At 40.9% G+C, this 206,071-nt stretch overlaps 1 protein-coding gene across 10 annotated transcripts; it reads right to left on the reverse strand.

The window, feature by feature from the left end:
- Positions 1 to 1,126: 1,126 nt before the first annotated feature.
- Positions 1,127 to 183,418, reverse strand: OSBPL6 (oxysterol binding protein like 6). 10 transcript variants are annotated; one of them, XM_039495756.1, is made up of 25 exons: positions 183,193 to 183,418; positions 98,869 to 99,134; positions 77,548 to 77,643; positions 73,052 to 73,174; positions 68,650 to 68,703; positions 67,010 to 67,123; positions 66,709 to 66,879; positions 66,015 to 66,147; positions 64,442 to 64,545; positions 63,247 to 63,339; positions 57,872 to 57,946; positions 53,898 to 54,063; positions 42,981 to 43,111; positions 27,954 to 28,061; positions 23,744 to 23,881; positions 16,324 to 16,411; positions 15,852 to 16,105; positions 11,848 to 11,985; positions 11,417 to 11,480; positions 10,844 to 10,922; positions 8,178 to 8,322; positions 6,125 to 6,269; positions 3,645 to 3,771; positions 2,770 to 2,892; positions 1,127 to 1,815 (listed from the first exon to the last, which is right to left on the reverse strand). In XM_039495756.1, the coding sequence occupies exons 2-25, from the start codon at positions 98,968 to 98,970 to the stop codon at positions 1,707 to 1,709; spliced, it is 2,880 nt and encodes a 959-aa protein (XP_039351690.1). In that variant the 5' UTR covers positions 98,971 to 99,134; positions 183,193 to 183,418; the 3' UTR covers positions 1,127 to 1,706. The 10 variants fall into 10 exon arrangements, with proteins under 10 accessions (XP_039351690.1, XP_039351688.1, XP_039351692.1 ...); XM_039495754.1 differs by lacking the exon at positions 183,193 to 183,418 and adding an exon at positions 182,369 to 183,114; XM_039495758.1 differs by lacking the exon at positions 183,193 to 183,418 and adding an exon at positions 182,115 to 182,202.
- Between the last annotated feature and the right edge of the window lie 22,653 nt (positions 183,419 to 206,071).

Genomic DNA, 206,071 nt, shown 5'->3' on the forward strand with positions numbered 1-206,071 from the left:
ACTCAAATTGAAAGGTAAGGGCGAGAGCAAGAGAAACCAACACCATCTGCTGCCATGGAGGCAGAGAATCTGGCGGTAAGAAGGAGCAGAGGGATCCTGTCCAGAGCATGAGGCACCAAAACACTGATCTGATTCCACGGAGCTGCAAAGAGAGGAGAGAAGCCCAGATGTCCAGAATTGTGGGAAATGCTGAACTGCAGAAAAAGTAAATATACTGTGTATATGCAAAAAGATTTGAGATGTGTACAGATGTGAGATGTGTACACACAGAAGTGTCATCAGGACATTCAGAAGATGTATACAGGTAAATGTAATTTACTTAAACACCAGATGAATTAATAGAAGACTAGATCCTATAGTATGGAATACAATTTTTTATCTAATAAAACTTTCTTTAATAATATTTGCCCTCTGCAGTTATGCATTTCAGTCATTTTTTCAGATAGAAAGTGCCCAGCCTCCTTCCATGGACATTTAACTGTGGCATAAAAACATATAAGAGTCCTGTTTCTTAATCAAAAATACAAAATCACTTTATGAAAAACTAAAAATTAATTTTGCATAAAAGCTATTTTGACAATACAAAAAGCCATTAACGCAGCATACGTGAGTGCCTCTACTCCTCCCCCAAACAAATTCAGCTAAGAAATTCAAGTTGGGAGTGGGCACAGACAAACAGACCAGTAAAGTATATGGTGTGCATGACAGAAAGTGCCTGTTATGTTTATATTGCTATCCTACTTCTGGAGAGAAAACCTCCTGTGAAATCTTTCTGTGTTTCTAACACTGTTGCAAAGCTACGGGGAATTCTAATTGTATAAACAGTTATGGGGAAATGTGAGAAAGTGTGAGGCCATGTCAAATCAATGGCACATATGATAAATATATCACAGCATTAGGCATGTTGGATATGAATTTTCTGACTAGCAACCCAGATGCATTTACCAAAACTGTCACAAAGTTAGCTAGTTTTCCTGTTTGAGTCTGATTACACAACCAGCTTCGCAAAGCTAAAGCATGTACAGCAGGTCACTTTCCTTTCTCATCCATTTAGGTGGATTTTATTTTTAATAATACATGATCGCCAATATTCAGAATATGAATAAAATCTGCCGCTCACACAAGCCTAAGAATACATATTTTAAAATGACTTATTGGATATCTTCATGTTTTGCTTAAGGCATGAACAATGGCATATGAATGGGAACAGCTTCCAGAAAAGCATTATGTCTTTTTGACAAGGCCAGTCCAAGCACATCACACTAAAGGACTAGCCTCAAGCCGGAAATGATAGACTGTTGTAACACAAGAGTTTTTAACAAAATAAGTTAAAACAAAATGTTTTTTCTTTCATTTTGTTTGTTGTTACTCTCAATGTCTGTTTTAAGCACCAGTTGCAGTTTTGTGTATTACAACCTCTTCCGAGCAACTTTGGATAACGAATCTGCTTCCTTTGCTTTGCATTTTTAATACATGAAACTTTAAAGGTTATTTTTAAATGGCTGCTGCAAAATAAAAAGGATCCAAAAGTGGTCAAGGACCTGGTCTAATGCACTTTCGAAAGTCCATTATAAAGATGAATATAAAAGCGAATGGTAGGTTTTCTGTAGACCCACAAACCACACTTAGCTATAAGAAACATATTGTGCATAGTTATTAATTTTTTCTTCAGAGAGTGATATGTTTGCTAGATCTACATTCTCAGTTTACCAGAGTATGGGGGTTTCTACTTTACTAAAGCCAGGATCCTTTCGCAGCTCCCAATAGGTGTCATTAGAAACCCAGCTCTCTCTTTGATTGGCATCGATAACTTTTCTGCAAAAGCAAAAAATAAAAAAATTTAAAAAAAAGACAAAACAAACCCAGATGAAAATTGTCTTAATAAAGGTTTGATTTACTATTTTAAAAGGATACAGCATAAACATCAGCGATTTAAAAATAAAACAATTTCATAACCTGTGTTAAAAGTGAAGGCATTTTAGAACTTCTAAGGATCCAATTCTACCATCTGATTCATACAACCCTGCACCCATGTGAAGCCCTATTGACTTCAATGGACTCTGCGTGTGTGTGTATGGGTCCAACCATGTAGACCAGATTGCAAGATGGGAGCCTAATTTACTTCCACCATTTATGCTGTTCGTTTCCTTTCTCCATTTCACTCATTTCCTACAATAAAATTATGCCAATCAGTTTCACCAGTTAAGGGAATGTTTTAATTAAAACAAACAAACAAAAAAACCACACGACCTTTCCCCACAAAAACAAAACAAAAACCAGAGTAATTACAATTTGAAAAACTACCTTAAAAATTCTGTTCAAGTCATTTTAAACCTTCTTTCCACCACCACCACTTTTTTTTTTTTTTAAATACACAGCTAAATTTAGGACAAACATGAGTTGACACATTCCCTCTGGAACTTCCTTCTCCACTGTTAAGCTTGAGGCACATTGGCAGGGTGATATGAAGAAAATTTGTAAGGCTGTTGCCCATGTCTTACTTCTCTTGTGGACTAACAGGGACCGTCGGCTTCCTAGTTTGGTTAGTCAGTATTCAATTCATTTAAAAATATGTTACAATTGCCTCAGACAGGACTCAGCACTCTGAAAGTATTTCTTGAAATTGGATTGTTTCCATCTTTTCACTTCTTTATTATACTGCTCTGGGCCTGCCTATTTAAGAGGCAGAGGCCCTCTGCGTTGTCCTCTTATGTTGAAGGCGGCACAGAAAACAAATTATAGACTTATTACTGAAATTGCTTTACTCACTTAAAAAATTTTGGTTTGTATTCAATGTTGTTCTCCTCCATGTTTCGCCTTCGACTTCTCTGGAGTTCCTCTATTCTTTGCTTTTCTGTGGCTGCTGCTTCTACATTTCCTTCTTCCAAAAGTCTATACAGATAACAATGGATCTTTTAGTAAATATACAATCTCATCTTCTGTAAAAGCATATTCTGTAACAACGTTGCCAGAAAAACATTCGTCCCAGAAAACAAGGCCAGCAGCCTTGAAAAGCTCTTTGTTCTTGAAAAGAGCTACTGAGTTCTATGCACCTGCTTTAAGGCCAGAGCCCATTAAAAAAGAAATAGTAAAATTATTTAATTTATACTTTGGAGTCTGAAATATAATTTCTTAGTCTTGTTTACATTTTCAGCTCCTCAGAGCAAGCCCCCTACTCTCTGCACAAACAACAGGATAGGATCCTTCCCTAGCATGCAAGAGAATGCTAAGAAACAAGAATCGCTGATATGCTGGCTCACCAGCTACACATGCATGAGCTATAGTAAGGCATGTGCATCTCTCCAGCTGTCATATGATACTGCCAACAGCAAGTACCACCAATGGGCAAACGTTGCTTCTATTCATGGGAGTAGGAAAGGACATGCCAGAGCATGTATTTGCTGGTAATTTCTGGAATTCTGCCTCTTCCAGAAGAATTCTCATAATACCAGGATCTCTGTATGCTTCCCTTTCCTGAGCTGGATAAGCCAAGATTTTTACCGTAATATTTAATATTTTCTTTTCTAGCAGAATCTAAGGCATAGCACATATTATAGTGCAGATCTGGGCAAAATTCAATGCTGGGGTTCAAACTCTGCCATAAAACAATCATAAATATTAAACATATACATGAGATTTCTTGCCTCTGATCTGGCCTGAATCGTGCATCTGTTGTTGGAAGAATATCTTTCAATACAGGATCTAACTCATTGAGTTCAATAGCAAACCTTGTAAAGCCATAATAACGTTCAGAGTGGGTTGGCATGGAGCCTGTATAAACATATTTAAGAAAGAAAATGCTTATTTTACTATTTTTATAAACACATACATAGAGCCCAATGAATTTATAAAGCTATAACAGCCAATAAAATATTTATACATTCTAATTCCTTTATTTGATATAATTTTAAAATGTATCAAATATTATTTTCTTGGTAGAACATCTTTCATTTAATATTAATGGTAACTTATTACACAGTAGAGTTATGTATATAACAGATCAAGACTTTTAAAATCTTTCTTTGCTTTTGGGAAATATCTGAAATATTTCTTCTTTCAAGTTAAAAATAAAACATTCTCCACAAAAGCAAATGTATTGGGTCTCCCTCCAAATGTTGGTACCTAAACAGGTTCGTAGGGCGTGATTCACCATTTCCCTACATCTCCTCTCCACTCAGTGCAAAGTGGGTGTAAAATGCCATCAAATTAGAATAGGGACTGTTATATACTCTGTGATGTTATCTGATAAAAGATGACCATGTATATCATTGCTGCCATCACTCTTGTATAATTGCAACAAATCTTGTACAAAATGTTGCATTTAAGATGTCTATGGAAAGGTTATGATTCGCTGAATACGATTATGCTATCTTTATGCATGTATCATTTTTGTATTTCAAGTTATGCGTATTGGCTCTATACCTGGATTTCTCATATTTTTGGTCCTGGGGTAACACCCACAAGGTATTTAGCCTGCACATCTTGAAGGGACTATTCAAATTAAGTGGCTCAACAAGGAACACTTAACTCACAATGGACCATGGGCAATACCTATCTACACTTAATGGACTTTCCTGCTATGACTAAGCGAAATTATGCAGGCACATGTGACTTGCCCAGGTGACTCCAAACTCCATCTTTTACCCAATTTTCCACTAGCTGTGCTAAGGGCTTTGTTAAGAACATAAGAACGGCCGTATTGGGTCAGACCAAAGGTCCATCCAGCCCAGTATCCTGTCTACCAACAGTGGCCAATGCCAGGTGCCCCAGAGGGAGTGAACCTAACAGGTAATGTTCAAGTGATCTCTCTCCTGCTATCCATCTCCACCCTCTGACAAACAGAGGCTAGGGAACCATTCCTTTGTTTGAAACAATGGCTTTCCCTCCAGATGGCAGAAGCTATAAAAGGCCCTGGAAACATCTCCATTTTGCCTCTTTCCTGCTCAAACCTCTGAACTATGAACTTATACTAACGGGAGCACTCTAACCAAGGGACTGAGGTCCTTCCAATGATTTGGGAGCAACCAGAGACCTGACTTAAGCCAGCAGTTTATTCCATCACTGCTACAAGCCTGAACCAAGAACTTTGCAATTACTGTATGTATTTGATTCCTTTAACCAATTTTAACTCTCACCTGTCTTTCTTTCTTTCTTTAAATAAACCTTTAGATTTTAGATGCTAAAATAAGCATGTTTATTGGGTAAGATCTCAGTTATATATTGACCAGGGTGTGTGGCTGGTTCTTTGGGATTGGAAGAACCTTTCATTTGATGAAAGTGGTTGCAAGGAACCACTCATCATTAAGTCTAGTGTTTTTGGTGGTGATTCAAGGACTGGAATGCCTAAGGAAACTGCTGTTTTGACTTCTTGTTAGCCAGTGTGGTGAAACAGAAGTTTACTTTTATTGCTGGTTTGGTATATCTTAAGGGAAAATAACCAGCAGTTTTGGGGTGTATCTGCCCTGTTTCTCAGCAGTTTGTCCTGAATTTGGTATTCTCAGTTGTGACCCACAAAGACATGGCTACACACCCACTTTGCTCTAGAGTAAAGAGGTGCATGGTAATGGTGGTTTGAACCCACATTGTCTCTTTAAGTAAGTAATCAATTTTTAAGAAACTTAAGTCAATGGGAACTGCAAGTGCTCACTATCTTTGAAAAACAGACCATTAGGGCAATAAGGGATTGACACAACCAACCTGTTTCTCCTTTCACTTATACTGGTTTTACACCAATGTAATTCTGTTTAATCCAATGGAGATACCCTGATCTGCACAGGTGTGAGAGGAGGATAAGGCTAACATTAACATTTTTCTTACTCCAAAATCCAATTATTTCCTTTATTTCCTCAGATTATGTTCCCAACATGCTAAATACCTGTGACCAAATTTTAGCATCAGATTTGGAGCAAAATCTAAAAAATGACTCATGAGATGGAGCACACACACTTTTTAGATACTTTTACATTCAATAATAAAAGATACCGATAGCTGCTGTGCCAATATCTCGTTATTTATCTAGCTGTATATTTTGTTTCTCAATTTGTATTTAAAATGGGTGGCTAAATGCAGTGTTTAGTGAGACTAAAGCCACCTGAAGGATTTCAGTTGACCAGAATTTTCTTACCTGGCCTCCATATACATTTTGCTGAAGGTGCAACCCCACAGTATAGCCCTTCATGCCACTTTCCAAAGAGGCGATGGACCACCTTTCCTTCTTGGTCCATGACAACCCCTTGGACTTCATTTACATTTGAATTCCAATAATTCACCTGAAAATGTACCAAAGTGAGGAAAGTGAACAAAGTTGATTTCCTTGTCACACTGTATATCACAATATCTCACTACATCCTTCTAAATATTGCGACACATAAAAGTCAACTGCAGCCACATCCCCAACAAAGAAAAATTAGAGGCTATTAATTTCTTGAAATTGAAGACATGCATAAGGATGTGACATCTTTGCAGTTCTGCTACAAAAATTATCTCAGCAAATCTATACAGAATTAGCTTGCCAAACAGATGTCTACCCTGTTTAGATTATAAAGTCTTAATGGGCTGTGACTCCATCATTAGGTATCTTTTTACAGTACCAGGCACATTTTTGGCAATTCAGGAATTAGAATTTAGTCCAACTGAATATTACTTACATTAAAACACAAAACAGAAAATGGCAGCCTGGAACATTTTGGAACAACATAATATGATGAGCCATTGTGTCCATCTCTAAAACTAACTAAGGAAAAGTTTCCTTGTATACCTGAACATACTTTTAAACAAGTGGATTACAATGAAAAATATTTGGTTCACAATATTTTATAGATAGGAAAACAACAGAATCATAGAAGTGTAGGACTAGAAGGGACCTCAGTAGGTCATCTAGTCCAGTTCCCGGCACTCCAGGAAGGATTAAGTAATAACATAACAGAATGTTTCTGCATAAGAATCTATACATATTGCAAATGCTTCTTATCTGCCACTGATGGGTGGTTCCAGATTCTGCATCAAAGTTCTCTTTTGTCCCACCTCAATCTACTGCCAATCCCCATAATGGCTGCAATTTAAAACGAAGAAAATTGGAATACTGGGTGCGTCAACATGTATATGTTTACTGAACATAGCAGTATTTTCTGATGAAAATAGCAGTCTGGTTGTTTATAAAGGGGTTCGAGCTCATTTAATTATCTGTGCACACTGGTAATATATAGCCTCTTCACCAGTCAGATTCCTACACCATTCTGTAGTAGAAACAGACCCTCCTCCTTAAAGTTAAAAAATCAGATGTATATTTTTTTCTCTCCCCAGATGCCTAAGCTGCTGACACTGCCACTCTAAAGATTGGAGAATTCTTTGCCCAGATCCTGTTAACTAAATGTGTGTGAGGAGGGAGGGGGAGCTACTTTCATCCCACAGCACCCTGCATTTGCTTTCTCTCATTCTCTTCTATGTCTTCCTTTTCTCAGACATCACTATTCCCTTCCCTTTTACCTTTAAACAGTCCGGTTCCAAAGCACTGACTAAGTCCTCACCTGAGACAAACTATAATGCATCACTGCAGCAACTGAGGTGGGCCTTTTGACACTGAAGTGTATGTAGCAACACCAGTGATGATAAACTTGTTATTTTAATTATTTTTACAAAAAAATTCAGCTCTAGCACATCCATATTACTGTTTTTATACAGAACTATCACCAGGATATATAAATACAATGAAGCAGAACACCATTATTCTAAATAGATAAGAAACTTAGGACCAAATTCTGATCATGGTTAGAACAGTCTAAATCCAGAGTAACTGCTCTGAAGAACAGAGTTCCTCCTGGTTTTTACTGGCTTAATAGAACAGAATTTGGCCATCTGCATTTTAAAATTAAAAAACAGTAATTTATTGTCAGTGCTGCCGACATCAAATGGGCACAGAAACACACTGACATCAAATGGGCTGGTCCAGCAATAACAAAGACATGTTAATACTGGCAGACATCTCAGATCACAACTTAGGTGGCGTTTTGTTATTGGGCTTCTTACCTGATAAGATAGTGGTGATGATACAGAACAGGGAAGAAGGAATTTAGGGGAACAGCAGAAGACCAAGAAAACTGTAGCCAGGTCTAGGCTAAGAAAACAGTTCTGCTTACTTTTTGTCACATATTACCATTGCACGACAAATCATAAGTTACCTTGACAAATGTGAGCTTACAAATACAAACACTGCTTTTTGTGTTTCTGATCGTTATTTCTCCATAATGCTCTATCCATCTCCTTCCACTAAGGATGTTGTGTATGCAGGTGGTGACTTTGTTCCACACGTAGTAATCACCATACCTGGGAATAAAGTTAATATATAATTGGTAACGTAAATTAAATTTCAGTATTACTGACAAAAAGTGAAATCCAGTCAGATAATCACATATCCAAAATAATGAAATCCCTCAAAAACATTTGAATCAGTAGTCTGGCTCATTAAAAGTGTGGCTTCCACAGTAACTATTATTCCCCATCATTAATCCTAAATTATTCTACATGGGTGAAATTCACCCCATTATAGAGGGACCACGAGAGGCCCTAGAAACCACTAAAGTCCTGCATTAAAGGCTCAATCCTGGCAGTGCTGAACACTTCGGCCCTGATCAGCGACTTCAGTAGGATAAGTTCAGCATGATCTACAATGCTGTGGTGGACTAGAGTCCCGGTTACCATGTATTTCTCTCAGAAGCAATGAGAACTAATACAAGTAAAATAGGTCTGGAATAGAAAGAATAGAGAGGAAGTGGGGAGCAGTAACTCAGTGGCATATTGTCCCCTTTCCTGATAATTCCTCTGGCAACTCCATGCAGTCAGAGCTTCCCCAGTCCTGGGGAGTTGGGGTGGGGGGAATAGAGCCAGGGAGCCGATGCTATACATGGCATGCTCCCCTCTGAACCTGTCAGATAGCCAGGCCAATAGATATATGCAAAATGCAATGTTGTTCTTATAGTATTAGCTTCCACTTTGTGACAAGATGGAGGAAAATGTAAGAAAGATTCCCTACGGAAGCTGTACTGCCAAAGGGATCTAAGATCTGCACTCGAGATCTAAGTTGAGATCTCAGTGCCTGATGGGCAAAAAATCATGTCGCGGGTGGTTCTGGGAGATCCTGATGGTATGGGCAGATTCTATCCATTTGACGCCCGATTTTGGGCAATCAATTTGAGTTGGAAAATCTACTGTGGGGAGACCAAAAAATAAACAGTTGGGGATGTTGAATGCCTGTCGTTATCCTGGGGACCCAGCCTACCCTTGCCATGCATCTCATGAAGCCATACACAGGCAGCCTGGACAGTGGTCAGGATCTGTTCAATACAGGCTGAGCAAGTGCAGAATGGTGGTGGAATGTGCATTTGGCCGTGTTCATCAATGGCCAGGGTACAGTGTGACTGCTGTGTTTGTTGATGAAGCCAGCTTTTATTATGCAAATAAAGTCACTTATTTAAAAAGCATGAATTCTTTATTGATTCATTATAAAAGCCTCTCTCATTGTCTGTCCTCCTCCTCCGTTCACTGGCCTCTTCCTGTAATTTAAAAAAACGTCTCCTTCCACTCATCAGAGATGCTCTTTCATTGCGTGTAACTTCCATAATATCCAGAACTCCGCTTATCTGTGCCTGCTTTGATGGGGGGGGAGGAGGGGCAAAAAAAAATTGCTGCTGCATGAGATATATATATAGAAAGAGACATTTTTTACAGAACAATGGTTATATGTTTCACAGTGAACATCACTATTCACCTAGCACATGTGATTTCCATTTAATAGTGACCGCTTGCAGCTCTTACAGAGATCTCACAGACACATCAGGTCCAGGCATCAGAATTTTCAGCTTGCATGCCCATGGTAAGCCACTGTCTCAGTGATTTACCCCCCCCGCATGGCCTTAAATTCCTTTTTAACCAGGTTATCCTGATGAATATCACTTTGCTGAGGATAACAGAACAAGATAAAGAGCGGATGCTTCTTGAATGCCAGCAGTCCTGATACCTGATTACTGCTACATGGCATGGCATGTAAGTGTCCTACCCATGGGCGGAACAAGGATGCCTTGCCCAGAAACCTTCTGCAAAGGCTCATCGAGATGTCCCTGGAGGATTTCCTCTCAATCCCGGACATGTTAACAAACTTTAGGGCAAATCAATCATTTAAAAAAAAGGCTTTAAAAAACACTGTTTGCTATTTGCAAGCCTGTACCTGGCCAGTGCATCCGAGTTGAGAATGCTGTCCCAGAGCGGTCAGTGGTGCAAGATCTGCAGATTCCCAGGCTTTGAGAGGCCACACACCACTCTACCTCTGTGACCAAATCCTCTGTCCCCTCCCTGAGGGCTGCATTTGAAGGAAGCCATATGGCTCTGTCTACACAACAGAAGATTTTGAAACGTTTCCTCTTGTGTTAATCCTGGTTCAGATGAGCCCAGCATTAGCACCCTTGAGAGCCCTACGGCAGACAGAGCGCCAGCTGCCGACAGAGTATTGAACAGATTTGCTCTGGGCAGCCCAGCATTCCAATGACTGGGTATGGAGTTAGTGCCACCTCACATGCATCTATTCTCCTCTACCAGTGAGATGCTTTTAGAGAGTTCCCGGGTTTTCCCTCCAAGCGCCTGACTGAGCCTTAAGGCTCCAGCAATGCTTCAGTACCTCATCCTGTATGTAATCGGAGATCAGAGCAGGGAGCTCACATCCTGCCAGCTGCTAATCATGTGGGATCTCTACTCCCCCACCACAATCCATCCAGCCCTCAGAAGGAAAAGCATCTTCCTAGATTTAAAAAACAAACAAAAAAACATAGCCAAAGGAAACAAGACAGTAACTTACTTTGGAAAAGTCACATTCAGTGTTCCAATTGGCAGGATTTCCATTGATTTCCCCCAGAACTTATTTTTCCATCTGATATCTAAATGATAGAGTGAAATATTAGAAAATTACAAAAGATCAAAATATTATACCTTCAGAGATCTACGCCACTAAATGGCATACCAGATGATCTATGCCAGACTGCCGCTTTTGAACAGAACATTAACCTGTTTTGAAGACAGAAAAAAGGTTATTCCGGAGGGACAACCTTATATCAGAGAGATTAATCTATCCCTTGTCTCCTAACAGATAACAGTGTGTTCTGTATAAAGTTTTTAAATAAAGACACAGAACAAACATAATGCAAGTCACTCTGGCATGGATGATAAAATACTGCATCGCCTCATTCCTTACAGTTTGAAATTGAAACACTTTAAAGCAACAGCCAGCAATAACTTAATCTAATAACGATCCTCAACTAATCTATTAAATAAATTCCAGAGAACTACATCCCTAATTATAATAATTGTGAGATCATAAACTTTTTATTTTATTAAAAACTTGATCTTTAGGCTTTTGAATTAAAATATATACCTTGCCAAAACACAAAATTCTTTGATTCACAGTGACAGGCAGAAATGGGTGGATGGTGGCTAACCTGAAAAAAAAATTACAGTGGCGAGGAGTTGTTTAACACAAAAGAAGTCTTTCATTTTAAAAAAATCAGTGTAACTGACAGTTACCTCAAGCTAAAAACTATTCAGTTATGTATATTACAATAAAACAAACAAACAAAAAGCCTCAGCATGTTTAACATGAAGTAAACTTTATTTTACAGTCTCCTACATTAAAGGATATATTTTATATAAATCATTTTAGTTTATTGTACTTTTTTTTCTGGATTTAATAACTTTCACATCAAACTCTCTTTACTCTAGTGGGAATACAAGATCTTAACCATAAAGAAAAATTAAAGTCACTCCGCTGTCCAAAGAAATGAAGATTTACATAGAAACAGGTTTTACCTGCTCTGAGAAAAATCGGAACCCTTTGTCTTCCCTAATACATTCATAAGTCTCACCAAGCACTGGATTGAATGGCTTGCTTCCTGCTCTGTAGTAAGTGGAGGCATACCCTGAAGCTGCAAAGGCAGCTATGAGAACCTGTTAAAACACAGAAAAACAGCTAAAGATTCCTCGGTGTGCTCCCTCATCATTGTCAATTGTGTGGGCAGCAGTGTGAATAAATTTATCATTTAAAAACACTTAATTGCCCCTTTATTCATTCACTATTTGAAGGGCTACATAGTAATAGAAAACTATCAATGGCCTGCAGAGAAATTAATGGAAAGGAAAGCCTGCAGCATCTGGTTATATATGTATCTGAATAATACACAAACCTTTGAGCTGCATATCACCATAACCTCTGGGCACACAGAAAACAGAAAACAATACAATAGGATCTACACAGCCCATAATTTACAAACAAAAACTGATGATCTCTCACCATTCCTCAGCAGAGGTTTAATGGCAGAGTTTGTATTAGCTGAAGTCTCACAATATTAAGAATATTACGTTTACAAAATATACTACAGAACATTTACTATTTGCTTTGAAGTGCCATTATAGAGGTATTGGTAATGATGAATTCACAGTTGAAGTTGTACTGATCTCTTTGTTTCTTCCTTTCAATTCAGATTAAATTTTGTCTCCACATTTTTCATATTTTAGCCATAACTGACTAGAAGAGAATTCCTCTCACTCTCCTCTGGCACAAAACTGGCAGAGGTGGTGGAGCTGCCTCCTTCACCAGATGTCTCCCCCACCCCAGGGATGCAGCAAAGTATGCCTTGTTCTCTACTGGCGTGAGGTCTCTAAGGGTACGTCTACACTGAAATAAAACACCTGCCGCTGGGCTGTGTCGGCTGACTTAGGTTTGCAGGGCTCAGGCTGCAGGGCTATAAAACCACAGTGTAGATGTCAGGGCTCGGGTTGGAGCCTGGGCTCTGGGACTCCACAATGCAGGAGAGTCCCTGAGTCTGAACATGTACACCACAATTTTACAGCCCCGCAGCCCGAGCCCTGTGAGCCAGAGTCAGCTGACATGGGCCAGCTGTGAGTATTTTATTGCGAAGTACAGACATACCCTGAGGGACCTTATACCAGTGGCCTAAAATAGCGCTATTGCTCAGCAGCAGTAATTTAGGCTAGGGCCAGATGGTGCAGGATTGGGGAGCTGCAATTGGTCCAGGACTGCCCTTCCCGTTTGTGCCTGAGCTCTGCTCGGGGTCTGTGGACAATCTGGTCCATAAAAAGATATTCTCCTCATTCAGGATAAACTAACTGAGTTTGCCAAAATTAGCCCACAGAACTGTCAAATTCCATCAGCTACTTCTACTTCTATTGCTGCCAAGCTGCCTCACCAGCAGGAAATAAGCAGCTAAGTCATTCCACGCCCCATCTATAGTCGCCTTATCAGTTCTCATTCAACCTGTGCTACCTTCCCTCCACCAACCACTGCTCACATATCTCCACCCTCATGCTTTCTCGCTCACATTCCCTGGACCTAATGGAGCTCTAAATGAGCCCCCTCCATTATCTCCAGCTGGCATCTGAGCAAAGCATCACTTTGACTGGTTCACTAATGGGTGAATCCCTTCAAAATCTGATTCTCTGAACTCACTGAGGGAGCAAAGAATATACAGTGGGAATTTGATCTCTACCGAGGGGCAATGATGCAGAGGGGGTAACAGGTCTCATATGAACTCTGGATCATTGAAGTGTGCGTGTGTATAAGATCAGAATTCCCAACAGAGACCAATAAGAATTGGATTTTTGTTTCTGTGACACTATTTGTTTTCCTTTATGGCCATTATCATCTTCTGTTAACTTTCTTCTGAGATGACACCTTCTACCTGATGGTGTTCATTCTCAGACCAAGCCACTTCGTTTATCATGAACTGTGCAACTTTAATCTGGCTTTCTTGGATGCGTGTGTTATGATACAGTTTTTAATTATGTGATCACATACTATTTTTTTCCTCAGGATCCCTGCCTTATTCAGTGTACAGTGAACCGACAGTGCTCACTTAGGATATGTCTTCACTACACAGTTAATTTAGGCTTTGATCCTAATCCACCTCCTGTCCACACACAAAACCCTCTCACCCAAGTTTAATGGTGCTTTAAACCAAGGATTGGTGTCCCAACTGCGGCACAGCCTAGAACCTGGATGCTTCTTTCACTTGGGCTGATAACCCTCCCACTTTGTAATAATGTCTCAGGCTAAATCACCTGTGTGCTGAAAGGCCTCCAATGCCTTCCCACAATTCACCTCTTGTGTCCAACAGGACAGACAACCTTAATTTTGTTATTTCCTAACTTGGGCATGACTTTGCAATTTTAATGTTCTTTCATCACAGGTTTTTTGTGTGTAATTTCCTAGGTTTTTTAAAAAGCAAACTGCAAAAACAGAAATTCCATCATGTAGCATCATAGTGACACCCACATGATTCATCAGCAGGATTGGAACCTTTAGATCCATTGCAGAACACTCTGTCACTTGAGCTAATTGAGTAAATGATAGCAGCAGCTGGTTGTCATCCTCTGAATGGACCAGCACTAGAGGGCGATGAGACACTTTCCCAGTTGGTTTCACGGATATTTGCTGACAGCAGAGGACTCAGGAATCTTGGGTTCCATTCTCGACTCAGTAGGGGAATGTGCTCTAATCTGCCCATTTCCCCCAAGCATGACCCCTTCTGGCCCTATCCCTCCAGCTATCCTTGCCCTAGTCATATCTCTTCCCCCTGCCCGCTGGCTCACTGACCCAGTCCCATTCTCTTCTCCTAACCAATCCCACCCTCCATTCTTCAGGCTTCTCATTCCAGTCCCAGCCCTTTTACCCAGCCAGTCCCAGTCTCCCGCATCTGTACTCCCTATCCTAGCCTCTTCCAGTCTCATCCTGCCCCGCCAGGCTGCTAGCCCAGCCGATCCTACTCGACTCCTCATCCAATCACTCTCTCCCCTTCCCTGGCCTCCCATCACTCCCACACCTACGTTACCCCTGCCCACTGGCTCCCAGTCGCAGTCTCCTTTCCTCCAGTTCTGCCCTCAAGCCCCAAGCAGGATGCAGTACACACTGGCACAGATCCATCATCTTTAGCACCTTGAAGAAAGAGAGGTAGCTGAGGGCAAGAATGAGAACTGATGATGAAAGTGTGGCTGGGATGCTGATCCTTGCTTTTTATAGTTTGCCTTGGTGGCCTGTGCCGTCTAACAACCTTCACTCACATTTGACATTTGTGTGTGGGTATCCTTAATAAGAAACTACACCAACTAAATAAATGTACATATAATATCCCCAAGCTTTTTATTGTGTTTGGGTGTTTACTCACTAATTTGCAAAATTCACAATGCACTTCCTAGTCATTAGTGAGACTTTTAATGAGGTATAAACTTAGTAATACTTACAGACACTCTCTATAGACGATGAATGTAAGTGATATGCACAATGGGCAAGCAAACTACGACAAACCTATAATCACCATTGCCTATTGTACCAACAGCAAAGTACTTAGCTGTCACTCAAGCTCAGGAAAATATCTTACACAAATGATGTACACACTGAACACTGATAAACCAAGGAAGAAAACTGTACAGCCAAGGACTTTTAAATGAAATCCTATGGCCACCAATCCCCATTTATTCAATCCTAGGGGCTGAGACCAATCCCCATCTGAACTGTAATTATAGGAAATGGGGTCGGAGTAGAGAGAAATGCCTAATCCAGCCAGGTACTTGATCATTCAGGGTTATCATATCATAACTAATAGCTCTGATGAGATCAGCATCATCTGGATGCTGATGGAATTACGGTTCCAAAAGTCTCACCGTTTCTCTTGGCAATCTCACAACCAGGGGAATGACAAAATGGAGCACTGTGCAGGATTCACAAACGAGCCCCTGGGGAAGATGAGAAAAATCTAAGCTTTCACATATACAAAGTTGTGCTGTACCAAATTTATTACCATGCGTTCGTACGGATCATCAGTTTCAGCAGCTTTGTCCAGGAGTTCACTGTATTCCAGTTCTTCACAAAGGTGTTGTAAAGTATTAAGAGGTTCATTTAGCTCAACTGGCATGGAGACTTTGGAGAGATCTTTGCCAATATTATTTCTCAAAATATTCCACAGATTGATATTACTGGTATCAGGACAGGGAGCTGGGAGACAAGTCCGACGTCCATTCCGGAATGCACCTCCTGCTAGCTCACCATTAAGAACTGGGTGGGGGGGAAAGAAAATATTATTGTATTGAAATCCCCCCTTTAAAAACATAACAAAATTCATTCATGGGACCAAATTCACCAGTGGAATTGCATTGCAGGTACAATTTCATTGATTTCAGCTGAATTGTGCCTGATTATACCAGCAGTAAATTTGGCTCATGATCTGAAAACAAATGTAATTTTCTAAAGGTTTTTTAAAATATGGTGTATACTTTGTCGGAAAACGTTGTCTGCAACACTGGTGTTGTCCTCAGATATGTTATCACTCACATCACTGATATAGGATTCATCATCAGAAGCCTAAGGAAGAAAAATTTAAAAATTAGTCAATGAAGTCCAGGAAACCAATTATACAATAAAAACACAAATAAATTAAGCAAAACAAACATTCAAAGGAACCACATTTAGCCTGGCAGAGCTAAAATTAGATCTACCAGGTTTGATTCAGTTTGCATGTACAAAGAACCAATCACCTAATAGCACCAAGAGAAATTTTATGCTCCCTGAATTTTCCTTAATTAAGTGTTACGGAGCCAAACAAAGACCTTCAAAAACTTATTTCACTTATGACTCTTAGACTTTGTTCACCCTTAGTGTGTCCATGCCCACCCCTGTTGAAGTCTCCCCCTAGGGAGAGGATAAGAGAACAAACAACACGTAACAGAGGTTAGTCACCTTGCTTAATGCAGTAGTGGAAGGAGCTCAGATACTACAGTGATGAGTGTGGTATAAGCACCTACATAGAACAGGAGTCCTTAGCTTCACTGGGAGTTGGATCAGGCCATAAAAGAGCAAAAATGCTAATGCAGTCCATCTTCATCTACTGACGTGTCTTTCTCCCTATGTTCTACCTCAACACCTGAGGTCAGCTGGGACTCTTTTGCTAACAGGCCCTTATTTTTAAATACCAGGACTGGAGACATGGCTTTCCAGAGCTCTGGAATTTGCTGTCCCTGTTCATCCATCAGAGTCCAAATCTGTTGACTTTCAGGTTATGGAGCAACCTGTTCACTTAGGTTTTTGCACGCGCGTGTGTGTATGTATGTATGAATAAATGTAATACATTTGCTGAGTTTTTTTTCACAAGTAGGTATTGTACAATGAAAAATAAAAATGAACACAAGTATTACTTCTCTCATTTTAAACTGACCTATTGCTAACATCACTCCAACAGATGAAGGAATTTCAAATCAGGAGTTCAAGCCAGTTTTTACAATAATTTGACCTATTTTATTTACTTCCATTTTAAGTCACCAAAGTTGCTGCTGTGAGACTGTTGTATTTCCTGCTCACACTGAAATGTCATAGCACAACCCAAAACGACTGTTTTACTACCACTGTACTGAAGCAGGAAGTCTGCCTATGGTAGTGACAAAGGGATGCTGCCAGGTTAATATATTCTAAATGCTTTACTTCTGTTATAACTAGAGCTATGTGAATGACTGATTTTTCTGGTTTCCTAGTAGTTCCAAAAAAAACCAAACAAAAAACAAAAAACAAAAAAAACCCACACCAAACAAACAAACAAAAGTTACTTCTGGGCAGACTCAAAACAAAAAATTTTTTGAAGCTTTTGGTGAATTGAAAAGTCCAAAAAAATGTGTTTGGCTTGAAACACAACATTTCATTTAGATTTTGAGCATTTAAAAAAAATAAAATAGAAGCAAATTTTTTCTGCTGTGCAGTGCAGTACACAGTACAATACACAGCTGTACATGGCAACAGAGCACAGTATAGTTGTACACAGTACGATAATACTAGTATGACACATTCAAATGCATAGCTATTCAGTCATACAGGGCAAGACTGGGTGCACATGTGTGGTAACTGCATATGCAAATAGCTAGTTAGATCTCTATACATTCATACTACGCATATATATATATATATATATATATATATATATATATGCATGGTACACACATCTCACCTGGAGTTTGCAATCACAGTAATTGGGCATGCAAAAAAACCTGAAAATGTAATTTTATACATGCAATTCTAAAAAACGTGTCTCACAATCTCATTAGTTGATCATGCAGGCATCACAAAATGCTGTCTGGTCCTTAAAGATTAGAATCAATCTTCCTAACTTATATTGCAAGTAGGCATTTCAGAGCACTTCATAACAATAATCAAAGTATGGTTCAGGGTAGAAATATGTCTGTGCCCTGCATGCACTTGTAAATAAGAGGCTAGTAGCTCCTCCTAAACTTTCTTTTCCACTTGCTAAGTCATGAAATGCCTTGCTGGCTTGGCAGGAAAGTGTTTGTTATCTGCAGACAATGGAATTGCACTATGGATCATTTAGCAGTGATGCAGCACAGCTTTTCCCATACTGCTTCAGAATGGCTGAGTTTCCACCTTATACGTAACCAAGCCCCGGGGTTAATTTTCTGTTTTCAGTTTTCCTGTCTAGCACACTGTGCTGTAGAACCCAGTGCCATTGTAATCTGGGGACTGAAACATTTAGCTGAACAATGGGGAGCTCAGGACATGTGCTATTAGGGAGACATTAGAAAGCCAGACAGCTTTCAAAGGCGAAATGAAAAGGGAGCATCGAGGTTTGCTCTCTGGACCAGGCCACTTGAGATGTATCGTATTGTGTGCACCAGGCTGATCCAGTGTCACAGCAAGTAGAATTACCACATAGTGTATAGTTACACACACACACACACACACACACACACACACACACACACTTTGAAGAAGAGCTCCGTGTGGCTCAAAAGCTTCTCTCTCTCACAAACGGAAGTTGGTCCAATAAAAGATATCACCTCACCCACCTTGTCTCACACACACTCATTCTTTATTACTGATGTTAGGTTTTTAACAAACAGTTATTTATACTATATTTTAGGCTTAACCTGCCCGCTAAGCTCTCTTTAATTAGCATATTTCTATCCTGTAGAACATAAAATAAATCACAGCTCAAGGGACAGCAAAGTTATATAAACAGTAATTCCTGATTTTGAAGCTGCGTTTGCCATTCAGCTGGTATCAGTGTTAGGTTACTTTGCAAATTATTATTTTTAAAAAACTTCTGTGTTGGCCTTTTCTTTTTCTAAAAAGTTGAAAATTCCAAAATACTACACAATGCATGAAAACTGCAAATTAATGATTGTCAGACATATATTATTAGTGTGACTTAAGATAATCAAAGCTTAAATGTTATAAAATATGCTGAAATACGTTCAGGTCTATATAGTTGATCCAGAGGGAGATGGCAACAATACATTGTATATCTGGTAGATCTAGAAATTGAATTAAGGATTCTATTCTCCAGATGGAGAACCCTGGCCACATTGTTCTTGTAGCATCCTGTGCCGAATAATTGAGAGTTTTCCTGGTGAAAGGTACAGTACATTGGCACACTCTGCCATGAGTGAGCCAATAATGCCGCAAAGATGGAGGGAAAACATGGCAATTGTACAAGATCACTTCATTACTGTGTTCTAAATAGACTAAAAAATTTAAAGGATTAGTCAAGGTATTTTTAATATGGCCCCCATGGCCCTCCAAGGTAAGGGAGAAATGGTTAAAAAAATCCTACCAAACTGAACAAGCAATATTTTTAAAGCTTTAATACACACAGAGAAAATATAATTACATTATTCTGTGGCATACAGCAAGCTAACCAAAACAAAATTATGCTCTTGGATATGAAGCATTCTTTTTGGACCCATATTTATTAAGGGTCATTTAAGAAGACATTCATTTTTCATCCCCCAAAATACCTTATGATGCTTAACTTTTTAATATCTCCAAAAATCCTAACAGTAATTCAGATTTGTCAAGAATAAAACAGGAGAAGTAAATCAGCATCTGTTCTGTGTTCCTTTGTAATCCCCCACATTGCTAGCTCCACAGAGAAAGTGGGAAGGAAGGAAGGAATTAGCTTCTCAAATTTATCTGAGCACATATGGCACACTGTAACTTCCTCACCAACGTCCACATGAAGACTAACATTTTATCTCCTCTATTTTAAAAGACTGTTGTGCTAGAGAGAAACTGACACTAGATAATTATGAAATCCTGCCCTCATTGACTCATGGGCTGGGGGAATAGAAAGTGCCAGCATGTCGCTGATAAAAAGAGCCATCCTGCCAGTGCAAGGCACAGCATATGTGCTATTCAGCAGGGAGCCTAACCATGCTAGATATGCTAGATAGCAGCACATATTCCTTGGGAGCTAAACACGCTAGATAGCAGCACGTATCCCTGCCGGGACAGAGGCCAGGTCCTACCCCTGGTGTGCTCCTGAACAGCTGTAATAGAGATTCTGTCCACTTGCTTCCGGGGGAAATTGGAAGTAATAGGCTCCAAACTCCCTCTTCCCAATAAATACACATGGCTCAGCCCAGGGCAGAACTTGACTTTTTTAAGTAATAGCAGCATCACCCACTTGTCTTTTGGGCAGATAGCAGCACAGCAATGTAGTTGTGGCATCCGCAGAATGCCACAATACAAGAGAAGAGTTTAACCCTTAACATGAATGTAATGTTCTAAGACAAAAGATGGGAATGTACAAAACTCATCTTCCTTCTCTCTCCCACTCCCTGTCCCCAGTCACCTCCCTAAGTCCTCCCTGGTTACCTGCTAGTAAAGGCCAACCCCCTCTTAGCACAGGTGCTGAAAGTGCCCACTGCACAGGCAGAGACTCCATTCTACACAGAACTGACCTCTCCCACCAGCCTGATCACTGGGATGGAGCTGCTATGGGCTCTGTGCCAGGACCTCCCCCACTCTACAGTTGCTCACACTACTCAGAGCTATCCACTCGCTGCTTCTTATGTTCATGAGTTAGGGACAGGACTTGTCACCAGGAAATAGAGAGGTAGGGCAGAAGAACGGGGGGAGCAGTTCTTTGCAAGGGAGGTAGGGGGGAGGTTTGGGACTGGCTCTTCCCACCATTCCTGGGTAGGTCTCACTTCCAATTAGCCAATGATCCAACTTCTTCCCTGGCGTGACGCCCCTTATTGGGTACCGCCAAACCCAAATAAACTGGCCAGTCCTGAACTTGTAAAATACCTCACACTGCCCTATGACAAGAGCATATGCAGAATGGTATTTATTGTAGAACAGGAACAAAAACTTGTTAAGCATCCTCCCAGTCACTTTCTGTTCCTCAGAATTAATCATGGGGGCGTGTGTCTGCACACGCACACACACGAATGAGAGAAGGGGAAAAATTGGCTATTTTGTTATTTCATAAATATTTTCCCCTTGAATAAATGAATTGATTTTTGTCAGGCATTCCCTGGTTTCTCGCCTCTCTCTGTATAGATTGGTCAGCAGATATTAACTAAAAGAGCTCCTCACTGGGGTGAACGATGTAAGAATTGGTTTTCCTGCCTACCATCACAATGGATGCAGTACAACAACAAGGTGGTTTAGTATTAGGTGACAGCAGCACAGGGAAGGTGCTCAGTGAGGCAGGAAGCTCCCAAGCGTTGCACATTCATTTGTACTCCTTGGAGAGGTTTATTCTAATTATAAAATTAAAACACTTTCAGTTTAAAATAATAACAATAATAATAATAAAACCTAGCTCTTTATAGCGCTCTTCATCTGTAGATCTCAAAGTGCTGAAAACAATTACATTAGCTGGGGGGATGGTTTCTGGAGGAACCTCCTGTGAGCAGTTTAGGTTATAGATGCCAGTCCTTGGGGACCGAAAACACTTACTGCAATCCAGGGCCTTGAGATTAGGCAGAGTAAGGAAGAAAATTATGGTTTTTCCTGTCTCCAAAAGGGGCTAAAATAAACTATTTATTTTGATGGCAAGTCCAATAATACAGTTAAAGAAAAGAGTCTTTTTTTTTAAACTAAGGGCAGATTTTCCGAAGAGTTAAGCACCCAGCAGCTCGCTTGAGATAAATAACAAAAACACCAGAGGCCTTTGCATACTTACAATCTTTAGAGATTTGTTCCCTTTGCTAAATCTGACAGCAGCCTAGACTGTGTTTCACGTGGTGGAGCTGTGGGATCTCCACTGTGAAGCCTATGAAGTTCTTTCAGCTGGCACTCAAATTGCCTTCAATAGAGAAACTAGCTATTTTCTTCTTTTATTAAAAGATGCTTTTACTCTCAGCTACTTCCAGCCTTACATGTGGCAGTGGGTAGTAGAATACAAAAAAGAGTTTTAAGTGTCCTATGTCTCTCTTCAGGGGTGCTTTAGTCTGTGTCATGTTAACATTTAAGTCTCCTCACAGCAGATGCTCCGACTGAGATTGAAGTAGAACCTGCAGCTGCTGGTTTCAGAAAACAATTTGAAGGTCTTATTTGTCTATGCATCCTAAGGGGCAACAGTGTTCTTATATGTTTTAAATTGATTGAAATAATTGGTTTTTTATTTTAATTTCAAGGTACCAACTATAGAAACATCCAGTTGAGGAATTCACTCTCTGAGCTAGTTGGTAGTCTTGAGAAATCTGAGGAATCAGCACCCTGCAAAGATGCTCCTAGGGAGCTTGGGTGTTCAGGGCAAGAAATCTGCCACTTGTTCCCAATCCTTTCACATCAGGCAGTGGCTTTGTAACAACAGGATGTTGCTCCCTCCCCTGAAGTGTGATTTCACTTTTCCTTGTGTTGTGTAGTGTAGGGTTAGGAAAGTGAAGCCTGAAAAGGTGAACAAGTGCAATGCAACTTAACAGCAGGCAAGGTAACTGCAGGGGGCTGGAGAGAAGAGGATTGTTGTAGCTCTTAAAGAATGTGGATGCAAACTTTATCACCAAGGGCTCAGAATTCAACAGGGATGCTACACCTCTACCCCGATATAACACAAATTTGGATATAACGCGGTAAAGCAGCGCTCGGGGGGGGGGGGGCTGCGCGCTCCGGCGGATCAAAGCAAGTTCGATATAACGCGGCTTCACCTATAACGCAGTAAGATGTTTTGGCTCCCAAGGACAGCGTTATATCGGGGTAGAGGAGTATTTGGAAAGATGAAGTGATTCCATTTAGAAATTCTACAATAGCACTTTTAAAAAGCCATAGTTAAAAGCACATGATTATCCACAAAAACCACAGTAGGGGATTTAGAGACCCTGTATAGCACAAACAGAAGAAAAAATAAAGAGAAGTTCCACATGCCACTCATGCAAGCATGGGAGAATTCTGCAGTGCAAATCCTCAGCACACCATTCCAAACGCTATGTAAACATCTGGAACAACCCAGGAGAGTTAGAGATGGCAGCATTGTTCTGTGGCCTGAACTATTCCTGTCTGCTTTAGTTTGCAATTTGAACAACCCCCTTGCCCAGTTTTCCAGATACTACCAGTCACAGACAGTGACTTTGTGTAATTTTTTTTTTTAATTCAGATGGTTTCATCCAGATTAGTGGCCACCCACAGACACACATTATGGATCCCTTCCACCTTACCCTTATATGGAGATTTACATCGGCTAGCAAGGATATAATACCAAATACACTGCACTTCTACACAATAATTCTAATTGCTGTGGCTCTCCATGGAACACTTAAGAGTCTCAGGTTTACTTGTCAATGCTACCTACAGAACATTTCCTAATTAGGGTCAAAGTTTCATTCAGTAATTGTTGTCTTATACTATCTGATCCCATGGTTATTAAGATTATTGACAAACAGCACATGATACACTGCAGTGGCCTACCTCATTTTCTGATGAGCTTGCCGACAAAAGCACTTCCTGTGCATCAAAGAATTCAGAGACAGATTCGGACATAGAGAGCCTGCTCTCATTAGAAACTTGCTGAGACAATGGGAGATTGACATGGATTTGTTCACCAGTCTGTAAACAAAACAAACATAAGGATGTAAAATGCTATTTCTAATACAGCAAAACTGTGCATACAAGGTAAGAGATGCAGTGTAGGAAAAATTATCCATGTGAAACACTTATTTGAAGTACATATTTGGGCTAACATTTCCATAGAAACTTGTGTACAATTAATAAACGAGACTTGAAATATTACAAAAAATGTAGTCCTCTGAATAATTACACATCCATAAAAAATAAGATATAGTCCTTCATTGGATCCCTATTCAGAAGCAGAAGTAAATAAGCTTCAGTAGTGTTTATAATCATGGATCTGGATTCTGTACCTAGAGGAACAGCTTTGTGGACTTCTGTTGTATAGTGCTAAAGCATTTCAACCATGAGTCCAGAGATGTTTGGGGTGGAGACATCATTCATATTTTTCATTAAACAGCATGGGAACTAGCCTTGATACAATCAAAACAAAAAATGGCTTAAAAGGCTGGGGAATTATTTTTAATTATTATTTTCAAATTAATTCCCCTCTTAATTCCAGTAGTGACAAAATAACCTCTTGAAACATGGCTATGTTCAGAAAAGTGATTACTGCAACTTCTTACTCCATATAGCAGTTCCCTGTGTGTACTCTGAGTCATATTGGGATTACTTCTGATAACAATAAATGATTATTGATATTAGCACCAAAGAGCCAATACAGCTAAGGAGAATGAGCTGGTATGACTTGAATCAATATAATTGTACACTACGGGATAGACTACTCCTTCCATGGGACAACCTGGAGAGAGGGAGAAAAAAATTCAGAGAGGTTTTCCCTATATCATTCCATTGGGATGGAGAGAGGAGTGGGGATTGCTCCACTGTGGAATGAATAGAGGATTCTCTCCCACACTCCCCAGATACTTGCTAAGATACATAGTGGAGACTCTGCAGAAGACCAGAGCCAGCATACAGAGGCCCTGTGACTCCACGCAGCCCTTCCCGCTCCTCCTATCACTCTCCCAACTCTCTAGCATTGTGGCTCCATTGGTGCCATCTAGCCCAGGCTTCCTCCACAACCAGCTGCCCCCCAAAATACTCCCTTAAAGGAGGTTTCCACAGTGTGGCGAGACAGCACAAAAATTATCATCTCGTCCTCGTGTGATGGTTCTCAGACCTACAGAGCAGCCTCTATAACATCTGGGCAAAGGAGGTACATGAACACAAGTTATAATTAATGATGATGATACTTGAACAAGAAAAGGGCCAGCTTAACACTCAGCTCCCAGGCGGAGCTTACAGGGCTGGCAGTTAGAAAAATATATATTTACTTTTGAATTGTGCGCATTTGATGCAGTACAGAAGCTGCTGAGATACAATACATATGGGACCCAACGAAACAATTCCTGTTCAGAGTACAAGTGCACTCCTTACTAACCTCATCACAGAAACCCTGAAAAAAAATTTGTTGACATGTTAGTCTACACAAGCTACTAATACTGTAACACTATTTTACAAAGTTGTCTCAATTTGAACGATAGTTAATTATAAATATAAAAAGTATAGGTTAAACACCATTTTTTCACTGGTTATGTTTGGGGAAATAAGTGTTTAAGTGATGGGGCTTCTGTGAGCTTGTTGATGCTTTATGGTGTTTGATCATAATCATCAGAGGGGACTAGTTTATTGTTGTTATTTATATAAGAAGGTCATTAAAGTTTTAAAATTTTGTACAGACTGTACTTTTTTCCCCTAATTAGTGTAATGCACCAGAGCCAAGTATAAGTGCTGAAGAAATCAAATTAATCAAAATATTAAATGTTTGTAAATATGACAAAATGTGAATACTTCTTTCTAAACTTGATTTAAAAAAAATACCATGGAGTGCATTCTCAGAAGCATAGCCTGCCTTCACCAGGAACAAATGTCACCTGGGCAATGAACTGCGACAATAATATGAATAGCTGGAGGGGCAGCTGCTCAAATTTTTGCATATAATTCATTTTGGGGGTACAAAAATGCAGGTGCAAACAGGGAGGCCACATATTAGCCTGATTGAAAAATATACCCACATTGCACATACACTGCAGAGTGATAAAGAGGAGTCAAATTCAGACTTGGTGAAACAGGTCCAACTCTATGAGCTCCAAAAGTCAAGACACATTTATGCCAAAATAGATGTGTATATATTGAAAAGTAATAACTAAGTAACATTAATGTTAACCAACAAAAACAAAATAAAAAGATTTTTTTTTAAAAAGTCTGTGTTAGGGCTCTAACTCCAGACCATTGTGCCTTTCCATTGTTGGACACGTGATCCTCCATCGACAGATTCCACAACGCTGGATTCCAATCAAATTGTATTTTGGACTTTCCTAAATCAAATACACAAATAACTTAACATAGATTTACACTATTCTTTCTTGTTGGGAAAATAATTAGGAGACAAATGGTACCTTAATTGAAATGGCTTGACACCTCTAAAAAAAACAAGTTTCTGAATGGAAATGCTGGATGGAAAACATACTGGTGAAATACCAACACAGACAACAATATACACACAACATTAATTTGTAATTTCTGATCTATGCCCAAATTCAGATCTATCCTTCTTGTGAAGTAAACTGAACTGCCATTCACACAAATACTCAATAGAGGGTATTTTTTGTTGACTGATGATAGAGAGGCAGTAAGGACCAGATCTGGCAAACACTTACTGCCAGCATAGTGCTTACTTTGTTCTGTGATCCCCTTGCCTTGACTGTGATAAATGCAAAGTGATGCACATTGGAAAACATAATCCCAGCTATATGTACAAAATGATGGGGTCTAAATTAGCTGTTGCTACGCAAGAAAGAGATCTTGGAGTCATGGGATAGTTCTCTGCAAATATCCACTCAACATGCAGCAACAGTAAAAAAAAACCAACAATGTTAGGAACCACTAGAAAAGGAATGGATGATCAGCCTGAAAATATCATAATACCACCATATGAATCCGTAGTATACCCAACACTTTGAATAGTGTGTGCAGTTCTGGTCATCAACCTCAAAAAAGATATACTAGAATTGGAAAAGGTAAAAAGAAGGGCAACAAAAACGATTGAGGGTATGGAACAGCTTCTGTATGAGGAGAGATTAAAAAGAATGGAACTTTTCAGTTTGGAAAAAAGAGACGACTAAGAGGGAATATAATAGAGATCTATAAAATCATGAATGGTGTGGAGAAAGTAAATAAGGAAGTGTTGTTTACTCCTTCACGTAACACAAGAACTAGGGGTCACTCAATGAAATTAATAGGCAGCAGGTTTAACGCAAACAAAAGAAAGTACTACCTCACACAACGCAGTCAACCTGTGGAATTCAGTGCCTGAAGAGGTTGCGAAGGCCGAAATTATACAGGGGTTCAAAAAAGAACTATTACGTTCATGAAGGATAGGTCCACCAGCAGCTATTAGCCAAGATGGTCAGGGATGCAACCTCATGCTCGAGTATCACTAGCTTATGATTGCCAGAAGCTGGGAATGGATGACAGGGAGTGGATCCCCCAATGATTGCCCTGTTTTGTTCATTCCCTCTGAAGCACTTGACATTGGCCCCTGTTGGAAGACAGTATACTGGGCTAGATGGACCACTGGTCTGACCCAGTATGGCCGTTCTTATGACCATCTACAGTAATAAGCACCATGCCTCATAAGCATTTGCAGGACTGGGCCCTGATATACTGCAAGCAACCAAGATACAGTCATTCTCAGGTACTCATCTGGTTACATAAAAATACAATAGAATCTCACTAATTCCCACTTCACTAATCCATATGCAATAATTTATACTCAAAATCAGTGAGGTCTCTCCCTTTCTCAGCAGAGGTTTAATAGCAGAGTTCTCCAGTGAGATCTCACATTGCTGAAACTACACTGCTTTCATGAAAAATACTCCAGAATATATCCTCCTTGCTTTTTTTTTAGGAACCACTTATATAGAAATGTGCTTGTTCACTTGCATGCCAATTTGCAAAATTCAGTAAATTTGCACAAGGTCTCTCAGTTATTAGTGAGAATTAGCTAGGTTCAATTGTACACTAATTCCATTAAAGGCCAAAGTCTTACCTCATCGGGACTAGGGATAATATTTACACTGACAACCTGATCACAAATAACAGACTCAGAATGTATTCTGTTCAAGCGACTCCTTAGTTCAGCATTCTGGTTGAGAGCCTTAAAATAAAAATTGCACATTTAATTTCAAATTAAAAAGCAAGCATAAAACAGAGCAAAAAAACAGCAGCTGAACTACATACTTCCCAGAAGTATCCTAATAAATTACAGAATCTCCTTAACTGCATTTTTACACCCTTTCTGGCCATCATCAGGCATGTGATTCATATCATTATTTTTTTCCCTTTGATTTCAGCAATGTTCATGTTAAGGAGAGTGATGTTCTTCCATAACACAGCAACGGTATTCTGCCCATCTTCGTTCTTTGTGTAGCTCAAAGTGTTTGGGAGATAGACCAGTGGGTTATGCATATTCTGAAAATGGGGTGTGGAAAAAGCAAGGAAGCATGAAGCTGCATCAGGTTACTAACAGGATACACCTCCTCCCCACATGCCAAAAGAGGCTTCACTTGTGTTACAGCTGTGAGGCAGGTACTGAGCTTGGGCTGCCAGCATGAAGAGCAAATCAAAGGAAACAGCTAACCCTAATGCAAAAACAGAACAGTTGGCTCATGATGTGATTTTCAAAATACTCACATTAAGGGAAACATACAATGCATACCCAGAAACATTACTGTCAACTTATTCACAGCCCAGGGTGAACAAGGCCTTTACAGATAAATACACAGACAAGATTCTTGCTCCAAATGGTTCACACTCTATATAGACATAGGATGGGGAAATGGGATGCAACAGGAAGTAGCAATATAGTTCATATATTGTAATTCCACAATTTTTTATTTCAAGTTTTCTTTCTATTTTCATTTCCTATTGTCTATTTTGTTAACACATTCTGAAGAGAGGATTAGGTTGTACAGGTCTCTTGGTAGTTGTGTGCTTTAGGAGGGACTTGAGGGGATCAGGAAAATGTTCCAGGAGAAGACAATGACACAGAACAGGCATGGAGACAAGACTGAGAAGTCACAAAGGATACGTCTACACTGCAATTGTCTACACATGCCAGCTGACAGGACTCCAGCTAAGGGGCTATTTAAACAGCCCCGTAGGTATAAAGTGCAATTAGACACCCGCAGCTGGCCCATGCCAGCTGACTCAGGCTCAGGGGCTGTTTGATTTCAGTGTAGACATTTGGGCTCAGGGAACCTCCCACCTCACAAGGACCTAAAGTCCAGGCTTCAACCTGAGCCCAAGCCCAAATGTCTAGTGATTCTCAACATGTGGTCCGCGGACCCTCACTATGCCTAAGGGGTCCACAAAACTTAAGACTGAAAACTAATTCAACTATATATACACAGAGAATAGATTTCCAAAGGTGTCCAGCACCTCCATTCAAATTTTTTAGGGGTCTGCAAATGAAAAGTGGTTGAAAATCACTGCTATTAAACATCCCCTTCCTTAGCCTGAGTCAGCTGGCAAGGGCCAGCCACAGGTTTTTAATTGCCATGTAGATATACTCAAAGGGGGCGATAAGTTGTGAGACTTTAGTGGAGCAAAAGGGGCAATATTATTTTTGTTGTCTGATCTCAGCTCATCTGATGTAGGAATCTACACTGCTCTCTAGTGTCCAAGTCCTTCCCCTATAGAAGTCAACAGAGTTTTGCAATAATAAGCACAGTGACAGAAGGGTCAATAGAATTTCACTAGTGCAATAACAGAATTCTTTTATTCCTGATTTTTAAAGTAATTAGCTGAATCTGATGTGTGGCTGTTCTTGTTTTGTTTTCTGTTCGAGGCATTCTGTTAAGCTGCTACTAATCAAGACAAAGGAAAATATTACAAATAGGCAGAGGCGGATTAGGGGTTTGTGGGGCCCTGGGCCAGAGCAAGTGGGGCCCTTCCATCTGCAGTCTCCCCCGCCTGCCTGGTGCCCAGAGCAGTCTGGAGGAGCTCCAAACCACGGCCAGCCAGGGCAGAGTCCTGAGCCCAGGCTGCCCAGAGGAGCGCTGAGCCCTGACACGGAGTATTAGCAAAGGGGAGTATTAGCAAAGGTTTAGGGGAGTCTTACCTCTCCCAGCCTCCATTACCCACCACCCATGCACTGCATTAAACAACACTTTAGAAAAAACAGATCTCCATGTTCAAATCACAATGTTTTACAGTTAGAGCTGGGTGAAATTTTCAGGTAAATATTTAATTCACCAAAATATACAGTCTGGGGGCAACCAAAACTTTTAGTGTCAAACTCAGCAAACCGTTTCAGTCAAGAGAAAAAGTAAAAAAATCGCACAACACTTTGATTTGTTGTTTAAAAAAAATTTAGACACATTTTGAAATGATTTAAAAACCAAAAATGAAATTAAACATTTTGTGGTAAACTACACATTTCAGTTGACCCAAACTGATTTTTTTTTATCAGTTTTTCTTTTCACCAAGAAAATCAAAAAAATTGTTGTTTTGGGTCTACCTGAAACTAATCTGTTTTTTGAGTTTTTGGTTCGGCCACGAAACTGAAAAAAATCAATTATTTGTATAGTTCTATTTATAACATATGCTGGATGGCCAAAATACAATCCTTGCACTGAATAAAAAGTGTTCATATGCACTTCCCCCTTCATACAGTAGCAGTTGTTCCACAGTATCACAGTGACAGTAGATTCGTTTGCTCCTGGCTGTTCCCTCTGACTGCCTTTATCTCCTCTCACCTTTACTATAAACGCCCTTGTCCATGGCTTTCCCAACCCCCAGCTCTCTACACACCAGTATGTGCAGATTGCTGCCACCCATCTTCTGTCATACACCAAAAGTACAACCGCAGCCCTGAACATCTCCACTGGCTACTCATTTATTTCAGGATCCCGTTCAAAACTGCCTTCATTATTGTAAACAGACATTCCAAGCTTCCTCAAATTCCTTGACTCTCACTGTGCTTCTCCCACTTCCCTCCCTTCTCTAGTACTAACCTCATCATCTTTAACATATGTTAAACTCCATATGTTTAACTCCAGTGTTGCTGCACAAGCCTCATCTTCCTCAGCTCCTGCACCTCATGTCTAATCTCAGATGAAAAATCATGGTGTATCTTTTCTCCACTGCTTACTCTCTCTCTCCCTGAGACACAACATTTATTTAAAAGAAAACTCCAGTTCTCTCTCCTTCCCTCCCCTCTGCCCAAACTGAACACTACTCAGATCTGCAGCAAAGTCAAATAAAATTCATTATTTTGAACTAGCATTATCGTTAACAAAAGAAAGAACATTTTCAATCTCTGCTATGACTGTGGCTCTCGCTGATCTTGTTCCATGATGGCTGCAATTTTCTTACTGTCAGGGAGTAAGAGAAATTAGGACAGGATGGAACTCATTCTGTGTTGCAGTCAATGGGACAAGCTCAGGACTGAGCACCATTTTAAAGTAAATTTCACTTTATTAAAAAAAAAATGCCATGTATTTTTAACTTAACTTTTTTGTTTTTTTTCCAATGCTAGCTAGCTTTCAGGAATTTCCTGTGTAAGTCTATTCCATTGTCCCTGAGAAATGGTGCATCTCTCATCTCTGTCCCTTTTCCCTAATTCTTTTGGTTCATATGGTTCTCAAATCTTTTCCTGGGACCAGGGCCGACGCAACCAGGCGACCTAGGTGGTCGCCTAGGGTGCTGGCATTTGGGGGGCGCCATTTTCTTCGGCAGCGACCGCAGCGGCCGGATCTTCGGCCGCCCCAGTCGCCGCTGGCATTTAGGCAGAGGGAGCTGGGCAGGGGAGCGCGGGGAGGGCCGCCTGCAGCAAGTAAGGGGGGCGGGGAGGCACACAGGGGAACTCCCCGCCCCAGCTCACCCCTGGCCCGCCTCCTCCCCGAGCACGCCGTGGCCGCTTCACTTCTCCCGCCTCCCAGGCTTGCGGCGCCAATCAGCTTACGCGCTGCAAGCCTGGGAGGCGGGAGAAGTGAAGCAGCCACGGCATGCTCGGGGTGCTCGTGCTCATGCGCGGAGCAGGGGTGAGCTGGGGTGGAGGGGGTGCCTCAGGGTGGAGAGCTGCTGCAAGGGGGGTGCCTCAGGGCAGAAGGGGGGAGCTGCCGTGGGAGGGGGGGGGAGTGCCTCAGGGCGGGGGCACAGTGGCGGAGGGCGCAAGGTGGAAGTTTCACAGAGGGCGCGAAACATCCTTGCACCAGCCCTGCCTGGGACACCCCCTCACCCATAACCCTCTCTCATCTGGCAGGATCTAGCCAAGACCCCCATTCTTATTTAGCAATATGGGAAGAGTGGGGTAGACATGACCCCCATGTTGAGAACCCATGTTTACTCCACCACGCCATCAGACCTCATCTCTAGACCCTCTGAGAAGTCATCTGGTGAGTGTCCTGGCAAGGGAAACAGAGATCAGATGTGCACCAATTCTCAGGTGCTGGTTATTTGGAAAGTTGAAACTTCAATGTTTATTTCTTAAATATTTGTCATTTTTACTTTAACTACAGTACTTAAAACTGCCCACACAATTTCTTAAAAAGGAAAACCTTTGGCTTTATCTAACTCTCCAACTGTATTGTTTAATCTGTTTCAAACTATAATTTCTGCAGTTTTGGAAATGTGATCAATGGGCTGAGTGAAAATTTGAGTTAACAGTAGCTCGTAACACTGTTGTCAATGCTAGGGAGTATATGTGCATTGTTTGGAGCTTAGAGGACAATGCATACTGAAATTAACACTGAGGGGGATACTCTAAATTTTAACTGCTGATTTTGATTATTTCTAGTGACAATTTCGGATACAGTTATCTGGAATAATGACTCTTTTAGAAATCTATATAAATTTCCTCCATGTTGAAATATGGCATATAAAAATGCACTGAAGAAATGTGCATTATCCAAGCTCCACAGGAGTGAAGAACAGTTATCTAGCTTGGGCTGCTTCTGTCTCTCTTAGCTTTGTACAGCAGCTCATCACTGTAGTATTTGGGCACATTAAATAGATCCACAACAGTGAAGTCACTAGTGGACTTCACAGAGTCTGACTTCTTCTGTCTTTTCAGGTTATAGAACGCTCAGTTTGGGTTAGTGGATTTGTGTATGGGTTTTTTTGGAGCCATAAAAAGATGGGGCACAAAGGTAGTTGTTGTGAATGTAATTCTGGTTATGGTGGAGGAGCTTTCCTACGTAGGGAAGAAAGTGACTAAAGAGATAGCCCAGGAAAGAGGTTTAACTTGTTTAACTAATGTTTAACTTGTTCTTTCCCTATTTTAGCCTCTGATCCTACCTCATTTTCACTGGCATTTTAGTTAGATGTTCAATGGCTACTAAACTTTTTGGTGAAAACTGAAACAAAAAAGTCACTTAGCACTTCTCTCATTTCCACATTTTCTGTTATTGTTTTTCTCTCCTGATTAAGTAACAGGTCTACCCTGTCCTTGGTCTTCCTCTTGCTTCTAATGTATTTGTAGAATGTTTTCTTCTTACCCTTCATGTCTCTAGCTAGTTTACTCTCATTTTGTGCCTTGGCCTTTCTAATTTTGTCCCTACATACTTGTAGTATTTGTTTATATTCATCCTTTGTAATTTGAACAGGTTTCCACTTTTTGTAGGACTCTTTTTGAGTTTCGGATTATTGATGATCACCTAGTTAAGTCAGGATGGTTTCTTGCCATACTTCCTATCTTTCCTACACAGTGGGGTAGCCGTGTTAGTCTGGATCTGTAAAAGCAGCAAAGAATCCTGTGGCACCTTATAGACTAACAGACGTTTTGCAGCATGAGCTTTCGTGGGTGAATACCCACTTCGTCGGATGCAAGTGGGATAGTTTGCTCTTGTGCCCTTAATAATGCATCTTTGAAACACTGCGAACTCTCTTGACCCATAGACTGGGGAACACTGCTCTAGAGAATAGCAGTAATTTGTGTTAGCAGAAACTTTCCAATCTTAACTGTTTCCTGACAATAGGATACACATCGGTAGTTCTTCACCCCTTTTCCCTATAACTATGCCTCCTTTTTCTTTCTCACCCTGGTATCTGCACAGCACTTGCCCAAACTCCACCATACATTCTATACTCCCATCCTTTTCATCCTCTCATGCTGAAGGGAAAGATAGGAGAAACAAACAGTTGCAGGATGTGAGAGGGTATGCCTCCGGGTCGGCAGTACTGAAATGAATGTGTGCATGCAAACACATTTATTCAGATCCAACTGATATATTTGAATGCATGTGTTCATTTCAAGACACCGTGTGCATTCAAAGCCTCATGAATAAACTAATAACAAAGGAATTCAATTGACTCAAACCCATGGTATTTATTAACTTTTCTTTTTTTTGTTTGTTTGTAAGATTCAACCAGCTCTAGGTTAGCCAAAGTGCATACTGCATATAAGTATAGAAATATACATGCACAACAGCAGTGAACTCAAGAAGACTAAAGCACATTATGTACTGCTTCCTCTTATCTCTCTCCCCCACCCCACCCCCAACATGACTCACCAGTTGCCTCAGAGCTGATCTGTACATATCCAGGGACTCATTACTAAGACTAGAACTGGGCATGGAAAAAATCTGCTCTCTTGAGCTTTATTTATAAATATACATGGGATGTGGATAATAAAAAAGTGTAAGTGCAGGAGAGAAACTATGAATGTCAAATTCTTATTCTTCTGCTTCTTTTAAAATGTACCTGGATTTAGTGTTTGTGACAGCTGCTAGAGTGAGAGGTCTAACGACTGAAGTCCTTCATTTATCAGTAAAACAGGTATTACACAGTTTGAGTTTCCCCATCACATAAACCTGAACTGGAAGTATCACCACTAGGGAAGGGAAATTAGCTCAATTTCCATTTCCTCTTCACTGAGACCATCAACCAGGATTTCCCATTAATAAGAACATAAGAAAGGCCGTACCGGGTCAGACCAAAGGTCCATCTAGCCCAGTTTCTGTCTACCGACAGTGGCCAATGCCAGGTGCCCCTGAGGGAGTGAACCTAACAGGCAGTGATCAAGTGATCTCTCTCCTGCCATCCATTTCCATCCTCTGATGAACAGAGGCTAGGGACACCATTCTTACCCATCCTGGCTAATAGCCATTTATGGACTTAGCCACCATGAATTTATCCAGTCCTCTTTTAAACATTGTTATAGTCCTAGCCTTCACAACCTCCTCAGGTAAGGAGTTCCACAAGTTGACTGTGCGCTGCGTGAAGAAGAACTTCCTTTTATTTGTTTTAAACCTGCTGCCTATTAATTTCATTTGGTGACCCCTAGTTCTTGTATTATGGGAATAAATAAATAACTTTTCCTTATTCACTTTCTCAACATCACTCATGATTTTATATACCTCTATCATGTCCCCCCTTAGTCTCCTCTTTTCCAAACTGAAGAGTTCTAGCCTCTTTAATCTTTCCTCATGTGGGGCCCTCTCTAAACCCCTAATCATTTTAGTTGCTCTTTTCTGAACCTTTTCTAGTGCTAGAATATCTTTTTTGAGGTGAGGAGACCACATCTGTACACAGTATTCGAGATGTGGGCGTACCATGAATTTATATAAGGGCAATAATATATTCTCAGTCTTATTCTCTATCCCCTTTTTAATGATTCCTAACATCCTGTTTGCTTTTTTGACCGCCTCTGCACACTGCGTGGACATCTTCAGAGAACTATCCACGATAACTCCAAGATCTTTTTCTTGACTCGTTGTAGCTAAATTAGCCCCCATCATGTTGTATGTATAGTTGGGGTTATTTTTTCCAATGTGCATTACTTTACATTTATCCACATTAAATTTCATTTGCCATTTTGTTGCCCAATCACTTAGTTTTGTGAGATCTTTTTGAAGTTCTTCACAATCTGCTTTGGTCTTAACTATCTTGAGTAGTTTAGTATCATCTGCAAACTTTGCCACCTCACTGTTTACCCCTTTCTCCAGATCATTTATAAATAAATTGAATAGGATTGGTCCTAGGACTGACCCTTGGGGAACACCACTAGTTACCCCTCTCCATTCTGAGAATTTACCATTAATTCCTACCCTTTGTTCCCTGTCCTTTAACCAGTTCTCAATCCATGAAAGGACCTTTCCTTTTATCCCATGACAGCTTAATTTACGTAAGAGACTTTGGTGAGGGACCTTGTCAAAGCCTTTCTGGAAATCTAAGTACACTATGTCAACAGGATCACACTTGACCACATGTTTGTTGACCCCTTCAAAGAACTCTAATAGATTAGTAAGACACGATTTCCCTTTACAGAAACCATGTTGACTATTGCTCAAGAGTTTATGTTTTTCTATGTGTCTGACAATTTTATTCTTTACTATTGTTTCAACTAATTTGCCCGGTACCGACGTTAGACTTACCGGTCTGTAATTGCCAGGATCACCCCTAGAGCCCTTTTTAAATATTGGCATTACATTAGCTAACTTCCAGTCATTGGGTACCGAAGCCGATTTAAAGGACAGGTTACAAACCTTGGTTAATAGTTCCGCAACTTCACATTTGAGTTCTTTCAGAACTCTTGGGTGAATGCCATCTGGTCCTGGTGACTTGTTAATGTTGAGTTTATCAATTAATTCCAAAACCTCCTCTAGTGACACTTCAATCTGTGACAGTTCCTCAGATTTGTCACCTACAAAAGCCAGCTCAGGTTTGGGAATCTCCCTAACATCCTCAGCTGTGAAGACTGAAGCAAAGAATCCATTTAGTTTCTCTGCAATGACTTTATCATCTTTAAGCGCTCCTTTTGTATTTTCATCGTCAAGGGGCCCCAATGGTTGTTTAGCAGGCTTCCTGCTTCTGATGTACTTAAAAAACATTTTGTTATTACCTTTGGAGTTTTTGGCTAGCCGTTCTTCAAACTCCTCTTTGGCTTTTCTTATTACACTCTTGCACTTAAGTTGGAAGTATTTGTGCTCCTTTCTATTTGCCTCACTGGGATTTGACTTCCACTTTTTAAAGGAAGTCTTTTTATCTCTCACTGCTTCTTTTACATGGTTGTTAAGCCACAGTGGCTCTTTTTTAGTTCTTTTACTGTTTTTCTTAATTTGGGGTATACATTGAAGTTGGGCCTCTATTATGGTGTCTTTAAAAAGGGCCCACGCAACTTGCAGGGATTTCACTTTAGTCACTGTACCTTTTAACTTTTGTCTAACTAACCCCCTCATTTTTGTATAGTTCCCCCTTTTGAAACTAAAGGCCACAGTGTTGGGCAGTTGAGATGTTCTTCCTACCACAGGGATGTTGAATGCTATTGTATTATGTTCACTATTTCCAAGCGGTCCTGCTATAGTTACCTTTTGGACCAGCTCCTGCGCTCCACTCAGGATTAAATCTAGAGTCGCCTCTCCCCTTGTGGGTTCCCGTACCAGCTGCTCCATGAAGCAGTCATTTAAAGTATCGAGAAATTTTATCTCTGCATTTCGCCCTGAAGTGAAATGTTCCCAGTCAATATGGGGATAATTGAAATCCCCCACTATTATTGGGTTCTTAATTTTGATAGCCTCTCTAATTTCCCTTAGCATTTCATCATCACTATTACTGTCCTGGTCAGGTGGTCGATAATAGATCCCATTGTCACAATGACTTCTGTTAAGAGGACATCTGGATTCTAGGAACTGGAATGAGAGGCCATCAACCCATTTCACAGCAAACAGCTATAAATCACTATTGATCTGGGTTAGATTTGTATCAGTGACCCAGAAGAGAAACATTCCTTATTAGAGCTGAGCAAATAATTGATTTTTTTAGGTCAAGGGCCGAACCAAAAAAAAAAATCTGAAAAAAAAAAATGCGGTTCTCGTTTAGAACTGAAACTGAATTTTTTCCCCTTTCCCAGGAAAGAGTTTCTCTGAGTATTTTATTTGCATGTATTTGCAGTAATACATTACTATCTTAAACAAAAATGAATCAAAAAGCAAAAACAGTAGCAAAGTTTTCAAATATCTAGTCTCATGTAGGGTTTCATACAAAGCCCAGCTCTGCATTCAAAACCTCCTGCCACACTGCTTCTGAAACACTGCTCTCAAACAAAGAAACTGCCATGTCTGTCTCAGAGTTAATTCCATACTCACACACAATAAAGTCCTGTTTAAAAACTCGAGTGATGGGTCATTTAACGTCAGTCTTCTTGGCAAATTGTCTAAAGAGAACCAACCTCAGGTTGGAGTGAATTTATCATCTAAGATTCTTTGGATGAACAATATTCTAGGATCCTCCCAATATATATGAAAAGAATCTTTGCCCTCATGACAATAGTTTTGCCAATGTGTCAATGAATCTGTAAATCAGTATCACAATCAAGTACCTGTTAATGATATGAAAGAGTGTTCTGACAGTAGCTATTTGCATCTTCTGACCCAGTGTCAGAATTGATTTAAACAACAGTATTATTAGCTTCACATCTTTCACTATTTTTATCCCTAAACTACATGTATCCTTGTTGTTAAATTATGTAAACTAGGTATTTTGGCATTTTTCTGAAAAATTTTAATAGACAAAGAATTCATATCTGAAAATCAGACATTCTAGATTTACGGTGTCTACTTTTCAGACTGTCTCTTGTTTACACTGAGATAGCCCAAGCTAGAGTCTACATATGAGTATATGCTGAATGCAGACTGATAAAACTAATCCATTCGGAACAATTAATGTGTATCATAGAATCATAGGACTGGAAGGGACCTCGAGGGGTCTTCTAATCCAGTCCCCTGCACTCAAGGCAGGACGAAGTATTATCTAGACCAGTGGTTCTCAAAGCCAGTCTGCCGCTTGTTCAGGGAAAGCCCTCGCGGGCTGGGCCGATTTGTTTACCTGCCATGTCCACAGGTTCGGCCGATCGTGGCTCCCACTGGCCACAGTTCACCACTCCAGGCCAATGGGGGCTGTGGGAAGGACGGCCAGCACATCCCTCGGCCCACGCCGCTTTTTTTTAATTGAACAGAACTGGTCTCAGAACTGATCGCTGCGAGACCCTACTTTATATACCCTTCCTGTGTGAACCACCACTACTCTTTGGGAACGGTTTTCCAACAAGTTACTTGTAGTAACCTTATAGTAGTTCCATCTAGGTTGCATTTCCCTAGTTTATTTAAGAAAAGGGTCATGCAAGACAGTATCAAAAGCCTTATGCTTTGTCTACACCAGCACTTTCGTTGGCAAAACACACTCCTAACCAACAAAAGTTTCACCAACAAAAGTGCCGGTGTGGACAGTGGTATGTCAGCAGAAGATGCGCTCCTGCCAAAATAGCTACTGCCACTCATTGGGGGTGGTTTAATTATGCCAGTGGGAGAGCTCCCTCCTGCCGGCATAGAGCAGCTACACAGGAGACCTTACAGTGGCACAGCTGTGCTGCTGCAATGTCCGTAGTGTAGACATAGCTTTACTAAAGTCAAGATCTACTACATCTGCTGCTTCCCCGCTATCCACAAGGCTTGTTACTCTGTCAAAGAAAGTACTAGGTTGTTTTGACATGATCTGTTCTTGACAAATCCATGCCATTACTTATCACCTTATTATCTTCTAGGTGTTTGCAAATTGATTGCTTAATTATTTGTTCCCTTATCTTACCAGGTACTGAAGTTAAGCTGACCGGTCTGTAATTCCCTGGGTTGTCTTTTTCCCCCTTTTTATAGATTGGCACTATATTTGCCCTTTTCCAGTCCTCTGGACTCTCACCTGTCTTCCATGGTATCTCCTCAGTCAGCTCCTTGAGTATTCTAGGATGTATTTCATCAGGCCCTGGTGACTTTAAGACATCTAACTTGTCTAACTAATGTTTAACTTGTTCTTTCCCTATTTTAGCCTCTGATCCTACCTCATTTTCACTGGCATTTTAGTTAGATGTTCAATGGCTACTAAACTTTTTGGTGAAAACTGAAACAAAAAAGTCACTTAGCACTTCTCTCATTTCCACATTTTCTGTTATTGTTTTTCTCTCCTGATTAAGTAACAGGTCTACCCTGTCCTTGGTCTTCCTCTTGCTTCTAATGTATTTGTAGAATGTTTTCTTCTTACCCTTCATGTCTCTAGCTAGTTTACTCTCATTTTGTGCCTTGGCCTTTCTAATTTTGTCCCTACATACTTGTAGTATTTGTTTATATTCATCCTTTGTAATTTGAACAGGTTTCCACTTTTTGTAGGACTCTTTTTGAGTTTCGGATTATTGATGATCACCTAGTCAAGTCAGGATGGTTTCTTGCCATACTTCCTATCTTTCCTACACAGTGGGGTAGCCGTGTTAGTCTGGATCTGTAAAAGCAGCAAAGAATCCTGTGGCACCTTATAGACTAACAGACGTTTTGCAGCATGAGCTTTCGTGGGTGAATACCCACTTCGTCGGATGCAAGTGGGATAGTTTGCTCTTGTGCCCTTAATAATGCATCTTTGAAACACTGCGAACTCTCTTGACCCATAGACTGGGGAACACTGCTCTAGAGAATAGCAGTAATTTGTGTTAGCAGAAACTTTCCAATCTTAACTGTTTCCTGACAATAGGATACACATCGGTAGTTCTTCACCCCTTTTCCCTATAACTATGCCTCCTTTTTCTTTCTCACCCTGGTATCTGCACAGCACTTGCCCAAACTCCACCATACATTCTATACTCCCATCCTTTTCATCCTCTCATGCTGAAGGGAAAGATAGGAGAAACAAACAGTTGCAGGATGCGAGAGGGTATGCCTCTGGGTCGGCAGTACTGAAATGAATGTGTGCATGCAAACACATTTATTCAGATCCAACTGATATATTTGAATGCATGTGTTCATTTCAAGACACCGTGTGCATTCAAAGCCTCATGAATAAACTAATAACAAAGGAATTCAATTGACTCAAACCCATGGTATTTATTAACTTTTCTTTTTTTTGTTTGTTTGTAAGATTCAACCAGCTCTAGGTTAGCCAAAGTGCATACTGCATATAAGTATAGAAATATACATGCACAACAGCAGTGAACTCAAGAAGACTAAAGCACATTATGTACTGCTTCCTCTTATCTCTCTCCCCCACCCCCAACATGACTCACCAGTTGCCTCAGAGCTGATCTGTACATATCCAGGGACTCATTACTAAGACTAGAACTGGGCATGGAAAAAATCTGCTCTCTTGAGCTTTATTTATAAATATACATTGGATGTGGATAATAAAAAAGTGTAAGTGCAGGAGAGAAACTATGAATGTCAAATTCTTATTCTTCTGCTTCTTTTAAAATGTACCTGGATTTAGTGTTTGTGACAGCTGCTACAGTGAGAGGTCTAACGACTGAAGTCCTTCATTTATCAGTAAAACAGGTATTACACAGTTTGAGTTTCCCCATCACATAAACCTGAACTGGAAGTATCACCACTAGGGAAGGGAAATTAGCTCAATTTCCATTTCCTCTTCACTGAGACCATCAACCAGGATTTCCCATTGTCACAATGACTTCTGTTAAGAGGACATCTGGATTCTAGGAACTGGAATGAGAGGCCATCAACCCATTTCACAGCAAACAGCTATAAATCACTATTGATCTGGGTTAGATTTGTATCAGTGACCCAGAAGAGAAACATTCCTTATTAGAGCTGAGCAAATAATTGATTTTTTTAGGTCAAGGGCCGAACCAAAAAAAAATCTGAAAAAAAAAATGCGGTTCTCGTTTAGAACTGAAGCTGAATTTTTTCCCCTCACCAAAACAAAAATAGATACAATTTCAAATCAAAATGTTGAGTCAAAACAACATTTTGAAACAAAATGGTTCATTTAGAAAATGTCAGCATGAATCATTTTCACTTAAAAAAAAATTCCCCTCGTTTCTTTATTCGGCCAAAGCTGTTCACCAAATCCTACCTGAAATTACAAATAGTTGTGATAACCCTGAAATGGCATTTTTCAGCAAATTTACTATGTGGCCAAAAAATTGTACCCTTCTCCTGTCCCGTTATCTTTACATCTACTAACATAGCAAATCTTACAGTAGAAAGATAACAGTTTAGGAAAGTAATTTGGGTAAATTACAGTTTGCATTTAAACTTGCATGTTCTTTGCTATTTCTTACATGCTTAGTGTTCCCTGCTAGTCCATGTTTCTTCAGAGTGAAGGTAATAGAAGAATACCCTAGGCCCTGATTACCCTTGAAAAACTAGGCACCTCTTCTTGACCCATGAATTCTAGAAGTGCGATTATTTTGCAAGCTGAGTAAATCAGACTGAACTGATTTAACGTACACTTTCTCATTCCTGTATTACATAAACTGAACCTGGTTTTCAGATTACATTTTTAGAATTAAGATACTTATTAAAGAGCCTATTATCCTGACTGGCTTTCAGTGAAAGATTTTCAAAGCACTCAGCATTGGCCAAACTCTGCTCCCGCTGAAGTCAATGGTAAAACTCCCTTTGACATCAGTGGGAGCACTGATTGGCCAACACTAAGTGCTTTTGGAAATCCCACCTTAAAGTTACACATTCAATATACTGCAATTAAACTTCATTAACATTGGTTTGTGGGAGGCTAGGAATGGCAAGAAACCTAATCCCTGGATTACATGCTCATACATGTAAATTGCTCACTTTTTTTTGCCCATAATCATTTTTGCAATTGGAGTAATGGATTTATGGAATGTATCTGTGAATGATCATTCATCATTTTTAAATTAATGTAGGAAAACTGAATTAAAAAATAACCTTGAATGTGCTGTCAGTGGTTTTAAGAAATATATCTAAGATTTTCATATAAAATATTTCATACCTCAGATCTATCTCAGACACTAAACACAATGAACACACACAAGGAAATAAGAGACACTTAATCTTTCACATCTACATTTCTTAGTTTTCTTGGGACTCATTCAGATTGCTCCTGCTTTCTAACACATTTGCAACAAAAAGCCAAGGGTAGAGAAGCTGGTTTGAATTTACCACTATCACATTTTGTTATTTAAGTTTTAATGAGAAAATATCTGGCTGCAAGATTTGGCATTTTCCATGCCATCTCTGGAAATGGCAAATACAGTATAGACAACAGGCATTTGGCAAGTCATAGAATTCCACTTGTGCTTGAAATCAAAGCAAGGGCATACCTGAGAAAGTGATTGTCTGAGGCGTGTTATTTGTGAATTGTGGCCTGTAACGTCCTGTTCTGAAACCATCTGCTTAAGCTTCTCCTTCTCAATAGCTATGCTGTTAAAGGCAGACTTCAAAAGAGAATGAACTGGGGGAAAGAAAAAACAAATATTTCCTTAGACAAAGTACTACACTTTGCTTGTAATCAATAATGAAGGTTGTGACACCTCCCTTCCCCCGCTCCCCAAATTTACAGAAATAAGAAACTAAGGCCCAAATTTTCAAGAGTTGGTGCCCAAGTAGATTGCATACATGCATCAGTTGAGATTGGCACACACACACACACACACACACACACACAATGTGAGTGTGCACAAATACTTGTCTTACGTGCACATACTGGTGGCTGTGCATATGCAAGTTCGATAGGTGTAAAAGTGTGCATGTTCTTTTGAATATTTGGGTCTAAAGCTATTTTTTCCCCTTTTGTAAAGCAAATCACCCTGTTCCTTAATTTTACTCTTCAAATAGTGTAGCATGTATGTCACGTCTGCATTTATGTTCTGCAATGATTTAATGCTGCATTAATAAAGAGGATTACTTTGATCTTGAAACAGAACCTTTGATGATCTAACACTGTGGAGGGACGCAGTGGGTAGTATGTTTTTCCCATTTTATGTATTAGCCAACATTACAGTACACAGAGCCCATACAACGTAAGTTGTGTAAGACTGTTTGCAGCTCTTGTGTCACTGCTGCATAAACATCACTGCATGGTGTTACATTGTGATTATTTCAAATCCAATTATTTAAAGCCTTCCTTCAAAAACAAACAAACAAAAAGAAACCCATCACTAGGAAAAATAACACTTCTGATCATTGCTAAATGTGATTTAGCCATGCATTCCTTGTTATTAGAAACACCCCTGTGTTTTCCAAAAAACCCTTTAAAATAAAACAATTTCTTTTTCATTAAGTATATGCAATACTTGAAATAATCAGCCCATGTGCTCAGAAATGGAACATTAACATATGGGAAACTTTTCTGAATAACAGTTTGACAATTTCAACAAAGAAACGCACAGGATGAAGGAAAATAAACTTTGACCTTTCCCATACATAAAATGTATGCCGCTGTTTCTTTTTTAGAATTATGAAACATTAAGGAATAAAAACCTTATTTCAAGAAAATTCTGCCTCTCATCCCTTACCTCTCCCCAATTTTATAGGGTTTTTTAATTATTGCCCCCTAGATTCACAGTATAGAATCAAGAAATACAAAGTGACTACTGAAACCATACTAATTAGACATGAATCACTGAAATGATCACTGCTTCCTATTCAAATTCTTGAAGACAGAATAAAATGCAGTGCTAACTGCTCCTGTGTGAGCTTAAAAAGCTCCCTTTCCTTCTCTTTATGAAAGTGTTTTCCTTCATTAAACCTCTCCATATTTCTGTAAGTATAGACATTATTAGCTCTCTTTAAAATAAATTTTTTAGATTTCTAGATGTTTATTCCCATTCAGATAGAAAGCTCTTGATCTTAAATCTTAGCTTTGTTCATCCCAAATTTTTATGACAGGTCTGAAAAATGTGACCCAAAATGTGGATGTTACATATGGAAGGCCAAATTCTCTGCCTCATAAATAAGAGACAATTCCATTGAATTCAATATTCTCACTTATGTCAGCAATAAATTTAATCTGGTATTTATAAATACACTTATTTCATGATCAAATTAAACACAAGTAATTGCATATTAAAATAGAATTGCCTAAAAATGCATGTATTCTCGGTTCAAAATGTACATTTTATATCAGATGCATCAAGTTAATCAATTATGGTCCCTGGTCTGCAAGTACAAAGTTCAGTTGCTTGGGACATATTTTTTGTGTAAAATGAGTTCAACATATTTCAAGTCTCAAGTCTCTCTCCCTGCCCTCCCTCCCACACGTTTCAAACATACTCTTCTTTTAGGGGAATAATTCACACACCCCTTTGTCTATTGCTGGTCCCATGAGCTTGCCAACACGATAAACCAGCCATCCCCAGACTTACTGATTTATCTAGTAAAATGTTTTCAATTATGTTGGGGCCCAATCCAATTCCTATTGAAGTCAATGGGAGTCTCTGCATCCATCTCAATGGATGCTGGATCAGGCCTTTAATTTAATTGCTTGTGTGACCCTAAGAACTCCTCCAGTGCCAACTGGCAAGGGGGTTATAAGAATATCCTGATCCTGGTAAGTACATTCTGGTTCACCAAAGAATATCATAGACAGGTCATCTAGTCCAGTCCCTGGCACTGAGGCAGGATCAGGTATTATATAAATCATTCCTGACAGATATTCCGCATTGGAGATTTCTAAGAACAGGCTAGATGGAGATTCCACAGCCTCCCTATGTAATTTGTTCTAGTGCTTAGTAACCCTTACACTTAAGAAGTTTTTCCTAAGGTCTAACATAAATCTCCCTTGCTGCAGTTTAAGCCCATTACTTCTTTTCCTGCCCTCATTAGTTAAGGAGAACAATTTATTACTGTGGCAAGGTGGACTAGGTCTGGAGGCCCCCTGCTGGAGGCCTCGCTGCCATGCATCATCCTGTCCCAGAACAGAGCAATGAGAAGTCCTCCACGTATCCTAGAGTGGCTGCAGAAGAACAGCCAATCAGAGGGGCTGCTGGAGTGACCAATAAAGGTCCAGAAAAGCCAGATAAAAGGCAAGCAGCAGAGCAGCGCCTTCAGTTGCTGTGTAGAGCTTGAAGAGTGAAGACTGGGTGACTGACTAGCTGGCTGGAACAACAGCAGTACTGCAGACAGGACTGAAGCCCAGGGAAGGTTGCTGAAGACTGGGTGCCTGGCTGGTGGGAAGAGCAGCAGAACCAGCAGAAGATCAGTGCGGACAGGCTGAAGCCCGGTGGGACTGAGCACAGAACCTGTGCAGGCCAGCGAGGGAATCGAGATGGGTCCCGCTGGTCTGGTTGAAGACTGAGCCCAGGGAGGCCTGCTGAAACACCACCAGCTGCGGGTACTGAGATGGGCCCTGACTGGGTGGCTGAAGGAGGCAGTGCCTCTGGGAGAAGCCTTAGAGCAGAGGTTGGCAACCTTTCAGAAGTGGTGTGCCGAGTCTACATTTATTCACTCTAATTTAAGGTTTTGCGTGCCAGTAATACATTAACGGTTTTAGAAGGTCTCTTTCTATAAGTCTAATATATAATTAAACTATTGTTGTATGTAAAGTAAATAAGGTTTGTAAAATGTTTAAGGAGCTTCATTTAAAATTAAATTAAAATGCAGAGCCCCCTGGACTGGTGGCCAGGGCTCGGGCAGTGTGAGTGCTGCTGAAAATCAGCACAGGTGCCATAGGTTGCCTACCCCTGCCTTAGAGCTACGGCCTCACACCAGGGCCAAGATAAGAACTTGGACTGTATATCCCGGAATGCGGGACAGCGTATGCGGTTCAGCTGCAGGGCTGAGTCACTGAAGACTCTCCAAGAGAACCATCAGCTGGGGGAGGGGGGTACTCATGAGAGGCGGGTGCCACCTCGATGTAAGAACTAAAACGAAAAGCAGGCTCACACACAACCAATGGGGGGCTGCCTGTGAGAGGTGGGTGCCGCCCCATGAAAAAGACTGGAATTGCAGGCATATCGGCCAAAGAAAGGGGGTGCTCACAAGAGGCAGGTGCTGACCCGGTTACAATTACCCTCCTTTTTCTAACAACTTTTTACATACTTTATGACTGCTATCATGTCCCCCCCTCAGTCTTCTCTTCTCCACATGAAACAAACCCAATTTTTTTCAATTTTCCCTCATAGGTCTTGTTTTCTAAACCATTAATTTTTTTTGTTCTCCTCTGGACTTTTGCCAATTTGTCCACATCTTTCCCAAAGTGTCATGCACAGAACTGGCCACAGAACTCCAGCTGAGGCTGATCAGTGCTGAAGAATTACTTCTGATGTCTTGCTTACAACACTCCTGCTAATATATCCCAGAATATTTGCTTTGTTTGCAGCGGTATTACATTGTTGACTTATATTTAGTTTGTGATCCTCTACAACCCCACAGTACTCCTTTCTCAGCAGTCATTTCCCATTTTGTATTTGTGCAATTGTTTATTCCTTCTTAAGTGTAGTACTTTGCATTTGTCCTTATTGAATTTTATCTTCTTTATTTCAGACCATTTCTCCAGTTTGCCAAGATCATTTTGAAATCATGTGAGATCTCAAGTGAAAGCCAGGGTCACGCTGGTCATTAATATCATTGTGAAATGTATGTACACATACTATGTGCGGAGTTATGTACATTTACTGAAAACATGCTCCTAAAGTCTGTATCAAGGCAGAGTTGGCAAATGGGTTTTCTGTCAAACAAAAGATTGTTATTCACCTCTCTCTCTCTGGCATGTAAATTAAGCATTGTAAGTTAACACAATGGAGAGTCATTTACAAAGGAAATCAATGGGTCAGGAAAGGGTGTGTGTGAAATTAACAGGGAGGCAGCACACACAAGCATAAGCTACTGGGGTCATCCTGTCTCTGAGGTACAGACAATGAACTTCTGGAGATATAAGGAGAAGGTAAGGGTGACATCCCTTGAGCCTGCACCTAGGAAATAATTGGGCAATGCGATTACATTCATGAAAATGAGATCACAACATACCCTGGTTGGAAACACTGCAAAGGATATTTGGGTGAAATAAACTTCTATAGACAGGAGGTTAGCCTGTTAAGTTTAGTCTCTAGAAATTGTGTTATGATTTTGATTTATATGTAATCTTTGTTTCCATAATCCTTTCTCATTATCTCTTGAATCTCAAATCTTTGATAATAAATTTGTTATCTTCACTATAAATATATCTGAGTTCTTTGGCATTACACAAGGAGCTGATCCTGAGTTTAATCATACAAGCTGGTGTGTGCACTGTTCCTTTGTGGACAGCGGATCTGGTATTACTGAGAGTATACAGTAGATAAGGGGCTGGCCAGTACAGGGGAATGGTCCCAGGGGACTGAGGGACCAAGGTGTACCTATTATTAACCTGCAAATCAAACACAGGAGTGGCAGAGTGCAGAGGAGATTGATTGTTTGGGTGGCTAACAGGCTAGCGGTGTCAGTGACCTAACACCAAATTAAGCTCAAGCAAGTCTTCCTCTTGCTGGAGGCAGCGGGTAACAAAGTGACTCACAAACCACCACAGAAAGGAGTCCAGGAGAGCTGGCTGTATTTTAAAGAAGCCTTATTGAGGGCGCAGGAACAAGCCATCCCGATGTGCAGAAAGAACAGCAAATATGGCAGGCGACCCGCTTGGCTTAACAGATAAATCTTTGGTGAGCTTAAACACAAAAAGGAAGCTTACAAGAAGTGGAAACTTGGACAGATGACAAGGTAGGGGTATAAAAATATTGCTCAAGCGTGCCTGGGTGTAATCAGGAAGGCCAAAGCACAACTGGAGTTGCATCTAGCAAGGGATGTGAAGGGTAACAAGAAGGGTTTCTACAGGTATGTTAGCAACAAGAAGGTGGTCAGGGAAAGTGTGGGACCGTTACTGAATGGGGGAGGCAACCTAGTGACAGATGATGTGGAAAATGCTGAAGAACTCAATGCTTTTTTTGCCTCGGTCTTCATAGACAAGGTCAGCTCCCAGACTGCTGCACTGGGCAGCACAGTATGGGGAGGAGGTGAGCAGCCCTCAGTGGTGAAAGAACAGGTTAAGGACTATTTAGAAAAGCTGGACATGTACAAGTCCATGGGGCCAGATCTAATGCATCCAAGGGTGCTGATGGAGTTGGCTGATGAGATTGCAAAACCATTGGCCATTATCTTTGAAAAGTCAGGGTGATCAGGGGAGTCCTGGGCAACTGGAAAAAGGCAAATATAGTGCCCATCTTTTAAAAAGGGAAGGAGGAGAATCCGGGGAACTACAGACTGGTCAGCCTCACTTCAGTCCCTGGAAAAATCATGGAGCAGGTCCTCAACAAATCCATTTTGAAGCAATTGGAGGAGAGGAAGGTGGTCAGGACCAGTCAACATGGATTCACTAAGGGCAAGTCATGCCTGATCAACCTGACTGCCTTCTACAATGAGATAACTGGCTCTGTGGGCATGGCGAAAGTGGTGGACGTGATATACCTTGACTTCAGCAAAATTTTTGATACAGTCTCACACAGCAAGTATTCTTGCCAGCAAGTTAAAGAAGCATGGATCGGATGAATGGAATAGAATGTGAATAGAAAGCTGGCTAGCTAGTTGGGCTCAACGGGTAGTGATCGACGGCTCAATATCTAGTTGGCAGCCGTTATCAAGCGGCGTGCCCCAGGGGTCTGTCCTGGGGCCGGTTTTGGTCAACATCTTCATTAATGATTTGGATAATGGGATGGATAGCCCTCAACAATTTACAGATGACACTAAGGTTGGGGGAGAGGTAGATACGCTGGAAGGTAGGGATAGGGGCCAGCGTGACCTAGACAAATTGGAGGATTGGGCCAAAAGAACTCTGAGGTTCAACAAGGACAAGTGCAGAGTCCTGCACTTAGGACGGAAGAATCCCATGCACTGCTACAGGCTGGGGACTGACTGACTAAGCGGCTGTTCTTCAGAAGTGGACCTGAGGATTACAGTGGACGAGAAGCTGGATATGAATCAACAGTGTGCCCCTGTTGCCAAGAAGGCTAATGGCATATTGGGCTGCATTAGTAGGAGCATTGCCAGCAGATTGAGGGAAGCGATTATTCCCCTCTATTCGGCACTGGTGAGGCCACATCTGGAGAATTGCGTCCAGTTTGGGGACCCTCATTACAGAAAGCATGTGGATAAATTGGAAAGAGTCCAGAGCAGGGCAATGAAAATGATTACGGGGCTGGGGCACATAACTTACGAGAGGAGGCTAAGGGAACTGGGCTTATTTAGTCTGCAGAAGAGAAGAGTGAGGGATTTCATAGCAGCCTTCAACTAGCTGAAGAGGGGTTCCCAGGAGGATGGAGCTTGCCTGTTCTCAGTGGTGGCAGATGACAGAACAAGGAGCAATGGTCTCAAGTTGCACTGGGGGAGGTCTATTAGGAAAAACTATTTCATTAGGAGGGTGGTGAAACACTGGAATGGGTTACCTAGGGAGGTGGTGGAATCTCCATCCTTAGAGGTTTTTAAGGCCCGGCTTGACAAAGCCCTGGCTGGGATGATTTAGTTGGGTTTGGTCCTGCTTTGAGCAGGGGGTTGGACTAGATGACCTCCTGAGGTCTCTTACAACCCTAATCTTCTATGATTCCAGGAGTCTGTTTTTTCCTTTTTCCAAATCTCAGGTTTCTTCCAAGTAATACCTGTGCAGCTACTGTGATATATAGTGGCTTCCCTACATCAATACCATTGACTATCATGGTACTGCCAATCACAAGCAGTCAGAAATCACAAGTCAGCTCTTCAAAAACCATCAGGCCATCTTAAAAATCATGATTTTTAAAACAGGCCTTCTGCCGCTGAACATTTAGGGATCATGCTTTCAAGTTTTTCTCCAAATCATAAGGGCCTAGAAACTTACCCCCGTCTTCCTTTTTTAAATGAAAGCTGGGATTCGCATACAATCAGGTGACTTCAGGAACTGGGGCTTTAAGAAAACAACTAAATATTGTGAGACTTGTGATGAAATCATGAGAGTTGGCAACACTACTTCATATTTTTTTCAATTTGCCTCAATTCCCACCCTACAAACTCTGAATCATCTAGCTCTGCTGCATCAAATCCAGCAGCAACAGCACTCTAGACTCTGCATCACTTGTCAGCACTGTCAGAGCAACTATGGCAGCCTGGCTCTCAACTAATTTCATAGAGGTGTGGGCTGGATTTCAGCATCAACCAGACCACATCTGCTCTAGGCTCACACTTTTGACAGCTGTGGTTAAAATAAGTACAAGAAATGTAAAATGTGACTTTAATTGTTTAACAAGCCAACAAAGCCACAAAATGACTCCTGGACTGAGAGAGTTAATGCTCTCGGAGGGTTACTGTATAGCCACATGTTAAGTAACCATCCTTAAATGTTTAATGGTTAAGAATAAGAATCTTTCCCCAGAACTTGACCTGTAGTGATTCTTCCCTGTGAATCAGAGTTAAACCATTGTTTCAGCATGGTTTTAGGGTTACAGCTTTTATTTGAGACATGCAGCCAAGGTCCAGACCATTTGTGATTATGACACTTGTTGCCAAGAGTACAGCTGTTAACCCATGTATTCTGATCAAATTTCAAACTAGGTAATTACATTTTGTTTACCTAAATCCCTGCTTTAGTTTCAACTGGGCACAGTATTTTTCCATTTCGTGTCCTAACCTGTTGTTTAAGATAACTGTAGTCCATCTCAGAGATGAATACATTTCAAAAGGTACTATATTTTGTTTCCTACTTGTGTTCCTTTGTGTCACAGATCAGGAAAATCAATATAGAGGCTGTTGGTTTCATAATGTTGTGTGAGAAATCCTTTAAAGCATTAATATTTCAAGTTTGACATGCTTAAAATTATAAAGTAATCAGGAATATAAGAAGAATTTATACTTGAATATTAATATGCATTTATTTAAAGCCATACATTTAATATTATTTTGTATGTATTCATGTGAGCCCTTACTTTTAGGCGTATTTAAGGGGAACTGCTTGTTCAAAGACATTAAATTGTAAGCAATAGGACTGTTACATTTTATGCTTTACTCCTAGTTAATTCTAGAATAAATGAGACTTCTTATTTAACTATTACCTAAGAGGAAACTCGAGGAACCAAAGGCAGTAACCTCGCAATGAGCCCACTGAAGAAGCACTAGTTTGGACTATTTATGGAAGCTATTTTCACTCTTTCAGGCTAAAAAACTAATGAAAAATGATGATGCATGACTGTTTAAAGTTCATCTTAAAATACAATACATTAAATCTTGGAACCAGCAAGGAGGCTAGTCAAATGGAAATAACTTCCACTAATATTAGGAGAAAAAAAAGATTATTCAAACCTGCTTGTGTTCTTATATTATATACACACACACACACGTTATTATACATAAGTGTATACACACACACACACAACTATAGACATTTTTATGACCCCACTAAAGGAAAAAATATAAGTTCAGTAGATATGGAAAGTCAACCAAGACACAAGATGATTGAGATCTTTAGTCATGTTATAAATTACATGAAGCTTTTAAAGAAAGATTATTATTTAGCCAATTCCCCATTGAATCTATTGTTTATGGGACATCAGCAAAGTGATATGTCTAGAAGTTATACTATAGACTGTGTACCACTAGAGTGATGCAGCCCTGAGAGTACAGATGTCAATAAATACTTGCCACATCATGTGTAGACAATGGAAAAAACATTTCAAAACAAAAATATAGGAGTGTACTTATAATCAGAAAAGTGTGTGTAAAGCGGACATTAGCCAGTTCAGTATTTCTTCCTTCTCAATGGCCTCCAGTTCTTATTTTCTCAGTTTATAACTAAAGAAAGATTTTTTTTCCTAACTGCTGGCTCTGCAAATTATATGTGGGAAATTTTCAAACAAGCACCTTTGTGCTTTTCTCCCATACTGCCCCTCAGGCTTGGGAGAAGGCTCCTTGTTAACATCCACAAAACTAACTCTGCCAGGAAGCCTACAAAACTTGACAAATCAATAGGCTGCTAATGTGCTGAGACCACAGTCTATCATGGTAACTGACATTGTCTCATTGTTTCCTTGTACTCCCCCCGCACCTATCTGGTTGTAGACATCTCTTGTCTTTTGTCTAATACTTAGATTGTAAGATGTTTGGGGCAGGGACTTTTTTGTTCTATGTTGGTTCAGCTCGTAGTCCTGGTCTGTGACTGGGGCTCCTAAGTGCTACAATAATACAAATAATAAATAATAAAATCAGATTATTCTTTCTACCTTATCACCAGTAATAAAGATTGTACAATGAGAACTAAGTAGACACACTGGAAAAGGTGAGCAAGGCACAATGCAATCCAGTTCATTTTTCCATGGAGATAAATAGATCTGGCTTTCAAACAAGCTTAATTCATCCCATTCCTGATTTTCATTAAATGTCTCCAAAAGTGGAATGCCCCAAAACTGATATTTGTTGCTGTCTGAATCTCTAACAAACTGTTCTTTGATGCACTTTGACCATCATTCAATCTTAACCCATTCAGCATCATGTGTGAACTCTGTAGACAGAGGCAAAAAGCAAAAAAAAAAAACCAAACACTAAAAGACATTGTAAATTATATAGTATTACACAAAAGACAGAGAAATGGCCACAGTGCATGTATGATAATAGCCACAAAAGTATGTGCATTAGTAAGCTATCAGTAAATGGCTTAGGTATGAAATATGAAGCAAGATCTTTCAGCCACCTGAGAAGTGCATCAATTCCTGCACGTGCTGGTGTGACTTATGTATGACTCCTTCATTTTATATTACACTATTTTAAAACCCTTTTAAAAAACCTAAATTTTCAGCCTACAAGCCAGTCATTCATTGGTAATACAGTGTAAAGTTTCTGAAATCCATTCTTGTACGAGCAGGACATTTTATAACTTCCATTGGTGTGTCATGCATAAAGTTGTACAAGGTCATGAGAGACAGTGGAATTTCATTTATCCTAGGAGAAAAAACACAGGCTTCTATAAAAAGGAAAAAATGTGTGCAAATTCAGCCAAGTTTTGCAAGCCCCCGGTAATGGTTCAGGAGGTTCACAAAATCTCCAATGACATAGGATTCACCTATTCCTATATATGTACCTGATGTATAGAAAATATTTTAAAAAATAAACATATATGATCTTCATCTGAAACAGATATGAATAAAAGATTCTCATACACTTTGTATTTGATCCAGACAAAAGTTCCGACCATGAACCATGTAAATGTAAAAACAGCAGTTTTTGTAAGATGCAGATTGTACATTTTTAGTTACCTTTCTGTGCCATGAGGCAAAACTCTTCTTGAAGTTTGATGTACTCCATGGAGCATTCCAAGGGATCAGCTACCTGGCTTGGGGGAGTCTGAAATTCGATGTCTACACAAAGATTGGGGTTGGATGAGTGCAGGCGAACCGGTGACATTGTAGCACTGAAAGGGACCTACAGGGAGATTCAACAACGAAAATAGCTACTGTATAGGACTGTATCCACCTTCCACGGAATACACTGAATAAAAACATCACACACTTTATTCACAGAACAAAACACAATAGTTTCACCATGAGAGATTTAAAAAATTATGAGAATATATATCTTTTGGTGTCTCAAATTTCAGTAGTTGTACAAAATTTGCCAGGTCTCTTAAAATCCTTCAGTGAAACATAGACCAGTGATAGAGAGAGAGAAAGAGGTGCACTTTAGCTCTGACTATAGCATTTACACTAACATAGCATTTCATAAGATTTGGCAGAGCACTGGAAAATTAAACCATTAATGTTGCTTTACATTCTGACCTTTGGTACCCTATAAAGAATGATTTGGTGGTCACAATACCAACATTTTAAATGTATTAGTTTCTCCATCAACCTGGAAATATGGCTAAATATTCCCACAGAGAATATTATTTGCAGACTTTGAAGAGTGTTGGTAAACCCTGAGATTATTATTCAGCTAACTGAAATTCACTTTATAATTCATCTGCAGATCACACAATTCAGAAAATCACGTAGGCTCTTTTTGTATATGAAAGCTCTTTTTAATAAAAAACAAAACAAAAAATCATTTTCAGTTAAAGCACACCTACTATAAAATTCAGTAAAAGAGATATTTTACCAAGTAATGTTAAGTCTCTTGTATCAAACAGAACAAATAGGCTTCTTTTTCCACTTTTCTTTCTCCCTCTGTATTTTTGCACATATAGTAAATATGTATATATATACACATATATAATGTGTTTGTGTATTTTATCTACAATGTAAATATATGTAACATTTATGTATCATATAGTTGCATATGAAATTCTATATATACACATATATAAAGAATGCTTTATTTGCATTGTATTACATTATATACACACACACATTTTTATATATACCTATATATAAACACCTGACTCCTGGAGCCCAATTTTCAAACGTGAGTGTCAAAGTTAAGGCATTCAGAATCTTATTTTGGCACTCAGATAAGAGTTAAACACTTAAATATCTATTTTAGGCATTCAAGCACTGATTAGATTCCTCCAGTGCAGAAGCTGAAAACCCACATTCTAGAGTGTAATTTATGTAGCCAAATACGAAAAATGGGCCCAAAATATAGATTGTTTTCTGAAACTTCCTACAGAGCAGCAGGCAATATAAAAAGTCATATTACTATAGACTTTATCAACAGATTAGTTAAACTACCATGAACACTAGTGATGGATCATTAGTTTGTTAACTTGATTAGCTGACTGGGCTGAAGAATAGCTTTTTTGATCTTTTCAGGGAACTGTACCCAATCACTATATTATATGTTTCTGACTCCCTGGTGGAATCTTCCAACTCCTCTTAGATAACTTTATTATATTTCATTCCACCCCTTGGTACACTATATCAGCGTATCTTCCTTCATTCACCCTTCCCAGATATCTACTGTGTGCAAAATAATGGTTTTGTAACACCTGTCCACTGCAAATTTAATTTCTCCTCTAAGCTCCTTTCACATGTTCTTATTTTTAACTATGCAAACAAAGACAATTTTTCATCTGATTTTATTTTTAGGCTCACACCATGAACAATTTCTTTATTAACGGGGAACAGAGAACAATCCCCTTTCTCCAGCAAACTGCAGCACTATCACAATCCATTCAGCAACCTTCCTTTTTGTACTATGCTAACACCATTTCGCTCAACAGTCAACCAGAACTTCCCTATTTTACAAATAGATTCAGACAGTCGTGATTCTTTTACAAAGCCTTTCATTTCTTAGGTCAGAGAATAATATTTGCAGAATCTCCTTGCTAAGAATTCTGTCAACCTATAATCACTCAAGCCCACCAGATGCTAGTATCCTCACAACAGAGGAAAATAATGTAAATTAATCTCAAAGGCTTTGCCACCTAGAGGTTAGAAAAATGTACAAGACACACATTGGATAGTAGGTTCCAGCACAGACTGAGCAAATACAACCTAGAGCAGTGGTTCCCAACTTTTTCTATTCTGTGGCCTCCTGTTACAGGAGATAAAAGGTTCAGGGCACCCACCCCATCTACTAGAAAGAAAGGGAAAGTAGCTGCAATCACTGGATTTCTTCATGACCCCCAAGTTCAGAACCCCAACTCTAGAGCCTTGTACCTCGGCTGGCCAGGCTGAAAAACTAGATATAAAAACAGGACTCTGCTGAAAACCAGATAATGCATCTGAAATGAGGCTTCCTGGGAAAATAACATTTTAAAATGTCTCCTAGAATCAGTATTTGCATTTTTACAGGCATTTATAATCACACGCTTTGCAGGAAATACCCATTTACATGAGAAAAATAAGTAGACACTTTGCTGACTGCTTGAGAGAACACTACACAGCAGTCAGAAATAAGGAAATAGCTAATTGATATGAACTCTGTTTGTTTCTTCAGCAGAGTTTCCAAGTTACTCCCAACAACAGCTGAAAAAACTCCACGTTAAACCACATCTTTCATCCACCTGGGCTCCCAACAGACTGAAAAATACTGATTAAACTTTTCCTTATGTTTCTCATCACTAGCATGCTACACCTTCCTCTCCAATTCCCCTCATAACTGGGCACATATTTGTTCTTGGTCACTGCTGTTGTATTTTTCATGTATTCTACTTTTTCTCTTTGCCTTCTCCCACCAATCCCTCTATAGTTTTCCTCATCTCTGGTAAACATAACTTCAAATCTATCCACATTTTCTTTATTTACTTTAACCCTGAGCTTGAAATAACCACTCAGCCAGCATATACAGTCATCCTTCCTGGGCAAGTATTGTCAGCTTTCACAGAATCTAAGCTTTTATTATAAAAGGTAAGACGTTCCTAGCCCATAGGGTTGGGAAGAGAACCCTCCACATGTGACCTGAGGGTAACACATACAGTGCTGTATTCCTCAGTCTGCACAACCAGCGGCTTCCGTGTCACGACCACTGTTGGGGTGAGCAGCTGCCAAGCTTAAGGTATGTCTACTTGGCAATTAAAAACCAATGGCTGGCCCATGCCAGCTGACTTGAACTTGTGGCGCTTGGGTTGTTTAATTGCAGTGTAAATGTCTGGGCTCAGGCTGGAGCCCGGGTTCTAGGATCCTGCGAGGTGGGAGGGTCCCAGAGCTTTGTCCAGTTAGTACCTCTCATTTCCATTTCCCAGCCCCAGATTTTGTGTGTAGCAGTCATATGACTAACAAAATGAAACAGATACTAGTGGTAGTAATATGACTTTTTGGGATTATGGAATGTAAACAAAAAGTGTTTCAAATGAAAAAAGCTTGCCTTATATTATTAAAATATGCAACAGCATAACACAAGGAAATTTCATGCTGGGCTTAATAACAAGCCACCTCACTTCTGCTTTCTTGGTGTGTGCTGTTTTCAGAATCCTTTGATGGGATTACAGCCTTGAAATTTATGGTTGCTTTTTTATTATTTATATTGTATATGTATACAGAATATGCCATAAATACTGAGGGAACAGGGCCTGATTCTAATATCACTTACACTGGTATAAAGAAGTAGTAATTCATTTCAAGACAATGGAGTTACATTGATATACACATGGTGTAAGTGATACGAGACCCAAGCTCATGAAATTTATTTTCACCTGTCAGGGTTGACTTCACATTCACAAATGGCCTACCCAAAAGTGGGTAATGAGGACACCTGTAGGAAGTGCAGGTGATGTTCTCAGTATTGTTATTACATATTCAAGTTGTACAGCTTCCCATCTTTAAAACTATCCCTTGATTTTAAATCCACTCACTGTTGTAGCCACAGCTGCTGCTAGTCTCTGCCGGCGTCGTGTTGTGCTGAACTGGCCCTTCAGCGCTGGCCCTTCCTGACAGTGAAGGGGAGAAGAGAAGGGAATAGAAAAAGAGAGGGGCAGGGAAGATGGGACATAGAAAGATGAAAAATGATCAGAGAAGGGAGAGGGAAAGTCTTTAACTGGATTTTAATTTCACTAACTTCACATGTTCTCATGCATGTATGCCAGGGGCTTAAATAGCTAGTTATTTTGCTAAAATTATCTCCAGAGTAGTTAGACTAACATGAACTCACTAATGCTGAAAAATAAATTCCATTAACATTTTTTCATAGTCATAATGCAGTTACAGGATAGCAAAACAAAATGATGCTATGGAATGGCAGAAAACACAAAATAAGAACTTAATATTTTGGGTCATCTGACCATCTATTGTATGAATTTTATAGAAAGCATTTAATTCTGTTTGTGTACGTGCACTATGGTTTGTAAACTAGAAGCTTATGCAGCAGAATCATGGAATGTGCAAGTGTATACTTGAGAGGTTGTTTGCCAATCTAAACATTTCTCTATGGACAGTTCTAGCTCTCTTTGATTTCCTTTTCCACGTTCATTTGTCCAGTTTCCCTCTCTTCAGCACTAAGTTCCTCAATCTCTAATTCCTCTTTCATGTTCATGAATGACGCAGTACAAAACTTCAGTTCATTTCAGTTCTATTGTGGCTCTACAGAACAACTTAAGTTACCTCAGGTGAAGCAAGAGCAATGAAAATGATTTTTTTCTAACAAATACACTTTCACAGGTTCATTTGAGCCACTGGGGCATCTCACAAGGCAAGTTCCCTAAAGTCAACTGATGTCCAATTCAAAATGGCCATCTAGGCTTTAAATTCCACAAAAGTAAAACACCACAGTCTCCCGCTGAGTCAACCATTAAAAAAATCGGTCATAGGTAGGCCTCTGACTAGACTAGGCTTTTTTCGGTTAAGGGAGGGGAGATTATTTCTCCCCGTCCCAGCCTACCCAAACTGCCTCCCAGAGGAGGATGCAATCAGCCCTTTTTATCTTGCCTGCTGGGCCCTGATTGGCTTCCACCCAATTCCAGCCCTTTTAGCTGCTGGGGGACCAATTCTCATTGGTTCCACAAACAGCTGATCCTGGGTTGTGTCTCTAAACAGCCCCCGGAGGTCTAAACGTGCTTCTCTTTTTCCCCAAATGGACACCGGCTTTGGGTAGGATGCACCAAAGCAAGGGGCATCAAATGCCTTGTATACCCTGTCACATATTTTTTTTATTTGCACTACTGAATCCCTGATCCTGAAAAGATTTATACCCAGGTTCAACTTTTAAGTGACTCTGAATGACTTTTTAAAATTCATACCGTTGACATAGAGTCAAGGAAGTAATTTTTTCAATGCAGTATAGCTCCATGCCTGTCACAAAACATTCTCTTTTCACTTTTACCTTCAAGTAATGACATTTGGAGAAATCTCAGCATTTTATAGGACTAGAAAATCTGATTTCCTGCCTATAGGTGTATTTTCTCCTCACGCACAATTCCTATTGTCCATGTGAAAGAAAAGAATACATATACATACATTCCTCCATTCGTCTCCTCCCATTTCAGGCACTGGGATATTTTTAGAACTATACACTTCTATTTATATAAAATATAGCCTGGGCACCAAATAATTGTTTGAAATAATAAAACAAAAAGAACAACAGTGCAGATTGGTGGCCTGTGAACACTGCTATACATATGTACAAGACACCCTGGTTCAAGAATTAATTCAAATCCTTCACCCCTTGAGCCCAGTAAAGTTCAGCTGGTACGTTATAAAGTGATGTGCACGGGAAGACAGCTGCTTCTTATACAGTCTGGTTGATTCTAGTTGCAGCATTGACGACACTGGGAAGGGGAAAAACCCTATGAATCAAATTTATACTCCTGCAGAGTAGTAATTGGCTCAGCCACTATTTTATGTGACACCAGCACTAGAAAAAAAATCTCCTTCAGTGTAAGAAAGATTGTACTGGTTGTAACAGAGATTTAGTTCTATAGCAGAACCCCTTCCTGTAAAAGTCCTGCCAAAAATATCCTCTTATAATTTAGCTACGTGAGAATACACATACTGTGGTTCATAAAGAAAATGTGCTGGTTTTTGCATGCAGGCTAAAATGTAAATGGCAGACGTCATATGGCCTCAAGAATACATTACAAAGTGAGATAACACATGAAATCCCAGTAGTGAACAAGAACACGTAATGTTAATCAGAAGGGGAGTCAAAGTAGCCTTTGGGGATGGAAGGGTCGCTTCGCTTTGGTTCTACTATTATGCTAAGAACTTTATAACAACAAGCTAACTCTCCAAGATGGCCTAGCACAGAGAATGTAGATAAATATTTTTGTCTATCTTTAAAACAAGCCTGCAATTTTACTATTTTGAGCTAAAAAAAGTCAACTTAAGAGCACTAAAAATGGAACTCCAGTTAGTAAACACAATCTTTTTCTTCTGAAAACCCTTGGCGTATCATGAGAATTACAAATTGACATTTTACTCATAACACAGAAAAAAGAATACAAAAGCCAAGCGTCCCTGTACAAAAGTGTCATTAACAGAATGACAAAATGTAGATCAACCAGCTTTTTGTGTTAGATAATTTCATTTAGACAAATCTTGGAACATTTTGTATTTTACGGCCTGTTTCTGAAAATAATTTCTCAGGCGTGTAGCATACATTTCTATTTACATTATTAAAAGCAGACTACAAAATAATCAGTATGTGCAATAGAGACAAAGAAATATTGTTGTAATATTGGGAACCAAACCTCTTAAAATTACCTTTACAAATTTTAACTGGGCAACCTTAATGATGTTTTAAAACCAATTTTTGCAGAGTTTTTAGAATTTGAAAAGCATTACTGTTTCTTTAAAAAAAAAAGTTGTTAGATCTTTAAGAAAAATAAAAATTGCTTGTTCTTAATAATGTTAATGATTACAATGGAACAAGCTGACAAAGGAGACTGTGGAATTCCACTTAATGGAAATATTCAAGGCTAGATCAAACACCCATCTATTAGGGAAGGCTTATGAATAATAAAGTCCATCCTGTCTACGGCTGTGGGATAGACTCAATATCCCATTAGCAGATCCACACAAGTGTTCTATTCCCCTCCCTAAGGCAAAACCTAACAGGGACAAGCTATCCTAAAAACTCTGTGTTTTTGAGGCAATCACCTCTTAAGATGAAGAGCTTGTCAATACTCATAGTGTTGCATCGATATAGCAGCACCACTGTGGCGCTTAGTGAAGACGCTATCCATCTGACAGAAGAGCTTCTCCCATCGGCGCAGGTACTCTATCTCTCCGAGAGTCAGTAGCTATGTCAACAGGAGAAGCCCACCTGTCGACATAGTGCTGTCTACACTAGGGGGTTAGATTCGTAGAATTACGTCACTCAGCCCTGAGCCATGTAGTTATACTGACATAAGTTTGTAGCGTAGACCAGGGCTATGCTAAGAACAAAGAGTGTGGCCTTCAGGACAGGATGGGTCAGATTCTGAGCTGTGCCGCCAAGAGATGCACAGAAAGCACATTTCAGGGAGACAGAGGCAACAGCATTTTAAATCACTTGTGTGCCCTCTTGATTCTGGGACAGAAATAGCCCTCAGCATAACTAAAGCAGACTGGGAGGTGGCTGCAAGTTATGATAGCCTCTCTGATACTGTCTATGGCTTGCAACACAAGCCAGAATGACCACAACGTTGTGCTCTATGGACCCTTCCAACCATGGCTCTTCCCCCAGCATGCCCCTGTGCTTGTGAGGGGGCTAGCGCAGGGTTGACTGTGGTAGCCTGCATTGGGGGAATTCTCCTCCGCTCTTTTGTGGGCTTCTTTATACAGTGATGCCAGAGCGGGGAACAAAATCCCTCACAGCATCTTATATTTGAGCTGTTTTAAGTGTGGATCTATACCTGTAGGTCTCAGAGTTTCCATACAGAAGGGCATCCGTCTACACTGCTCCCTCATCTCCCACCCCCTGGAAGCATGGCCCACTGAAATGTCTTGCTGATGGCTATATGCCACCCCCTCAGTAGCTGCTTTATAGCTCCTCTACACGCTGCAGAACTCACAGGTCCCAAGTGATATTTGTGCACCGGGGCTTCTCCAAGAGTCAGGTGATGGATGAGAAGAGCATGCCACGTTGGCTCCACTTCCTCCTTTAGGGACCTTAAAGTCCTTTCTCCTGCACTTTTGCTGCCTCTGTGTTGTGCAGCAGCAGGGGAACAGATGGCCTGAAATGGCAATTATCCTCTGAGAGCGAGGCAGTTAGAAATGTCAATCAACCAGAATCCTACTTTCATGCAGACTTGTAATACTAATATATGCTCAGCTCTGTCACCCATTTTGAATATGTAGTATAGTGAAGACCTGGTGAACAGACATCACTAACGCCAGGAAACTGTAACCGTTTATACTTTATTATTTAACTTTATGTTTCAGGCTATCAATTTCAAATGAATCACAGTGAGCTCCTTAACTGACTCTAGGGGACACCACAAAGATTTGCAAAGCTCTTACTACTGTCAGTGTATTTAAATGGACCACAAGCTGTTATAAGGAATTAATATCTTACACAGTCATTTATGTAGCCATTCACAACAAGTACATTTGATTGATATCTAATGCTGAACACAGCTTTGTTACCTGTTGCTGGAGAATTACAACAAACAGACCCCAAAATTCATAGTTGTTTCACACAAAACATAGGAGGGCATTGTGGAGCTGACTAAAATACCAGTGTAAAGTGTTTATTTCAGTACACAATCTGTCTCTTATGATTTTCCTTGTAGTTGAAGCATAAGGCAGAGACATTGCTCTCCCCTCGTATAATGAATTATTTGTAAATTTGTGTCATGGAAACTAAGAATTCACAGAATGGTCTTTTCTACAACTAGGGAACTTTGAGGGGGAAAGTCCCACTGGTAAAGCTCCCTGCAGACTTGGCCTAAGAGGGCTGCATTTGTTGTGTATTCCATTCTTGTTTTCTGTTTTTATCTCAGTGTCTCCAGATCAATTGCCCTCCATAATAGCTACATACTTAATAAGCTGAGCATTATATACACATTGCCTTCTTTGTATCCTAACTGACACTGGCACTCAATTCCTCCACCTTTCTCTTCTTGGCAATGTCTTCATACCAATGAGAGTAAAATCAATATATTTCTCACTATCTTATCTAGGGTTTTAATAACCAACTCAGGCTTGAAACCAAACCATCAGGATTCAATGTACTGATTATTTTATACAATTGCTTTCATATACATGTTAATCTGAAAGTAAAATGGAAAGGCAAACAATACGAATTCAGTACCTGAAGTTGTATTTTTGCATCTTTGCTGACACTTTTTGTTCTCCATCGTCTTGTGACCCGCTTGTCTTTCTTTGAAATATCTACACAGTTAGCCTACATTACACAAATAGTTAAAAGCAACAAAGCACTATTAAGTTGACACAGACAGGGCAGCAGTTAGTAAAGAATCATAATGTTAGACATCAATATATAGGAGAGTAAAGACAGAATGGAAACTCTGGTGCTCACTCTGTTGATCTACCTACAAAGTTAGCCACAGGATAATTAAAACAAGACTACTAAGCACTAGAGACAAACATTATACCATAACTAACTGTATATTTAACAAAATTACTAAGTATATTTTATCTGTCAGCACAAAATATTTAGGGCAAAATCCTGCATTCTTATTCATTTTTACTGTCATTACTCAGAGAAAACTCCCAGAGTGAAATCCAGGCCCCAGAAAATTCAATGGCAAAACACCTTTAGAAAACACCTCCATTGAGTTCAGATGGGCCTGGGTTTCACCCCCACTGAAGTCAACAGGAGTTTTACATGAGCAAAGAGTGAGTAAAAAATTAATGAAGTCTTCACGATTTGGGGCCTGCTGTTGCCCCAACTGAAATCAATGGCAAACTCACTCTGATTGGTGGGAACAGAATCAGTCCTCTCAGCAATTTGTGACTGTCTACATTATTGAGTCAATCATGTAAGGTGCTGAGCACCCTGAACTCCCACTTGTCTGGAGTGCTCAGGCACTGACCGGCATTCAACACTACTCAGGAGGTGCTTGACACCTTCCAGGTTTCAGTCTCCTATCCCATTAAATTTCACCTCTACTTAAACATACCATATACAGCAGCGTAACAGCACTCAGCATACTTTTTTATTTAGTTATATTTTTCGTTCTATTTTTGGCAAAGGACATAGGAGTAAACCCATCTATCTCAAATTAGTAAAAGATCTTATATCAATAAGATGTTTTTCGTGGTGGGTTTTTTGGGAGGGGTGGGTGAGAGGGAGGAAGGGAGGTTGACAATGTGGTGCAATCATTATTAAATTATCCTGTTAATCACAGGAGTACTAAAATTCCAGAACATAAAGTAGTCTGATTTAAAATGCAACATCCTTTGCCATACGTAGGAAATGTTTCAAACCCAAAAGGTATTTAATGACTAGAGCATCTACGAACCAGGTTTTCAAATACATTTACCTGCATGTCTGTGAAGTTCGGTGCTGATTGAGTCCTCTGTAGAATTTCTAAATTTTGAAGAAGCTTACTAAGTTCCACAAGGTTTGATTGGCAGTGTGCAAGATCTAACGCATATAAAAAGGAAAATACATTAAGTACTTTGACGGGGAGACAGTTTTTACTCTGGTATCATAAACCAGCAGAAAGCACAATTGTCTATACTATAGTACTACAAAGAAATCAAGACTGGAATTTGCTCCGTCATGCAGTCCAGACTCTATAATAAGGATTATGTACCAATTGATAACCTCATCTTTCTGCAAAAGGGACAGAGACAGGCACCAGAGGAGGAGGCAATTAGCCCTCAGACCCACTTGTTGGATCTCTACCCTCTTCTTCTGCCACCAGCATAAAGCCACCATCTTCTCTGCCCTAGCAGTTAGTAGGATCACTAGGCACTTCTGCAACTATTACCCCAACCCTGCAAACACGACTGCATGTGCATAAAAGGAAGTATATGTGTAAGGGTTTGAGGCTTATGTTTTCTCACATCACTCCAAATTCTGCTTTCTTTCAGTATCTTCATTTGGTATCAGACATACATTACTCATAGTCTGAGAACCTGTTTCACCATTTGGAAAATGGTCCCTAGTGCCTATTATTTTGCCAATCAACTTTATTTGCCAATGATTTCACTCACTGCATACTTAATTCTGCCAGACATTAGATTCTCTGCTCAGCTAACTTTGCTAGCCATTTGATTCTGTTTAAATAAATAATTTTGGTGGCAAAAAAAAAAAAAGAGAACAAACCATAATAAAACAAGAGTGAATTCCCTGCCTTCTTACCAAATTTTATTATATTTCATATTTTTGGAGATGGAGTGAATGAAACAAGTAAAAAATGGAAGTATGCCATTTATATGTATTTAAAGATGAAGAATCTTAATAAATTTACTCCAGTAGTTTTGATCATTGTAATTTTCAGAAAAACGAGACCAAATTTCAAAGCCTGAGTACATATAAGTTAAGTACCTAAATTCCCATTTAGGCATGTAAGTGGGGGAGGGATAGCTCAGTGGTTTAAGCATTGGCCTGCTAAACCCAGAGTTGTGAGCTCAATCCTTGAGACGGTCATTTAGGGATCTGGGGCAAAAATCTGTCTGGGGATTGGTCCTGCTTTGAGCAGGGGGTTGAACTAGATGACCTCCTGAGGTCCCTTCCAACCCTGATATTCTATGATTCTAAGTAAGTGGCCCAATTTTCAGTAGTGCTGAGCACCTGCTGCTCCCACTGAGGACAATGGAAGCAGGACTGGGCCCTAAAAGGGGAATGGCATTATTTTACCGAAAATAGTTATTCAGATTTTTTTTTAACAATCAAAAATAAAATTTAAAATGTGACATCCAGAAATGTGAAGACAAAGAATATACTCCACCACAATGAACAGTTTTAAATGTTACCAGCTTATTATTTTAATTGCGCCATTTTATATTAACATAAAGAAGTATCTTAACCTTTTTTTTTTTTTACTATTTTTTATAATATATCAACAGTCTCTCTTATAAAGAAAGACATGAAAGAGAATCACTGACCTTCTGCACATCTGTCCATCTCCTCAGAATCCTGCAACCATGCTACTACTTTACTTTGGCCAGTAGTATATGTTGCAGGAAGGCTATTACTACATGGTATGGGGGGTTGCCATGGGAAGCTATTTTGTGGAACCTAAAACAAAACAAGAACATTTAAAATGTTGGTAAGATCCATGCTTTGCTGATCGATCTAATCTTCACACTAACTTTTAAATCAGAAATTAAATTCTATATCTGAATTTAAATGATATATTTGAAACAGACTTTAGAGTCCTTAATAAGTATCTTTTCAGAACAGCACACTGGAATACCAAACAGGTCCCCTTGAAAAAAACAGAACTTCCTGAGCATCAGCTTGAAAAATTGTTTGCTTAGAAGAACATTATGAAACAATAAAGAGCCAAATTAACCCCTGCTGGTTCAGGGTAGTGTAAATTGTTTTAGGGAAGCTTGGCGCTCTAATGGGGTCTCTATAGGAAACCCACTAATGAAGGTTGCAGTAGGGACGTGCTGAACCTTTCAGCTACATACCCACAGATGCTTGCTGGCCAGTGTTGCCTACTTTGGTGATTTTTCCATGGCTGATTACACCAGCTTTACAACCAGAATCCACCAGTGTCCACTAGGGAACCCAGCCCGCTGTAAGTATTACACTAACTTCAAGATGAGTTTCCATATAAGGGATGCTGTATACCTTTCCATCTAACACAGCAACATTAGCAGCTGGTGAAGACTCTGTAGTAGAGGCTGATGGGAATATGTGAAAGCTGGCATCCCTTGGTGATCTTACAATCTCATTCTGACGGTACAATCTGTGGTGGCGCAGTTTTGATACCCATGCATCAAATGAATCCTGGGACTTCACCTAAAAGAAGGGCCACTGTCAATTATCCGTTCATAAAGATATCCTGCTTCCTTCATCCTTTATAGCTATTATTTAAAGCATTTCCCTTGTGAATGAAAAGAGACGAAAATCTTGTTGCAACACTACTCACTTTCAGGTGGTAGATATGCTCTTCTGTATCAAGGTCTATTCTACGAGCTTTCTTTTTAATTGACATAACTGATAAGCCAACATCAATGCTTCCATGTACTTTGCCTTTCTGAATCTGAAATCAGAAGACATGTTAAGAGACTGGTAACATCAAATGCTTTATTGTCTCTCACTGAAATAATACTGATGTAGTTGTTTCCTGTTTAGAGAAGATTTTAATGTAAAACAAGAGAAAACAGTACTAACTCGGTGGCACAGTAGGTTTGTTTTGAGAAAAAGAGGGCCCCTCACTCCAGAGTCTGTTCCAATAAACAGCCTTGATGACTCACACCACAGTGTAACTAAGTTTAGAATGATTCATTTTGATTTTGTACAGAATAGACACCAAATTAAAGAGTTAAAATTATCTCCAGCTGATCAGTCAAGGCCCTTCATTAAATAAACAACTCTTTAATTAATCTATTCTGTACTTTCATAAAAGTCAGGACAGGCAGAGTTCTGCTCTGGGCTAGAGCTCGACTAACAACCTACTTTCTGCCCATGTGTGCATCTCCCAATGGGAAAACAGATGCTCAATCAAAATGTATAGTGAATCTAAGGGCAGAATTTTGTCTGAAAAATTTGGTTAAGTAACAAGAAATGGGGAATCCTCAGTGTATTATATTTGAAAATAGCTATAGAACACAGTCATGAGTAAATGCAGAAAGATTATCAATACAATACATTTGCAGAAGCTTAATAAAACATGGCTACAAGAGTAAGGGGATAATTTCATTATAATGGTCACAGATGTAACCCTAATTTTTTCACCCATCATACTCTAACTGTACATCAGCTACAACAGTAAACCCAAAAATATGGTAAACATATTAGATACCTCTGCTACGGCAAATAACTGATAGAGGGCCAAATCCTGATAGCCTTAATTACATATTTTTTTCATGCCCGTGACTGATTTAAATGGGGACACTTATATGAATTAGGTGAGCTGGATTTGATCATCAGTAGTTTAATAAATCCAGAGGTACCCTATAGCATAGATATAAATGAGCAATGCAGATAACTATGGGCCACATCTTCCTTTCCCATGTAGGGTACTAGGAACTTCTAGTTTGCACTTGCAGAGTTTCCCTGCCACTCTCCCTTTAGGAGAGCGGCTTTAGGCCTGGAAACTCATATATAGTGATGAATTCATTGGAGGTAAGGTTCATCCAAGCAAAAGCCTCTGCAGTGCCTCTTGCAACCACCACCCTGGCTTCTCCATGAGCCATTCTCCAAAGGTGTTCCTGGCCACCAGCTCAACCTGATCTTTTGAGGTAGGTCACTGAGCAAAGTGCGAAGCTATGCAAATTAATGCTGACCCAGTCAACATCAGTTCACCAGGATAGCCCCAGTGAGTCAGTGAAGAGACTATGTCATGAAGAGCAGTGGTCCCTAAGCCCTGCGTCTTCCCCATCCATCTTAAATCCATGCAGAGCACACACAGTGGTCTTCCATGGAAGCAGCACTACCCATTTGGAGCCCATCAGCCATGATCTGCTAGTTTGTGTTCCGTTAAGAATCCATAGTGTGACGAGGTTTAATCACATAGCAGGCCAAGCTTTCAATCAACATTTAAGAATGGCCTTGAGTTTTACTTACATCAATTGGTGACTTTGAATACTTCAACATTCCATTATCCAGGACAAAAAAGCGCTGCAGTAAAAAAATACAGTCCCTTCTTAGTGATCAAATACAATTTTAACTATGTAAAATCACATCTATGAAAGCAAGTTTGTTATCCCATTGCACCTTGCAGTTAGAATCTGGAGCCAGAAAGAAGCCTGTAAATGCAGTACTGAATTGACTGTTGGCTCTCATTTGTTCTGGCAGCAATTATCTTCTAGGCATAACAGACAGGTCTCTCAGGAATTGCCCTGGGAATGCTCGGTAGCCCAAGATAGCTTCCTGCTCTCTGACCAGTCCAGAGAGGTCTATAGGGCTGACACTCCAGCTTACCATTTTAAAAAAGGTGGTCACTGGCTTCTTCAAGCTCTGCATTGCTTTCTTCCCACTCACATTAGTCACATTCCACATTAATGGCTTTTCTAGCTTCCTCATCCAGGAAAAAGGAAACCCAAAGCTATTCCTAGACCAAAAGGTAGAACCACCTAACTCTTATGGTCCTTTGACCTCCACGCTGAGACTCACTACTCCACCACCGCACATCTCTCCCCCATGACGGAGGATGGCCAGAGAACAATATTCTCTACTCTGAGGGTTTGTCTTTACTAGAATAAAAGATGCGTTGTTAGAATGGATTAGCTAACACATTCTGAAACTGTAGCATAGACGAGGCAGTGGGTTTTATCTTAACCAGCTTAGTATGTGTTGAAGGCAGTGTGCTTTCTATTCACTAGACTTTCAAAAGATGTTAACTAATGTGTGCTAACATCACACCTTTGGATCCTAATCTAGTGAATCCCTAACATTTTTAAAAGGGCAAGTTGTATTTTTAACATGCACCTTTTAAAAATACACCTTTTATCTTAGTCTAGGCAAGCCCTCTGAGGAAACTGGAGTAGAGAGGAATGACAAACTTCTTGTGTTGTGATCCTGTTAAATGTAACAACCTGGGCAGGGCCAGTACTTGAATCAGAGACTGCTGTAAGTACCTCATGACAATGCTGCATGAAGTGATGCAAGTGACTCAGGAGGTGACACCAATGTCTCAGCCTGGTATGTGGGGGAACTGTGTTGCTGGAGACATTCATTGGAGGAGATGTACAGTCAAATTATGGCCATTAAAGACCCCTAGGAATTTTTTTGTAAGGGTAGAGATGTCAGTGGCAGGTAATTCTGCCTTTCTACATTTCTCCCACACTTTCCACTAGATAAAAGTATTTTCCTCCCATTTCCTATTCTAAACTGTAGTGCAGTTTTGAATATTGCAGAGGAAACAGCCATGATCATTTCACTCCAAACCATGCTGCATTTGGGTACTGGATAAACTAATATACAAATTATACAAAGGAATCTCTTATGTTACCAAAGCATTTTGAGACCCATCAGGATGAAATATGCTACATACAGCAAATGTAAACTGTTAGTGTATTATTGCTGATGTACCATGTGCTGCAATTACTGTCTTTAGAATTTTTCACTATCTCCCAGCACACTGTATTTTTTACAGAGATGACACATCATGTAGGCATTCTGAAAAACAGTTTAATGAATCCAGTCCTTGAATGCAAGTTGAGGATATCGTATTTGTATGTGATTTGTAAAAATGGGATAAAGACCCAGGGTCAGACTGTGATCCACTTATTCACATCCATAAACAGATATTCACATGAGTAGACCCACCTGAGTCAATGTAACTGATCACTAATACACGCAAGGAGCTGATAATTTGGCCCTTGGAAGGGATACAAGGTTAGACTCCCTTAGATTCGCTTTCTTAGAGCCCCACTGAGAACGCTGCCCCATCAGGGATGTCCTCCAGTGGCAGGCTGCATCACGACTGGTGTTTCTACCTTAGTTTCCCCTTTCTTCTGGAGTCCCCAGTAACTCTATGCAAGCTTTCCAAGTATAAATAGCCCTTTGTAAGGTTAATTGATTACAGAAGTACCACAGTCATAATCCAGAATTCCCCAGCATAGCACAAGCAGTACATTCAAGTTTGTAGGGCTCTCTCTCTCACACTCTCCCACACAAACACACACACCTGCTCCCCCACCCCCAGCTACCTTCCCACCTTCTGCTTTTACCAGCCTGATGTGGCTCCATATCTCAACTAGGAACTCTCACCTGTCTTCAGGGGCACCCACCCTGAAGCTCTCAACCCAGTTCTGCTCTTCATCTGAGCTCCCTCTCTGGGTTCCAAACTCCCAACTCTCCCTCTCTGAACTCTGGGATCTGGATTTTCTCATCTTTGTGCTATCTCCCATTTATAATACCAGGGGGCAGCCCGGCCTGCCTCATTACAGCAAACTAGGTCACAACTAGATTGGAACAGGAGAGCTGAGCCTGATTCCATTTAAGGAGCCAGTTATCCTGTTACAATCCCTTACTAATATACAACGTGGTGTGAAGAAGCCTAAGTTGGTGCATATTGAAGTAGGAGGTGCCTTGCTTTATGCTATACATTCTTACATGTCCCATTAGTTGTTTTTCTTGATAAACTCTTCTCTTCTGGTCCCTCAGTATGAGAGTTACACCAACATAAACGCCCTTACTTTCAGTAGGTCAAATTCAGGATAATGTGTCAGCACTTAAATACTATATTTATAGGAACTATTGGAGGGAAAAAAACCTAAGGTGAACAGGTGTTCAGAATTCAACGGGACAGATGTGTGGAAGCTACATTTTGGTAACCACAAATGAGACTAAGTCAGCGCAATATATAGTGGGTGGGGAGGAGGAGAAAAATATTACTTACACCCACCATTTTAGACTCACCTATGAATACAGTCCACACTGCTTAGCAAAAACATGGTTAATGCTCTTCCAGAAAAAGCTGTGAATAAAAGCAGGCCTTTCTGTTTCTTTCAGCAACATGTATTTTGTACTGGAAAATTACTCTGAGTCAAAGAGAGGCAGGTCAGTCCTTACAGCACACAGCTTGTTGCTCAAACAAAAAGATGGTAATTGTTTTGACATAAATATAGTGACCTAAATCCAGTAACAGCAATTTTTGCAGCTAATAAAATTAAATATGGGCAGCAATGTCTGCAAACTAATTAAAGAAAAGAATGGCTTTTGGGCGGGTGGCCTTGCTGTTGTGCATTCATAGTTCCATCTCACAGCTGAACCCAGTCACCAGCCCAGCAAGCAAAAACACCAGAGGGTGGAGTGGGCAGGCAATCAGTGCAACAAAGAGAAGGAACTAGCAGGAGATTTTTTTTATTATTTGTTTTTTACATCTCAGTAATAAGAGAACAGCCAAATGAAGCATAAGTTACAGTGCAAACAAACTACTCATGGTGAACTCAGAGTAAAAGTTCATTTTAAGTGAAGTAGGATGAAAAACCTGAATTGTTACAATGCACAGTAATGTGCCAACTGCAATGTTAGCAATAGTGAACCCTCTGCTCAAAGCCTATCCCCTCTGTTACAACTGAGTAATTAGACTGGCTCCTGTGGTGGGAGGCCATGGAGTGGAAGCAGCCATGCCTCAGAGCTGCTTACTCCAGCCTAAGGGCTTGTCTTCACTACGGGGGCAAGTCAACCTAAGTTACGCTACTCCAGCTACTTCACTGTGCTATGTCGACAGGATACGCTCTCCCGTCTACTTCCCTTATTCTTCTCGGATTGCTGGAGTACAGGGATCAACCGGAGATCGCTCTGCTGTCGATTTAGTGGGTTTTCACTAGACATGCTATATCGATCCCTGCTGCATCGATTGCAGCAGCGTCAGTCTCCCCGTAGTGAAGACCAGCCCTAAGAGACAGAGTCAACTCCCCAGTCCTAGCACTCCTATGCCCCTTTGGGTCTTGGTTCCTCCCTGCCCAGCATGTGCACACTCCTCATGTGGCCTCCCCAAACCATACCCCACCTGCACAGCAATTCTGTTTCATGTGGGGCCAAACCTGCAGAGGAGGGGGTAGGATTTGCCTCATAATCAAGTTCAATGAAAAGTGAGTTCACTACTATTAAAAGATTTCACTGCAATACAGAAATGCAAATGTCCTTACTCTTACTGTAAAGGTGAGACTAGCCATTCCAGGCAGACATCTATACCAAACTAGTGCCCAAATGCTGCACAGTGTGTGGAATAAGTTTGTCTCTCTTTCCCATGATTGTGCTGCAAATTCAGGGTTAACCTGTGTTAAGCCTTCTTTGGTGCAGGTCAGATGATCACATGATCCTTTCTCAGCCAAGAGGTAACCTTGCAAGAGTGATTTTTATCATCAAAGTCTCATGACCGGTAACTGAACAGTATAGTGTCACATGCCCATCTCAACCAATTTGGATTATTTAACAATGCATGGGCTTAACAAACCAAAGATTTAAACACACACAATTAATTGATATTAACTAGCTCCTCCCAAGAGACATTTACCTTGTGCCAGCCTTTTAAAGGCCATTTTCTTTTCTTCATTATGAAACCTTCATGTTTGTCTGGTTTCTGGACATTAGTCTGGCCTATTTTCAGCCCCTCTATGATTTCCCAGCTGTCAGGTTCCTGGTGGAAAAGTATAAAAATAATATTTTAAATGTATAATATATATATATGATGCAAAACTGTTCATATTACATGACCCACAGTTTCAAGTGCTCAGAACACAAAACTGCTCAGCACCCATTTAGACACCAAAATAAGCGGGCAGATTTTCAGAAGTAGGAACTACTGGGTTCTGAGCACTTTTGGAAATCTGGCCCTTATTTACCTAACTACACTGAAGCTATGCTCTTTTAAAAATCTGGCACTATAAGCAGCCAAAAACTTTGGGTTGCAGATTTATACGTGTGTATGGCAGGACTGTGTGTTAAGAGAAAAAATGGCATTTCATACTTATTAATTGTATATTAATCAGGTAAAGTCTGGCAGGGGTAAGCATACAGTGGGCACACACCAACTCATTTGTAAGCAGAAGGGGAAATACAAGATGACAGCTGGCTGTCCCAACTCTGACCATCTATTAAAACTGTAGACATTGTTCCACACACCCTCCCTAGCAGGAAATGTAGAAGGGCTTAGCAGATATGGTGAAGGAGTCAGGGGCACAGTCTTCATGTTAGAATATTTATACTTCCTGACTCACCAGTGGTCTCTACTAACAACCTGGTATTATTCCTTCTCTTAGAAACCATGGATTGTGTGAAGAGCTGTACAAGGCACTCTCATAGCCAAATTATGGGTACATATTAACACTATGCTTGCAGAGAATAGATCAAACCAGTGATCCATCCAGTCCACTATCCTCCCTCCGACAATGGCCAAGGCCAAAAGTCTCCAGAAGAAGGAACAAGAAACTCCAAAAGTGGGCAAATTATAAAATAACTTGACCATAGAGGACATTCTTCCTAACCCCTGTCAGTTAGTGGCCTGAAGCATGAGAATTTACATCCCTTCCAAATTTTATGATTTTTAAAAATCCTCTCTACTGTAACTGTGAATGGGCTCTGTTTTTTATAGAAACGTTTAATCATTTTTTGAATCGTACTAAGTGCTTGACCTCAGTGGTATCTTGTGGTACAGAGTTCCGCAGGCTAATTGTGCTTTAGGAAAATGTATTTCCTTTTACAGTTTCTGCTATTCGGCTTCATTGCATTATAAGAAATTTAAACAGTAGTGTCCAATTTACTTTCTCCATATGATTGGCTATTCTGTATAACTCCATTACATCCCCTATAATTCGTGTTCCTATGTGAGAGCTCTTTAGTCCACTTTCTCCACACTTAGCAGCCATCAGGAATTACAATTTATATGACTCAAGCCAAAATTATGGCTTAATATTTTGAAGGGGAAGACAGCAACGAAAGTATAAGGTGCCTATGCAAAACAGTTTTGCCCTTATTTATACCCCTTTGCTGCCTCTCTGGTCAACAAAAGTCTGCTGTAGTTTAAAAAGCTACTTGTGCCTGCATAATAATGTGCTCACCAATACTATTTCTCATAGCTCCACACCAGTGTTTCTCAACTGGTATGTCGTAACCTCTGTGGGGGACACAAAAGGCAATTGGGGGGGTTGTGAAACACTGAAAAATGTATTACAACTTAAAGCAAAGAAAACCCCACTCTCATCCTCCCCCTCCCATCCCACCCCTGCACACCCTCAACCTTCAAGGTTGAGTATTCAGTCTACCTCTTGAAACACACACAAAAAATTATATTAGATAAGCTGATTTTTACCACAGATGCTTACTTTCATAGTAACCATAAGGGGATCACAAATTTTTTTTATTTGAGAAAGGGGTCACTAGAAATATCTGTCTAAACAATAAAGTAATAACTACATCAAATGCCCATGCAAGTGCATAGACAATGTAGTGTTGTCTCCAGAAGCCATAACTCGCATTTTCCCAGTGTTCTCTTTTCTTGCCCGTAAGTATCATGATTTTGAAGAGCACCAGGTTTATTTTGACTTCACCTTATTTTAAGATGATTATACCTTTCTCCCTGGTGTAGAAGAGCTTATTACATGTGCAAAAGGTCTTCCCTAATAAGAAATACTAACACTTGAGGGGGGGAATTTAAACTAATTAGCCCCATGAGGTAAGTACAGAATCTCTCTATATATCTTTATGTCTACTGATCCCCACCTCATTGATTCTCCTTTACAAGCTTAGCTGCAGGGAAAAGTCTTTGATCTGCAAGGTGGCACTGGCATTAAATACTTTTCAGTAAGAACTCATACATATATTAATTTAAACAAATGGTCAGAGACTGGCAAATAAAAAGGGTCAGTGCAGTGCAGCTATCTGCTTTGTGCTTCACCAACATCATAATCTGATCCTAAAGCCATCTTGACTCAGTGAGAGTCACGCCAGTGTACGTGTGATTCTCCAATGATGTATAGTCAGCATAAGGATTCTTTCATCACTCCCCCTTTCTGCTGCCAGAAGAGCAAGACAAAGGGGCCTGGGCTGATCAAAAGGTGATATGGAGAAAATGGGAAATGACTGCCTAGGAAAGAGTACCGTGGAAAGGGATCTGAGGGTCATATTGGACCACATGCTAAATATGAGTCAACAGTGTAACACTGTTGCAAAAAAAAAAAAAAAAGCGACCACCATGGGATGTATTAGCAGGAGTGTTGTAAGCAAGACACGAGAAGTAATTCTTCCATTCTACTCTGCCCTGATTAGGCCTCAGCTGGAGCATTGTGTCCAGTTCTGGGCGCCACATTTCAGGAAAGATGTGGACAAATTGGAGAAAGTTCAGAGAAGAGCAACAAAAATGATTAAAGGTCCAGAAAACATAATCTATGAAGGAAGATTGAAAAAATTGGGTTTGTTTAGTCTGGAAAAGAGAAGACTGAGAGGAGATATGATAACAGTTTTCAAGTACATAAAAGGTTGTTACAAGGAGGAGGGAGAAAAATTGTCCTTGTTAACCTCTGAGGATAGGACAAGAAGCAGTGGTCTTAAATTGCAGCTAACTTCCTAACTGTCAGGATGGTTAAGCACTGGAATAAATTGCCTAGGGAGATTGTGGAATCTCCATCCTTGGAGATTTTTAAGAGCAGGTTAGACAAACACCTGTCAGGGATGGTCTAGATAATACTTAGTCCTGTCATGAGTGCAGGGGCCTGGACTAGATGACCTCTCAAGGTGCCTTCAAGTCCTATGATTCTATAATATGGCTGGGACACTTTATCTAACATTGATTCCCAGCTGCATTTTTGGTCCCCTGAGAGTGTCACCATAAGTTACATAATGGACCAGCCCGGCACAGAGCAGCAGCAGGATACAAGGAATGCACAGGTGAGCTTTATGCAAATAGCTGCATATGATAAAAAAAATATTTTTAAAAAACCTAGGAAATTCCATTTTAAAATTAAAAAAACATTAAGATTGGAAAGTGAAGCATTCCAAAGTCAGGAAATGGCAAAGATAATATTGCCTGGGCAACCTTAACTCTTGTCCTGTGTGCAGATGACCTTTAAGAACATTGTCACATCACTAGTCTCCACTACACCCCTGCCTTTTCAGTACAGTTTAAAAAAATAGCTGTTTTGTATGGAATTAATATGTATTGTTTGTTAAGAGGAGAATTTGTGCCAGGTACTTTACATAATAACATAACGGAAGATATGGTTCCAACCATAAGAATCTTAAAATCACTGAACTTTGTGCAGACAGATCTCTGCATCTGCATGGACCCTGTTGACTTCCAGGAAGCTCAAGATTCAGGCCTAAATGGATGAAACTCAAGATGCACTGGGAGACCCCACCTCTCAGTTTTTCCCTTTTACCCACATAAACATTCTCAGTACCCCTGTGCTTTGCCAACTACCCATCCAGATGAGAAGTTCTGGATACGGCTCTTTCCAGAATCCAACAACACTGCTCCAAAGTCAACCAGAGAGGTCTGTGGCAAATCAACCCAAATAAGGTTCCCTTCCCTGGGACTGAGTGTGCTGTCTCCACAGCTATCTTAGTCCCTGCTGCCCTGGAAAATGTGGATTCAGAATGAGTCTCTTAACCCCTGCATGTTATGGCATTAATCTACTGCCAGACTACAAGCTTCCTTATACTTAAAGCAACTCTTCCCCAAATTGCCTATGTATCTCTCTTTCACCCCATTGAAAGAGAGATCTAGGCATCCTGTATTTTCATTAATAACATGCTTCTTCTAGGTGCTTCAGGACATTATACTGATTCAAATCTTTCATTTTAATAGTGTGAACCCTATTAAAAACTTTCTTGCCTGGCATTTAAAAGTATGCTTTACTCTAGTCTCATTTGGGGAACCAGAAGCTGTAGGACTTGAACTGCATCATACTTGACAGCCCACCCACAAAAGCTGCCACAACAAAGTTACTAGTTAAAACATTTATTTAAAAAACATGCAAAGCAGGCACACAGAGATCATCCCATTCCCACACTGACCTTAGACAGAGAGACAGACTCAGTTTCGAGCAACTGCTTGCTTACAGATGGGTCTGCACTTCCAAAAGAAATATTTCGCTCTAATACATGAGCACTCTAAAATAAGAATAAAGAAAACATATTGCTCGGTCACAGAACATGTCTGTTGAAAAAACACATTACATTATGAACAATGGAGGATTACACAGTTTACAGTAAACATATGGCACAGTGCCCTGACTGGCTAAATAAGTACCAAATGCTTGCATGCATAACAGCAAAACATGATTTTTCTGTCTTTCTGAGTAATCCATTTCTGTATTTCTGTGCATGTTTTTTTTCTTTCAGTGTAACCATGCAGTTTTCTCTGAAATGCTCTCAAGAAGGAATTAAATATTACTGATTTCTAAACGAGATGCAGTTTTATCCAGCAATGACTAGAAAATGGTGAAGTGCCAGGGGAGGAAAGATGATGTCTCAGCTGGCTCTCATTTATAGAGACTTCAAAGTGGAATACATGTTCTTGACTACATATATTGCATTTTACAACCAATGGATGAGAAAATTAAGCTGGAAACTTTTACTAGTATGTTTAGCACTTCAGTAACACTCCACACCTCTAAGGCTCTGTATACATGTGAACTATCTGGTCCTCACAACAACCTTGTGGGTAAGTGTTATCACCCCTACAAAACAAAACAAATGTCACAAATATCACATTTTGCCCAAAGTTTTTGAAAAGCAAAACGTTTAGCAATTCTGTCAAACTTTTTTCTATTTTCCAGCAAAGATTAAAGCCTATATTTGCAGGTAAAAAGCACGTTTTTTCCCTCGCAGGCTAGGGGAGAAAAGCCAATTTTTGCCTGCAGCAAATGTGTTTAGACTTGTGATTTGTTCCAGGGTGGGATTTTACCATTTCTGGCAATATAAATTGGTAGGAGTAATACCAGAACATGACAGTACTGACTCTTTTGCATAAAATGTTCTATTCTTGTTTCTACCATGTATAAGTAGTCACCTCTCATTTACATGTGAAAAAACTACTACTACAAGGGAATGCTGCAAGAGGGGAAACCGTCTAGGAAAGATTGCTTCCAAACTAAAACAAGAGTTACATTTTGTTCTGTTAAATTTGTTTACACCCATTGAAGGTTCAGATTCCATGGACATAAATGAGGACAAAAGCTGTCAGGGAATAGAAAAATACATACAGCAAGATCAAACAAACATAATTAGAAGCTTTAGTATAATGCAATTTTTATTCACAAAACCTTGTGTTCACAATGATCACAACCAAAAAAAAAAGTACACACAGATGTTCATATAAACCCACACAAAACCCTTCCTCCAAAACATCTCTGAATATGTAATGTATTAAATAAATGACTTTTTAAAAAAGTAATATCCAAAAATAGGAGAAAGAGTATGTATTGGGGTAGGACCATCTTTGGTCATAAGAGTACAGAAAGGAGGTAGGAGTCTCTGTAGTTTCTTTGGAAACCTTAAAGAAAAGAGATCATATTTTCAGGTATATCCTGTTTATCTTAGTCTTCAGTCCTATTGTGAACACCATAAGAAAAGTCTCCTAGTTCCTCTTCCAGCTGAACAATACCAGTACCTTTAGCAACTCCATTTGCACTCACATTTATTGTCATATTTTTATTGACAGGCTGGCCTGACATCTTTTAGATCCCTGGCCCTCTTCCCTCACCAACAGATGTGGGAGCAGCCTTGCCTTTTATGGTAGGGTTGCAGACTATCTACAATTGCAACACAGCAGAAGAGAGAAGTATGTGGTGAAATCTTTGTATCTGCTTTCCCCCAACACATGTGAAACTAAGATTGGATTCACTGAAAAACTGGCATAACTTTGAACTGTGGAAACACCAGTGAAAACTAGTATAAGGAAAATTACATTGTAAATAGGGTAACCAGTTGTCCCAATTTTATAGGGACAGTCCTGATATTCAGGACTTTTTCTTATATATGCGCCTATTACCCTCCACCCCATGTCCCGATTTTTCACATTTGCTATCTGGTCACCCTAATTGTAAAGGTACCTTTTAATTAATTTAAAACTTCTCTGTCTCCAGCCCACTAATTTATTAATTTACTTTAAATAACAGATCATTAGAAACTTGGAAATTAAATCCAATCCGTCTCCATCATTTTTACATTTCTCTCACATGCACACAGCGACTTGTTATTGTACGAGAGCTGGGTCACAGCATGAATTTTTATTTATTTTGGGGGGCACTGAAGCCTTATGTACTAGAGAAATAAACAAAAGAATTATATGGTTTGTACAAACCATTACAAAAAAACCATTCTGCATCTTACTAAACTTGATAAAATCCACTTAAAAACTATTAAAAAAACAAGAAATTCACTTGAATTAAAGGATGGTCATTTGACTCTTTTCTGGTTTGTTCACATCCATTACACATGAGATGGGTGACTTGGCTCCTCTTGTTCTTCAGCAGTTGGTGTGGCAAAGGAGAATGTTTTCAGAACTCTAATGATTAAGTCACTTCTCCTTAAACAGAGACCACTTCGTTCTGGAGATGCCATACTTATCTATAGCACAATAGTCCCGTCCAACTCCCATTAAAGTAAAAGGAAGGACTCCTCACTTCTGTGGGAATTTGATCAGGCCCAAAGACAGTACATTATGTTCAAAAGAACACTGGTTTAGAACTGCCATTATACAGCATTGCTGTCTTATATAGCCTGGCATTCAGTTTATAGAGAAATAGATTCAGATTTGGTATATTTCTGATCAGTGGTTATGAAGTTTAGCTTAAACTACCCACTATGCTATACCAAATTCTTGCATACTGTGTTACTAGAAGCACAACACTGTTCTTTATATATAATTTAAGAAATGTTTCTTGTATGCCAAATTCCTATCTAGAAATTTATCCATCCCCCAGCATCACAGGATCCCTGCGCCTCACAAAAAAATACTGAATGTCTTCTTATAATACCCCTTTGACATTAATGACTACCCTTCCCAATTTCCAAATAGGAAACTGAGTCCCCAAAAGATGAAGTGACTTGCCCATGGTCACGCAGGGAGTCTGTGGCAATTAAACATAAGTCAGATTTCTTAAGTCCCAGTCTAAGTCTTAAGCACAAGATCACCTTTCCCCTTTTCACAGTGTCACCTTAAGTCCCAGTCTAAGTCTTAAGCACAAGATCACCTTTCCCCTTTTCACAGTGTGGGTCACATCTTGATAGAGAGATTGTCTCATGGACCTCCACTCTTGTCTTTTACGATTGTATAGACCATCCTTCCGTCCACTCAGAATAGCACAGACTACCTCCATTCCCACTTGCAATCACAAAACATCCCCGTGGCAATTAATCACATGAAAAAAATAATAGTTAATGTATTTTCATCTGCTCTTAATGTCATTTAGCAGCTAGAAATGAGGAAGAGATGCAGCATCATGTGACCAGCCACCTCTCTGGGGACCACCAGCAAGAACTCTGCAGATGGGAAACTTCTGCTTTACGACATATAGTCCAATCCCAGTGCTCCAACTGAGCTACCAATCTGGGACAAACATTTGTGCATTGTACTTGCAGTGCTGGTTCAATGAAAAATCCCACATCACGTGTTGAGTAACCTCGTGCTCACAGGTTAGCACTTTAGAGTTAAAACTCCAGTAAAGAACCCTGATGAAAAATCTGAAATTGTTGAGATTCTGTACACTTATAAATGACGTCAGATTTAAAACAATCAACCAAAAAACATGGGTCCAATCATTTAAGGAGGTAGCAACTGTCTTTCTTGACTATAATAATCAAGATGATTTTCCTACTTTCTTAACTGCCAGTTTTGTTTGGCAGGAAAGAATCCTTCCATTTTGAGATGGAACGTTGCCCACCACAGATGTTCAGAAGGGCTCATTTGGAACAGCAAATGTAGTAGGATGTTGCATAACTGTAATTTCATTTTTGTACAATATTTAGAATGGAGAAACCCAGCAGAACTCTGGCTGCCAGATTTCCAGCAACACTTTCCATGATGTGTTTTTCATTCAAATGATTCTTTTGCAGCCTTCATCTTTATAGATCCACTTGGGTTGAGTAGCATGTGTATTAGCCAGTAGCACTCTAATGAAGACTAATTTATTTGATTAATTTGTTTGGAAACAAGAAAATTGACAATTTTCAAACAAAATTACCTTCTTTAGATTATTTCAGAACCTGTCCTGTACATCTCTTCTTTATGGTTATTTTCTGTCATGACTATTATACCCTGACACAAAACAATTACCTCTACTTTCCAGTGTGTTGCTGGGATAAAGTCCGTGGGGCCATTATTTAGTATGGAATGCTTTTCATTAAGGGAAAACATGTTTGTGTGTTATGCTTCCTCAAAATTACAGCTAGAAATTATGTAGATTGTCTGACGTTCTGAAAGATAGATATATTTGACAAGAGTACTTTTTTTACTTTTATTTATTTGCTATCACTCTTGCCCTAAATGTTGTTGTTAAATTTTGGGTTTAAATATTAAAAAAAGACAGACAGAGGAATAGACAGCAACAATAAACTAAAAAGTAAGGTGAAGAATGAGGAAGGAAGGGGCCAAACAAGACAAGGGATCAACACAGTTATCGGAATTTGAACCAACAGCATTCATACAACCAAAAAAAAAAAAGTAATCTGTGTTTGTGGGAGCATCAGTTTGCTTGGGGCCCTCATCCCCACCTTATCCTGAGGCTGTGAGAAGAATTAATCTCTCCATCATTCAGTCTTGGACTTCCTCTCACACCACAGAACTTCTCTTAGTTAACTTGAAGTCCTAGGGTGAAATCCTGGCCCTGTAAAAGTCAGACGCAAGATGGGGGCCAAGATTTTACCCCTGGAGTTTAATTGAGCTCTTTCTGCAATGCCCATTCCAAACCCTTCACCCTAAATGCAATCCCTCCCTCCACTTTATCCTGGGAAGCTGGGAAAGAGTGAGACTATCACAATTTACCTCATCTGTGATCACAAAGGGGGCTCAAAATACTCTGTTCCATTGCACACACAACCTCCAGCTAAACGAGACCCAACCCACTCCTTCCCCATGACTGCACCTCCCCTCCCTCAAAATTCCCAAGTGCAGCAACGGGAAGGTGAGCCCATGACAAGCACAGTCCCTAAGGAGGATGAGGGCTAGTGAAGAGTCTATCCTTATATTTAGGGCCCTACCAAATGAAAAATGCATCAACCACCATGAAATCTGCTCTCCCACCCCCCATGAGATCTGGTCTTTTGTGTGCTTTTACCCTGTACTATACAGATCTCATGGGGAGAGCAGCGTTTCTCAAACTGTGGATCCTGACCCAAAAGGGAGTTGCGGGGGGGCACAAGATTGTTGTAGGTGGGGTCACAGTATTGCCACCCTTACTTCTGTGCTGACTTCAGAGCTGGGCAGCTGGAGAGTGGCAGCTGTTGGCCAGGCGCCCAGCTCTCAAGGCAGCGCCACCACCAGCAGCAGCGCAGCAGTAAGGGCGGCAATACCATACCCTGCCATCCTTACTTCTGCACTGCTGCTGGCGGCGGCTCTGCCTTCAGAGCTAGGCTCCTGGCCAGCAGCTGCTGCTGCTCTGCAGCTGCTCAGTGCCGCAACCCCCCCTACAATAACCTTGCAACCCCCCCACCAACTCCTTTTGGGGTCAGAACTCCTACAATTACACCACCATGACATTTCAGATTTAAAGAGCTGAAATCGTTAAATTTACTATTTTTAAAAATCCTATGACCATGAAATTGACCAAAATGGACCGTGCATTTGGTAGGGCCCTACTTATGTTGCTTCTTCACTACCTTTAGGCAGCGAAAAGCTGCTTATCTGCTCTGGAGAATACGGCTGGAAAAACGTATTTTACATGGTCCCTTTAATCTAGTAAAACTTTGTTTCTGTGTTGGTGTTCAATGCTCTGAGAATCTCCTCACCATCAAAGTGAATGCCCGCATGTTCTTATGCTGACCTGCTTCAAATCAGAGGGATGAGGGAAATCTCCAACACAATAAAAGTATCGTAACTGGAGATGGCTTAATTAATCTTATTCACGGAAGGCACAGATTTGATTTTCAAAGTGATGTTTCGTGGGCAGAGAGGCAGGAAATGCAGAGTAGAACAAGTCTGGCATTGTGTTTTCTTCCCAGTTTTGCTGCTTAATTATTTTACACAATTAATTCTTTTAATTAAATTTACTTAATTTGGGATGGGAGAGAAAGAGCTCTGCAAAGCAACTACCACTCACACTGCCCTACAGGCTCAGGGATTCTCCATTTAGTTCAGAAACATACACAAGATTCAGCTGCTGGATAATTAATGGAGCAGAGTCAGTAGCTGTCTCTTCATAGCACTGCTGTCTTCAGTGGCAATAGTTTGAATAAAATAGAACCTGTAATCCTTGGGAGCTGCACACAGGAAGTGGGGAAGATATTGTCTGAAATGAAAGATATGAAATGGGAAAGTATTTTCTCCCTTATCTCCAGAAGACTGATTGGTGCCTGTTTTACTAGCTTTGATGCATTGTCCAGCTATGCTGGAAGAAGGGCAGGAGACTCTGGATGTGGTTTAAATAGGCTGCAACTTTCTTCTTAAATGTCTGGGAGAACCCGGCCAATAAAGGTGTACAGTGCAGATAATTCCCATAATCATTTCAATAATAGCCATGCGGTTCTGTCAGCCCTCCCTCTTATCCATCCTGGTCCCCAGCCAACCCACTGCTGGGACCTCGCCATCCCCCCCTTTTAATGAGGATTGAGAGGAGGCTATAAGGGGGGGGAAGGGGCCTGTTTCCATTCCTTTAAAGAATCTCTCTTTTAAATCCTTTATCAATCCATTTTATCTGACCACTGTATCCCTTCCTTATGGAGTACCTGCACTGAGCATCCTCCCCACATTTACATTAATAAATTGTGACACCATTGCCTAACTCCTGTTTCATGTTTACCCCAACTAAGCCCCCACCCAAATCCATTGTGGGGAAGGTGGAAAAAAAACCACTTCACCTTGGGCCAATCTGGCGGCGAGGGGAAAATTCCTTCCCATGCCCCTCTGCCTCCATGCAACGCCCACAGCAGATCCTGACAAAACCCATATTTCACTGCTTCCATGGGTGGGAGGGTGGATGCTGCTCTGCCTGGTCCAGGTAAAAGAGTGCTTTTCCTGCATTGCCATGGACCTATATAGTCCCCCCTCTCTTCTGGTTACCTGGGAGGTATGGCTCAGCATCCCCACATTGACCTGGTCTGCAGCTGTAGCAGAAAATCACTCTGCAGCTCTCTGGCCCCTAAAGGGGCACACATCTTTTCCAACAAGCCAGACAACGGCTCACACGGCTTAATGTGTGGTCAGATCATTAGTACTGTTGGTGTAATCCAGTGATCCATGGATGTTATCCAGGGAGATTTTTCTTAGCACCAGGGGTTTCATCCTCTGAGAGAGTTTAAACAGTTTCAAGATATCTAAAAGACATGTATTATTCCAGTCATATGAGGGATAGCACTAAGAATACAGGAAGAAATAAATACAATTGCAGGTATAGTGGCTCTAACCTTCCTTTTAATTAGAGATATTATATAAACTGAGTTTATCTACATTGTTTCATCTGCAGTAATAATATCTGTAAATGGAACAACCTTGAGATATGCTTCTCAATTCTTATGCTGATTCCCATTTTCCTCTGCTTTCTTTTTGCTGATGTTGGAATAAAGAGAGAGAGAGAATCTTGAAAGTTATTGCAGGGGAAGGTTGAGTAGGAAGAAATGTAAGTGCATCTCCATCAATTTATTCCTCCTACTACTCCTTTCTGTTCTCTGGCAATCTCTCTTTTTTGCTATGATTAAACTATTGTCCCATTCATATCCTCATTCACTTCTATTGACCCTGTATTCTCTATCTCCATACCAATTGCGTACAATCTGGGTCGTCACCCACCACATAAAGGAATAACAATCCCAAATATCTTTATGGCTAACACATGCAAAGTTCTTTAAACCCTTTTTTCTTCTGTTAGCACATGCTGGTCTTGTATAGCAACGTGCTGACCAGCCACTGCCACCCCTAAACATTTTTTCCTTGTCACCCTTTTACTACAGAATAAATGTGTCTCCAGACACATTTCTGTAGTACAATAGTAGTATCCAGGTATGTGTTTCTCCATCTGTTCCTCAGGAGATGTTCTATAATACTTCTTGTATTATAGAAATGTCAAGTATGTGTTAGTTCAAGTATCAACTATCTGCCCTTTATGGAACTCTGGTTTTGTATTATATTTGCCACTTTACTAGTGATGTGACTGGGCTCAAGGGAGAAAGAGTACTTGGCTTTTAAAAGAACTTTTCTCAGATGGACTTTTAATAGGAGTAAGAGCTTGCACCTCTGGATAACGGTTTAGAGAGAAATATCAGCAGAACTAGATAAAGCAAAAGCTGTAGCGAAGAACTAGCCTCAGCAAAAGGAACATTCCCTTAGTGTTATAATAGTTTGTTTGGGATGATTTCCAGGTAAGAGAGAGTCTGATCCTCTGATGACAATTTTCTTTTTCTTTGGTCCAGATTTGACATGTTTAACTCAAAACAAAGCAAACAAATAAGCTGGCAAACACTGAATGAGAATTCAAATGATGGCATACGACGGAAGTTTTATGATGATTACAGGCTCATTACAATAAAAAGGATGGATGGTGCTTTTCTTAATAGTCTTGAGCTGGTAATTCACTCCATTAATGTTGATGAATCGAAGGGGAGAGGGGAAGGAAAAATAAAATCCCCTACATGAAAGAAAAACATTGCCTGATGTGCTAATTCAGTCATTAGTGAATGAATTTTAAAAAATGTGGGCGGGCCAAATTCAGATATTTTGTTTTGAGATTCAGTTTTGCTAGCAGTTCAGCCACTTCATTCTTTGGTTCCCTCAGAACCCCTGAATGAACACACTATTTTTTCAGTGACATATTGCTATTTAAGTTATTTGTTTTAACACCTGAGTCTCTGGCAGTGCCTCATCTTTATTATCAATATAGAGCAGACAAAATGGAAGATAACTGTATGTCACTGTAATAATAATACGTAGCACTTAGAAGCACCTTCCATCTGAGACTCTCAAAGCTATCAGCAATTAGTGAATGTGTTTGTTTCTGCTCATCTTTTTTAAAAAAAGGAAGGGATACATTTTTTTAAAGGATTTCTGTTAGTAATAACCTTAGACCTTCCCTTCACATAGAAAATATTACCTTGTACTGCTTTATAATCTCCTTTGATAAACACTGCTCTTAAGGCACACTTTATAAACAGGTAAATAGCATGTAGACCAAACAGTTTATATTGCCACTGCTTATGAGGCAGAAAACTATAATGAATTCAGACAAAAAATGTCCTCTGTACCTGCATCTCTTTTTATGACTGAATAGCAAGTTAAGAATTTTACAAAATATCACACTAGACATATACACAGTCTGGTACAAACTTTTATTCCAAAGTCTCCTGGAAGGGAAATAAAATGCAGTTCATTTTTAAAATAAAACAAGCAACATACTATTTCAAATTAGAAGCCAAAGACTCACTAAACAGGTAGCAGAAATCACAACAGAAACTCAACCATCAAATTAATGGGAAAGATGATGTGTGATAGTGTTCCCTAAGAAAATGTGGAAGGCAGAGAGAGTGAATCCAATAATCAGAGGGGTAGCCGTGTTAGTCTGGATCTGTATAAGCAGCAAAGAGTCTTGTGGCACCTTATAGACTAACAGACGTTTTGGAGCATGAGCTTTCGTGGGTGAATGCCCACTTTGTCGGATGCATGTAGTGGAAATTTCCAGGGGCAGGTATATATAAGCAAGCAAGAAGCAGGCTAGAGATAATGAGATTAGTTCAATCAGGGAGGATGAGGCCCTCTTCTAGCAGCTGAGGTGTGAAAACCAAGAGAGGAGAAACTGGTTTTGTAGTTGACAAGCCATTCACAGTCTTTGTTTAATCCTGAGGGATGGTGTCAAATTTGCAGATAAACTGAAGCTCAGCAGTTTCTCTCTGAAGGCTGGTCCTGAAGTTTTTTTTTGCTGCAGGATGGCCACCTTAAGATCTGCTATTGTGTGGCCAGGGAGGTTGAAGTGTTCTCCTACAGGTTTTTGTAAATTGCCATTCCTAATATCTGATTTGTGTCCATTTATCCTTTTCCGTAGAGACTGTCCAGTTTGGCCAATGTACATAGCAGAGGGGCATTGCTGGCATATATTACATTGGTGGATGTGCAAGTGAATGAACCGGTGACGGTGTGGCTGATCTGGTTAGGTCCTGTGATGGTGTCGCTGGTGTAGATATGTGGGCAGAGTTGGCATCGAGGTTTGTTGCATGGATTGGTTCCTGAGTTAGAGTTACTATGGTGCAGTGTGCAGTTACTGGTGAGAATATGCTTCAGGTTGGCAGGTTGTCTGTGGGCGAGGACTGATCTGCCACCCAAGGCCTGTGAAAGTATGGGATCATTGTCCAGGATGGGTTGTAGATCCCTGATGATGCATTGGAGGGGTTTTAGCTGGGGACTGTATGTGATGGCCAGTGGAGTCCTGTTGGTTTCTTTCTTGGGTTTGTCTTGCAGTAGAAGGCTTCTGGGTACACGTCTGGCTCTGTTGATCTGTTTTCTTATTTCCTTGTGCGGGTATTGTAGTTTTGAGAATGCTTGATGGAGATTTTGTAGGTGTTGGTCTCTGTCTGAGGGGTTAGAGCAGATACAATTGTACCTCAGTGCTTGGCTGTAGACAATGGATCGTGAGGTGTGCCCGGGATGGAAGCTGGAGGCATGAAGGTAGGCATAGCGGTCGGTAGATTTTTGGTATAGGGTGGTATTAATGTGACCATCACTTATTTGCACCGTGGTGTCTAGGAAGTGGACCTCCCGTGTAGATTGGTCCAGGCTGAGGTTGATGGTGGGGTGGAAGCTGTTGAAATCATGGTGGAATTTTTCCAGAGTCTCCTTCCCATGGGTCCAGATGATGAAGATGTCATCAATATAGCTTAGGTAGAGAAGGGGCGTGAGTGGACGAGAGCTGAGGAAGCGTTGTTCCAGGTCAGCCATAAAAATGTTGGCATATTGTGGGGCCATGCAGGTGCCCATATATATCTCCACTGATCTGGAGATATATATTGTCATCAAATTTGAAATAGTTGTGTGTGAGGATAAAGGCATAGAGCTCAGCAACCAGTTGTGCTGTGGCATCATCAGGGATACTGTTCCTGACAGCTTGTATTCCATCAGTGTGTGGGATGTTTGTGTAGAGAGCCTCTACATCCATGGTGGCCAGGATGGTGTTTTCTGGAAGGTCACCAATGCACTGTAGTTTCCTCAGGAAATCAGTGGTGTCACGGAGATAGCTGGGAGTGCTGGTGGCATAGGGTCTGAGTAGAGAGTCCACATATCCAGACAGTCCTTCAGTAAGAGTGCCAATGCCCGAGATGATGGGGCATCCAGGATTTCCGGGTCTGTGGATCTTGGCTAGCGGATAGAATAACCCTGGTCGGGGCTCTAAGGGTATGTTGATTTGTTCCGGTGTTAGTGTAGGGAGTGTCCTTAGTAGATGGTGCAGTTTCTTAGTGTATTCCTCAGTGGGATCTGAGGAAAGTGGCCTGTAGAATTTGGTATTGGAGAGTTGTCTGGCGGCCTCCAACAACATCTATCAACTCTCCTGCCCACTCCAACTGTCACAAACTCCAACTCCTCTTTCCGTCTTCCTCACTGCCAGCAGCAATCACTCTCTTAGCAGTTTTTACTTTTTCCTCTGCAAGCCAGCCCCCACTTGTTTCCCTGTTGTACTATCATTCCACAAAACATTTGGGCCACTCAGTTCTCTCTTACCTCATCACTTCCCTCTACCATTCATTTGTTGCCCTATGTCCCCAACCCATATGTCAATACCTACCACTTTTCTACCTAGCTCTATCAATTTGCTCCACTTCTAATCACATCTTGTTTCTCCTCCTGCACCTCCCATCACCCCAGTATGTGGATCAGCAATGTAAACTCATTTATACAGTACTTGGTGGCACCTCGCAAGACATTTGTGAAAAACTGGAGCTCATTATCCACTGGGACATATGGAAAGCACAGTTTACTACAAACCCTCTGGATGGCTTGTGAAAAAACACTGTCACATGTTGATCCACATGCAGGGCACTGATGACTCACAATGTCTATTTTGAATGTGTAATTTCTTACTCCAGCCCGAGCCCAAGTGCTATGGGGAGCGTGACAAATTAAAACAGGTGAATCCAGTCCTGCTTTCAGAACCAATACCTCATTCTCCACTAATCCTCCTATAATTGGGCACTGTCTCCTCTCTCGCTCATGCCTCTGTGAGCTCTCTCATCTTCACTACACAGAGATGTGTCACCCTGTTCTAATATCAATTGCAATCTGCTTTCCTATTCTTCCCCCATTTGAGCAAATCACTTAAGCATGTGCTTAAAGTAAAACATGTCAGTAGTCCTTTTGATGTTCAATGAGATTACTCACATGCTTAAGGTTAAGCGTATATTTAAGTCCTTTGCTGGATCCGGGACTAAATCATCACTCTCATCAGTCACTCCATCTGCAATACACCTCTCCCTATCTCACAAACTAGATATTATTCTCTTCTGGAAAAAAACAACTTCACTTGGTCCTTCCTCACTTGCTAAATGACCATCCTGTCTCCAACCTCTTTATTCAACAAGATTCCAGATAAATTTGTTTCCTCTCACTTCAAAACCAACTCTCCCAGTAAAATCTCCTTGAAAGTTTTCCATCTGCCTTTGCCTTTCTACGGGTAGTTAGTAACTAATTCCTTACCAACCACAGATCTTTTCTCATCTCAGTATGGCTTTCAATTACACCTCTACCTCGATATAACGCTGTCCTTGGGAGCCAAAAAAATCTTACCGCGTTATAGGTGAAACCATGTTATATTGCACTTGCTTTGATCCACCGGAGTGCGCAGCCCCGCCCTTCCCCCCCCCCCCCCGGGAGCACTACTTTACCACGTTATATCCAAATTCGTGTTATATCGGGTGGCATATATTGAGGTAGCGGTGTATATCAGTCATTATATCATTCTCCACCAAGAAGCCACTGTCCTTATGACTCTCTTTTATTGGTCTGAATACTCTAATCATCACTTTCATTTCTGGTGAAGACTTGTATACTTCCCCCCTCATCTTTTCCACTATGACGTGTCTTCTCTTTCCATGTTCTCGCTCCATGACATTTGATTGCTAACTTCAAACCTGAACAACACTTCTGCTTGGACAATATCCAGTTTATCTTCCTCATCTCACTTGCTGACCCACTATTGCTCATCTCTCAACTTTAGTCTACACTGTAATTCCCTACTATAGAATACTTCAGGGAGTTATAGACCAGTCAACTTAACTTCAGTACCCAGAAAGATAATGGAGCAAACACTTAAGCAATCAATTTGCAAACACCTAGAAGATAATAAGGTGATAAGTAGCAGTCAGCATGGTTTTGTCAAGAACAAATCATGTCAAACCAACCTAATAGCTTTCTTTGACAGGGTAACAAGCCTTATGAGTGGGGGGAAGCGGTAGATGTGGTATATTTTGATTTTAGTAAGACTTTTGATATTGTCTCGCATGACCATCTCATAAACAAACTAGGGAAATACAACCTAGATGGAGCTACTATAAGGTGCATAACTGGTTGGAAATCCAGTGGTTCACAGTCAAGCTGAGCCTGCCTCTCCCATTCTGAGGCATGATGGCTGCGGGCGAGCGAATGCTGGCACGACGTCCCTCTCGATGGGGAACAGTACTGCTGAGGCGGGGAAACACACATGGGTCACAACGCGGGTTTTCACCGAGACCAGGGTACCACAGGAGTCAGTGAGGGCGGCACCAGAAGTTTCAGGATCTCCTGAGCTGCTTGAAGAGCTTCAGGTGTCAATGGCACCTGAAGCTAGCCAGGGTCTGCACCGCTATCTGGAGTTGCAGGTGAAGTACAGAATGGGCTGCACCACTCGACTTGAGCTGGGGCCCAACTTTCCGAGGAGAATGTTGAGCTGCCCAGCACAGATCTTGGCTTGCCCCCGCCCTCTCCTTTTCCTTGTGGGAGGTAGGAGATCTTCCCCTCAAAGTCTTTTTCGGCTTCTTGACCAGAACCGGGGAGGGAGACCAATGCTGACTCGTGGACAGCACCGAGGGAGCACTGCATATGGAGGCCATGGTGCTCGGTGCAGATTCAGACCACTGCTCCGGTGCCAGAGTGAGTGCCGAGTCCATTAGAGGTGCTCTTAGACGGATATCATGCTCCTCCTTCATCCTAGGTTTGAAGGATTTGCAGATATGGCACTTGTCACTTATGTGCCCCTCGCCTAAGCACGTTAGTCAGCTGGTATGGGGATCGCTGATGGGCATAGGCTGTTTTCAGTGATCACAGGGCTTAAAGCCTGGGGACCAGGGCACGCCCCAACCCCCGGCTGGGTCCTATTCGGGACTAATGGAGAGTTTGAGAACTACTACTAAGGGTAAGTAAAAAAACTACTAACTACTTATAACTATTTTACCGGATTTCAAAGTTCGCAAGAACAGAGAAGGAATCAATGCTAGCCGAAGCAGCAGACGTTCCAACACCGTTACTGGTGGCAAAAAGGAACTGAGGGTGGGGGGAGCTGGCAGCGCCCCTTATACCGTGCCATACGGGCGTCACTCCAGAGTGAGACAGAGCCAGTCCCTTATGGATACTGCTGAGGGAAAATCTTCTGGCACCGGTGCATGTGGCGAGCACACACACCTAATATGGACTGGACATGAGCAGGCACTCGAAGAACAACACTAAGAGCTGACAATCACTAAGAGACTGACGTGCAGTGGTCACAGCAGAGAGGCAGGTAGCAGCAGAAGGTAACTGACAGTCGGCCGGCAGGTGCAGTCAACCAGCGGGAGCGGCCAGTGGGGCGGCCGGCAGGAGTGGAACAAGTGGCCGGCAGGGCGGCCAGCCAGAGCAAGTGCTCAGATGATGGAGCAAGCAAGGTGCCTTCTTCCCCAGGTGGGAGGTGAACTCACACAGATGCACCTCTGAACCCTGGGTCCTCAATGACCAAGGACAACCACTGTGAGTGGGGTATGGTAAGGGAGCAGAGAAGGGCACAGAAAAGGAACTTTTGGTTGCAGAATCAGGGATTTGGAGCAATCAAATTTTTGAATTGCTCCGCTCCAGCTCCAGGCAAAAACCTACTGGTCCACACTCCAGCTCTGGGCTCCGCTCCAAAGCCCTGTGCAGAACTCAAGAACATGAGGCAGAAGACACTGCCCCACAAACTCTGGGGTGGGTGTCCTGTTCACAGTTTTACGATTATGAATCCTGCTTGTAGCATTTTCCCTAATTAGTGTTGGATGACTTCCCTCTTTTCATTAAAAGTTTCTTTTCTACACTCAGACTCTGTGCTTGTGAGTGGGGAAGTATTGCCTTTCAGAGGCACCCAGGAGTGGTATGTAATTTTCCCAGGTTACTGGGTGGGGGCTCAAGCCAGTTCTGTGTTGGATGAATGGAAAGGAACCCCTAGATATTGAACCCAGCCCTGGTTGCTGACAGCTCCACCTGGCAGAAGGGTTACATAAGCAAAACACAAGAAGTAATTCTGCTCTACTCCTTTATCCTTCTTCTCAGTGCCACGTAGTCTGCAGTGATCCGCTCAAGGTCATTCTTGGCAGTATCATTGGTGCCTACGTGGAGAAGCAGGAAGGGGTAAGCGATCCGAGGGCTTGATGAGTCTCAGCAGTCTCTCCATCACATCGTGAATCCTAGCTCCTGGTAAGCAGCACACTTCTCGGTTTTCCTGTTCAGGACATCAGACAGATGACTCAGTAGCCCTTCTCTGTAACTGTTCCAGTTTGAATTCATCCTTCTTAAACATGGGAGACCAGAACTGCACACAGTATTCCAGATGAGGTCTCACAAGTGCCTTGTATAACAGTACTAATACTTCCTTATCTCTACGGGAAATACATCGCCTAATGCATCCCAAGACCGCATTAGCTTTTTTCATGCCTATATCACATTGGTGGCTCATAGTCATCCTGTGATCAACCAATACTCCAAGGTCCTTCTCCTCCTCTGTTACTTCTAACTGATGAGACCCCAGTTTATAACAAAAATTCTTGTTATTAATCCCTAAATGCATGACCTTGCACTTTTCATCCTATTACTATTACTCCGGTTTACAAGGTCATCCAGATCTTCCTGTATGATATCCCCGTCCTTCTCTGCATTGGCAATACCTCCCAGCTTTGTGTCATACGCAATCTTTATTAGCACACTCCCACTTTTTGTGCTAAGGTCAGTAATAAAAAGATTTTAAAAGATTGGTCCCAAAACCTATCCCTGAGGAACTCCACTAGTAACCTCCCTCCAGCCTGACAGTTCATTTGTCAGATATACCTGTCCTCCCTCCAGGTCACCAAATTACTTCTTCTGTAGATCTCACCTTAAAACCTCCACTTCTCTTCATTTTTCAAACATTCTTTGTTTTGTAAATGTTTAACAACTAAATAAAAAGTGTTAGTTTTCTGGAAGCACAGGGAAAAGGGGGGGGAGCAAAGGAAAACATACAGAACACAATCAGAGACTCATGTGTGAGAATCAATAAACAAGAGCCAGCATGTTGGCAGTCGGGGCTCATTCAGAGCACATTCCAAACCTATACTTCTCCCGCCACCCAAAACCTAAGCCTGAACACATGAATTCTGCATTGCTGGCCTGTGGTGGATAAGCATCCACACCACAAATTCAGCATCTCAATTACCATTCCCAGTGGCATTGCCAGCAGCATAATCACATTACAGACAGTTTCAGCAGAGCCTTCAGCAGTTACGCAGCCTGGAATACACCAAGAACAGGGTTGAGGCACATAAGCAGGACGGTGTGGAGAAGCCTGCCAGTGCTTGTGCTGTACCTGCTCTGTGTGCAGAAGTCACCTATCTTAGCCATGAGACCATCTGTGGTAAAGTGGTCCTCAAAGGGTTAACTGAGTTACTCAGCGTAGTATGGGCTGGAGCCATGCTCCACTCCACCTTACTTCCTGTTTAGTTTGTGTGTGTTTTCCACCTATGTTATGTAGCTGAACAAAGCAGCCTGTTCCCAGTCTGCAATACTAGAGGTGAAATGTGTTTCTTGTGCACGGTCTCATCTCTTCTCTTCCTGCAACCCCCTGCTTCATTCACTAGCCTCTTTTACTACACAACTTTGATTCCTCCCCAGAACAGGTGCACCCATGCACTGAATGAAGCAGAGGTCCTTGTGGGGGAAAATAGTATGGATTCATGTAATTCAAGAGTACCATAATTAGAGCAGGTCAAAACTCTCAATTTCTGTTTTCAAAACATGAAAATTTCCTGAAAATTTGTTTTCATTTCTGAATCAGAATATAAACATTTTCAAAATTTCCTGAGAAATGAAAGTTTCAAAAAAAACAAATCATTTTGGAAATTGGTTTGGTTTGGAATCATTTTAACTTTTTGTTTCAAAATAAAATTTTTATTTCAAAATGTGTTTTATATTAATATTTTCATGTTAGCATGGTATTAAAACTGCTGCTCATTTATTACAATAGTGAGTGCTTATTTTCTGTTCTTGTTCAAAGTGTCAAACTATTTAATTACAATATAAACAGGAGACACTGATCTAGATAATAAGATGTTTCAATCAGTATTAAATAGCAGTTGCCCTTAATTGTAAAAATAAAATATTCTATTAATTTGTTTTATTTTTATATTTGGACTACTATGTAAAAGAGAAGATGAATAAAAGTAATATAGAAATAAAACATTTTGAAACAATATTTCTGCAGTGAAAAATGTTTTGTTTCAAAAATAATTTTATTGGGAAATTTCAACGAAATCTGTATGATTACATGAAAAAACAGGTTTAATCAAAATAGCATATTCTGATGGAAAAAACTGTTTCGATATAAATTGTCTGACCAGTTCTATTCATAAGGCATATGCAGGAGAGGGATGAACTAAGGATGCACAGGCAATCTTAATTCTGTCATCTCTTAACTTTTCAGTGCTTGACTTTGCAATCTTAGTAATGTTCTTTGAACATAGTTTTTGTGTGTGTGATAATAATATATATACATGCCACGATTCTCAAAAAGTGACCAGTGATTTTTCATGCCTCAGTTTTTGGGTGCCTACCTGAGATACTTTAAGTGGGGCTGTTAATCAAAAAATGTTGAGACCCACCTTCTGAAAATCAGGTCCTTCAAGGTGTCTCAAGTTAGGCACCCAAAATCACAAGTTACTTCTGAAAATCTTGGCTCATATTATCTCTAAATAATACAATAGAACCCTGCTAACATCCATATATTGGGCTTGATCATGCAAACTATTAGACAGAAGACTAATTTTATTCATGTGAGTATTCTTATTGAATCTAACCTCTTCCTGTCTTCTCAGCCAGGATTTAATACTGAAGTGTTAGAGTGAGAGACTATAGTACAAAGACATCTTTATTTTTGCAGCATGTGATCATACATTTAACAACTCATTATGATTACCATACATTTAAAACTAACCCAAAACTGTCACAAATGGACAGCACACACTTTGTGATACTTTCTCTTACTTTTAAAAACTCTGATTTCTTACTTGCTGAGCATCAGATTATGACTAGCCTTTTCGGAGTTAATTGTGTGATGGGGACAAGAGTCTCCCCTACTTGTGGGGCCGAGAGAAGGGCCTGTCACAATTTCAGTCCTTATGTTCACCACACTGCAGAGACTGCTCTCCTGGTGCATCCCTGGTGCCTCAAAGGGAGCAGAGTTGACAAGGGCTCATGGCTGTGGCTCACCCCCAGCCAAGCACTAGCTCTCCGAACAGAGAGCTGCACCAAGGGAAATGCTCTGAATCATCCTGAAGAGCTCCCCAAGGACTTCTAGGTAGGACTTCACAACAACCCTACCCTGGTGAGTGGCTAAATGTTACATTTTGACCATGCTTTGTAATGGGTTCCCTGGGCATCACTGTGAATTAGCAATGTTCAGATACAATTGAACCGATGGTAAGTCTCTTATGTTGATTAAAATTTGAACCCAGCTTCTCTTTTACCGCTGGCTGCAGTAGACTCTGTTTATCAATTATTTAGTTATGGAGTCTGCAAAGTGGCAATGTCAGAGCTTTCTTCTAATGACTACTTCGCTGAGATGATGTATGTTGCACAAATAAACCACCTACATTAAAATGCCGGCATACTTATGCAGCAGGAAATTTTCCACCCTCTCTGAAAGGATTTGTCATAGTTGTCTTCACACTCATTCAGTTTCCTGCACCATAATTTACTGCAAAACTGTTCCATAATTGCTAGTTTGACTTTGATAGGAATTATATGACAAGAGGATTTCAATCATTCACAGTCCAGAAATATCAAATGTTATCCTCACAGTGACAATGAAATCCATACTGACACTACATCCAATCATATCGCACACCATTTCCACACAGATTACCCCATTGAGGAAACCGCAATTTACCCAACTGCCACCTCCAAAAATGACTTATGAAAAGTCTAAGAAGGCAGCAGCAAAAATTTTCAAGGCCTCTCATGGCAAGAAATATACTTTTTCTAATTTTTTCTTTATTAATTCTCAAGAAAGATAGAAAACCACACAAGCAATGCAATAAGCTGGAAATATACATTAAAACTGCAATCATAATGGGGACAGTAGGACAAAAATGTGGTGATTTATTCTCTCTTCTAAGTTTTTGTATAATAAGAACAACATTCATGGTGCTTATTGTCTTGTGTACACTAACACCTTCCGTGGCTATCATATGATCTAGCTCAGCATCACTTCAAAATTAATAACTCACAAGCCATTCGCACTCCTATGGATTCCTCTCCCATCACATTATAATGCATTTTAAATATTATGGCCAATATTTTCAAAAATGAGTGCTTAAAATCAGGGCCGCCCAGAGGATTCAGGGGGCCTGGGGTCTTCGGCGGCAGGGGGCCCCCGCCGCTGAATTGCCGCCGAAGACCCGCCTCGGGACCCACCACCGAAGTGCTGGAAGGACCCCGCCGCCGCAGGTCTTCGGGGCACTTCGGCGGCGGGTTCCAGGGCAGAAGGACCCCCCCACCGCCGAATTGCCGATGATGACCCAGAGCGGAAGAAGCTCCGGAGGCCCCGCTCCAGGGGCCCCAAAAAACTCTCATGGGGGCCCTGCGGCAAATTGCCTCTCTTGCCCCTCCCCCCCCCGGGTGGCCCTGGCTTAAAATCCAGATGCTAATTCCTTATTTAGGCACCTAAATATGTGACTGGCTTTTGAAGCGTTCAGTACAGTGGAGCCTCTGCATGCTCAGCATTTTTAAACTTCATGCTATATATTTATGTGCTTAAATATGGAATTAGCAGCCTAACCTTACGCACCCATTTAAAAAAAATTGGCTTATGTACTTTACCAGTTATCATGATGAAGGCAGCGCCACCGCCAGCAGCAGTGCAGAAGTAAGTGTAGCAGTACCGCAACCCCCCCTACAATAATCTTGTGACTCCTCCCCCCCAAAACTCCTTTTTGGGTAAGGATCCCTACAATTACAATTAAATAGGTGAAATCATGAAATTTATTATTTTTAAAATCCTATGACCGTGAAATTGACCAAAATGGACCATGAATTTGGTAGGGCCCTAAAGATGAGTGGAGTACTATGGAGTTGACCCAGGGTGAGGCTTTCCAACTGCACAGATCCTGGGGAGCATATTAGCAATGGAAGCCCAGCATAACTACTAAATCAGATACAATTTCTGTAATTTTGTGTTTCTACAAAAGGTTTATGATACAATACACCTTTTCAAATAGAAACTTGTTCTCTGCCTGGCAAGTCACGCCATACTGAACAGATGACACAGGTCTGTAGTTAGATCTGAAGTTAAATATTCACACACAGTACGCAAAACATTTAAGCATTCATAGGTTAACGCCTCTAAGGAAAATGCCTCCTAGAACTAATGGAGAAAGACTTAGGAAGAATTCTTCCTTAACCATGCCCACATAATTCTATCCTCCTTCCTACTACCCTGCATCTATGTCATAGGTCTAGAGTTTGTTTCCCCCAAATAGCTTCCACATCCATCTCTTTTCCAAGTCACAGCAGAAAAGGAATAAGAAACTTACCGAAACATTGACATATCTTACCTGCATTGGAAATGCCCAATTCTATTATCAAAAGAGTTTTAACCGCTGAGCATCAGGCTTTGCTACCATGAGGAAGAATGAATTAATAAATCTACCAAACGTTAAAAGGCAGAGATGGAAGTCAGTTGTCTAGGATCTTTTCCTTACCTGCTTACTGTCCCTCTGAGATGACAATGAAGAGGAGGCACTTTTATGTGATGGAGTGGATGTTTTGTGAGCAGGAGATACACCCTTCTCCTCTGAACTCATAGTTGCAGCTAATTTCTAGAGATGATCTTGTGCTGTTGAGACCATACCAATCTTTTCTCAAAGTCACATACAAAAAGAGAGGGGAAAGATTGTCCACATTATTCAATTTCACAATTTATCTTCTGGAAAGGAGGAGATGAACTCAAAAGGCATCCAAACTTGACCTTAATTAAAACAAAAATGGGAGAGAAAAAGAGAGAGAATGAATCACTTTCACTCTGAAAAAAGTTTCATTACATATCTGTAAGCAAACAAAAAGATTCACTCGTAGTCACTGTTCTAGAATATGGTTTTATCGATACATTTAACGGATCTCACAAATATTTACCTATGCTTGCTTGACATTACCCAATATCAGTACAAACGTTGCTTTTCACTCTGAGAATAGCAAATAAGATTTTAACTTATCCCCAAATTTCCTTTCTTCTAGCAGGAAAGCCCACAGATGCATTACAATGCATTTTACCATAGCTTGAAGCACATTGGATGCAGAACAAGACCTGTCAATCTAGACAGGCAGGAATGGCCACACCTCTGAAGACCCAGCCAATTCAAAGTACTTCCAAAATTGCTTCACAGAACTAATTCCTTCAAACTTTATTTCATAGGTTATTAGCAAGAACAGGATAGTCATACAAACACTCCCTACTGAAGAACAACTTCAAATTTAACCCCAACTAGTAGCAAACATATATACATTGTGCCCATAAAGAAAATTAAGGCGAAAGCAACAATTTAAGCCTCATTCAGAACTATAAGCCTTGTGCCAGGTGGGTTGAATCTGCAAACTTTCCTACTAGAAGAAAGGAAATGTTCAGGGACAATCAGATAAAGGTTCTTATTCTTCTTCGCAGGGAAAGTCAGCAGATCCATTAAAATGGGATATATAATGTGTGTCATCCCCGGGGAAAAGAAAAGATGAACGAGGAAACAGATGTGTCCTCTCCCCCCACCCCAATATAATTTACTGGGGGAGCATAGTACGGATCCCTCCTTCCAATGGCAGGGACTGATGAGACCTGCACATTTAATTTGTCAAACTTGGAGGAGGTATAGAAACATGACCAGGAGACCGTCTGACATGTCTCTTTATATGTTTCAAATAATCTTTCAAGCCAGGAAGCTGCCATGACTCTGAATAAATGAGCATCAACGTTTGAGTGGGAAAAGGTGGTGTCTATTTTTGAAGGCTTCTGAAAAACACTAATTTAGGCACCTAATAACTGAAGCCTTTGCAGCCTTTTTGTTTGTTTGTTTTATTTTTTATGATGTTAGATCATTAGATCATTAGAGGTTGTTTTTTTGGGTTTTTTTTTAACTGTGTGCCACGTTCAGTGTTGATTATTAGAGCCCTGCTGACATCAACAGTATGGCAGAGGTGTGTGTGTTCAGAGGGTTTGTAGGTTGCTTGATTGGCTTCGTTTTGTTTTTTAAATTTATTTATTTATTTATTTAAAGGGTGTTTTGCCTGTGGGCAAAAAAGGATAGAAGAAACAAAAATTCTTGTAACTGGGTTTATTTTGGAAATAAACCTGTGTTAACTCTTAACATAACTTTGCCCTCATCAGAGATGCAGTACTGCTGTTTTCCAATAAGACCTTAACTCCAAAAAGAGTCCTTTTCCAAAGAGATTGCAACCAGAATGACCACCTGTAAAAGACAGAAAATCTAAGGGAGTTTCTCACCATAGCATCAAAAAGGATCCTTAGTCATGGAGATTAGTAAAAGATTTAGATCCTAAAATGGAAGAATAGTGCTGAAAAGTTGAGGCATCTCCTAGAAATCTTACATCTAGACTAGAGGAAAATCCTGCACCTGCTTGCTCTCTAGTGAGCTGGAAACATCTACCACTTGGATTTTAGAGTCTGAGGTTTTAGCCCCTTGTTTCTAAGCTGTTACTGTATGAACTCAATTACAAATGCATTGCCCTTGCCTCTTTCCATGCTTGTGATTTCACACTGTAGAGCAGGGCCCTTCAAGGTACCCTGTTTGTGAAATACTTTCTCAAGCTGATATAGTTCTAACCCATAGCTTGCCACTAAAAGTCCTATTCATGTTTGTTTAAAGTTAAAGCACACACAGGGTAGGTGCCATTAAAAACAGTATTTAATGCTCCAGATAGCTGTAGTGACCATAGTACCTTCTTATTTTAAATATATGGGTACCATAAATACTTGGAGAGGTAAATACGGAGTTTTAAAAGACATCCAATATAAGGCCAAATTCACATTGCTATAAGTGGACACAATTCTTCAGAATGCAACAGTGATGCACTTGTCCCTCTTACAATACAGATGAACAGGGGAAAGTAGATATTCCACACTGACAAACAAATGGAGTACACCTCCTTCATTAAAAAAACCAAGCATATACTACTTTTGTGTATCAGCCTGTAGTACAGTTTCTACAAGAAACAAGTAGATCTCTATGATAGTCCTAGCCGTTTTCAGTACAGATGCTGAAAAAAGTTACACTCAAGGGTTCTCCCCCCTTTCACACTAGTATGCCAAGGACTGCGGGTCCATTTTAACAATGTTTTCAAACTGTACAAATATGATATGTAAGTATCTGCTGCAGAGATTCATATCAATATTGGTATTTCAAGATCCTTACAATTTAATACAAATCAAAAATCAATGTTAATGTTTAAAACTGTTGCATTTTAGAACGATCTGACATAGCAGAAAGCAAAGATGATAATCCCAGTTCACTGAACTGTACAATTGGATCAGCCATGTAATAGCTAAAAGAACAAGTTTTTAGCCATTTATGCTGAACGATAAAGATCTTTTAAAAAAAAATTTAAGCATTGTAGCTTTTGGGTAAATGAAAATCAAATTGGTTTTAACATGACTGGTCTCCAATGAGTTCACTTATGCAGAAAAAATTCTATTTAGCATTGGCAGAGGAAGACAGTGATCTGACACTTAAGAGTGTCCAATCCTTTTTAAAGGTGTTCAGGAAGAGTATGCACTGTTGTTAGAGCCAAAACACAGTGCTAGCAAGTAGCATGCAAGAACAACAGCTTTACCAGTGGTCTCTTGTCCTGAGCTGTTGTGAAGTGCCTTCTAGTCAAGTCTAAAGCTTTAAATAAATAAATACATAAATGTTGACACTTGAGCCAGACTCAGTGGTGCTTTTTTGATGTGCACAAATTCCCTCAAGAGACAGAGCTGAGAAAACCAAACTCATTAAACTTGTTAAATCTCAGACTGCAAACTCAATCCAGGCAGTTTTATTGCTTACCTAGTTGTATATAGTCACAAAATTACACCAAGCTTCTTAACATGAATGTAAACATTGGCTCACACACAATATAGCTTATAAAATTTACTACATTGTAAAGTTCTGTTTATAACATACATGTGCATCAGCATCTACTCAGTGGTGACACTTCAGTAAATATTACAAGTGTTAACAAAATTAAATATTTCTAGCACCAATATTACTAATATTTTAAAAAAAGAATTAATGAAACAATTAGAGAAACATAACCAAAAAATAGGCAGATATAAGCATAATAGGAGAAATTATTGAACACAAGCTATGATCCACAGGTGCTGACTTTTATTTTTCCCCAGGGATACTCCACTCCCACTCTTCCCAAGGCCCCGCCCCCACTCCACCCCTTCCCCAAGGCCCCACCCTCAATCTGCCCCTTTCTGCCCCCACCCTGCCCCCCCAAAGATCCTGCCCGTCCATTGCTTGCTGCTTTCCACCCTCCCCCAAGTGCCTTCCCCAGCCACCAAACAGCTGATTGGCAGTACTACCATAGATGCCGACTCCGTGGGTGCTCCAGGGCTAGAGCACCCAAGGGGAAAAATTAGTGGGTGCTCTGCACCCACCAGCAGCCAAGCTCCCCTCACCCCCCGCCCCACCACCTCCTCACCTCCTGAGCACGCCGCATCCCCACTCCTCCGCCTATCTCCCAGCGCTTCCCGCCGCCAAACAGCTGTTTGGAGGTGCTTAGGACTTTCCAGGGGGGAGGGAATGACGGAGGGGGAGAAGTGGGGACGCGGCACACTCAGGGGAGGAGAGGCGGGGCGAGGACTTTGGGGAAGGGGTGGAATGGGGGCGGTGTGAGGTCAGTTCAGGGGTGGGGCCAGAAGGGGGGGTTGAGCACCCACCAGGAACAGTGGAAGTCGGCACCTATGAGCGCCACGGTATAGCTGATCAGCAGTGCTGCCGAACAGCTGTGGCTGGTGGCTGCTAAACACCCACTATTTTTTTCCTTAGGTGTTTGAGCCCCTGAGCACCCATGGAGTCCATGCCTACACTATGATCAACAGCTGTATTTTAGAAAGTAAAGAAAAATCTCGGAAACAGTGTACCGGCTTTGAGCTTTCCTGTGTTGCAATAAGTTCAGATCCATTTCTCTTCAATAATTAGGACTTATTTCCCAATGCCTGAACACTGAAGCATCATCATATCCCACCCGCACAATAGCATATTAAAAGTTAAAATAAAAAACAATTCTCCAAATGTAATGAGATCTTAGTCGCTCCAGAGCTAAAATTGAAGCTGGCTTTCTATTAATAAATTAACCTAATTTTTGAACGTCCCATTAAATTCACCAAAATTAAACCAATCCTCTTGAAATGTCACAGATGGGCCTGCTCCCTTTCCATCAGTCACTCTGCGTTTTGCCATTGACTTCGGTGGAAGCAGAATCAAGCCACACGCCTGAGTAGAATATTTCTAGCCAACACAAGGCTAGAGAAAAATTAGGCAACACACTCAGGAAACATGAAAATTCAAAAAGTGAAGTTCACTTTATGCACATTTTTTCCAGCTTTATTTGACTTGTGATAACTGCAAGTTGGTTTTAATCCTTTTTCTTGGCAATGACTAGTGTGCATGACTAGCTATGGGAGGCTTCTTGGCAGATATTAGCAATCAGCTCCTCTGATTCCTAGTCCTGTGCCTAATGGAAAAAAAAATATTGCCCCCAATCCAAGCACATCACTTAGGTCAATTTTTTCAAACGTGGGTGCACAAAGTTAGATATTCAAGTCCATAAAAAGACTCCTTAATAAATGGTCTGGTTGTTGGTTGCCAGGGATACTCAGCACCCACAGCTCCTTTTCATGTATATAATTTCCTCTTGTGTTGTATGTAAATATATTATTGTCTACTACACATTTTTCAGTGGAGAGAAGCATTTCCTCATATACTCTCTCCTTATTTTGTTTTATTGTTTAATCTTGCCCACTGAGTTCACTCAAGTAAATTTTACTTATAGGTAGAGACATGCAAATACAATACTTACTGTACACACATTATAATGGGAAGTTATAATTTTTTTATGGATTGGGCTAATGAACTGAGTGTCCATTTTTAAATATTTATTGAGGACTTCCAAATCTCTTCCGTATATAAAAACAAAAAAAATATTTCCTGATCAAGACAAGATCATTGGACCTTAACGTTCATTCTTCTTCCGTTCACTTTCCTTATAACTGTCATCTACATTTTGACTGTGCCCAATTTTCCTGTCTCACTGATTTTATGAGTAAATCTCACCCATTTACAATTCTTTCTGGGTAAACACCTCTTCACATTTAGTTTCAGTTTGGTATTCCTTGCCATTGCTATTTAATTCAAATTATATTTCATATAAAAAGGTATGAAATACACTATGTTAAACTGAATTCAGTAACTTCAAGTCAGCCTTTTCCTCTAATATTTGGAATTTTCCCATGTGTATTCATATCCCCTTCCTAATTTAGCTTTAATATTGAGAATATATCAGATTTACCCACTAGCTACAGCAGAGGGGGAAGCTCTCATTGCACCAGTCCAGGCGAATGGGAGCTGTGTGGCAGTGCTGTTTACTTTGGATTTAGCTACAATCTGCTCACTCAGCTATAGTTTTCCCCTTTTTAGTGTATAATTTTCTCAGTGCTTAAGATCAAATATTAACTGGGATTTAGATACTGATAAAACTAAATCACTTCCTATTTCCATCATTCCATCTCTCAAATGATTTCAGTTGTGTTTTGGGAAATGAAGGAAATATAATCACAAACACTCCTTCCTCGATTTCTCCTGTGAGAATTCTAAAGTCTCTGCCCCTTTTTGGTTCTGCAGTACCAATTCTGCTTTGTTAACCTATTAGTCGTCCTTTCTGCTGTCTACTAACTGAAAGAACATTAAATAAAGCAGATGAGTCATAGTGAATGGTCAATCTCAGGCTGAGCTCTGAGGCTTATCTTGTGTCAATATTGCATTAAATAGTCTGAAAGATCTGTAAGCACTGAGAGCTACTTACTAATTTATCTCCAACTGTTATCTGGATTGGAAGAATGCACACAAATCAACATTCTTGAAATAATATCTTAGGAAACTTGTAGACAGAACAATTATGAAGAAGTATAAAATAAAGATATTGATTTGCCATAAATAAATTCTCTATCCCATAAACTGACCAGCCAGGGGTTATTTCAATTTATTTTGATCAATTTTTATAAAAAAAAATACATGAAATTCATATGCAACTATAGATACATTCTAAAACTTGATGTGAGGTATTTGTACGTTAAAAGCTACAAGGTGCAAGGAAACAAGTGAAAGGAAATAAACGATTGCTCTGAAGAGATTCAACAAAACAGATTCAAGACAGGTCAACTATTTTTATAGGGGAGAAAAAAGGGCTTGAATGGTGTATTCGGATAATGTTTAGATCAACAGGAGTCTGTTTATATCAATGGCAGCGGATAAATGAGGGAGCCAATATTAGACAATACACAAATGAGCAAAATTTGGAGAAGATAAGAGACAGGTTGGATATATAAACTGCAAGAAACAAATAGAGGACAAGATAGATCTGAGGGACAAGAGGAGGAGCAGCGTGGAGAAGCAGGGAAAGATTTTAGGAAGAAGCCACATGCTCATCCCAGGAGAAATGAAAGAAAGAAGCCTGTATCACCTCAAGGGGAAAGTAGAGAACTCCTATGCTGACTTTCTCACTGATTAGAAAGAGGGAAAGATGCCACCTGAAGACACCTCCAGGGCAGGGAAACAGACCAGCTCTCCTCTCTCTCAGCACACTGGACGGGTCTCCCACCTTAAAGCCACAATCGTAAGACCTCAAGGGATGGGATGGACTCCACAGAGCAACAGAAGCAGTCAAAATGCAACCATTTGATGCCCTGAACTAGGATATTCTTTGAAAAGAACCTGTTACTCCCTATGATCCAAATAAGAACGTTTGGCAGTCCCCAGACCTCTGCTTATTTGGCGCATTGCCCCTGAATTCTTTTTGTTAACTGTTTGAAGCTATGCACTTGTCATCTCTATAATGTGGCAAAATACCAGTGATTTAATAACTTGCTTACAGGAAATGAGCAATTTGTCTTTGTTATAAAACAGGGAATCAATCACTTCATAGCCACTAACTCAGGATCAGCAACATCAGCATTTAAGGTTCACCTCTGGGTGATGATCTCTGGAATATATCCTGTTTCTACAACAACATGAGAAACCAAGATGGTGCCTTAGCTGTCTAAGAACCCCTACAGAACTTAAAGAAGCTTTTAAATTATGCAAACCAGAGAAGAAGAAAAAGCAATATGTTAACATATTTAAAAGATGTAAATTAGCACTGGTATTGGTCATTCATCTGAATCTGAAAGAAGAAACAGGCAGAATTACAACTGCTGATCGAGTTCTTCATTACTATTGATCTTTTTATTGTAAATGTTTATTAAAAGATCTCAGAAGTGCAAATGAGTTCCTCCTAAAATAACAGAAATCAATACTGGCTGACATCTCCGACGAAGAGAAGTCCATGGATTAGCTTTCAGCACTAATGGATAAATAGGTGATCAGTGTGTAACATAACAACAAATATCCTAACCCCATTCTTGTTTGAATTTAAAATTAGGTAAGTTTCTTCTCCAGCTTTCATTAAACACTAAACATGGGACATGGGATACATATTGCTAATAGTACTTAATTAACAGAACTATTTAAAAAGAAATAAAGGCTATGCTCTCCCTTAAGTACATTCTTTGCTTTCTTGCTCAATATGTATTTAAGTTTGCTTTTTACATTCATAAATTACATTTAATTATTTTCATAAATAACAGAAACAGAGAAAACAACTCCCTTGTTTTTTTTCAGGTCTAGCTACCGAGTATCTTCTATCTGAAACAAACACAATGTATACTTTAAATAGATGAACAGAGATATACACAGGTGGTCTGACATTCCCATGCACCAAATTAAAATAGCTGGAATCTGCAACTGGCAGTTTCATTTTATATTTGAGGACACTGGAACATGTTAAATGGACACTCCTATTAGGTTAATTGTCTTTATTGGTTTGTTTAAAGTACCAGAAGCTGATTTTTTTTTCTCTGGATGGATTTCCTTAATACATATTGTCCAATTTTGGATCATTTAACCTCGTGCCTCTGAGACTAGATGCTAAAGCACAGCCACTCCTCCTCACTGACTCTTTCTCGAGCCATTCTGAACCCAGCATCTAAGTACCTGCTTGATCCTGCAGCCTCATCCAGACAGGTCTTGTTATACATGCAAAGTCATGGCTCTGACACCTATTAATGACTGGTCTTTCATTAAACTGCAAGAAGTGAAGATCTGGATCACCAAATAGTTGGTATGCCCGAGAGTCTTTGCTTGTCAAAGCCAACAAAACAGAGTACTTGGTTTACATCTCTGACTGATCTTTCATCTTTCTACCATCTCCTTCCTTGTTTCATCATCACATCGATTGAAGATGTAGTCAAAGAAGACCAATATGGGGGACTAAATACCTTGATACTCTTCTTTTAGGAATTTGGTTTACTCTCAAATGTATTATTTAAATTCTATGGAGCAAATCATACTGTCCTTATTCAGGTGAAATGCACAGGGAACTAAGTCATGTGTAAGGACTATAGGATTTGGCTTTGTAGGGCTTAAAAGTTCCTCTCATCTGCCCACCATGGCAAACTGGATACTTCCCATTATGTTTGTGTATGGATGGAGAGGGAGGGATGCAAATGGAACGATTACCATTAACTTCTGCTGATTTTTTTTTTCAAATGAAAATTTAGAAAGTCTCACATATGGGTGCAAAAAAGTCAAATGTTGAACTAAACGTAAATCAGTGCAGTGCTGTCTTCCTGAGTCTTCATATAGACAACTCCAGAGTCTCTGCTGTTCACAATTTAGCCAGGCTGCAATATAGTGAAAATAGACAAAGCTCTTGTCAGTTTTCACTACTGTTATTCAGAAAACAAGAATTACACTATCTCCACTTTACGATTGCTCTTTGAGAAAGCTATGATTATTAGCAGAGGCAGGCACCTCAGCTAAACATACTTCATGTTATACAGAACCCAACCCCAAACATACAAAGCTGTCCCCCACAACAGAGCGCTTTCCCCTGGAATGGGCCATCCCCCAACGCCAGGAGATTATTGTTACCAAAGTGTCACATCTAGAAGAGTTCCTGCCTCTGATTAAATGAGAAGTAGACATCCCACATTACCTATACATCCACTGAGCTGGATATTTAACATACTCTTACATCTTGTTACAAGCAATGCATTAACATTATAAAACTACAGTTGGAACAAAGAAAAAAAATCCCCAGGACCTTCCACATAACTTTTATTACTACAGGAGATATTTAAACCTGGAGTAAAAATGTTGACTGATATAGTCCAGGGGTCGGCAACCTTTCAGACGTGGTGTGCCAAATCTTCATTTATTCACTCTGATTTAAGGTTTCGCGTGCCAGTAATACATTTTAATGTTTTTAGAAAGTCTCTTTCTATAAGTCTATAATATATAACTAAACTCTTGTTGTATGTAAAGTAAATAAGGTTTTTAAAATGTTTAAGAAGCTTCATTTAAAATTAAATTAAAATGCAGAGGCCCCCGGACTGGTGGCCAGGACCTGGGCAGTGTGAGTGCCACTGAAAATCAGCTCGCGTGCCGAAGGCGGCACGGTGCCATAGGTTGCCTACCACTAATATAGTCCTTCTATTACAAAAATGTAATTTAATAGCAGGCTCTGTATCAGCAACAATTAAGGTCCTATGCAGGATCCTGGAGAAGTACTAATTATTTGTAGCATATTTACAATATGGAAGACCCTCACTTATTCTCTCTTTAATAATCCATAAATTCTATAATTTGCATCAAAACCCCCTCATTTTCCCATACCACATAGTAAAGATTTAACTGTACAGTGCTATTATAATGTTATATATGCTGTATTATATTGCAAAAATTTATTCTGGGGATCTATAATCTGAGGTCCAGGTCTTGATATTTTAAGTCCTGGACTGGTGTCAAAATGGTTCAAGGGACCAGCAACCCATTTAACATCATATTCCTCATGAACTCTGCAGGCAAGAAATGATGTGCCAACTGGAAAACTTGGAAACCATTTTTAGCATTGAGGGCTTGTGAGATGCAAGATATTAAAAATCTCATCTGATTACCATCATCTCTTTCAGCTACTTTAAAAACTGGATTTCCAGGATTTGAACAGTATAAAACACGTACCTCTAACTACAGGTGTTTATAATTATGCTGGAATTGAAAGTGGTTTATGCTGTGGGGATGGAAGAGAATGGCTGGAATACACTGACTTTCGGGTGAACACACTTTCACAAGACTTCAAATTAAGTTACTGTGTGCACGACGTAGCTATTTTCATAAAACACTGCCGATCCCACATTCAGAAAGTGCTACAACCATCCGGTTAGGTGGAGAAAAATGGTCATAGGTAAAAATGGATGAAATCGGTTATTTTCTCCACTTACTTGGGCCACTGTAGTTCTTGTTGAACATGGAAAAAGGAACTGCTTATAACGTCAGCGATAGCTGAGAGGTCACTTAAACAGCCTCTCAGTTTTTGCTGGGAAAGGGAACTTTCAGCAAAGTTACAAATATTAACATTAGGTTTTGTAAAACTATTGAAGTTTTGCATGGTTGATATTTAATAACACAGCAAAGAACTTTAAAAATTGCTAAATTAGGTAGCAGTCATGCTTTAAGGTCCTATATTTCACAACTAGACAAAGCTAGGAAATGCTTTCAGAATCAGCTAACTTGTCTTATTATTGGTCTTAGATCAGTAAGAAAAATATTTTTGATCCTTGCCTAATGTACCATAGTACATTTTCTGGTAATTCTGTTAAAGATTATCAAAATAATTACAGCTAGTTTATGTTTCTCCAAATAAATTGACAGAGTATTGTTTGTTAATGCAGTTGATTTTTTAAGTGTGCTTGTTTCCTTACACTCACACACACAAAATTCAATTCTCCACAAAAGGATAAAATAATCATCATGAGAAGTAGTAAGGCTTACTCTGCTTAGATTATCAGCTTCAACCAGATTTCATTAAAGTTGGTACACACTCACAGTTCCCATATACTCCCAAAACACTTCACTCTCAGTATGATTTCTATAACAGTGCATACCAATTCATTTTTTAGTCCTGGTTCAGATGTATTCCAAAATGGTATAAAGGAAATTAATTCTGCTTTAAAATACATAGCTAAGACTGATGTCATCAATCATGACCTCAAATGGATGGAGGAGGTCAAACATCAGATAATCAGATTCTGATGAGAGGTCAGTACAACAACATCTGTCTTTTCTATTTTCTGCTTGCCTACATGATTAAGGATAATTTTCTGTCCCTCCAGAATCCCTGAAGCATATATGGTAATTAGTGGAGTTCCAATGCATTCAAACCTCCAGCTTAACTGATCTTTTGGAAATGAGCCTTCAGCTCATTTTCATTCTCTGAGGATTGTCTCAATAGCTGAAGGGGCCCTAGGATTTATCTGTTGTTTCTCCTCACTTAGGCTGCTGCAATTACAGGATATTATTGAGTCACAGGTTTCAGCTGAGTGGAAATATGTGCCATATTGTAGTAGCATCTCATGTATCCGCTCTGCATGGAGATAGCGTAGCACGCAATGAGCAAAGAGAGGTAACCACACAGGTGAGAGCATGTTTTTAAAGCTTTTAACTAAAGCCCATCAGTTCTTCATGAAAATATAACAGGAAAAATTTCCACTGCTTCTAGTTAAGTATAAAATCTAGAGATGGTTGAAAAATGTATTGACTTTTTTGTGACAAAAAATGGCTTTTTGACAAAATGGAAATTTTCTCATTAAAATTTCTGGTTCCATTATAATTTCTCAAGTTTCAATCAAAAAATGAAGTATTTTGGTTTACAACAAACAAAAAAACAAACAAACCAAAACCCAAAACATAAAACATTCTGTACAACAATGAATTTGAAGTTTTCATTTACTTTGAAAATTTTCATGGAAAATAAAACACATTTTTCAACCAGCTCTGGTAAAGCCTCTTCCCATGTGAATACTCTCATGAGTTGACATGGGTTAAGACAACTCAATCTGAGGATGAGTTAGACCCCTACAGACTGCGAAAAATGCACCTCTCAAGTGAAGTAGACCAGTGCTTCTCAAAGCCGGTCCGCTGCTTGTTCAGGGTAAGCACCCTGGTGGGCTGGGCTGGGCTGGTTTACCTGCCACGACCACAGGTTCGGCCAATCATAGCTCCCACTGGCCGCGGTTCACCACTCCAGGCCAATGGGAGCTGCAGGAAGGGTGGCCAGCACATCCCTCGGCCCGCGCCGCTTCCCACAGCCCCCATTGGCCTGGAACAGCAAACTGCAGCCAGTGGAAGCCGCGATCAGCTGAACCTGCGTATGTGGCAGGTAAACAAACCGGCCCGAACCACCAGAGGCTTTCCCTGAACAAAGCGGCGGACCGGCTTTGGGAGGCACTGAAGTAGACTACTTGTCCACAATGGAGACCATGCCTTCTCTTTAAGCAAGGGCTCTAGAAAAGATTCAGAAAAATTATATTAATTTATTTGGAGAGCGTGAAGGAAATGTAAGCGTATGTCTCTCCATGAGCCAAGTCATACTGGATTTTACTACTAATCCTTTTATTCACCTCTTCCCCCTAATTTTGTGGTTTGGGCAAATTTCATTACTAGACTTGAACATTTTCTTTTTCCTAATTAATAAAATTGTCTGTAGTGGATATTGAAGTATGAAACTAGAACGATACCAAATCAATGTGGTGCACATTAAACAGATTAAAACAGTAGATGATTAATACACAGTGGCTGATAGGTCTCAATATATAATTGTAAATGGGGAATCATTGTTCAGTGGATATTTTTCTAATGGGGTCCTTCAGGGATCGACTGATGGCTCAAAGCTATTCAATATTCTTTATCAAAGACCTGAAAGAAAACATAAAATCATTACCAATAAAGTCTGCAGATCACCCAAAGTTTTGGGGAGTGGTAAATAATGAAGAGTATAGGTCATTCACAGAGAACGATCTGGATCACTTGGTAAGCTAGACACAAGCAAACAACAATGGCTGGCAATTGAAGCTAGACAAATTCAGACTAGAAATATAGTGCATATTTTAACAGTGAGAAATAATTTACCAAGGGGTATGATGGGTTCTCCATCACTGGAAATTTTTAAATCCAGATGGGATGTTTTTTAAAAGATATACTCTAGTTCAGTGGTTCTCAAACTTTTTTTTTCGCGGACCACTTGAAAATTGTTGAGGGTCTCAGCAGACCATTTAATGATCAAATGTTGTTTGTACCGTTAGCTAACTATTATAAAGTGCTTTTTTATAAATATGTCTATTAGGAATTAAGATGGATACAGAACTGGGTAAATTCCTTAAATCAAGAGTTGTTTCCTGATGGAACAAATCAAGAACAAAAACTGGACTTGTTTTCTAGACAAATGGCTACCTCTACAGACTTTCTTCAAAAAGGAAAATGTGGCGTATTTCTTACCATGTTGTTTGTCTAAACACTAAATCTAGCATAAATTGTGAAATAGGTATTGGTTTTCCCTGTATCTTCAGATATTAATTTATGAATGTTTATTTGTACTGACCATAAAACAATGTAAAAAAATAAAACCCAAAACCAAATTTCACATTGGAACCAGCTGGTTATCTACTAGACCTATTCATATATTCAGCAGAAGTTACAGCTCCTAATGTAGTGTGTTCCCATCTGCTAATGAGTGCTAATCATGTTGTTATATTAAAATGAAAATGCCCGCAGGTACTTTCTCTATGATAATGGTCTTATCATCTCTAGGATATTCTTGTTAGGGAAAACTTATATTGGTCAAAGGACTATTTCACAGATTATTATGCTGTGTGGCATCTTTTCTTTGAGCATACGAAGGAAAGAAACACACTTCAATATGTTTTAAGTATAGTCTAATGTCCAGTACCTATAATATATATAGAAAGTTATTTAATAAAAATGTATTTACACTGTTGTAGTTGTTTGTTTTCTATGTTCATATATAGTCAAACAGGTTGTGGAACAAAGGACTATAAGGGGGTCGGCTCCTGCCTTTCGCTAGCGCCCCCTTTCTCTGTTTGGGTGCAAACACAGTTCTTTTTCACAGGGCGGCACCCACCTTTCATGGATGCCCGCCCTCCCCGCGTAGTTGGGTGTGAGCCTGCTTTTGTTTTTTGGTCTTACAACGGGCCTTTTGGGAGCGCCTGCTGGCTGATGGTTTTCTCAGCAGATCTTCAGCGACAGCCCACTGGCTGAGCCGTATATGCTGTCCCCCCTTCCAAGATATACAGTCCCAAGTTCTTTCTTGGCCCTGGTATGGAGCCGTAGCTCTTAGGCTTCTTCCCAGAGGCACTGCCTTCTTCAACACCCAGCCAGGGCTCATCTAGGTACCATCTGCTAGTGTCCTTTCAGCAGCTCTCCATGAACTGTCTGCAACAAGACCAGCAAGGCACATCTCAGTACCCTCATCCGGTCTGGCCAGGTTCTGTGCTCAGTCCCCCAGTCTCAGCCTGCTCACGCTGACCTTTTCATGGTCCTGCTGCTAGTCTATCCATCCAGCCAGGCACCTGTTCTTTGGCAGCCTCCCCTGGGCTCAGTTCTGTCTGGTGAGCGCTCTGCAGTGAGCTGTCCGTGGTCCTGATGTTCATCTAGCCAGCCAGGCACCCAGTCCTCCGTTGCCGGGCTCCACACAGCAACTGAAGGCTCTGCTGCTTGGCTTATATAGAGCCCATCTGGCTGTTCCATCAGCCCCTCTGATTTGTTGTTCCTCCACAGCCACTCTAGGCTGCCTGGAGGACTTCTCTTTGCTTTATTCTGGGGCAGAGTGATGCAGGGATGTGAGGCCTCCAGCAGGGGGCTCTGGAGTTAGTACACCCTGCCACAGGGCCCTATACAGTTCTGGCTCTGAAAACAATTCGTCTGGCTTAGATTTGGAGGAGAAAGAAGTTAGAGAGGTCTAGGCTTCAATCAACCTACAGTCAGCATATGAGTCCTATTGAGCTTCTCCCAGCTCCAGAGCTAACCCAGACAGTGTTCCAAAAACCAGAGCTGTATTATAGTACACTAGGCTCCACCACCAATACTTCTTACCATCTTAACCCCACCAAGAGAGGGTCTTGTTTTATAAATGTCTGATCCTACACTTTGAATTCTGCCTGCAAATGGAAACATTCTTGGTCCAAAGAGCAGAGAGAAGTATGGGTGCATGGAAAGAAGGGAGTGATGGGAAGACAAGGAAGGCAAGAACAAATTTGAAGAGAAAAATCACAAACATTTGAAAAGGTGTGTGTGCCTTCTGTCCAGCCTGCCCTACCTCAAATTAAAAAGGAAAAGAATGAGAAACAAAGCTTTTACTTTGAGTTCTCTAGGACAGGTGACATTTCAGGTTTCCCCATCACACTAGTTTGTCAAAAGTTTGACTAGAACAGCAGAAAAATTCACAGCTCCATTACACCACCTAGGTGTTACTGACTTCACCTTATCTTTACCACTGTGTATTAATCATCTACTGTTCTATTCAACAGCTATTAAGTTTTCACAGGTGCCAAACAAAAGGAGATTCCATTGTTCCTACACCCACATGCACCTAATCCTAGCTCGAGGGGTGGGGGGACTTGTTTCTCCACTCACGGGACTGTCTCAAGATTTTCATTCTGTTCTCCATTAGGTGAAGTCTTTTTACCCACCTTTTCCAATGGCCACATATGGAAATTTGCCACCTGTTATACTGTCTTATACAATATGCTATCTTTGAGAGCATGCCCATGCTCACCCTGTGAGCTGAATCCCAAAGGCTAAGTAGCCATAGAAATTTCCAAAGCAGTAAGGAATGGCAAATCTCATGAATGACTGATGACTACATAAAGAGGCATTTTAAAAACTTCTTATACTTTTTGCCAATTTGGAATAGGCTCCAGAGTTGTGTTGGGAAATTCAAAACAAAAAACTTCTTTCTTAAATAAAAAAATCTTTCTACGTCTCAATGAGCCAATTTTTGGCATTGATGAATCAATATGAGAGTCTGCAGCTGTTTGAGAGAATAGTTTAAATGGTCTCCACTCTCGATTGGCTATTTACAAGAAACCCTCACAAATCTCATCCAAAATGGTTTGGTTTCCTGCTGAATAGCTCATACTAGAATGCTCAAGCTGTGACCTATGTGGTACAATTTCTGCTGAACAGAGCCCTGGAGAACGACTAGTCATTTTACAGCATGATTTGCTTTAATGGTGCCATAGATAGGTATATAGATGAGCTATTATTCTGATCATAGCTGCATCTCACACAGGTCCAGTATTCACACACTACAGAAACAGAAAGGTTAAAAAAAAACAAATTTCAAATGTATGCAGAATTGTTATTTTACTATACAGATTATTAGCAGCAAATAGAGATGGTCTCCCAGTATGCAGTGCAGGGATTTTGTCACTTTTTTAAAGATTTACAATCTAAGTATAGGAGGAGGAGGACCTACAGTGAGTGATCAAGCTGCATGAACGTGCAGAGTCATTTTTAAAATGTCTGTCAAAATTAAAGGTTGCATTGCTGTAACTTAGCACTGCAGTAACTTTGTCATCTTTGTGGGATGAATCACTCAAATATTTCCTAGTGTGTTAGGAAACATGCTACTCCCAGACCCCCTCAGACTTCACTTTTTACCTTTGTACATAATACAAAGAAAATCCCATCCCTGATCCTTCATACCTAGGGCCAGGGCATTTATGTTTAGTTGCCCTTTGGTGTTTCATAGAAAGCCCCAGGGCAGAAATTCACAGCTGAGAATCCTTAAAACCCATCTCTGTTTAAGAGGATTTGCCTTTAAACACTCCAGTACCTTAGAGTGATGATCATTATTGAGAGATCTTCTGCCTTAGTAGCACGTGGTGGGCATTAAGTTAGTTTTCCTCCTTTGGGCGTGTGACAGCCCAGAGTGTGCTCCTTGTCCCATTGCCAAAGTGTGTACAATGTCACTAGCAATGGAAGATATAAGGTTTCAAAGATGGCAACTTCAGCACAAACACATTGTGTTCAATCAAACCAAGCACACACTGAGAAATTACTGCTATGTCAGTAAATGGAGAGTACGGTATTCAGTTTGTCAGTTGAAAAACTTGTTTATTTTATATGGTTAAAGAGGAGAGCAATTCTGTGGCCCTGTTTGACATTCAGATTTAGGACATGCCAAAAACACCTATATGCCAGTGCAGTGTCTGACACACTCTAATGTCCCTATCCCCAAATACCACAAACAACCCATGCATTCCCCAGCAGAGAAAAGCCATAGGCCTAACAGATAAGCATGGGGAATAGGCCCAGAGAAGTCAGAACACAGCCCTAACATCTTGCCCCAAGGTTTCTATTTATAACCCTGTTCCCTGCACTACATTCCAAGCTTCATGGCCCCATCCCCTTCAATGCCCCTTCTCTATGTCCCCTATTTGGTGCATTCCATCCTGCCTCTCCCCTGAGACCAGGGAGTACAGCTCCATGCCATCTTTCTTTATGCTCCCTGGCCCTTAATGCCCACTTCACATTCCTCCCAGTCTCCTCTCCTCCTCTGCATGCCTGCTCCTTTCATGCCTCCTCATGGAGTCTTGCCCCCTGAATTTCCCCCCAGGCTCTTACCCCTCACTCCATTCATGCCCTGCAACTCTTGCTCAGCCCAGCCACGACAGCAGTACAGTCTGGAGTCCGCAGCAGCTGCACTTACATCAATAAACATTTTTAAGCAATTTACAATGTTATTTTGTATACCCGTGAAAATAGCTCTGTATGAGTGTGGCCTTGACCACAGGTTAGAGGAGAAAGGGAAAAAACGAGAAAATGAAACAAGCTACTGTGCTCTGCCACTTTAAAGCACATAAACCTCTCCACACAGGGTCTGGGGAGTCACTAGTGGGGCTTTCTTCAGGTTGGTCCAAACAAAACATGGCTTCCTTCAGCTGGAGAAAAATAAAACAGTACTTAACTTGCTATCTATTGTTAACAGTGTAGTCCTGTATCAGCAAGACACTCAGTTTCCCAGTTCTTCCTTGTTTGGCTCTGACAATTTCCTGACCCTGTTTACTTCATTTCCTCACTTCTCATTATATCACGTCTCTAAGAACTCTTAGATTACACTCCCTATGTTAGTGTGGTGTATTGTTACCCCATCACAAACTATTCTGTGAATCTTTGTAATATAATTTTAATGAGGGACTTAATAATGAATGTCAACAGCAGCATTAGCACTTACATTATGCTTTTCATCTATACATCACAAAGCACTTCAGAAAAAGAGAGGAAGTTTTATTATAGCACAAGCTCAAATCAGTTATAGCACATACAGACAATCTGCAAGTTCCTATCACCATTACCAAAACATCTCCATCTCACCATCTTAACTTGAAGCAAATGTTCCATTCAAGTAGTGGTCTTTTCCCAGAGAGAGGCTACCAACTCCATGAAATATGTTCAGCTTTGTAGTTTGGGAGAAAATGTATTAAGAACTCAGGCAAAACTAAACTCATTTTCCCATGTGCCCAAATGCAAGACTCACAGACCGATCTCCAGAAGTGAAATGAAAATGCCACTAAATTCCAAACAGACTATTTTAAAAAGAATGTTTTAAATAGACCTCAATATCTCTCTAACCTCACCAGCAAGAAACAAACCCCTTTCTTTACCTTTCATGATCTAAGTCAAGGTTTAGAGCTTCTTTTGAATAGGGCATCTTATTGGGTTAGGAAGGGATCATCAAATATTAAAAAACTGGTATAGGTTGTTAGAAATTCAGTACTTATCATTCATTAAAAAGGTATCAGATAAATACAGCACCTCATATCATGTTCTGGGTTTTTGAAAGCTTGATTCACAAGCTAAACTGAATACATGAAATTCAATCTTTTTTTGAAAAGAAAACTGATTTAATGAATACATTAGACACTAACCTATCCTCAAACATTACTCTAATTTAATTGTGTGAGCCTTCCAAGTCAGATTTACATGGTGCCCTTATTTTGTATTCTGAATATTTGAAAAATATGAGTATAAATTATTAAGAGAACAATTCCAAAGTAATCTGTCTGAATAATTAGGGTGAGCTAAAGTCTTACTCTCACCTGGATAGGATTCCAAACAGCAAATCATGCACTGCTCTTTGCAGATTTTATTAAAAAGATATTCAGTAGAAAATTGCCCAAAATAATAATGAGGCATGTTGACCATGTAGGACCACCAGTGACAAGATGTGTGTACCTCATCCCAGCAAAGTGAGGAAAGGATACCAAGCTTTCTTGCAAGGGAGGAAAAATACCTGTTCTGCCCAAAGAGAGCATAAGAGCTGCCTGTTCTGAAGAGAGGGCCTGACAGATAGGCTTCATTAGAGAAGCAGGCCTTTAAAAGTAAGTTAGACTACAGACTGGGATCTACAGGGATGAACCCAATGCCTGGACTCTGGTCTGATGGGACTCTGTGTATAGAGCTACAGTTTAAATGGCACTGAAGTCAAGAGACACTGTACTTAGTTTTCAGTTCTTGAGTCTGTTGATGTAATGTCTCCCAGAGAACCAGGGGCATTTGTTGTGAGCTGTTCCAGGCTCACTATAAGGCCTTGTTTAATAACCACATTGAGCTGTACTTTGTTGTGAGAACCTCAAACTCATCTGGGCCCTAACCATACACCACTCTAAACAAAATGTTTGACCTATTGTTCCCTAAATCTGGCAGTGGCTGCGTGCTCTGCTCCTGGAGAAGATGATTAATCACTAATCAGAGTGTTTAATCTACCAATTCCCAATTGGTGAACACAAACCTTTAAAATAAAATAAGAGGGATCACAGAAATAGTATAAGAATCAGTCTGAAATGATATGATGCTTCTTTAATGTAAAGTTCATATGGTCCACACCTTGAGAGGCCCCATCCAATCTTTATCCAGGACTCGGTAGCTTTGATACAAGGCTTACTGGCAGGACATGGTAAAAGTAGGAGAGAAACAAAGAATCTGAAGACCTACATCTGGACATAGGAGAAAAAAGGATTAGCTGATATCATAATGCATACACGCAAAGGGGCCAAACTGAAGTCACCTAGACAATCTTAATTCTGGCGTTTTCTTCCATCTGAGTTCTTTACTTTACAACCTTGATGTTCTTTTAATTCAGTTTTTGAGTGTGGGTGTAATATAGATATAACACATTTATATATGGCTATATAGATATGTAGAAGAGTACACATGTAAGGGAATGAACTATTCTCTGAGTACAGTGAATTCCCAAAATTCACTGCAGAAAATACATTGCATGCACACTAAATATCCACAACAGACTAAATATAATCAAAGCTAAATGCATGCTAAAGCAAGTATTTTACTTTACTAACCAGAGAATGCTAGAAAAAATAAGTAGGCTTATACTTTCTCAATATATTTTTTTTATCATAACTGGCTCAAGATTACATTTGAGGCAAGAGAAGATATTTGCATAGATAGCAGCTGTTCTGCAACTTACATTTAATCAGAATCTGGAAGTAAAAATTACTATGTATTATTTATTCTCTTCCTAGGAACTCAGGAGAGAGAACTCACTTGCGAACTAGATTACTGCATGTTGAATAAGTTTGGTATTGGTGGGAGTGACCATACTAAGGGCACACTAAAACTATGTTAAACAGAATGTCTGAGCCTGGACCTGAGTTTCCAGGTTATGTGCTGTCTATTCTGTATATATCAATTGACTTTTTTTTGCATGTGAATTTTAGATGAAATCCTGTCTCCATTGAAGACAACAGCAAAACTCTCTTGACTTCACCCCTTGTCTTTAAACCATCTTTTGGGCTAGATTCTGCCACCATTACTCATCTGAAGATTCATCTTAATCCACAAGTAGCTGTACTGATTTTAATAGGACCAGTCATGGAGAAAGCTACTATTCAGCATGAAAGTATGGTTGAAACTGGTCCTTTATTTGGAACGAGAGTTTTGTGATATTGATAACTTTCCATCTCTCCTGTTACTGAAGACAGTTCAATAGCAATTGCTTACATTTTAAACAGGTTTTATAAGCTAGCACCACTGCCTAAAGGTAGCACATATACTGCCATAAAGAAAATCTAAATTTGAACCCAGTTTCTAGGTGTCGTCCCCTTGGGTCAGCAGACGGTCAGATTGGAGCGTAGTGTTCATCACTGCCATGATGGCCCCTATTGGCCCTCTGAGGTGGGGAAGCAATACTCCAAGGGGATGCATATTTTATGAAAAGACTAAATTATATTAATCTTTTTAAGGGATATAAATTGGCTTCAGCAATTAAAAAAAAAACTTACTTAAACTGATATAAAATCACTGGCGCTGTCTTGCGAGCCATCCCCCTATACAGAATTCCAGATTGACTCAATTGATGTGAATGAGCAGAGACATTTGAATATAAAGACTTTTTAATGAGGTGTTTAATAAGACGGATTAAAAATAATAAATCCTTAAGATTACTTCTAGTTTTGATTTTCATGTGATGACATATCAAATTTAAAACCTCCATTGCATGTGGATTAAAATAATTAATTTTATTCAGTGCTGGATTAAAATTCCACAACATTTTTTAACCTAACAGCAAAAAAACCTCTTAGCGCACACACAGACAGAAGAATTGGAATAACAAAAGAAGAGAACAGTGAAACAAGTCACCACCTCAAACAGATTATTCTTGGGGGTGCAGGAAGGATCTGAACTTGGTTTTGTTCACACTTTTCACTTGGTTTTTTTTTTTTTTTTTATTTTTTTGCAAACATTTTTTTTTTGACTGATTTTGATTTGTAGCTTGAAACTAGCAAGTTTGCACTGCCCCCTCAGATTCAAGAGAGGAGAGAGGAAGATGAAAGGAGAAGGAGGGAAAAGGAGAAGGGGAAAAAGGGAGAAAAGAGAAAAAAAAAAGAAGAAAGAAAAGTCTCAGAAGACTCACCACTCACACAACACCACAAGCAAGCACACAATAGAACAAAGAAGAAGAAGACCAGGAAGGTTTTTTCTTTTTTCCCACCAAACCAACCACAACCACCCACACCTTCACAGGAAAACAACACAAACTACCAGCACCCTTTTTTTTTTTTTGCTCAGGTGAGGAGGAGAACCTAACAACCACAAACCATTTGTGGAAGGTAGAAGATGATGTTGATGCCCCCATCCCCGCCCATCTCTTCTTTTCTCTCTCTTCACACACAGAAACCAGTAACCAAGTATAGGTTAGAAAAAACAAAAAAAAACTGCTGACCTCTGTGATGGAGCTGCTAAGCAAAAACACAACTCCCATCTCCCATCCCCCCTGCCCCAACTGAACATCCATCCTGGCTAGGTAAGGGGAAAGATCCTGAACCTGGGACTGGCCAGGTATGACAAGGTGACCAGGCAAGCTGCAGAGAAGCTGGAGGCAGAAAAAAATCCCCAGGAACAGTATACAGAATCACATGAGGAACTGACTGCTACTACCTGATATTATAGATGGGTGCAGGTCTGCATGGGACTTACCAGGGAACAGCAGTGGCTGGGCAGGGAGCCGGTGCAGAGGGGCCCCAATGAGAGACATGGAGCCTGGACTGGAAGCCCGCAGGTACCTATTTGCTTGAACAGCACCTGGAATGGAGAAAGCATGCCAGGAACTATGTCTGAAGAGCCCTGACTCTCGCCTGGACTGCCCTCAGGGGTCCAAATATTTACTGCTATTGCTCACTTTGAACTGTGTAAGCCTCTGTACTGAAGGTTGCTGCACGCTTTCTCTGTCCTACCAGTCCTAGTAAAATACCCTTTCATTTAGGCCTGGTCTACACTAAGCGTTTAAACCGGTTTTAGGAGCGTAAAACCGATTTAACGCCACACCCGTCCACACTGAGAGGCCCTTTATATCGATATAAAGGGCTCTTTAAACCGGTTTCTGTACTCCTCCCTAACGAGAGGAGTAGCGCTAGTATCGGTATTACCATATCGGATTAGGGTTAGTGTGGCCGCAAATCGACAGTATTGGCCTCCAGGCGGTATCCCACAGTGCACCACTGACCGCTCTGGACAACAATCTGAACTCTGATGCAGTGGCCAGGTAGACAGGAAAAGCCCCGCGAACTTTTGAATATTTCCTGTTTGCCCAGCGTGGAGCTCCGATCAGCACGGGTGGCGATGCAGTCCGAAATCAAAATAAAAAAAGAGCTCCAGCATGGACCATGCGGATGTGATCGCAGTAAGGGCAGGCAAATCTGTTCTATCAGCGCTCCGTTACAGAAGACGAAATTCAAAATCATTTTTAAAAAATCTCCAGACAGACGCCATAGCAGGGACTCAGCGCACTGCTGTGTGACAAGCGTAACGGAAAGCCAAAGAATCAAATGGACGCTCATGGACTGGAGGACTCAAGCTATCCCACAGTTCCTGCAGTATCCGAAAAGCATTTGCATTCTTGGCTGAGCTCCAAATGCTTCTAGGGTCAAAAACAGTGTCCGCGGTGGGTCAGGGCATAGCTCGGCAATTTCGCACCCCACCCACCCCAGAAGTGAAAGGGAAAACAATACTCTCTTGACTCTTTTACATGTCACCCTATCTTTACTGAATGCTGCAGATAGACGCGATGCTGCAGCACTCAACACCAACATCCTTGCTCCCCCCCCGCCATGGGTGGCTGATGGTGCAGTAAGACTGATATCCATCATCATCATCAGCCTATTGGCACATGGGGCAGTGCAAAAGGACTGGTAACCATGCCGACTAGCATCCGTGAGGTTGATCAAGGGTGCCTGGCCTTAATTTTTCCTGGTAGATGGTGCAGTATGGCTGGTAACCGTCCTCATCATAGCAACAGGGGGCTGAGCTCCATCAGCCCCCACCCTTCATGTGTAAAGAAAAGATTCAATCGCCCCTGGACTAGCAGCGGGATACTGGGCTCCTCTCCTCCACACTGCTTAATGTCCTGTCTGGACTATCATAGCAGCTGGAGGCTGTCTTCCACTCATTTCTCACTAACAAGTCACTGTGTCTTATTCCTGCATTCTTTATTACTTCATCACACAAGTGGGGGGGACAATGCTATGGTAGCCCAGGAAGGCTGGGGGAAGAATGGAATCAACAGGTGGGGTTGTTGCAGGAGCACCCCCTGTGAATAGCATACAGCTCATAATTTCTGCGGGATCTGACACAGAGCAGCTGTGCTCTCTGGTTCTATGATACAGTGGTTCTCTAGTACACTTGCCCATATTCTAGGCAGGACTGATTCTATTTTTAGATACCAAAAAGGAGGGATTGACTCAGGGATTCATTCCCAATTTTGGCTTTTGTGCCCCTGGCTGATCTCAGCCAGGGGCACTTATGACAGCAGCAAATGGTGCAGTGCAAAAGGACTGGTAACCATGATCATCTTATTACCGATTTATGGTATGGTAGATGGTACAGTATGGCTGGTAACCATCTCTGCTGTCATGCAAAAGCAAAAGCATGCTGCTGAATCGCCTCTGTGAGCGGCATCTAGTACACATACGGTGACAGTCACAAAAGGCAAAACAGGCTCCATGATTGCCATGCTATGGCATCTGCCAGGGCAATCCAGGGAAAAAAGGCGCGAAATGCTTGTCTGCCGTTGCTTTCCCAGAGGAAGGAGTGACTGACGACATTTACCCAGAACCACCCGCGACAATGATTTTTGCCCCATCAGGCACTGGGATCTCAACCCGGAAATTCCAAGGGGCGGGGGAGGCTGCGGGAACTATGGGATAGCTACGGAATAGCTACCCACAGTGCAACGCTCCAGAAATCGACGCTAGCCTCGGACCGTGGACGCACACCACCAATTTAATGTGTTTAGTGTGGCCGCGTGCACTCGATTTTATACAATCTGTTTTGCTAAACCGGTTTATGTAAATTCGGAATAATCCCGTAGTGTAGACATACCCTTAGTTACATGTCTGAATGGTTACTGGGACCCACCAGGGCTAATGCCGACCCGGCCTAGCTGCTGAAGCACCTACAGTGCTTGCCTCTAAGTAGAGGGGCACTTGGCACACTGAGGGTTTGGTGTACTCTGGCACTAAGCAGTCCCAATACTTACACCTCCATCACCCACTAATCACTGCTTAATTTTTCAAATATAAAATGGTAATTCACAACTCAGTAACATTAGACCTTTTTGTTATCTACACTGCTTGCTAAAAGCTGGATTTTCATACTTACAATTAGCACATTGAAAGAGAAATATCGGCTCTGTCCATCAGTGCTGTAGATTCCAAGTGCTCAGCTCACTTAACTATTGCTCACACTTTATAATCTCCTTGTAGTAGCTGAGTGCAGTAGCTAGCCCACAAAAACAATGCTGCCTTGGATTAAATTCATCAGTGCTCTTGCACATACTGTTACACCTGTGTGACTCCACTGTAGTTATTCCTGAGGTGTGAGATACTGAAGGAGTACACAGTACAACAACCACATTAGAGGTTGGTGGTGTGAGCAGAGGAGTAGAAACCTCCTAGGTTCTGATGCCAGCTCGAACAGAGACTCCTTCTATCCTTCACTTATGCTCTCTGCCTTAGTTTCCTCATTGGTAACGAAGGGTTGATAAACGAATTCTCACAAACGTCTGAGTGAAGAAGGGAATTTTAACTATTATTTGTGAAGCTCTTTGAAAGTTAAAAGCATTCCTAAGTATTTTCAATATCTGATTGCTGAAACTTGTAGACAATTTAAATACGTGTAAATCCAAATAAATCCATAAATGAAACAAATTAAGTTAAATAACAGAATATTCAATTACTGAATAAAAAGTAATATTGTTGCCAGTGTTATCTCACTAAGAATTATAACTACCCCAGCAAAACAGGTCTCTTTTTGTACTTTAGAATTGTTAATACAGAATAAAGTGAACAAAAGAATGGTGCCATACAGCTATCATGACTGTATCATACACTGTTTTAGATTTATATTTCATTCTCTTCATTTTTAATAACTTTTGAGCAAATCAGGATTAGTGGATAAAGGAAATACAGTGTATGTTTATATTTAGATAAACAGAAAAGTCTAGAGAATAGCTACGGTACATGGACAATTTTTGACCACATTAAGAAAAAACAAAAAAATTATTATTGCACGTAGACATACTCTATATATGAAAAGCACCAGGACAACAAAAACTTTGTTTAAGAATTATTAGCAACTTACTATAAAACTTTTCAAATCTTTTTTTATATCCAAAGAAAATCTCCCTCAAATTTCAGGGAGAGGACACCACCAAATACTGCAAAATATAATATTAACAAAAATATGCATAGGATCTCATTAACCGGAGCAAAATGTCTTTTGCAAAAATATAAATGGTGACTACATCCCAGCATACAGATGAGTATAGAGAAGTGTCAAAAAGACAGAATAGGCCAATGAAGGAAACAGACAAAATGATCTGATTGGTCTCCTTTCTCTTTTCCTTGAGTCAACATGACTACCCCGGATTGGGCAACATTACCAACTGGTTAAGAGCAGCCAAACATAGCGGTAAATTTGCAGAGCAGCATTCAAGGACTTATCCATATGATCCAAAATTAGCAACTGCTCTATACTGGCCAAAGCTTGTGACCCACCCAGGGTGAGCAAAGAAAAAAAGAAGCAAAATCCAACAGCTAGTCTAACTATTAAACCAAGTTTTACAGAAGATTTGTGAAGATATATGCTATTGACCGAGAATTATTCTGCAACCTCTGCCCTCTTTACAACTTGCAGATTCCTCAGCTATGGGCTGGATGCATCATCAGTCACAAGCCAAGTGATCTGCTTTCATGAATAGTGACCTAGCAGAATACATGAAAGAAGAGAGACACTTACTGTCTATTCTAGCTTAAATAAGTTATGCAAAAATAGCATCAATCAAGAACAAGTCAAAGTACAAACTCTCTTACACAAACACCAATTATTCAAAACTTCACGTTATCCAACACAGGGTCATGTTGATTATTTAGACTGAAATTTCCCTCAGTTATATTAAACTGTGGTTACCCAAATTTATTCAGTGTCCCTATGCTATGCAGAGAATTGCAGTTGTATTATATAAATGAAGAGAGCTCTTTTAAAACCCCACACAATATACTGTTGAGTTATTTGGCTTTCTGCTTAATAATAAAATATAGCACTTTACTATTTGGAAATAATATACAAATGGACGACACCTTCAAGATAATGTGTAGTGACCAAGAATTACCACGGTACGGTATAAGAAACACAGAGAGCTTGATCTTGATCCCATTCAAGTTAAAGGAAAAACTCTCATTAATTTTAATAGTGCAGGTTCATGTGCTGTTTCATTAAACTGACAACAAGAAATAGCTCAGGTATTTCTTATACTGTGGTATATTAACTGTTGCAAATTGTTGACTTTACCATGGTGGTTGCTGTGAAGGTAAGCACTGTTAGTCCCAGTTTACAGATAGAGAAATAGAGGTAGACAGTTAAGTGACTCCCCACAGAAAGCGGCAGTGGCCAAGCCAGGATTGCAACTCAGAGGAGTTGCAGGTACACATTCCTGTTCTCCGCTCATGCCTTTATTGTGAACATATGCAACATCACAGCAGAGTTGAGTTTTAGATAAAGCACCCTATGGTTTACATAATCTAAGGGCACTGAATGTACAAATATATCAGGTGCAGGATAGATCATAGGCTTGGGGTCTCTAATCCTTCATGCCACCCCAGCCTATAAAAATTTGAGAATGAGACATTTGCCCTTCAGTGTCTTTATCTGGGCTGTTCAATTACCTAAGCCCTCCTCCACTCATCTATATTTGAATCAACTACTCAGGACACATGAAGCAAGGGTGATTTGTTCTTAGGCATTCTTATTTCAGTTCACTCCCATGAAAATATTCTATGTGGCATGGCAATGACAAATCTTTCAGTGCAAGGTTCTTACTGAAAGGCACTCTGCCCTGTGTGGAATGAAAACCTCTCATATTGCCACTCACAGCTTTAATTATAAGTCTTTCTTTTCTCATATCTTACTGTGTAAACTCCTACGCACCTCTTCACTACACACAAGTAGGTTAAGGCACATTTGCTACTAATCTCTTCACTGTTTGTTCCTTTCATAAAACTTAAAATAGAATAAAATTTATGAACATAACCTTCTCTAACAGGAAAAAAAATTGCACCACAGAACAGAGGAAGTCTTCCTTTTTATTTTTAATTAAATGCCATCTTTTTGCCAAATATAGGGTGCTTCTTATTCTTATATGTAAGTGGGAGGAGACATAACTAAACAGAATGCATCTGTTGCTCCCTGCACTGGGGTTCCCCTACCCACACAGAATTCACACACCACAAGTCCTCCCCTACCACAGCCATGGAGAAGTGGTCTGTGGTAGGGCCTGTGGTTAGGAAGCATGGTCATCAGATTTTCCCAGACACTCCCTGACCTAGTCACTTCATATTTTGCACTGATTTACTCCAGCCTCTGACAGGATTACGCCACATGGTGTTCTGTGCAAGGCAGCAGACAAGTTAGAACAAGAGGTTACATCAACCATGCACCTGTTTGACAAGGGTCTGGATTTGACCCTTCAACTACAATACTTCTAAAGAGTTCTTCACCATTTCCATCCAGGTTAAGTAATTACACTGAATCATCCAACAAATCTACTGTAAGACGGCTAGACAAATAAGTGACTTTCCTGGTACTTATCTGTTCTTGACCTTAAAATGTAAATGATTACAGCAGCTCTATTTTAAAAATGCAATTTGGAAAATTTGATTTTAAAAAATAACATAACCCAACAATCAATTTACAAAAATGTGTTATTAATACTCAGTTGATTGCAACATACCTTCTCATCTTGATTTCCCTGTTGAAAAAATGTTCAAGCAAAACTCTCAGATTGAGCAAGCAACAAATATCATAAAATTACCCCTCTGCATTAAACATGGTGAGCAAATACAACCCAAGCTGATTGCAGATACAATGAAGTCAGTATGACTTTGCAGTATTTTAACCTTCGTCACTAAATCCCCTGGATTCAGGGCAGTCTACCAGAGAGGAAAATGCCTGTTTCTGCTTGGGGGAGGGGAAGTCTACTGCAAATAAATGTTCAGACTCATTTCACAGATGTGCAATTTTAAACTACTAGAAAAACCAAAGTCATCTCATTGCTAAATACACGGCATCCTAAAAATATTTCACCAGAATGTTTGCTGCAGATATATACACACCGTATGCAGTTTATACTCCATGCACACTTAGGGTATGTCTACACAGCAACTAGACACTCGAGGCTGGCCTGTGCTAGCCAACTCGGGCTCTCAGGGCTTTGGCTACAGGGCTGTTTCACTGCCGTGTAGACTTCCGGGCTCAGGATGGAGCCCAACCTCTGGGACCCTCTCATCCCACAGAGTACTAGAGCCCAGGCTCCAGCCCGAGACCAGATATGTACACAGCAATGAAACAGCCCCACAGCCGAAGCCCCAGTTGGTTGCTACTGATCAGCAGTGGGTTTCTCTTTGCTGTGTAGACATACCCTCTGGGCCTGATCCCACAAGTGCAGAATTCCCTCAACTCCCAACAGGAATTGAGGATGCTGAGCAGCCTCCAGGAATGGATCCTAAACAATTAAGCTTATTACAATAATGTAATAGGATGTAGCAAAAATAATTTGTTTGTAATTTGCAAAAACCCTATTCTGGGATTTTAAATCTGACTCTATTAAATGGATACAAAAAATATCAGTTTTGCATTAAAGTGCAGAACCATCAATATGAAGCATTTGCAATCTGAGTTTTCTAGGAAGAGAACTATGGCCCCTCCCCATACTTCTGAAATGTTGAGAGAGAAAAAATCTGTCTTTCTATGCCTTTATCCAGGACTAACAAATGTAGGATTTCAAAATCAAAGGCCAAGTCCTGTACCAATGAAGTCAGTATCAGTTGTGCCACTCTAGTTTCAAGCAGGAGCAGGATGCCACTATTTGCTTTCTGAAGTGTAAAAGGAAGTATCATATCATACCCTTCCATATGCAGGCTCCCTAATCATTTCAAATTTCCTCTAATTGTTTCCATCAAATCCAAGATCTCTCTCCAATCTACTTTACCTCAACGACTGTCTCAATTCCCCTTCCCCGTCCCTCTGCTTATCTAGCGCTCTCTTTGTTTTGGTCCTGCCACAAAACTGTAACAACTATTAGTGCAGGAGCCTTCCTTCCACTCTGCATTGCCTGTGTTCTGGAGCAGTGTTCCTGTAACTAATTGCTTCATTTACTCTCCATCTCATACTCAATCTCAACTGAAAATACATATTATGATGATTTTTTATTCTATCATAGCAGCGCCTACAGGCCTCAACCAGTATTAGTTTCCCCTTTTTGCTAGAGTTGGCATAAGGATAACTGTCCCTTTACACCATCCTCCTGACTGCATGATAGTACCCTGTATCCTCCATTGCAGCTACCAGTGGCCCCTTGCAGTGTGTCTGCCCATCTCTCAGCATTCCACTCTCCCCCTGCTCAAGCTGCCCAATGTCCAGACTTCCAATCACACCTAGCCCCCAAGGCTGCAGCCACCAGACCTCTGCACCTGCTCTCCTGCAACCTCCGACTCCCTCATGATCCTGGTCCCATCTACACGTTTGTCTGAACTCTGGTGACCATGGAGCCCTCTACTGGCTGTATTTTGAACTGCATATCACCGTGCCTTGAGAGCTGGCTAGATTCTTTCCCTGCAGCTCAGCAGGGGTGGAGGGAAGGTACCCAGTAACAAGCCATCAGGTTTATTACAGTGTGAAGGAGAGCAGAAAACTGAAGCTGTATTGAAACAAGGGCTACTGAATCATTATTGATTCAGTTGATTAATTATTAAAGAATTCTTATATCAGACATGTTCCAAAAAATAAGGTTGCATGACTACTCTAGACATTTCAGAGATATTTCATTGTGAATGGCAAAATCTGTGATGGAGTGTCAAAGATAACAAGGGGTTAAGGGATTATTTGAGGCTCGGCCAGCCCCACCCCGCCACACCTGCAGCAAATGCTCCATCGCTGGAGGATTTAAAAGACAGGGAATTAGCTCATTTGGGTGGCAGAGCTGGAGGTGAGCAGACCTGCACAGAGCAGAGGGAAGCCTAAAGGCTCTGATACAGCTGTTCAAAGGGGCCCTCCCTAAGGGAAGGGAGGACCCACCCCAGAGACAACCAGAGAGAGAAGTATACTGTGGACCTTGGACACTGGTAACCTCCCCTTACTTATTCCTACCAGGGGAAAGCCTTGGACTAAGCTGACCCCGGGGGAGACGAGATGAGATGAAGAGGCCCAGGGATGACAGCCTTAAGCAGCCTTGGTTGCCAGACTACTGGTAGCCCAAAGGGCCTGGGTCAGAGTCCGGTGGAGTGGGAGGGCCCGGGGTCCCCTCCCCACAACCCCCTTGGCAGTCAGGGGTTGTGGCTGTGACCACTAGGCCACGCTCCCCAACCAGATCCCAAGTGAGGACCATTACATCATCCTAGGAACCTTCCCCACCCACACAGTTTTTCATAACTCCAGTTACAAAACTTTTTTGAAGGGGGCTTTGGGGGATTTATTTTAGTTTGTTTTTAATTGTGAAACTTCCTACACACTTCTCATCTAAGTGACTGTATCATATGTAAATGACTAACACCTTTTTCAATTTATTATCTGTCATCATAACTTAAGATACAGATGATGGTTCATAAACTAATTCTAACTTGCATCTGCCTGCAACAGCTCTCCTGCCACCACCCAGGATTATCAGAGCACACTGGACACCAGCCATACCCTTTCCTCAACACTGTCCCAGCCTGCCCAGTCCATGAGGGATGGGTATGGGCAGAGCTCTAGCCTGCTAAGAGAATTCCAGATGGCCATTTAGCCTTATCACTGGCGAAGAATGTGGCCATATAACTATTTCTGATTGACCTTAAAGTGCTGTATCTTGCATCACTAGCCCACTAAAAGCAATGAAACAAAAAGGTTAAAAACAAAGTATCATGGTTTCCCCCCAAGAATTTAACGGATGCTGTCAACATAATCTGTATAAAATGCATTTCCTCACATTATACCACTAACAGAAGAATACTAGAAGAATGCTGCATTGTATGAAGTGCTGTTAACCCAAGGTCCCTTCCACCCATCATTGCTGGGTTTTCAGTAGCAGTTAGATCCCATGACACTTTTTGAAAAAGAGGACATCCTGGTATCTTAGCCAATATTTTGTCTCACACATTGAAAAAAATAGATTGTAATGTTCCAAGCAGACCATAAAATGGATACTGCATTTGCCTGCCTTATTGCTGCTCTGCCAGTTTCTAACTCATTGCTCAAATCTAAGAAGGAAGCTATAGAAAAGCAAATATTTTATACTAATTAAAGTTACCATATATGTTTGTGGTGTCCTTTGCTTAAACAGCATTTTCCAATTCATAGTGGTCATCACTGGCAACTTTACTATGCTATTTGTGGTGCCACTACTAAAATATTTACAGTAATCTATTATTCCTCGGTCTAAATTCATTCAAAGTACAGGAATGCCAGAGATACTACAATAATTATCTACAAATGGTAATCTTCACCTTTTCAGTGGTGTCAGCTGCACTTGGAGATGAGCATCATCATAAAGAAACCTGCACAGTGAAAAATTCAATAAGTTTGACAGCTCTTAAAATGAGTGGGTGGGGGAAGGGCCTGTGTTTGTTGCTTTTGTTTTCCTGCACAGTACAAGGTCTCAAGGAAACCTCCAGTGGTTTTCAACATCTGGGTCAGCGCATATAAGAGAACCTTCTATTGCACAGACAGGAATTTGAATCCAGCACTGTCCTGGGTTTTCACTGCTTCAAGCAAAGCACTCTGTGATTAGAAAAGGCCTTCTGGTCCAAAATGGCTTTGAGGCCTTTACAGACTCCATGTAATTGTATTGGAAAATGGATTAGATTGCCAACATGACAGATTATGGTTACTGAGACGCTGTTACTGACACAGCTGGCTTCTTTTTCAGTAATACAGTATGAGGACAAAAGCATTGGAAACAAATGGATATGGCGCACACAAGCAATGAGCAATGTTTTATTCCAGAGAAAGTAAACATGTATTTCTTTCTCTCTTTAAGATGGTGTAATGCTTGCTTCAGTTAGAAGGAAAGAGAAAAAGCCAAACAACAAAAAGGATTATTGAGCAACTATTATAGGAGATTAAGACTGCAATATTCACAATTGCAGGAGAGAGTCAGACAGTGAGAGGAGGATAAGCTGTTGACTACTTTTACATTATCTCCTAAATTTGATTCCCCCAAAATACAATGATCAATACAGGGCCATCCTATAAATGATGAAGTGTTGCATAATAAAGCACCAGCTAAAGAAATATGAAGCAAATGTTATGATTTAATATTTACTCTAGTCAAAATTGGCAGAAAAATATTTGCTTATTTCAGCTTTAAAATGTGAAACCAAGGCTACTGACCAGCAAATGCTACAGGAGAAGATGAAAATTATTAAATACATGGAGTTTATTGAAAATGTTTGCCTGCCTCCCCTGAACTATATGGGACTATGCATAATATTTGTTTGTTCTCTCCCCCTCTGGAATGTTTTGTCCAATTAGAATTGTTTGGAATATCACCCAAAAATCAAAAAGCAAGGATCCTTCCATGGATGTGAAACTGTGTTTGTGATGCTAACAGCACCAAGCACACGACATAGATATGTATATACATACTATACCTGACCATACTAATCACATAATGGGGTTCCAAGAATCTAGAGAACTATAACCTGGCTCCGCAGAGCTCCGGGCAACCGTTGCTTCCACACCACTGCCTGGCAGTGCTGCCATCAATGACTGTAAACCTTGTGAGATTAAGTATCACAGGAAGCACCACTCACAAAAGACCCAGTTGGCAGCACTCGCCCCGACCTCTGATTGGTCCAGGCATATTACTTATATGCTCTCATTCCCTGCATCAGACCTCAGCTCCATTCTTTGGCTCTGACCGTTGGCTTGACTCCTAGTCCCTCACTCCAGCTATGATCTCCAACCAGACTCCTGATTCCTGACTCTGGTTCTGACCTTCAACCTGTTTCCTGGTTTCTGACTTTGGCTCTGACCCCTTTCCGCCAACTCCTGCTTCAATAAGTAGGCCCTACTCCAGCTGCAATCACTAGCATGGGTGGCAAGTTTGTAAAAATTTTGGTGGGGCCCAGAACCCGCCCCCAACTCCGCCCCCCCAACTCCGCCCCCACCTGCCTAAGGCTCTGGGAGGGGGCTCGGCGGGGGAGGTCTGGGGTGCAGATCCTGGGCTGGGGATTAGGGTGCAGGAAGGGTGCTGGGTGCAGGCTCTGGTCTGGGGCAGGGGGTGGGTGTGCAGGAGGAGGTGAAGGGTGCAGGCTTTGGGATGGAGTTTGGGGTTGGGAAGGGGTGTGTGGGAAGGGGGAGGGAGTTTGGGGATAGGAGGGAGTGCAGGGTGAAGACTGTGGGGCTGAGGATGAGGGGTACATGAGGCAGGAGGGGGCTCAGGGCTAGGGAAGAGGGTTGGGCTGTGGGTGAGGGCTGTGGATGAGGGGTTCATGATGTAGGGGCGCTCAGGGCTGGGGCAGAGGATTAGGGTGCAGGGGGATGAGGGATTCATTATGTGGGGGCGCTCAGGGCTGGGGCAGAGGATTAGGGTGTGGGGGGATGAGGGCTCTGGCTGGGGCTGAGGGTTTGGGGTTGGAGAGGCTCAGGGTAAGGGCAGCCTGCCTTGCCAGTACTGGCGGAGGGCAGGCACTAGGACCCTGCGGCAGCAGACAGCAAATGTGCTGGGAGCCCTCCCGGCAGCAGCGCTGCGTTCTGTCAGGCAGGGACGCAACACAACGCGGCGGAGGGGGAACACGCGGAGGGGTGGCAGGCGGGGCTGGGACCTGCTCCAGGCAGGTCGCAGCAGCGGGGTAGACCTGCGGTGGCTGGGGCCGATCCAGGCAGGACCGGGGCGGGAAGAGACCCACCACCAACTATTGCTGGAGCAGGGCGCCCAGCCCTGAATATTGGTGGGGCCCGAGCCCCACACAAATATATAACCTGCCGCCCATGATCACTAGGCCTGATTCCTGGTCCTACCCGCTAGCCAGACCACTCACATCTCGGTCATGACAGAGCTCAACAATAGCGTTTATACAATGTGCCATGCTGGGGCTTGTGTAAAGGCCTATTGTCCCAGGGTAGCATGAATGGGATTGTACAGCTTGTCCCTTCTCTGGCACATACACAATTCCCTGTGGTGACTTCTACCCCCGGGCCCTCTGAGATGGAACATTCCTTGCACAAAGGACACATCTACCCTGCAAATAAAGGTGTGATTGTACAGCAGGTTGGCATACCCATGCTAACTTTAATCTAGCTAGTGCAGGTAACAACAGAAGTGAAGATGTAGCAGCATGGTCTTCAGAGCAGGCTAGCAACCTGTGTATGTACTCTGGGTCCCCGACAGGTTTCTACTTGGGCAGCTAGCCTGCACTGATGCCCATGTCACTACACCTTCATTGCTATTATCCATGCTAGCTAGATTAAAGCTAGATGTATGCCCACCCGCGCTACAATCACCCCTTCACTTACTGTGTAGACATACCCTAAGAGGAGCGCAAGGCCTGAGTTTGTGTTTGGCTGCAGATACATGAGGGGATGCTTCTTACATCTCCACTTCCTTTGTGTGCCTACTCAGTAGCCAAGAACCATCTGGGACTATGTGCAAAATACATAGAATATGTTAACTGCTCAACATGAAGTCGTAGGGAGGGAGAAAGTTATCTACAGTACACTACATTTCATTAAGCCAAGAACAATTTGGCTTGTAATATAACAAGAATTTTTTCAAAATCATTTAACTAAACGGTGTCTGTTATCATATATTTTTCACTATCTAGATTTAGGGTTTTTAGCTGCAATAAGTACCATTAGTTGAAGTTGGGAGGTAAAGGAAGGAGGTTGTTGGTGATTTTTATTTTTATTTTTATTTTTTGGAAGGATTTTTATTTTTATTTGTTTGTTTGTTATCCAAACAAACAAAAAAACCACAGTCTTTGAAGGATGGTCAGAGAAGTTGAGGAACCATAGCCAGCAAGGACCTGCCAAGAAGCCAAGTTGGTATCTTTCTTCTAGGCCCTGGTTATCTTTATAATTTTCATAGGTGAACTTGTTTTGCAGATTGATTTTCATTTTATATTTTTTGCCTGAGACAGAAGTGCCTTGTCGCTTCAATTTGGATGAAATGTTCGGAAGATTAGGGCTTTAACAGTCAATGAAATGGAATAAAGCAAAAAATCCTTATGTGCCTTATTTAAGGTCATCTTCCAGCTATAAACCTTATGTCTATTCAAAATGGGTATAAATTGTATAAGATTCTTTAGGAATTTTTATTCCTTGGTTTGCAATTTCTGGTCCTGGCATGTTTAGTTTAAAAAAAAAAAGAGAAATACAACTTCTTCTACTTTATAAAAGGTACATTAAGCAAGCCAGCATCTACACGTTCTGCTCCTTTCACCACTGCGCTTCCCGGGAAAGCCTTCTGGTTCCGCGGATACCGATTTATATCCACGGATATCCGCATCCACAGATAAAAATTTGTATCCACGCAGGGCTCTAGGGATTTGAAGGAAGATAACGAGGTAGCTTTGAGGAGGTTTATGGGGAGCTGCTCCCAAGCATGAGTGACGACATGGAGAAAGCACAAAAGTGCTTGTTTGAAAATTTAACAAATGGGCGATGGAGGCTGGCATCATGGACTGTTGAGAGGCAGGAGCTGACCTCGACAGTGACTGAGATGGTAGGTGGGAAGGATAGGTCACAAAGGATCTTGAAAATGAAGACAAGTAGTTTATGTTTGATGCAATAGAGAAAGGGGAGAAAATGGAGGCATGCAGAGAGAGGGGTGATATGGTGACAGAGATGGGCTAGGAAAACGAACTTTGCAGCAGTATTCTGAAAGGATTCAAGTGAGGCAAGACTGCTTTTTTCGAAGGCCAAACAAAAAGAATGTTGTAGTAACTGAGCCTGGATGAGAACACCCGACCCCTTCCCACCTGATTCAACGTAGCTGAATTATTCACTCAATAGTTCTCTTAAAATTCACCTCAGGAGTGTTAACCATTACTCCATACAAAACAATAACATGCAATTAAATTTCTCTCTATTGCAGTAATAGCTAACATATGAGAGATTATTAAAATTTAAACCCACTAAATGCACAACAGCATTTTCAAAGCAGAAAAACTGCAGCTGAAAACAAAAGTGATACTTAAGTGGTACAGCATTTTCCCTACAAAACTGTATTTATTTTATTACATTTTAATGACAGGAGACTATTGAGCCATTAAACCCTCTTCCAACTGTGTTTTGGCCAGAACAAAGGCAGCTGTTTGTATACCTATAAACATGTAACTATCCAAAATATGTTTAATTGTCAACCAGTTGGAGAAAATGCAGTAACTTAAAAGGAAGAAGAGACTGCAAAATACCTCTCTCTCTACCAACAAAAGCACTTTTCAACCTATGGATTTTGTCTAAAAAAATACAGTACAGGTTTCATATATTTGGACAGGAAAGGGGGGACAGGATGACAGAAATTATCGGAAGGGTTCCTAAATTTGAAACTGTTTTTCATGCACTCCAATATAAAAAAAAATCCACACTACTACTGTGCTATTTGTTAAATTAGTTTTAATAATTTTCTACTACAATTGAGTTGGCACATCTCTTAAATATATCAGCTTTGGTTCAGAGGATCGATATTGATAACTCCAAGGGAATCAGAGACATTCACCTCTAGGTTGCAGGTTCAAACACAAACCAGGTCATTAATGACCAAAAGCTGTTCATATCAGAGACTACTTGGTGCTCTGCAATATGTGAAATGAGTTTGGAGGTCTCAGTGCAGTTCCCAGTACACAAGCATGCATATCACAAAAGCCACCACAACAGTCTGTAATCTGCCTTGCATGACAGACCCAGCAGAGAAGGCAAGGCTGGAGTGTGCATGGAGCTTAGGTTATCCTCACTCCCAATGTTAGGACAAAAGCATGTTTATAGGACACATTACACTGATGCTGCCCATGCTCTACAGAACTTGTTCTGTACCTACACAGAGTTTAGTCTCCAGTGCTATTAATTAACACCTGCCTGAGCCCTAAATTCACACACAAATTTAAGAATATTTTAACTGTAGTAAGAGACACTGAATCTCTCATTTTGAAATGTATTATCTTTGTCCTGGAACTTCCAACCATTACCAGTTTTCCCAGATAACACCACATGGAGTGGGGACAAAAAGAATAAGTTTTTACCCATACCAATACTATGCTGAATTTACTATGGAAAACAGCTAAGCTCTCTAACTTTAAAATATTTAAGGCTTCAATCCTTAGTTGGGAGACATGGCTCAATAAATGAGGGCTATGGCTTTCTCAGCTATGGGATGCTGTTCCAGGAAGGTGATCTGCTGGGAAGAGATGAGGGAAAGAGCAACCTTGCACACCCACTGACCAGCCTAGTGAGGAGGGCATTAAACTAGGTTCAAAGGGGAAGGTGACAAAAGCCCACAGGTAATTATAAAAAGGCAACCTTAACCAAGAACTAGATGTTGAGGAGGACATGGAAAATTACAGTAGGGTCATATGAGCAACAAGAGGGAAATCAGTGGGGGAATCTGCTCAACATCTTAGATGTCTATACACAAATGCAAGGAGTTTGGAAACAAATAATTTAGGTGTCTTCCTAATGTCCTTTGTTTTTTGTAGATAAAAGGCCAAACCCTTCAGACATCCACAGAATACACCCTCCTCTCTTCCTCTGAGGCATGAGGTTTAGGAAAAACAGATGGGTCACAGAACATGTGACCCAAGGCTAACAGGATCACTTCTATCTTAGAGTATCTACTTACTGCAAGTGCGTTTAGCAGTGATCAGCACCTTTCAACCTCCAGTGGATAATTGTATCATATTCACTCACCCTGTCACAACTAGATTTCTGAAGAGGATTAAATTCTCAGATCCTTTCCACCAGTGTTGAATCTCAGTGGGCCCACCATTTCATTCTATCATTTCTCACTAAACCACCCTGTGAGCCTCTAGCCACATGTTCTGTGGCCCATCTATCTGTAAAGTTGGCCTTTCTAATAGCTGTAACATCAGCCAGAAGAGTCAGGGAGTTAGGGTCACTCATGATAGACCCGCCATGTACTACCTTCTGTAAAGAATAGCTCTTATTATGCCCCTATCCCAGATTCATCCCTAAAGTAGTTTTCAAGTTGCATGAGAGTCAGGTCATCCACTTATCAGTATTGTTTCCTAAACAATACATGCCTCAAAGGGTCAAGCTATATTGGTACCGAGACTTGTTCTGAGGTCCAGAAGGAGGTGAGAGGCCAAGCAGTTTAAATTCACGGTCCTTGGGAGCCAAAAAAATCTTACCGCATTATAGGTGAAACTGCGTTATATCGAACTAGCTTTGATCCACTGGAGTGTGCAGCCCCCCTCCCAGCACTGCTTTACCGCATTATAGCTGAATTCGTGTTATATCGGGTCACATTATATCGAGGTAGAGGTGTAATTATCTTCAAGAACTCAGAGGATGGGTGAGGACCCACAGCAACGGAGAAGGGCAAACCTAGTATTATCTTTAAAAAGAAGACCTGGGAAACTATAGACCACTCAGTGTAACTTCAATACATGGAAAGATACTGGAACAAATTATTAAACAATCAATCTGTAAGCAGCTAGAGGATAATAGCATGGAACAAATCACGCCATATGAAACTACATTTCCTACAGTCTCATAACCAACTACAGAAATGTGGTCTAGATTAATTTCCTATATGGTAGGTCCATAACTGGTTGAACAACTGTACTCAAAGAGTAGTTATCAATGGTTTGTTATCAAACTGGGAGGTCATATTTAATGGGTCAGTCCGGGGTCCAGGTACTATTCAATATTTTCATTAATGACTTGATGCTTATAAACTTTGCAGATGACACAAAGCTGGGAGGGGTTTGGAGGACAGGTTTAGAATTCAAAAGAACCCAGACAAATTGGAGAATTGGTCTCAATTCAACAAAATGAAATTCAATAAAGATAAGTACAAAGTACTTAACTTTGCAAGGAAAACCATCAAATGCACAACTACAAAATGGGGACTAGCTGGGTAGGTGGTAATACTGCTGAAAAGGATGTAGGGGTTATACTGGGTCACAATTCTGGGTGCCACACTTTCGGAAAGATATGGACCAATTGGAAAGAGTCCAGAGGAGAGCAACAAAAATGATAAAACATGACCTATGAGGAAAAGTTTAAAAACTGGGCATGTTTAATCTTGAGAAAAGAGGACTGAGGTGGGACCTGATAACAACCCTGAAAATATTTGAAGACTGTTATAAAAATGAGGGTGATAAATTGTTCCCACGTCTACTGAAAGTAGGACAAGAAGTAATAGGCTAAATCTGTAGCAAAGGAGATTCAACTTAGATACTAGAAAAAACTTTCTAACTATACAGGTAACTAAGCTAAGGAATAGGCTTCTAAGGGAGGTTGTGGAATCATCATCACTGGAAGTTTTTAAGAACAGGCTGGACAAACACTGGTCAGGGATGGTCTAGGTTTACTTAGTCCTGCTTCAGCACAGAAGACTGAGCTTGATGAATTCTTGAGGTACCTTCCAGCCCCACATTTCTATGATTCTATGATAAAGTCTCAAGGGGACATAGGAAACAAGAAATCTTCATTACATGGCCGCTGCTACATACAATGCAATTGTTCAGTATGACAATTGTAACAGTACTGGTTTAATCACAACTAATCATGTATGATAGAGCTCTAGTTCACATATAAAAAGAAAAAAAGGCAAAAGAACCACAAGTCTGCATACACCTTAACATTCTTCACAGAAGTCTACAAAAACAATAATCCATTCAGAAAATCTTTTGGGAAATAAGGTCATCTTGCAATAATGCAAAACTGTTATAAACGAACTAAACTGTTCATGACTTTGTATAAATTGGCCTAACAATGTTATTTGCATAAATATTTGTACTTTATCAAAACATGAGACTGTGTAGATTTCAGTATGTACTATAATGAGACTACTCCACTTCCCATTCTAAAAGATAAATGAAAGTGACACAAATTCTCTTCTCAGAGCACTAATATTAATACACTATGAAAGGAGAAAACTGATTCATTCCTAAAAGTATTACCACACATAAAAGAAAACCATTCCCCAAAAAAATCAAATTTAATGGTTCCTCATTGGAAGAAGCTTTGAATATATATTATATACAGGGACATTGAGATATTTGAGTAGTTTTGTGGTTATACATAGGTTGTACAAATGGCATACATGACCAGTGCTGCATACAGAGGATTCCCATGAGGCAGGTTAGATTAATAGGATAATAGGCCTAAATACAGTGAAAAAGTGGCCAACTACCTCAGCTTTAAAGACACTGGACGACCGCTAAACACCAAAAGGAAGTGTCAGTGCTTTAAGAGTCTGCATAGTAGCTTGTATGTCACTACCCCCATTGCTAGCATAGGTAGAGTGACCAGGCTAAAAAGAACTAGCCAGCACTTCTTTACACACTGGCAGAGGTCACCAGCTGCCATACTGACCCCTTGGGGACACTGGCATAGCTTAAAATAGCCTTCAGTGTTCAGTTTGCTTTATGTTATACCAAGGAACAGACCAACACACACCAGCCCAGGCTCATGGGAGCACAAAGGCCACCTTTACATTCCTCCCAAGCTGCATTATGCACTGCTCAGCTGCAGATGACAGTCGGGCCATAGTGTCTTATGATTTGTGAATAAAAGCATATGTGCTACTTTTCTGTGATAAACACAAACATTCAGGCACTAATGCCCATTTGCACAGAAGGGTGATGGCCTTTACATGCACAAAACTCATCACCTGCACTTGCAGAAATGTGAATCTACCAACAGGGTTCACAAGGTTGGCATTCAAAAAGTATGTACAAAATGGTGCATGCACAAATAGAGGCCAGACTGAGGGGGGCATTTTTTGAAATGTTGCCATTTACTGGAAAAGTCAAAGGATTTCCTTATCATCCAACTGTTGAGTATGAAAATAAAAGTTGCCTATTAGGTTTATTTCTCCCCACACACACACCCTCACAGTTAGGGCTTGTCTACACAGGCAAGTTATACCAATATAAACTAAAGTTGAATTTAAACTGCTGTAGTTACACTAGTGCACTGATGTGGACACTGTATTCTGGTATAAAATAGCCTTTTTTTGGTTTAGTTTATGTTATGTGGGAAGAGATTTAAAGTTAAACTGAAAACGCATCACTCTTATAATGGGAATAAGAGTATCCCAATGGAGGTTAATACTAGTATAACCATATCTGTTTAAATATGCTAGTAAAACTTTCCTGCTTAGACAAGCCCTTAACTGTACAATTTTCCTGGTTAGGGGGCTAGCTGCACCGCTGTCCCCGTTTCATCTGTCTCAGTGCACCCTCTTCAGGTCTTGGTTCTCTAGCCCTTACCTGATCTGGGGGGAATTCTGCATTTCTATCACTCTTAGACCAGGCCCCATATACACTCCCCTGCATGTATAATCACTCATCAGTATGCAGGCCCATCTCAATTTGGGTAGTTACTTGATCCTCCCTTTGGGAACCTGTGGCCAGTGAGAAGAACCAACAACCTTTTTAAAATGATGTTTTTATTTAGCAGTTGCAACAAAACAGAGAGAAATTATTTCAAAACAAGCACTAATCTGTACGCATGGCTCTCTTATCTAAAGTACGTCCATCTCGTAATAGCGCCCCATAAAATACATTGCTATAGCCAGTAGCCTAACAATCATTAAGTGAAAGCTGGTACTTGACTGTTAGAAAGGGCCTCCTTGTTCTTGGCCTAGGTTCTAACACCCAGATAGATCCCTACATCATCCCAATACATAACTCAGAAATCCTATGCTAGTGATAGATCCAGATGCAGTCTCAATGAAGAACACCCCCATATTTGTCAAATATGTTGATGCTTCATTTCAGCTACAAAGATGCAATTAGAAATTTAGGGGCTGTTCCACATGGTTATTTCTGCAGGGTTATATTTCACTTCTAAGAAGACTAAGTCCCTACTGTATGCACCAGCTGGAACATTAGCTAAAATATAAACCAGAATATTTTCTGACTCACTGTCCAAGTATGATTTTATTTTTGAACGGAAATGTATTATATTCACTGTAATAATTTGTAAAAGTATGATCATATTTTGTGACATACTTTGCCAATCAAACATTCTCATCTGGAGTTTACAAAGAAACTAAGAACCTGAAAATCTCCTGTAAACAATCACATAATCTAGTCTTCCATCAGAAAAATTAGGCTGCATACACATAGATTTTAATTGAAAAAATTTAATTGAAAGGTCCCAATATTGCAGAAACATTTAGAGAATTTTAAAATTACATTAAGAGCACTAATATACCCCCTAAAAAATCTCAGAAAAAAACCAACAGATTAAGGAAGGTTGCATCACTGCAAGATTCTGAGATTGCACTAGCGAAAACAATTAAACAATGACTAGATTTTGTAATGCATACGATTGCATATGCTGCCCTTGCTTCTCCGCCTATTAAAATTAAACCTAATTTTTGTTATTAATTACTATTATCCTTGACAATAATAATTAGAAGAGATTATGACAATATTATTGGCAAACCGGATAGATCATAGGCAAATGGTGCATTGGGAAAAACATTTGCAGACTAAGCAAAAATATTTTTTAAATTATTATAAGAGATTTCCCATAGGATATACACCCAATCAGGTTTCAGTTTCAGCATTCTGGCTACCATAGCTTAATAATCACATCAATACAAATTCTGCAGGTATCCCAGCTACCCCTGAGATCCATCTCCCACACTCTCCACATGAATCTCACAAAATCAATCATCTTAATGTGTTTTGCAACTCTGCTTTTCCCTCGGTTCTAACAATGTTTTTCTGCACATTGCCGTATGCTTATCAGATGCTAGAAAAGATCCTAACCAAAATGTAATCAAGGAAAGACACTATTTGCTGCATTTGATAACAGCGTCAAAATACTCTAAAATATTTCAGATCTTTTATCGCTTTGGAATTAAAATAGTTAGTAGCTTACAATTATTGTGGCAGTGCTATTATAGAGAAAGGTATCTAATCATTTCCTTATAAATGAGTAACAATTTGCATGAAGCTAAAGTTTAACATGCAGCACAGGTACCCAATTGCTAATATGTTTTGTCACTTTCATTTACATAGATTTGGATTTGACCTTGTTCTAAATTTAGAGGAGGGGGTGGATGATAAACTCCTCATATTTTAACACGTTTTTTCAGGTCTAGAACGAACGAAGGGAAGCTGTTAATTGATTTAATCACATCTAGTGAGTTCTCTACTCTGATCACCGAGTCTCCACTGTTGAGTCAGATTCACCAAGAGTCAAATTTTAGGTAAGAAATCACCAATTTTGAGCCTATTATGCACCAAATCAAAACAATGGATTCTAAATATTATTCCTGAACTGTACTATGAACAGTCCACAAATAAGCCTCAATCTCTATCAGCCCTATACCTTCCAAGCGGCTTCGTCCAGGAGCATCTTTTGCTGCCATATGAGAAATTAGAGACTGATATCCAGCCTACAGGGTTAAGAGTGCTAAAGAGTCCTTATCTTCACTACAAAAAAGGCAATTTTTCACAAGCAAACTTCAACTTTAATTTTTACGGAATGTAGATACAAATTACTTACAACTCCAAAAATTAAAAAAATCGTGTCATGCACCAAAAAATTCTGGTGTGATAGATTTCAAAGGTGGTTTTCATTCTGACAAATTTACTTTTTTTCCCTGCCAAAATCAATATTTTTAACATAACAAAATATTTTGTTATTTCTTTGATTTGGTCTCAAAAACCCATTTCTATTGATACATGACAGTATATGAGTTTAACCATGAAGTAAACTCATCAAAGTCAGCCCTATACTTCTGCCTGGGGTTGATCTCACCCAGTTTATCTTGCAGCAAAACTAAAGCACCTTATCTTTACTGTGTTTTTACCTCAGGATAGCTCATATACACCAGTTACCCTGAGGTGAAAAATTCCTTTTTTTTTTTTCTTTTTTTTTTTTTTTTTTGTTAGCAGTGAAGGCACATTCACCTTTTGGGAGGAAATACCCATAGCTAGTGCTCAGCACCATGTTTATTGCCAGGCTCCAGATGAAACCAGAGAGCAACATGGTCATTGTGACTCAAAACTACTGAATTTAGGTCAAGAATTAAATACGGATTCCTGAGACCTACCCAAAAATAAAAGCTGTCTGCTGACTACCAAGCACAGGCCTCAACAAGCCGGTTTAATAAAGCAAACACAAACAATTGAAAGGAATAGGGGATGATAAATAAAGGAAGTAATAATAAGAACATGTGTTTATACAGGTCTAATAAGGTAAACATCAGAAGTCCCTTGTGGACATCTACTAACAGTTTCCTGCAGATATCATGGTAGAAGCGGATCTTGAGAAAGGATTTGAAGCACAAGGTAGTGATTTTACACTGACACTGTGGAAAGGCATTCCAAATGAAATTTTCAAAAGCATTTAAGGGAGCTTGGCACCCAGCTTCTATTGACTTTCAATGGGAGGTGAGTGCCTAACTCCACTAGGTACTTTTCAAAATCCCACCCTCCAAATATAAGGGGCAGCATGCAAGAAAGCGCAGCGATCTGGGTGAAGAAACTGACAAACAGGTGATGGCACCTGGCACAGCTGCTGGAAAAGAAGGGACAGGGAAAAATATGATATGACAAAGAGTGGATAAGTAGGGAGAGGCTAAGATGTGAAGGGCCTTATAGGTAATTAAGAAAGTAAGGACCATGAGCTTGTATATGAGGAGGAGGACAAGGAAAAGCCAGTAGAGGAAATGTGCTGATAATCAAAGTCCATGGAACCTTTCTATTATTTGAGTACTTGTGGTGCTGCCTGGAGTTCCTCCCCCTGCGCTCCATTATTCAAGAATGGACTAGCGACAAACCTCTCAGTTACAGACACCTAAGGAATGGAGGTTGTTCGTAACTCTGAAATGTTCATAACTCTGAACAAAACATTATGGTGGTTCTCTCAAAAGTTTACAACTGAACATTGACTTAATACAGCTTTGAAACTTTAGTATGCAGAAGAAAAATGCAACTTTTAAACATCTTAATTTTAATGAAACAAGCACTAAAAACAGTTTCCTTACCATGTCAAATCTTTTTTTTTTTAAACTTTTTTTTTAGTAGTTTACATTTAACACAGTACTGTACTGTATTTGGCCCTTTTTTTTTTTTTTTTGTCTCTGCTGCTGCCTGATTGTGTACGTCCGATTCCAAATGAGGTGTGTGGTTGACCGGTTAGTTTGTAACTCTAGTATTAGTAACTCTGAGGTTCTGTATCTAACTGGAGGAAACAGCCTTACAGAAGATATCAGAAATGACACAAACGTGACTGAAGGTACTCTAGAGCAGTGGTTCTCAAAGCCGGTCCGCCGCTTGTTCGGGGAAAGCCCTTGGCCGAGGGTTGGGCTGGCTGCAGCCCCCATTGGCCTGGAGCGGCAAACCACGGCCAGTGGGAGCCGCGATCAGCCGAATCTGTGGACACGGCAGGTAAACAAACCGGCCTGGCCCACCAGGGGCTTTCCCTGAACAAGCGGCAGACCAGCTTTGAGAACCACTGCTCTAGAGGAACAAGCAGATGAGGAAAATTAGAATGAGCTGTAGGTAACAACAGATGTTCTCTGTCAAGAATTTACACAAAGGGACTGAAACAGCAACATGTAAGTGCCAGAATAAACAGACTGCTTAACAAGTACATAGGTAGACACACAAAAACACATTATCTATCAAAAAGACAATAGGAAGAATTATTTTATTTCCCACTCATTCTCTTCTTCTTGTTGCTTTGCTTTCTTTTTTTGAACCACAAACAGGCCCTCCTTTCTTAAGGTACTTTAACATCAAGGTTTAAAGGCCTGCATTTAACCTCCTTTTAAAAATAACCTATTTGTTTGAATCCAGATAATTATGTTCTTACTTTAATTCATAAAAAAAATTTTCACTAGTCTTAAAAATTAAAAACAATTTAACTCAGCCCAGCACCTATGCCTGTGAGCAATCTTGCAATTAGAAGACATTGTGTACATGCAACAAATTAAAAAACCCTCATAACAAGGACACAAAATCTCAAGTGTCAGGGCTCCAAGAGGTTTACTTATTTATCGTCTTAAAAAGTGAGGGGGGAAATATGTAGTCCTGAAGCATGCTGACAGTCTAAAAAATATCCAAAGTAAACAAAGATTAAGATTGTGCTGGATTTAGCAGTCCACATTGTTACAGCATAGCAGGTAAATACTTCTGCCTTCAGACACGTTAAAGTGAATTTTATGACACAAAGCAATCCATGCTTTTATTCCAAGAACTAAATTTTCCACAGCTGGTTAAATTAGGATGACAAAGAAGAAACAAGTGCTCACTTTCTTTAAAACTCTCCTTCCATTTTTTTCCACTCTTTTTCCCCTTTCGGTTTCTTCTCTTGCTTCCTTTGCCTTATTAAATTGTGTTCTCTTTTGTTTTCCATGCTTCTTAAACTACTTCCCTCTGTTCTTGGTTTCTTTTAATCTTTGCTTTCTCTTATGTTTATTCCCATCTCCATATTGCTTAGTCTTTCTCTAGTGCTTTTATTTCCCACTCTGTTCTTTTCTTGTTGCTTTGATTTCCTTTTTTATATTCCCTTGTCTATTTTTCTGCATCTTTGTCCCCTTGCTTATTCTCATTTTCTTGCCAGTTCTGGAGCTCTTCATCAGATTCCAGCAGACAACAGAGCTCCAGCACAGTGAACATGGATCACAAGTGACAAAATTATTTGAATCCTCTGCTGCTTTGAGAATGGAGCTTGTCATTTCAGAAGTAATTCTCCAATTGGTTTCTTGGTAGTCCCTCAGGTATTTGATAGGGATGTTATGTTGCTAGGGCAACACTAATTGTCCTGGGATGCTGGGCAAACAAGATATTTTCCTGATCTGTATGAAGGTAACACCAACACTGTGACAATTAAGTACGGGTTAACAAAGCAGTAAGCAAGCTGACCAAAAAAGCATCAGGCAGGCCAGAGCAAAATAACATTTTCATCACCATTAAGAACCCATCTACACTACAAATACAACAAAGACAAGGGATCTGCTTACAGCACTCTGAGCAGATAACAATGAAGAGGGAACCATAACATTGCTTCTAAAACCTGCTGAATCCACTCCCAAAGCTTTAGAATGACTTGGGAACTTGGTTAACATCCTGTTTACACTGCCGTGAATCAGGGAAACAAACCAGGAGGAGTGCAGGGAAGCATCCGAGAAGAAAGATGTGATGTATGCTGCTGGCCTCTCTCCCCAGCCCAAGGAGGACTAATGCCACAACCAGACACTTTTCAGGCCTTTCCTTCATGACACAGTTTTATTCTTTAAATGTAAAACATAGGCAAAATATCGGATCAAAGCAGCTCCTCCATCCACCATGGGCTACAGCTCCCAAAGGCTTTTCCTCTTGCCTTTCTCAGTGCTTAAAGGAAGACACATCCTTCCCTTCAATCTCCCTCTTCCAGGGCCTACTGCACGAGCCCCATCTTCCTCCTGCAGCTCCCTCAGACCTTTATAGGGATCACCCTTCCCAAGTGGATCTGATAAGCAAACAGGGCTGGCTTGTATCAACCAGAAAAACCTCCCTTAGATTTAAAAACTGAACAGAATCTTTAAAGTAAGCATGGACAGTTTTTTAAACTCATTAGGTTGTGTTGCTCCCACCCATTTTATCATTTTCACTTAAAAAAACAACTTCTTGTGTGTGCACTGCATGTCCCCTTCGGGACCTGATCCACAGAGGATGTGGATGTGCTACAGCTCTCACTTCAAGAGTCTGGCTCTTTAGATCAAGCTATACAACCACATGAGTTCCCTGACTCAGACCCAAGATGTCAGGCATCGCACAGACATAAAACTTAGAGGTTCAACCCACCACTCTGACTGCAGTTCCATTTTTACTCTGAAAGACACAAGTAATGAGCATGTGCACATCTATGCAAAAACTGGGTGTACATTCATGAGCATGTACTTTCTGTTCGCTAACCAGGACCACTGCACGCAGAATTCCCTAATCATGAATGGCCACTGGATCCATGTACCCATAGATCCACCAGCCCTACCAAAAAAAAAAATTGTCAAAAGTACACCTTCATATGCCAGTTTCATTATTCTCATTTCAAAGCATTTAAAGACATTAGGTGGGGGGTTCATCTAGAGAATTAGGAAACATGTAGATCTAACTGTGATCTGTGGTTTTGATACTTTGAGGAGATTAAACATCCCATCATCCTGACATGTGGCAACTACTAAAAAAGGGGGGAAAATGTCTTTTCCTCACATGCGTCAGTTTTGAAGAGTGTAGACTCTTCCTTTTATTTTTCCTTTATTGATGTTAACATGTAAGGACAGAAAGGAAGATGTCATTATCTATGCACTCTACTACAAATCTTATAAGCAATTTTTCTCTTAAAATTAATAAGTGTGGGCGCTTGTCAATTTACACTTTTTAAGTCATAAGAAAACCATCAACCTGATAAATAAAGCACCCACATAAAAAAGCCCACAATATTGTGGAATTACATTTTTATCTTATCTTAGCTTCTCCCCAGACTTATGCATACCATAGCAGCCTTCTGTACAGCACTCTCCATTTGCTATTATTATTTTACTGGGAGAGAGAGTTATATTACCTCTCTAGATCTTAAGAATGACCAAAATACTTTTTCAAAGCCATCCAATCTGTCCCAATGGGACTCTCTCATATGCTGCTTTCTTTACTAGATCTTAAATTCCTTCACAGAGGGATTGTTCTTGTTTTACCAAAATCTGAGAACAATTCTTACAAACAGTAGTGATTTTAAAGAGATCTATGTCACTGGTTCCCTGAGGATTCAGTTTAATTTAGACACATGCAGTGAGGTCCAGTTTAAGTTTTTGTTTGAGTAGATTTTCAAGCAGACCAAAATAACCTCTAGTACTTCCAGAACAAGTGATTCTTTCCTAGTTTTGTGTTTTGGATTTGCAACCAGTTCTAGCTCTCCTAAAAAAATTACTTCAGACCTTTAACAAAAAGAGAACAAATCCTCCAACAAAGATGCTTGAACAATAAGATAATCCAAAGAGGTTTAGCATAGTCAATTATCTCTATCAGGATGCTCATCATCCTGAGGCAGTGCAGTGGCACTTCATGTACCAGCAATATCAGGGTTATCTTGGCAATGATCACTCTGTGGCTTTCATTGCTTTCACAGTGATCTGTCTGTCTATTCTTATTTTCTGTTCCAGCCAGAACAATACTTTTTAAAATAGATTATTTAAAGAGATATGCAAGTACCTTCTTCTTACCTTAGCCTCTAGGAGAAACAGCATAGAGTAGTCATCATGTTTCTCCATTATAAATTATAATACATTTCCTAATTTTCATAAAATAATTAACAGTACTGAACCACAGCCCATTAAGTAAAAATTGTAGTGGGGGGGGAGGGAGCGAGAGGCAAGAGAAAGAATAGGTAAAATAAAAAAGGTGATTACATTGAGGGATAACTCAGTAGTTTGAGCATTGGCCTGCTAAACCCAGGGTTGGCCGTTCAATCCTTGAGGGGGCCATTTAGGGATTGTGACGTTATTGATATAAATGGGGACCATATAGAACATGGGTTGCAACCAAGGTCCTGTAGTGGCACCAAATCCTAAGTAAAGGGGGTCATATAAGGTGTCTAAGACCAGGTTCTGGGTTGCTGGTTATGATTATGCTGTCTGTATGTCTGTGTATAATTTTGTAGTTGAAGTTATAAGTATTGGCTCTGTAATGTCTATACTTTGTTTTATGCTCTGCCTCTGGGAAGTGTCCCAGACAAGCTGATGTCAGCCCTGCATAGCTGGGTTGATGGCCCATTAAAGAGCCATCAGCTACACAATTGACCCATGGAGAGAAGGCAGACACGCCTTGTGACTCAGCAAAGTATGCAGGGACTGGCCCATGTGACTCCAGACTCCATATTTTTGCTGTAAATTTCCACAGTGAAGACAAAGAGATTCTTACACCTGGAAAAGTCTATATAAGGCTAAGGCCTCATCTCCATCTTGTTTTCAATCCTGCTTCTGACCTCTGGAGGGACTTTGCTACAAACTGAAGCTCTACACCAGGGGCTGAGGACCCATCCCAGTGGGGGATGCATTCCAGAGACTTAAATTGAACCTGCAGTTTACTCCATCACTGCTGCAAGCCTGAACTAAGAACTTTGCCATTACTGTATGTAATTGATTCCATTTAACCAATTCTACCTCTCTTCTCTACCTTTTTCCCTTTGTAAATAAACCTTTAGATTTTAGATTCTAAAGGATTGGCAACAGCGTGATTTGTGGGTAAGATCTGATGTGTATATTGACCTTGGTCTGGGGCTTGGTCCTTTGGGATCGAGGGAACCTTTTTCTTTTATTGGGGTGTTGGTTTTCATAACCATTCATCCCCAGGACGAGTGCACTGGTGGTGATACTGGGAGACTGGAGTGTCTAAGGAAATTGCTTGTGTGACTTGTGGTAAGCCAGTGGGGTGAGACCAAAGTCCTTTTTGTCTGGCTGGTTTGGTTTGCCTTAGAGGTGGAAAAACCCCAGCCTAGGGCTGTAACTGCCCTGTTTAAGCAATTGGTCCTGATTTGGCACTCTCAGTTGGGTCCCGCCAGAATCGCTCCGTCACAGGGATCTAGGGCAAAAATCTGTCTGAGGATTGGTCCTGCTTTGAGCAGGGGGTTGGACTAGATGATCTCCTGTGGTCCCTTCCAACCCTGATATTCTATGATTCATTGATATTCAATACAACAAATAATGTATTAATTTTCAGAGAAACGATTAGCTGAAGAGTTGAAACATGCCCCAGAAACACCACAGTGCAGGGAAAACTACTTTTTATGTCTTTATATGCCTTTGTTTTATTTCTTTAATTATTTTTAAAAACATTACAGACTTTGACTCTTAACCTGCAAATAGGCAAGGACTCATATACATCAATTCTGCAATTTACAACACACAGACAAATTGTCAGTTACCTCAGTGGAGCTCTATGAGGAGAAAGCAGCCTGCTCAAGTGCTGTGAATTGCAGGATTGGGGCCTTATGTCCTCACAGAGCCTCACTGCATTCAGTGGGACATATTACTGGCCTCAGGGTCCACATGTGTATGAGAAAAAGCCTTTAAAGAGATAATGAAAAAACCCTATAAAATAAAAAAGAAGCCAGACCTCTATTCAGATAATTATAGATCACAGCTATTTTGTACCAAAAACAAGGAAGGAGGAGGAAGGACAAAAAGACCATTACGTTCTGCTCACAGGCCTACAATACTCTTAATGCTCCAGTCACAATTTTCCCACTCATATCTGAGCTGCTGGGCATTGGATCATGGACACAGATGATACTGAACTAGCCTTGTAATAAAGGGTCATCCATTTTGGACAAACAATACGTATACACCTCACAGCTATCCCTCCTTATGTACCCAGATTTACCTCTATTCTATTCAAGCTTCATTTTTTACCATAATCTGTTTACATCAGAAATGGCGACCACAGAAGCTTTCTATTTTAGAAAATGCTATTCATGCTAATTAAATTGATTCTGCAATATTTTAAGATTCCTACACTGCTCTAATTTTGGGTCTTCGCCATTAATCTGGATTTTGCAGTTTGAGTGGTCAGCATCAAGACATTCGGAGGTAGTGGGCTGGTCTACACTAATGCTATAAATTGATTTAAGTTACACTAGTTCAGTTACGTAAGTAAGTTGATGTAACTTAGGTTGAGTTACAGCAGTGTCTACACTGCACTATGTCAACAGGAGATGCTCTCCCATCGACTTAGCATGTCTTCACCAGACCCGATAAATTGACTCTGCTGAATCGATCGCAGTGGTGCCGATTTAGCCTTTAGTGTAGACATGGCCTATGTATTTGACACCCAAGCTGAGCTTCTGCAACAAAGCGAAGATTTTTCAGCCCAAGTAGAATTGTCCTGGCTATGTAATATGGACCAGGTATGATCAGAGCAACATATTCCCACTGAGAGGAACAGTTTGGTGATCTGAGTATAGAGTTGGAAGCCATTTGAATCTATGAATCCCTGAATGCCTAAAGTCTAACCTTAATTTCACCAATACACTCAGTTGCTATGGACAAGCTATTTAACACATCTCAGTTTCCCTATCTGTAAAATGGAAAAAAAAATCTCTACTTTGCAGGAGCGTTGTAATGATTAATGAATGTTTGTAAGACATTTTGAAGATGGAAATGCTACATTAAAGTGCCAGGTAGTATTAATGAGAAGGTATCTGATCAAGTAAAACCTGTTTCCAAAGGTATTCAGGACAATGTTTGCAAAATAATGTTTTCAAGCCTTCTGCACCTTTAGTTAAAAAGAGTTTCTCATTACTAGAGGCCAAGACCCAAAATGCTCAAACATGGCTGCCTAAGGTTAGGCAACTAAATCACAATGGCCTGATTTTCTGCTCTGAGCACCCACAACTTATACGGACTGTAGGCGTTCAGCATTTTTGAAAAATCAGGTCATTTTGATTTAGGTCCCTAACTTTAGATAGCTATGTTTGCAAACAGTGGCCCAATTAATTATCCATTTCTGTGACTGACATAATTGTTACTTTGATCCATAAAAAAGGCAAAGATTAGATCCAGACACTAATTACACTGATTGATTTTCAGATCTACCCTGGCTCAGGTTATACAGTTTATACTAGAGCTAGCAGTGTCTCAACACCTTATTTCAACATTGTTTGGATAAGAAAACGCTTAAGAATAGACGTTACAGATCTTGCAATCATCTCTGCAATGCAGGAACAATTTCATTCATCTGAATAAGGCAAGGAATGCAGCATTTGATTGGCAACATTCTCTATATTATTTAATTCTATTCACTGTGCGTGTAATAGAATGAATGTTCAATTTTAAGTTCAACAATAAAATGGGCATTAATGGGTTATTAATATATATTAATGTGCAACTATTCTAGAAACAATCATAGGGTTTTTTCTTTCTCTAAAAAAACAACGAGGAGTCCTTGTGGCACCTTAAAGACTAACAAATTTACTTGGGCATAAGCTTTTGTGGGCCATAACCCACTTCATCAGATGCATGGAGTGCAAAACAAAGTGGGTTATGGCCCATGAAAGCTTATGCCCAAATAAATTTGTTAGTCTCTAAGGTGCCACAAGGACTCCTCGTTGTTTTTGCTGATACAGACTAACACAGCTACCACTCTGAAAGCTTTCTTTCTCTAGTTTCTCTTAATCTATTGCAAGAATGTTACCTACAGCAAATTTTTTAGTGCTTTGTCCAATCTAGTTTGAAATGTTGCAAGCACGAAAGGTCTTCCACCACTCCTTTTGGAAGATTAATTCACAGTTTGACACATCTCACTATTAGAAAGATTTCCCTGATATTTAGCCTGATGTTTAATTTTCTTATAAATTTAAAAAATAAACACTGTTCTTTGATGGGGAAAGAAAGAGGACAACTTCTTGGATCAAAATACAGTGTAAATTATCAAACAATTCTAAATGCTAGAATAAAAAAAATGAATCAAAGATTATAATATGATCAATTTAATTAAAATGTACCAACAGTAAATTGTGTTATAGAACCTCTTAGTATTCTGTCATAAACGCACTAGAACAAAATCTATGCAATATTTACCATTTAGATAAATAAGTAACTTAATTTACATCATGTTCTTTAAGAGAACAAAACACTTCTGGCAGACAATAGGTATACATAAATCCGGTCAATTCAATTACTAGTATCCCCAATTTCTCAAGATGAAAAAATAGAGCATATACCTGCACTTCTATTAGGACTCATTCCCATCTCATAGTTAACTTGAAAAAAGGGTATTTATTACTGTAAGTATATAATCACTCCCTGGAGACAGTATGCCAGACACATTCTTCAAGGATGACATCATATCTATTCACATATGTAGTATAAGGAGCCCCAATTACCTGCCTCCTACATATAACTTCACCTCACACATTAACCATGATTATAACATTTCATCAAAGATCTTGGTGCAGAAGCTGCAGAAACACATGTTGAGTTTCATACATTCTGATCAAACATGGTTCACTAATGTTTAATGCAGCTCCCTTAGATTACTGAATTTGATGTACTGTACAGAGTTGCCCTCATTCTATAAGCCTTTAGTGATGCTGAAACACTTCTATTCCATGCATCAAGATTTTATATTCAAATAATGATTTGCTTTGTAGTATAATGATGATTGCTTTGTAGTATAAGTGCTGGACCTTGGTTATTCAGAATTTTGGAATGTCTCTTAAGAATGTGGCTTGGCTTTCTCTGTTGCTCTTCAGTTCCTCTGAACTGCTTCAGCAGTTCCAGGAGTCAGGGAAACAATGAGGGGTGTGGAAAGAGAAACTGAAAGAGGATAACTTGTGCCATGGTAGCTTTGTATATGACAAATTCAGTGGAGACAGCAGGCTCCTGTATTTCCCTTCACAAACTAGTCAGGAACTAATAACTGAAAGAAAAATATTAAAAAGGTGCAGGAATAGGGAAGTGACCGATTCCACACCCAACCCAAGTAACGCACCTCATCCCCACCCTGAAGGGACCAATTCTAATTTGCAGAGGTTAGTTTAATCTCTATTCAAGCCTACCCTTTGCTTCAAGTCCCAACAAGAATGACAGTTAATGCCAGCTGTGATTGTTCTTTGCTTTGGAAAACTGTCAGCTAACAAAATGAGACCAAACTCATTTCACAAAGGGAAATGAAAAGCTGCCAGTCACTACACACTTGTACCTAGGCCAGATTTGAAATAGTGACCCAAAGGGAAAAGTCATGAGTCTTCCTGAACCTCTAGTCGCCAACAGTTTTGTAGTTTCCTGCTTAAGCCTTTTTTGTTGCTGTCTGCAGATTTTATAGCTGATAAAGGATTTCCTGGCATTATCTGTCAGCATCCTCCATACAACAGACTGGTTTTGAGAAATTTATTACATGCAAAAGAATACTAAAATGTACATAATAAAATGCCATCACATTAAAAATAACAAATGGATAAAAAATGAAAACATGGCTACAATTCATTTCTCTCTTCTCTTTGCTACCCATTCATCGGTTATGAGCTCAACTTATGCAGGGTGCAATTTGACATCAGCAACTTCCCCCGAGTAAACTACAAGGCTGTATTCACTTTGAGCCATCTATTGTCTAATCTGTGAATCTATAATATGCTGTATAGGTTATCCTCAAACAGTGTCCAGTGTGATGCTGGCAGATCAGGTGCCAGTTCATGCCAAAGCCACTGGGTCTCACTGAACACTGACAAATGCAGAACTGGAAACCAGTCTGGCTCACCTCTGCATCAGCATTGTTAAAATAGATATTAGAGTTATACAAATGTGTTTAGACTTTATAGAATGCTTGTAGAATGCTGCATGTATTAATTTTACTTATACACCTCTACCCCGATAAAACGCGACCCGATATAAAACGAATTCGGATATAACGCGGTAAAGCAGCACTCCGGGCGGGTGGGGCTGTGCACTCCGGCAGATCAAAGCAACTTCGATATAACATGGTTTCACCTATAACGCAGTAACATTTTTTGGCTCCCGGGGACAGCGTTATATCGGGGTAGAGCTGAGGGGTGAAAACATTATCTAAAGTTGTATCTCATATTATAAGGTAATGTTTAAGTGTTTGCTCTGTAACTATAAAAATGTTTGGTAAGACTGTCAACGCCCCCCACACACACCACCCACTACCCCAGTCAGGGGGAGAAGCATTACATAGGGCTGGTCTGCACTACCAGATAAGGCAATTTAACTTACATCGCTCAGGGTATGAAAAAGACATCCCCTCTCCCTTGAGCAATGCAATTTACATCGACTTAAGCGCTGTCCACACCAGTGCTATGTCAGCAAGAGAGGCTCTCTCACCGACATAGCTTCCACCTTTCTCAGAGGTGGAGTAATTATGCTGACGGGAGAGTGCTCTCCCATCGGCATAGTGCGTCTTTACCAGATGCGCTACAGTGGTGCAGCTGTGCCAACGTAGCGCCGTAGTGTAGACTTGCCCCAGTGTGAAATACTAGTTTACCACAAGAGACATTATCTCTTTTCCAACAAAAGAAGGACCATGGACACCAGACAAGCCATTGTAGAACATCAACGGACAAAACACTTTATTGATTTCAGGGGCGGGGGGAAGCAGAGGGTATGTGCACAAGCACTCATCCCACACCATCTTGAATGCTGGGGAAGGGAATAAAAATCCCTGTTAAGGAGCAACTGTTATCCCTCTGCTGCTGGAACTCTGCTTGAGGGACTAAGATTTCAAGGGTCCCCAGCTGTTTAGCTTCGGTTAGTTCTAAACAACATATAAAGCTTGCATATTATAGCAGCTACTATTACCTTTGGAACCTAAAACTGTATCTCATTTTTCACCTGAGGCACGTTGCGCATACACTAGGAAAAGTTAGTTTATTATAGGATTGGCTACAAGCGTTGTCTTTGGAGAAAGCTCTAAGGTGCCCTTGACCTGGGGTAAGTGAGTGGGAGTTACACCAAGAATCACATCAGTACTCAGGTAAGGGACCATCTATCACAAAGGTCAAGCTTGCCTGGTTGGCAAGATAGTCCCTTTGGCCACTCTGGTCTATCTGCAACTCCATGTTAAGGCTGTTATAGTGCTTGAGGAGTTCACACTTGATACTTGGTTGGTGAAATCTAAGAACAGAACACACAATCAGTTTGGGGTTTATGCACTGTTTTTGACAGTCTGCCCTGAGGTTGGCACTCAGTCGTAAGTCACTCCAGACAGCTTGACAGCAAACATTTAGACTTTGACATAAAATCAGCATATTGTACCATGTATGCCCATTCATAACAGTGTCACTTTTATATTAGGATTACATAATTTTATAAATGTGTATTCTTAAAAATAAAGAATTGCACAACACAATACTTTGAAATCCCTTCATAAGAAAAATATGCACTAATCAGTAGCTTTCTATTTACATTTTGAACAAACACTTAAAGCAGGGGTAGGCAACCTATGGCACGGGTGCCGAAGTCGGCACACGAGCTGATTTTCAGTGGCACTCACACTGCCCGGGTCCTGGCCACCAGTCTGGGGGGCTCTGCATTTTAATTTAATTTTAAATGAAGCTTCTTAAACATTTTTAAAGCCTTATTTACTTTACATACAACAATAGTTTATATATTATAGACTTATAGAAAGAGACCTTCTGAAAATGTTAAAATGTATTACTGGCATGCAAAACCTTAAATTAGAGTGAATAAATGAAGACTCGGCACACCACTTCTGAAAGGTTGCCGACCTCTGATTTAAAGTATTATATTTACCTGCCATTTTTGAAGACACACTTCATGACTTTCCAATCTCCCCTCTTGGAGAAATCAATATCCCTCTGACATCAAATATGTTCTTAGTACTGTGACCACTCTGCCATGTAGTAGCAGATTTCAATGCAGATTTCCCACTAGAGGAGAACTCAATAATGCTAGTCTGCATATTTTCCTAGTGTAGTTTGTTTTATTTATTCTATATACTGGAGTCTTTAAACAGAGGTGGTCAAACAGCATGCAAACATACTCCTCTTTTGGAAATCTCAGCCAAAAGACCAATAATCAATTTCAAAGAACTGACTCAATTTAAAGATAAAGACTGAGAGGAACCTCCCTTGCTATTTGCAACACCTTCCCCAAAAGCATCATAAAACAACAGTACATCATTTCTTCAAAGTCTGTACACTATTTACACGCTAAGAATTTGTACAACTTTGTAATAGCACCATCTGATGACTCCCAGCATAACAATATTTTTAAACTACTTCCCAAATAATAGCTATTTAGAAGAAAAGATAAAGGAACAGGATGATCTCACTTGTCAGAACACAAGTTCTGTGTTTACTGGTTTCCAAAAAATGTGCAACACTCCACATGTTATGTATTCGATACAAGTCTGAAAGATTTTGTGGGAGGAAACATGTGACAAGTCCCTACTGTAACAACATTCTGAGAAAGAGGAAACCTGAACCTGTTTTACCAGTACAGAAGTTCATCTACACATCCACTAAATTGGGAGGGGTCTCAAACTGGGGGCCGTGGTTCCCAGCCAATGGGAGCTGCTGAGCGGGTGCTCAGGGCAGGGACAGCACACGGACCCCGCCCCTGGCCGTACATCCGAGTCCACTTAGGTAGGGGCCACAGGGACATGCCGGACACTTCCAGGAACCACATGGAACCCAATAGGGAGCCTGCCAGGCCCACCAGCCATCTCCTGCCCCCCAGCAGTAGCGGGGGTCCTCGGCCATGCATCACCGCCCCACCCCCCAGTACCACTGGGCTGCCCCCTGCTCCAGAGCACTCAAGTTTTAGTCAGGGGTATATAGCACAAGTCATGGACAGGTCACGGTAACTCCTCACTTAAAGTCGTCCCAGTTAACGTTGTTTCGTTGTTACGTTGCTGATCAATTAACGAACATGCTCGTTTAAAGTTGTGCAATGCTCCCTTCTAACGTCGTTGGGCAGCCGCCTGCTTTGTCCACTGCTTGCAGGAAGAGCAGCCCATTGGAGCTAGCTGGTGGGGGCTTGAACCAGGGTGGACCGGCAGCCCCCCCCCCCCATCAGCTCCCCGCTCCCCTAAATTCCCTGGCAGGTCAGCTGTCCCTCCCCCCACTGCCATGTGCTGCTCCTGCCCTCTGCCTGGGAGCTGCTCCCAGAGACTCCTGCTTGCTGTGCAGGGGGGAAGGGAGGGGCTAATGTCAGGGTGTCCCTCTTCCCCCTGCTCCTGCATCCCACTTATCCCTTCTCCATATAGAGCAGGGAGGGGACACGGACAGAGAGAGACAGAGAGCACCTGGGGCAACAGCTGCTGTCTCAACTTCCTGATCCACTTAAAAAGACAATGCACTTGAGAGTGGGTCAGCTTACTTAAAGGGGCAGTGTGCATCTCTCTCCCCCACCCACAAGGTGTGGGTCTGTCTCTGTCTACTATGCTGTCTTCCCTCCCTCGTGTTCGTGCTGCTTTGTGTGACAGGCTACATTAACAACAATGCGTTAACCCTGGAGGGCTCAGCCAAGTGCTAGTTCATCATTTAGCAGCAAGGCATTCCCTGGGAAATATCCCACCCTCTTCCACCCTTAACTTCACCACCCCAACCAAGCTTCACAATCATCATAGCTGTGAACAATATTAAATTGTTTGTTTAAAACATATACTGCGTGTATATCTATATAATGTATAGTTTTTTGTCTGGTGAAAAAAATTTCCCTGGAACCTAACCCCCATATTTACATTAATTCTTATGGGGAAACTGGATTCGCTTAACATTGTTTCGCTTAAAGTTGCATTTTTCAGGAACATAACTACAACGTTAAGCGAGGAGTTACTGCAGTCATTATCTTAATGCAGAGCTGCAAGTCATAAAAGTGTGATACAGCCACATATCATAGGCCCTTTTCCCTCCAGCATTTAGGCTCTTTGGGTACTTTTTGCAATAATGTACAAATATAAACATCCTGTGCTATCTGCTAAAGCTTATCCCAATTTAAACACCACTGTTTGCAAGGATTTACTGCTTCATAGGATAGAATACCTTTGCCCGAAGATGCTGTACCTCTTTAATTTTCATCTGATGAAGCAAATGCTATTGCCTTCTGCATTCTACTCAGATGCCTGAAATCCCCCTGCTAGCACAAACAAAATTAATAAGAGAGAAAAGCCACTTGACTTTTGCTGTATGTCTGACATTTGAATCTGCATTTTACCAACTGATTATTTGGTCCTCTGTCACTCTTGTTAAGTATGTGAAATGGGAATCTAAAGTGTACAGTGCTTAAAAGACTACAGAAAAATTAAAACTCACTCCTAATATAGAACTTACTCAGAGGCTATTTCAGAAGGAAGTGTGGGGGAAATTTGGAAAATGATTTAAACAGCACTGAACAAAAAATGAAAGTGCATTTGGTTTGCTGTCAACGTATTAAGAAGGGAACCTCCTTGTTGGTGATAACTAAACAGTAATATTTTAATCTGGAAAAACTAAATCGAAGAACTATGCCACAGTAGAACTGGTATTTATTGAGAGCACACACAGACTATACTACCATAAACATAGCACCAGACACTGCATTACAGAATCACTGCATTAGAAAAACTAGCACGTGTTAAGACAATCATTTCCAGGTGTCATATTTTCCTCAAATAAAATACTCCCCCCCCCCCCCAAACATAAACATGCAAGAGAAGGTTTGCAGGATCCATCTCAGTTCTATCATCCTTTTAGGGTTCACCTTTTAAATCCAAAAAAAGATTTGCAAACAGAACTAGTTGATAAATATCCAAGCATAGAGTGTGTAAAATGCAAAGACAAAATGCAGACTGGCTTCACCAAGAATGGCTATTTCTAGCTGGTAAATATCGGGACCACTCACACCTCCATGTTTGTTTGGTTTTTGTTTTGTTTTTTCCTAATGAAAATATACAGCTGAACAAGAATTTATTTTCAACCTTACAATTTGTGGGAACCTGACACGATGCATTTAATTTTCTGAAGAATTATTTAAAATAGAAATACTTCATAGCTGTTAGCCTGAACACTTTTCAGACCTCACAATATGATCACCACATTTTTAGGTAATAGTGAAATGTGCTTAAAATTTCAAACACCTCTAACAGGGTGTACTGGCCCTTTAAAACTAGCACAGAAGGACACTGGGGCCAGCACTACCCTGTTGAAGGATTTTCTGTAAGGAACATACCTATGGGACAGTGAATATGGCTGCTTAGTGTGAAGAAGTGGCCTCAGAAAGGCGAGGAAGAAACCCTGTTGCTGTTCTGGGCTCAAGGACACAACCCCAAAGTGCAGGGAGGCCTACAACACCTCTGCCTGAGCAAACAGCTGAGAACTGTTGCTCAGCACCTGACAAGGCATCCCAAAAGGGGGAGAAGTATTTAAGGATTTTCCATTACTCAGAGTCATGTGAATAAGTGAGAATCTCAGCTTTTTTTTTTAAGTTTTAGCCCTCATGGGTTGCAGAGAAAGGCCTGAAAACATGGCCTGACTATATTTCAACGGTTTAAAATCAAACAGGCAAATAAAAAGAACCCCAATTTTGTTGTTTTTATAAAATTTCATTATTTTTAAGCCAATCTCATAATTTATTGAGGACTGAGTCACAGTTTTTGAACACTTGGGACTGGCAATACTGAGCAGGCCCTTCTGGGTGGTCAGCTGAAGAACTTGGGCAGAGAAGAGCCCATATAGGGGAGTTTTGCTTTCTTGTGTTGAAAAAATTTCCCCCTTGTGTATTTGGCCTGCCAGCCTGACCACAACAGGAAGAACTCTCTGTTGGTTTTGAACCAACTCCAAAGTCATGGCTATTTTTATTCTTTTGCCTATTACATCATCCATCTCAGATTTTATACTGTGCCCAAGTTGTGTCTGAGGCCCAGATCCACAAAGATATTTAGGTGCCTAAATCCCAGTTGTAGGTTCCACTGCGACCCACAAAACTTCCGCTTGGCTGCTGCCTAACTCTGTAGCCACTTTATCTCACTTGATGCCCACGTTTTTTCAATAAAGGTTTCTAGCTTCCTGTGTTTCTACCTTCAAGCATACGCACTGCTGCCACACTCTAGGTACTCAGGTACCCAAGTCCCAGAGCAACCCCGGAAGTGCAGGACGATATGTGTTTGTGTGCCTATCTTGCCTATGGGGCCTGATCCCGTACATGTGCTCAAGAGGTCGCCTACCAGATTGGGCCCCATTCAAAATCTAGCCAGAGGAGGAAACGGTGGAAGAAGAGGTGGTGTTGGTGCCCACCTTCTAACTTTTGTCCCAGTAGAGCACTCACCTGGGATATGGGAGAACCGTGTTCAATTCCCATCTCCACCTGAGGAGGAGAAATGATTTGAACAGAGCTCTCTCACCTCTCAAGAGACTACACTAACCACTGAGCTATGGATACTCTGATGTGGGGCTCGTTCAGTCTCACCTGTTGAAGCCATTCCACTGTGTATAACTACTGAAAGAGTCATTGGGTCAGAGGGAGAATGAGAGTGACAATAACTCTGTAGTCTGGTGGGTAGGGCATTCACCTGGGAGGCAGAAGACATTGGGCTCCGTTCCACCTGTTCTAATGACTATTTTATTATTTAGCCAAAGTGGAACAGCTTCAACAGGAGAGATTGAAGGAGATGCACACCAGAATATCCCATAACTTAGTAGTTAATGCACTCTCCTGAGAAGTATGGGAAACCCCCATTCAAATCCTGTCTTCTCTCCAGGCAATGGGAGGAATTGAACTGGGTCTCCCACATCCCAGGTGAATGTTCTTACCGCTGAGCTAAAAATTATGAAGTGGGCACCACCTCATCCTCCAGCCATTTTGTGTGAATTGAAGCAGACTCCTAACAAGCCACCTTTCAGGCACCTACACCACCTGACTCCAGGAGAGGGGTTCCTAGTTGTGCATCACTAGTAGCAATAGATGCCTCCCTGCAGCCCAGTCATGGCTAACTCCATGAGAGGAGTGGGGGTTAGCACACACCCCTCTTTTTGGCGTCTCTATTGGTGGGCTTAGGCAGCTCACCGCCAAGGTGCCAGCTTTGTGGATCACACTCTAAGACACCTATCTCAGGCTTTCTGGATCACAGTGTTGTTCCTGTGATTTACTAAACATTTAGAAGTTAAACATCACAACACTCAGGATTGCAACACCTAAATCCCTTTGTGGATAGGGGCCTGAGAGCCTAAATATTAAGACATCACCATAATTTACAAGCAAAGTATTCTGAAGGTCAAATGACATGAGTGGCAATAATGAACTTCAATATGCCTACTGTGAAGGTATAAACAACACAAAGAGAAACAGTTATAACAACTAATCTTACAGTTCGGATGCAGGATGGCTGGATAATTTGTAACAAATAATTTAATCACTGAGTTCTTTAGAAAGACCAGGATTTTCTTGAATTTGTAATTCAAATCCCTTCTCAGGACTCACTTTTTCCAGGAGGCCCATAAAACGCTCACCTAGGGCAGTAAAACTGAGAACACTCCATTTCATTTTTTCTTAAATTCTAAGCTTGCACCATCTTCTGCATCTCTGACTGCATTTTTGTGTTGCTGGTCTAATTAGGCCCTAATCCAGGCACATGACTGTCCACAGCCACATTCCTATGCAGAGCCCCACCAAAAAAGTCAATGGTTCCTTGTAAGGGGTGCAAGAGTTCTCCCACATAAAGACAATTGCAAGAGTGGGGCCTTAAACTGTAAACTCTCGTTCTTTATGTTTTTACAACATCAAACTCAGTGTTGGTGTTTGATAAAACAACAACAACTACCTGACCAGGTTTGTCCTTAGTTTCTTCAGAAACAGTTAGGTCCTGGATTCACTAGCACAGACCCCCAACACTTGGGTACAGGATCAGGGCCTAAATCTAGTACACCTAGCATAAGATAGCACACAGAGTAGAAGGAAGCTGGTACTTTTGAAAATCCCACCCTAAGTTACCTAAGTTATTTAGAAGCACAAGTCCCATTTATCTTCAATAGGACTGTGCTTCTAAGAGACCGGCATTTCTGAAAGTCCAGTCCATAATTAGCAGAAACACTGGTCATGAGATAAATAAAATTTGATAAGTTCAATTTTTTATGCTGCTAACAGAACTTTAAACTGTATAACCCGTCGTAAAAGAACTCCATCCATCAAAAAAAAATGGTTGTAAAATTTTTCCACCTATTGTCATTATAAACAGCATGTAACATTACTGTTAGGTGCAATGAGAATTAGCAAATTAATTATTTATCCCCATGTGTTTACTTTTTACTAATTTCATAGACACTTGTACTGTTTTCGCTGTATAGTCAGTCAGTTTCTCCGGTTGTCTGTTACAACAAAACCGGGAAGACAAAAAAAATTATTAAATGGACAATATGATGGTAAAGTCCCCAAAATTGGTAGATCTTGTACATTTTAACTCAATTTTAAAATTGAGGATTTCAAGGTTGACAGTGTCACTTTAAACAATTTTGCATCTCTCTCTTTTCTGCAGTTCTCAAGACAATGTTCCATATCACTAGTGCAAACAGCAGCAATTTCTTATGTTGCATCTATCTGACGTTACTGTGACAGGTTGGGCCCTCCTTCTGGGATGCCACCTGATGTACTGGGATTTCACTGAGCCTCTCCCGATCCACCAGCCTGGGTTTCTTAATGTGAAATGAACTAAAGAATGTATTTCTTTAAAGTACAGCTTGAAATCTGTTTAGCTTTGTTATATAGCAAAAGTTTTGTTGGCACCCTGGAGTAATGTGCAGCTCATGACCCTGACTGTTCAGTGTATAAGTACATTGATAATGAAACAATTATATAATTATGAAACAATTCATATAGCCCTAGAGCAGAAGCAACTTGGATGTTAACAAATTATGTAGGTTACATGTTCACAGAAAATTGTGGCAGTTCTTCTACATCTCCTGGTGCAGTGCACTGATTTGTAAATATAGATGACCTGTATAAATGTGTATGTGTATATATATTATATATTCTAAATTTATCAGCACATACCTTTTTACTTTAGTTCTATCACTGTCACATACAATTCCTTTCATTTCTGATTTCCTTCCATTTAACGTCTGTCTCTGACAAAGCAGCCTTTGTTTAAAGATGATTGTCTTTTTTGTTATCCTGCACATTTGGGTAATCTGTCAGCTGTTAAATGTACCTCCTGTATTAAAAAAAAGTACTTGTACAGACATTTGGCCCTAAATTCTGTGCTGAAATGCACATTTAGCATTTAACTTAGCTGTGTTAAAGGGATAATTTTTAATGGTCTGGAGGCTGGAGTCTCTTCAAGATTCGTCACAGTCCCAATTCCCAGAGTTACACTGATCCTCTCCCAGTTTAGGAAGGTCTGGATGCCACTGTATTCTCAACCTGTTCACCATTACTCCTTGGGGTGACCAATGGTGAATGGGTAGTGTGGTGTGGCTTTTCTAGCCACTGGCAAACCAGGAAGTGAGGCACCTTATTTCTGATCTCCTATAAGACGTGTTAGATTGTTGGGAAGATGCATTTAGAAAATCACAGTTTTTTTTTAATATAGTAAACTAATTTTAAACAACTACAAGCTTTCTGGTAGATCCAGCAACAAAGAGTTGTCGTGTTGGATGTTTGCCATAACTTGTGGCCCAGTGTTGGTGTTAAAGTATAGCATGGCCATTGTCTTGTGAGACTTGGCACAGTGGTTATAAATATACTCCCTGATACTTTAGAAATAAAAGTCCACAAGTGGGAGCTGTTGTGGCTACCATATAGTGAATCTGGTGATACTGCTGAATCGTTCATCACCTTTGAGAGGCTGTGTATGCTCCATGCAATTCCTGACAATCAAAAGATGACCACTTTAGGTGCAAAATTAACTGGGAGCGCTTTGGACATATTCAATAAGATGCCAAAGGATGATGCTTCCAATTATGGTAAATTTAAGGAATTGGTTTTTAAACCGTTTCAGATTACACCTGACATTTATAGAGTAAAATTTAGAAGTAAGAGAGGGTCTGGATTAAATAATGTGGCTTATGTGAACCAAATGAGACATCTACTGGATAAGTGGGTGAGGGGAAAAGATATTACAAGCTTTGAAGGAATGTGTGATTTGGTTGCTCAGGAACAGTTCCTGAATATGTATAGTGATGCTGTAAAGCAATGTTTATAGGATAAAAAGGTAGAAATGGTCAATGAATTTGCAGCTTATGCTGATAAATTTGAGCAATTCCAAGCACCTAGTAGGAATAAATCACAGGCAGAGGAGTTAAAGTTTGGTGGGAAGCAAGGTCCTCATTTTACCCCTGGGATGAAGGAGGGTCGACGGGAGGCTGGACACTCACCTCCCCAAGTTAATTCCTCCAGTCCTCGTCCCAAATCTCCTTTAAAAGCAGAAAAGCCCAGAAGGTGCTATCATTGTAATTCCACTGAGCACCTGAGGAATAAATGCCCTGTGCTGAGTGGGAACAGGCAGCAGGCAACTCATGAAAATGCTGCTACCCAGAGTACAGAGGCACCTCAGACAGTTGCCACTTATCACAAAGGTTGCCACTGCACAGCCAGACAATGTTAGTGGATTATTGAAGAAATGCACACAGGCATAAAGATTACCCCAGGAACTGTGTGCAATAGAAACCTCTGAGATAGCTCTACACAATGGGAACTTTTTGACCCAGGTCACAGCAAAAAATGGTTTCCAGCAAGTGTGAGGGGGGATATATAAAAGAGGCACAATGACGACATGAGGTGACCTCACTCTCCCTACAACAACGCACCTGAAAACACATGAGGAACAAAGACTGAACTGTGAGAAGTGATGGTACCAGGCTAAGATTTTTAGCCTGTGTAAGTAAACCTGGGAAAGCCAAGGCAGATTCTTGTGCCTTAAGAATCTGCCAGCCTGTTTATCACTCAGGGTGAGAATTTGCTAATTTGTATCCTACTATCTAGTGTGGTAAGCTCAGTTTGCATCTTTTTTCTTTATTTACCCTAAGGTAATCTGCTTTGTTCTGTTTTCTATCCCTTTAACCACTTACAATCTATCTTTTGTAGTTAATAAACGTATTTTGTTTATTATTAATAAACAAATTTCTAACTGGGGGCGGAGGAAGAAGTCGTGCACATCTCTCTTCACATTGAGGAAGAGGGCGGATTTTTATGAGCTTGTGCTGTGCAGATTTTTCTATACAGTGCAAGACAGTATTATTTTGGGTTTATCTCCCAAGAGGGGTGTGCACGTGAGTGCTGGGGGTGTCCTCTCACACAGAGGTGACTTCATTCTTTGGCTGCAGTTGGGTGTGGCCCTACCTGTGTGTGTGTGCTGCGAGAGCCTAATTCAGCAAATCAGGGAGTGGGAACTAATATTCTTTTGAAGTAGAAAAGAAAAGAAAAGAAAAGAAAAGAAAAGAAAAAGAAACTCTGTAAAACTCCAGTTATTTTTTACATTGCATCTATTTCTCAAAATTAGAAAATTTATTTTCTTTTGTGGAAAAATTCTTTTGTGGAATTATATCATAGTCCATGACTATGCACAATGTCTTTAAATTCAAACTGTAATGTTTAGATACTAATGATCTAAAATGTATGAATATACTAGCTAAAAGGCAGCAAGGTGACAACTACATTTATCAGGGCTCCTCCTAGAAAGTTTGATTTTTTATAATAAAACCATTAAGATACAGTTATGCATCATTTATAAAGCAATGAAAACTAAATTTAACATCACTTTAAAACTATCCTATAAATCAGCGGTTCTCAAATTGTGGGTCAGGACCCCAAAGTGGGTAGCAGTAAAAATATTTGAATGAAATTTTTCACCATTATTCTACCAGCTCCAATTTTATGCTACTTGTTCAGTTTTATGCTACTTGCGAGCTGAAGACTTTTCTCTCCCGATCTGTTAGCATTACATATGTAGAGCCCTGCAAATCCCAGCTATCCGCTTCACATCCACAGATGTGGATATCCACGAAACATTTTTGCAGATAGTGGATCAGATACAGATACAACCTGGCAGGGCTCTACTCACTGGCAGTGCCTGGCCCGCAGCGTCCAGCTTGGGGAGCCCTTGGGGTGCAGCATGCTCGGGGCTGGCAGCCAGTGGCTGGAGCTGGGCAGCAGGCCTGAGTCAGGACTTTCCAGCACCCATTCACTGCGCCACTTCCTGTCCAACAGCTTGGCCCCTCGGACAGCGCCAGTATCCCCACCATGGCCTCGCCAGGCAGCACTGGCCATGTTCCCAACCCTGGGCTTGCCTGTTCCTGGGCAGCAGGGCCCACCCCCAGCCACGGGGATTGGAGTGGATGGGGCACCGGCGCCCCACCCCTCCGCCTCACTGTGATGTAAAATGCACTGTTGCTGCTGCTGCTATGTGCCATCGCTCACGAGCCCTCGGGAGCAGCACACAATGCGATGCCCCTTCCCCCCAGCCTTCCCCCGACACTGCCCTTCTCCTTGAGACCCCACCCTCACACTGCCTCTTCCCTGCAAGACCCCACCTTCCCACTCACTCCCTTCTCCTCCACCCCCCTGCTAGCCCTTGTGAGATGACTTGCTGCTGCGGGTGCAGATGCGGATACCGGTAAAACATGACTAGCGGATCGCAAGATGATCCTGGTGGATGTGGATCAGATGCAGATCCACATTTTTGTATCCATGCAGGGCTCTATACATATGGGAATCACCAGTGTTCTTTTGCGATCTATAAGTCCTGCCCGAGAGGAGGAACGTAAGATGAGTTCAGCACATTACACAGGCGTTGAAGATGGTCAGAGAGAGAACCTGAGAAACACACACCTCTTGTGTGTGTAATCATGTTTTATTGTACAGAACTCAGTAATAAACAGGGTCTGAAAGCCAAGACTGTAACTATGTGTGTAGAAGAACTGCTACTGCAGTATGTGAAAAACAAAATTATGCAGAAACAAAAAGAAATTGAGACCTCTCTCCTCTGTGGAACTGACACATTTATTGACGCTAGATGATGAGATCACCTAAAGATCTGTACGTGATACTAATGGTAAACCCTCCTGAAGGCTTTCACAACAATTTTTGAAGATGGGTGCCTCATCAGCATGTACACAAGAGAAGAGAGGGAAGTGCAATGTACTTTTACAGCCCAGACACAAAGGTGCCTTAAGTAGTAAATGATCACTTTAATTTAAACTGATCAAATACTTAACTCTGCTGTTTGGTAGGGAGATATACTTATGAGGATTAAGTGAATAATTTTGGAAACATGCAATATAACCTTCTTTCCTAATGAACTTTTGAATGTTTCAGTGAGCCAATAAATTACCATATGGATTTTCTAATTTATTCAAATAATTGATTCATTTATCAATCACTTTATAATCTATAAAATGTAAAGAAATTCTTTATATTACTATCTAAACAATCCCACTCGGTGAGAAAGTGAGTACAAAAGTACCTCTGAAGTGGTAAGTATTATTATATAGCTTAGTCAGCTCTAGTACTGAATTTGTGGTTGCTTTGCGAGGGCTGTTTTAATCATTTTCCCTTTAGTCAATTTACAAAAACATAAGAAATATGTGACCAACTCTTCAAAACTACCATTAAAATCAAAGGATGTTTTGCTTAAGCAAGGACTGCAGAATTGACCCCAACACTTCATCCAGTTTGTGATTATTTTTGTACACAACACCAAAAGCTTACTACCCAACAAGTAAAAAACCCTGTCCTTGCCCCAATGACTTCATAATCTCAGGCCCCAGTCCTGCAAACATTTACGTATTTGCTTAACTATGCTCACATGAGTAGCTCAACTGAAGTGTCTGCGGGATCAGATCCTAAGGTCCCTCCTACCATGTATGTGATCCATCAGTGTACTGCAAGATCTGGGCCTAAACTTAAAGACGACAGTAGGAATGAGCATAATAATAGGACAAGGAAAACCATAACAAAGATAAACACACAGTTACTCATATTGGTTGTGTACATATCGCAGTGGTTCTATTAAAGTTTTGTTTATAATAGATTTCTATATAATGAAATATCTTTCAGAGAATGCATACATTTCAAGCTGAATTTTATCAATTGTTTTGAATACTAGCCATTATTTCTTATCTAATTTGTCAAAAAGTGCAGATAGTTGGGTATTTCTCATGCAAATGAGAATTAAGATTATCTGAATGACTTTCTTAGGTATAAACAGCTAAAAGATCTTTTTTGCAGATAGCAAGTAACCCCAGTCCATAAACAGACTCATTTAAGTGTTTGTTTTTGAAATACCTCATCAAACCCCTTTGACACATTTTTAGTTTCTAATTAACCAAGATCATTTTTAGAAGCACACAATAAGAGGTGCAAATTCAAGATACCTGCAGCATATAGGGCAATTTGTTTCAGCCAACTTTTCAACATGGTAAAGCTGCCAGAAATGTTGGAATATATGCAATGGAATAAAACTGTCATATCACCCACAAACATGTTATCACCTCCTAGCATAAAACACACATCTCTTTCAACTTATAAAATGTGCACAACTCAAATTAAATGAGAGGGGAACAAATAAAAGAAAGAGAACTGTACAGCAACAACTGAAAACATGTACTGATGTCAAGAAACAACACTTGCTTTACAGTGAGAGAAGTTAAAATAGACACTGCAAGCTAGATCCAAAGCTGCTGTAAAAAAGCATAGTTCTATTAGCCTTTTTGGAGCTACACCAATTTAGGACAAGTAAAGACATCTTTAATTCACCTCATTATATATTACTTCTGAGGGCATTCTGTGCCAAAAAAATAAAAATTCTACACCAAAAAAATTAAAATTTCTGCCCACAATATTTTAAAATTCTGCAAGCTTTATTTGTCATTAAATAAATGCAGAGGCTCCAGCGGAGCAGTGAGGAGCACAGGCCACTGGCTGCACAAAGGTGCAGCCTCCCCACCCCGGGGACACGGACTCAGTGGTAAGGCTGCACCCAACCCTGACACAGCACAAGGCCTGGGCCTGCCCCAGAAATACCCTGGTGCAGGCAGCTCAGTGGGGGATCTAGGTGTGGAGGGACCTGGATGCACAGAGGCTCGTTGCAGGGCTCCAGGTGCAGGGGCAATGAGACTCTGCTGGGGCTTCCCCAGGTGAAAGTGATTGGGCCTCAGCAGAGAGATCTGGGTGTGGGGGTCTCAGCAGGGAGGTCTGAGTGCTGGGGCTTGGTGGGGTGGGGGCCTGGGTGCACCTAATTGGGGTTCAGTAGCACGGGGGTCTGGATGTGGAGGTTCAGGGTGGTGTGGGGGGGTTGTCAGGGTGGGGGTTTGAGTGCAGCAAGTTCAGTGGGGGGTGGTCTGGGTGCAGGGGTGGGGGTCCTGAGGCAGGGGAGCTGGGTGCAGAAGGGCTCCAGATGCAGGGGTTGAGGTTCAATGGGGTGGGGTTTGGCAATGAAAGGCTAAGGGTTCTGGATGTACTGTGTGAGGCTTGGTGGGGGTGCCTGGGTATGGGAGGTCCAGATGCATGGAGATTGGGGAGCTGCTCCCCCATCTGCCCATACAGTGACCCCTCACGCCACAGCTGAAGAGCAATGGGGGAAGGAAACAGGGGAAGATGCTGAACTTCCTGCAGCTGGGGAAGGTTTCTGGGGGTGGGTCTGACACAGCCCCAGCCACTCCTTGCAGGGGAAGAGGACTAGCAGCTAATCCAGGCTCAGGGTAGGAGGCACTGGCTGGGTATCCCCAGCCCAGCAGTGATTTACCTCTCTGCAGCTGCTCTGGGTGCCTGAAACAATGTTCCTGTGCAGCTAGGGAGTGGTGTGTGACTGCTCTTGCAGCTTCCCTTTGCTTCCCTGTCAGAAAATCATTTTTCTGCAGGGAAGCAAAGAAATCTGCGGTGGACATGAATTCTGTGCACACACAGCGACACAGAATTCCACCAGGAGTAATATATTATATAGAAGGCATATAAATTGAGAAATGTTTTTATTTTATTTTCTGAGTTTGGGTACTTTATGACCTATATCAGATCCTTATTATTTTCAAACAGTTTTTATATCCTATTTCCTTATTATTTCTGCCATGTAAGTATGCACCCAGCATGTGTAGTATCAATAAGTATAGTAAATAAATAATGCTTATTCAACCAGACCCTAATGATTGCCAAAATATTTATTTTTAGTAGATGCAGTTTATACAAAGACCTTTCCTTATATTTAGTGCCTTAAAATGACTAAATCAGTTTTTAATTAGGTGAAATTCAGTGAAGTCAATGGCAAAGCTCCCATTCACATCAATGGTGCCACTTCACCACATCTGTCCAAAGTTCATCATAGAATTAGTTTTTACAACTATGCTTATAAAAGGCTTAAAACATTGACCAATTCTTCATGCTAACCCATTAATAAGTTAGCCTGCATGTTCTCATCAGGAATTTTATTCACAAATAGAAAAAAATAAATCCAACATTGAGAAGATAATGGAGCATGTACTGAAAAGCAGCATGGTTTATAGAGAATGGATCATGCTAGACAACATGATTTTCGTTTTTGATATAACTACACAATTAGAGCCACTCTCTTAATTCAAATCCCTCCTTAAAGGGTCTCGGTAAACTTGATTTTCCCACAAATTGACACATTTCAATTATTTTAGTTTCTAATAAAGTACCTTTAAACAGTATGTCATATTTTTAGTAACCTTATAAACGGTGTTCAGGGTTTTTCTGCTCCCCTGTTGATGTTTATAAGGCTCTTTTTAGCAAGTGAGACAATGATTATACAGAGGAACAGTGAAACCAAATTATAAACAAAATGCTGCCAAATGTACAGAGTAAATAAACTAAAAAAAGAGTAGAAAAATATTATTTCCCCACTAACACTTTTCATAATCTTAAGTATTACTTGTAAATGCAGTAGATACAAAATAAAAATTATAATGCTAGTGGATTATTAGAATGTAGTAGTTAATATATTTTAGTAAAGAACAGTATATCTCAGCGATTCTCAAATTTTGGTACTGGTGACCCCTTTCACACAGCAAATCTCTGAGTGTGCCCTCCCCTTATGAATTAAAACCACTTTTTTATATTTAACACTATTATAAATGCTGGAGGCAAAGCATGGTTTGGGGTGGAGGCTGACAGCTCGCAACCACCCTGAGGGGTCCTGACCCCCCAGTTTGAGAACCCCTGGTATATCATATCAATTTTTTTTAAATTAATGCAAGCTGGTTGTAGTAGGAACACTGGCTGAAGGACAATAAAGAGTAATGTAAAGTGATAATATATCTAATTGGGGGAATACAGTAAAGATTGGTATTTGATCTGATTTAACATCTTTATTTATGATGATCTGAAGGAAGGAGTTAACAACATAGTGATGAACTTCAGAGGATATTAAATTGAGAAAAGCGGCAAACCCCAAACCACACCTCCCAGAGGAAGACTAAACAGTTTTAAATAAGGGGGAGAAACCTGGGAAACAATTATGCCAGAAGAGATGTGTGGTGACAGTAGACAGCAAGTTATGAGTGAATATGCAATATGAGATGGCAGCTATAAAGGCCAGGGCAATTTTGAACTGCATAGTCACAGGCATGACATCACATAGCAAGAATATAACAGTCCCTTTGTAAACTGCATTCATACACTGAATAACACTCTTGAAGGATGTAAACACCAAGTAGGGAGAGTAATTATTTAGAATTGTAACGGAGCTCCAACTAGGAACAACAGGAGGAAATTAGAAAGGGTTGAATATCAGGAAGGTTCCTTTCAGTGAGTTATATTATAAGCTGTGGAAAAGCCTCTAGAGAAGCAGAGGAGGCATTCATATTTGGGACCTTTAAAACTGGAGTGGACAAAATTAGAAAAGATACTGTAGGCTTTTGAAAGGGATCAAGTGATTAACAAAATCCCATCCACCACCTCCTTCAGCTAAATGACATATATATTACTGTTCCATGAATCTGACAAACTCAGGAAAATACTCCAAAATAAATAAAATCATGACGTGCAATTTGTGAACTTGAAAGCCATAGATTCTGCCTCCTCCTATTGCAAGTACACCATTAGTAATAGAAATAAACATTTAAAACTCGTAGTGCATATTCTTTCTTTCCACGGGTGGATGGACAGCAGCCATTATGCATATACAAGCTGTCTCCTTTGCATTCATTCTGGCAACTGACAAGAGTGACCAACCATTTTACAAATTTCAAAAGCAGTTTTTGAATCCCTGGAGGAAGGAAATAGGAGTCAGTTAGTAATAACTAACCTTGTATCATAGCTGCAGCTTAAAACTATTTCTATATCCCTAAACTCAATTATAATACGCACATAGGCAGATTTATCAAAGTCTTGTGACTGTCTCAGGGTTAGCCAGTTCGGTTGAGTCTAACCCTAATCTTTTGATTAGATTTCAGTCTATCCGAGTAGTCTTGAAGTTACATTTAATGAGAAAATGTAACAAAAACAGTATTAATTAGAGGAATACAAGAAGTCACTCAGGGGGGAGGGATAGCTCAGTGGTTTGAGCACTGGCCTGCTAAACCCAGGGCCATGTAGGGATCTGGGGCAAAAATCTGTCTGGGGATTGGTCCTGCTTTGAGCAGGGGGTTGGACTAGATGACCTCCTGAGGTCCCTTCCAACCTGGATATTCTATGATTCTAGTCTCTTTTTCTTTAGAAGAATCTTATACACAACTGTTTGTGGTGGTCACAAGTTTGGGCTCCACCCCCACAGTATAATATGCAATTGCCACCAAACTATGTCTCCAAAAACTCATGGTAAAAAATGATAAATTAACTTGCATTATATATCACTTCTGCAAATGACATGCTGTATATAGACAATGTGGTAACAGAGCAGTGATTTTACATGTGGATTACATCAGCAACAGTAGCAGAGATGGAGAAAAGCCTGCTACAGTAAACTGTCATTTGTGTCTGTACATACAGTGTAAGTGTCTGTGCAATTTGCATAGTCAGGCTGATGCAATGTAGAGCCTTAGACTGTTACAGAAATGCTACAATTTTCAACCAGAGAACAGTCTGATTTTGCCCATGTCCTTTGCCCCAAAGAAAACTAAAAGAGGTTGGCAGCTAATACCAAGCAGGAGTTATGTGTGAAAGAAGCATTGGTCTCAGATAGAAAATGAATTTGTAAAGTTAGACTTCATTTAGCTGAAAGGAACAGAGAAATGAAAAGAAGTGGGATCTCGTGCTGCAACAACCATTACATTAAACATACGGAATTTTTAAAAGTATGGAACCAGTCTTCCAAAAGTGATGGTATTGTGGATCAGAATCATTGTGTGATTTCACCTGTTTCTGCATTTCACATTGAACCCTTATTTCTGTTTTTATTGACTATGGTATTGTAATTTCTTTTGGAATATTTGTAAAAAAGCAAAAACAAGGACGTAAGCATCTTTTGAAAAAAATGTTTATATAGTAAAATATAGATTAACAAACAAAAAACACAGACCCGATGTAAGAAAAATACAGTTACTCTCCTTAAGGATAGATATGTGATGCTGGTACATCACACCTTGATCCTAACTATTGGATCCACACCAACGTCAGCTAGAGCTGTGTTCTCAATGACAGTCAGATTCCAACTAACTGCTTTACATCTAAGCTCCCACCTTTCATCTAGTGCCTCTACACCACCGGTCGCCACCTTCTCTGGCAGCTGGCCCATCAGCTGCTATTGTACGTAGACCATTTTGGAATCTGCAGGTTGTACCTTCTTTTCTTGTATCTAGTACATTTTTGTTAATTTCCATGCCCCAATCTCCACAGTTTTAGCTTCCTTGTTTCCCCAGTGCTGCTAGCTACCCTAACTGGTAGTAATCTGGTAGCTAGTACCCACCTGCCATTTTGTTAGGGTTCCCCTCCTCAGGACTCAAAACTGGAGAAGCTTTTATTGTGCAGGTGAAAACCCAAACCTCAGCACAGCCTGATTAGTGCCATTCTCTATCTGAATCCTTTTCTCTCACACCTGCAGCAGTACTACATCCTCAAAGTAGCACCACTACCTTCTTGTGAGATGAAATTTTACTCACCACAGTATTTTGGGGAAGGAGTAGGAGGGGAAGCAGCAACTGTGAATTGTTTGTGTGAATGAGATCAAAGGGATTCATAAACTAACTATTCAGTAAGCGCTGAATAAGTCGGGGAAAAGAGTTCTCATGCACCTGCTAGGTCATCTTTTCCTCCTCGCATTCCCCAAGCCCCACTCTCTAAAGGCCAAATTCATCAGACACCAACTACCAGAGGCTATGAGAGATGGAGTCCCTAAGCAGTGCCCAGGGACAGCACTCTGGTAGGAATACCAACACTCTCCAGCTGAGGATGCCAAGATGGCTGAGTTTCTCACCAGGGCAACATCCACCTCTGGTTATTAAATTTATTCCTCTAGCTAGCAGGGCCTGATTCAAGCCCCAGTAATAATAATTCTGTACAACATCAATTACTTTAAGAAGGCTTAAGTCTTCCAACTCTGGCTAGAGGTCTTGCTTAATTCACATTTTATTTTTATTACTATAAGTTAAGAGATACATTATTTCTTCAGGAAACAAAATTAATTTTGTGTTAAAAATAGTAATTTCTTAAGATTTAAAATAAACCTAGCTCTAGAGAATTCAAAACAAGAGGCAAATAATTGAATTTGGTTTCTAAAACTACAGCTATTCTATTTGCTATATTGGGGCACTTCTAAAAGGCTGTTATACAAATCCTCCTGATCTTTAATAAAATATAAATGTAATTTCCTCGCAGGACTTGAACTTCACGTTAAAGATAAGAGGTTAACTACCTGGTGGTTTTTAAAGCTGAACCTTCCAATTCCCTCCCTGCTCCCATTTTCTCTTTTAGTAGCAGTAAGGCTTTAAGCATTAGATCTCAAGCAAGAAAGTTTTTACAAATTGAAAGGGAGGGGTCCTAAAAACTGACCAGCTCCATCTTCTGGACAGCCACTTTGCCCAGGCTTTCCTCCAAAGCCCTGTCCTTAACTATATTTGACCTGTTGCAGTTCTTTTCCTGAAAGCTTCTTCTGCCTTTAATTTTATCTAATAGCGCACACACAAAAAAGTCTCATATACCTTACTTCTTAAATGGTCATTGGGGAACTCACATTGAGATCATTTGATGACCTTCCCTTAATCCTTCCCTCAGAGAGAAATTTCAAAACCTGTTCCCTTCAGCCCCTTGCTGCTGCCATCACTGTAACAAACCTCCCTAGTGGAGGGACATCACCAAAATTTCCATTCACCAGAATTTATGAACTACTATATAGTAATGAGTCACAATCGCCTCAAAGTCTATATGGAAGGTAGCTGGACATTACAAGTTCATATTTACAAACTGGAAAATTATCCCAATCTGAAGATAGTACAATTAAACACAAATCTTAAGGAAACTGTTAATAAAAATCAGATTTCTGTAACTTCTAATAGTGTTTTTCATTTTTGTCTAACCACAGTCACCATCAAACCCACATTCTGAATTGTCAATAATTCAACACCATTATAACCCCTGTGCACATGTATTTAGGTTTGCACATTGATATAGGACCTTTGCTACGAACTTAGTGGACTAGAACCTTGCTGTAGCAAAACATGCTCAAGCAAAGAAAGAGGTTGGGTACACTCATTCTATTATTGCAGAGAATAGGAATATTTTTAAGTAAGTGAGGCAAATCAAATCCAGATAAAGAACCACAACCCCTTAGGAACTATAGGGGGAAATGCCCAAGAGAACCGTTAGGGAACAAGAGTGGAATCCCCCATATCAGAATAGAATGGAATAGAATGGAATCCCCTAAACTTCATCTCCAGGAACAACCATCTCTCCCCACTGCAGTAGGGCAGCAGACTGCAAATTTAGCAGATAACTAGTACACAGGACACGTTTAGGCTCTGCAGGAATTCCACCCCCAATCTTTCATAATGATCTCTCGGAAAAAGGTGTCTAGAAAACATTAAAATTCAGGAGAGATGGGAATGCTAAAACAGTTTATCCCCTTCTCTGTATATAAAGTACAGTTCCCTGATTAGGACACGCTTAGTCCACACAACAGTAGAAAAAATTTAAGAAGTGAGCTGCATGCAGTTTCTCTACCCACGTCCCATTGCAAATCTGATACAGATGGTAGAAGAGCACAGGAATGCTGAACCAGACAGCTTGTTTCTCTGTGGAAAGCTCTCTCTAGTGCAGGGGTCGGCAACCCCTGGCACGCGGCTTGCCAGGGTAAGCACCCTGGCAGGCCGGGCCAGTTTGTTTACCTGCCACATTGGCAAGTTCAGCCGATCGCGGCTCCCATTGGCTGAGGTTCGCTGCTCCAGGCCAATGGGGGTTGCAGGAAGCCATGGACAGCACATCCCTCAGCCCGCACGCTTCCCGCAGCCCCCATTGGCCTCAGACGGCAAACCGTGGCCAGTGGGAGCCGCAATCGGCCAAACCTGCCGACGCGGCAGGTAAACAAGCTGGCCCAGCCCACTAGGTGCTTACCCTGGCGAGCCATGTGCCAGAGGTTGCCGATCCCTGCTCTAGTGAGATAAAAATGTTCTATGGAGCTAAAAGCACAGACACTTAGAAACCTTAAGCTATATAACAATTATTTGAGAAAACCTCCTAACACACCCAAGAACTGAAGCTGAAGGCACCCCGAGAAACCAAAGCAAAGCAAAGATATAAGCCTCCCCCAAACCTAGAAACCAATATTAAGTGAATCAGAAGCCTTCACACCCCAAGAAATCTGAAGGTACTGAAGCAAATCACCAATCTTCCAAGAGTGGATGTAGAACTTTCTCTATACAAATACATCAAGATTAAGAAACTAAAGGAAAGTGAATTATGTACAATTAGCATTATGAATGTATTCTGCCTTCATCTGACATCAAGCACCGGGGCTGGAGGAAGGAAGTGGCAATGGAGATTAGCAATGCTGTCTCTAGGGGAAAACTCGTGAAAAGAAGAGGCAAGGCTTCCTATGTTGCTGGACTATAACACTGAATGCTCTTCCCTTTAATAAATACTAGAGTTGAGCGTGGCATCCTATCAAGGAGAAACTAAAGAATTGTATTTCCTTTTTAGTTGAGATTAGTTGGTGGGGAATATTCATTATAATTAGGTCTGACAGGTTATTAAGTTTACTTTTACATTAGTCCTAGTATTTGTCTGTGGATGAGGTTGTATTTTTAAAAGTTTCTGAAATATTTTATTATATACTCTGGTAAGCAGAGCCCTTCAGGTATCAGCATCTAAAATTAAAATGTATTTCTACAAGAAAAGATGAGCAATGATCTGCCATGGTACAACAATTCCTAAGCTAAAAGAAGATAAAAGGAACGGAGCCAAGATAAAATCAGAAGTCTAGAAAAGTTGTATCAGAACCTTTGAGCCTCAGAGTCCTTGAGAATAAAAGTCAGTTCCATGAGGCAACTGAGCACAAAAGGCCAAATGGTAAATGAGGCAGCCAACACCATAAAGAGCCAGGAGTGTGTTAAGGAAACTGGTGAAAGCTAGGAGAGATACTGAGAGGAGAGAGTTTTTCCAACTACAGTAGAACCTTCAGAGTTACGAATACCAGAGTCGACCAGTCAACCACACAGCTTATCTGGAACTGGAAATACGCAATCAGGCAGCAGCAGAGACCAAAAATATATAGAGAAAGAGAGAGTATAGTACTGTGTTAAATGTAAACTATTAAAAAAAATAAAGGAAAGATTGAAAAAAGATTTGACAAGGTAGGAAACTGTATCTGCTTCTTTCATTTAAATTAAATTGGTTAAAAGCAGCATTTTCCTTCTGCATAGTAAAGTTTCAAAGCTGTATTAAATCAACATTCAGCTGTAAACTTTTGAAAGAACTACCATAACGTTTTGTTCTGAGTTACAAACATTTCAGAGTTATGAACAACCTCGATTCCCGAGGTGTTCGTAACTGAGGTTCTACTATACTTTTCAACCACAAGTACTATAGTACGTCCCAATTATGTATTCACGTGGGGAAATTTAGTTTTTTCAGATATATATTTACCATTTATTTATATTGGGAAGATGTTGATTAAAAATATATTCTAAAGAAATATGCAAATACTAAACCTCATACTTGATACTTTAAATAAATCAATACAAATATATGTAATTTAAGGGGGTATGAGAGAAGTAGTAAGTCTTCGGCCTGTGTCAACTTTTAATAAATGAAAACAAAAATCTCTGGTCATTAACTCTTCAAGTAACACTAAACTGGACTTCACCATTTCATCTTACTGAATTTCTGAAATATTACAGTTGTTTCAGATTATACTAGCCACCTTTGGGTAACCTCTAAAAGTCAAGGTCATGTTATTTATATAAAGATTAAAAGTTTAATTGTGGTAGGTATGGATATAAGAACAAAGGCTAGTTATTATATATGATAAGTATTACAATCCAACCAGGACTACATTATAAAGAAAATACTATATATTTGATGAGACTTTAATCTTTGAGCCAGTGTCATCTTGCAAGTTACTCATCTAGTGAATAAAAATCTGTTAGTCATGCAGTGAAATAAACTAGTTCCACTGAAACACAACTATAGATATTTGGGGAATAAATTTAATCAGTTTATTGCACCTTAACTAAGTAATAAATAGTTTAGAGTATATACTAGTAGCAGAAGAATATTCTATTTTTTTAAAAGCCTACCTAAGCAGGACTTCTCTTTATTCCTCCAATGAGGTTTATGAATATTTCTGTACCAATATGTTAACATATACAAGTTACACTGCAGTTTGTTGTTCGACCTTGGAAACGTAATTCACTTTGAGAAGCACAGCAAGGTCTTCTGTTTCATTTGCTATTAGTCCATAATATCTGCATTGCTGTTTTATTTGATAGCAATATCAACAGGGCAGACTTCCAGAATATTAAAGTGGGGGTTATAAAATACAACTAAAGGGGAGGGACAGTGACAAAACCCAAGTCAGATGATCATGTTAAGTATTAGAACTTTGGAGGGTGTGTGGGGGCCGGGGGTGATTTCCAAAACACTGTTTTAAATAATCTACACAAACTCAAGAAGCTTGTTATGATTTTGCAGCACTCCTCACAAATTAAAAATACAAGGCATTCTTTTACTTTTGTAAACCAGTAGGGAAAAAATGAAAAGGTACTGTAATAGTGCAGCAACTTCCTGAGTAAAATTTGATTTACAATTCATGTTAACAAAAACACACAATTTATGAAGAAACATTTTAAATGGCTTTGCCTGGTGGAAAAATTATGACTTTTCTTCATGGAAAAAATAAATTTAGCTATCAAAAGGGTTTCACTCCATTTCATTTCCACTGAGTCAGTTATATAATAGCATGCCCCAGTGCCAGATGTTTAAGCTTCATGTAGAGGTTTATCCCAGCCAGTATCAGATCACAACTTTTAAAACATCCACATCCAGCTCCTTTTATTATATACAAGCATAGTATCTTTCTTCATTCCAAGCTTTGCTGGTGGTATACTGCATGCAGTGAGACAACTTGCTCTATGCAGGAAACATATCTTGACTGCAATGCAAACCCTATTCCTATCATCATCCTTTCCAGTGTCAGCCGGGAAATGCAGACATATAATCCTGCATGCGTGTGTACACACCCCACCAACAGAAACAGGGAAAGTCAGGCTTTATCCATTGTGATGTATTTATCTCCCACCAATTTGAAATAGACTTGTCCCTATGTACACGAGTGATTATGTGTGCGTCCCAACCAGTGCGAGACGGAAAACATAGACATGCCCTTGGCTGTGTGTGTGGCCCTCTCAGTTATCAGTGTGAGCTGAGAAATTCAACCATTTATGTGTGTGTATGTGTGTGTCCCAGCCTATACATGCAGCCACGGCCTGCATGTGTGCACGCGCATGTCTGCCTGTCTGTCCCAGTCTGAGCCGGCAAATGCAGCCGGGGCCCCATCTCTGCGTCTCTCTGTCCCAGTATGAGCTGATTTAAAAAAATGCATCCATATGGGGCCCCCTCTGTTGTGCGCATCATGCCAGAAGGCGACAATGCAGAACTTCAGAGGCACCGTCACCTGGATCCCTGGTAGATTTTTTGTTGAAGTCCAGGCAATGAAGCTCACCGGCTCCTTTCCGCTTTTCCGGTAACATGCATCAGTTATTCCCATCCAGCTGCAATTCCCGGCCAGCCTGACATCGACGGGGGTGGGGGAGGAGGGCTGCTGCTGCACCATCCCCTTACCTCAGGCGCACCCTCCTGCTCCCCCCCCCCCAGGCTATGCGGTCACCCGAAATGCCCCCCCCCGCCCCTCCACGCGCACACACCCAGCCCCTGGCCGAGGAGCCCCAGCCCTCGCTGCCCATTGCAGGCACCCACCTGGTAGCGCGGCGAGCTGGAGGCGCGGCAGCCGGGGGATGGATGGGGACGGGCCCTCTGGCGCACGGAGAGGCTGGGGGCGGGGGTCCCCCTCCCTCGAGCTGTGTGCGGGGGGGGGCGGGGGGGCTGCTGCAGCGGGCTCCTCCGCCGGGCCGTGCTCGCCGACTGCCGGGCGTCTCTGCCTCCCCGCACAGGGCAGCGGAGAGACGGGCTGGGCTCTGCCAAGACGCGGACGCCTGGAGTGCAGCGGCCACGGAGCGGGATTCAGAGCCAAGCCCAGCGGGCGGGAGGCGCGGCCAATCCGGTGACCCTGCAGCCCAGCCGCGGGGGGGGGGGGGCGCGGGCCACACGAGGAGGGGTCAGCAGCAGCGACCTGCCCGGCCGGCAGACGGGCCGGGGCGCGTGCAAGCGGCTTGGCACTGCAGGCTCCGCTCCTGCTCCTGCTCCTGCCCTGAGGCACAGGCTGTGCAGCGCGACAGCTGTTCCCGCAGCGGTGCGGGGTAATGGCTGGTAATCACAACAGTCAGGGCGCTTACAGCCCTGTGGCATATTCCCCTTCAGCCGCAGCTGGGCCATTCCAAAGCACCTTTACACTTCACTGCCTCCCCCCTAGGGGGGTTGTGCCCCTTCAACCCTACTGTGCAGACTAGGCCTGATGCTAGTTAGCTCCACCACAGACCAGACCATTGCAGCCACAAAGCTCTTTCAAGTGCATGATGCTCAACACAGATAGGGGGGTCAATCACAGCGATTCAGTTATAGGATGTGGCCTTCCACCTTTTTGCTGTCTCCCTTTGTGTTCCATGAACAGGTGTAAAACTCACCTTTTCACTCCTGATCTCCCTCAGCTTTCATTCATTTTTAGTTGGGTAGGTCTTAATCCCCCTCTGGTGGCTGGTCCATGTAAGAGGATATGCATCTACTACTGCTAACAGCAACAGGAGTCACTCTTTTACATCAAGTCACAAAAGTTCATTCTCTCAGCGCTCTAGGTCCTTGGTTCAGACTCCACTGTCACTTCTTGGTTAGTTATAGATCCATCTCTGAGAACATGAGATCAGAGTGACTCAGCTGGGAAAGTATCAGAGAGGTAGCCCTATTAGTCTGTATCTACAAAAACAATGAGGAGTCCGATGGCACCTTAAAGCCTAACATTTATTTCAGCATAAGCTAGTGTGGGTAAAAAACCCACTTCTTCAGATGCATGGAGTGAAAATTACAGATGCAGGCATAAATATACTACCATATGAAGAGAAGGAAGTTACCTTACAAGTGGAGAACTAGTGTAATCAGGGTGGATGTAATCCACTCCCAATAATTGATGAGGAGGTGTCAATACCAAGAGAGGGAAAATTGCTTTTGTAGTGAGCCAGCCACTCCCAGTCCCTATTCAAACCCAAATTAATAGTGTTAAATTTGCAAATTAATTGTAGCTCTGCAGTTTCTCTTTGAAGTCTGTTTCTGAAGTTTTTTTGTTCAAGTATAGCTACTTTTAAATCTGTTATAGAATGTCCAGGAAGATTGAAGTATTCTCCAGCTGGCTTTTGTATGTTACCAAGCCTGATGTCTGATTTGTGTCCATTTATTCTTTTATGGAGAGATGATCTGGTTTGGCCAATGTACATGGCAGAGGGGCATTACTGGCAAATATCACATTAGTATATGTGCAGATAAATGAGCCTCTGATGGTGTGGCTCATGTGGTTGGGTCCTCTAATGGCGTCACTTCTTAACTCCTCATCATTTATTGGGAGTGGACCACATCCACCCTGACTGAATTGGCCCTATCAACACTTGTTCTCCATCTGTAGGGTAACTCCCTTCTCTTCGTGTGTCAGTATATTTATGCCTGGATCTGTAATTTTCACTCCATGCATCTGAAGTGGGTTTTTTACCCATGAAAGCTTATGCCCAAATAAATCTGTTAGTCTTTAAGGTGCCACCCGACTCCTTGTTGTTTCAGCTGGGAAAGACACCTACTAGACTAGGAAGTAACCCTAACACTCTTAGCCTCCACTGTGGTCCTTGTGGTGATTTGTGTTGTCGTGTGGAGGATAATGGATTGTAAACTCAAACACTTGGTTGTTTCCTTACCTCAGGTTCCTTAATCCTTCTCTTGTAGCCTGCTTCAGTGGATCATCACCCTACCTCCCTGGCTACTGTGCTGGTCTCCAAATTGCACAAGGTCACCAACCTACACATCTGGGTTTGCCCACTCCTTATCTGTAAACTAGAGTCTGGCTGTCCCATGCACTGCTGTCTGCCTCAATGGAACAGTGCAGGCAGGAGGTATTTTAACTTGACTATTCCCGTGAGGAAACCTGGAGGGCAAGATGCAGCTATAGACAAGTTCCAGCAGGGCAGAGAGCCAGAAAGCAAAATGCTAGGCTATAGCAAAATAGCAAATTCTATGTAAAAAAAAATGTTGAATTATGCATCTTAGAAAATTGCCACATTCCATAACTGTGAACTATGGATACCACAGAGCTCTGTTTGAGATGAATGGGGCAATTCACACCTCTTAAAACTGTTGTTTCAGGCTGTCTATGGACTCAGGTGGGCTGTACTGCTTTGGTTTGCAGTCTGTTCACATTTCTTATCATCTCCACGATCATAAGAGCCAGATAAATAGTTATTTTATTCTGTTTTTTAATTAAAGCTCAGATTCTGGAGCATAATGGTGCTGCCGGGGTGAATTTCACTGAAAATTCCATGGCTGGGAATGCACAAGGTCCTGCCTATTTTCCTATTTCAGCAGGCCCTAGAGCAGCCCCCTTCACCCAGTCGCTCCCATGCTCCTGCTGGGATAGGCATCTCAGAACAGGGGCGACTCTAGGAATTTTGCCGCCCCAAGCACGGCAGGCGGGCTGCCTCTGGCGCTTTGCCTGCGGGAGGTCCACCAAAGCCGCGGGACCAGCGGACCCTCCTCAGGCAAGCCACCGGAGGCAGCCTGCCTGCTGCCCTCGCGGCACTGGCAGAGCGCCCCCCACGGCTTGCTGCCCCAAGCATGTGCTTGGTGTGCTGGGGCCTGGAGCCACCCCTGTCTCAGAACCAGTTCTTTAGTCAGCTGAACCTGCAAGTCTCATTGTGAATTCAAGTGAAGAAAGTCAGTGAAATAATCAACAAATATTTTTGTTCTATTTTCTCCTTTCAACATTTGAGGTTGGAAGAATGTTAAGTGGGATTGTTGGGGGAGGGGGCGGTTGGGGCAGGGAGAAGTTAATTAAAGAGAGATGAATACTCAGCACTCATGATTAGTCATAATTAGGAAAGTAGCTTTGTCATGTAGAATCTAAGAAAAACCACAGATAAGCCATGGTAAGGTAATGGAATTATTCATAGTTTTTCCCCCCAGCAGGAATGAGTGTGGAAGCAGGGAGATATGGGACCAGCAGCACCATTTCTAACTCTTAAACTCCTCCCCACTACCATTTCTAGTCCCAACAAGGGAACTAGTGGTACAAAGAAACTACAGCAAACTGTATTGTAAATTGGCTGAATTTACAACCTTCCCTCTGAACACTGACTTCTCTAATGATCTTGAAATCAGTCTCAAGGGAGCTGCTCTGCACACAGTTTTTGTACTGATTTAACTATGCCAAAAAATAAGCAAAAAGCATGCTGAAGGGTATAACTCATTTTTATAAAAATGATAGTTATTAACATCTTGTGATCTAGAAAGTACTGTAACTCCTCATTTAATGTTGTAGTTATGTTCCTGAAAAATGCGACTTTAAGCAAAATGATGTTAAGCGAATCCAATTTCCCCATAAGAATTGATGTAAATGAAGGGGGTAGGTTCCAGGGAATTTTTTTTTAACACCAGACAAAAAGACAGACACACACATAGTATAAGTTTTAAACAAATGATTTAATACTGGTACACAGTGATGATGATTCTGATGCTCGGTTGAGGTGGAGGAGTCAGAGGGTGGGATATTTCCCAGGGAATGCCTTACTGCTAAATGATGAACTAGCACTTGGCTGAGCCCTCAAGGGTTAACTCTCATCTCTACAAGGCAGCAGGAATGGAGGGAGGGGAGACAACATCGCAGACAGAGACAGACACACACTCTGTGTGTGTGTGCGTGCGCACATTTCCCCTTTAGGTACACTGCATTGTTAATTAGATCAGCTTGCTGAGACCTCAGCTGCTGCCAGCAAGCTCCCTCCATCCTAAGCCCTGTTGTGTGTGTCCTGTGCCCTATAGAAGATGGAGTAAGTGGGGTGCAGAAGCAGGGGATGCTCTGACATTAGCCCTCCTCTTCCTCCCCTCCCCCCCCCCCCACAGCAAGCAGGAGTCTCGAGGAGCAGCTCTAAGGCAGAGGATAGGAGCAGCACATGGCAGTGGGTGGGGAGAAGGACAGCTGCAATTGCTAGCCTGCTGGGCAGCTGCTGCACAGGGAAATTAGGGGCGCGGGGAGCTGTCAGTCCACCCTGGTTCCAAGTCCCCACCAGCTAGCTGCAACGGGCTGCTCTTCCTGCAAGCAGTGGACAAAGCAGGCAGATGCCAAACAATGTTAGAAGGTAGCATTGCACAACTTTAAACGAGCATGTTCCCTAATTGATCAGCAATGAAACAACAATATTAACCGGGATGACTTTAAGTGAGGAGTTACTGTATATAAAATAAGGCGCACACACTTCTCAGACTTAGGGTACGTCTACACTGCAATGTAAGCCCAAGATTCAAACTCAAACCCCTTTCCATCTACATACAAGTCACACTAACCCAGGGCTCAGACCCAGGGTCCCAGAATGCCAAGGGATGAAATGTCAGAACCTGAGTTGCCAGAACTCAGGGCTCAGGCCCTAATTGCTTTGCAACGTAGATGTAGCCCAACTGGACTCATGCTCTGGAAGTCCATTAAAATTATCCCACCATCCCATAGGCTGACTTTTTTTTTTTTGTCCTCTGGACAATCAATTTTGGTAGACAGTCGAGTTTTCATGCACTGCATCAAAGGACTAGAGTGGCCACATTTTAGAAGGGTGCTAGGAATATGAGTGGCTGGACTCAGGCCCACATAATGCAGAGTAGAACTCTGGAGCCCCATATTGGGACCCAGGGTTCAACAATTCCTAACCTCAGGTTACGAACAAGTGCAGACTCTCAAGCCATAGGGTAACATATGCAGTGTCTTCTAACTCAAGTTCTACTAAACCTGGGCTTACATTACTGTAGACGTACTCTTAGAGGACTTATCTACACAACATTTTTGTACTGATGTAACCATTAGGGTGGATGCAGTTATACAAACATTATCCGTTTATGTATAGCCTATTTCAGAGAGTGATATAAATATCTTCTATCAGTATAACTGATAGATCCTACAGCATCCTCAGTAGGAGTTTACATCAATTAAACTGTATCAGTTTAGAAATCAATTTAGTTTAGAAACTCATTAAATTAGCACAAAATCTAGGTAGACCAGCCTTAAACAACCCTATAAACTACTTGAAAAATCTGTCTGGTGGTTACCTGATGCCATAAGGATGTATTTTTACTGAGGTTTTCTGCTTATAATTCAAGACGCCAACTGCAAAGGTTTAACTATATTATCTATATTCTTATCTCAAGATTGTAACACCTGAAACAAGGAAAACTATACTCTATGTATTGTCCATACAGGAATAAGACTTGAGTCTCTAGACATCCTGAAAAAACGGTTACCTACCTTTCGTAACTGTTGCTCTTAGAGATGTTTTGCTCATGTCCATTCCCTTGTAGGTGTGCGCATGCCCACATGCGCAGTTGTCAGAAACTTTTGCCTTAGTGGTATCCATAGGGATGGCTGTGGCGCCCCCTGGAGTGCCGCACTCATGGCGTGGCATATCAGGCACCACCATCACTGCGCCCTCTCAGTTCCTTCTTGCCAACAACTCCGACAGAGGGGTAGAAGGGCAGGTAATGGAATGAGCAACACATCTCGAAGGACAACTGTTACAAAAGGTAGGTAACCGTTTTTTTTTTCTTGGAGTGCTTGCTCACGTCAATTCCATTGTAGGTGACTCACAAGCAGAATCCTTGGAGATGGGTTTGGAGTTTACAGCTTTGCAGATAGGAGCACTGCTCTGCTGAAGTCAGTGTCATTTTGAGCTTCCTGGATCAGCGCATAATATGAAGCAAACGTGTGGACAGATAACCAGGTTGCAGCCCGACAAATTTCCTGGATTGGCACCTGCACAAGGAAGGCTGCAGAGGAAGCTTTAACCCTAGTTGAGTGAGCCATCATGACTGCTGTTAGAGGCATATTCACCAGCTCGTAGCAATAGTGGATGCAGGCTGTGATAAAGAACAAGAGTCTCTGGGCTGACACCGCACAACTTTTCATCCTGTCAGCTACAGCCACAAACAACTGTGTTGACTTAAGGAACAGCTTTGTTCTATCAACGTAGAAGGCCAGTGCCCGCCTGATGTCCAGGGTATGCAGCCTGCACCCCTCATCCGTCGTATTAGGTTTCAGACATAGGACCAGTAAGTAGATATCTTGGCCCGTGTGGAACTGGGAAACAACCTTGGGCAGAAAGGCCGGGTGCGGACGCAGTTGGACCTTGTCCTTATAGAAGACCATATAAGGGGGCTCTGATGTGAATGCCCTGATCCCTGACACGCAACAGGCCGAAGTTAGAGCAACCAGGAAGGCACCTTTCCAGGAGAGAAGCAAAAGGGAACAGGATGCCAAGGGCTCGAAGGGGGAGCCCCATGAACTTTGACAACATGGGATTGAGGTCCCAAGGGGGGACTGGGTCCCTGATATGTGGGTAAAGATGCTCCAGCACCTTCAGGAACCATGCTGTCATGGGATGAGCAAAGACTGACCTGCCCTGAAATGGAGGGTGGAACGCAGAAATGACTGCCAGGTGAACCGTGACCAAAGACAATGACAAGCCCTGGAGCTTGAGGTGGAGCAGAGAGTCCAGGACGCCTACAGTGAGGCCTCCTCTGCACAAATGAGCCGATCCAAGGCTCAACATGTGAAGCGTTTCCACTTCGCCATGTAGGTAGCCCTAGAGGAGAGCTTCCTGCAGCCCAACAGAACCCACTGGAAAGCAGCGGAGCACCGCTGCTCCTCCCCACTCAGCCATGCAGCAGCCAGGCTGTCAAGTGCAGCACCGTGAGGTTCAGGTGCAGCAGGCTGCTGTGGTTCTGGGACAGCAGATCCGGTTGAAGAGGCAGCTGCTGCAGGATGGCTGCTGACAGGCTCAGCAGCATGCCGAACCAGTGTTCCTGAAGCCACACTGGGACAACGAGGATGATCATTGCACTGTCTTGCTTCACCTTGAACAGGACCCTATGGATCAATGGCACCGGCAGAAAGACATACATCAACACTCCCGACCACAGAATCAGGAAGGCATCTGACAAGGAGCCCTTGTCCCTGCCCTGTAGAGAGCAGGACAGAGCTGTTTGTCCTTTTCGTTGGCTGCATACACAACCAACAAGCCCAGAGGTGGTTGAGTGTATAAATACTTGAACCCGTTAGCTAGGACAAAGTATTTTTTCCTCCATCCTTTTGGAAGTGGGAGGGACAGATGAGGGGAGTTTGCCACAGGGCCTTGGCAGTCTTTAAGACCCCTTCGTGGACTGGCAAAGTGAGGCAAGCCAGAGTGGAAGCGGAGAGGACATTGAACAATGAGTCTGTCTGCTCAGCCATCTCCTCCACCTCTAAGCCCAGATTGTCTGCCACTCTCCAGAGCAGAGCCTGATGCTCCTTAAAGTCATAGGGTGGGCTAGTCATCGAAGGTCCTGCCACAGCCTCGTCTGGGGATGATGAGGATGCCTGGGTTACTGGATGGGGGATCTGTGGTTTCTTGCCCCCCAGGGGAGGGAGGTTTCGGGGTGGGTACCGCTTCCTGAACCCCAGCCTCTGAGCGATCGGCACGCACCAAGCCTGATGCCATTGGTATCAATGGTGCTGCTGGTGCATCCGGTGACATCTGTTATTGCACTGAGGCAGCCGCCGAAGATCACTGGAAAGGGGGCATAGCCATCACTGGCATTCCCCATGAGTACCAATAAGGACACTGGGCTGGCCACTGTCCCTAGTGCCACTTCTGCAATGTCACTGCTGATGCAGTGTTGGGATCCCAATCACACTGGTGGGATTTGGGCAAGGGACTAAAAAACAGACCTCTGAGCCAGAGGAATTCCCTTCTGGTGACCATGAAGGAGTCGTCGATGCCTGGGTGTGTCTGCTGACAGTCGCCGTTGGGGACTGGTGACTGGAGCAGGATGATAAGTGTCGGTACCAAGGCGAACGGTAGCGAGGTCTAGGAGACCAGGGCCTGGATGGGGATCATTCCCGCGTGGCAGGTGATGGGGAACGGCAATACGATGTAGACTGGTAGGAAGGCGAGCAGTGGTAGTATGGAGACCGACGCCAGTCTCTAGGTGAACCTCGTCAAGGCAGTGGTGACCATGGTCGTGGTGGCTCCAGGAATTTGCGCCACGGAGGGGCGGAGAGCGCCTCATAGGATCGACAGCACTCTGCTACCCCCCCCACCCAAGGCTGCAGCAACTGGCTTGCACTCCTGGGGAGTCTTTGTCGCTTCCTGTTCCCCAGCTGTGCCGACAGTAGTGGCAGAGGTTTCTGCTCCCTTCGCACCAGGGAGTCCTTGGTAGGCGCCCGAGCCGGTGGGGACTTGGGTCCCAAACCGCTCCCTTTTGTTGATGATGGACCTTTTGAGGGGCTCAGAGTTTCTGCCAGAGAGGCACGTCCTTGCGACTCTAGGTTGGCCAGGCAGGCTGAACGAGGTCCCTTGCCGAAAGGCCCTTGGGCCTTTTTGCCTGGTGCCAGTAAGCCATGCTTCCAGCCTTCTTCTTAGGCACTGGGGAACTTGAACAGTGCTGGGCGTGCGCTATGCACCGATGCCAAGGTACTCGTTGACTCCTGGCAGGAAGGCTCGGACACCGGGCAAAGGGCCAACTCTATGAGAAGGGCTCAGAATCTAATATCCCACTCTTTTTGAGTTCATAGCCGAAAGTTCTTACAAATATGGCACTTCTCCTTGATTTGCAATTCACTCGCATTGCTTGAGACAACTGCCTTGGGGATTACTAACAAGCATAGGCCTGTTACAGTCCATGCAAGGTTTGAACCCAGAGGACCAGGGCATGCCCTGCCTGGGGCAAAGTCCCACTAGGGATTCTAACTGTCAACTAACTACAACTATCTAACTACAAAGAAACAAATAAAACTATTTACAAAGCCCTAAGGCTGAAAAGCTCTTAACGAGGAGAGAACAACCGTTAACCACTTGCGAAGCATGGGAGAGAGGTGCTCTGATCAACCACCACAGGCAGTAAGAAGGAACTGAGAGTGTACAGGCACAGTGGCACCTGATATTCCATGCGCCATGAGCGCGGCACTCCAGGGGGCGCCAGAGCTATCCCTATGGATACCGCTAAGGCAAAAAAGTCTCCAACGACCGTGCACATGGGTGTGTGCACACCTATAATGGAATCGACATGAGCAAGCACTTGAAGAAATAACAGTTCTAAGGGAAGTGTCAATTTTTCCCATTCCTCTCAAGCTTATAATAAAAAAAACTTAAATATTAACATTATTAACTCTTCACTTGCTGATCACTTTAGTAGAAAAGTTGAGTTACACTGTGATTGTGGACTGAATTTAAGTACAGTAGAACCTCAGAGTTACAAATACCTCAGTTCCAAATGAAGTGTGTGGTTGACGGTCAGTTCATAACTCTGGTGTTCATAACTGAGGTTCTAGTTCTAGGTTCTAGTGTAGGTTACTGTCATTCCATAGTCCAACCAAACCTGACCCCAGACTTATCCAGTAAGGCAAACCATGTGTTCCTAAGTAACCTAAACTTAGCAAGAAAATTGATTTTTCTTTATATGTTCAGTCCTTGTTCCAGACCTTTACAGGTTGGATTAACTAGTTTCAAAAGACAGCTAAAAGGACAAAATAGTTTCCATTAATATTTAAGATTAGATTTCATATTTAGAGGCATGTTTTCCAAAGCAAGCTATAAATATAATGTAATTGTCCATGCAAAGACAATATCAGCATGGGTAGACCATACGATAATGTTAACCATTTCCATCAACAGATGTCTGCTGACCAAAATTAAAAGTGAGCCCTGTCTCTATCAGGCCTGGAATACCTTCTATTGTCCATCCTTTGTCTCCTCTCATTGCAGACACCCTGTCTTAGCTGCAGCTCCTTTAAAGCACATCAGCACCACTCCACACCTCAGTGAGAAGGAAAGTTTGTGTTATTCTTGAGTAAAGCACTTGCTCCCCATCCACATGCTAAGGACCTGTAATGGTCTCCATTCAGGGTCTGGTTGGGAAGCGTGGCCTAGTGATCACAGCCACAACCCCAGACTGCCAAGGGGGTTGTGGGGAGGGGAGCCCAGGCCCTCCCACTCCACTGGGCTCCAACCCCAGCACCCTTTGGGTTACCAAAGGCAACCAAAATTGTTTAAGGCTATCCTCCCTGGGCCTCTTTCTCTTGTCTCCATTTGGAGTCACCTCAGTCCAAGACCTTTGCCTGGTGGGAAAATCCAAATCACAAGAAAGCAAAAGGGAGTGGCCACTGTCCAAGGCCACAGGATACTTCCCTCTCTGCTTGCCTCTGTGGAGGGTCCTCCTTTTCCTCATGGAGGGCCCCTTTGGGCAGCTGCATCAGAGCCTTTAGGTTTCCCCTCTGCTCTGCTCTGCTCTACTCTGCTCTAATGGAGCTGTGGGCTGCAGGTCTGCTCACCTTTAGCACTGCTTCCCAACTGAACTAATTTGCTTCCTTTTAATTCCGCCAGCAGATGGAGCATTTGCTGCAGGTGTGGCAGGGCAGGGCTGGCTGAGTACAAAATGAGCCCTTAAGCCCTTGTTGCTCAGTGTGGGGTTTGTACATCCCATCACAGGACCAAACATATATAGGGATGTTAGAAAGTACTACAGAGTAAAATACTTCAGCTATTCTACACAAAATATATATCCTAAAACTGAAATTCTGTGCTGTTTGCCTCTGGTGTTATCCATTATATTTTCTTTTGGTTTATATCTTTGTTTGGCATCCACTGCCTCTTATGTGAAACAGAGTCAAGTCCCAGGTTCTCAGGGACAAGCTTTTACTGGAGGTTTTACAGAGTACTCCTTTTCAAGGTATGCAACACTGTAAGGTCACAGCAGCAGTAACAATTCTGAGATGTTGAAAGGTTAAAAAAAAAGGCAGGAAACAGAACATAATTATTTCAGCAGAGTGAGAATTCAGGAGGCTGAGTCACAGCAAACTAACTGGTAGAACCTGATCACCCAGATTCTCTGCTTTACCATGTACCTGATGGATACAAGATGTGGAAGGAGGGCCACAAAAGAATCTGTTGTAGTTCTGTGCCAGCCTCTTGTTCTTTCAGGGAGCCTGGCATCTGCTCAACATACATATGCTGGCTCCAGCCCCAAAGAGGCCATGTGCCATCAGACTCCCTAGTTCTAGCTGGGGAGAGCCAACTGGTTTCCAGTTCCTTTGGGCCAGATCTCAATAGACACAAGATGGTATTTCTGAAATTCCAGAATCCACTTCATTCTGCACTGCACTATAGGTGGAAATCCATTGAACAGGTTGCCCTAAAGCCTTTCTGAAACACAAATTGTCTTTCTGTCAATAACATCTTACCACAAGCACTATCTGAAAACACTGGAGCCCTTCACAGTCTCTATAAACTCATTGCTTTGATGTCCAACACTGAATTTCCCCAAATTCTTCTTGATAAATTAAAGGGGATCTATCCCCTGAGCCATTTCCTTAGGTGGTCTAAAGCTCTTCTTGGGCCCCCAAAAAGGGATTAATGGGCCTTAATATCAGATCTTTGGAACTAGTGCTGGGACTCACCTTGTCCCTTCTGATACCTGTACCCGCTAGATCTCAGGTTATAGAAGGTTTGAATCTGTGCCTGTCCCCTTGTAAGATGACTGTCATCACTAAGGTTTATGCCGTTTGGCAGAAGGCAAGGAGGATTTATTCTAAGATCTAAAATCTTTAGGGCTAGCTTTAATGACCTTAAAAGAACTTGCTTCAAGAGAAGGGAAGGGCAATGAGACAACTTGACTGGAAAGACCCTTAATCTTAACCTGAGCCAGTGGTCTCTTCTCCAAAACACATTACTTGCAATAATTAGCAGCCTCACACACAGAGTTGCTTAAATGAATTAATCTTCCCACTTGTTTACCTTTCTAGAGGGAATGTTTACAGGTCTTAGATCATCTTTGAACCTCAGATGAGCTCAAAGGATGAGACCATTAGACGCTGCTTCAAATTTCTTCTGTAAGGCAGGATCAATGTTCCTTGATGCTAATATTAATACTTAATGACAAGGAGGCATTACTCTCCCAGAGAGCAGCAGATTTCATGACGTGGAAAGGGACCACAGAGTCAAATAAGGAGCATGATTTTTCAGGATTCTGCTTTGTCTTTGGGGAGTTTGTAGGAGCTTCAAGAAGGATCAGGAGTAGAATAATTAACATTTAAGAGAAGCCAAATACATCTTGCCCTAACAATAGATGATGAAAAAGTCTTAATATTAACATTTAATTTATTTATCTTATCCCAGAGCTGATTTACCTGAAAATACAAGCAAAGGTCTGTAAAAAAAATTACCATTAGATCACTCTCAGTTCCAAAAATACCTTCATTTTAATCTGTTGTTTTTTTCAATCTTGACTGTGTCCAGTAAGTCCTGATGAGAATCTTCTGCTGGTTAAGTTTGACTCTGAGATCATACATGTGTAAATTTATTCATGTTTTCACATAGCTGTTGTTTCCACCCACTGCCATGAAACATGTCTGTGCTCCAAGCATTTCTTATATCCTCTGTTGAGCATTTCAAGGGCATTAAAAGGAAACTGTATGGATACTGTTTCTGATATTAGCAAGAATGAACAAACAAGGGTTCCTAAATTCTCTCATATTCTGGTCTACATCTTAGTAGAACAATTGCTTCAAGGACCATTTAATTTCTCATTCACTATCACAAAGGTCACTTTCCAATCCAACCACAATTGGATAACATCCTTATAGCAATTATGGCAATTGATTCTGCATAAAATTAAGGAGTAAAGCATTTATTGTATTTTTTTCTGAATTTTAATGTGATTTAGTAGTGGAAACTAAGTGGAAAGGTAGCATCATGTGACCAGCCAACTCTTTATAGTTCATGGATCAAAGCTTGAGAAATTCTGATGTAGGTGGTCTCAGAAAGATGATAGTGTATTCTTAAATCAATGCCCAATATCTAATTACTAATTATTCACACATCTGAGCTGCAGATATTGAGTTATAAGTATTATTTTACTTTTTTCTCCCTAGACTAACAGATTCTTTGAGTTGTGAGAATGATGCACATACCAGTCTTAAAAGACTAGATAAACATATGACTCTTGCAGATCCATTGTGACCAGATATTATTTTTGAGATTCTATTTTTGAAAGGTAGGCTCAGATCACCACAATTTAAAAGAAAGATGACCCAATATTCATTTTTTCTTGTATTCTGGCGAGATTTATAGTCACAAATAGCAGAATTTTTCATACGCTACCCTCATTTTATTACATTTATTCCATTAATCTTCCATTTGGTTTAATTAAATAGGTTCCAAATTATCTATGATTTTGTTATTTAGAGCTATGATTTAATATTCAGTTATTTTTTTCAGAATCCAGTTTAATTTTCATTAAAAAAAAGCTATGTATCACACCTTTAACAATGGCAGCATATTTATACTTGTAACTAACTTTACTAGTTACCTGAAATGTTTCTAAACTCTTCCTTTTTGTTGAATGTTGACAGTATTGTTTTGTTTATTTATCATCAATGTTATTTACATTTATATTCTAGGCATCTTACTGACATGTATGTTTGTTTCTATTGTTTATGGAAATCACCAAAGGTTACATTAGTAGATCCAACAAATATTGGGACACTGGTAATCCTATTGAAATGAAAACATGCATGGTATATTTAAAATGATCTTCTGTATATTTAATTTAATTTAATCGGTTTCACATCTTCCACTCTTTTGGATAAATGTACTACTACAACTTCTGCATTTGTCGAGACATGAATATGCAAAAATTCTCTGGTTCATTCATACCATAGTTGGAAAATTGTTTTCCAGTTTAGCTGTTTTAATATAAAATCCATGTTTTAATACTATATATAGTTCAAGTCAGCAGTTTCACCATCTACAAAATAAATTATTTATACATATTGAAGCATAATTGTCCAGCTCTCATTAGTGACATTTACAATGCACCAAGGCCAGAGCGGCTGTCTCCCCTCCACACGCAGCTGCTTTGCAGCTTCCCTTTAAAGCAGTTATAGCTGCAGTGTATGAAGGAACAGTTAAATACCAGGCTTGACTGACTTTTATGTGCATATAATTCTCTACAATTAAGTCAATTGATCCCTGGTTTCCTTTTATTTTGTCTTCCACTATGCTAGTGATCAGAATTCAGACATTTGGAATTGTTTTATTTTTTTTTAAGTATTTGAAGATCAAGCTGATTTCCACAAGACTTCATTCTAGTTTGTAACTTGAGCTACTCCTGCTGCATTTGTCCCTGCCAAAATTTGAGGTTGTGAGTATGACATCTGATCCACCCATAATGTACGTTGTGCCAATGTACTAAATACAACCCAGGCTGGGGGATGGGACTAGTGTTCACTGTGAAAGGAACAAAATCTTCACAAAGTAAGGACCCAGGGAACAAGATTTTACTTTGCCTAACATAAACAGCTCTCTACTTTGGATATATTGTGGCGTCCACAAAAGGTGATGCTGCCATAATTTTTAATTATGCACATATGAAAAGCACACTCTACAAGATTTCATGATTTGTAAGACAGCTCCTCTGATAGCTGCAGACTCAAAAATGAAACGGGAAAAGAGAGAATGGAAAAGATGTCAAAGACTAGAGCTTGGATTTACTGAAGGCTCTGAGTCATAAACCTGGGTGGTTTGCCAGTGGCAGGGTCCACCCCAAGTGATTTTTCAATAAATAAATACAGTCCAGCAGAATTTGATTCCAAAAGAACACAGCACCATCTCTGTCATTTCCTTTAAGTTTTGCTATCCTGGGACCAGTGACTTGTTCCTTCCCTACCACCCCTGCATTTCCCAATATCTGAACTGACTCTTTTGAGGAAGTAGCTCATGTCTCTGACTGATAAAGGCACTTAGATTGCCTCAGACAAGCATGCAAATTACTGACAAACACATGGGATGGGTTTAAATGAAAGGCCACAACTTTATTAATTATAGGTTGGGGAGGGGCAGTACTTCACCTGCCCCAGCTCTCACAAAGCATGCAGGGCCTTTACCATGATCCACACAGTAACTTGGGGTAGACTCACCCCTTACCCCACATAAGGGAGATGGACAGACAGAGTCCATAAGGCTGGGGGTGGGAAATCTCAGTCCATGAAGATTTCAAGCTCCTCCCTCCCCAAGAGCACAAGGTCCAACTGCACAATCCCAGCTTTTCCCACTCTGGACAACAGCTGCAAATAGCAAGTTAGCTATCATACCAGCATTATATGAACCTCAATTTCTATTGCTTCCAACCCACCTGTGCTACCAGGAAGCTGTGAGAAAGGCAACCTCCTACCCCACCAGGTTACATGCCAATTTGGCTGAATGGGAAAAATTCCTTCTTGACCCCTCTAAACAGGAGACTGGGTAAACCCGCAGCACCATGAATAGCACAGCTCATGCTCTATAAGGGAGGGAAGGTGAAGCAGCTAACTGGAGAGCAAAAGGGTACATCTACACTGGAAAAAACACAACAAAACACCCAGTGAGTTTCAGAGCCTGGGTGAACTGACTCTGCATCATGGGGCTAAAAATAGCAATGTAGACATTCAGACTTGGGCTGGAGCCTGGGCTCTGAAACCCTCCCCCTCACAGGGTCATAGAGCCTGGGCCTGAATGTTTACATCCCCAATTTTTAACCCCACAGCCTGCATCCCACAAGTCCAAGTCAATTGACCTGGGCTCTGAGTCTTAGTGCTGTGGGCATCCTTAGGATACATCAACATTGCAATAAAAAAACTGCAGCTGGTCTGGGTCAGCTGACTCAAGCTTACAGGGCTATAAAATTGCAGTGTAGATGTTCAAGCTTGGGGTGGAGCCTGGGCTCTGAGACCCCATGAATAGCGGTTTCAAAGCCTGGGCTCCAGAAGCCCACACCTTTACACCACAATTTTATAGCCCAGCAGACCAAGCCCAAGTCCACTGAGCCAGGCTCTGAGACTCGGTGCTGTGGGTTTTTATTGCAGTGTACACATATCCAAAAGAGGCTTATGCAAAGCCCTGCCTTAGCTCAACTAGGCATTGGGGATACCCACAGCAGCCAATCAGATAACCCCATCTCCCTTTACCCAACCAATGCCTAAGCAGAGAACCATGGGGGCAGGAGGGGGGAGGAAGATGACATAGGGTGGTGGCTATCTTTCCCCCTGCATATACATTTGGACATCTCTCATTCCATGCTGTCCAGTCAAAGGTCTTCCCCACTAAAGGCGGTGAGAGCATCATCTAAAAAAAATTTTCTACCTCTTCTGTACCTCTCTTTACTTTCCACTTTTACTTCCCTCCCCCTCTTGTTCACTCTGGTCCTCTGTCTTATTTAAACTCTTGTCCCCATCATCCCTTTCCTGCTCATTCTAGTCCCTTTTCATTGTTATTTAGTCTATTGAGATTGCTGTCATGAAAAATAATAGTGTACTTTTTTATTCATGTGTCACATAAGATCTCATTCCAGGTGGAAGTAGAATTATTTTCTAAAAGGAATTTACTCAAATTATTCTTTTATGAGAGTTATGAGAAGCCATCCCAGACATTCATAGTTTAGAAACTGAAGAAACCCTACTTAATTGTTACTATTTGTGGATATTTTTGCAAATCAAGCAACTAATTTGCTACCAGTATACTAGAGAGATTCCCCAGAAATGAGTCAACTAAGTTAATTCATTTATATAGTTGACCTTAACTTTTGAAAACAAAGATAGATGAACTCATAGCTACAAGTAAATCATTGTGGATTTAAAATAATGAAGCAACATTTGTTTTTCAAAACCATGTAAATTATTAATTGTTAAAACAATAGTGGACCATATGAGTCTACCAAAAGGGCTCTTGGTTTAGAGACTAAATGTATGTAGTCAGTTGCCTTTAGAAATATAATGTCCCTTGTGAAGTGACTAGTATTGTGCACAGCCTGGGTATCAGTGACCTCTGCTGGAGTTATGAGGGAGCTCCTTACAGTAATGTAGCCAAACTCTAGTAAAAACTGAAGTGAACATTCCATTATAAAACCCTCTTTCAACCCTTCATAACTTTCCAAAAAGCTTACCTTTCAAATGAAAAATGTCTCATACTCACCTATGAACATTTCTGGAAAGTCTGAACAGAATCTTTGATAAGATTTTTAAAAGGTTTACATATGAAGTTAGCAAGGTTAGAAAATAACTGAAAATATCCTGTACATTATTTTCTGTAACAATTTAAACGCATTTAATTAAATGTGAGCTGGTCAAATATGCATCACATTATGCATATACACAGCTATCCACCTCAGGACCTTCCATCAACATTTATATAAAACTTTTCTTATTTGAGAATTTATTTAATAGGGGCTCAATTCTGCACCATTGACATCGAGGGAGATATTGCAATTTACATCAATGGGAGCAGAAACAGGCCTCATATGTTATTTCAACAGAACTTCACTTTTCTCGGACAGTGTGTTTCTGGTGTATAAAAGGGCACAACTGCCCTTTAGCACCCTCTGCTAGCCAGAACTTGCCCTGCAGCATCCTACCTCACTTTCCCCTTCTGTTTGGGAATCTCTTATAAAGTCCAGATATTCAAAACATTCCCCTTCTGGGGTCCAATTTATTAAGCTTAGCATAGAGTCTTTCAAAACATAAATCAAACCTGGAATCTTCACCCAGTCTCAAGCTGGGCACAACCCTTTCTCCCTCAAGGTCTGTCTTCCTACTCACCCAGCACTTCTTAGCTGGGATTTGGTCTTCATTATAGGTCTCCTACCCCACTGAGGTGTTCCCTTCTCTCCCCTCAACTCAGTACTCCGCAGGAGCCTTCTTACTCTCTGCAATGTGTACAGGTGCTCACCAACACCCAGCTGCTGCTGTCTCCCCCTTTATAAGGCTCAAGTGCCTTCCCTTAATCAGTCAGAGGTGTATTGGACCCTGCTCCCTCTTAAAGGGGCCAGTCACCCTGTGACAGTGTAGTTATAGCTTTGTCTCTTTTTAAAAATGTATCTACTTTTGAAATGCTGGGGTTTCTTCCCCCCACATTCCTCATTTTTCCCCATCTTTCTTCAGCTGAAAGAGAATTAATACAATCCATACACACTGCAATGAAATGTTGACCTTATTAAATTTTCCCTGTGCACATGTAGATTATTCTGTAATGCTTTATGACAACAAAGAAAAGCACTGTTTTGATTAATGACCTCTCCTGAGACTGGAGCCATGTAAGGTTCCAGGATGTAATATCACTTTGCACCTGCTGGATAGAAGCTGTTACATTATATCTTGAAAGTATGAATAGTTTATGCCTAGCATGGAAAATCATCCAGTAAAATTTTTTTAAACAAAACCTCTCTTATGTAAATATTTTAGTAATCATCCATATGAAAAGTGTGCAGTTTCATGGAAGAAGTGAGCAAATGAAACATTAAAATAGATTAAAAATCGTATGGACTTCATAAAATAACTTTTCAACGTTTATTGGACAGATTTGACTTTTAAGACCTTTTTAATATACCCTGTTCATTGTTTTATGACAATACTAATAAAAAAATAAACAGGTTTTCCCATAAATCCCTAATGAAAGAAATAAACCCAGTACGAGTAATTTTACAAGCAAAACACACTCCTTGGGGTGAGATCACTGTGATTGCTAAAAGGACCAGCTATTAGCTGGTGCTTAAAACATATCCAAGACATCCATCTCTTGTGTAACTTACAATGCCTTTGTTCCTCATATTCATAATTGCATTTTAATGCATGCATTGTATTAAGAAACAGAAACTCTGTTGTGACATTACTGTACCTCTTTCTATGGGATTTAGGTAAACAATATTGTGTGAGTGAACTTAATGACAGGAAAAGTTTATTACACAGATATGAAAATGAATTTGTTGGTAACCTTCCAAACATGCTTATTTAGGACACCTTGCAGAATTAGGCTAAAAGCATTCCTTGTACAGTGTAGTGGATTTCTCTTTAATCAGAGTGAGAGTTGTAAAGTTCTGTATTAACATCTCATCCCCAAGGTACAAAATATTATTCAGTTCTATGTATATAGGGAGAAATTTTCCCTTGAATTTATATTTTAAATTATACATTTTGCAAAAATACTTCACAACATTTGAACAAGAGTAAATTGTTAATTGTTCTTTTATTTCTGGGGCTATTAAAAAGCAATGCTATCAATTACATATTCAGCATTCCTCAGAATTCACTGCTTTTCTAAGTGAAAAACATTCTGTAAAAAAATGTTCTCTTCAATTGTCATGGACTTTCTCAGCCTCCCCCAGACAGGCCAATCTCAATGTTAGAGAAACATTCAACTAGCATTTTAATATTCAGAAATGTCTCTTTTCTTATATAGTAAGTTCCCATCCCCAGCCTGCCTTCAGGATTTTGTTTGCCAAAGACTAAAATTTGGAAGCAGTAAAATGTACATAAGATTCAGCCAGTGACACTATACAGAGAATTCTTTGCATTCCAAATTGGATGTAGCAAAAAAGAGAATTGTGGAATATGTGGTTTCCATCAGGTTAAATCCTTCCTGTTTGATAAACAGAAGACTATGCTGCCTGTCAAGCAAATATGGCTCAATAAACTGATAACATTATGCTTTCTATTTAACATTTTAATTTATAGTATCGGTATTGCCTGATTTTTAAACAAAGCTGAACACCCACTACCCCATTTAGTCAAAGGGAGTTGTGGCTGCTCCGCACTGCTGAAAATCAGGCCCCTTACATACAAATATCGTAAATTTTAGTAGCTAGCATTAATACAATGTTATGGTTGAGAACTACAACATGCAAAACACAGAAAATTCAAGAAATGTAAACCGTCTCTCCACATTAACTCCACCTCATTGCACGTCCTATCTATTTTATGATGTACATCAACAAACTTCCTGTATTTAATTTTTGTTTTGATAACAGAAAGATAAAAAGGAAAAAAATCTAAAGCTATTTGACCTGAAGAATCTGCCAACTTTGATAATTAAAAGTGGACAATGCAATATCAAATCACACAGCACCTTCCGATCCAGGATCCCAACATTCTTACATTCTCTCTGTGGACCCACCTGTATGTGCAAACATACACACTTGAACCGCCAGTGAAGACAAACCACATATGGAGAGGAATATGACAGTAATGCTACACAGTAGTTCAGAGGAGAAAGTGAATAGTATAGTATCCATTTGAATGTAGGCAGGCAGAATGTAGTTACCCAAATGAGGGATCTGGAAGGAGATGATGACTTTTACCCATAAATATTGCAATAGGTGCCAGAGGAATCTTAATGAGTTCATCATTACCTTGGTTTTATTTCTCATCTGAAGGACGGTAAGTTAAGCAATTCAATTATCTTCCGGAGGTGTTTGAAATATTGGTTCAATGCTGAGTCAAAGAGAAGAATGCCACCTGCTTAAACATCATCATTTCCTGCAACACAAGGCCTGAAGACAAGGAGTTAATGTTTCTTGCTTAGCTTTTTCCTGGATATTTGCTGGGAGAATATGCCAATGCTGCTGCTCTTTCTCTACCCTCTAAGATCTGATACTCCTTATGTACCCCCATAAAAAATCCCCATCATTCTAGCAGGGAGGGCTCTTGCTGGAGGGAAGGTTGCATATCATGGCACTACTCCTCCCCTCTCTGGAAATCAAGCCTGCTTTCTAACTTGATTCCTGTTCTTTAGCTCTTCTGTATTATGCACAGTTGAAGGGAAGGGCTTCAATAATTTAGGGTACCATAGCTCAGTTAATGCTACTGGACTATTTTCTTTTAGTAGTACTGCCCACCTGTGATTCTGGCAGTCCATCTGATCTCTGAAGCTTGTGTGCTCTGCGAACTACTGAATATTATTTGAAGCAGACCAGGCAATGGCCTGTGCTCCCGCTGAGACACTCATAATTAAAGTTAACATTAATCACAACCCTCATTTTGATTAGTCTTATTTTACTCAAATGTAATGTCACTTCACACATTTCATCACAAGTTGATGCTCTGATTTGTGCTGTTCAGGTCATAGAATATGGGTTTGTAGCATCAGACTAACACAAGCAGTCTGACCAGCATAAATGAGCAAAGGAGTTAGGAATTGCAGGATTGGACCACAGTTTGTGCACTAACCTTATCAACATCAAAAAAACCCTAAAGCAGCTGATGGTTTTTTCTCTCACATCTTTCACTGCTGCAATATTAACATTTAGACAAAAATACTGAGTAGACATTCATTCCCAATTCCTTACAATAAATAATTGTGTCTGTATACTATATTATAGGCAGGTCTATTCAAATTGCCCAATGCACTTCCCATTATAAGACCCTCTTTTCAGCAGTCTATAACTCTGCAAAGCTTTAACCATTTGGGTTGAAATTGTGTGTGTCAGGTAACCTGCATGAGATGGATCAAACCGCCCCCCCGCCGGAAAACTTTAGCCAACATGGTTCAGCTGTTTTCAAGAAAAAGGCTAGGAAAAAATACATTGTTTTGCCCATGTTAAAAAATTCTGGGGACTTTTCTTTGAAATGCTCTAGACTAGAGCCACTATGCTTTGGAATAGGGAGTTGAAATTTAATCAAAGCCTTTTATCCTCCCCATGAAAATTCATCAAAATTTGACCAGGTTATAAATCTTTGAAAAATCAGTTTTCACGTGCTTAGTAGACTTCTTTGATTTTAGCAGTTAAAAATCACGCAGCATGCTCCATCCCCCCACAGCTCCTATCTGTGACCAGACTGCACATACGCCATCCCCATAGTGACTGAGCATGCTCCATCCCTGGGCTATAGGATTTCCCTGGAATAGCTGCTCCAGGACAGGAACTAGAACAGAGCAGGAAGCATCTCTGTGCTATCAATTCCCACCTGCTCTACTCGCCCCCCTCTACCCACTGGCACCCAACCTGTGTGGAGGAGGAAGCGGTCTGATTTGAATGCAGAGGGGGACAAAAACTGGAATGGGGAGGAGGGGAAGAGTAGATTGGGACAAGAAGTCGGGTGAGACTGGGACTGAATGTTGCAGGGAGAACTTCTTTGGGACTAGGAGAGATGGGGACTAGGTGTGAGAGACAGTTACTGCATTAGCTCAAGTGGCAGAGATCTGCGATATTTGTATCAAGAGGGTCAGTACGTAAAAAAAAAAAGTTCAAAAAAGAAAGCTTTGTGGTGTTACTACGATGCCATATGATGGAATTTCTTTTCTGTTTGCTTTCTTAAAAACCTAGGAAGTTACACACAAAAAGCTAAAAGCTACACTAAAAGAATATTAAGGTTGCAGAGTCAAACATTCAAAAATTAGGAAATGTTGCAGTGCAACCTTAATTCAGCCACCTTTTATGTTTGCATTATGATACAGTAATTTCATGATTACATATTATTTTTCCCCACAGGGCCCTTTAAAATAGTTTTCTGAGTTTAATATATTTACACACATTTGCCAATAAAAATTAAATAAAAAAAAGAGGAAGAACTTGCATCTCTGAATCAATCCTAAACCTTATGATCTCTTATTGCCTTTTTATACAATTAACATAATATTGCTTTTTACTGATTTTCTTTTTAGAGACTACGTTGTTCTGGTGTGCTTATATCTAGCATGCTGTGGAGACAAATTCACACTGTCTGCATTCATCATATATTACACTCACATTTCATTGTAGAAGTGGATTCAGATTTGAGTGTGTTAAAATACTTGCTGCATAGGAAAATATTGAAAAATAAGTATTAAAAATAGACTGCTCTGAAATATTAACTCTAATTACATCAATCTGCATTCTTTTTAAACTATCAATTAATGGATGACTACCCAGGCTTTTAATGTTGCATTTTAAAAAAGTTGAGTGGCATTTTTTAAGCATCACCTACTGGGAAATTAAGTACTGCTGCTTAAAGGCAGTAGTAAATAGTGAGCAAGTATGCTTCCAATTAAAATTTTGGAGGCACAAAACCACCACAGGTCTATCTTTGCATTGATGTGTATAGGCCAGCAGCTATTCTTAACCCAACAGGATGCATTACAGATGGAGTTTCACCTTCAGCTGTTTCTGATCAGTAATGTTACTCCATCTCTCTCTAATCATTTATTTTTAAACAAAAATGTTCAAGTGAACTAAGTGATCTGGAAAAAAGAAGCTAACAACAGTGCATGATTTAGTGCATCTAGGTGCTGCCAAAACTTCTTCACACAAAGGTCAGCCAATGCACCCTTATCCAAATCTGGAACTCTCCCACTGAATCCAGTCTAGAGCGTTAGTCTATATGCACACACAGGGAAACAAAGCAGCATTTTCCTTTATGTGACCCAAAATCTGAACTGCTCTAGAGGTAACAGACCCGGCACTTACCCCGTGAGCCATGCCTTTATGTTTTTGTTCACATGGATCCTTTAACAAATATTA

This window comes from Mauremys reevesii, linkage group 11 (genome assembly GCF_016161935.1).
Source record: "Mauremys reevesii isolate NIE-2019 linkage group 11, ASM1616193v1, whole genome shotgun sequence".
Classification (NCBI taxonomy): domain Eukaryota; kingdom Metazoa; phylum Chordata; order Testudines; family Geoemydidae; genus Mauremys; species Mauremys reevesii.

Coding starts and splice junctions, on each gene's coding strand:
- OSBPL6 (XM_039495756.1), bottom strand. CDS start 98,970: ATGAGTTCAGAGGAGAAGGGTGTATCTCCTGCTCACAAAACATCCACT. Junction 63,340..64,441: donor CGAACTTCACAGACATGCAG/GTAAATGTATTT, acceptor TGTGTAATGTAG/GCTAACTGTGTAGATATTTC. Junction 8,323..10,843: donor CTGAATGTGACTTTTCCAAA/GTAAGTTACTGT, acceptor CTTTATTCCCAG/GTATGGTGATTACTACGTGT.